The 288,358-nt window shown below is 38.8% G+C and overlaps 2 protein-coding genes and 2 long non-coding RNA genes across 12 annotated transcripts; 3 read left to right on the top strand and 1 right to left on the bottom strand.

The window, feature by feature from the left end:
* The first annotated feature begins 86,355 nt into the window (after positions 1-86,355).
* Tsc22d1 (TSC22 domain family member 1) lies at positions 86,356-200,977 on the top strand. Of its 7 annotated transcripts, none has more exons than XM_071611486.1 (3): positions 86,356-89,863; positions 116,738-116,894; positions 117,719-118,675. In XM_071611486.1, exons 1-3 carry the CDS (start codon positions 86,946-86,948, stop codon positions 117,725-117,727), a joined length of 3,084 nt encoding a protein of 1,027 aa, XP_071467587.1. In that variant the 5' UTR covers positions 86,356-86,945; the 3' UTR covers positions 117,728-118,675. The 7 variants fall into 7 exon arrangements, with proteins under 7 accessions (XP_071467587.1, XP_071467585.1, XP_071467586.1 ...); XM_071611485.1 differs by having other exon boundaries at positions 86,357-89,863; positions 117,766-118,675; XM_027928785.2 differs by lacking the exons at positions 116,738-116,894; positions 117,719-118,675 and adding exons at positions 198,397-198,448; positions 199,617-200,977 and having other exon boundaries at positions 86,366-89,863.
* An 8,908-nt stretch (positions 200,978-209,885) lies between these two features.
* Positions 209,886-212,272, top strand: LOC114087485 (uncharacterized). Its single transcript, XR_003581833.2, has 3 exons — positions 209,886-210,210; positions 211,153-211,276; positions 211,405-212,272. It is a non-coding gene; the product is annotated as an uncharacterized lncRNA (long non-coding RNA).
* A 19,470-nt stretch (positions 212,273-231,742) lies between these two features.
* On the bottom strand, positions 231,743-253,544 carry Serp2 (stress associated endoplasmic reticulum protein family member 2). 3 transcript variants are annotated; one of them, XR_003581828.2, is made up of 4 exons: positions 253,106-253,223; positions 247,847-247,919; positions 238,539-238,760; positions 231,743-232,182 (listed from the first exon to the last, which is right to left on the bottom strand). XR_003581828.2 is itself a non-coding variant. In XM_027928967.1 (4 exons), the coding sequence occupies exons 2-4, from the start codon at positions 253,187-253,189 to the stop codon at positions 232,142-232,144; spliced, it is 198 nt and encodes a 65-aa protein (XP_027784768.1). In that variant the 5' UTR covers positions 253,190-253,223; positions 253,464-253,544; the 3' UTR covers positions 231,743-232,141. The 3 variants fall into 3 exon arrangements, 2 of the variants coding, with proteins under 2 accessions (XP_027784768.1, XP_027784767.1); XM_027928967.1 differs by lacking the exon at positions 238,539-238,760 and adding an exon at positions 253,464-253,544; XM_027928966.2 differs by lacking the exon at positions 231,743-232,182 and having other exon boundaries at positions 238,086-238,760.
* Positions 232,303-252,434, top strand: LOC114087472 (uncharacterized). The gene is made up of 3 exons (XR_003581829.2): positions 232,303-232,533; positions 239,412-239,496; positions 252,118-252,434. It is a non-coding gene; the product is annotated as an uncharacterized lncRNA (long non-coding RNA).
* Positions 253,545-288,358: the final 34,814 nt, after the last annotated feature.

Raw genomic sequence — 288,358 nt, 5'->3', positions numbered from 1 at the left:
AATGACGGGGAGGGACCGGAACGTTGATGGATAAGAGCTTCCCAAGGTGCAGGGAATGAGAAGAACACTGTCACCCCAGCCTGGCTCTTTCCACAGACTTCTTAAACAAAAGCCGTTTTGATCTATCACCACACAGAGCCCTTCATTTTTCATTTACGACGGTGAACTAACCACTGGTGAAGAGAGACCAATAAAGGATTTTAGTGTCTATGTTAGCAGGTAGATTCTACTCACTTAAAGGCAGTGCATTGCATTAAAAAGAAGAATGCTGGAAAGTTATTTTGTTAAGTAGGTTGAACTAATTTCTCTATATTTTCCTTTATCCTTTAATTGGTTTAATAAGTTCTTTCTTCAAAGATAACACAAAGAGAAACCTCAGCCAGCTTTAATTATCCCCAGATGCCCAAATGCAGTCACTCAAATTATAATAGGAAAATTATTTGTTAAATGACACATTAGACTCTTCCAGAGGCTTCTACCTACTTATTTGTGGTATCCGTCTTCCTTGGCAACTCATATTTTACTGTAATCGCTCTGATTTCTAATTCTTTTCTTTTTCCAGTGATCCTTTGTTCCCGTGAGATGTTCTAGCTTAACTCCTTGTGATACCTCACAGCCAAATGGCCCCGGCTTTGCGTCTCCTGCTGTCTCCTTCTACCTGTGTGTGAACCCGGCAGGTCAACACAAAAGGGGAGCCACATTCTTTTTTTCTGACCAAAGTAGTGTCAGATCCATCACTCCAAGTCATTGTCAAAATGGGAAATAAGCTAGTGAGGAGACAAGGATGACCTAGGATGGGGAAAGGCCTGAGCCATGGTCAACACACCAGGCCTGAGATTTAAGGAACTTCCGTTCACTTTTTTGGACATCTGCTTCTCAGTGGCAAAAAGAGGCCATAAAAGCCACCTGACCTCTGTGTGTCCAGTTTCCATGTTTCAGGAGAATGCTGGTAAGATTTAGACTTTTTTTTTTAAATACTGGGGATTGAATTCAGGGGCACTTGACCACTGAGCCACATCCCCAGCCCTATTTTGTAATTTATTTAGAGACAGAGTCTCACTGAGTTGCTTAGCACCTCACCTTTGCTGAGGCTGGCCTTGAACTCGTGATCCTCCTGTCTCAGCCTCCCCAGCTGCTGGGATTACAGGCCTGTGCCACCACACTGATCTTGAGAAAAACCACTCCATGGGACCCACATACTTGCCTCTCTTCCTGGAGAGAATAGGAAGTTGTGGTTTAAAAAATAAAGTCTGAAGTTGTACTCTTGCACTCATTGATTTAAAAAGAAAGAAGAAAAAAGTATTTTTTTTCTTTAAAAACCAAAATAGTATGCTTTAAATTGAAAGAAAAGCAAACATGGATGAAAAATATGTATTAAATGTAAAAAAAAGAAAAAAGTCAGCCCTGTGATTGCTGTGGATTACAAAAGCCTTCCCTGTTTTTGTTACTAAGTGGCCCTGTGATTTAAAGCTGCTGACAACACCAGCCACTCACAATGACACCGTCCCTCTTTCTTCCCCACACAATCCTGGCAGACACTCATTTGTATGTATGGTTTCAGCCTGTCTGCTGTGTCTGGCCAAAGGGACAGTTACTAATGGCATATGTTAATTACCATCCACCAACTTCCTTTCGTGAGGGTGTTTATTAACATTCTCACTTCTGCCCATTGAACCAGCTGGCGCGAGGGTCGCTGGCAGCCCAAAGTTCACGTGCTGTGTGCACTCTGAGCTCACAAGGTAGAATAGATTCTTCCTTTTGGATAATGAAATTCTTTCTGTTTCTATCTTGGCCGAGAGTTTTCTGAGATGCCCAGAAGATGACACCAAAATAGTAACTTGGAAACAAATGGTTTGCTGTTGTGGCTCATCCTGGGTTGTTCGAGAAGTATTTTGGTCCTATAACATGATAGGTATTCATCCATCTGTTCAGACATTTTTATCAGTAGCAGATACCAAATAACCCTCATTCTACTAGCCATATAGACCTAAAAGCTAAGAAATAAATCACTTATGTATTAGTGAGAGTATAAACTATGTTAGGGAAAAAACCACCAATCTTTTTTTTTTTTTTTTTTGGTACTAGGGATTGAACCCAGGGGTGCTTAACAACTGAGCCCCATCCCCAGCCTTTTTTTTTTTTTGTATTTTATTTAGAGTCAGGGTCTCATTAAGTTTGCTCAGGGCCTTGCTAAGTTGCTGAGGCTGGGGATATTCCATTGTGCAAGGACCTGCCTCAGCCTTCTGAGCCGCTGGGATTTCACGAGTCCACCACCGCGCCTGGCCAGCCTTCTTTAAATACATCTCTAGACTAGATTTTCAACAGCATGACACGTTATATGCATGTCAGTAATATTTAAGAAAGTGGAGATTAGGCAGAAGAGAAGAGCTAGATAGAGGGGAAAGGTCTCAAAAGTTACAAACTATGAACCAACATATATGCATGTCACAATAACAACACGACCGAACAGGAAGAACTCTTCAGCTCTATTTCTCTTGCAGCACAGGTCTCCTTAATGCACCCTGAGGAGGGACACAGACCAAAATAACAAAGCAGCAATGGCATGGTAAACAAGTATTCCTCAGTGTTCTCCCTGGTGACATCCCTCCCCAACACTTGTCACAGAATATCAAGAGAAGGAGAGAGTGCTGTGTGCTAGAAAGGCAGTTCTCAGGTGCTTTGCTGGGGAATTGGGGTCCATCCCACTTTAAAGTCTTGTTCTCATCTGATTGGGGGGTCTTGCCACAAATATTAGACTAGCAGGTTTTGGGCTTTCCTATTACTTGGTGCAGAATGGTGATTTTTGTTAAAGAAGTTTCACAGCTGCAAAAGACATAGACTTTTGTAACCTCTTTTTTAAATTAATTTATTTATTCTGATTCATTTTACATGATAGCAGAATGCGTTTGGATTCATAGTACACAAATGGAGCACTATCTTTCATTTCTCTAGTTGTACACGAAGTAGTCACCCATTTGTGTCATTATACATGTTCCTAAGAGAATGATGTCCATCTCATTCCACCACCTTTCCTACCCCCATACCCGCTCCCTTCCCTTTGCCCTATATGAAGTTCCTCCATTCCTCCCATGCTCCCCACCCCACCCTCATTATGGATCAGCCTCCACTTATCAGAGAAAACATTCGACCTTTGGTTTTTGGGCTTGGCTTACTTCACTTAGTATGAAATTCTGCAGCTCCATCCACTTACCTGCAAATGCTATGATTTTATTTTCTTTTAATGCTGAGTAATATTCCATTGTGCAACCTCGTTTTCAGTGAAAGCTGAAGCAGCCCTGTGATTTGTATTCTTAATCCTGAAAAGAGGTCACACCTCTTTCCCTTCTCACCCTTCAAAGTTCAACTGGTTCCTAAGGGTATGTGATGGAAAGTCAAGAGCATGCATGATCAGTCTTTCCTGGGTCTGAAGTCAAGGGCTCTGGGAAAGAGAGTGTTCTATGCCATAGCAGATAGAGGAATGCCACCAGCTAGGAGAAAGATGCTTTAATCCATTGATGTTTGTTACTTAGAACTGACATTCAGCTGTCATGCATCAGTGTGGCTATATCTACACATCCTGAAAGTTTCTCTCTGCCACAGACATACCAATCCCTTCCCCAGGACCCCCTGAATCCTGTAAGACCATGTGCCTTTCTGATTAGCACCTGGCCCCTGGGGACCTCCAGGATTCTATTCCAGCACTTGGACTGGCATCATGCAGAGAGGGTACTGCCATTGACCAGTGTAAATATTTAGAGTCTTGCCCTTGCCTGTAATGTCCTAGCACCAAGCTGGTAACACAGAAAAGAATAAAACACTGACCACTATCTGCCAGGGGTTCCCAACCTGGCAGAGAATTTTCATGAAAAAGGCTCTGTGCTAAGTCCCAGGAATTTGGAGATGGCGCCACTTTGGTGAAATTGATCTGCAGTCTTGGAAACTGGACTTTATCAACATGTGAGAATAGGTCAGGTTCTCAGGGACAGATTCACGTCATTCAAGCTCTCAAGAGACTGCTGCATAAACCCAACAGACAATTTATTAATTTGCAATGAGAAAGAAGAACTTTTAAGCAGAGTGGACACTTGTGTCGCCTTGACTAATGCGTTCTCTCCCTGTGGGAAACTCAACAGGAAGACAAATCGTAATGAGAAAGTAGCTTCAGTACACAGCCTGGCCAGGGGACGTTGGAGGATGGTTCTAATGTCAAAGGGTGTCAAATGATCTTAAGCTCATGCCTTCATCTTTTCTTTGGAGATGGGCCTGCCAAACAGGACTGGCTGTTCCTATGAGGTCACTCACTACTCCCCCTCTCTGACCCCACTTTCTCTGTTCCATGTAGATATCCTGCTTTGGTCGACATGCTCTATCTTTAGATTTGTTAATACCACCAACCCTGCTCTAGCCAAACTCTTGATTTCTTATCCCTGGCTTGGAAGACATTCTATCTTTCAGTTCTCTCCCTCCTAGGTCCTACAGTGTGGGTTAGATTATTATCGTGTAACTCATTGGTTCTCAGTTTGGCTCAATTTTTGAAGAATCTGAGAAATATTTTAAATACGGATGCCTGGCCTTACCCACCCCCAGAAATTCTTGTTTACTTTCTTCAAAGTGCAGTCTTGCAGTCTGGGCATGAAGGTTTTTTCAAGCTCCTCTAAAATATGCAAACAGAATTTGGGGCTCCTAAAAAGTTAACATTCAAAGAAAATAGTTTTGGACTTGAGGAAACTTTGAGAATCACTGATTTAATTTTCAGAGTTGAAAAATGCTTTGAACATGTATTTGAACATGTATCAATGCCTGTGTTCCAGGTTGAGATGCTGAATTATTTGGTCTAGGTTGGAAACCAGGGCCCTGGGCATTTTTACAAAGCCCCCTAGATGATTCTCAAGTGCAGCCAGGGTTGAGATCCACTGTTCTAAACCTGAACTTGTTTGGCCCTTCTCTTTCCTGCTTGGATATGCATTGCACAAAGGAGAACACAGGAGATAAATTGGAGGCAAGGACCCCAGAGGTGAACAGCAGGGCCCTGTGTGTGTGAGTAAACCCCAGACATCGGCAGGAAGAGCAAAATGTAGGAGAAGAGTTCAAAGCCTGCTTGTTCTTTATATCCAAACCAAATTCTATTTCCTTGCCATGGATATGGGCAGGGCTAAAGAATCTTGGGCTTATTTTCTGCCATATCACTGGGTCAGTGAGTCTGGCTGTGCTTGAGGAAAGTGAGGTCGGCTTTTCTACAATAAATCTGACTTCCTTGTCTTCTGTGGGTACTCTTGTGGCATCCTCCCCCGGCCTCTCTCTCAAAGACCCCCACTCTCTGGAGGTCACCGTCTTCAAAGAGACACTGCGGCACTTCAGCCCATATTCTCCCTAACAGTAACTATGTTTGGCAAAGAAGTGAGAGGCTAGAGAATTCTAGCCTGTCATCTTCCTCAATTAGCTAAGGATTTTTTCAGTTTTCCTTGTGTTCCCCTAGTTGTTCCTGTTGTCATTTCTAACCTTTCCAATGTACATGAGAATTCATTTGAACTTTCCCGGTGTTTGTATCCTTGTCTAATAGCAGGGCATCTGGGGAAGTCATCAACTGCTTAGGAAGCAACTTTTCCAATGCAAATTCAGTCCTAGGAGAGGAAAAGTCAGTGGGCAGGGTAGAGGCCTGGCCAGGGTCTCCACCCATCCTCTTCCTGGGACTGCCAGTGATAGGACTTGGTATGAAATAATTCTGAGTTGGGACAAGGAGGACAGAGCAGGGGCACCATGTATGGCTGGGCAGGTGACCCAGCACAACTTTAGGGACACCACTGCCACAGCATTCTATGGTCCCAGAAGCCCATGCCACTCCCCATCCCCCACTGCCATCTCCTACAATCCTGGTAGAAGCACCATTCTTTGAATTCCAGCACCTTGGTGGCCCTGGTTCTGGTCACATTGCACTTTTGAGAAGGGTAACGCCAGAAAGGTGGCTCATTCGCTCCACAGGTCACTTGGTTCATCCAGAAACTGAGGGGGGCTTTTCAGGTATTGGCATGATTCTAAAATTCACTTTCTAGAGGCCTGTGGGAGTCCAGTCATTTGCATGACTACAACCATTTGAATATATTCTCTTTAATAAAATAAAGAGAACGTCAATTTGAAGCCAGATCTGAGGTGGAATTCTTCTCTTCGGCACTTTGTCTTAAACATTTCAGATTTGGTGCTTCTTTGAAGAATCACATTTCCCAGTTTATTAAGAAAAGCCAATACATCTCAGAAAACAACCAGGGAGAAAACCCTGAATAAGGTATTTCACTATATCATGCAATGAGCAGCCACACTCTGTCATATAAAATACGATCATATAAATATCCACAATTAAATATAGTCATATAAAATACTACTCTCTCTCATCATAAACTCACAAGTGGAAAAAACAGATTGTCTTTCTCTTCAGAAGCAGCAAGTCTGCACACACAAAGGTTTCCTCTGCTGTTTCCAGAGTCACATATGTGTCATTGTCTGGTAGATCTTGCCTTACCTGGCCACAATGAGATGCTTTCCCAAATATCAAGGCACTACATTGAATCATAAGCCCAGACAAACGGTAACTGGGCCCTTCTTCTAATGACAAATCTCCAGTGGATGCCATGTGTTGGGACCATGAGACCTACATTGGCTTCCTCATTTGATGGTTGTATTTGCTCATTATTGAGACTAACAAAAACTTCAAGAGGCAACTGTACTAGGAACACTTTGTCCTTGCCTTTCCTCAGCATGATTACTTTTTCAAAAAGAATCTCTTATAATAAAGACTCACAAAGATTTTTATTTTAAATCATGGAATTTCAGAGCTAGTGGACATCTTACAAATCATCCATCTGATGCTTGCAGAGGTGTGAGTCATATAGCAAGTCTGTGGCAGATAACACACAGGTCATCTGCACTGTTATTATCCCTGATTACCCCAACTCCTCTGCCCTATCATTACATACATTACCCTAGTTTCCCCATGTCTCCCCTACCTGAGGCTGGCCCAAGTTCAGAGTAAAAAACCAAATTTCACTTGTTCCTGCCCACATTAGCTAAGCCAGCATCTCTTCAGGCCTCTGCAGCATGTCTCCCAAATATTTCTGGATTCTCCATATACTTGTGGTTAAACGCTCCAGCCGGGTACCCACAGTTACTGGTGCTGTGTCCACCAGGTCTCTCTTTTTTCCCAGCTCACACCTACTGGTGCTGCATGTCTTGCCAGGGCACTGGAAAGCAACAATGTCCTCTAGATCCTCATGTTGAGCAACTTGTTATACATACTCTTTTGCATATGATTTACCTTATCTGCACAAGTCTTTAGAGAAGTTGGTTTTTCAGAGCCTGAGGATCATGGTCCTCTCTTTAAAGGACCCAGGGTGGTTAAGTGACTAAGCATGGATGTGTAGTCAAAAGCAAAAGCTAGTGACAGTCTGTCACACTCAAGACTTCACATTCCCTTTAGTGATAAGAATTTATCACTAAAGTCAAGCTACTAACACGAGGCTCCTGCTTCCCTTAGGGTGAGTTCTTTCCCAGAAGGCTCCTCTGTTTTTCATTACAGGCCTATCCCAGTGGTTTATGACTGAGGCCCAGAGTTGAATCCCCGCTTAGATGCAAGGTGAGGTTCTCAATATATGAGTAATTTCTTCTTCTAAGTCCACAGTGATGACTGGATATTAAAGGGTCTGGTTAGCTTGAGGGGAGGGGGTATTACTTGACCTTTGTTATGAATGTGATCTAAACTAAGACTTGCTTTTGTTCCTTGACTTTTCTCATTCACGGTGCTTCCCCCATCCGTTCTGCAAGCTGCAAGCTCTAACAGAATAGGACAGTGCATATGACTCAAGTAGCCAGCCCCTCCGGACCTCCATGGTGGACAGGTACAGATTCCAGGTTTTTCAGAGCCTATACCATTTGGGGCACTATCCTTCATAAAAAGAATACAAAATGTCAAATACAAAGTCATGTACAAAAACAAATATGTATTTAGAATGAGAAAAGAAATCACAACACATTTAACAATTTTAAAAGTTGACCAATAAAAACAAAATGACAAACCTAGAAAAGTATCAGAATAATTTTTATTGTTTCACTGCCCAGCATACCTCTCTAAATACTTTTTTCACTTTTATTTCTTTACTTTGTGCTGCACACTTACTAATTGCTTCTTTATATTATCATTATTCCATGGCATCAATTTCTATAGCAATCCCAGATAATTTAGTCATTTTTTCCAGCATGGTTGGTGGGAAATGATTTTTTAGAATTATTAATGGTATAACAATTTGGGACTTTGTGGTATGTTATTGATCACCTTTAAGTAAATGTTTAGGCAGGGGACAAGCCCCAGTGAATTTCTTTCATAGGTAAGCTGTAAGATTCCAGGGTATTTCAAGTTTTTTTCCATAATAACTAATCTTCAGTGTTCTTTGGGTTGGTGACACTCATTAACTGGGGGTGTGGGAGGTTCCGAAAGCTCAAGCTTCATAGGCTTCCCTTCTTTACCTCCCACCTTGCTTCTCTAGAAAATTGAGTGGAAAATGCCCACCAAACCCCTTTCTCCTCTTAGATCTTAGAATGAGCACGTACTTGGCAGCTGTTGCCAAGAAGAAGACACAGGAATCAGGGTCCCGAGCTGGCTTTCTTCTGATGCTTCCAGCAATCCCAATTAATAGGCAGATACATTCATGTAGGATCCAGTCACTGAGCAAAACGCTCTGCATGTTACACATGTTACACATACCTTGTCTTCTGGAATCAAGTGTTTGTCAAACCCTGCAACACAGACCCCTGCGTTTCCGTAAAGGTTCCAGGAGGGTGGCACCTGGAGCCACTGGAGGTGGGCAGATAATAGGTGCTCAGGGCAAAGGGGAGTTCAGCAGACAGAGCTCTAGCTCTGACAGACAGATTCAATCAGGTTCAACTGGATTACATAAATGTGTTCTGTTTAAATGTTGGAAAATTTTTCTCAGTTAAGTTTCATGGGGAACAAGCATTATGCTCCCTAGATTTGTACTCTCTGCCACTTGGAAATACTATTGATGATCAATTTATTTGCCAATGATTATTGGTCAAAACAGTTGCATAAATGCAGTTAGGTGATCATACCTATTCCCTGTTTCACTACATGTTCATAGGACATGGATATTGGTTTCCGATTTGCATTATTTCTGCTTTACTTCATTTTTAGTTTTCTGTTCAAAATGCAGCTGTTTGAATAAGAAAAATATTGTTTTGGTTACTTAACACAAATGCCCTGGGAACACCAACAATTTCTTGGTACAGCAGGGACACATCCAATGGTTGGCATTTAATAAGCTTTTTTTTTTTTTTTATCCTTTAGATTTCCTTTTTAGCTCTCCGAGTTATTCCTGTATCCACTTGAGGTTTGCCCTAGTATTTTCCTCTGGCTTTCTTTATCAAGCTCTACATTTTGCCAACTCTTCCATTTAGGTGTTTGCTGTTGTAAGATAATTTGCTAATAGAAATGATTTACATTTTTCAGATATTACTTGTTAGTTTTGTGTTATATCTAATTCTCTCTCTCCCTCACTCTCTCTCTAAAGGCCATAGTGCATTCATTGTCTTTCCCTCTTTCTTTTCCTTTTTTCAAGAACTAGTCAAAAATTACCATACCTTAGGCAACTAGTAAGTCAGTTTATACTTGAGCAAGTATACACTTGAACGATTTAATGCTTCTGATTCTAAGTCTTCCTGTTTGTTTGTTTTTTTTCCCTCTTCTGTGGGTTCATTTGGAGAAGATGTGAGCTCCTTCTCCAATTCTTTACCTTTCTATACAATTCTATACCTTTTACCTGGGAAATCCACCCACTACCAATGCTCCAGTATCACCTATGCAAAAATATCATCCATTTATCTCTGAACCTGTGTTCACTTTCCTGATTTCTAGGTCCCTTATTTTTTAATAACTAATGGGATATTCCATAAAGTCCCACAGTGCCCAAACACAATGTCTTCAACATTAAGTCAAATTTTGCAATACAAGGTTCATTTTCCTCCATATACTGTGATAAGTCATTGTGTTTGCCATTTGCTTTTGAGTGAAGTTTAATGTTAAATCAACGAAAGCCCCTTTTTTGGGTTAGCCACATTCAAAATGTGAGCATTTTTAGAAGCAATTTGCCATACTTGAATGTGGCATAGTCAAACCAAGCAATCGCTCTCTGCAGTAAAGGTTTGCCAGCCTTCTGAGGCTCTCACATTTAATCCTCTGGTAGGCATCCAGGCCTAAGCCTAAGCTGTGTCATGAACCATATTTATAAGAATAGAAAATATGAAACTCTCCCCGTTAAAAGGCTTACTTTTGAACATTTTTGAAAATGTGTGGAAATATGTCCCTTTTGAAATTCAGAACAAAATATCTCTTTCCAGAAGAGTCACTATCATGTATCTGAAAGTCTAAATTGTGTTCATCCTTTTATTGTCATTCTTTCATCCCACAAATATTTGCTCAGTGCCTTCTTGTATTAGGTATAGTTCTAGAGACCATGTGCTTCAAGGTTCCCTTTAGGAAGCCAGTAAACAAGCGGACAATGTGACTTGAAAGAGTGATAAATAAGGTGGGAAGATGAAGTAGAACAAGGGGAAGGAACATGTCAGATGAATGGGGTGGGGGTAGTGAGGGGAGGGACTCTCTGAGAAGGTGACCTTCAGACAGAAGCTTCAGTGCGGTGAGAGTGAGCAATGTAGAAATCTAGAGGAAGAGCATTCCAGGGAAGAGAATAGCAAGTATAAGGTTCTGGAAGAAAGAAAGAGCTTGGTGCTTTAAGCTTCTCAACTGAGGGTCCACGCATAGAATCAAGAGGTCCCTGAAATCAGATGGGAAATAAATCTGTGCTAACTAGCATTTAGCATTTCTTCTAGGAATGACTGCGGGCAAACAAACTGCACCAATATCAGCAACACCCGTGACTCTCACTGACACTTTCGTGTCATATTGCATTTGTCGCCAATATCCGGAAATGTTGTTTTCATCATGACTTCAAAACGATGATAGTGGTGAGAGCTACTGCTAAACCCTGTTATTATTTAACACATTGAAGATGCACGCGTATTACTGAAACACAAATGTGTTCTCAATCCTCTGATAACCAAATCTTGTTGCAATCGTATCGTTGTCATCTTGTGCATTTTATTTTAGGCATTTAAAAACCTTCTTCAGAGAGGGGATCCATAGGCTCTGCTGACTAAAGGTGTCCATGGCACAGAAAAGGTTAAGAGCCAAAGCATGAGAGGAAAGCAAGAAGGCAAGAGCAGAGCAACAACTCAGCTGAACTTGACAGGGCGGGGGTGGGCAGATCATTAGGGCTGGGTAGGCTGCTACAGAAAGTCAGGTTTGTTATCAAGGCAAGGGGAAGTTATTGGAGGTTGTGGAGTAGGGAAGTGGGTAAAATGATGTATTAGGTGACTCTGACTACGGCATGGGGAATGACTGCTAAGGTTACCAGTGGTCCCTGGAGAGTCTGATAAAAAGGGTGGGGTGAGGGGAGGGAAGGGGAGCTTGGCTTGAGTAAGGCTGAAGGCCATGAAAGAGGTCACAGTGATGAATGCCTCCTGAAGGTAGAATTGATGGAATTTGATGACAGAGCAAATGTGGGTATGTGAGGAAAAAGAACACACAAGAAAGACTTTCAGGTTTGTAGCAAGTGGGCGAATGGAGGTGCCACTTACCAAGGGGGAGAATACAAGGAGGAGTGGGTTTGGGATTGGGGATGGAAGTGGCTATGGAACCAGGAGTTCTTTTTTGCACCGATTAACTGTGAAATGCCTACTCTCCACCCACATGGGGTTACTAAGCAAAAGCTGGGTATGAGTCTGGAGCTGGGAAAGGAAATAAGCCTGAAGAACTCAGTGTGGGGATCCTGGAGATAGAGCTGATACGTAAGGTCATGGGGCAGATCCTGAGGCTCTGAACTGCCCGCCAACACCTGGGGGTTTGGAAGAGGAGGACCAGCTGACAAAGACGAATGGAAAGTGGCAGCCAGTGAGATAGGAAGATTATATAGATGTTTGAAGAAATATCAAGAAAGAACAAATTTGAACTATAAAATGGGCTTTAGCTCAGTTGCTGCAAAACACTCGTGTGTGTGTGTGTGTGTGTGTGTGTGTGTGCGTGCTGGGGATTGAACCCAGGGTCTCATGCATGAGAGGCAAGCACTTTACCAACTAAACTATATCCCCAGTCCAATACCTTTATTTTGTTTATTTAGTTTTATTTCATGTGTATGTGTGGTGCTGGGGATCGAACCCAGTGCCTTACACGTGCTAGGCACATGCTCTACCACTGAGCCACAACCCTAGCTCACTGAAAAACACTTTTTAAAACTAATTTGAAAACCACAAAAGAGGAATAGAGCATGTTGGAACTTCTAGAACTCCATTTGAACCACAGGTTAGCCATGGACAGGATCCTGGATTTAAGAACTTATATCTTCAACTCATGGATAATATGCTCATCTTTTAAGCATTTTATATTCTTGGGTAAATTGTTTGGCCACTTTGATTTTTTTTCTGTCTGTAAGTTGAAATCTACACTACTTATCCACTTTATAAGAAGATTGTAAAAGATCTCACACACCCATCAAGAGAAAATTGACATAATTTGCTTTATAATATCAAGGTGTTAACGTCAGGATGGGACTTTACCCAATTTTGCGTTTGGTATGGCTCTTATTTGGACTCTGAGATTAGCAGTGTGGATCTCTACTATTGACTCTAATGGGGCCTATTCTAGACCAAAATATGGGAGAAAAATTAGTCTTCTGTTGCTCTGTGACTTATTTGGGCACTTTTAGCCTTACTCTGCCAGGCCCCAACTGGCTCTCCTGAGTCTTACTTCTCCAAGGATCTCCTATGCTGGTTGATAATCTTTCCCAAATGTAGCATGGCTTCTGATTTCCATTCCCTCAGGGCCGTGACTTACAGATGTATGTTACTGACCCCCTGATCTGTCCCCGTGTCCACTGCCAATAGGCACAGAGCCTGTTAGTGTTGTGAGAAGAATTTGGTCCGTGTAGATGGCTGTGGGCTTTGACTTTGTTTTCCACTCTTCCCATTATCCAGAGCTCATATGCATCCCCGGCACCTGCCCCTTCCCTGTGGTATGACTAATACCATATCCCAGTCTCTTCTGGTTGTGCTAAACTTTTCCAAGTCAAAAAAAAAAAAAAAATAGAAAGAGCCTCTGACAGGGAGTAAAAGACCTGTGTTCTGATTCTACACCACTGCAAACTTCAATGTTTGTACATGTCACTTAAATTCAGAGTCTCATTTTCCACTTTTGAAAAGCACAAGGTCTACATAAGCTTTAAAGTTCTTCCTACCCAATGAATCAGACATAACTTTCCTACATTCATATATGAATACACGACAGTGTAACTCCACATCATGTATAGCCACAAGAATGCGAAATTATACTCCATATATGATATGTCAAAATCCACTCTACTGTCACGTATATCTAAAAAGAACAAATTTTTAAAATGGGAAAAAAATTCTTCCTACTCATCAGTATCAAAATCTTCTTTATTATCAATATTGTTTTTGATTGACAAATCATAGCTGTATACTCACAGGGCACAATGTGATATTTTGATATGTGGATACAATGACAAATGATTGATCAAGCTAATTAAGATATCCAATACCTCACTTACTTAGCTCACTTACTTATCTCTTCTTGAAATTTTACTAAATTTCAAAACCCTTGAAATTTATTCTTAATTATTTTGAAATGTAGAATACATTATTATTGACTATAGTCACTCCGTTGGGCAAGAGATCTCCACCTATTCCTCCTGTCTTTCTGAAACTTTGTACCCTTTGATCCACAGCTTCCCATTCCTTCCCTTCCAATCCTCACCCACTCCAGCCTCTGGTCGCCATTGTTCTACTCTCTACTTCCATGAATTCAACTTTATTAGATCCCACATGCAAGTGAGATCATACAGTACTTTTCTTTCTGTGCCTGGCTTATTTGACTTAGTTTAATGTCCTCCAGATTCATCCACATTGTTGCAAATGTCAGGACTTTCCCCTTCTTTTTAAAGCAGAATGCTATTCCAGTGTGTAAGTATGCTACATTTTCTTTATCCGTTTTTCCACTGATAGACACAGAGGTTGATTCCATGTCTCAGCTAACAATACCATGAGCTTATATGAGGGACCAACTGGACTGTGGTAAAATGTTAGTGGGTATTAACTGGGTGAATGTTTCCATTTGAACTTTACCTTGGGTGCCCTGAGGAACTGTGTCTTCTCATGTTTCAAAGGGTTTTTTTTCAATATTGAAAGCAAATAAATATTGAGGCAGACTCAAAAGAAATATTAGTTTGAATGACTGGGTCCTTTAGTTCTCACAGATCACCTCCATTTACACCCATGGACAGTCCTGACTCTATGAGATGAATTAATGGAAGGGATTTGAGAATAGATTGTGGAGAACAATCTAGGAAATAAGTGCTAGTTTTCAGGCGCATCCTATGGAGTACATCCCATTCCAGAGGGGATCAACTGGTGGGAAAGATGAAAGACTATAGCTGATTGGCTGTGAGACCCCTCCCTGTCCTCCACTGGCCAAGGAAATGACCAGAATACCCACAGAAAAGGGTGGAGAATCAAGATACTTCACAAGTCTCACCAGACAACGTACTTGTATTTCAGCTCCTAGAAGGCAGAAAATTCTCAGGGCTCTGCTAAATCAAGAGAGGTAGCCTAGCATTCAGATTCAACTTGCCTTAGAGTCTTGTCGGTAAGAGGGGGAAACATCAACAGCAAGGATTTGCACATACCACCATTATCTTTCTCTCTGAATCTCCAAAATGAACCAGTCTTCATGTGGGCACATGTGACCTTTTAAGGCTGGGATTTGGTGCCATTCCCAAATGTGCCAAAGGTCTAGAAAGAAGCCTCATTGAAGGGAATGGGGAGGGGAATGCCATACGGCCTTAGCCCTACTGGCCTGGAAAAGAAATCCTAAGTGGAACCATAACACTGAGCAGTCTAGTCTCCTTAGGGAGAAAAAAAGACATCCACTATTTGGCTGGCTTCCAACTCAGTGCAGAAGAGTCCAAAATCAGACAAAGTGTGCCTGAGACGTAAGAGATGTGTTCAGTGCTCTGAACTGTCTACAATTAAGCAATAAATGTTATCTTTTACCTCTTGAGGAGTTCTTTTTGATTAAACTTCACATTTCTCCTCTCTGTTCTGTGGGGGTATCCCAGGGTAGCATTTGGCTTTGAGCGAGCCATTATTTTGACCACCCACATCAGCTTGGAAAAAGTCTTGCTGTTGAATTAACAGAACTCTTAGATGTGACTCTCCACTGGCTCTTCATTTTTTACCAATATTCAAAAACTCTCATTAATGTTAATGAAATTTGTATGTTATCTGGTCTTCTTATGGGATATCTGCATAATATCTGATTCTGTACAGAATTCAGATATTGATAGAGTTTCTGGTCAAGTTTCAGTTCTTCCACCTACAAAATGGTACTATAGTTCTCACTTGTTTTTTTAATGGAATTGTTTCACCTTTGGCATTCGGATTAAAAAGCTCATGATGATGTTTGTGGCATGACATCTCAGGGGTTAAATTCTTGAAAAGTCAAGATATCAGTCATCCTGCAATAAAGTGGAGAAAATTGCTAGTATCAAAATTGCTGGGGTCTGACCCATGTTTGGTCTTCAGTGCAGTGAGAACACAATCCAGGTAAAGAGGACATCAGATTATTACGTAGATATTATTGCCACAAATTACACATATTCTGAGAGCGATAAGGCCCTACACAATGGACAAATAAATAGGCACACTGTGTGATGAAGAAGGTAAGAATGAGCAGATGAGGAGATTAGGGAGAATGGGTGGCAATTGGTTTTCTAGAACACTGGCTGTAATAATTTGAAACTGAGTGGCCATTCTGTTTTCTTAGGCAGCTCCTGCTGACTTCTCTACACAGATGTACACAGTCTGAATGCCTCCATATAAACTCTTGGGAAAAGTGAGTCAGAACAGTATAGATTTCAGATTGGAAAAAAATATGTCAAAGTAATTCAGACTTTTTTAAAATCCAAGATCAACCTGGATGAATTAGTATTAAAAATATGACTACAACCTTCCCAACAATTTGTTTAACAGATGTTATGTTAGAATGTGGCAAAACAAACTCCTAAAACTGATTGTTGGAATTCTTTTTAACAATTTGTAATACAGGAAGGTTGGCAAGATTCATATGCTGTACTTAAGTAAATTTATTTTACAGCAAATGCTATGTAAGTCAGAAATAATTGCCTTATTATATGTGTATAGAAACAGGAAATTTGAATTAGAAAGGAATAAAGAAGTTTTTCAAAGTTTCAATGTTCTTCTTTTTGCATATAACCATATGGTGTATTTGTGCTTTTTTTTTTTCATATAAAACCAGATTCTGGTTGCTCCACTTTGCTGTCTTTGAGGGTTTGCTTCTAATAAATAGTCATAAGCAATTTGAAAATTTTTCTTTTCTCAGTCTCATGTGAATGTAATGGACTCTCTAAAGCATGTTTCAAAACTGACTAATGTCAACACGATCCACATCATTAATGAATACTGGTGGCTTGTAATACTACAGGGAAATCTGTTCTTCTTAACAGCAGGGTGAGAAACATGGCAATGGGTAAGATAAATCCATTTGTATTAACAAACCAACAACAATGGGAAAAAAAAGCTGAGATTGCTTTCTAGCACAAAACAAGGAACTGAAATATTAAAGGAAAAATGTTTTCCAAAAACCTTTGGAAAATTCACTTTCTAGGCTGAGAACACTGGATGAAGAAATGTAATGAATGGACTCCACAAGGTAGATGCAACTAATGTTATGATTAGTGATTGGCATCTTTAGCTGGTGGAGGATTTGAGTAGCATCATTTCATACAAGCCAAGCAAAGCCCATTCCCTACAAACAAAACAAACAAACAAAAACTGAAACAGAAGCAAAAAAACAATTTCAAGTTCAAATAAAATATAGCGAAAATTCTTCTGAATGTTTAAAATGCAATACCATGTAGGAAAGTATTGTTATATATGTCAAATATAGGCAGAACATATGGAAGGGGTTTGGGACTCATTTTTAGATGGAAATTTCTGTGAAATTTATTATAAACGAATGTAATCAGTGTATATATCCTTTGTCATTGAATTCGAATGAAGAGAAATTGAAGTTTGTTTTCAGATAGTATAAAGGCAATTACAACTGGCTTAAGTAAAAAGCAAATTTACTGGCTCTTGCTAAACTGAAAGTCCAGATGGGGAGATGGATCTAGGATCTCAAGTACAATTTTTCTTCCTGTTCATCAGATCATTCATCCATTTGTCCGTCTTTCTGAGTTGGCTTCATTTTTTTCTACCATTGGTGCTCTTCTTCAAGAGATGGGAAGGATGGCATATTGGTCAGGGTTCCCCAAAGAAACAGCACCAATAAGATACATGATGTGTGTATAAATATACATACATACATATATACGTGTGTGTGTGTGTGTGTGTACTTATTTTAAGGAATTGGCTCACAGGATTATATGCTGAGAGCCACGGCTGAGTCTGTATGGCCCCTGGCATTTTGCCAACAGTATTGATTGACAGGCGAGGCATTACTATCCGCCTCTGCCGCAACTTTTGAGTTCTCGCACTATTTTGGGGATTTCCGGGGATTCCCCGAGAGTTCCCATTGGTTGGGGAAGTGCAGGAGGAGGGATTTCCGGGAGAGATATTTCCGGCTGGGGGTTCCTGGACAAGCCTCGTGGCGTTCAGGACGATTCCCCGGGAGCTGTGTGAAGTGTTTTCCTACAGTTTAAAAATAAAGTTTGTTCCTGCTTCAGTGGCTAGTGATTTGTGCCCAGCCAGACTGCGGCATTTGGTGGCCCGTGCGGGGAACGTCTGAAGCTTCGGGGTAAGTGAAATTACTTGCCCCTAAGGGAAGGCGAGAGAATGGGTGACCATTTTAAAAAACAATGTGTTCTTGTTTTGATTTGTTTTTTGTTTGTTTCATGCTGCCTATCCCTAGAATTTTCTCAGGCAGATTGGGAAAAATGGTTGGCTCAAGGTTTGAAGTTGTTCACCCCTGAGGAAGAGATAGAAATAGACCACAAATGCACATATCAAGAAAATAGGAAAATTGATACAACGATTTTTTGTTCCGTTTTTGTTTCATTCTGTTTCGGTTTTGTTTTGTGTTATCTTATTGGGTTGCGTTATCTTTATAACAGATTAGAAATTAGTAAAAAACAAACTGAAAGAGTGTTAAGTAAATTGTTAGAGGTTCAGACCATGGAGAAAGACATTTTAGATCAAGCAAAAGAGAAGGTCTCTCAAGCTAGTCAGACAGAGGAAGAAAATTTAAAGGAAGAAAGCTTAGAGGAGAAACAGCTATTAGGGAAAAAGCTACAACAGGAGGCTGCTACTAACACCGTTCTATCACCAGAGGGCGTAATTCAACCAACAGCACCCCCTATGGAGATAGCTGAGTGGCCCTCAAACCCCGTAGTTGATAGATGGGATCCTGATATAGGACCTCAAAGATTAGCATGCCCTGTACTTGAGCAGGCAGGAGGGCAGCGAATTCACCGTGCTTTAGATTTCAAAACAGTGAAGCAGTTAAAGGAGGCTGTAACAACCTATGGTCCTCAAGCACCGTTCACTGTAAGCATGGTCGAATCCATTACCAACTTGGACATGACGCCAGCAGATTGGGCTAGTATGTGTAAATCTGTGCTAAATGGAGGACAATATTTGTTATGGAAGGTTGCCAATGAGGAATTTTGCAGGGAGACAGCTAGGCGAAATGCAGCAGCCGGTTACCCTCAAAGAAATCTAGATATGTTGTTAGGAAAAGGACCTTATGAGGGTCAACGGCAACAAATTGAATATGATCCTGGCGTATACGCACAAATTGCTGTAGATGCGGTTAGGGCATGGAAAACTTTACAGGGGCATGGAGGTTTACAAGGTCAATTATCTAAGGTAATACAAGGAACTAATGAACCTTACGCTGAATTTGTAGATAGGCTTATTCAAGCAGCTTCTAGAATTTTGGGGGATACAGAACAGGCAATGCCATTTATAAAACAACTGGCTTATGACCAAGCAAATCGTTGTTGCAGAGAGGTCATTAGATCATGGAGACATGAAGATTTAAACACATATATTAAATTATGTAGAGACATTAATGAACAAGGGCAAGTCTTAGCAGCAGTACAACAGGCTTTAGATGCCAGGCCAAAAACATGCTATAATTGTGATCAAACAGCACATTTTAAAAGGAGTTGCCCCATAGGAGGAGGGTTTAACAAAGCTAGATATCAAACGAATAGAATACCAGGTATTTGCCCACGATGCCGTAGAGGGAAACATTGGGCTAATGAATGCCGTTCTCAAACCACCATAGAGGGTATTCCGTTATCAAAAAACAGACAAGGACCAAGTGTTTACCCACGATATCGTGGAGAAAGGCATCGAGCTCCATTGCCAAAAAACGGACAGGGGGGCCCAATGCTCCGGGGCCCACGACCACAAATGTATGGGGCACTGGAGGAACCCAGAAACACCATGGAGGAACCCAGCAACACCATCAGGGTAGTGCCCAGGACACATTATCCATCAGATCTCTCATCAGACGAACCAGAGGGAGCGCAGGGTTGGACATCTGCGCCTCCGCCAGAGCAGTACTAACTCCAGAGATGGGAGTTCAAATCATTCCCACAGGAGTAAAAGGACCTCTTCCCCAAGGAACAGTAGGCTTATTGTTAGGACGCAGTTCTTCTACGCTAAAAGGACTTATGATAAGTCCCGGGGTAATTGATCCCGATTATGAAGGTGAAATAAAAATTATAGCTAGTTCTCGAAAGGGTATATCAGTAATTTCACCAGGAGATAGAATAGCACAGTTATTAATAATACCCAGCCTACATGATAAATTTTCCAGTAGTACTATAGAAAGAGGTTCCAGGGGCCATACAGACTCAGCCGTGGCTCTCAGCAATTATAGAGACCATTAAATCCAAAATCTGCAGGGTAGGCCGGCAGGCTGGAGACTCACAGAAAAACCAATGTTACAGTTCAAATCCAAGGGCATCAGGCTAGAGTATACCCTCTTGCTTGAGGGAGGTCAGTCTTTTTCCTATTCAGCCTTCAAGTTCAAATAAAATATAGATGAGTCCCACTTACATTACAGAGGGCAATCTGCTTTACTCAAGTCCATCTATTTAAGCATTTAATGTTACTCAAAAACACCCTCACACAAAGACCTAGAGTAATGTTTACTTACATATTTGGGCACCATGGTCTACCATGTCGGCACATAAAAGTAACCAACCAAGATGGCTTCCAATAATCCCAGACCTCAGCATTCAAAACTAGCAACTCAAGCAGAGAGAGCAAGCTTCCTTCTCTAGCTTCCGTACACTAACCCCCAAGAAAGGACCCTAGATAGTCCTGCCTTTACCCAACAACCATCCCTCAGCCCAGAAGTGCCCGCTACCATGGTTGACAATTCTGGCAGATCCTCAGGGAGTGGTGAAGAGACATTTACAAGTGCTCTGAAACTCTTCTGCCATGTTATCCCCAGCACCTGACTCCCTGGGACTTGCTAAGCCATCCGATAGTTGGGTTGCTGCTGTGCAGATTTTCATTCTGAGCAGAGTTCATATTTTGGGAAAAGGTGTATGGGGCTAAGGCTGTGAGAAAAGGGATAAATGGTAGGGGTCGCAGGGCCCATCTTTATCATATGGGGGAAGAAAGTGTGTTTCTGTGACCTATCCAGTGCTCTCCAGCTAAATTCACACCAATAGGCACACACTTGACAAAAATAGACACCCTGCCCAAATTAGAAATGAATCGTTTGAAAGTTTCTTTAGGTTTAATGATAAATTTTCCCAGATTTCAGAATGTACAATGAAAATCTGGATGTAGTATCATTATTTGTTCTTATTGCATTAGCTATAAGTATCGGCGTATTTGGATGGTCATTTAAAGCTAATTGTTGATCTTTATCTAAGTGATATAAATATTGATGGTCTTATTTCCAGTTATTTGTATTAAATGTCTGAAATACACTTATGCCTAAGTCAACTGCGTAGGAAAGTATATATCTCAAATCAGTTACTCCTGGGAAAAATTTTCCTCTCAATTTCAGATGGGGTTATGTACTTGCTGAAAAATTATCTTTATTCCCGTCTTACTACATGACATTGTTCCCTCTCTTCCTGTTGTGACCCACCTCTTTCATTCATTTTATTCATGCAGTTATAGAATACCTAAAATTTACCATTCTGAAAAAGGCTAGGGATATATGGATGGATAAGACAAGCAAGGGTCCCATGTTTTCTACCCCGAACCCTGAAGTCCTTGAGGTGGGAGGACCTCAGAGCATGCATTTGGGTCCCTCTGCCTCTCTGTGCTTGCCTTCTTTTGCCCTACTTCTCTCATTTATTTTACTTGTATCTTGCAATGGTTTATTTATACTTGAAAACTACCTGAATCCTTTTTGGAAGAAGACAGAATATAAATGAGCTAACAGTTCTTATTTTATAGTGTGAGTTCAGCTATTTTAGCCAAAGCATTTAGTTATCTTAATAAGACACCCCATTAAAGAACCCTTCCAGGATATGTTTAAGGCAGATGCATGAATTGGGTGAAAACTACTTTACTTGAGAAGTTCCCTTTAAGGGATATTCTCAAATTTAAGAAATGGACATCTCTTTTATTTTTAATCATTTATTTATTTGTTTAATCTTTGTTTCTTTTCTGGACATTTCTTTTAAAAGAAAATTTTATTTTAGAAGAAAATAATTTCCACAAGTCTTCATTATTAAAGTATTTTTATCATAATGTTATATAAATATGTAGTCATAAAGTGAGTATAAACTCCTTATGCTCATATTTGTTTCACAACTATAAAGCAAAAAAATTTACAAATTAAGTACAGGTAAAGCTGTAAAAATAAAAGATTCGGATCAACTATTTTAATGTGATAAAGAAGGTTGCTGTGTGTTGAAATTTAATTTCAAGTGCAGCCCCATGTCTAAATTTATATACTTTTTGGTTTTCTCTTTTGACTTCAATATTACTAATTGATTTCAGTAATACTACTACTTATTCACCTAAGAATATTTTTTAATATTAACATTTTTCCAGATGTTGTTTTCTAGTTCAATAACACTCTAGTTCACCTCATACATAAGCAAAACTGTCAGGAAGAAATCCATGACTGTCAAATTTTAACATTAGTTCACTAAAATTGTCTTATACTCTTGAAGATAAAGGTAACATATCACAGTACAATTGGAATATGCATTAAATGGGTAACAAATCCAATTACTGCTCAAATAAGGAACAGAAAAGAACGCTTCATTGTATATTTACTATTATGCTTGCTGCTAATGAATTTTTGCAAGTTGTACATATAATGATGGGATCTGCTTACAAGAGGAATACATACCAACTGCAGTGGAGCAGATTCTTTTGAGTGTAAAACTTTGACCATGGGATTAGGGAATCAACCCTCTCAGCACTTTCCTCTTTTCAAACTCCTGCAAAATTTTTGTCCGTATAGCATCCTCATTGGAAGTACACATATTGTATGGATGTACACAGGGCTCCACGTGATTCTGATCATATTAATTCTTTTTCAAGATTTTCATCAAAATCGAAGCAAAATATTACCACAATAAAAAGGAGACCCCCAGCCCCTGGGAAAATACATGCAGCCCATAGTTTGAGGAACGTCACCTCATAGAAAGCTTCTGGGTCAGGCAAACCAGGGAGAGAACGACAGCCACACAGGGTTGGGACAGAGGCCAGCTCCAACCCTGAGTCCAGGTGTTTCTTCTCCTCTTCTCCTCTTGTCTCTACCTGTCCTCATCTGTGGATGTACCACATCAATGCCGATCAGCTCCTGTCCTGGACAAATAGGGATCGTTATTCCTCTTTAGCAGATGGTGATGATGAAGAGTAGGCTGAGGATCACTACAGTGTCACTTCTCTGACCTTACCCTGCACACAAGTGCCTGTAGCTCTTGCTCAAATGCAGATTCTGACTCAGGGGGTGGGGTGGTACCCAGACTCGCGTTTCTAATGAGCTCCCAGGTGACCTATCTGATGCCTCCAACTTATGGCCCACACTTGAAAAAATGGGCTCCTTTATAGAATAAACCTGAGAGGAGGGGCTGGGGTAGTGGCTCAGGGGTAGAGCGCTGGCCTCACATGTGGGAAACCCTGTGTTCGATCCTTAGCACCACATAAAAATAAATAAGTGAAATAAAGGCATTAAAAAAAAACTGAGAGGAGGAAAATTTTCTATCTTGTGCCCAGAGTTATTAAAAACATGGTCTTGGCCAGACACAGTGGTGCATTCCTGTATCCCAGGGGCTTGGGAGGCCTAGACAGAAGAATCACAAGTTCAAAGCCAGCCTCAGCAAAAGCGAGGCGTTAAGCAATTCTGTGGGACCCTGTCTCTAGATAAAATACAAAATGGGGTTGGGGATGTGACTCAGTGGTGGAGGACCCCTGAGTTCAATCCCCTGTACTAAAACAAAACAAAACGCAACAACAAAAACCCATGGCCTTGATCTTATATTTTACTTGGATCTCAGATATTTTGGCTCCTAAGAAATGGAGCAGGGACTTATTAAGAAGATTAAACAGATTATAAGATTATTATTTCATTCTGAAGAAAGCAAGGTTTCACTAGCCCCAAAGGATATTTATAGTGTGGGGATTTTTCATACCACTCATTGAAGTGGTATGAAGTTTCAATAAGATTAACAGCCAAAGAATCAATATATCAAACTGGAGAAACCCTGAATTAATTATAAACATACTTGGTGGTAAATCAATAAATCAAATAATTTAGAAGCAAAGTGAGTGATTTTATTTTCCTTTTGTGGACGGATTTCAGTGTCTGCCAGAAGCTTCAAGGCGCCATTCCATCAGCCATTCCCATGCTGATACTCATGGCTAGGAATATTTTGATCTTTAATTAAATGCTATATATTATTGGAAGCAGCTCAAGACGAAGCTATCTCCTTCACATGAAGCCTGTGAACATCTTGTGTTGTCACAAATGCAGTTGGCTATGAGTGGCAGAGAATCAACTCACTGTGGTTTTAGCACATGGTGGGTTATTTTCCTCATGTAGCAAGAAGTCTGGAGGTGAGTGGCCTATTATTAGCAGCACAGTGATGTCAAGGTCACTGCCTTGGCAATTTTCCTGATCTTTTGTCACCATCACAAGAAAGTGTCAAATTTGCCTTTAAGACAGAAAGAAGGGGAATAAGGACAGTGTCAGCCTTATCCATGAGCTCAACCAGGAAGGCCAAACATTTCCCAGAACCCCAGCAGACTCCTTCTGGTATGTCATTGACCAAAACAATGTCACATGACTGCCTCACTCAACCCCCAGTAAAGGGTGCAAGGGAGAAGATGTTTGGGAATAGATAATGGGTTCACGTCCAATTATTCCACATCTCAAACTTCTCTTGAATTGACTAGCAGAATATCATTTATCTCTTTTTTTTTTTAAAGAGAGAGTGAGAGAGAGGTAGAGAGAGAGAGAATTTTTTAATATTTATTTTTTAGTATTTGGCGGACACAACATCTTTGTATGTGGTGCTGAGGATCGAACCCGGGCCGCACACATGCCAGGCGAGCGCGCTACCGCTTGAGCCACATCCCCAGCCCCCATTTATCTCTTTTTTATGCCACCTTTATCTTAGCAGAAATTGTGATGGTTTTAAAAAGTATGACAAATAACATAAAATTCCTGAAAGCAACCTCAGGGTATCTAAGATGTCTGGTTATGAAAAGTGGAACCATAAAATAATTCCATTATGCAAAATTCCTTCCAAGAACATGTGAAGTTGTCCTAATAATAAAAATGTCATATGGTCACCAAGAAAGTCTATGACGCTTTCTTGTGGTTTCATCTATCTGAATTATCTACTGAGACACATAATTTAGCAGGAAAGATTCTCTTTCCTTATTTGGGGCTTTTACAAAGAGAATTTGCAGAAATACAGTGAAATGGGATATGACAGAGCTCCCCTCTCCCAGTGCCCTGCCTTCCCGGGTGTCATCAGAGAAGGTTGCTATTCCCAGTGGACCTATGTACTGTGGAGACTTTAAGGCAGCTGAATATCCTTTTCCTGCATGCCTGAGGTAAGACCATTTCGTTCAAGAACTCAGAAAGGATGTGCATTCCTCAGCTTTTCATTACCGTAACAAAATACATGAGATAAACAATTTATAAGAAGGGAAGATTTATTTTGACTTATGTTTTCAGAGGTTTTAGTCCATAATCAGCTAGTTTAGTTGCTTTGAGGCCTGTGGTGAGGTAGAATATCGTTATATGACAGCCAAGAAGCAAAAGAGAGAGGAAGAGGGAGGGGTGGGGTCCCACTCTCTACTTTAAAACATGACCCCAATAACCTAACTTCCTTCCACTAGGGTTCCACCACTTGCCAAAGGTGCCAAGCCTTCAACACATGGACCTTAGGGGACATTTAAGATAAAAGAACAGCAGAATGTTGCAAAGACTTCAGCACCTTGTGCAATCTTTGATTCCTTTACCTCCTCTTTATCTCTGTGCTTCTCTATGATGCAACAGCTCTTAGCATTAAATTTTGCATGTTTGGTATATTTGTTTTGAACTTGCCATGGATTCTTGGATTTAACTAGCCTTAATTTCAGTGCTTTTTTATAATCACCGAGGTTCTTGTGACTGCTTCTAAGGCAGGAATCCTTTGGCTCCTATGTGTTTCTCCGTGTAGAAAGATTGTTTTCCAAATTGACCAGGACTTCTGAACTTCTTATTTTCTTGCAGAAGTTGGATGGCTGCTGTCACGGTATTAGGCTAACCTAGTAATACACTTCTTAATTTACTTCTTCTTTAAGTGATGCTGTAAGGGTTGCTGAGGTTGTAGGCCATGATTCGTGGCCTTGTCCCTGTCATCCCCAAATGCCAGACCCAAGTAGGATAGATAATATTGAGTCTATTTCAAGTCTTCTTTTCACTGTCTCAGACCCATGTCATGAACAAAATAGTGAACTATAATTGCATGAGATGAAAATTTCAATAAAAAGAAAAATTCCACTAATACATACTTGAGTAGATCAGCATCTTGAGACCTATTTTAAAGAGTTATTCTTCAAGAAGTATCTACGTTTTTAAAAAGATAGGTGAAAGAATTCAGATATATGATTTTGAATGGCACTTGGATGACAGACATTTAAGCGGCAAGTCTTATATGGGTCCCTTAAATCATGTGTATAAATGTAGCCAACTTCACTACTCTTTCTAATACTTGGCCCCGCCCTTATAGCATGATCAAAAGGATGTTACCAGGGCTGGGATTGTGGCTCAGTGGTAGAGCACTTGTCTGGCATATGTGAGGCACTGGGATCAAATCTCAGCACCACATATAAATTAATTAATTAATTAAAGGTCCATCAACAACTTAAAAAAAAAAAAAAAAAGATGGTACCATGAGGGAGCTTCCCTCAGAATAGCCTGAGGTATAAATAGCAAATGCCCAGGGTAGGGGCAGTGGTTGAATTTCCAGAAAAAGCCATTGAAGAGAAATTAAAACTGCTCTTCAGCTTTCCTTCGAGGTAGCTCCAGTAACTTTTTCTTTTTGAATTAAACATTTTTTGGAGCAAGAAGAAAATAATTTCTGCCGAAAGGGAGAAAAATTATGAATTAAGAGTCAGATTTTATCTCTACTCTCTCACATCATGTGCTAGGAAACACAAGTTCCCTTGTTACTTTTTCTCCATTCTCAAAACCCAATGAGCCCAGAAGGTTTTTATAACCTCAAAAGATGTGGGGATTTCTCCCCATCAGCCAGCAAAAACTTCTGCCATGGACATAGGCCAGGTGTCCTCTAACCTAATTCAGTGGGAGATTCCTAATTCTACCTGGAGACAGTGTTGGATTCCACAGGCTGAAATCCTCCCCGCAACTTCAGAGGAAAATTACATGCCCCAAGTGCTTCAGACTGCCTATCAATTAGGATTCCTATACAACCCTTTCCTTGGGTTTAATTCATTTTCTTGAGCAGCTCACAGAACTTAAGGAAGCACTTACTTAGATTTACCAGTTTATTTTAAGGAATATTACAAAAGATACAGATGAAAAAATGTATTAGGGGAGGCATGGGAGAAGGGGTGCCAAGCATCCATGCCCTGCCCAGGCTTGCCACCCTCAAGGGACCCTCCTGGGTTCAGCTATCTGCAAGTTCTCTGGACCCTGTCCTTCTGGGTTTATGGAGACTTCCCAATACAGGCATTGTTGCGAATAGACTGGACGGCTAAACCCAGAAAGGCCAGTCTGTTCAGATTCTTCTTGGCCTCCATGTGCAGCCTGCCTTCCTCCAGGGCTTGAGGAAGACCTTCTGACCTATTATCGACTTAGGTCATCAGGAATGAGGAATCATGGGTGGAAACCAAAATAGACACACCACTCTATTGCACATAATGAACAAATAGACAGCAACAACAACAAGAAAAAAAAGCAGATTTGGGGGGACTCATCCTTTCTGATTTACTTGGATAAAACAAAATGTCCCCTGTTTCTTTCTCTTCCTCTCTCCCTGCTCCTCCCTAATCTCTCCCCCTCTCTAATCTCAGGGGAAACAGGAACTACTTTTTTCCACATCCTGGGCAGATTTATCTGTCCTTAAGTACACACTCACCTTGAGAATAAAATAATCCTGACTTTGGGGATGACACTAGAAGACTTCAGAAGTGACTATCTCTCAAATTAATAAGTGAATTCCAACTCCAACAGAGAATCCTGGAATGTAGCCTTTGAGTCACCTCTTTAAAAGCCCCCTGTTCTGGCTGAGGGGCAGAGTCTTAGCCTCTGTGTTTCTCCTTTGCTAGCAAAGCAATAAACCTTCTTTTTCTTTTTTTTTTTCAGAACTGTGTCCTCATTATTGGATTGGCATCGGGGATAAGGACCAAGCTTTTGGCAACAAAAGTATAACATGGATGAAACTTTTAAACATTATGCTAAGTGAAAGAAGTCAGAAAGATACGCCAAAATTATTTGATTCTATCTATTTAAGAAAATGCCCAGGATAAGCAAATCCATAGATATAGAAAGTATATTAGTAGTTGGTTAATGCCAGGAGGTGTGTGCAATAAAGAGGTAATAGCTAAAGGGTGTGAGTTTCTTTCTGATTAGATGAAATACTCTAAAATTGACTGTGGTGATGGCTGCACAACTCTGTGAATGCACAAACCCAATGAACAGAACACTCAAAATTGGTGAATTGTGTGGCATGTCAATTGGCTCAATAAATCTATTATATATGTATATATATATTTTTTAAAAATGTCCCCATGTCATAAACACTCATGGCAGTGATGGGGTGAGAATAGGAGCACTTTTTTTCTTTAACAAAAAGCATTTCATTAACAAATGAGTTGCAAGGAAGATGACCCAGATATTTAAAGATTGAAAGAAACTTAGAGCAGTATTAAGATATTTGGAAATGACAGAAGTTGGATGACTGCTTAAATAAATACAGAACAAAATATATACCCTTGCCATTGGGAGCAACAAAGATGTATCAGCTTGTGCAACAGGGAAATGAGGGGTCTCTAAGCACTACTTTGATGAGCTGCAGCTGGTCAGTCTGTTCTGCATGTGGAATCTCAGAGCATTTTTATGTGTGTGTCTGCTGAAGAACCAAGAGATGTATATACTCCAACTGCTGGGGCTAGGGTGGATTCCCCCCACCGGCCCCCCAAACCAACTGTGGCCTTCAGAGCTTCTAGGGATCAGGAAAGAGTAACTTTTGTATTGAAAAGGACTTGAAAAATTCTCCAGGGGAAAAAGCGTTTCAAGGACCTCCACCAGATGGAAGTTCTAATTCAAATATCTGCACTTTGAGAAAATGCCAAATGTCAAAATATTTTAACAAATTCAGTGATATTCACAATGAATTCATACTTTATTAATCATAACAAATCATAGTTAATTATATTTATAAATGTACATTATTTGAAAAGGAATAGTATATACCGTTGCCAGACCTATTTTTCATTCCATCAAAAGCAACACTGTTCATGTACATGAATTTACGAACCCCTTATAATAACTCTATCATTCACCATCCCATACCTGGAAGTCTTTTTGTCACATATTGGAGAATTACCCTTTTGATATAATACTCTTGCCAAGTTATTGTCCTGTACAAATCCTTCAGTGACAGGGAACTCACTACTCACAAATTATCTCTGGATCATCCTATCCGACTTCACTATCTTGAACTCCTGTTCCTATTATGTACCTAACTTGCTCCTAACTATTTGTTTAGGTCATGGAGACAAATTCAGACCCTCTTTACATGACATCCCTTCAAAAACTGTAGATGGGCTGGGTGTGTTGGCACAGCACTATAATCTCAGTGGCTCAGGAGACTGAGACAGGAGGATTTCAAGTTCTAGGCCAGCCTCAGCAATTTAGTGAGGCCCTATGCAACTTAGTAAGACCCTATCTGAAAATTAGAAAAAATTTTAAAAAGGGCTGGAGATGTGGTTCAGTGGTTAAGCACCCCTGGATTCGATTCCCAGTACCAAAACCAAAACAAACAAACAGAAAAAATGTAGATGGTCCTAATACCTTCTCTGAGCTGTCTTTTCTCTAAGATACATTTATCGGCTCCCATGGAGTATTTTCAGATTAGGTTTTCTTGACATTGCTAACTTTTAATATTTGAAGGCCTTGTGATGATACTACTACTACCTAAAAAGCCAATCCTCCTCCCCTTTTCTACCTTCTTCTTTGACCCTCTCATTTTTCTATTGTAACTGAGCATTTGTTCTCCAGACATTGGAACTATGCCAGAGAAGGAACGACTTGACATAAGACTTTGCTTTACTGTAACTTGGAACAAGAATTAAAAACGGAGAGCACCTCTCCCCAACATACACACTTTCATTTACTAGTTTTGCACCATTCAGTGAGGTGTGCTGCTGGAGCAGGGGGCCTGAGACTGGAGGATCTGAGGTCAAGTCCATGTGCTCCCTCCATGACCTTGAGAAATGCACATAGCTGCTCTGAACCTGTCTCATCAAATGTAAACTCAATAGAGTAATTTGGATGCCACAGATTTGTAGAAAACTTTATAATGTATTTCCCACATGTCATCTCACTGAATGTACAACTCACCTCCCTGAATTCCTCTTAACTCATTGTGAGAAGCAGGGAAAAACAGGATCCTCAAAGCTGTTTTCTTGCCACCCAACTTGTTTTTGCATTCCCTGATGCCCTGATTTGCACTCTTATCATTTTCTTTCAATCCTCTGCATTTCACTGCCTTCCCTGCAGAATGGTACTTCCTTTTTCTTCAACAAATCAATGGAGGTTATTGGGTCTACATTTTTTGAAACTTCCTTCTCTCTAGTCAAACTTGGTGATGCCTTTACCTATCCCTTTCTCCTTCCTGTGTCAAAGGAAGCCTCATCCTTTAACATTTCCGGAGCTAATCCATTTCCCTTAGTTCTAAGGGGTAAATGGATTAGCTCCGGAAATGTTAAACTAAGGGAATACATATATATATTTCCCATTCTTCTCACCTTCTAATTCTAACTTGCTCTCCTGCCTGTTGTTGCTGTTGGTCATATCTGGGGTCTCATATCCCTGAGAGACTTCCCAGCCTCCACCCTTGTCTCACCTCCTCTCAGATTGTAGAGGTCCTGAAGGCTGGGCTTCTGTTCCTTGGTCTGACCAGTCTCTCCTTGGTCTGACCAATCTCCCTCAATACACCAATTCTTCCATGGCTAGGAGCCCAGAGGCCCTGATAGTTTCAGGTTTAATTTTCTTCATACACCTGGAGCCTCTTCCTATTTCAGTCCTGCCTTGGTCTTTAGGTGCATCCTTTGGAACATGTGGGCTGAAAACTTAATGCCTAAACTCATGTATTAATGGTAATTGACTTGGAAAGGTGATTGGATCCTGAGGGATCAGCCCTCGTGGATGGGTTAATCCACTCAGGCAGCAATGGGTTATTGAGGATATATCGAGCATCTTTGTTATAAGGGAGCCCTCTGTGGACATTTCCATGTGATGCCCTCTGCTCTATTATGATGCAGTGAGAAGCCCTCACCAGTCGCAGAGGAGCTGCTAGGGAGATGCCAGTGCCATGTTTTTGGATTTCCCAGCCTCCAGGACCATAAGGGGGAAAAAAATTCTATTTTTTAAATAAATTACTCAGTCTCCAATATTTTGGTATAGCCACAGAAAATGGACTGAGGCAAGCCCATTGGTGAAGACCTGCGGCTTCAGGACAGATATTACTGATGTGGGGCAGAATATCAGGTTCCACAAACTTGGATTCAGATTCTGCTTTGTCATTCTCCTGGATTTGGGCAGCCACTGGGCTCTCTGAGCTGCACTTTCCTTATTTATTTATTTACTTCAGTATTGGGGATTCTACCTGAGACTTTGCACATGGTAGATAAGCACTCTGTCACTGAGCTATAACCCCAAGTTTTAAAATTTTATTTATTTTTAATTTTTTAGTTGTCAATTGACCTTTATTTTATTTATTGATACATGGTGCTGAGAATTGAACCCGGTGCCAGGCAAGCGCTTTGCCACTGAACCACAGCCCCAGCCCCCTTAAATATTATTTTGAATAGGGTCTCACTAAATTGCCCAGGCTGACCTCAAACTTGCAATCTTCCTGTCTCAGTCTCCCAAGTAGTTGAGACTACAGGCTTGTGTCCCTGTACCCAGCCCTTTTCCTTATTTTTAAACTATACTTTGGAAAGTTATTCTGAAGCTCAAACAAAATAATGAATTGGAAGACACATAAAAAGGACTTAATAGTAGCTCTCATTAGAGCTAAATTCTCCTTCCTGCAAAAAAAAAAAGAAGAAGAAAAAGAAGGAGACCAAAATCTCCACCAGCCTGACCTCCATTCCATTTTTCCACCAGTCATTTGTTCCAGAACTGTGGCTGCCCTCTGTGCTTTCCCCCCACCCCCTCACCCTGCCCCAGGTACATGGCTACATTTGTACATGTTCCCACTGTGAAGCTCATGTACAAATGTAGCCATACACCTGGGTGTGTATATACATGTGTATGGTATGTCCAAATGTGTTTACATGGCCAGCTCTCTCTCCACTCTGCCCCCTCCATTCCCACATGACTTAAGTCCATCAGTTAGGTCTGTTCCCACAGCTTCTGTTGTGTCAGAATAAGGGGACCATTCTACCCTCAGCTCTGTGACACACAGTGTCTCTAACCTTGGCTTTTGATTATGACTTCTTGACTCCTTCCTTAGAATCAGACTCATCTTCTCCAAGGCCAAAGCCCATTCTGCAAGGAGCTCTGCCTATTTCATATCTCTTTGTAGCGCATCATTCTGCAGACTGACCCTTAAAATCTTTGCTCCTATTATCAAATCTGTTCCTTCAAACTCCTTTCTTGTTCTACCTCTTCTTGTTCCCACTATCCTGATAGCTCCTCTGTCTTTTCATTCTATGTTCTCACTTGAGCAATGCTAGTTTTCAAACTTGAGTGTCCCCCAAAAGCCCACGTGTTTAAAACGTGGTTGCCAACCTGTGGTGTTATTGGGAGGTGGCGAAACCTGTTGGAGGTGGTGCACAGTGGACGTTAGGCCACTAGGGGCATGCTCAGGGCCCCTCTCTCTCTCTCTTTTGGAACCATGGACTGAAACCTCTGAACCATGAGCCAAAATAATAAATTTTTTAGTTGTCAATGGACCTTTATTTATGGATACATTTTGAAGTTCATTTATCTCAGGTATTTGTTACAGCAATAGAAAGCTGACAGAAGCAATCTGAAGCACATGGAACAACCTTTGCCATTATCTCAGTCTAACACCCAAATTACTATTCAGGCCCTCCCTAACTTCAGACCAAGTCTCTGTCTGTCACACATGCACACATCCACTAGTATCTCATCCCTTCCTTTTTCCTGTATTCTCTAACTCAGAGAATGGACACCATCCACCCACCTACTCTCCAAAGGTTCATACACTACTTACCTTTTTACCAACCCCACCCCATCCGTCTCTACGTTTGATCAATTTTACTTCTTTCGCATCGTTTCACTATACTTTGTTGAAACCCACACAATGTTTTACCCGGCCCAGCTGCTCTCCCTTCTAGTTACCCTCTCATTGGAGCCAGAGCTCTCTTTTTAAAATGGAGAACTCACATTGTCACCTTGCTGGAGTGTCTTTAACACATGCCCTTTTGCCAAAATCATCTGTGGGGATTTCCATGTCCTTCACAACTGGACTCCACTTTGTTCTTTTATGCTCACCCCTTGCAGAAAGTCCCCTGGTCCCAGGCAGAGTGGCATGCGGTCTCTGTTTAGTTTGCAGTTTTAGTTCTTTAACTGATCATTTTCACTCACAGGCTCTCTCCTCTCCCAAACAGCCTAGATCTGCTTGAATTGTTTAGCATATGTAGGTGATTCAATCCCAGAAAAATTCTGGTGGATATTTTTAGTCTTCAAATGACAAACACTCTACACATTCATCATAGAGTTTATAAAAATTTTGGAGGAAACCTATAACTATCTGATGGCATCTCAGAAATGTTTGCAAGAATCATGGCATAATGACTTTAGCAGAGTGATCCTCAAAACTTTTTTCCATTGAACACTGGACTCATTTATCTACACGAAGAGAAGGAAATAGCACAGATACCTCACAGCATTAAGTACAGAAATGCGGTTGATTTGTTGTATAAGACATTATATGATTTTTCCCCCTTCTTGCAAAGTCACATTCTAATGAAGCTTTATTAGATTGGTAAAAATTAATTCCTAATCTCAGATATTATGCATGTAACGCTAACTTGGGTAGTGTGGACATTTAGGCATCAGGCTGAATGGGAGACCAAATTTGTTACAGATAATATGAATTTACAAATTTTAATTTGGACTGAGAATATGTATGTTTTTCTGTTCTCACTTGGCTGTTGACTTGCTTATGTTTTATGCAGCCATGTCGTCTCTGTCTTCGCTAAAGATTGCTATTAATGCCACAATAGCAACCTGTGCCTTGATACATACTCTGGACTACTAGGCATACAGAAAGTTGATGATTTGGGGTTGCTTTGTTGTTGTGTATGGGTCAGATGTAAAGCACATTTACACATCAGAGTCTACAAAATACAGTCATTGTGGAAACGAGAGGTCATTCTATTTTTACTCACTTTCACTTTAATTGCAAATTGTTAGTGCAGGAATTTCCACAAAAGGGTTATGCAAGCATGCCAAATGGCTTGAAATATTTTCCACTTCTCTGACTTCCCATGGGAAAAGCCACTAGGTTGCATTTGTGGCATCTCAGTTGGTTCGAGCAGCCTAATTGGGATTTAGAAGCTTTAAGCTGTACTGGTTTACAGATGAGCATCCAGGGACTCCTCTCTCCATCCGTCCCCAGAATCTGGAAGGGAGTGAAGTACTCATATAAAACACAGACTGAGTGATGAAAGCTAAAACCCAACTTTCATCTATTTATTCAATATCTCATATTTATATTTATTCCTTAAAATGGTTTTTACAAGACTTGAACTGTGAGTTCCAAATTTCAACAGGAAGCAAAGTATTTTGTCGTTTCTTTAAAAAAAAAATTGCAAAGTTTGCATCTCACATGTGAGAAATAGACTCTTGGATACAGGTAACTTTCCTTCCCCTTGGGCAGAAGCACCTAATCAGTCTGTCACATCTGCCAAAGTTGCCTAATTACAAAAGCAGGCCCTTTGTAAAGCAGTGTACTAATGCAAAACAATTAGTGAAAGTTCAGAGAAAAAGAGTTGTTCATGGTGTACACTCCAGTCAAGAAGTAAAACTCTTACTTTGATCCTCTCTGGTGAGCTTTCTTGCACACCCTGATCCGAGCACCCATGCAAATCTCATTTGTTGTAGTTTTCAAATTCTGTTTTCTGACACTGAATGTAATTTAAACTAGACAGGGAAAAAAGCCAAAATAAGCAATTCTTTATTTGCCTCTCAAACTTTAAAGAGCATACAAATTGCTGGAGAATCCTGTTAGGGCTCATATTCTCATTCAGGGGGCCTTCGGAGGGTCTGTGAAGCTGCATTTCCCAGGACTTCCCCGGTATTCTGATGCTCTGGTCCTGGTCCACAGTTTGAATGGGGAAGGATCTGGAGTATGGGATACTCTTCTTTCACTTTTTCAGGATACCTGTGCAATCTGGTCACCAATCTTACTTGCTTGGTGACAAGTTGGCATATCCCCCTCTACATACTGGCTGCTTTCCTTCTTTTCAAATCTGTTCTTCTCCTTGGCCTTGCTATTCCCTAGGGAATCCTTAAGGAAGCAGAGCTGTGTCGAGGATTCTGCCAGATCACATAAGATGTTCTAGACCAGTCCCTCCTAATTTTAGAAGCAAAACAACATACAGGGGCTGTGGTTGTGGGTCAGTGGTAGAATGCTTGCCTCACACATGTGAGGCACTGGGTTTGATCCTCAGCACCACATAAAAATAAAATACAATAAAACAAATGTGTTCACAACTAAAAAAAAAAATTAAAACAAAAACAAAACTACATACATCTTTTCTTCTTCCCATTTATAACTGAATTGTGTAGCAATATGGTATTTGCAAAAATGCACTGTGTCAAAAACTCCCTGTGGGTCTTAAGCTGGTGTGCTTCTGTTTCTTTTTCAGTTTTTTTTTGTTTTGTTTTGTTTTGTTTTGTTTTGTTTTGTTTTTTTAAGACCAGAGTTTGATCATTTCTAAAGCCCCTTCCTGCTCCAGTCCTTTAGGATTCTGAGAGTTGGTCATTTAATCATCTGGATGAATTCTTATTGGCTTAAACCAATGGTAGCTCTCTGTTCATGCTGAAGCCCTGGTGACTCCATCAGGTGCCACTCCCACCTCCCTGGGAGAGCGCCTTGGTCAGCCAGTAAGAATGTCATGGTGGCCTTGCATCTTCATTAGTTGATACCGGCTGTCATATGCATTCTCAATGTTGGGTTGTTTGGGGGACTGGGAGGTAGCCCTGAAGGCTTATGCATACTTGCTAAGACCCCAGGGCTTGACTGGACTAAATAGGAATTTACCCAAAGCACTAACCCAAAACAGGAAGTACGAAGTGGATCTAAGAAGTGAATGAAGCCGGAGGTGAGTGCTGGAGGTGGGCCAAGGAGTGAGGTGGATATGCTGTCCAGAAAATAAGATGTGATCAGAAACCAGGAGGTTTGGGGACAGGGCAGGAAGCTGAAAGGGTGTGGGACTAATAGTTCTGAATGGAGGCTGTGAACATTTTGTTCAGGAATGAATTTTTGAGTTGCTAGATTAAAGGAGCTACTCAGAGCTGGTCAGATAGCTTTCTTCTTCTTCTTCTTCTTTTTTTTTTTTTTTTTTTTTTTTTGCCGAGTACCTCAAACAAGTGTCTGATGTAATAAAAGATATGAATTATAGAATGAAAAAATAAACAAATGCACAAATGAAACAAATTATTTTCAGATCACATAATCTATCCATGTTCCTCATGCACATTATCTCCAATTTCTTTGCCACCAGATCATATCATTTCTAAAGCAAACCAAATGGTCTCCTGATTTTCCAATCTCTTCCAATTTCAGTTCATACCATAGACCACACAGCTGGATTAGTCCTCTTGTTTCTCATTATTTGAATATTCTATTCCATCAAAGAAAGTAGTAAGTTCCTTGAGGTCAGGGGAAGTGTCATGTCAAGTTTTGTACACATTAACACAACTGGCACTAACAAAATGACTATGTAGTGAATCGTCTATGTTCCTATATTCAGTTATTATATATATTATATAAATACTTGAATATTTAAAGCAATCTCTTTCATTATTTATTCTCCAATAACCAGATAATTAAGAATTATGCTTGACTAAAGTGTTTTTACAAAACCCACCTCATTTAAACTTTCACATTAACTATTACTTCAGGGTTAAGTTAGGTCATTTTTTAAACTAAGAAACCCTTTGATGAAGCAGTGATTCTTCACAGTGTCTAACGGAGCATATCTTTCAGAGCTATGGACCCTCTTCTCCACAAATGCAGCTATGTACCTAAGTACAGTTTCAAATATGATTTCAATTGGCTCTGGAATCCCCTAAATGCTGTGCAACCACCAAAGTCAGTGAAAGTCAAGCTTGGAACTTCTTTTGCTGAAAAAGAATGAAGATCTTCTGCACCTTCAGACCCTTTGCTCTTTCCCTGCCCTGATACCCTCACTCCCTGTCCTATCACCTAGCATTTAGGAATACAGAGGACCAGGTCATCAATATTGATTCTGAGACAGAAACCAGAAAACACTCAAGAGGCAGGGCACAGTATATTTTCTATTCTTGTCAACAATGGTCTTTATCATGGGATTATGGAAAACAAAAAGGTATGGGCTGATGTGACCACTCCTGAAGTCTGGAAAAACAGGTCGGTGCTTTTGAAATTGCCAGCTAAGGGAAAAAAACAAAAACAAAAAAACAGAGTTACCCTCTACCCTACCCAATTGGCCCCTGAGAGCGTCTAACTCCCTGGAGGAGATATTGATTGGTAGAAAGAGCTGATTCTCAGCTTAAGGAACCCCTCCCACACACACTTTTAGTCTTTAAAGATTCCTTTCTCATGTCTTTCAGTTTCAAAATAGTACGTGCATCTGATATACAGGAAAGGTTGCTGGGAGAGGATGTATTAGGTCTGTAAAATAAAAACATAAAGTCAACCTGTCAAATGTTGATTCTAGTTTAATTTCCTGACAGCTTTATCTCAGAATAAGGTCTCCCAAGCTTCTGTTCCAAAAGGAGACATTTCAATATCCTTTGCAATTTTTTTAAAAAAAGACATTTCTCTGATGCAAGCTGTCATGGCATGACAGAAGAGGACAGAAACATCTAGTGAGATCTCAGAATTTAATCACTCACGTTTTTTCTTCTCACTGCAATTGCTAGGTAAACCGCCATCCTAAAGTGCTAGATTCACAGGATTCATCCATTATAAGAGCAGGATCCTCAGTCTTCTATAGGGTGGCACTAACCTTTCCTGGCCCCACCTGTTCAGCTCATGATTGATTTCTCAGCATGTTGAGAGGAAGATACCTTAATAAGCAACATGTTAATTCATAAAAAGCATGGCTACTGATTACCAATTATATAGGAAAATTGTAGTTTAATAGACATCATCAATTTTGACTTATGTCACCCGAATAAGCACAATGATGAGGCAGGAATAGCATGCCTTTCATCTGATTAACCTGTGAAGGAAGTAATTTTTCAACAGTCTTCACATTTAGTCAAATCAAAATGAGAAGGAAGCCCACTATAACTGGAAGTGCAAGTTATCAGGAGGTGCACAGAAGGTGAAGACCCTGCATTTGGGGAGAATGTGAATTTAAAATTAACCCAAGAATCATTTGATGACAATTATACAGTGTGCTGCATAAAAAGTAGTGATGTTCTATAAGCTCATTCCTACAAATTTTGCTCATTAATTTGTGCTCATATTCATGAGCTATTATATAAATAAACTGCATGACCCATAACATTCTTAAGCAAAAAAAAATTTAATTTGGTACCAAAAAAGAAAAAAAAAAAAAGGAGGGATAGTTTGCTTTAAGATGCAACTTCTCTCAGTTACCTGTAGCTGGAAAAAAACACAAAGACCCTGCTCCTCAAATTCAAGTCCCCAGTTGTACCATAGTGGTAAGCAAACACACACAATTCATTGTTCTCTTCAGCAATGAAAGATAAGACATTAAGTGTATACAGGGTTGAAGTCTGTTAATTTGGAGTGTGTTCTTGTTTCATTTTTAAATTTAATTTAATTTTTTCTTTTCTTTTTTTTTCTCCCAAGCTTGCTGTTATTTAACTGTGTGGGCTTAGACAGGCACTTTACATGTCTAGATCCCATTTCCTCATTTGTAAAATATAAGAGGATTAGAATGACAAGACCTAGCATTTATTGAACAATTTTAACAGTGTCAGGCACTGTATCTAGCATTTTTAAGTATCTTCTTTAGTCCTTAAAATAATTTTCCTTTAGTCCTTAAAACAAGAGGAAGTTAAGTCTCCAAGAAGTGAATCAATTTGCCAGGAGTGAAATAAGAAACAATAATAGATCCACAATTGGAACGATACTCCATGAAGTCCCAAGATATGGTTTCTGTCTTTGAATTTCATGTTCTAGTTTGCTAGAGCTACAAAGTGCCCCAAGCTGGGCGGCTGAAATGACAGCAATTGACTGTCTCATAGTTCTGGAAGCTGAGATCAAGATGGCAGCACCGATGGTCCCTTCTGAGGTAGTGGGGGAGACTGTTCCATAACTGTCACCTAGCTTCTGGTAGTGTGTGACACTTTGGTGTTCCTAGGCTTGGGGCAGCATAACTTCAGTCTTCATGTGATCCTTACCCTGTGTACATGTCTGTGTCCAAATTCCCTCTTTTATTCTATTAATCATATTGATTTGAGGCCTACCCTACTCCAGCATAACCTCATCTCAACTAATTTCATCTGTAATGGTCCTATTTCCAAATAGGTCACATTCAAGGTTATGGGGGTGGTGGGGAACAGGTTTTGTTATTGTTGTTGTTTGAGATTTGACATAATTCAATCCATAACAGTGCTCATAAACCCGTTAAGGCTCCAAGATAGAAGTGCACAAAGCGTTAACTAATACTAAGACATATGCCATAGTTCTAGATAACACTCAACATCGGAGGGCACGAGTCTTTGTTTGGTGGTTAGTCCTTCAGAAGTCTAAGAAGTCACACTTGTCTGGGATGATCAGGGAAAGCCTTCTACTGTGATGGGATTCAAACTGAGTATGAAACAATGGCCTAGTCCTGGGGGAGGGTTATTCTCTGTGTGTAGAATAACACACACTTATTAGAAGTTGAGGGATGTGAAGAAAGGGGATGTTGTTCTTGTCATGAATGAGCTTACAATCTAGCTCAAGAGAAGAGATCAAACTTGAGAAAAATGAAGCACCCAGGTGAAAATTTAAAACATAACCTTCAGTCACATGAATGTGGGTAAACTGCAGTAGACTGTCCCGTGAATGATAGGGACCAGGGTGAGCTCCAGAGCTTTGGGGAATGTTCAAGGGTAAATGGTGACATGCACTAGGCTTTTTAAAAAACAGTGACTTTGGGTAGAAGAGCAGGAAGAGAGGTCCCTAGGGTGAGAAGGTACTGTGCACAGGTGGTGAACCCTGCAGCCTGAGAGGCACCAGACATGCCAGTCGGGTTGAAGCATCAGGTGTCGAGGAGAATGCTCTAGGAAAAGAAGGGAAGAGAGGTCTGACCACCTTCACCTTTCTAGAATCCTGTGCCTGAATCACTGCCCTATCAAGGCTTTTACCAAAGAATGTGGTCAAAAGCTTATGTTCTGTGGCACATTGATAGGTGTTCCTCTCTCTCTCCTTTTTAAATTGTAGGTTTAATAAATTTAGGAAATAAGGGATTAATTAGCAAGCAATACAATTTCAGTCAGGTCCTGGAAGAAAACAGCAAGCTCAAACTGAGTAGTTTAGAATAGATTAGGAAATGACTTGGAGGGTTGAGAAAACCATTAAGGAGAGTACAGTGGCCCACAGCTGGTACCAGCAGAAAGTCATCAACTACCTGAAGGACCAGGGAGAGAAAGGCTATTGTATCTGGAGAGGGATGCCCAGTAGGACCTGTACTGTGCCCTTGAACTGAGAGACATGATAACTGCATAAGGCAGAGCTAGGATACAAATATGCCCACCACATTCTTCTCCCTCTCCCTGGTCTCCTGTTGCTTCCTGTTGATGTCCATACCCAGCTGAGGCCAAAGGCAAGAAGGCCTACTGACAGTGAAAATCAGCCTCCCAGGGCACAGAGCAGGGTAGGTGCAATGCACCGTGGATATGGAGGGACATACGGCAGGTTTCAGTATAAAGTTACTTCACAGGAGGACTTTTTAGAGTGTTTAATGTGTTAATGCACCTATAAAGGAGGCTCTGGAAGGCAGCCTTCCCAAACTAGTTTTACTATGAAACTTCTTTTTTGAATGATCTCTAGGACGAGTGATCAAAGGAAACCACTTTGGGAAGCTTTGATCTGTGGGTCGAAGTCTAAACCTCTCCAATCAGTCAAGCTTCTTCCTTCAGATGAAAGTGTCAGCAACTCATCTCAAAGGAGCTAAAACGGAAAAAAAAAAAATTTATTTGTTGGCATATAAGAGGCAAGTCCAGGAGGGGACCAGTGATTTAGGCACAGGTCTGTCCTTCTAGCATCCCACACTGCCTGGCTTATCTGGACCTCACTCTGCATGTGGGGTCTCACCACAATATGGGCAGTGCCACTACTGACTGTTCCATGCCACAACCTCCAAGTTCAGCAATGCCAGCAAGGAAGGGCCTTCTTTCTCTGTCTCCAGCTACATATCCCATGGTGATGCTGTTCTTAGTGCTACTGTTGGGGTTGGGTGTCCATCCATCTCTATCTGATAAGTCTCATTGGTTATGCTCCACCCATTGGATATGAGGAGGGTTACTGACCCCATTTTCACAGACTTGCCAGGGCCATATGAGGTGGAGGAGGACTATTCCAAAGAAGCAGAAATGAATTTCATGAAAAAGCAAACTTTAGTGCACAATAAAACATTACTACCATGATTTACCATATTTCTTTGCAAGGCATTCTTGACTTCTCCAAGATTTGGCCTCAAATTTTAAGTCCCAGTACCCACTGTTCTCCTCTATGACTTCCCTGCTCCAGCCAGAACTTACCGTTCCTCCACCACACCATAAGTCCCCTGTTTGTTCCTCAGGCCATCTTCTGATTTGAATCTTACCTCATCCAATCCAAATCTCAAGAGTGCAATGGAATCCTCTACCACCCCAAACGGCAGTGGTTTCTCCTCCTGGTAACTCCTTTGGCATTAAAACGTCTTCACTGTCCATTTGGTATTTGTCACACATTGCCCTTTCCTGTTACTGAGTGTGTGAGCATATGTACGGTATCCCTACAGACCCAATTAGATTGTAAGCTGGAACTCGACAGCATCATCTTTATGTTTTTGTGTTTGTCTTGCCTGGCAGATTGTAGACGCTAATCAAATGTGCTTTGGTTACTATTTCAAAAATTCAAGGTTAGCATCCCACCTTTTCTTGTCTGCATATTTATCAGTCCACTCCATTCTCTAGGACCGCTCTTGTGGAGTGGCCTTGAAAAACAGTTCTGATTGTTTTTGGGTCTCAGTTTCCTGTGAAGTGAGTGAGAATGTTGATATCATGGGGAAAAATAATTCGTTCACTGATTCATTCTTTGACTCACTCCTTCAGCACCTAGGGAGCACCTTCGAAGAACAACAGCACACTATTATATGCCGTGAAGCCAAAAAAGATAAATGCCCAACAGACTCTGCCTACGGATATTAAGAAATGTGTATGGAATGTAAAACAAGAGTAATATTTCTACAAGACAAGGTAGAATATCGTGTCAAACATTTTCCCAAACTCCTATGGAAGGGAGCCTGGTGAGACCTAACAGAACTACATATGCATTTACCTCTCCACCCAGCACTGCCACTTTAACATAAAGAATCTATCCTAAATGTGACCTCCAAACATATGAAATAATATCTATATGTGATTTTTCTCTTAGGCAACTTTGTCATAGAAAAAAATAGGAAATAACCTTAATGTCTATCCTTAAGAAGCCAGTTGAGTAAGTTATGGAACATGATTTAGTATTATGTAATAAGTATAAATTATTTTAAATTTTATTTAATTAATTTGATAATTACACTAACTGCATAATAATTATTACTAATAATTATTATTAACTTTAATAATTAAATTAGTCCATATGATGGAATGCTATGCAAGCATTAAAATGACTTGGGAAGATTATTAGGGGTTAAATAAAGTTAGTTCCAGTGTTGTGTTAAGAGAAAAAAAAAAAAAAAAAAAGCAAAGTACAGAAGTGTATATAACATGCCACCTGGGAAGAATTTGTGCTAAAAATATGAGTCTAATCCTGAGTTAAGAGACAGATCCAGGATGTGGTACATTCTATGCGTCAACTGGCCTGAGTTCTCAAAAGTAAAATGAAAGTCGATGTCATTAAAGAATAAACAACAAAAATCAAGGCTATCCATCCAAATTAAAAGAGACAAAAACCAAATGCAACACATGAAACTTGACTGACAACTCCAGAGTGAATAAAATGAAATGAAATGAAAGAGACAGTTTGAAGATAGTTGAGAAAAATTTAAATACGAGCTTCCTATTAGACAGTATTGAATTGATTTCATTCCTCAGTGAGATAGTATTATTGGTGCTGAAGGATAGACATAAGCTAATGTGCTATTGTGAACAACTGGTGAATTTAGGTGAGGAGTCCACAGATATTTATTTTTTAGTTATCGGCGGATACAACATCTTTTTTTTGTATGTGGTGCTAATGAGGATCGAACCCGGGCCGCACGCATGCCAGGCGAGCGCGCTACCGCTTGAGCCACATCCCCAGCCCTCACAATTCTTCTTACTTTTCTTTCAGTCTGAGGATTATTGAACTGCAAATAATTGAGGAAGAATAAATACCAAGAATTTTATGCATTAGTCAGAACACTTTCAATTCCAAGTAGAAGAAAACAAACTCAAACAGGCTTCCACAAAAAGGGGAATTTATTCCAGTGCTCAGATTCTATCATGGTTTTCTTTCTTTGGGGTAGCTCTGCTTTCTTCTAAGTTAGGCTCATTGCCTCGTGGTATCAAGATGGTAAACCGGGGCTGGGGCTGTAACTCAGTGGTAGAGCGCTTGCCTAGCACATGTGAGGCCCTGGGTTCAATCCTCAGTACCACATAAAAAGAAATAAATAAAATAAAGGTAGGCTATCCATTTACATACGAAAAAAAAAAAAAAAAGGTGAACAGCTTACATTCTATGGGCTAGAAACCCTTCCTTATAGAAAGAAGATTTCCTGTCCCATAGCTCCAACAAATGTCGTTGATTACCCCCGCCCATTGTTATTAATTTCAGGCTTGTCCTTGAACTAATCCTGGGGTTAGAGGGATGCTAATATGATTGACCAGGACAAGATATCTTGCGCGTGTCTGGTTATAGTCACTCACACACCTGTACCTGCATCCTCCAGGCAAGGGAAGGGTGGCTCCCTGGAAGAAAATCCAGGTGCTTTTGCCAAAAGTGAATGGACGCATGCCAGACAATTTTCTCCACTACAGAGAACACTGAAAAATTAAACATAGCCCAGGGCAGAGGTACTCGCCTGCAATCCCAACAACCCTGGAGGCTGAAGCAGGAGGATCCAAGTTCAAGGCCAGCCTCAACAACTTATCAAGACCCTGTCTCAAGTTAAAAAATAAAAAGAGGTGGGTGTATAGGTCAGGGATAAAGTGCCCTTGAGTTCAATCCTCAGTATAGTATTCAATCATTTTAGCTCCTAAGAATTATTATCCATTTCAGAAACCCTGGTCCTTTATCCTATGACTTTGGTATGACAGAAGATAACTGTGACTCTCCCTTAGACAACTACAGTGTGAGGAGAAAACTAAAAAGAATTTGATTGGACTGACCTTAATTCTCCCCAACAGTAATTTGGAAGAGCTCTTTATTGCACCTGTACCTGATTCAAGACCTCCTTTGTGACATTCTCAAATGAATGGTCTAAAAAATCTCAATCTGATGACTAACTTATAGGATCTGTGCTGTTGTCAGGGTACAGTTCAACTGGAAGATTTTGTTACTGATTGGACTAGATTGTTCTTTAGATAGTATATTGCTTTCAGATGGACTCTTTAGTGGTTCCATTTTTTCCCTTTAAACACTGAAAAAGAAATCACCATTTCTCTTCTTATCATAAGCAAATCATCACTTCCAATTTTCACGTTTTATCATTTTGAATATTTATTGAGTTATACCATGGTTCACGGAGCTTATAAATACTGTCACAAGAAAACAAATTTATAAATTACCATTACCATGGGGATTCCTGAAGCACTGGGCTGTGCTGAGGACCCATCTCATCAGTCACTTCTGAATGCTATAGATAAGCTTCACAGTCTTGCAAGTGGCAGCGTTAGAGGTTTTCAGATGCGATTGAAGTGTACATCCATTATTGCTACTACCCAGTAGGAGCACAGATGGTGCTGTGATCTGGGTAGCAAGGTGGGTGGGGATTCAAAGGCACTCTCCTGGTGCCTGCAGAGGCCAGCGTATGGGTTTGCAACCGAGTAGAAAACCATGAAGCCAAATTTAAGGTCTGACCACGCTCCTTCAGCGGAGCCCTGTTGTAGAGACAGTCGCTCAATACAGCGTCTGCAAGGTTTCCAGTGGGCCTGTGCCCCTCAGCGAACTGTGACCACAGCCACCACAAATGATCACGCCCTTCATGTAATGTTCCAGAACTCCGTTGTGGCAGAGGTGAGTCATCTACCCAGAGCCCTTTTAGATCTTTCTTACAGGGATGCGGGCTTTCACCTCTGTGGATCTTTTTCCTCTCTGGAAAGTACAGGTTCGTGCATCTGGAGGGTACTTGGAGCCGGGCTAAGGAAGTCCCAGCCTCTGCTTCCTCCTCCGCCAGCTATCATTCTCTGAGACAAGCTGTGCAATCCTCTTACTTTCCGATCTAGTGACATACAGTATGTAAATCTAATCTTTATCTTATTGAAAGGCTCTGGAGGATGCTTTCTGCTTAAAAGAAAGCTAGGGGTAAATCCTACAAAAATGTGAACAATTATTTTCTAATTGATTTATTCTCCACACTTGCGTCTCATTTCACTTAACTTCAACTATGGAAGCCTGGCTTTTGAAAGCAGTGGTTAGCTTCCTGGGGGGTAGCAAGTTGGTGAGCAAATCACAGTCATTCTGGCCAGATTGCTCAGCGATCTCATCGCTGGCCTCCAGGGCCTTTCCCTCTCTGGGTTTGTGGCAACCTTCCCCAGCATCCTTATCTTTTCCCCCTGACTGCACTCCACAGCGACTGAGCAGTCCCCACAGGCTGTTGAAAGGAGTTGAGGGGGTCTGCACGGGGCTTTGTCTTTGGGATTCATTTCCGTTGGCCTTACAGCGATGATGGATGGCACCAAATAACACATCCAATTTTTGAGGCTTGATATTTGCTAACTCTATAGCCAGGCCCCTTGGCTCTCACTGAAGGGGAAACTTAAGTATTAACTGAGATTAAGTGACTCATTTTGAGGTCAAACAGTAAGTCAGGAATAGAATGAGAATGAGAACCACAGCTCCAAAGAGCTCTAGAAACAAAGACTCAAAGAGAGAAAAAGGAATACAACTTAGGAAGATTAGTTACTCTTTCTCCTCTCCTTGTGGCGACAGACAACCCTGTCTATGGATTATTCTCAGGGATTAATAATTCATTGTGAACCTCATTAATGAATTAGAGCATTCATGCACACAGCATCCCTGTGTGACAGTTCTGTGCTCTGCTCTAGAAGAAAAATGAGGCAGATTTAAATAGTTTAGATCTCTGACCACTTCACTGCCTGCCATGTTGATGCAGTTCAATTTAATTCAGCAAGAATTTATTTAGTAGATGTTGTGTGCCAAACACTGGGCCAGTCCTCTTAAAATGAATGCCAGGAACTTAAGTTAGACTCAATCCCTGCCTGCAAGAAACTTGGAATCTATGGCCCTGTTCATTTATTACCTTAACTTTTATTATTGGTACCATTCTCTTTTTGACTGGTGTAATTACAAGAAGAACACAAATCAGATTTAGACTTAGAAGTATTAAGAATACACAGTGTTCTTGAGGACACAATTGGTTATTTTTCATTCTGCCAGATGAACTGGTGGATGCCAAGATGCACACATTGACATCAGCTGCTGCCCTGAAGTTGTAGACTTGGAAAGTATAGCCTAAATCCTTCAGTGAGATGTTTTGGCAGGCATTTTCATCCAGATATTATTAACAACAAAACCAAAACAATCCACACATCAATTCCGACGCTCTGGGAGGTCTTTGCTGGAGATGCTAGAGACTAGAGCTTCAAGTGCTTTTGTCCAACTAAATCTCATTTCCCAATCAGTCATGATCTTGTAAGTATCTTTTCTGTTTGGGGTAAATAAAGTAGCCCTGGCATTTCCTTGTGCAGCCACTTTTTGTGTTTTTCATTACTATGACATTTTGGAGGTTATGACTGACCCAAGATGCAACTACATACAAATACACTCAAAAGCAAAAAGACTCTTGGTAAAAGCATCCCATAAGGATGAAGCCTGCTAAAGAATGTGGTCTACATGGGCCATTCATTTGACAGTTGTCTGTTGAGCACTCTTCTAGACCCTGTACATCTTAGATCAATGACTGAATCTCTTTAGGCCTCAGTTCTCCTTATTGGTAAAATGGGCATCATGATGCCCACCTCACATGTGGTGATGAACATTAAAGATAGATAGATAGCAGGTGTCTGAAAGTTCTCAGTCCAAGACCCACATAGGTGAGGAACTTGATAAACATGGTTAGGGGAGAAGAGGCAAATGTATCAGTGAAATGTATTTTTTTTTTCCACTTTTCTTCAAGTTGCCTTCTCCACTTCTGCCGTCTTCAACAGGTGCAACCTTAGTGACTTTTTGGAAAGAAAAATAGGAATCACCACTTGGGCATGACTTCACATTTCTGTCTTCTGACCTCTGCTTGTCCTCTTTCTTACCTATTTGATCTAAGAACATTATCCATGTTTCCACTGGCCAGATTAACTCTACCTTCTGTGCTCAGAAGCCCATTCCTTCCTGATTCCTAAAGACCTTCTGTCACCGAGAACTCCATTCTCCTCCCATCTTGGAATACTTTACCTCCTATGTACAATGAAGCTGGCCTCTGCTCCTGGGCTCTGGCCTCCCATTTAACCATTATTCTCCCTCTCCCTTTTATTTCAAAGCCAAGCTTCTGGAAGGTGTGGGCATTGCAGCCTCCCTCTACTCTCTCACATACCATTCATCCTCAAGCCACTGTTCTCTGGTTCCCTCTTCCTCAAGTCCCTGGGATAGTTCTTGCCAAAGTCATTATTCATTTCCAAGTCTGTTGGACAGAGCTACAGTCTCCAAGCGGTCCACTCAAGCCTCACAGAACCTCAAGCTCCACCAATTAACTCATTATCTTCTCCTTGCGTCTGTAGAGTCCATACCTCAGTAGGTGGCCCCACCGTCCACCCATCTTCTGAAGACACCCCTCCCTTTGCTGCGTGTCTTCACAATCATCAAGTTAACTGGGTCTTATTTCTGAAATTTGCGTTGAGCTGGTTGATCGTCTCCTGTCCACATGTTCTGACTCTCATCATTTTTCTCTGTTATGAAAGTTTTAAAACTGGTCTCCTCTCGACTCCCTTCCCATTGCGCTGTCCATAGAGTGACATCCCCCCACCCCCAGTGACTCCATGAACTGATATGGCAATGCTGAATAATATAGCAGAGGCTTAGAGGTGAGGTTCAAGTGTTGCAAGAATTTTAAAAGGGGCCACTCAGCTCTTGATAGAAGTGCCTTTCCTAAGCATTTCCTAGAGGAAGGCAGCTGGAAAAATCACAAAGTAGATGATCGGCTCTTTCAAATAGAGAATTATTCACTCAGACACGATTTTTATAGCCCAGAAAGGTTCAGTCAGAAGAAAGCTTCATGCTGCTATTAAACCGTGGATGGCTAAAGGCAAATGAGAAGGTGTTTCAATTTTCCTGAAATTCGAGGACCTTGGGGTTCAGCATTTCTCTTTGAAGCACAGTCCATGCTGACCCATATCTGTTGGATGGGTTTCAAGTTCAGCCCCTGACTTTGCCAGCGTGCTCCCTGACCTCACCTCACACTTCCCATCTCCTTTTAACTTGAGAGGCAAGGTGGTTCTCGCCATTCTTCAGGGAGGGATTGTTTATTGTCTCTGGGAAGAGAAACTTGAGAAGTCCTGCAGTGGGGGCCTCTCCTGCAGGGACAATGACCACTTGATGGGCCTGAGAAACAACTCCCTTAGAGTCTCTTTCACTTGTCAAGGATACCAAAGATCTTTAGAAAACCACCCAAGTTTTGAGTATTTTGAGTTGAATTTCAGAACATGTCAATAGAGATATGACTGTACTATGTTCTGGAGATATTTTTCTCAGTGAACTAATGTGTGAAAGTTTTGCCAGCTCGCCTACCCTCCCTCATCTCAACCCAGCTGGTTTACAGAAGTAAACATTTTCCTTCTTTCAAGAGTAACATTGCTGCGTATGGTGGCACACACCTGTAATTCCAGCAGCTTGGGAGGCTGAGGCAAGAGGATTGTGAGTTCAAGGGCAGCCTCAGCAATCTAGAGAAGCCCTCAGCAACTCATTGAGGCCCTATCTCAAAATAACAAAAAGGGCTGGGGATGTGACTCAGTGTTTAAGTGCCCCTGGGTTCAGTCTCCCAGTACCAAAATAAAACAAAACGAGTAATTAATTCCACATTCTCTATGAGACAATAGATACACACTAGAATAGATCCAATAAAAATGCATAAAGATGTTATAAGTGATACATAATACCAAAGATAAGCCTTATAATTCTGATATCTAAACATACTTTCCTTGGAGAATTTCATATTAATAACATGATTTATAAACTTGATTTATATTCATATTCTCTTTCCCAACAGAAAGGATCCCATTTTCTTCCTCTTGACTCTAGGAAGAGAGGGGAGACAGTAGGAGAAAGACAATGGAAGGGAAAGCTCATGGGTATCGATCTGATTGTTCAGGCAGATGATGAACTGCCTCTGCCGAGGCAGCCCCCAAGGGCCAGGAAAGCCACTGCTCAATTTAAGACTTTCCTAAGTTTCCATCTTTATTATTGAAATCTGATCTTTGTTTCTCAGGTATACATCAGTAGCTTGATTTCTTTGTTGACACTAATTTTTGCTTTATAATCAAAACTAGCAAAGTCGGTAATGGCTCTCTGCAAGGAGAAGTGCCTTTCCTTGCTGGTATTTTTACATATCAAGGAGGAAAGGAACAAGAGTTAAGAGAAGATGCCCAAGAGAGAGGTCGGATCTGGGGTCTGGAAGAGCGGATAGTGGCAGCGCCCTTGTGAATCAGATGGATCATCACAGTGCCACGAGGTACTTTTCTGGTCCACGAAATGACTGGCTTTCTACAGGTGGATGTCACACATTTACTACGACTAATAAAGTTACAGAGTATTAAAAGCAATCATTATGATAATTAAATAAATGGGAGAAGATAAATGGTTCTCCTTACAATAACATCTCTTTCACTCAGCTCCATTCTAGTGGGTTTCCTAGGGGAGAGGTTGAGGAGGGATCTGTGCCTACGATCCTCAGCTGTGTTGATAGTTATGATCAGGAAAAGGTTGAGAACCTCTGGTCCAAAAACAGTCTCTCGGGGGTGCTTTCCGGACCTTTAAGCAGGTGCAATACCATACTTAGGAGCATGGCCACCTTTTCTTCCCTCTTCCTTCTCACCTGGGTGTCTGACCACAGGTATCTGTGTACACAACATTAAGTTGGCTCTTAACTTCATATGAACTCCCTCTGAAACCTGCTTTCCTCTTGAGTTGTCTTGAACCAAGTTGCTGCCTCCAGCTTGTTCTGCAGCTGTGCCCTCCTGGTTCCAAACATCCAAGGAACCAACATCCTGGCCACTGGCATTGTGTACTCAGGATGTCAAGACAATTGGCTCTGCTGTTTCCTCTTCAGGTAGTAAGTGTTAAAACCCCATTTCAGCTATCTAAACACTGTGTGGTCTTGGGAAACTTCCTTAATCTCTCCAAGGCTAAGTTTCCTCACCTGGAAAATGGGAGTACAATAAGGTTGTTGTGAGGGTTAAGTGAGATGATATTGTTGGGAGGAAAAAATTAACCTGTTCCAACTTGGGTTCAGTGGTAGGGACCTGTGAATTTAACTGACAACAGACAGATGAACGGGAGAAAAGGCAGTTTATATGTGTGATGGGAACCCTTAGATGCAATGGCTCCTCAAGCAGCTAGAGAAAAGGGTTTACCTACCAACTATAAAGGGGAGAGGAAGGGGAGAGGGAAGAAAAATGGAAAGTATGGCAGTTTTAGATAGTTTGTTTAAACAATTACTCATTCCAGCACTCATGGTTTGTCTCCCTTCAGGCTATAAACCTCCTAGAGAGGGGATTTATGACAGCTATATTTTTTGGAAGTTCCTGCTTAAATCAGCCAAAGGAGGATAGACAAGTTTTCTGTGGCTGCTGCTTCTGCATATGTTTCTAATTTAAAATAATCCTCAGATGACAGAGGTACATTTTGGATCTTTTCGTGGTAAAGGACATAGTGCTGTACAGGTGCTAGCTTTGTTGTAGCTGTTGCAGTATCGTCGTCAGTGTTGTTACAAGTAGGTGAATTTTTCTTAGTTTAGCAGTATTGCCAACAAAATGGTACCCCCATCCTTAGGGCCCGTGGCTCCCTCCAGGCACTGAAGAGTAGGATGTACCAAGAAGGTCATAGCCACATAGGCAGCCATGAGCGGAAATGCTTCCGGTCTTAAGAGGAGAAAGCAATTTTCCATTCTCCACTCTTTGAACGTAAACATGAATGAAGGGTTTCTGCCCCTACCTGTAAAGTCTCTTATTGGACCCACAGCACAGAAAAATACCAAGCTAAACTTAAAAATCATTTTATCTATGGAGTTTTCACTCCAGGTGTGTGTAGAGATATCCAGAACGAGGCAAGGCACATGGCAGAGGGATTCTAGGGTTGAGGCAAGAATTACAAAAATGGATTCACATCCAAGGTTTGTATATTTTTAAAATCCTGGAACAAAAAAAAGAGACTCTCAAAGTGAATAATTTATAGAAAGGTGTTATCTGATTTGAAGGTCTTTAAAACTTATTAGAAAAATCTTTAAAATAAGAAAAGTCTCTATTTTGCTCCTCAGAGAAAAGTATGGCAGAATGAATGATCCATACTTCATAGATTTTCATATAATCATTCCAGTTTTTGGGAAATCACATTCCCCATTCCATTTATAGTAGAGTATGTAGCTAACGGTGAGGCCACATTAGAAAAAATTCTCATAATATATAATTATTTCTAAAAGAATTGTAACAAAACAGACTGACTCTCAATGAGAAAATTATCTATAATTTTATTAAGAATTCATTAATTGCATGCAGTGCAAAAGGCATTTATCTAATCTTTACATGTTTTCTATACTTATGTACACAATCTAAAAAATGGGAAAATCTGAAATTGTCATAGGGCAATAAAAAGAGATTTAACAAATATTTTCTTCAGGAAGGTAGTTCCCCCTCTCCCCAGCCAACTGGTAATTAAATAAAAAGAAAGAAGAATAAGGTACACAAGTGATTGGGAAATGAAGTTGGTTGTTTACTGGGTTTAATATAAAAGTCATCACTTAACTTTTCTCAGAGTGACTTAGTTACTGATGCTAAAGATGTCCATCAGTCCAACTGTATAGTCATATGTGCTAAGAACTTGGAGTACACATTAATAAACAGGCATTTCTGGAATTATCTGAAGAGAGGTGATATTTTTCGTATTCTTGGAGGTACCCTATGTTTACCCAAGTTTTTCTTCCCCATAGGCACTTGTTTATGACAAATAATACAACTGCTAAAATGGTCTATTCATCTTTAAAAAGAATCTTGTTCTCTGCATACGCCAGCACTTTTATTTGCCTAATTACTATCTGTGCAAGAGAAAGAAAAGGAGTCATCATCTGTTAGGAGGATGTGGGTGGGATTGAACAGAACTTACAACATGCCCTATTGGTGGCTTGGGCCCCCAAGGCATTCTGGATGCCCTTAGGAGTGGGTTCCCCATACAATGTCCTCATAGGTTAGTTGTAATAAATCTATTTTCAAATTTCAATTAGTTTAATGAGACACAACTCCATTATCAGAGGGCTGGAATGTGGCTCAATGGTAAAACCCTTGCCTGGCATGAGTGAAACCTTGGGTTTAGGCCTCAGTAAAACACACACACACACACACACACACACACACACATCTCCACTGACAGTTAAGGGACATCTGTGTAGTTTTCAGTGATTTTGTTTTGTTGTGATGTGAGGTCTTAATCCCAGGGCCTTACACATGCTAGGAAAGTGTTCTCTCACTGAGTCACACCTCTCAGCCCTTCCATGATATTTTTTTTTAACCAGCAATTGAACCAAGGTAGCTGGGACAACTTATATGCCTTGTCCTGTGGCTCCTTTACCCAAATGCCAGGGCTGTACTCACTGGCTGATCCCAAGCCTGGATAATACTATTAATTCTTGGCCTTTGGGCAACACACCTACTGAACTCAAAGTGGTTTCAATAGTAACAGGTTCACCATCTCACGTAACTAGAACCCTGGGGAGAGGGAAGTTCTAGCTTTGCCTACTACAGCTGCATCCTGATGCCAATCAAGGACTTGGTGCTTTCTTGTTTGGGGTTCAGCAGCCCAGCATCCCTGGTGTGCAGCAGTGTCTCATGGACTCCAGAGGTTGCAGCAGTTCCTGGTTATCACCCAGAAGTGTACAGATGTCCAGGAAAGGAGAGAAGTGTGTTCAGTACATTTTTAAAAAAAATTTTTTTGTAGTTGTAGATGGACAGAATGCCTTTATTTTTTATTATTTTTTAAAGAGAGAGAGAATTTTAATATTTATTTTTTAATTTTCAGCGGACACAACATCTTTGTTTGTATGTGGTGCTGAGGATCGAACCCGGGCCGCATGCACGCCAGGCGAGCGCGCTACCGCTTGAGCCACATCCTCAGCCGCAGAATGCCTTTATTTTATTTGTTAATTTTTATGTGGTGCTGAGGATTGAACCCAGGTGCCTCACACATGCTAGGCAAGCTCTTTGCCACTGAGCTACAGCCCCAGCCCCACCTTTTTGTTTTTAAATAATAAGGAAAGATTTTCCCAATAGTGCCAGTAGACACACTCTCAGGTAAGGACGGGGTCAAGGTGCCAGTGCCTAAGCCAGTTACTAGCAAAGAGAAGGAAACCACTGTGATTGCCTTTGCTGATCACTGTCTTCTCTGAGCACATAGACATGTACCACTAGAAAGGGTTGAGACTAGCTCTGAGGTATGCATTGAACCATCTTGCTGGAAAGAACAAGACCTGTTATTCTTTACTATCTATGCGGGACCTCACTCTGGCAAGGTTCTAGAAGGGCTTCAGATATAGGAAAGGAGCTCTTACCTTTATCAAATCCTATAAATATAATAAGCAGGGGAGAAGAGGTGGGGTATCTTGCTTTTCTTGGGCTTCCTATGGCTTCAATTTGGCTTTAAGTATATACTTCCTAACTTCTGGGGGTGGGTAATCCAATCTAGAAAGAGGTATCTTAGTCTATTTTTTTATTACTATAATAAAACACCTGAGGCTGGGTAATTTTATAAGAAAAGAGGTTTATTTTGGCTTATGGTTCTGAAGATCCAAGGTCACAAGGCTACATCTAGAGATGGCTTCAGCTGACAGAGTCTTGAGGCTGTGCAGGACATCATGGCCAGAGAGAGGGAGTGGGAATGTGAATGTACCTGTGTTTCTTCTGGTCCCTCCTTCTTATACAGCCACCAGTATTCAATCATGGAGACTCTACCCGGATGACCTTCTTTAATTATAACCACTTTCCAGAAGCCCCACCTCCAAACGCCAGAGTCAGCTTAACTCACCATAACTGTGGAGCAAAATAGCCTGTAAACATAGTGCACTGCAGAGTTATCAGTTTCTCCCCTTGTGACCACATGGCTCCCTGGGAGCTATGGCTTGCTGCCGCTGCCCAGCATCTCCAGACAGAAGCCTACCACACAGTAATAATAGCCTGGGAAAAGATCAAAATCTGAAATTCAAAGTAGAGTGTCTACTGAATGCAAATTGCTTTTGCCACTGTAAACTCCAAAAAATCCTAAGTTGAACCATCATAAGTTGGGGGCCATTTGTAGAAGGAAATCAAATTCTAAAGATATTTGAAATCTAATATTTCAAGAACTTTAAAGTGTAATATTGGAAATTAATAGACTTGGAGATTCAGGTGGCAATTTCCTCTCTTCTTCCATATGAAGGTCACGATTTCTCAGGAAAAGACTTACTATTCTCTGGAGATAGTCAATCAGAGGGTCACTGCAGTAGAAGCAGACGATCGAGAAAAATCTCACAGGCTTCCTTCCCTGTTGGTAGCCAGGCTGCCTTTTTAGCCAAAAAGCAGAAGAGCCTATTAAAAGAAATCTGGCCAGCCCCAGAGGAAAAGCCTAAATATGCCTATAGCAGAGGCTCCTTGTGTCAGTCAGGGTTCTTCAGAGAACCACAAAGATATATGCATATTTATATGAAGATTTATTTTAAGCAATTGGCTCAATGCAATTGTTGGGGCTGGGAAGACAGAAATTTGTCAGATGACCAGGAAGCTAGAAACTCAGGCAAGAGTTGCTGTTGTAGATTTAAGTCTAAAAATCTATAGGGAAGGGCAACAGGAAGTCTTGGGGTTTTCTTTTGTTGTTGTTGTTTTGTTTTTGCTCTCTCTCTCTCTCAGGCCTCCAATTGATTGGATGAGGCTTACCAGTTATTAAGGGTAAACTTTATTTAAAGTCAACTGATTGTAGGTGTTAACCATATCTATAGAATACCTTCAGAGCAATGTCTAGCCTGGTGTTTGACCTAACAATTGGGCTCTATAGGCCAAGCAAATTGACACATAAAACTCAGCTTTCACATTCCCTAGTGAAACTGCCTAGCTGGATATCCTCCCAACACCAAACCTACCATCAATCAACAAGGTCCAGTCAAGGCACAGACCTCCCAGACAGCCTCTCAAATGTCCCATATTAAAAAAAGAAAGAACAGATAACCCAAAATAAATAGAATTCAGGAAAGACACTTGAAGAAACAAAAGCAATTCAGACAGAATGAAATGACCAAAAAACTATCATTAATATCCTCAGGGAGACAAAAGAAGACAAATCAATCATTAAACTAGAAAGAAGCTATTGGAGGTAAGAAGTTTTCAGGAAGCAAAAAAGAGCTTTTTGGAAATACAAATGAAAAGCTTGGTAAAAAGAATTGTAAGAAAAAGAGGAGGAAATCTCCAAGAAAGTAGAACAAAATGATAAAGAGATGAAAAATAGATTAGGGTGGGGGGAAGGAGGGGATATCAGTTTAGAAAGATCAGTATCTGAATAAGATTTTCAGGAAAGGAACATAAAAACTGGAGGAGAGGAAATGACCAAAGATCATGGGTTTCCAGATTGAAAAGGTTTATGAAGATCCAAGCCCAGTGGAAATATATCAACACCAAGTCACTTCAACTATTTAAAATATTTAAAAAACTAAAGAAGAGAGAGTAAAGTTTGAGTGAGTGGGAGGGATAGATTACAGTCATCCCTTGATCTCTACAGTGGATAGGTTCCATGTTCCCCAAGGATACCAAAGTCTGAGGATGCCCAAGTCCCTTATATAGAATGATGATATTTGCAGAACCTGTGCCTATTCTCCCATATACTTGCACCACTGCACCCGGCTCTCCCATGTACTTTAGATGACTCTAGATGACATATAACATCTAATACAAATAAATGATATGAAATAGTTGTTAGACCACATTGTCAAGGGAATAATGATGAGTGAAAAGTCTATACCTCTTTAGTACATATACAAATGTTTTTGTCTGCATATATTCAATCCAAGATTGGTTGAATCTGCAGAGGTATAACTCTTGGATATGGAGGACTGACTGTACATATAAATGATGAAGAATCAGACTGACTTCATGTTTCAATAAAGGGCAATGGAACGATGCCTTCAAAATTCCGAGGAAATAAAAAATATTTTAACCCAGAATTCTATTCCCAAACAAACCTAGAAAATTTAAGAGGAGAGAGTGATCTTTTCAGAAATGAACTGTTCAAAAAATTTACTTCCCAAGCACTTTTTCCTCAGCCAATAATGGAAGAGGTCATTGTGGTTTAGATAGGAGGTGTTCCCCAAAAGCTCCTGTGTGAGACAGTGCAAGAAAGGTTAGAGGTGAAATGATTGGGTTATGGGAACCTTAACCCAATCAATGCATTAATTCACTTGAATGGGTGATAATTATAGGCAGGTAGGGTATGGCTAGAGGAGGTAAGTCACTAGGGACCTGCCTTTTGGGTACCTCCCTGGTGAATGGAGCTTGCTCTCTCTTCTTCCTGATGTCCTGTCCAGAGCTGCTTTCTTTGACCACACCCTTCCGCCATGATTTCTTCCTCATCTCTGGCCCACAGCAAAAGAATTAGCTACCGTGGACTGAGACCTCTGAAACTGTGAGTACCAAATAAACCTTTACTCCTCTAAGATTGTTCTTAAAAGATCTTTTGGTCACAGTGGCAAAAAAAAAAAAAAAAAAAAGACTAAAACAGAAATACCTCAAAAAAAAAAAAAAATGGAGGAAACAAAAAGGAGACCATGTGATCCATTGTGATCCAAGAATTGAGGGATGTAAGGGAGGAAAGAGGCAAGGGAACACTCGCAGGGTGCTGAAGCAGGTCACCACTGCATCAGCCTAGAAAGTGGTTGGTCCAAAACAGATGAGTTCAGAGAATTCTAAGAGAGAAGCCTCCAAGACTATGTAATTCATAGGCACCTGGCACTTTTGGACACAAGAAGAGGAGATGTGACCCTCCTGAGGATGGTTTGGGGAAGAAAATAAAACAAATTAAATAAATAAATAAAGCAAATTTTTTAAAAAAGAAAATTATTAAATCCAAGAAAAGTTACAGGTTATTTAGGAAAAGAAAAGTAATGTCAGTTTGAACTACTTGGCTCAGTAATGAATATTTACCTAGTCAAAATGATGTAAATTGTGAATACTATTTAACAAAATCACATATTTTTGTGAAGATGATGTTTGTGGTATAGGCAGGGAAATAGGAAAAGAAAGATAAGTAATTATCATTTACTAGGGAAGAAGATAACATGTAATATTGCAAAATCAAAAGAAATGGCAGCCCAGGAGATGTACAGATTTATAGGTAAATAATAATAATAATTAATAATAATGGCAGCCGTGGTGGTAGTCGTAGTAGTAATGCTGATGACGTAAAAGGTTAAACAGCTTGGCCTGGGGAGGGAAAACACGGCAGAGGCAGGATGCCACTTACCTGCTAAGTAAAATTGAGCAAGTTCTCTAAGTTCTCTGAACTCTGTGAAAAGGAGATAATAATAATTCTCATGGTAACTGGTTGTGAAGAATGAATAAAATAACCCAGGAAAGTGTAAGCATTATGCCTGACACACACCTAGTGTTTATAAAGTTTCACTGGTGTTTTTGCAGTAATCAATCTTGGATCCAAGGCTCTTTCTAATCTCATGTCTGAAAAACTCTCCTAGATAAACTCTGAGCTTGGGCCTGGCAGTTCTTAAACTTTCTGAAATACAACCCACTTTTTCAAACTGCCTCCCCACTATTGCTTGTGCAAGTGTTTGTTTTCCTATTCACCAACCCATTTTGGTGGAAATAACAATGGAAGTGAAATGGGTTACACCCTGCAAATAACTGGACAATATTTGCATTCATCAGTTCGAAATCCAAGATGTAAATATTTCCTCTGGGGGCTAAAAGCTGAAAGGCGGAGCTCCATTTTTGTTCAAGATATGTTAATCTTGTCATTGCTAAAGGTTGCCATGGTTCCTGTTTGAAATATTTTCTTGGTGCTTCCAGGACTTAAGCCTCTACTCTGAACAGTGGAAATGACCCCTTTTGATTGAGCCAGGGAGACAGGGAGGATAGGATTCTTGTGAGACAGACAGTGCTAGAGCTAAAATATAAGCCCAGGGTCTTTGTGTCTCAGTCACAAACTAATCCTTGCTATGCCAACACTGCATATTTTCATCTTAATTTTTTTTCCTGGTAATTAAGGAGCAATTTATTTTGCAAACAAGAAAAAGGGGAGGGGGGGGCGGGGAGGGGGAGATATTCTTTCCTCTTTCTCTCCGGACCACAATTTAAATGAAAATTTAAAAAGTAACAGTTTCTTTGTAGTTTTGTTTTAAAATTTTGATTTTGTCAGCAAATTGTTAGAGACCAATTATTTTATTAGAGATGGAGAGACATCATTAAAATATAAAGATAGGCAAATTCTAGCCTATAAATAAAGATTAAACCAATGAAAATTAAGCTAATTAACTTTGACAATCCATATTCTTCTGTCAACTTTATAATCATTTTTAATTACATAATGACAGAGAGTTTCTTGAACATAAATAAAAATTGCACTTTTGGGAGACTCACTAACATCCTCCAATGACTTCTGTGTCCCAAGGCTCACCCTTGCTTTTTGTTCAGCTCTTAGAGACCAGACATAATATAAGAATTGTGTGAATTGCTCGATTGCTAAAAATTATCACAAGATTTCATAATTTTATGCATTTGATAAATCACTTTAAAATATTTTCTTTTGCAGAGTTAAAGAGGAAGGAAACTATTATCTTTTTGATTTTTAAATACCTCTGAATTGACGGGGGCTGGGGTTGTGGCTCAGTGGTAAAGCGCTTGCCTAGCATGTGTGAGGCGCTGGGTTCCATCCTCAGCACCACATAAAAATAAATAAATAAAATAAAGGTATTGTACCCAACTACAACTAAATAGATAAATGAAAAATAAATAGCTCTAAGTTGAATTCGGATAGACCATCTAGAATCTTAACATGAATTCACTGGTGCTTCACCATTTGTTATCCTTGTTCTCAGTTGCTAATTTACAAATATCCCTAAGATGTGTTATGATAATAAATCAACTGCTGTAAGGTGCATACTTGTATGTTTTAGGAATATTCTCTTTTCCTCATAGGTAAGCAATTTGTGAAGGGTTGTTTCGTGTGAGCTGTGTTTTAGATATCAAAAATAAAATGAGAGATGAGGACATTTTAATGTAAACTAGAAAATTTGGAGCCCCTCAGGTCAGGTTTTGAAGACCTTTATTCCCTTGGCTTTAAGGAGGGTTAAAGCAGAAGATATTTAGGTGAGCAAAGGGCCTCAAAAACATGTACTTCAGTTTCACTGGCTCAGTCTTGTCCTGTGTTCACCTCACCAAAATAAATACAATTGCTTAGGCTTCATCTTCAGGAGGAATTAGAGCATAGCTCAGTCTCTCTTTTGGATAAATTCTTATAAACCGAGTACTAACTGGATTTCCAGTAACTTTCCTGCTTATTAGTGTCTTGGTTAATTTTAACATATTTGCCTGCTTACATCTCATGGTACCAAAGTCTTGGATAGTAGACAAGGACATGTTGCCAATAAAAAGTTGCCAACTGCAGGTTGAGACTGTTCTTAAAATAAGAAGGTCAAATCCAAAAAGGAACCCATGAGCCAGTTCCCAGGACCCTCTAGTGTGCACTGGAGACCAGTGATTAAAAATAAAAGCACAACTGGTGTGTGTGCTTGACCACATCCTGGTGTGTGTGCTTGACCACTCCTTGCCATGTCTTCTCACAAGATCAAGCAATTCCTGGCCAAGAAACAAAAGCAAAATGGTTCCAATTTTTGGATGAAAACTGGTAATAAAACCAGGTCTAATTTCAATAGGACACCCTGCTGGGTCTATGAGGAATTACTCATGAGCTGGCACATATATTTATATTGTGATCAAAGTCACTATTATCTTACCACATCAAGCTGAACATATCACCAATGCCTGGAGAGTTGGGCATGCTTAATTGGGAATATGATTTTTCTTTTTCTATGATCTGCACTAATGGATTCATTCAGTAATAAATATGTGAAACCTTTGGGGAAAAAATTAAACTAATACTGAATATCAGCCTCTAGAGTTCAACAATCTCATCTGATAATGGCACCTTCTGTGGGTTCAATACTACAATGACTGCAAGCATTAGTGGCTGCCAACTCTTCAATTAACAGATTGTTTGATGAATATATTGAAAAATTGGGCAGTTCTCAAGTGGTAATCCCAGTAATGGATATTATGCTTGCTAAATTAATTCTAAGCCCTTAAATTCTATGCAGAGTGGAAAACAATTCAAAAATAAAAATGAAAAACAAAATAAAAAGACAAAGGGGCCTGGGGTTGTGGCTCAGTGGTGGAGTGCTTGCCTAGTGAGGCACTGGGTTCAATCCTCAGCACCACATAAAAATAAATAAATGAAATACAAGTATAGTGTCCATCTACAACTAAATAATTTTTTAAATTAATAAAAGATAAAAATTGTTAAAAGATAAAAGACAAGAATGTAAGGTACACTTTTCACAGAAACAGGCTGCAGCTTTTCATACAGAAGGAGACGAGGTGGGGCGGGCATGGTTGAGACTGGCACGCGACAGAGGACCATTAGTTCACCTCAAGGGCTGAGTGGCAAGGAATGCTGCCTTGGGCTGGACAGTGCACGTGCTGTGAGTGCAAAAGCTTTCTGTTGGTGATTTTACTGCTGTCTATGCAGGACTCGCTCAATGACATGTGATGACCACGTATTTTTTTTCCAAAGCAGTGTCTACAGGGCTGTTTCATTTGGATGTTCCAGAACATCAGTGCAAGGGCCGACATGGCCTCACATTCCTTCCCACCAAGTGCTGCTGAGGGTACCCGTGCCTGATTATGGTTGAAGACTGACCTGTAGGGTTAATGCTTCCCTCATTTCTTTACTTCTCTCTTGCTACTTTTTCCTTTTCTTCCAACTTCTGGTTTTAACCCAGGTTGGGGTTAATATGGCTTTCACAAATTATTTCTGGCCTAACATTTCTCATTTCCAAATGTGCTGCTCTTCAGGCTTTGATTAAACTTAGTCTCCCTGAGGGCTGACAAGGAAGCACTGTATTCTTCTGTTTCAAGACTGGGACAATCAAAGTGGAATAGTAAACACAGACACTAAAAATGAAAGAGTACCATCAAAAAAAAAAAAAAAAAAGAAGAAGAAGAAAGAAAGAAAAGAAAAAGAAAAAGAAAAAAAACTCTCCTGACAATCCAAACTTAGAAGCTTTCTTCCTTTCCTCGGATCTAAATTCGCATCATGAAGTGGTTTGGGAAAATCTATTACCTTGAGGAGGTTAAGGGTCATAGTATTCTATCTGATAATACAAGAAAAAATTGTGAAATTCTTGGAGGCAAAACATTATGTATAGACTCAAACACAAAGCATAAGAAAAATGTTCTACTTTTAGCCAATGTATTTAGATGAAAAAAATATTATTGTCAAATAAAAATTATAATTTTTAGGCAAAACTCATAATTTGTCCAAATGATCTTCCAGTCAAATAATGTGATAAGTTTACAGAATTACATTTTATGGAAACAATAAATATAATGACTTTGATAGATATAATTTTATAGATATAATGACTTTGTCTTTAAAATCCACACACAAGTGGATGTAAGAGTTAAATAATAAGACCTCATGAAGCCACCACTGTTGACTTTTAACCACATTAAGTGAGGCCAAATAGTATATCCTCTAGTGATATATACAAAACAACCACAGGAAACATTTTTGAATGGGGTAATCGAGTTGGTCCTTGAGGTAGCACTTATCCATTTTTCCAAATTCCACTGCAGGACAAAGAGAATCATTTCTAAAGGCAGATGTTGCAGGCCTGTTTTGCAAAAAAAGAGAAGGCATTAAAATAGTTTCCTTTCCTTGAAGTCTAGGTCTGCACAGATCTTTTTTTGTTTGTTTGTTTTTGGTACCAGGGATTGAACTCAGGGGAACTCAATCACTGAGCCACAACCCCAGCCTATTTTATATTTTATTTAGAGGCAGGGTCTCACTGAGTTGCTTAGCACCTCGCTGTTGCTGAGGTTGGCTCTGAACTCTCAATTCTACTGTTTCAGCCTCCCAAGCCACTGGGATTACAGGTGTGTGCCACCATGCCTGGCTACAGGTCTTTTTAACAGCTAATAGAAATAAGAAACTAGTTATAGAAGTCACTAAAGATACTTTCACCTAGAGTCTGCATTTTTGATAATTTCGACAAAGTAATGAGGATGCTCCACAGATACTAATGCGGGAAAGAAAACATCCTAGCCTGAGCCAGCTGGGAATGTGTGGAAGAGTAGAAACAACACAGAACAAAGGGGCAGAGGAAGCAGATATGGACAAGAGCATGTGAGAAACAGTTTTTTCTGCATACAATTCCCTAGTATAACATTTATAATGGTTTACTTCTCCTGATCCATTCCACCTACCTGATGACCTATCTGAGCTAATTGTGGCAATCCCACATGGCTTTCCAGTGACTGGTTTAGGAATGGGCATGTGATCCAATGAGAAAGGCTACTGAAAGGTTTCTGTGAAAGGTTTCCTTACTCTATAAAAGAGACAGGAAGAGAGGAACTGTTTTCTTTCATTGGGTACCTACTGAACCAAACCAATAGTCAGAAGTTGGCAGAGTAGATGAACAGAAAGAACTTCAGTATTTGATGGTGCTGTTGAATTATTAAATCAACCAGTCTTGAATCCTGACCTACCTCTGGACTTCCATTTATGTGAATATCGCTATTTAAGCCAGTTTAAATCAAGGGTCTCTATTAACTATTAACCAAGAATATTCTTGGTATTGATAATTGATACAATTAATGAGAAAGAATTGGGAATTTGACTAAAACTCTTACATGGTTATATTGTAATTACAGTTTCCATAACATTTTCATACTTACATTAACTGAGTCTAGTTCATTCTACAATTTGGGCTCTCTTCTCAACTCTTAGTTCTCTTTCTGAAGTTCTAATTAAAGAATGTCTTTATATGTTGTTTAGTAGGAAAGTACAGGACTAACAGACTTTAAATGTCTTTGTGACCAAGATTTGGTGTTCAGAATTAGAAAATAAGCAAGTATCATCACTTACATAGATGCTGAGAACATTTATGAATGTGTCATGTTATTCCTTCTATATTATATAACAAGAGCTAATAAAGACATCACAGACTGACAGATTCAATATTCCTAATAATGTGATCAGAAAAATAAGTAGAATTTGTACAGAATTTCCTTATTCTTTCTCTTACTTTTCTACAATCTGATGATTGTCTTATTCATGAAGAACATTTAGTATGTTCTTCATCCTATGATAGCAATTGGGAGGTGAGCATTCACTATGGGTATCCATGTTCAAGTTCTGGAACTAGGAATAATGAGTATTAAAGAAAAGTCCTGGGTAGGGATGTAACTCAGTGGTAAAGTACTTGCCTAGCATTTATGAGGTCCTGGGTTCAATTCCAGCACTAAAAGAGTTAGATTATTTTAAGGATCTGCAAACCATTGTTTCTAAACCAATTACATAAATGGACTTACAGAAAGAGAATCCTTGGGTTAAAATTTGACCTTTTAGAGTAGCATGGTAACAGAATGACTATGATGCGTAGAGCCTGTGGGAGATTTGAATAGTAAAGTGAATGAGATGCCATAGCCTGCAGTATTTTCATCCCATGGGACCTCTTTCTAGGAGTCTTAGGGTTCCTGTGTCCTTTTTATTCTTAATTTGACTCTAATAATAGCATATAGATAAAAGATAAAGAGAAAAATATAGTGGAAGATATTTTAATTCTTATACCTTGCATTCTTAGGAAAACATATATTCCTTTTATATTTAAAGTCTTTCTGTGGTGCTTTAGTGTAACTGAATTAGTCCATTTTCTATTGCTAATAACTGAAAACACAGATTGGATAACTTTGTAAAGAAAAGAGGCTTCTTTTGCTCACAGTTCTAAAGGTCTGAAGTCAAGGTGAATGTCTTTCTCATTGGCAGAGTCCCAAGGTGGTTCAGGGCATCACATGGAAAAGAGAGGGAGCACACAGGTACGTGCTTCCTGGTCTCATTATCTTCTTATAAAGCCACTAGGATTCAGTCATGGAGGCTTTACTCTAATGACATCATCTACTCTTAATCACCTCCCAAAGGCCCCATCTCTAAACATAGTTAAGTTTTTACCCTCTAATTACCTCACAATGGGGATTAAATTTCAACACATGAACCTTTAAAGGTGGGGGGGGCTTAGGGAGGGGCATTTTGTATTGGCTCCTTGTTTAATTTTTCTCCTCTCTTAAATAATACCCCCTTCAGAATGACTTTTATTTGGGGGGGGCTTAGTTTTGATAATTATTGAAGTGGTCCTTGGCGGACACCCTCAAGCCATATTCAAACCACAACATGTGCCTAATATTGCATCTAAGTTATCATAACCTCTTCTTGGCTTCTGTTATTTCCTATTTGAAATCAATGTCATTCTTATGTCCAAGTTGCCATTCTTGCTTGTAGTTCTGATTATCCTCCTGGCACAGAATGATTCTTCAATATTTACATGGTATATCATTTTCCATCATCTTACCTTAACCTTTCTGTGTCCTTATAGTTAAATATATTTCTTGTAAGTGGAATATAATTCGGCTTGTTTTGTTTTTTCCAGTTTGACATTTTTAACCTTTTAATTAGAATATTTAGTCCACTTACATTTAGTATAATTATTGACATATTCTGGGATAAATCTACTGTAGCAATATTTGCTTTTTATTTGCTCCTGGTCTGTCTTGTTTTCTTTCATTTCCTGACATCTTTTGCATGGATTTTATTAATATTCCAGTTTTCCCCCTCTGTTAGCTTGGAAGTTATATATTCATTCTTTTACTACAGAGATTATATTAACTTACCAAGGTCTTAATTTTAGTTGTTATACTTTTCAGCTACAGAATTCCTATTTGGTTTATTTTTATGTTTCTAATTGGCTTCCAAAGCCCCAGTCTTTCTTTTATGACATGTTAAGTACAGCTGTTTTAAAGTCTGTGTTTTATGGAGCCACAGGGAGTCTGTTTCTATATTCTACTGCTTATCTGGATTTACATTCACATTGTCCTATCTGCCTTTGTATATTTGGTTATTTAAGGTGCTGTATATTTTTTGAGAAACTTGCTACCATAGGCAGCAAAGGGTTCTTGCAATCCAGGTTCATGATTAGGATAACTGGAAGCTGGGAGTCAGTCCCTGTGAAGGTCATGCAACTCCTTACTATTATACCAAATTCTATTGGAGTACCAACCCAAAGCCTGGATAGTTTACTAGGTTTAGTCCTTTGTGATTTTCATTTTTGTTCCTTAGCTCCATAAGCCTGTCAATATATTAGTTTCTTGACTTTTAAGCTACTTCTTCCAGAGCTGATAAGTGGCCCTTTAGGAAAAGTTCCCTGAAATACCATGCTAACTTCTGTAGGTTTTCTTTTCCTAGAAGTTAGCCCTATAATTCTTATTTGTCTTGTTACTTATCTAATTCATTTATGGATTTTTTTATCCTTTTTTCCTTCTTTCCTTTTCTTTTGCCCAGATTTGTTGTTTTTGTTGTTGCTCTCAGTGGGCATATTCATTCAAATTATCCATTCTACCATGTCAGAAGTTAAAAAAAAAAAACCCAATCTGTGAAAAATATAATTAATTATGCCACTTCTCAAAAATTTCCACATATGGAATAAAAACAATTTATAATGGTCTAGAAAATCCTGTGTGATCTGGCTCCAGGCTTCCTTTCCTTCATCTCCCTCAACTCCTCCTTATCTAACTCCACTCCAGCTGCACTGATTTCTTACTAGCTATATGCACACCAGACAGACTCCCAAATCAGATCCTTGGCATTGGTTGCCACTACTTAGAATACTTCCCCCGGCCAAATATCTATATTTATGTTCAAATGTCCAATTATCACAGGTGACTTCTCTAGTCACTCTATATTAAATAGCAAGTGGCTTTTTCCCATTACTTTCCATCTTCCTTATTATGGTTTCTTGTTTCATGAAGGGTCTCTCTCTCTCCCCCCCCCCCGCCCCTTTTTCACCCCCCCCCCCACAAATTTATTTTGCTTTGGCTCAGTCTACTTGAATATATGTCCCATAAGACAATGACTTTGTTTTGGTTGGTACTATATCTGATACATAGAACAGTGTTTTTCCTACAGCAAGTATTCAATAAGTATTTGCTGAATGAATAAAAATATAGTGGCCATTATTGTCTTGTTAAAGTCCTGAATTTTAGAGACTTGTAGTTGGTGAAGGTATCTTTTTCTTTATTTATTTATTTTACTTATTTTTATGTGGTGCTGAGGATTGAACCCAGTGCCTCACATGTGTGAGGCAAGTGCTCTACCGCTGAGCTACAACCCTAACCCCTGAAGGTATCTTTAAGTATCTTAGCATCCCAAAATTCTTTTACCATCAAAAATTGTTCTGCATATTAAAGGAGTTTTATGTCTTTTTACTTATATTTAACAAGTTGGTTTGGGTGAGCATAGGGCAGTACTTCAATAATTAATAATAAATAAGCAATAAATATTGCTTGGTTAAGGGATAATAACAATGAATATAATCATAGTCTCTGCCCTTGAGACCCTAAAGTGACTCTCAATGCCTAAGAATAAATATAATATACACTTCTAGAAAAAGGAGATCATGTGATATGTTTATTTTATAACCCTCATGGCATTTAGATTATTAACAAAACAACTTGATAATGATTAACTTTGATTATATATTAAAAAATCAAAGATCCCAGGAAACAGTGGCTTTGACTAGACAGTTTTTTCTTGCCTATATGGAAGGAGTCTTGAGATTGGCAGTTCAGTGCTGATATGAAAACAGCAAGTATCAAGAGCCCAGTTTCTTTCTATCTTATTACTGTATTGAACATGGCTTCCATTCCTGAAGTCACCCATAGTGAAAGCTCAAGTTCCTGTTAGCAGTAGGGAGGAAGAAGGAAGTGAAAGGGTGTCCCTTTATTTTAGGAGACTTTTTAGCAGTATTACATAAATGTCTGCTTTCTTCTCATTACTGTCACATTCATGTAGCTGCAAGGGAAGAAGGGAGGTGTAGTGTATTCCCTGAGAATCAGTGAGCCAAGCGAAAAAATTGGGAGTACTTTTATTAAAGGAAAACTCAGATACTGGTATGCAAGTAGCAATCTGTTCTACAAACACTAAGCACCTATTCTGGAGAGTGGAGTTTCTTATATTGTCTTTTTTCTTGCTCTAGGTTTCAACTACTGTTTATAGACTAATTCATTCAGTACCTACATCATTCAAATGCACGTTTCAATCTTCCAAAGGTTCTTCATGTAAACGTCTACAATTAAAAGTTTTCCACCAAGCAAAACAAATGCCTCTTCTTTTTTACACAAACATCAAATATTATCTCTTTAATAAAATACTCTTGGGCAAAGTGAAAGATGAGACAGGTCTCCCAGAGTTATCAGTCACGTATCTCCAGTGAGTTCACTCTGTGAATACTTCCCTTAATTAATTCATATCAATATTTAATCTATGTAGTGTGAGTGCCATTGTCTGTGAGCCTCTAATTTATATGTCTATTGGTTCTAATGCTTTCTATATTAGATTTGACTAATGTGTTTTTCCTACCAGAGTGTAACCTCTATTTGCTCCCATTGTATTACTCCCATGTGGTTTAGTGTGAGAGATAAATAGGTGTCCTTTAAATATATTCTAGAAGGAGGAATTTTAGTCTTACTAAACATCTATTATGTGCTAGGCGGTATGGTAAATGCTTTCCAAACATAATTTTATTGACTTTTCATAACCAAATATCATAAGAATTATGCCCCCATTTCATGGGTGAAGAAAATAAAGGTTAGGGAATACAAATAATTTCACCAATGATTTATCATACACAGTAGGAAAGAAGCAAATCAGAGGTCAGACCTATAACTTCTGCCTCCATGGTAAATACTGATTTTATTCCGTCACATTTATGGTGGCCAGGTGGGTTGTTCCCTGGCTTCCTCTGATGTACAGGTTGATTTCCATAGAGTAAGTAATGGATTAATAACTTTTAGTGGTAAATTCCTTAGGTACCATTGTTTTAATCAAAGGACCTAATTTATAGTGATTAAATTCTACACATAATGCAAGGTTGTAAGTGAGCTGGAAATTTGGAAGGAATAAGTTCAGGAATATCTCCATGTAGACATATACCTACCAGCCAACACCAACTGCCCACAAAGATTAGTGCTACAATTTTAATATTAGGATTTCTAGTAAAGAAGCAGGAACAATGACAAGTTGACAACAGATAAAATTTAAAGGGCATGAAAACAGAAGAGGCAAACAAACACACACAGAGAGACAAAAAAACAAAACAAAACAAAAAACAGAAAAAGGGGAGGGAACCATATACAAAAGCAATAGAAAGAGTGAAATGAAAGGATGAAATGATTCCCACTGACTGTTATTATGTTTTGTTTATTCATTTTAGCTGCCCAGGTTTCAGTCTACTTTCAATCAGGGGTAGTACCTTCATTTACCTTTTGGGAATTACATCCCACTATCTGCCTATCATCTGGTGGGACTGTTGTTTGAAGACCCTGCTGAGGAAAGAAAGCTGACCAGTTAATCCAATCAAATGCTCTCTTCCTCGTTTGTTTTAAATTGGGCTGTTGAGAAGTTCATGTTTTGGAAAGCCATGTTAGTTGCCTGGTCTTATTCTTTCCAACCCTGGTTCTTCAGCTCTCTTTCCTTAATATTTTGAATTTTCTGCAATTTGCAATTGTTTTTGTTTAGGTTTACCAGGGGTAACTACTGTTGCTTGCAACCGAAGAACTCCAACTCTGTACAGCCAAGGAAGAACAATGTCAGTGGGATTCAATGCAAAACCAAGGACAGGAATGAGTTCCATCAAGAACATATTTTCAGTTCTTGAAACAAACACTGGGAACAAACAATTCCAGTTTAAACCCAAATCAAAGTGCAAATTGGTGTTCAACCATCTCAGCACATCTCTAGGAGCAAAAGTGATTACACCTTAAGGAAGCAAAGGGAAAGACAAGAGCTACACTCTTTTCCAAGAATGACCCAAGTAGGATTGACATCACGGTTTTGAATACTGAAAAGAAAATGCGTTTCCTGCAAGGCAGAGGTTTTCCTCTGTTTTTACAACATAAAAACTTTGTTTCTTTGATAACTTCACATCTCTGGCTCAACTAAGTGATTTTCAATTCAAATTACACTCCTTCAACTCAACCAGTGCCTCCCCTGCCCCTACTGATTTGCCCCCTTGGGATTCTTTCTTTTCACTGCCAAGGATTAAATTCTCTGTGAAAGCCTTGAAGGCAACAGACATCTGTACTGGAAATGAGATACAAAACTGTCCAAAAAGAGAGATGAAATCTTTTCGGTTACATGAGAAAATAATTGAACTCTTAATTCATGTTGGGGAAAAGTTTGGTTTTAAGCCTTTAGTTTTTTATTGACATTTTTGGTCATAAAAAGAATCATCATTTATATCTAACAAGAAACTGTTCTCCTTTGTCAAAGATGCCAAAGTTTGGCATGTTTTAAATACTAAACAGACATCTTAATAGACAATGGCTTGGGGCCAATATAAGGTGTGTCCAGGAATGCTAAATGATCTTACATCTAAAGCTCATCCTCACATACCAGTCTCTTCACTATTCCAGCAATAAACATGATTGGATCTAACATCTAAATGTTTTTAAATGGCAAAGTGCCAGTAATTTCACCAAACTATAATGTGGGAATGAAATGGCTCTTTTTCTTTCATAGTCCACAAAGTGATGTACCCTAAGTTGTCCCTTTTAAGAGCAAAAGAGCAATTTTGAATAGAATGACCCTTTTCCATGTACATGGCGAGTTGTTAGAAGAGTTCTGTGTTGGTGGATGACTGATTCAAGGTAGAGTACTAAATTAGAATTCAGTCATAATCTTGTTTGGGGTGTTGGTTTTACTGGGTCATGTCTTAGTGATAAGAGGGTGACCCCTTACTCCCTCCTCAAATCACACACATGAATGTCACTGTGTTGTTAGTAATATGCAAACATCAGATGTGATGAATACAAATGAAGTATATGTTGTAGTTAACTAGTATCTTGTTATTTTATCAGCCCTTAATCTCTCTGCTCTCATAAAAAAATCTTACAATAATTTTATATCCTGACAATTGTATGGAGTCATAGGTTGTACCAAACTTAATTGATGGCCAATTTAAGACATGATGATAGGGGAGGGTCATATGAGAATGATATCTCAATGGAATTGTATCATCTCATTGTAGTAGGCTAATCAGTCTATTAATCCAAAATCTCATGAGGAAACTGAGCATGGATTTGTATGTGTGTATGGGGGGGCACAGAATATTATTCAGTGGACACAAACCGAGGCTCTAGCTATTAGCTCTTGTAATAGTACCTTGAAAACATGTTTTGTTATGTTTATTTGCCATGGGAAATGAAATCAATTTTTGCTCCGTGTGATAAAATTTAGCTTGGGGGAAAATCTCTTAGGTTATTGTGTCAGGAATCCCAAATGGTTAGATGACCCTTCAATTAAAAAAAAAAAAAGGTCCTTAGCATTTCTTATAATTGCTTGGACTTCAGTTCTATTGAAAGGACTGGAAAAGTCATTCTATAAAATGACTCATTAATATTTAATGAATGATCCAGTCTTATGGACATATATGGTCACAGACTGCCTCTGTCATTTAAGGAAACCTTTCAAGATGACAGGAGTTGAGTTCTTTTGTCTCCTTTCCCAGAAAGAATAATAATGGATAAAATCTTTAGAGTTAAAAGGAAAAGGTGAGGGTGTGCATACAGACATAGGTGTGCACACATGCAGACACCTATGTGTATGTATATGAGTCTCTGTAAACTAGAAAGGCAACATAATGGCAAAAAAAAAAAAAAAAAACAACAACATTTAAGGTGCAAAATGAACAGGAGACACATATTCTGAAATCCTCATGACACTTTCATGAGATAGTGAGAGAAAAGTATTCCTAGGTCCTTAAAATTTGCAAAAAATAAAAAATGAGGCAAAGGGATACTGAAAACAGATTAAATATTATACTACTATTTTGAACTAAAAGAGCAGAGGCTGTTCAAATATCCTAACTCAGGGAACTGAACTTTATTTATTTTTTATTTTTTAATATTTATTTCTTAGTTTTCGGCGGACATAACATCTTTGTTTGTATGTGGTGCTGAGGATCGAACCCTGGCCGCACACATGCTAGGTGAACGCGCTACCGCTTGAGCCACATCCCCAGCCCAAGGGGAACTGAACTTTAAATTGAAGAGTGAAATGCACACAGATACTGGATATTCAACGTCCCTCTGGATCCAGATGTTATTTCCAGTCTACCCATAATGAGATAGCACTGCTTTTAACCATAGACTTGGAAAGCTCTGGCCTCTCCCCAGAGAAATGAGACTGTCAGACTCTTCCTTGGATTTCTCCTCCCCACCACACTCCCACGCCCCAGGCCCTCCACACATACCTACCAGCTGCCTGCAACTACTAACTCCCACAACACAGGGCTGTCAAGGGAAGCCTTCCTAGGGAAAGATAGAATTTGGCAGCAGCAGGAGCTTTTTAGCAAAACTGTCCCTCTGGCCTCTTATCTGGCTTTTGGCTCTAACCTAAGTTTGGCAGAAGATAACAAATATCCGTTATAGAAAACATGAAAAAAATAGGAATTTTTTTTTTTTTTTAAATCACTGGTAATTTCACCACTCAGAGTAATAACCTAAAAGTAATTTTTAAAAATCTAAATAAAACATGTAAATGTTTAGCTAGGTTCATGAAGTATATACAATTTTGAATCCTGTTTTCTTTTATTTCATGAACATTTTCTGTGTTATAAAAACATTCTTTATAATCAGCACACACATCTTTTCTACAAACAAAAAGATTAAAGAGATAGAGGAGGAATAAAAAAACCAAGGGGGGAGGGTCGTGTATCATTTAAATATTGAATATGGAAGGATGATCATTCCAATTATCAATTGCAAATCCTGAAGGTTAAAGGGGAGAATGCACAATTGAAAAACTAGGACCAAAGTTTTTGTTTTGGTACTGGGGATTGATTTTGGGGGCTGGGGGTTCACTGAGATACATTCCTAGACCTTTTTATTTTTTGAGACAGGGTCTTGCTAAGTTATCAATATCTTGCTAAGTTATTGAGACTGGCCTCAAACTTGGATCCTCCTTGTCCTAGCCTCCCAAGCTCCTGGGATTACCGGTAGGTGTGCATCACCAAGCCTGGCCCAATGAAGCTACTTTGATACATTTGCAAAATAATGAAAAGATAGTTGCTAGCAAAGGTATAGTATATAACATTTAAATACCAAGAAATCAATCATCATTGTGCAACAAAAATTACTTCGGAAAGATTAATGTAGTTTTATTAAATAATAAAAGGGAAATCCCTACATTTTTCAACGATGCCTAGAGAATATATGTCCATAGGCACTCATACTCACACTGTAAGTATAGTATTGTTAACATGGTGTGGTATATTGTAGTTTCTGACATGAGATTCCTTTTGTCAACAGTTTTAGTGAGGAGTTAGAAAAAGCGGTAAGCAGTATGATAATGGTATAGTGTCCATTGCTTAGACAATTGTTCTCCCCCCACAAATAGATTATTCTGAAGGACAATAAAAATAATGAGGTAGTATTTAACCTCCATCTAAGTATTTTTTTAGAGGAGACTGATCCTGATATTACCCTCCCCCCACCCCACCCCCGCCCTTTGCTTCAGGGCTAGGGTGGGAGTGGGTAGAGGGGCAGATCTGAGCTAGAGGTGGGACAATAAGGGCCCTGAGAGAACCTTGTGGTTTACCTCAATGATGGCGGGCTATGGAGTCAGAGGCTGCATTCCAATCCAAAGGTGGGTACTTTTGCATCACCTGGGCAAGTCACCCAAGTTGTCTGGGGTTCTCTTTATTTTTACAGTGAGGAGAATAAAAACTATTTCTCATAGTAGAGGTGTTCTAGAGAAATTGGTCATTAATATTTATAATTCAATTTTGTGAATTCATACAGTTCTACTCCTTTCTTTTTTTGATCATGGAATTACAGCTCATTTCAATAGTGGTTCTGGTTTCTTCCTTTTTGTCATTAATCTATCGAACTTGTGCACTGATCATCTAAATAGATTCCTTTCATCTCAGGACTTGTCATTTGAGGTTTAATAAAGTTCATATGTGGCACTGATTATACTCTGTAAACATTAAACAAAAATTTCTTCCATAGTTTTTATTTTACTGAGAGTTTAATATGTGTTAAGCACTATGCCAAATGATATGTTTAGCAATTAGTAAATCCTGAATGAATAAGAAAGTCAAAGAGAAAATTACCTAAGTATACATAGGAAAGGCTTAGGCAATATTTAAAAGCAAAATAGAGAGGGCTAAGAAAAATGTAGAATTCTAGGTGCAACATAAATTAAAGACAATATTGGTTTAATTTTAAAAGCTTAATAGGAAAAGAATATAAATTTAAAAATTGGAAAGCCAGAGTGCAATAGTTATTAGGAGACTTAATTTTAAAGCCATGAGTTAGCTATACAATTTTAAGTAAGACATTCAATTTTTTGGACTTCAGTTTATCTGTAAAACAGAATTCAGAGGTTTCAAACTAAAACAATAACAACAAACTCATTCTCCTACAGGATTTAGGGTTCAAGAGGAAATCAAAATGGAAATTATAAACTATTTTTATATGTACAGCATATCAAAACTTGTGGGTATTAGAAAAATAATGGTAATTATTACTATTGGTAATTAGAATAAAATGCATGAGTATAAATGAATTTATTTAAATATAAGATATTGAAAATAATGAACAAGTACAATTCAAAAGGCTATTAAAAAACAAATCAAGTAAACTAAGAGAAATCATAGTCTTAATAGTGCAAATTAAGGAAATAGAAAAAAATAATAAAAATACAGATAACCAACAAAACCAAAAGCTGGATTTTTGAAATAATCCATAGAAGGCAATTTATGGAAAGAAAATTATGGGATGATTTCTCTTATGAATTTAGATGCACAATTTCTAAATTAAGCACTAACAAAATCACGTAGTTCTGACTATCTGTAATTCAGACTACTCAGTAGTATATCAGGGTCATGGTCATTAGGAAATCAGCTTAGGCTTTAGTAAAAGACGATGGTGATATAAGATGATGTTCAGGAGTCCAGGTTCTGTATGCCTCAGCTTTCTTTTTGTTTGAAGAAGGTGTGCCTAGCTCCAAAAATTTAAATAAATAAAAAGTAGGGAGTCAAGTCAGAGACAAAGGTGGATCGGATCTTTTAAATCCAAAAAGGTTTGGCCAGTGGTAGGCCCACGTTTCTTCCAGAGACCTCTCCCAGCTATTCTCCAACGAACCTCAGGCATCTGAAATTTCTGTATTAATTTTAGGTGTTTTCCTTCATGTAGTCTTTAAAGATTTTTGAACATTCCCTCAATATCCTGAATTAAGTACTTGTTCCACAACTGGCCTTATTGCCTTGCCTCTTGTGTTTTTTACATGATGACCTGAATATTCCAGATGTCTGTGATTGCATAAGTATAATATAGTCTACTGAAATGTATGGTTATAATCATTCTAGAATGATCTGTTATTAGGTAAATAAGCACAAGCTGGGTTTTCTGTTTCATATTTAGAAAGTGCTACCTTTAGGTGAGTCCTTGAGTAGAAATTTGTGGGCAGAGCAGCCTCATTAAAACAACAGCAATCAATTCTTCCTTAACTTTGCCGTTAGAAGAAAGCATTGATGGATTTCTTCCAAAGTAGTGGATAAACTATAATAGACTTTGAATTAAATTTAATGGATTCTTCCCACTCAGTGGGTTTGCCTGCTTAAACTCTGTTCTTTTGGTCTGGACTAAATTTTGAATGATTTCACATCCCCTGTGTACACATTGTGGGGTGGAGACAGGAGACCCGACTGGTGTTGAGAGATTTAGGTGGTCTGAGAATGCAAACCACCCATGGGAAAAGTTCACATGCAGATAATATGGTGGTGAAATGAAATGCTGATCAAAATGCAGTTCCATTTGTTCACAGGCTCTGGTCCCTGGGACTTCCATAGTTAAGTCAATATAACAGAACAAGCAAGTTTAAGTTTTTATTTTTATTTATTTATTTTGATACTGAGGATTGAACCCAGGGGCTCTTTACCACTGAGCTACATCCACCCTTTATTGTATTTTAGTTTGAGACAGAGTCTCATTAAATGAGCCAGGCAATCCTTCCTCAGCCTCTCCAGTAGTTGGGATTACAGGTGTGATATTTGGGTTTTTAAGATGGTACCTATGTTCCTTGTTGAGAATGGAGCATAAGTTTAGGTTTACCAATAACTTATTATAGTTATTTTTAAAATATAAAACCATTTTATCTTTTGGACTATTCTGTTACTATAAAGATAATGGCCTGCCATGGAATAAAATTGGTGAAACTAAATATATGAAATAGGGATATAATTTTATTCCTTGCACAGTTGTATGCTATCATGATAAGGAGCCTCAACTAGCCCTTTAGTGTGTTGTCACTGTTTTCTTTTAAGATTTGTGTGTTTTTCTGGTATTATTAGTAATACTGTTAAATTAATTGTACCATAAACATAATCTTCCTTTTGTTAAACATCTGCCATCTACAAACAGAAAAAATTCAACAAATTTATATGGCTAACAAAACTCATACACTATTCAAAAATCACTTGTCTTACTAAGAAATCAGGCACTAACCATATGCTCTTCCCCAACGGATATATGCATCATGGTTCCTAGACCATATCGCTGCCCTTATTTCACATTAAACTACTGTTATCGAATTTCCAAAGATCCTTATATGTTATTGGTAGATTCAGAAGATTTGCAATGCTTTCATCCTCGAGGAAAAATGTCTTTGGTGAAATATGAACCAAATTGTTCTACTGCTTTCCACTTGTCCTCTATTTACAATAATGCTTTACAATAATTCCTTTGGGAATGGGGAGTTAGGAAGGTTGCTTCCTTTTGTGCTCTCACTGATAATACATATAGATAGATAGATGTATCTACAGCCATAAGTAGATATCTATAGATAATTTTGCCTCCTAAAGAACAACCGGTAGGTATTCAGTTATTGACACCAAAATTGGATCAACTTTATCTTTCCCATTCCTAAGTTTTCCACGGAGAAGAAAATCCCACATTTTTCATCTTATATTCCTCACCACAAATTATTACATTTTTTAAAATTAATTCTACTTACCTTTCAGGGGAAAATGCATTTCAACCTAATGAAGTGAAAAATATCTACAATATGACTCAGATGAGATCAGCCATTACTGTTAATATGTATTTGTGAAATGTGGAATGTTCTTTTTTAAAAATGAATAGATGTCCTTTTATTTGTTTTTATCCCCTATGTTTTTATAGCAGTACTATTCATGAAATATAACTCATTATGCACTTGGGATGAACAAACTAGCAAATGGTGTTATAAGTAGGATGCACAACTGTCACAAAGAAGAAAATGTTAGTATTTTGGGGTCTCATCAAAGTGAAGATGCTTGTAATTTCACTTTCCAAGGAACAGTGAGGGAAATGGGAAAGGAGGGAGGGGTAGGTGAAGCAGTGAATGGGAAGGAAAAGGAAGGAGGGAGGGGATTGTGTCCATTATAAAATCTGGAATTTGAAAGACTTTGACTTGTGGATCAAGACGATTTGAAAATACATTAGGGCCCAAGTCTTACTCATCTGGTATAACTAGTAATAAGATGAATGCTAAAGTAATGTTTATTAAAACAGAATCACTGAAAACAGTGCCAAAGGCTATTCTCATTGGATACTTACTAATGCAGAGCTGGGTAGAAATGGTGGTTGCCTACTCTGAAGATTCCACAGATCTGAGAGGCTCTAGGGCTAAAATCTCCCTGTTTTTCCAAAGAACGAGGTGGCATAAAAAAGTCCTTTCAGTTAACTAGTATGTATTCACTGGGAATATATTTGGGCTACAGAATCAATAACAAAAAGAATTTATAGGATACTTATATAATGTTGAAAATATTATGTACCTAGTTTTAAAAATAAATCCATCATAATCAGTAAGCTATTGCCTTTATTTTAGCCTGAGTTTATAAAAGAAAGTGTTTTTTATTATACTGATAATCCAATGAGGGGAAAAAAAAGTGTTTCATGCTGGGAGCAATGCAAAATAATAACAGAAACTTCATTTGATACTAATACTCCAAAATGGAAGTTTGACCCACAAAACATCTAATGACTGTTTTAGCTATATTAACTGTTAAACTTTTAAAATGGGTCACTGTATCCATTACTCTATCCATTATAAGCTTTGTGTTAGCTTTGTTTCTAGTCATACCAAAGATCACCAAGTGAGTCTTAGAAAATAGTTTAGAAGCTCATCTGACTGGAAAACACACATGAATTCCCCATATCCTGAGGCTAGGTTGTAAGGAATACTTTTCCAGAATCCATAAAAGCTAAGGATTCCAGGTCCAATCTGTATTTAACCTAATGCACTGTCTGTAAATGAGTGCAAAGCTATCAGAAAAGGAGATACAAATTTGACTCCTATCTTACCATTTTCACCAAACTTTGCTTTTTACCAAAACAAACCAAAAAAAAAAAAAAAAATGCTTGGGTATGATGTTCCATCAAAGAGTAGTCAGCAAGCTGCTATACTGTTAGGTTGGGCAAGGAAAATTTTACAGAGATGAAGTACAGAACAGAGAAGGAAACTCAATACCATTAGATGTTCTGACCAAAATTTTAATAATGAGTTTGTTTTCTAATGCCATAATCTCCAGACTTGATGTATTCTAGAAACGTCTGGAAAGTCTAGTAGTAAGGTTCATGTGATAAATTATGTTGACAATGTTACTACACAATGTAGGATTCAAGAAATTCTTTATATAGTGTAGAAAATTAAAAGACTATAAGTCTTTTAATTTTCTACACTATGCTTGACAGAATGAAGAAAACTTGGCACTTTTCTCAAGGTGCTTTATTATTTATCAAATAATTTGGAAACAGCATTGGGGGTAACAAGTATTATTTCCATTTTACTCAAAATATACAATGAAATAGTTGCAACTTAATGACTTTTTATGTCTGTTATGATTTGAGAGAGAGAGAATTTTTAATATTTATTTTTTAGTTTTTAGCAGACTCAACATCTTTGTTTGTATGTGGTGTTGAGGATCAAACCCGGGCCACACGCATGCCAGGTGAGCGCGCTACCACTTAAGCCACATCCTCAGCCCGTCTGTTATGATTTGAATCAAGAAAGTCTTTCAAGACATTAAAGTTATACCACTGATTTGGCATTATCATGTGGTCTCATTCTTGTCTATAAATAACTGGGGCAAGAAAGCACCTGGTTTTTCTCTTCCAGTTTTTGATGGAAAGCTCTCTTAGCATTTGCAATTAACTTTATATTTAACTCAGTGAAGAGGCAGAGGCAGTCATGTATATAATTTTCTCAAGTTTGACATGCTGTGTGTGTGTGTGTGTGTATTGCATACAATAAACAATCCATTTTATTTGGCTTTCCCCCCTAAATCTCAACATAAATTTTTTCTCTGAAATCCCAACATTTCTTCTTGAATCATTCTCATTTGTCATTTGTATGGAAAAATTCTATAAATACCTCCTATGTATAAATGGTACTGTTACATTTATATTTTTGTGAACATAATATTAACAGTTTCATTGAGTGCTTCTGAGTCCAAGTTAGCATGCATACATTAAGACTTTTTTTAAAGGCACTAAAATCAGAAATAATTTTAGCCTTAAAGACTAGGGATTTTGTGCTGGGTGTGGTGGCACAAACCTGTAATCCCAGCAGCTTGGGCGGCTGAGGCAGGAGGATCATGAGTTCAAAGCCAGCCTCAGCAACTTAGCGAGGTGCTAAGCAACTCACCGAGACCCTGTTTCTAAATACAAAACAGGGCTGGAGAATGTGGCTCAGTGGTCAAGTGCCCCTAAGTTCAATCCTCAGTACCAGAAGAAAAACAAAACTAGGGATTTTGTTTTTCTTCTACAATGAAAGTAATTTGAAATGTCAATTTGAATATAAGGAACTAAAAATTGTTCAAATTTTTTTCTCCTGAAAGATATGTTAGAGCAGAGGAGAAAATGAATGGCCAAAGGAAAATTCCATACTAAGGGATGACCTCAATAGGCATTCCTTTTTCCTTGAGTGTTAGACTTGAGATACACCTTAGTGTTTGTGAATCTAATCTTTAAATACAAAGGAAAACTGCTTGCTTTGGTTTGTTTGTGCTGCTTGATTCAGTTCTTATTCACACTGGACAATTAAATACGATAAGTGTGTTTATTTCTATAACTTTAAGTGTTTAAAAAGATGTACAAATGTAAATGAATCCTTAGAACATGTTAGAAAGACTGGTTATTATTCTCTATTCTTCAGGCTCTCATGTTCAATAACTGCTAATTGCTCAAATAGGAAAGCATTTATCTTGTCCTATACAGATAATATTTCTAACTTAATGTGTGATTAATGCCTTTTTTCCCCAAGCATTTGGCATCTGTTTTGATCAGTGAAGGATCTTAATCAAATTACTATTCTATTCATTTACACCCAATTCCTATGTGGCCATGGCAGGGTTTCTAAAATGTATATTCTGTTTGAGAATGTGTTTGCATCACGAAGAAAATGGTGCTCATAAATTCTTTGGAATTTTTGTAGAAAGTTAACTTGGGAGGATGAGTTGGCAGGAACCCAAATTAACATGTTGGAGGTAGCTGTGAAGGGGTAGTTAGACTGCAGGATTTTCCTCTTGGCCTCACCACTAGCCAAGCTGCAAGACCGTAACCTCTCGTGCCTGACTTTCCTCACTTGTAATGTGGGGCAATGATAGTAACATGGGGCAATGATAGATCCTACTTTACATAGTTGTGTGGAGTCAGTGAGATAAAGCAAAGCATTTAGAGTGATGTGCAGTTTATAGTAGGCATTAAATAAACATTAACTGTCATCAGAGAAATTTGGTGGGCTATTTGAGTATAATCTTTAAATAACTAAAATTAACAAATTATTTTTCAATGTCACTTCCCAATTCCGTTGAAGTTAGAAATTATATTTTTTAAATTGTGAAAAAAAATCTATAAATTAACACATTCATAAGTCAGAAGAGACTACAGAATATATGACATGTACCTTGGTTCAGGCAGGAAAGTCTGATCTTCTTTATGTAGAAATGATGCTTGCAAGTAGTGAGTGTATGGCACCATCCCCCTGACATTCAAAACCATTAAAAGAACATTTATTAACTTCAATACATTTTTTTTCTTTTTTTTTAAAAGAGAGAGAGAGAGAGAAAATTTTTAATATTTATTTTTTAGTTCTCGGCGGACACATCTTTGTTTGTATGTGGTGCTGAGGATCAAACCTGGGCCGCACACATGCCAGGCGAGCGCGCTACCACTTGAGCCACATCCCCAGCCCAACTTCAATACATTTTTGAAAAATACTTGTCCTTACAATTCACTTTTTCAGAAAAATCCCCCAACACAGAAGCATAGAATCTGAAGATTTACCTGGATTTAGTCATCCACTTTAGTCTTTAATCTCTCTGTGATTACTTACTTCTAAAATGAGAATAATAATTCTTCCTTCCTCAAAGGGTAGAATTAAATGAGATATTCAAATTTCTGTGCTTTTCCATTTTATAAGCATTAGCTTTTTTGAGGATATAGAATTGTCTAGCTATACAGAAATACATTGAAATTTTCACAAATGCTGTACAAATTAATCAGTTACAAGCAAAACTGTACTCAGAATTATTATTTTATGATATTTTCAATGGTCAAATCACACACTTCTGGTCTGGGAAATCTGAAATTTTTCTAGAGAACAAATTAATTAATATCATGCTGTAATATACTAGTACCTGTGTCGTTTTCTTCATGTAAAAAAATGATTTCTTTTATGTTTATAACTCACATTTAAACATTTGACTCTTTTTAGATAATAAAGTTACAAATAAGCAGAATAATTACTGAAATGGAATGCTGACATATTTTCTGCACACTTTTCTCTAATATCAATTTTTGCTGCAACTCACAGCCATTCTGGGTGAAGGTATTTGCTTCCTGCCTTTTGAGGGCATTATTATCAGAGAATTATTTAGTTTTAAATATTGACCCATTTTGCAGTTCTCACAAATAGGTAAACTGCATTCTAATATTCATTAATTTTTCTATTTTATGGAAGAATACATACTAAATATAGCCAAATATACAGGCTGGCTTATAATATTGCAACAAGACTTAAGTGAACACTGAAGTACGGTAAATCTTTTAGTTAACAGAAAGTAATTCAGAGGTACAGCTTCAGAATGAAAACAGAGTCTTTTAAAAAGCAAAGGAGAGCCAGGCACGGTGGCACACGTCTGGCATCCTAGCTACTAGGGAGGTTAAAGCAGGAAGACAACAATTTGCACCAGGCTGGGCAACTCAGTGAATCCCTGCCTCGTAAAACAAAAAGAGCTTGGGGATGTAGCTCAAGGATGAGTCCTGGGGGGTAGGAGGTGAGGGAGGTAAAGGAGAGCTCTAAGCATACTGTGTTCAAAGGATTTAATAACTTTCTACACATAGTTGTACACATTTAATACTAATGTAAAAAAAATCTGGACCTTTTTAATTAAAAGTTGATAACTTAATAAAACCTGGCTATTCAGAAGCTTTTTGCTTTTTAAATGCATACTAAGCCCTTCTACATTCATGGGTTCCATATATCTGGATTCAAACAAGAATTAAAAATATTCAGAAAGAAATTATATCTATATTTAACTGTTTCAGATCTCATTATTCAACAAATGACACTATATAACAACTATTTACATCTCATTTACAGTATATTAGGTATTATAAGTAATCCTGAGATGATTTAGAGCATATGGGAGGACTTGCAATAGGTTATACAGAGTACTGCACCATTTTCTATGGGACTTGAGCATCTTTGGATTCTTCCTAATTGAGGAGGGTCTTGGAACCAATGCCCCATGGAAACCGAGGGAGGACTGCATTCATGTTCCTGTATTGGGGGTTGGCTATAGAAATTAAGGTGAGAGAAGAAGGGGAACAGGGAGAGACAAAGTTTTGAAATTCAGATTTCCCTAATCACAGAATTATTCGTAATTTAGTGGGAAGTGATGCAGCCTAAACAGGAGTTTGAAATTGTTAGGGAAGACAAAATTAAATATATTTGAAAAGACCTAATTTCTTATGTTTTATGTTATCCTGGAAGGTTTTTTTTTTTTTTTAAACTTTTCTTTTAAAAGAAATAATAGGCCCCAAGCCTACTCCCTTACCAAAACATCCCCAAATAATAAATACTTTTGGTATTGGTTATGGGAAAAAGTATGCTTCTTAGAGGCATATCTCAACAACTCCTTTTATTCCTGCAACTTTCGGTAACAACATATATTTTATACATTTTTTCAGTCATAACAGCATGATCATGGTGAGTATTTAGGTGGCCCAAAGGGTGGAAACTGCTGTTTGGGGTAATTTAAAACTAGGCAACATTTTGAGAGATCAAGAGCATTTTCTTTCACTCTATATTCCATGCATTTTCTTTTTCTTTTATTTTTTAATCCATTGCATTTTCAACTGGCTAAGATAGTTTCTATTTTTCATTCAGAAACTGATAAAAAGCATGTCAAATTTGCATTTCAACAAGGGTGGCAGTCATTATCCATGCATATCACTTTCAATAAAAGTTGGAAAATTAAAAATATTTATTTTGATAAAATACACAATATCTTTTTTAAAAAATATTTATTTTATAATTGGATACAATACCTTTATTTCACTCATTTATTTTTTTAACTTGTGCTTGCCAGACAAGTGCTCTACCATTGAGCCACAACCCCAGCCCTCCACAATGTCTATTATTATTTAAAAAATACATTCATTTACATGTTAAAGAAATTATCTCAAGAATTAAAATCTTCTCAAATGTACTTAATTTTTATTACCATACCAATCCAAATATTTGTGATCACACTTTGTATTTAGCACTGAGCTCAACATTAGCAATTTAAAGTAAAAAAAAAATACAGGCCTGCCTTTTCCGTTTCCTGGGGGAGACGACAGATAAAGCAACACGTACTAGAGTTTGATACAGGACAGACAATGGACATCTAAGGAGGTATTTCTATTCAAAAAGTAAATGGTGACATTTTAAACTTTTTAAACATTTTTAATTTTTTGAGGGATGGAATGAGGGCAAAAGTTCAGAGAAAACCAAAGGTAACATGTTGAATGGACAATTAGAATTCTATCAAAACCCTACAACTTGTTTTTGTGTTAACAAGCTCCCGAAACAGGGTTGGAGATTTAACAAAATCAGAAGTCTATCTGTTAAGCATAGTCTTACAACAATCTTGATTAATTTTTTTTTCCACCTAATGTCTTTCGGCTTCCTTTGTTGTTTTTAACCCCTGCACAAGAAGTATATTCTCAGTAGTAAGGACTGTTTAGAAGGAGGTAGTGTCAGGGAAGCAAATTCCAGTGAATTGCTCCCAATAAAAACTAAAGGTGCTCTAAGTACATGTATGAAGACACGAAATCTACGTTTCGCACAACCGAGATATGAAAAATTGTGCTATATATGTATAATATGAACTGAAATGCATTCTGCTGTCATATATAACAAATTACAATAAATTAAAAAAACTGAAGTTGCTTTTGTAGAACTATGCTCAGAACCATAAAGTATATGTTTAGAATTTCAGGTGACATTTTTACTTTTCTAACCCTAAAAGGCATTCTTCATTTACCATTTCACCTGTGTTGCCACCATGATCAGGTCACCTTGCCTTTTAGGTCAAATCTGTAGGGCCACAGCTTGAACAAAAAAGCCATCACTGCTTGAGATAAGCTCCACCTGTTGAGGTCAGTCGGTTTACTGAACTAGCCGGCTCCAGGTACCTCCCTCCAGGTACTTATGGATTGCAACCACTCCCTTTATAGAGAAGAGCCTACCCTGAAGGAGCTAAGGCAGTTAGCTGCAAACATCTGCACCATCTGCTGGCTGCCTCGCCCCTGCCCGTCGAAGGGTGAGGGGACCGCATGGCTGCCATAACTGCATTGCACAAAAGGCAACACCTATCGCTGGGAGCCACCGCCTTTGGTGGGGCCCGGGAGCTCCCGGCGTTGGGGTATTCTCTGAAGGGGCGAGGGCAGCGCTCGCCGGGGGCAAGCCCAGGTGCGGCGACCGGGAGCAGGGCTCCGCCACGAGCAAAGGAAGAAAGCCTGACTCATGTCGTGGCAGCGGCGGGGCTCCTGGGAACTAAAACTCGTGATGCTGTTGCTGCGGAGAAAAGCCTCATTAGCCATTCCGCAGGCGGGGGACACCACCCAAGGCGCGCATACTCGAGACCCGCGCTCTGGCAGCCTCGGCGGGCCCCTCCCGCCGCGCCCCCTCCTCGGCCCGTGGGTCGCGCGCACCGGCCGCGTGTAAGAAAAGAGCGGACACACCTAACCTGAGCGCGCGGCCGCTGCCCCGCACCCTGCCCCACCAGGCAGAATCACAAGGTGCGACCCGGATCCGCTCCCTCGGTGAAGTTCCCCTCCCCCACCGCCCCCGGCGTCGGCGCCTCCGCTAGCCTTCGGCAATTTCCGTGAAAAGATCCGGCGCTCGACAGGGTCCGAAGACCCGCCGCCTCCTTCCCTGCCGGACCCGGCTTTATGTCTGCGGCGCCTGAGCGCATGCGCAGACGCCATCTTCCCTTCGTCTCCTCCGCCTGTCCCCTCCCCCCTTCGCTGCCGCCGCGGCCGCCGCCGCCTCTTCGCCGGCGGTCGCCCCTCCTCCTCCTGCGCTCGGGCGCTGGTCCCTCCTCTCCCGAAGCCGCGAGAGGCTGGGGGATACGGTGGAGCTGGAGAAGAGCACTAGTAACAACCACCACAGCCCCCACCCCACCCGACACCCTCCCTCGGCACCCACCCACTCCCCCGCCCCTTCTGCCGACACCGACCAACCCCACCTCTCGTTCCTTTGAACGGCGTCGGCTGCAGTCTCTGCACCAGCCCGTCTGGCCACCAACGCCGCCGAGAAAGGAGCCGCCGCCGCCGCCGCCGCCGCCCGCGGCCCCCTCCCGTTCGGCCGCGGGAGCAGCAGGGTGACAAGCCGGCCGCGGAGAAGAGGACGAGAGAGGCTCGCACCGTCCGCTCCCGCGCACGTCCCGCCGCCCTCCGGGGAGGCTCGGGCGCCGGCCCCTTCCTCCCCGAGGACGAGTGCCGAGCCGAGGCGCCTGCCCTGAGGGAGGAAAATGCTCGGGCTCCATGGCTGCCAGTGATGGAGCGGTCCCTGGGCTCTCGCTGCCACCGCCGTCGCTGCGCCCCGGTCGTGCTCCGCGAGGACCCGGCGTCTCTGCGCGCCCGCCAGCGCCTCGTTGCTGGGCTTTCCGTACCGGGCGTCCCGCCGCCGCCCCACTCACAGCCGCGCCGCTCCGGCCCCAGCCGCGGCCAGCGTTTTCTCCCGGAGCAGCCGCCGCGAGCCCAGGGGGTTTGAAAGGGTCCGCGGGGCGCGGGGGGAGGGCTGAGCGGGGCCGGCTGGGCCGGAGAGGGAGGTTTGAGCGACACTGAGCTCGGGGCTCGCCGGCGGCAGCGGCGCCGGGGGTGGCGAGAGCAAGGCGACACTCGCTCCGCTCTGCCTTCGTGCAGTGTGACCGGGAGGGCTTTGCAGCGGCCGCCGCCGCGGCGGGAGGAGGGGGCTGGGGTGGCTTCGGAGTTGGCCAAAGAAGGTGGGCATTTCTTGCTTTTCTCCCCCCCTCCCCTCCCCTCCCGGGCTCCCCCTCCCTGGCTCCCCCTCCCTCCTGCCCCGCACCCACGTGAAGCGGAATATAAAGGGGGGTGTGAGACTAGAGGGGAGAGTGAATGGCGGAGGACTGAAGGGGGCCCCCCCTTCGGGTCCCCGGCCGCCCTGTTCACCCTCGTTCATCCTCCCTTCCCGAAGCTCGCCCTCGGAGGCAGAAGCGGCCGGCGCTTTCGGCTGAGGAGGAGGAGGAGGAAAAGGAGGAATCGCGCCGGGAGGAGCGTCAGGTCCCGTTTTCTTCTCTGGCGTTTTGAATACAGAGATTACGGTGCAGAAGGAAATTGCACTCGCCTCCTCCGCCCCCTGGTACCCAACACAATGCACCAGCCGCCTGAGTCCACCGCCGCGGCGGCCGCCGCTGCAGACATTAGTGCTAGGAAGATGGCGCACCCGGCAATGTTCCCTCGAAGGGGCAGCGGTAGTGGCAGCGCCTCTGCTCTCAATGCAGCAGGTACCAGCGTTGGTAGTGCTGCCACCACTTCTGAGGATTTTCCGCCTCCGTCGCTGCTCCAGCCGCCGCCTCCTGCAGCATCTTCCACGTCGGGACCACAGCCTCCGCCTCCACAAAGCCTGAACCTCCTTTCTCAGGCTCAGCTGCAGGCACAGCCTCTTGCTCCAGGCGGAACTCAGATGAAAAAGAAAAGTGGCTTCCAGATAACTAGCGTTACTCCAGCTCAGATCTCTGCCAGTATCAGCTCTAACAACAGTATAGCAGAGGACACTGAGAGCTATGACGATCTGGATGAATCCCACACGGAAGATCTCTCTTCTTCCGAAATCCTTGATGTGTCACTTTCCAGGGCTACTGACTTAGGGGAGCCAGAACGCAGCTCCTCAGAAGAGACTCTGAATAACTTCCAGGAAGCTGAGACACCTGGGGCAGTCTCTCCCAACCAGCCCCACCTTCCCCAGCCTCATTTGCCTCACCTTCCACAACAGAATGTTGTGATCAATGGGAATGCTCATCCACACCACCTTCATCACCACCATCATATTCACCATGGGCACCATCTTCACCATGGGCACCATCATCCATCCCATGCTGCTGTGGCCAGTGCATCCATTCCTGGAGGGCCACCCTCAAGCCCAGTGTCCAGAAAACTCTCTACAACTGGAAGCTCTGATGGTGTTATGCCAGTTGCACCAGCTTCTGCTGTATCATCGAGTGGCTCACCTGCATCTGTAATGACTAATATCCGTGCACCAAGTACTACAGGCGGTATAGGTATAAATTCTGTTACTGGCGCTAATACAATGAGTAATGTTAACATTGCTGCTGTGAGTAGTTTCAATCCTAATGTGACAAGCAGCATGCTTGGTAATGCTAATATAAGTACAAGCAATATTCCTAGTGCTGCTAGTGTAAGTGTTGGGCCTGGAGTTTCCAGTGGTGTTAACGTGAGTATCTTGAGTGGCATGGGCAATGGTACTGTTTCTTCCTCCACTGTTGTTAACAGTGTTCCTAATGCAGCTGCAGGGATGACTGTGGGATTGGCTTCAAGTCAGCAGCAGCAACAACCAACAGTTAACACATCAAGGTTCAGAGTTGTGAAGTTAGATTCCACTTCTGAGCCTTTTAAAAAAGGTAGATGGACTTGCACTGAGTTCTATGAAAAAGAAAATGCTGTACCTGCTACAGAAGGTGTGGTGGTAAATAAAGTGGTGGAGACTGTAAAACAAAACCCGACAGAAGTGACTTCTGAGAGGGAGAGCACTAGTGGGAGTTCAGTGAGCAGTAGTGTCAGCACACTGAGTCACTACACAGAGAGTGTGGGCAGTGGAGAGATGGGAGCCCCTGCTGTGGTGGTGCAGCAGCAGCAACAACAACAACAACCACCACCACCACCACAACCAGCTCTTCAAGGTGTGGCCCTCCAACAGATGGATTTCAGTAGCACTGGTCCACAGAGTATTTCAGCAGTTAGTATACCACAGAGTATTTCTCAGTCACAGATGTCACAAGTACAGTTACAATCTCAAGAACTGAGCTATCAACAAAAGCAGGGTCTTCAACCAGTACCTCTGCAAGCCACTATCAATGCTGCAACTGGTATTCAGCCATCATCTGTAAATGTGGTTGGTGTAACTTCAGCTTTAGGTCAGCAGCCTTCCATTTCCAGTTTGGCTCAACCCCAACTGCCATATTCTCAGACGGCTCCTCCAGTGCAAACTCCCCTTCCAGGGGCACCACCCCAACAATTACAGTATGGACAACAACAACCAATGGTTTCTACACAAATGGCCCCAGGCCATATTCAATCAGTGACTCAAAATCCTACTCCAGAATATGTACAGCAGCAGCCAGTTCTTCAAACAGCAATGTCCTCTGGGCAGTCCAGTTCTGCAGGAGTGGGAACAGGAGCAGCAGTGATTCCTGTGGCTCAGCCCCAGGGTATCCAACTGCCAGTCCAGTCCACAGCAGTCCAAGCACAACCTGCAGGGGCATCTGGCCAGCCTGTTGGCCAGGCTCAAACAGCAGTGTCTGCTGTACCTACTAGCACTCAAATTGCAAATATTGGTCAACAGGCAAACATACCTACTGCAGTGCAGCAGCAGCCCTCTACCCAGGTTACACCTTCAGTTATTCAGCAAGGTGCTCCTCCATCTTCACAAGTAGTTCCACCTGCTCAAACTGGGATTATTCATCAGGGAGTTCAAACTAGTGCTTCAAGCCTTCCTCAACAATTGGTTATTGCACCCCAGAGTACCTTGTTAACTGTGCCTCCTCAGCCACAAGGAGTAGAACCAATAGCTCAAGGAGTGGTTTCACAGCAGTTGCCCGCAGTTGGTCCTTTGCCCTCTGCTAGTAGTATTTCTGTTACAAATCAGGTTAGTTCAACTGGTCTTTCTGGAATGCCTTCTGCCCCAACAAACTTGGTTCCATCACAGAATATAGCACAAGCCCCTGCTACCCAAAATGGTAATTTGGTTCAAAGTGTTAGTCAACCTCCCTTGATAGCGACTAATATAAATTTGCCTTTGGCACAACAGATACCAATAAGTTCTACTCAGTTCTCTACACAATCATTAGCTCAGGCAATTGGAAGCCAAATCGAAGATGCCAGGCGCACAGCGGAGCCCTCCTTAGTTGGCTTACCTCAGACTATCAGTGGTGACAGTGGGGGAGTGTCAGCAGTTTCAGATGGGAGTAGCAGCAGCCTAGCAGCCTCTGCTTCTCTTTTCCCGTTGAAGGTGCTACCGCTGACGACACCCCTGGTGGATGGCGAGGATGAGAGGTAAGATGCCATATTTCTGCAGATGTTCAACAAACTCGAAATTAATCTATTTGGTAGAAATATGTATGCACAAAATTAATGTAAGGTGTTATATTGTTTTTAGTTTGGGTGAAAATGCATACTCATGGTAAGTTTTATAGAGCAGGAGTGTTATGGAATGATTTCAGAGTGGATAGGAAATAGTAATATATAAATAAAATTCGTCAGAATAGTTAGGTTGAGCATGTATTCACGTTAAAAATAGATTTTGGGGCACCAAGTGGTTTTTATTATTTATAAAATGCTTTTTAGAAGATTAATTATGAAAAAAAAGGCTAAATTCTGTTAACCCACATAATTATTCTTTTGAGTCACTAAAATCCTTGTGATCATCTCTTTGGTGTTACCACATTTGTTCTCCCTTACTAGGCAGCCCTTTTTCAGTTCCACAGTGTTTGATCTTAGACTGTGAAAGATACTGTTACCTGCTTTTCCTAGTCAGACACTGTAGGAAAGATGACCTAATCTGGGTTATATAGATTGCCCACATACTGTAATTGACCAGCTTTTGTAAACTTAATGGTCACTTTATCAGAACAGAAAAGTAATGGGAATCTTAAGTGTTTTTTTGGAGGAGGAAGGCATACACTCTCAAAATAACTCAATTTATCTTTGATGATAGTATGCTGTACATTTTTCCTTTTGCATAGTAGATCAAGGTGGTAGCCATTTTAAAGAATAAGTCTTGCAGGATTGAATTTATACAGACATGAAAATAAGATGTTCTACTAATATCCACCTGTTCCATTACCAAAAATTAAAATGCACAAAACCTAAAATACATTATTAAACCAGCATTTTTTGATTAGATTAGAAATAATGTGCTAGTAACACGAATAAAATTTTATCTGAAGCTCACTGGCTGGAAAATTCATGAAGTCTTTCATATTTCTACAGTGCTTTAAGACCTACTTGTTTTTTTTTTTTTTTTTTTTAAAGGAATGTTCTTTTCACAAATATGTCAGTCTGTGACTAACCTTGATCCAAATATCATAAGAGTTATGAAAAGACTATTTTCACTGGAATTTTGAGTAAGCATGCAAGATATTTAATTATTTTAGTATTAGTTGGAGGGTTTTGAGATTGCAATTCCATCAAACCAGTTGAAGCATTTATATTTCTATACATTTATTTGTGGGGTTCACTTTGGGACAGTCAAGCAATTAATTTAAGAAAAAGAAAAAAAGGCCCAATGTTTGAGGTTTTCTTTTTTTAGTTTAAAAAAGTTGTAAAGACATGGTTAATTGAAACAAATTAAAAATCTTATCTTTCAAGATTTTTTCTTCTAATTGTCATATAATTAAAATCTTGTTATTAACCAAATGTATTCTGCATCCTTGTACTTTAAAAGATAGGTATTTCCTTAATAGTTCTCTTATAGTTATTGTTTAATCTTCAGTTTTATCTTTATCATTCTGATTCTCATCATAATTTTAATTTAAAGATTTACCCCAATTATTAATGTTGGATAGATAAAAAGGACGTGATCTAGGCGAAGCTCCTATAGAAACAGGTATTTTGTATACATGCTAAATTTAGAGAAATGAAAGGCAACCACACATTATGATTTCAAACCTGCTATAATTTTGTTAATTCCCCTTTGTGATCTCCTGCCTTGACTTTCTTGTCTTTCCCTACTGTTCATAGGGCAATGATAGGGATTTCCAAAACCTGATGTTCCACACCAAGTCAAAGGATGCTGCTTTAAACTAGTTTTTCCCCCCCTCTGGGGATACAGTCCTGGTTTAAAATATGAGCACAAAATTATTTGCTAGATGTTAACTGAGATATAGATTAATTAGGGACAAATTATGTAAAAAAGTTTGGAATAGTAGAAAGAGACAAGAAGAAATGTGATGAAATATTGGCCTAAAGTAACAAGTTGTTTTCAGAATGTACTCATTTTGAATTTACTATGTATTTGAACTTTTGTTAGTTTATCTAAGTTGAGTCATCAAAACTGGAAAACTTGTTTCAAAGATATCCTTCAAATTCTATAAAATCAGTGTTTCACCTTTAAAAACCTATAAGGTCAGACAGGATTTTATAAAAGTGTGTGTGTGTGTATATGCATATGCCTTTTTTATTGTGTCATTCCAGATAATTTTTTTATTGCTATAGTTTGGAAAAACATGTGTTATTTTATTTAAATTTGCCCTGGGAAGAGGATTTGTGTCACTTGCATGTTTTAGCTTTGTCACCTTTAGTCAGTCATGGGAAAAAGGGTACATTATCATTTTAGTATTATAATGCTAATTATAAATTTTTGGTAGTAGAACAAATGAGAGTGGTTGTTCTCTAATCATCTTTTGTAATAATACTCTAACATTTAGATGTTAAAATGTTCAGTAGACATGTGGAAAGTGTTTTTTGTTGGCTACTGTAAGATTTTAGAAAAATCAATCAAGGCATTAAGATTATGTATCTTTCAAAACATCTTTCTTTTTTTTTTTTTTTTTTTTTTTGTACTGGGGATTGAATGCAGGGTCATTCTACCACTGAGCTACATCCCTGTCCCTTTTTATTTTTTATTTTGAGACAGGATCTCACTAAGTTATTGAGGCTGGCCTCAGACTTGTGATCCTCCTGCTTCAGACTCCCCAAGTCACTGGGATTACACACTTGTACAAATGCCTGATCTTCAAAAAGTCACTCTCATTGCAAAGGTCTTGACTTCTCTTAGCTTTTAATGTGAACCATTCTCTTTACAAGAATGGGAAAGTGTAGTTATTTCGCTCTGATATATAGTATTTTGTGTTTTGTGATTTGTTACATAGCCTCTTATGTGAAATTGGTCAAACTACTGTTCACCCTTCAAGATTCAACTCAGGTATTTTCTCTGAAGGATTCTTTCCCCAGGAGATGTTGTTTCCTTAGCACTTTTTAATGTTCCTCTATTTAAGCCCTGTATACATTCGATTATAATTGTTTACCAGTCTTTCCCATAAGAGTAGTTCCTTAAGGGCAGGTACTAAATATTTCTTGAACAAATTAATGAGCAGATCTTTCTCTGCTTTTCCAATCGTGATATAAAGTTTATATTGTCATCTTAAGCACACTGTTAGAGATGTAGGTGCATAATAATTTATGCAGAATGGATTAAAATAAATAAAATGACTCCCTAACTTCTTCATTGTTCCTTGAGGTGAATTGATGTATATTTTCTAAATACAGTACTCAATTTATAGTAGGTCTTCAAATATTTATTAAAAAGGAATGAATGTTTTCTTACCTATAATATGTATTTTGCCTACATAGCATCAGTTAAAACCCTTTGTTTAAAGTTTTTTTAAAAGATATATATGTGCAGTTGAAACAAATAGTTTACGTGGTTGTCCAAAATAAATAAATGAAAGAGCTTCTGCTCGCTTACTTCCCCAATTTCCTTTCCTAGAAGCACTTTTACCTCTTTTAGATTATTGTGATATTACCTCCTACTCTCTAATATGCTTGTTTAGTAGATACGCAACATAGCTTGATGGTTAGGAGCATGGAGACTCCAGAATTAGACCTTCTAGGTTTGATCCTTCCCCTGTCATTGATTAATTTTATGTAACTTTGGGTCTCTTAAACTCTGTGTGCCTCAGTTTTCTCATTTTGTAAAGTAGTATGTCTCAGAGTTGTTATAAGAATTAAATGAATTTGGAAAACCCTTAGAATTTTTTCTGACTTTCAATGACCTAAATGAGTGTTTGTTAAATTAAATACTCCTTGCTTTGCTTTTGATTTTCTTACTTCTTGGATAGAAAATGAAGATATGCCCAGTTGGTAATTCTTCTTATAAAGGCTGCTTCTTTCCAATATTATATCACTCTTGATTATTCAATATTCTTGTAAAAGATGACTACTTTTCTCATCCAGAAAATGTCCTGTGGTTGCTTCCCTCTTCCTACCCTATCCCTACGTATGTAGAATGTGGAAATGTTAGGGAGTTCTCCCCTCCTGAGTTTATATTTATCAGTATAATCTGTTTTCTCCAAGTTGCCCCACTCCTCCACTTTTGTATGGTTTGGGCTCTACCTTGCTTCCTCAAACATCTGGTAATTCTTGGTGTGTGCAAGTGCTTAAGTGTAAGAGGACTAGAGAGGTGATGAGAAATTTTCCATGCTGCTTGTAAACTGCAGTGAAGTGGCTGGAGGCAACTGCCTCCCCCCCCCCCCCCCCCCCCCCACTTAGTTTTTCTCTGTATTTATCACTAATTCTACATTTTATTAGATGTCTTAATGTCGACATCAGGTATTGTTACCAATTTCATTTTCCTGAGGAAGTCTTTCTCATAACCTCCATTCTGGACTGATTGCTTTCTAGGCTTGGTATACAAGTATTGTAGGATTCCCTTCACTTTCTCCTGTGTTTGATTCCTGTTCTCCAGTGACCAGTGTTGTCTTCATTCTTGATTTACTTGATGTTTTAAAATGGCTTCTGTATACTCCGACACTTGTTTAGTTCTTTGGTTAGGTAAAGAATACTAGGTGGGAAAATTATCTTATAGTTTTGTACTGTTGCTTTCTAACATGCAAATTGCTTTTGAGAAACCTAAAGCCGTTTTTATTTCTCATCTGTTGTATGTGACCTGTGTGTTTTCCTTTTTCCATTTTTTTTCCCTCTATCCTCATTTAATAAATTTGTGAAAGCTCTTAAGACTTTGTTTCTGTTCAGAAATTTTACCATGTGGGTCTTTCATGGGTCTATGTTTATTTGTGTGGTGCTGCTGAGTATTTGATACGTGTTTTTTCAGTATGGAAACATCTTTTAGTTCTGGGACTTTTTCTTGATGAGAATTGTTGATTACTTTCCATTTTTCTTTCTTCCATTTTCTTAAACTTATTCAGTGGGCCTTCTTGACTGGTCTTCAGATTTTCTGTCTTGCTCTATTTCTATTGAGTTCTCATTTTTCTTATTATATATTTAATTTCCAAGAGCTTTTTTGTTGTTGTTGGTATTTGTTTATTTTTGTGTATTGTTCTGGTTTGATAAGGATAGTAACTTTTTCTTAGCTTTCTGAGTATATAAATATTAGTGCTCTTTTTGTTTTGTTTTGTTTTTAGTTTTCTGTGTGGTCTGTTTTCTCCAGAGTTTGTTTTTCTTTTTTACTTTGATCTTTATCTTTGGATAGCTGGTAACTGTGTGTAAGAGTAAAGAATTAAAATACTGGTTGGAAATTCTTAGGCTTAGCGAGGCTTGTCAATTGTTGGTTTCACTCTATGGTAACCTGGCTGGGCCATTTGGTTGAGGGATTCCTGATATCATGCATGTATTTCCTCCTAATTGATTAGATGGTTGTAAGAAGACTTTCCTGATCTTGCCTGGAAATGAAGGCCTGTCTTCAAGCATTTTTGGTGGTAGTGGAGGGAGGGGTTTAAGGAGAAATGGAGTAAAAATTCTTAGGGAGTCTTAGCATCCCAAAATACATTTCTTCACTTAACCTTGTTTTCAGTATATTCTCCTACCTTTGCCAGGCTTTCTTGGTCCTGAGATCTTGTGTTTTATTTTCTTTAGACAATATACTTTGGGTTTTTTTGTTTGTTTTGAGTTGGGAGAAAAAGTTGCTATCTGTGGGGTTGGTTACAATCTTCCTTATTTTAGGACCCTTTCCCCTACCCACATCCTGTTTCCTATGAATGTGATACTGCTAATTCCTGAGCCTTTGGGGGATTTTGCAGTATAAATTGGGTTTGTTCTTGGTTTTCTCCACTGTTTGCTGAAGATTTCATTTTCTAGTGTTTGCTAAGTCATTTGTCACTCAACCATCTGTTTTCCAGCTTCTAAATTTTTGTTGCTCTTGTTCCCCACCCCTTTAAAAACTCCTTTTCTGTTTTAGTGGAGCTTTTGGGGGGAAACGGTGGGAAAAACAAAGGAGATGTATGTTTACTATTGTTACACATCTGTTTCAGTGGTAGAATGCTGTGCTATTAAATGTAAATAATGATCTAATCTTAATAAAGCTATTGCACTAAGATGTGATCTATAATGAGTAGTATACATGAATTTTAACAGTGGAATTGCTTAGCTAAATCCATCATTAATAAGGATAGTGCATAACTCAGTATTGTATTCATAGATGATTAACAATGTTAGATTCAGTAAATGTTATACTGAAACACTCAGCCTTGTAAATTAAGTTTTTTTTTCTTATTTTACTAGTGAATAATGAAATTTACTGAGTGTATTAGAGAGGCCAAGTGAGTTGTCTGAGGTTGAGTATATACCAATAAAGCTGAGCTAAAGTTCAAAGCCATCTTTCCAATTCAGAATTTAGTGCCATTTCTACTACTACTAATAAAGCCAGCAAGAAGGCTGTTGACCATAAATAATATTAGAGTGGTTGAACTTGAAAAAAAAGAGCAGGCTTGATTGCTTTAATATAAATGATGGAGTTGTCATGGGACATTATGTTTTCCTGTAAACTCTTGTTCAGAAAAAAAAGTGGGTGGGTAAAGTTATCACAGTGGAGTGCCTGCAGCAGGCAGTCAAATGTCAAGTTAATTTGGACATGTTATTTTGAAATTTGTATGAAAATTGTCCTTTTAGGAAAATCATTTAAATTTTCTAGTAATGTAAATTCATTGTTTTTAAACATTGGCTTCAGACTCTCAAAACAAGTAGATGTTGTTTATTGTTTAGAAAGTTTAAAAATATGAAACTACAAAGCATAACCTGTTCTGATGCTGCAGTATCAGAACCCTGGTGGTTGGTTTTTGCTCTGTTACTGTTGTTAAGCTTGTATATGTCATGGTATAATATGCTTTATGGTTCATTAAAACAGCTATATGAGAGGAAATGTTAAAAGCATCTTTACACTATTTGAAAAGGTTAATTTGTATTGAGTTTGAGAGTCTAGATTGAGTAGTTTCCTAGTCTCACAAGTGCTTGAATGCCTTCCTCCCCACCATTTCTTCTTTACCTCTCTTTTTGACCAAGAATTCTTACTTGATTTTTTTTTTTTTTAGTAGAGTCATTAGGCATAATTGACTTTAGTTCCTTCTTGAAAATTCTTTCACTTTCTGTAATAACCTTCTTTGTTTTTTCCCCACCTTTCTGGCCACTTCTCTTTAGTCTCTTTCAGCTTCTTCTCTCTCAGAAACTAATAGTTTCTTTGAATGTCTGAGTCCTCTTCCCACATACTATCTTTTCCCTGTTCCCAAAGCTTTAAAGAGGATCTTAATACTGTGGACTCCTGAATGCATGCCACTAGTCTAGCCTTTTCTTCTTACCTTTGGATTTACAGTCATCTGTCTTTTAAACATCTCCACATTCTCCTCAGCCTCTCACTCTCAACAGGTAGTAAATTTATCCCTTAATTACCTAACCCATCACGTATTCTGCTTTAGTCTTCATTTCTCTCTCTCCCTCTCTCTCTTTCTATTTTATTTTGAGGGACTTGTGTTGTTCAGTCTGGCCCCAGCTTGCCTCAGCCTTAGGTGTAGCTGGGATTACAGTCATGTGCTGACACCCTGGGCTAGTTGTCTTTATTTTGAACATCAGATTTCACTTTAGAAACCCGAGAGTCATTCTTCATAACCTCTTTACCTCAACTTCCATAATCTGACCATTTCTTCAAATTCATCTTGAATTTACCTTTCTTCCATCCCTACTGCCACAGCTCTAGTCTGGGGTAACAGTAACTCTCACTTAAAAGTACTGTGTGCACATATGCGTGTAATAGCTTCTTCATCAAGTCGGCTACATACATTTTGCCTTTTTCTAATATAATTAGCATTAGAATTGTTATAGTAATATAGTATGTTGCTGTCAGAATGATAGAATGAAATATATTTTTAATTGGGAGATTGAGCCTAGGGGTGCTTTACCACTGAGCTATCCCCAGCCTTTTTTTTTTTTCCTCTCCCACATTTTTGAGAAAGTATCTTGCTAAGTTGCCTGGACTGACCTTGAACTTGTGATTCTTCTGAGTCACTAGTGTAGGTGTGTGCCACCACAGCTGGCTGAAAATGATAGGCGTAGAGTGGAAATCTCTTCTGTGTAACTCACTTGCTCAAGTCCCCTTGAAGGCTTGCCATTTGTTTCAAGGTAATTACCTTCTATTTCTGTTTATTCCTGTTTTCATATTGTGCCATTTTTCTCCATTCTACAGTCCAGTTGCTCTTGACCTTTTTTCAGAAAGCTGCTCACCTTGCCTCCTCCTAGATCTTTATACATGCTGTTCATTAGCCAGGACATTCCCCTATGCCATCTCCCATTCCTGTTTAAAGCTTAACTATCACTTTTTGAGAAGACTCAGGATATAGCAATTCAAACTTAGGTTCACATTAAAGGTTCCTTATTCTTTTCCTTTTTAATGCTATTACTATTTGTAATAGTAATATTTGTAGTGTTTTTTTTTTTTTTTTTGCGATATCTGATTATTTTCAGCTGCATGAATCGGGATGTTTGCTTTGCTACTACAGGCCCAAAACCTATGCCAGTGCTTAATATATAGTAGATACTCAGCAAAACCTGGATTAATAAAGAAAATAATTGTTACTATTGTCATAAGAAAATCAGGGAAACATCCAACAAAAAGAAAAGCAAGGGAAACATCCCTTTAAAAAGATTATCCCAATCTTTTGAAAGATAAGTTCTTTATAAATGATCCTATAATACCATCATTTTCCCCTTTAATAGAGATTACTGAGAATAAATTGATTTATTTTTTGCTGTTTGTGAGCCAAAAAAAAAAATGATGCTTAGTTGGATATTTTTAATAAGAATTTTGTTTTATATTTATTTTTTATTTATTTATGCTTATGCCGATAAAATTTTTTTAACTTGAATGAAATTAGAAATTCATTTATTTAAAGATTGGAATTAGTAATCTTTCTGCTTTTGACTGTAGCCATTTCACATAATGACTTTTTTCATTACTGTTTATATTTATTAATATATTCTAAACATAATGATTCTTAAATATCTTAAGTACTACCTTGGGAGTCCTTTGATGCAGTTTCAGCTGTTGATAATAAAATTTATTAAAAATATAAATACTTAATCTTGTAAAATAAAACTTAAATTTTTTTTAACAGTTTAGTTAAACATTCAGTAATTGTTTAAATTTTTTGAAATCTGTTTTACTTATGGTCATTTTAGTAACTTGTTAAACTAGTAAGTTAGGTATTTTACAAAAGTATCATGAAAAAGGTGATCAGAATTACCACTAAACTTTATTGATTATCTTTGGATACTAAACTTCACTTTTAAGGTTGGAATAGTTAAAACAGAAGGGAAAATGATATTGTCATGCAGCTATCATCAGAGGCTAGTTCTGAGAGTCTTGTTTGTGGACATGTTAGGATTAAATCTGGTAGCTTGGTATAAAGTAGCTGATTGGGAGGTTTATTATGACTCGATTTTTTTTTAAGGATTAATTTTAGATCATGGTGCGTGGTATTGGCTTAATCCATGGAACCATAGAGTGAAGGGTTCCTCTGAACTTCATGTAGTTAAGACAGATGAGATAGCTAGCATCTTGTTTTTCCAGGCTTTCTAGATTGTTTTTGTAATATCAGCTGACTACTTAGGTTGAGGAACTTTTGATGTCCTGTGTATATTCCTGTGTATTCTTTTTTGAGTGAATTATAGTTTGATTTATAAAATTGCTGATTGTTGATAAAACTTAATTCTCACCTCATCTAGTTATATGATTCCTTTAAGTCTTTTTGAGTGTATTCACAGGGTAACATAGCATACTGACTAGTTAGGTATGCTTCAGAGGTATAAACATGGTTGAAATACTATCTAGATGTATATACATATGTAATTTGCTCTATTACACATGTATATTTTTAGTTCTGGTAATAATAACACTAGTTTTGCATGATTTCTCTGGATTGTTTTTTAACAAAACATTTTGAAGTAGATTATGTCCTCTTGAGTCCCAGCAGTCTTGAAGTTGATAGGATATTTTTGTTCAAGTTTGATAGAAGAAGAGACTCAGGTTTGTTTATTCAGTCTATAATTAAATGACAAGTTCCTACTAGGTGCTATGTGCCGTTTAACTTGTTTGTAGACTATTAACAATTTAGCAATAGTAAAAGTAGTAGGAATAGTGATAATAAAGAATAAAATGGTCGAAAATGATATTGCTTGCTATTCTCCAAATTGTTCTAAGCATTTATATATATTAACCTATTTAATTTTCAGAGCATCCTTATTAGTTGTATCATTATTATCACCATTTTATAGGTGAGGAAACTGAGGATAAAGTGATTAAGTATCTTATTCAAAGTCACATAGCTATTAAGTAGGAGCTGGGATTTAAATCCAAGCATTCTTATTCTGGAGTCTGTGCTCATAATGACTTTGCTCTTTTGTCTCTGTAGCATATGATCAGAACCAGGATGTTCTGTTTCCTTAAGTCAGTTTAAGTGCTTTGGGAAGCACTGGGAACTGAAGTGAACTTAAACTATTCTCTGTTACTGTGGTAGAATACCCGAGACTGGGTAATTTATAAAGAGAAGGGGGGGGTGGGGTTTGGACTCATGGGCCTGAAGTCTGGGAAATCTAAGATTAACAACTGCATCTGGTGAGGGCCTGGTGCTGCTTCAACTCATGGTGGAAAGCAGAAGGGCAAACAGGTACAAAGGGGTAAAACAGGAGGGGCAGTTTTACTTTGTAACAACCCATTCTTGTGATAACTAACCAGGGAGAAAGGCATTAATCTTTCTTCATGATCTGATCTCATCACTCTTAGAGTTTCTTCTTCTCAACACTGTCACACTGGTCATCAGATTTCAACATGAGTTTTGGAGGGGAAAACCAAATTCAAACTGTAGCATACAGATATTTCTGAAGTCATTATATTCTCAAAATACTTGTTCTTGTAGTTCATAAGGTGATGTTAGGCGTATTTCTGTACTCAAGTATATAAGCTCCACAAGAACAATGCACTTACCTGCTATGCAGTATAGCAACTATTTACATATCATTTACATTTTATTAGGTATTACAAATAAGCTAGACATGATTTGGAGTATCCAGTAGGTGTGTGTGGGCTGAATGTAGATACTCAGGTCTTGGTATCTGCAGTAGGGTCCTACAACTCCCGTGGACACTGAGGGAGTACAGTAAATAGATTGTCATTGCCAGTCTCTCTTAGGAAGGGAAAAGGGGAGGTATTATTTCTAACTATCCACTAGGAATTCCTAGGTCTACCACAAAGGAAGTAATGTAGATCTCAAATTATTTGAAATATGGAAGTATTAAATTATCATTAAAATGTGGGTGAATTGATAATTTTATTGATACTTACAGTGCCATAAAACTTTTCTTTCTTTCTTCATAAATGCCTTTTTTTCACTTTGTTATTTTAAAAACATAAGGATCTATATGTGCATATCGTAAGTTATGCAGAAAGGAATATACTTTCTAAATTTTATTTTAAAACATTTCTCTGTAAGCTGCTTTAAATATTTTAAGGAATGACTTGGGATAGAAATTCAATACATGGGAAAAGTACGACAAAGTAGGAAGTGATAAGTTAGGAGAGATACTAGTAGAGCAACATTGAGAGTCAGAGAAGGTTTAGGATCACATGCTTGAGGAGGAGACATTTGAGAATAAAGTTTGATAGCACCGAGGATTAGTAAGTTATTGTAGTGAGAAAACAAAAAAAAAGTATAAGGAGTGTTTACAGGAAAGAATATAAGACATCATCTAAGTTAGTGGGAGATGGAATACGAAGTATAAGGCTAACTTCGAAAAGCCTATGTAGTTCTCTGGTAGGGTACTTGGTTAACATGCATGAGGCTGTGGGTTCAGTCCCTAACAGTGGTGAGGAAAGGGAGGGAAAACAAAAGCCTTAGTGGTAAGATTGAGAGGTCTGGACTTTATTGTACATGGAATCATGGAATGGAGATTGGTTCCTTTGTTTTGTGCTATGTAATGGCCTGAGCAGTGCTGTGTTTTAGGAAAAATCTAGTTCTATATGGAATGCCTCATTTGCTTCCTTTCTGGAATGGAGAATGGGGTATGAGAAACTCAGTAAATCCTTTTTCCTCAGTCAGTGATGGACATGGAGGCACATTCACTTTGTTGAATCTGAGGTAATGGTTTGAATTGGTGACTTTGGCCTCATTAAAGAAAGTAAAGGGTAAGGAACCAGTTCACAGGCGGTAACATTGTTCTTATCTAGAGGTTAAACGCTGTTAACCTAATTCGTTGGAGCACAGCTCTGGAAAATAAGGGCCTCAAAAAGTGCTTAAGGGGCTAGGGATGTAGCTTAGTGGTAGATTGCTGGCCTAGGATGTATGAGGCCCTGGGTTCAGTCCCTAGCACTGCAAAAGGAGGAGGAAAATAAAATGGCTTGAGATTGCTGTCTCAAAATAAAGCTGTGTGGAACCTCCTGCTCTCCCCCCTGCCATTTTTTTGCATAGCATTTCTCTGATCCTTTTCTGAACTTTCTTTTTTCTTTTTTAACATTTGTCTTACATTTGCTAGCTTATCATCTTAGGGATAAAGATGATGAGAGGGAAAAGAAATGGAATTCTGAAGTACTTTAGGTGACATCAGGAAACAAGTAGCATATATAGTCTGATATGAAGTTAGGTGTTAGACACTTTAAGGACACTTCAAAGAACTGTATGCTATTGAATGTTTACTAGTTGAAAGCTAGATGATGTTTGGTTTGTTCTTTCCAGGATGTATGGATATCAAGAATAAATTCCAATAATGTTAATTACCGAGCCATGGATAAGTATGAAGAAACTGTTTTAGTTGTATTTTCCTCCACAGTAGCATTTAACCATAGATGAATCACTTCACTTGTCTGTATTGTATTTTTCCCATTCTAAATATGACAAATGCTTCACATTTTCCTAGCTTTTAAGGTAGTAAGGTTATTCCATCGGATATTTATAAATGTATATTATAAATAAAAGCTAGATTTCTACCTACAGAAATTACAAAGAATATTTGTAGTAATATTCAATAGTAAAATTAGACATCCCTAATAGATGCTATGATTTAATATTATTCATTGAGATGAGGTCTTCCTTTGTTCCCCAGGCTGGCCTCAAACTTAACAATATTCCTGGCACAGCTTCCCAGGTAGCTGGGATTACATGTGTGTGACACTGTACCCAGCTCTAATTTTAATAATTATTAACCATGATTTTTATTTTTAGTTAAGTTTCTGATGAATAAATGACCTATCGTTTATTACCTGTTCTGCATAGGATTTTGTAGGTAGTTTCTGACGTAGATACTTTGTTATAATTATTTTCTTTGAAATTGCCATTTTTAGCATATTAAATCAAAAACTATATCAAGGGAAACTGATGTCTCTCATGTTTTTAATCCTTTTTAGAGAACTGGACAGACAACCCAATTTCTTCTAAGGAAGTTTTTATTGATGCTTAATATTACATTAATTTTGTTTTCTTGATTGTGTTTTCTATATAATTTTGTTATGGTATTTTTTGACAGCTATTCTTTTTGTTGAGGAAGTAGTCCCATGTTTTAAAGGGAAAAACTGTTGCTTTTTGAAACTGGTGTTCAGCTAACTTTTAAGTTATTGTAGTAAGTAAATTTATTTTAAAAAATGTGCTGCTTTGTAAGTTATCTTTTTTGCTTGATTATTATAGTGTTCTGAACTGCTCAGATGCTGATAACCCATCCACTGACTCTTCCTTTTCCTCTTTTCAGGCTTTTTTTGAGATGGGGGAGCTATAATTTACCTACATTTTTCTTTTAGAAACAAGCAAGGTGCCATGTTTTTAGTTGTTGCTCTAGTTTTTTGTAAAATCTTGAAATAATGGATTTGCCGATTCCCAAGCTGTTCATCTTCATTGTGTATTATTTTCTTCCATGGGAATCCACCAAATATCAGTTATTTTCCGAAATGACAGCGAAATGTGTATTTGTTCAACTGATATATTCTATTATTAGGAATTTGATGAATTTTGAGGTTCCATGCAGGAAGGGTGGGTTCAGAATGAGAATATGGTAATGAGAATTTATAATATGCCATACTGGTTTTCTACTTTTATCTATTTCCCTGGAACTCATAATAATGAAAACCCATGATATCACATACTGATTTTTTTAAGGAAAACATTTAATGCTTATTGAAGTTGTATAGTATTTGAATTAGCAACTAGATTGACTCCTTTCTTTTGTAAATTTATACTAAGATTAATAATAAATTCATGTGGGACCTGAGAGGCCTAAGAGGGGATGTTTCTGAGATTTCTTTTATAGTTTTAAAGTGAAGTTAAGATGATTTGGTTACATAACTACTAAGTGGTGGAGCTGTATTAGTATTTCATTAGGCAGTTTGATTCTTAAGCTTGCACTTTTGACTACCTTTTGCAGATATCCCATGTCCATTGATAAGTAGTCTTTACCCTAAGAACATGGAGGTATTTGACCCTATAGTCTTCAGTAATTCCTTGGGGTGCTATTTTATAGAGTTCTCTGGTGATTGATGTTTCTGGTGATGATTTTTTAATTTCAATTATAATTTGTTTTCTTAGTACATTTTCTAGGCAGTTTATACCCCCAGATGGTTAAATTTCCAAATTTATTGTTTAAGTGTAAACTTTAAATTTGGAGAATTTGCTGAAATAGAATCAAGTTCAAGAAGAATAGATAACTGTAAGGACCCCAGTTTTATGATATGAACTATCAATAAATCAGGTTAGTAGCCTTCTGTTGGTCTCAGTTTTTATCATAAGCTGTCCATACTTAAGACATTTTCTTTAAGCTTGGTGTCGTCAAATTACATTAAAATATTTTAAAAAGCAGAAACCTTGGCTGGGGGAAATAGCTCAGTTGGTAAGAGTGCTTGCCTCACATGCATAAGGCCCTGGATTCAATCTCCAGGGGGGGGGAAAAAAATCCCCCCCCCCCCCCCAAAAAAAAAAACCCTTTAATTAGTTGAATCATAATAGCACATTTTATGACTCAGATCTTTAATTTTGAGTTGTTACAGTTTATATTCACATCACATGCTTGTTATTGGAACAAGAAAGTGCTAATTTATATGAATGCTTTAATATTCAGTTGAAAAATAGGATTTGCCTTGACTTTTTGCTCATTATCCTGGAAGGGTAAATTTATTTATTTTTTTTCTCTAAGATAATTGCATCAGGTATTCTATTCTAGATTTTTACAGTAGAGCTCCTTTCTTTCATTTTCATTGTTTTTCCTGATTCATTTATAAACATTGAGGTTATTGAAAGAAGCAGTTAGATCTTTTCTGTTAACTATAATGCAAAAAAAAAAAAATCTATCTTAAAAGATATAGTAGCTTTGCTTATCATTTAATAGTAATATGGTATGTCTTATTTACATGTTTAATAATTTTTACTTTCCACTAATATAAAATAGCCAAAAGCCAGCAAATTTTTTTTTAACTTCTGATACAAGTTGATTGCATTTCTAACATTGTATTTATTGAGTTTGTTTTCGACAACCTAAAATTGCTATTCTCCTCAATACACAGGCAGTTGCAGAAAAGTGAGACTGTTTTAACTGAGTTACCTTTTGCAAAATGGGCAGGCTGAGACTCACTTTGTTTTTTTTTGTTTTTTTTAAGAATTTCAGTAATCTTTCTAGTTCTAGTCTGATTCTTAGTCTGAGGATCATCTACAAGTGGCTTATTAGAAGTTGTTCCAATATGTAAAAACAAAAGCTTTTAACAGGTGGATACTTTGGCCTAACAAATTCAAATTGTGCTATATTGAGCTTATGAATATGGGACTTAAATACTCTTAGACTCTTTTAAAAGCTGAACATATGAGTAGGGCAGAAAAACTAAGAGAAGTAGAAAGGGAGTAGAAGATCTTAAAAGCAGCAGAAAGGAAAGAGGTGGATTGATAATTTGTTAAAACAATTGGTATAGTCCCTCAGCGACTATAAATTTATCAATATAAATTATTTTAGCAAAAGCACCTGAATTAATTCAAGAAATTGTTTGTTAGTCTGGAAGACTATTTATAATACTTCTGCTATTTTCTGTTACTGTGATGGAGTATTTATTCTGGAAATATTTATTGAATGAATGTTATATACCCAGTACTTACGAGAGGTATTGAGGATACAAAAAAAAAGGACATGGTTTTGGCCTTCAAAGTTTTAATACCTTGAAGAAACATCATAAGATCTTGATATGCCTTCTGAATAATCCAAATTAAGTTATAATTATTACTCAGTATATGGCATATATAATAGCTTATCTATTCAGATTAATTGATTGAACCAAGCTGTAGATTAATGAGCATAGAGCATAATGAGGTAGAATTTAATAAGCATTAGCTTTGCTGTCAGACCTGGTATAATCTTATTTCTTCTACCTCTTCATTGTGTGGCCTTCGTAAACGAGTTAAACTTTCTAGCCTGATTTCCTTATCTGTTATGTGGGAATACTACCCCCTTGCACTATTTGGGAGGATCAAAAGAGACAAGATGTGTAATTCACTTAGTTCAGTTATTCTTGGTAGTTCCTGTCAATGGTGGCTGCTCTTATTGTGTTAAAGAAGAGTGGTTCTTTTCTTCAGCACCATAAATTAAATGGAAAGATTGCCTAAATGTTCAAAGACTCCTAAATGAGTGATTCTGTGTCTTTGTGATATTTTTATATAGCCTTTCTTAGCTGGAATTCCATAAGATAATTAATCTGCATAGAAAAAGAGTGGCTACTTTCTCACTTAAAAATAGATATATCTAGGACCATCATTCAAGATGCATAAAAGAAAAGTGAATTCATTACATACAGTGGAGGTATTAGGAATTAATTCTTTTGCCAAATTCCATGCTGCTGGGGCTGTACTATATCTATTTGAAATTTTTAAATTCAAAAAACAAAAGTTTATACCTTTCCTCTTTTTCTTAATGGGGAACAGGGTACTTAGAAGAGTGTCACATAGCAGTTTGTTAATGTTTCAGAATAGAACCATTGCCTGAATCAAGTGATTTTCAAACTTTTTCATTCTAAAGATTGTTTTAGATGGGCATAATGCCTTGAAGACCATCTGTTCCATGCTTAGTCCCATATGGGACTGAAAACTATCTCCTTAGAATGAATGGGATTAATCAGTTTGTTTTTAATAAGATAATGAGTCAGTATCTGGTATTTAAATTTCAAAAATTCATTGAACTGGATTTTGAAATTGAGTGTAAAGTTTCAAAACTGGTATTTCTGTAATACTGGTTCTTCAAGGGGGAAAAATGTTCTAGAGCTCAGGAATTATTATGCATTATCTTTGAGGTTGACACATTAGTTTATTGAAGACTAAGAGATTCTGCAAAGACACAGACAATTTTATTTTGTTGACTCCTACTTTTTTCATCACATAACAGCTATTTCTGACTCAGAGAACTAGTGTTCCTTAAAACACACATTGGGAAATGTTAATTTATTTCATTTTATATATGAAATGTCCTGAGTCATGTAGTCAAGTGATGGCAGGCCTCAATTGAGCCCATCTTTACATTTGTTATTTCACTATAACAGTTCCTTTTCTGTTTACCTCCCTGTATTTTGTAAGTGTATAGTTCATATTAGAAGTAAAAGTATAATTGTTATCATATGAGAGTGTACCAAGCAGACATCTGGCAGACATTTAGAAACATGTTTTGAAAAGTACAGCATTGACATATTCGCAGGCATAGCTAATTGGCCCTGTCTTTGTAAATGGTTTGTAGTTGTTAGGGATAGACTTTATGTGTGATAGTATATTCCTGAGGGAAATCTGTAAATAGGTTAGAAGGAACTAGTTTAACATGATAAATTATTCTAAGATAGGGAAACTAAATCCAAGTTTGTTTTATGCTCCAATTGTCACCAGTATAGAATGTTCTACTAACTTCACTTTCTGTGTTTCTTATGTTAGACAGTTAAATCTTGTTATCATTAGCTTATAAAGGAGCCAGTTGAATCTTCTTTGTCTACTATTTATTTGTTATGTATGCTTATTTAAGAAATGGATTATGAGAGGAGTACACAAGGGTATGTCAAAATCTGAGGAGAAAAATTGAAAAATTAGTCCTATGGGGGACTAAAATATTTATTACAGGTGAAAATGATGATTATTTGAGATGTTTCTGAATATGTACTGGTAATTATGGAAGGAATTCTTGGCTTATTTGGGAATGTCTTTTAAGATGAGCTATCATAAAACTACAGAAGTTGTAAAAGTACTAGCTCAATTCAAATTTTGAAGAGGAATGAAAAGAGTTTTTTTTTTCCCTCATTAGAAATACCATAAATATGGCATTATATCTGACTAATCAGTGACTTACTAAAACCTGTGAAGGAAAATATATTAGGCTCATTTTTCAGTGGAAGCATATCCACATGTGAAGATCTTTGATTGTTAAGAATGTGAGCTGAGCTCTGTGATTCACACCCTAATCACAGCAGCTCAGAAGGCTGAGGCAGGAGGATCATGAGTTCAAAGCCAGTCTCAGCAACTTAGCAAGGCCATAAGTAACTCAATGAGATCCTGTCTTTAAGTAAAATACAAAAAAAAAAAAAAAAAAGCAAAGAAAAGAATCTGAGTTCTCCTTGTATTGGCGCTTGAAAGGGCTTACACCGTAATCAGTTGTGAATTGTACAGTTTTTCTGATAGCCGCAGTGCAATGTTAACTGAACTCCATGTCTTTCTTACATTAAATCATATTTCTTAAGTTGTTAGTTTGGTGGTAATGATCTGTTTTCTTTATATGTTTTCACCATTTCTTTTTTGGCAGTATTTTCCCTTTCAGACATGGATTGTAACTATCAAAAATTTTTTCCTGAAATGTTTGGAAAGTAGAAACAGCTATGAGAACTGTGAATAGTTAGTGCAGAAACCAGGATTAAGTTTCTGCAGGATTTAAATTTGGAATATAAAGTTGGAAATTTGTAATAATTCTGATTTGTAGTCTCATTGTCATGTAGAAATTAACTACCTGTTACATAGTTGAGAGACACAGGATTTCTTAATTTCTGATAGTTTGCTGACATGGTTTCTAAGGTTCAGGATGCACTCTCTCAGCCTGACATTTTTATCACCTTCTTTGTCACCTGAGGCTCAATTGCTACAAAATTACAATAGAATAAACTAAAAGATGCATTTGTAAATAACTTTGTTATTTAAGACATGTGTTCTATTTTATTGATTAAAGGAAAGTACCAAGTAGAAAGCATCTATTCTTATCTAGTATATTAAGTGCTAATATCATTTATATTGATTTTTTCCCCCCTTAGGCTCAAATTAAGATGAGGAAATTGATAACATTCTTTTGATCTTTATACACAGAATAAGAAGTAGATATGTGATAGAATAATCAAAATAATAATTAAAATATATTACAATTTAGGTCAACCACAGCCTTCATATATAATGTTATTTATTCTGGAACAAACTGAAGACTTTTCTGGATGTCAGAGTTGTCTTTCAATCCAATTTATTATTTCCAGATTATTATTGTAATTATAACAGAAATGATGACTTACACTATGATTATATTTACATTAAGACAATAAAATTTATTAATCTTTATAACATTCTCCTACATTTAAAAAATTAATCTTTATATTAGTAAACAAACTAGATCCTGGTTTGAAAAAAAAAAAGTTCAGTATCTTTCTTTTTGTAGATATTTTAAAATGAGGTGGTTTTCTTATTACTATTTTCACATACTTTCAGATGTAAGCTTTTCAGGTTCACTTGAAACATCTCTTACTAGATTGTTTATTTTCCTGATACTAAGTTGTTAAATTTTGTTACATTTTATTTCCAAATTTTATTGCCTTGTCAAACTTGGATAGGTTGAAAGAAATGGCAAAGCCATTATTCTGAAAGTGTCTACTGATCTGTTTAATGAGATAGAAGGAAAGAATTTCAGATTCTACTTAAAACAATGTATTTATTCTAGCATTTTCATCATATACTAAGAATTTAAAAAGAAGTGCTTAATTGTTAATCAAAATAATATGATTTGGAAATGTATATATATTAATTATACTCAGGATTCTGTAGTCAAACTAGTTTTGAATTTCTTCAACTTTCTAGATGTGTGATCTTCATTACTTTGTGCCTTAGTTTCCTTTTAGTGAAGTTGTGATGATGCTAATAATACTGCATATATTATAGGGTTATTGTGAGGATTGAGTGAGTCAGCATATATAAAATGTTTAATCCATCACTTGGGATATATTGAGCTCTCAATAAATATTTTAAAATAAAAAGTCATGAATATTTAAACCAACTTTATGAGAAAATGCAAATTATTTGGGAGTTTCATTTTTTGAGTTTTAGTTTAAAACAAAATAATGAATACTTATAGCATAAAACTATTTCCTATGGAAATTTTAAAGAAAAACCATCAGAAAGTTTTCATTTTTAATAATGTAGAAATAAAAATTCATACATAATGTAAGTTGGAAAAACTTTTTAAGTTTTATTCACCTGTTCTGTCATATTCTTGCTATAATCTATAGTTAATTTCTATATTTACTATTATCATAAACGTAATTTGGTTTTTCTATTTGTGGAGACATTTTTTTCTTTTGAGCTTCCACATAATTTCTTCTGAATAAGTTTTCGGTGTAGAGAACTTTTGCCAAAGAAAAAAGAAGCCTATTAGCATATGATAAATTTTCTGAAATTAGTATAGAACATAATGTAATGCTATCTTTTCCATTATGATTAGTTTTTTTTAATAGCTTTGTTTTGTTTATTTTTACGTGGTGCTGAGAATTGAATCTATTTCTATTTCCTCACACATGCTAGGCAAGCACTCTACCACTGAGCCACATCCCCAGCCCAGGATTAGTTTTTTTTTTTTTAATTCATTTTTTTAGTTGACAATAAACTTTTTATTTATTTATATGTAGTGCTGAGAATCAAACACAGTGCCTCACACATGCTAGGCAAGCACTCTACCACTGAACCATACCCCAGGATTAGTTTTTAAGGAAAGATTGGGCTAAACTTTTCATCCAAATAAAAAAATCATGTTTTGAAAAATAAAAAATTATGTTTCTTCTCAGTAGATGTTCTATAGGTGTTAAGACTTATAAAACTTATAAAAAACAGCACATAGACTTCCTTTAAACTATCACCCAGCTTTGTCTAAATACTTGTAGTACAAATGTAGAAATTAAGAAATTAATACTAATTGATATACTGGTTTGAATTTGGCATTGTCTACTAAATGATCTTTTTCTAGTCCAGGATTCCAACTAGTATCTCATTGTATAGTCATGTCCTGTTTCCTTAGCTTTCTTCAAGTTTTAGGCTAGTTCTTTATTCTTTTTTTGCCTTTCATGATCTTGACACTTTAGAGTACTGACTTGTTAGGTTGACCCTCAGTTTTTGTGTGTGTCTGATGTTTTCTCATAATCAGATTGAGAATATGCATTTTTGGCAAGAATTCCATGGTAGGGATGCTGTATCTTCAGAGTGTATTGTATCAGGAGATACGTACTGTCCATATGTCCAATTTGTGGTGGTGTTATCTTGATCATTTGGTTAAGAAGGTATCTCTCTGCCAGGTTTCTGAACTGTTAAAATACTACTTTTCTCAGTGGCTCTGGATGAGGTAGAAGGATTGTGAGTTCAAAGCCATCCCTCAGCAAAAAGTGAGGCGCTAAGCAACTCTATGAGACCCTGTCTCTAAATAAAATACAAAATAGGGCTGGGTATGTGGCTCAATGGTTGAGTGCTCCTAAATTCAATCCCTGGTGCCAAAAAAAAAAAAAAAGGAAGGAAGGAAGGAAAAACATACTAGTTTCCCTTTTGTAATTAACAAATGTGGGTGGGGGTATATTTTGAGACAGTGTAAATATTCTGTTTATCATTATACTTCCACACCTTACTTTGGCATCCACTGATGATTCTTGCTTGATCAGAACCTTTTAAATGTAATTCTTTAGCATCTTTTATGTTTTGTTATTGACTGATAAATAATTTTTCTTATCATAAATGGATAAAGATCCCAAAGGAATTAATGTAAACACTGTAGTCTTAGATTCATTTTTTCTGAGTGTACTCATTATGAATGCAGCACAACCCAAGAATAAAAAATACAGTAAAAAAAGGAAAAGTTACCTTTTAAAATAACTTTTATATACGTATGCTGGCCTTCATAAGAACAGAGCCAAGTATTTCATATTCTGAAAATAAATAGGCAAAGAAGATGCTAGAGAAGTAAGAGGTAATGAATAGACCATTTATCAAAAATATTTGTTAGGGTAATTGAGAGATTTTCTTAAAATTACTTTCAGTAAATCTTTGTCAAATATGCAAACCTCTTTCATTGGAAGGAGTCAGACAGATTTAAGGATTTTTGTGCTTTAGTCTTAATTGACTTTGACATTGCCTTTTTATCTTTTATTCCATAGCACATTAACTGCTTTAAAAATAAGTATTGTGGATTTTTAAAAAATTTATTTTACTTTGCCTTATATCTTAGTATGGAGCCTGAAGACACATTTTGGTTAGCAATTTATTGCTTTTATTTCAACAAAACATGACACTCAAGTATCATTGAATCCCAATACCATTTTTAGATGGTATCTTTTCCGAAAGATGGGAAAATGTATTTATAAGGGAATTTGTTAGATATCGGGGTCTTAAAACATTCTACTGGTTAGGTTTTCCATTTTTCATTACAACTTCCTTCTCTTTAGGAAATTGCTTTCCATGATGAAGTATGCATCCTCATAATGCTGAGCAGTCCTTTAAGTTCCAGGTTTTTGCCCTTATTTTTTTTTTTTAAGGTATATTTCACTTGATAATACATATATTATTTGTGGTTTGAAGATATTTTTCTCCATGTAATAACTTGGCTAACTAATTCTAAGGAAGCTCTGTTTGTTGTGTTTTATGGCAAGATCTCTTATTTTTTGAAATTGAAATTTTGAAATTGAGTGTTCTTGCAGTAATCTGGTTTGTTTTCTTTTAAGTCTGATATAGAACATTAGAAACTCTGTAATAGGTATTGTGATTTTGCTGACACATCAATCATCTAAGGATAATACCTTTGAAGTTTCTGCTGACCATACTAAAAAATTAATCCTAGAAGTGAATCCAAAAGAGATTGATCCATGAAAATAATACTTTTGACAAAGTTTTTATTTCCTTTAGGATTAGAAATTTTAACTTTTTGTATCTGCTTTAGATAATAGCCACTTGACAAAATTCTTCTCATTTCTTGACCAGTCGACTATGTCTATTTGTAAAACATCTTAATCATCTGCTCAGTTTGTTAAGCACTTTTCTAGGGGCTAGAGATAGAAAAACTCTGCTTTTGTAAGGTGTTTGTTTTTCTCTTCTTTCTGCCAACTGTAGGACTGCTTTGATACTTAGAGGAATTTGTGAGAAATTCGTTTTTTATAGAAATGCCTTAGAACCAGAAAGGATGAGTGATAAAAGATAAGAAAAAGATATTATTATGTTTCTAATTCTTGTAGAATGTCTTGTTTTATGAATAATTTATACCTTTATAAACCAGCAAGATCAGTTACAGCACAAGTGAATAGAAATCATGGTCTTAATAGAATCATGTTGCCTTCTATTTCATTACTTAAAAAAATTAGGTATAGGCTTTTCTTTTTCTTTGATATTAGGAATGCTTAAAACTAGTTATCCAGATATGCTCATTTAATAATTTAGTATTTGAAAGCAAATGTTTCAAATAATATAATTTGCTATATATCTCAAAAGAAATTCTCAGTGGTATTCATATAAAAATGCTTAGCTTTATTGTTTCTGATTTGAATGTGACTGGATTTTCAGTAAGAATCTTTAAAAATTTATGGAAAAAGTTAAAATCATTTTATTCGTGTACTGGCAGATCGTGTACGGGCAGATTGCTGATTTTGTTAGCTTTGGTTTGAAGTTTACCTTAGTAGTTGGATTATTAGTCCTCCACTGCACAGTTTTTTGTTTTTTCCTCACCTTAAAATATCACACAGAAGAATGCTGCTTATTAAAGTAGAATTAGTTAAGGTGCTACAGTATCATTTTTGTGAACCTCCGTCAATAATATTCTCACAACAGCTGCCCTTTCTTGTTTGAATGATGACCTTGTTTTGAAAGTGCCTCTATATTTTTCTATGTAAATGATAGATTATCAAATTCAAAGTTTTCATAAATTATAAACTGTTGAAACAAGAGAAATACTATCCTCGATAATTTCAGAATAATTTTTACTTAAGAAATCTGTGTGTTTATTTCTGAATATGTTGAAGTTTTGATACTTTGGGCAAAATAAAGAAGTTATATTCTGAAGGTGTGATCTGAATTGGGAGTTTATAAATGGATCCATATCTCTACCCAGGTCTTGTATTTATACAACTTGCTCTATATTCTAACTTAAAAACATTCGCTTTTTTAAATCTAAATTGATTATATTTTTAACATTCATTCTGTGGGATGTAATAAATAAATTAAAGGTTTGGAGGTGTTTAATGTAAAGCTTCTGCCGAAGAAGAAGAAGTTGTAAACTTTAGTCTAATATTAATCTGAGCAAGATATTTTTGGGGAGTTGTTTTTCAAAGTGAAGTAGGTTTGTAAACTTGAAAAAAATTACCAAGTGTATTTCCTGTTCAAAATAGACCTTTCCAAAACATTTTCTCTCTGTTTTCACTTAGCTATATGTATTACTGATTTGTATTTAAGAATTGGAGGAAAACTGGGAAATTTGGAAGATCGTATCTTATTTGTAATTCCTGAATAGGTTTTTAACTATCTTGATCACTGTAGTTAAGTTTTAATTTGGTTTCTTTTATTTGGTAATCAAATAATTCTTATGGGTTATGTTGAAATATTACTATATATGAAAAGGAATGGTTTGTCAAGACAGTGATTAGAAAAGACTAGAGGAAGATTGTTTAATAATTTAAAAACATTTTGTAGGGCTTATTTGTACCATGTAGGTACAGTGAAAAGGTATATAAGATAGCTCTGGTTTACTAATTTTAAGCCTTTGCCATCTGTTAAAGAGCTACCCCTTAAGATCTCCAGCTGTGGAATACTTTGTTAATCTGTTTGGGTTATTTATTTATTTTTTGATTTCTTGGAAACTATCTAATTGAAGAACATTCCTGGAGATATTCGGTATTCATATCTTTTTTTCTAATTTGGGTTTCTTTCCTCTCATCCCTTATCTACTGCCTCTTTGTGATAATAATGTAAAATACTTTTTTAAACCTACTGATCTAAAAATACTGTTTCTTCAGAATTAGGAGACTCTAGAGCTTAAAATCCATTTGAAACTCTAAATGAAAGAATAGCTGCCGATTAGGCTCATGAAATGCTTTCATAATTATTTATTTGATACCTCTTGCCTAGATGGCAATTTCACCTCCTTGACTCTTTCAGATATCCTTTTTCATTTCTTTTAATTTTTTGAAATTACAGATTTGACGGTTAAATTCATAAGTTTTCTTAGGCCAAATTGTTTTTATTTCTCATTTGTACAGAGTTGGATATGTTCCTAAGCAGAAGGGTTAGCTCATTCTTTTCATCTTCAGGCTTTTTAGTCTAAATGTTGTTAGGTAATGGAATAACCATTCCTTTTCAGCTTTTGGTACATTTCCAAACTGGCTGCCAGAGCCAGGAGAAAGTGAAGGCATTAAAACACTAACTTTGGTTGGTTGCTACTTTCTTAGTGCTGAGACTATAACCTTTGTTGGTTGGTTGATAGAGAACAAGAGAGCACAGTCCTCGGTCCACTAACAGGTAAGGAAATAATAACCAGTTGGTGTGAGAGGGAGGTTACTTGGTAGCATTTATTTTCTTATTTATCCCAAAATATAATGTCCCATAAATAGGACACTGTGAGTGACTACATTCCATTGAGTTAGGGATATGCAGCACCTTTTTATTTAGAATAAGATCTGAAATTTAATAGGGATATATCACTCTGTACCACAAAGTATAATTGATCTGTTTTGCAGAGGCAACACTGTTAACATTTATTCTACAGTCCCCATAGCTTTAAATACATATCTGCCTGTCTTATTCTCCTTTCAGCTTTTCCTTGATCAGATGCTATGTGCTTTGACCTTCCTTCTCTCCATTTACTTTATTTCTGTAATAAAGCTAACTGTTTTTCAATATCTTTACCATCATCTATTATTTGGATATGTCTTACTGCTTTAATTTCTACATTCTAGCCATTAATTATTATTCCTGATCCATCTTGACCCAAAACAAAATGGTCTTGCATTTTAAAAAAGATTTTGAATCTGTGTTACCTATGTCCACTATTCTGTCCTCCCAGTTTTAAAGATGAATGCTTGATGAATAAACCCTTTTCAGGGGCAGTAGTCATAGCTTTTAAAAATGCAGGTTTAGCCTTGTATTGCTATGATATTGGCCTATACAGTGACTTATTAAATTACTGATGACTTGAAAACTGATAACAAATTCAGCTTCTGATACTTCCTGAAATTTAGTAGCATTCCTGTTAATATGCTTGATTATTCTATTTCTACTTTCAATCCATCTTCTTCTCTTTGACAGAAGAATTAACTGGGACTCCTTTGATATATCTGAGGTTGAATGCCTTTTCCCTGTCCCTTTAAAGACAACTATGGTCTTGTTTCCAGTCCTAATTTATTATTTTTTTTGCTTCGATCTTCCACTCGAAGTTGAGTGGTTTGTCACAGAGTGTGTTATGGCTTAGACCAAAATAGGTCCCTTCTTAATAGTTACTGAGGAATTAATCATTTGTGGTGACAGACTTCTAAAATTCAAATTAAGAAGGCACTAAAGAAAGTATGCCCAAAGATAGCTCCTTTTTGTCCTGAGGATAAGCCATTACAAACTCAAATGACCAGAGAATGTAATTTCTTAATAAGAATTTTTTCTTAAATCTATATTCAGCTCTCTATTTCAGTGCTTCTCTCCTACCAGAGGTGCAAGGAGTGATCCTAGAACCACAGATTCAGCCAAGACCACGGAGAGCTTTTGACGTCAGGGGTCCACTTTCTCTACTGAACCCTTGGAGACAGAATATCCAGCTTCTGGAGAGAGTGGGAAAGGATAATAAACAAGTGGGTGCTTTCCATTATTTACTTGGGTTTATTTATAGATTGGAGTGTCCTTCCATTGCCCATTTTATTCTATTGGTAAAAATCCTTGGGTTCATATTAAGAACCAGGTGGGGCTACAATCTGTTTGTTTTTCTGAGTGCAAAGTAGTGCCCATTCCAAAATAGAAAACTTAAGTTTATTTAATTTTCTCTCCAGATAATTAAAGCAGTAGATGATTTGGAGCACGTGATTTGGTGAATGCCTGTGTAGTCCACAGGAATTTTTAAAAGGAGTATTTACCCATTGTGGCCTTTATGGTAATAGTGGACTTCTAAGTGCTCTTTTACATTCTAGTAATTCGAAAAGTTCTGTATTTCATCTTTGGGCAAGCTGGACATCTGAAATCTCTTAATTTATACAGTCAGATGTCTAGGTGTTATCCTACCCTGTTAGTGAGAACTTTTTGGTCTTTTCCTACCTCAAATGTTAGGACTTATTATTAGATCATTTAGAAGATGCAATGATAGTACTGTTATGGTTTTACTATCAAATCTAGGTTTCATTACAAAATGAGTATAAGTTTCAGGATATAATATCCCTGAAAACTGTATTTATTATACTCAAAAGTAGTTTTCTAGTTCTGAGGAATAATGTTATTTGTAGTAGAAGAGCCTTTTGCTAGATTTTCCCCATGGCATTAAGATGGTTTTTTTCTTAGTTTCTTTGATGCCAAGGGTAGGATTTGATTCCAGGAAGTTCTTATTATCTACAATGGGTAGAATGTGAACTTGGTGCCTGTGGCAAGTTTTCATTTTTTCCTTGGTGGATTCCTTCTGTGACTCTAGGTATCTTGATAATGGGAGACCGGTTTATTTGTTCTCTAATTGCCCAGATTTCTTTCAACTGGTAAAACATCATACTTCTTCAGCAAAAGGAATTCTTCTAGCAGAGCCTTCATGGATGATATCTGTCACACATGCCAGCACCTGCAGTTTGGAAGGCAGTGGTGAATGGATCCATGCAATATGTGTAGAAGACACAAGGATGAGCGAGCAACCTGATCTTGTTATTTATAAACTTTTAAGATTTACTCTGGTTTACTCTTGTCCGAAAATGAAAAGGCTCAAATAATGAAATAATCTTTTGAGATTGGAGTTTTACGTGGCCGTGAAAATATTCCTTTCTATTCAGAAGACTGAAATAGAGGAAGCTTGAGAGACTCCTTTCTTTTAAAGCAGCTCTCTGTATGTTTCATTTATAACATTTGTGGGACTGAAAATCACCTTAATGAAGTAGGCAAACTTTTTAAAATAGTATAGGAAATCCAAAAAAAGTCATGAATTTTTTTTTGTTATTGGCACTGAAAAGAACAAATAAACAAAGGTTGAATTTCTTAATTACTCCAGAATTACTTTTAATATTAGTTTTAATCTTTAGCTCATCTTTTGCTGATCTTGAGCCTTATTCTTATTTGTCAAATCAACAAAACTGTAGTATAGAAATAGAAGAGACATTTTTGAGATCAGAGTAGCTTGGTCTGTCTTCTAAAGTAATAAATACCTATTAAACTTGAGGTATTGTTCTACACTGAAGGCAAACTAAAGTTTGAATGATGCTGTCACATAGCAGTAGTTTACAGAGCAAGGGCAAGTTGTGATATTAGAATAAGCCAATAGGTGTGAATACATGTTGCAAAATATATATCCCAACTGTCAGTCAAGAGAAGCAGTTATCAAAATGTTTGTTTCTTTTGGTCTATTAACTGGTCAGTCAAAAGCTATTAAAGAACTTTTTAAAAGTCATCTGATGCTGCTGGTTTGTTTTATTTTGATATGAATTTTTAAGAAGAGAAATTCTAGAATTACTAATATGTAAGCAACTGAAATGTTTTAGGAATATCAAAGATTTTAGAAGCCACATTTGCTAAAATGTAACCTGGCCTTTAGTCCTTCTTGGCTAAATTTGAGAACTCTTTTTTTTTTCCTCATTAATTATTAATAAATTTTTATAAGTGTAGTACTTAAAAGTAAGTTTAAAAATCTCAATTTGAACTGAAATTTCCCCAAAGAACTCTAAATTCCCATAAATGATTACAGCCTTTTATTCCTGACTTGGTTTTTTTGTTAAATGTTAAAAAGACAGTTGGTTTACAAACACATATAAACCCAGAAACAACTACCCAACATTTTTAGAATGCACTCAGGAAACCAAAAGTGAAATTTTTGCTTCAAATTAAGTTAGTTGAATTTTTGAACCATGGTTTAAACCATTTTATGGCCTGCCTGTGAGATTATTAGATTTTTGTTTCACCTCTGAAGATGAAAAGAAATTTAATCTCTTAATCTCATGCTTTAATTAAATTTTAGCTCTGTTCCTTAAAGTGTGCAAAAGAAATGTAAGTGCATTTCTATTTATCTCATGCCACTTGAAGCTATTTAAAAGTGAATTTTTTGTATATTAATGTGAACTGATTTGTTTATTTAAACTTTTAGTTTGATGCATTTTCCTTTCAGATTTTTAAAAATAATTTCATGTCACAATATGCAGTCCTATATTTTTTCAGTGTTTATGAATATTAATATAAGCTAATTTTTTTTCTAGAATGACTAATTGTAATATTTGTATTATGTGATCATTTGAAAACTAATAAATATTTTTTCCATGAAAAAATGCACTTACTGACAAATGGCTTATTTCTGTTTCAGGAGTAGAAAGTGAACACTGCTACAGTATTATAAAGTGTATTTTAATTTTATATGTCTTCCTCATAAGTGTTTCCTGAATATACATTCGATTCTTTCGTGTGTCATAATTTTTTTAAGATAAAGCCGTTTGATCATTAAAACTTTTAAGTTAATAATCAGGAGTAAATGGTCAAATTTTTAAAGACTAAATTGATCAAAATATACCCCTTAAAAAATAGCATGTAGTCCCTCTACTCAAAAAAAAAAAAAAAAAAAAGAAAAAGAACATCTGGAAATTGAACTACTCAACTCGTAAGAGTTGTTACCAAAAGAAGAAAAATGTTTTGTATTGAATGTTCTGCTTGAACAAGTGGCTGTAGAAGGAGAAATCTTGATTTCAGAGTCTCTTGTTTTAACCTTATCAAAACAGGCATGGAAAAGGGTAAAATTTGTTTTAATTAAGATTCTTATCTTCATAGCTACATAAACGTATTTAAATGAAGTTGTTGGAAGACTTTACTTTTTTTATGTTAGGATCTGCTAGAAGCAAGAGGATTTCCTTTTAGATTTGAACAAAGTTACACAAGAAATGGACTCCAAACAATTTTAAATAACATTAAGATGGGGTCCTAGTCAAGAAATGAAAATGGCATTAATGTCAACCTGTGGATTAAAATGTGATAATTTGACTTCCCAAAAAATTATGCTCTGAAAAAATGAGAATTATAAAAGTGACTTGGAATAATTGCTGTATTGGGGCAGAGGAAAGAAAGGCAAAATTCTTGCCTTTATTAATCTGGTAAGTTTGGAAAAGATCAGTTAATGATTCTGTGAACAAAAGTTTTATTTTTATAATTAAATCTTTTAAAAGGTTTACAGATATATTTCATTGGAAGGGTGTATTTTCTTGAATCCAAAAATTTATAAGCATTTCCTATAAATGTGTAAAGGGTGGAATGGAGGTGGGGATGAAAAATATCCTGCATCAGAAATATTGCAAAGATAAGTAATTTTTCTTACATGGACTCCCTATACTATCAATAGCCTTCAAAATAAAAAATGTTGCAGAATGTTGGAACTTGACTTATTACCATTATGTCTTCAAGGTATAAGAACATAAGCTTATGGTGTCACCATCATTGATTAGACGAACTATAGTATATAAGTCTGTTTTGATTGTTTTTTAGTGAGGAAACAAAGGTTGATTTATTTTTTGGTAGCTTATGTTTTTAAAAAGTCACAAGCCTGCAACGTACTGACCTTAGAGCTTATTGTAAATATGTCCACATATCTTATTTTCCTTTGCTATATTGAAGCAGTTGAGCAAAATGTCAGTGCTTAGATGTCCTAAGCAAGTTTTTACTATTTAAATTCAGTTTTTTTTTCTATTAAAATATTCCATATTAGCCCTAAAATGTGAATGTTTCAAGAAGAAGCACATAGGTTCTCTTTTACCCACTAATATGTGCATCTAAGATGATTATATTACTGCAGTAAATGTTAGGGAATTGTGAAGTATGCATCGGAGTTTTCAGAAATAATGATCAAAGGGATCTCTGCTCGAGGTAAGGTATGGCCTAGATAGAAAAATGTTCAAAATATGTTCAATATAATGTCTGTTGACAAAGTAAACTTTATCAGATACAACAGATATCCTTGCTGTTTCAGACAGATGTAGAATTTGGAAAATGATTTATTCTTAAAACTCCCAGAGAACAGAAATGGGCAAATCACAGATTTGTTTTTGTGTGAGTATGGAATGCATCAAGAAACATGTCCTTGGGGTGTATGTAGCCTCTGATAATACAAGGCATCACCTACCTTAGCTCTTGTAGTATTTATAATACATATTTAACTTAGTATTTCTTAAGCCTTGAGCACTATAAAAATATGCGTGCTTTGCAAAGAAAGTTTGAGTACGCATTCCCTGAAATTATTGCCTTGCTTCATTTTGGCTATGTGTGCCTATTTTTTATTAAATGATACTTAGGACTTCGAAAATAATTGCTTGACTTATTTTATTTTGCCTTGAGACATTGATTTAGGGAATTTTATAAATATTAACTTACACTAACTTGGGAATTTTACTAAAGATTAAAAATTAATATTGTAGCCTAATGTACAATCATTAAGAGAGGAATGTTTTATTTTCTAAGGAATATTAAGTAGGTTCAAAGAGTTGTGTGTTAATATAATATTTAGTTTATCTAAAAATAAAGGAAGCTACAATATTGAATATAGATGAGACAGGAATACAGATTAGGATTTTTTCCTAGAATTACTGATAAAATTTACTGAATGGATGATAGTATAGAAAACATAGGAATCTTCACGTTTGAGTTCTTTGATAAGAACTGCAGTTTATGGACATTTGGGTTTAACTTGAAACAATTTGCTATTCATTTCACTTTTCCCTTTATCCAGCACAGAATAATAAGTTAGTATGAATTAGTGGTACAACCCACCATTTCATGAGGTAGCTGGTTCCGTGTTCAGGAGGGTCTGAGAGTAAGAAGTTGAGAATTTGCACCTATGCCTTTTTAATTTGAGAATCACCTTAGAAATTAACCAGCTTAGCACCCTCATTTTACATATAAGATGATTGATATCTAGAAACATCACATCACATGCATAGTATTGAAGTTAGTAAATGATAAATCTTCTGTAGGACTCAAGTCTTTTTTTTTTTTTTTTTTGACTACCCAGCTCAGGTACTGCACTACTACCTCCTCTTGTTGATCCTAGTTCTGGATGACAGAATTCTGATCTCTTTCAGATATGACAGTCTTAAAGATAGCTATTAATTCCCCATCAGTTCCAAGTCCAAATTCTTTTCTATAGATTACTTATCCCTGTGTTCTTACTTCTTATTTGTGAAGCCGAGATCTTAAAAGTTTTGTTTATCTTTGAATGTACTTCAGTTTCTCATTGTTTCTCTTAATGTGCAACCCTCAACCAGCATCATGCAGATATGCTCTTCCAGGGCTGTTAGGATACATGACCTTATGTTTGTCCCTAGAGTCATCATACCACTTTGTCCTTACATATTTATCCAGTGAGATGCATGATTTTATGCACCTCCTAATTTTATGATTCTCCTAGGCAGAGAAATTATAGTGATAAAACAAAATATTTTATATGTTAAATAAGACTAGTAGTCTGTTTATGCAAAGACTTAAAATGTGCATAATTTAGTAAAAGAATAATGACTCAAGGTAATAGCTAAGATCTTGGGAAATCATAGATAAAAGTATAATCTCCATTTAATGTATTTTTGCTTTTATTGCTTCTGACTTAGTAACTATAAATTCTATATTACATGACTTGTGCAATATAAAATGTTATTTTTCAGATTGTCTTTGCAAATTTAAGGGTAATTAGGGCTGTTGGAGCCAAACTTTTTATGTGACTGGCATTGAGAAGAAAATGAACTTGTATTTAGTAAAATAATTAAAATTTTGGATGAAAGGCAACTTAGAATGACTTCCATGAAAATGTTTGGAATATATAACAGCAGAAGATGGTGAAGAAATAGCCTGGGAAATCTGAGAAAGTGGCCAAAGACCCAATGCAAACAAAGTCTTGTGTTGCATTTTGAAACATAATGCAAACACTACCATAGCAACATTCAGTGTAACACTTTTGTTTAATTGCCAGTTAGGATATTTAGCTTTTCCCCCAAATATTAAAATGACATCCATGAAGATATATGAGGTGTTTATTTAGTGGTTGAATGTGCATCTAAGGGTACTAATACCCCTGTTTGAAAAACACTGATTGAGATAGGATATACAGTTATGCCTTGGTGTCTTCAAGGAATTGGTTCCAGAACCCTATGGATATAAAAATCTACAATTACTCATGTCCCTTTTATAAAATAACATAGTATCTTCTGTAACACACCCACATCCCTCCCATATACTTTATTTTTGGTCCTGCAGTTTGAACCCAAGAGTGCTCTACCACTGAATATATCCCAAGTCTTTTTTGTTTTTGTGTTTTGGACAGGTTCTCACTAAGTTGCTAAAATTCCCCTTGAACTTTGTGATCCTTTTGTCTCAGGCTCCCAAGTTTCTGGGATCACAGGCATGTGTTACCTGGCTCATCTTCCTCTTATATGTTAAATCATCTCTAGATTGCTTATAATACCTTATATAGGCTAGAGATGTAGCTCAGTGTTAAGCATGCTCAAGGCCTGGGTTCAATCCCAGCACTATGAAAAAATAACACAATACAGTGTAAGTACTAGGTAAATAGTTGTTAGGCTGTTTAGGAAGTAATGAAAAGGAAAAAAGACCTGTACATGTTTCATACAGACAGCTTTTTTCCTCAAGATTTTTGATCTGCTTTAGGTTGAATTTATGGACTCAGAACTCATGGATATGGAGAACTGAATTAGAATTTTGAGTAAAAACAAAGACGCATTTACAGGCGTACTCTATGCACCTTTCCTAGGCACTTTACATATATTTAACTTAATTCAACCAACTGGGAAAGGTGATGATTTTTCCATTTTACACATAAGATGCTGAAGCTCACAGGTTTCAAAACCTGACCAAGACAGCAAATGAATAGTCAGTAGGCAGTGAAGATGCCCATTGAAAGTGGGTCTTTTAATCTAAAATTTCTATTACATTATTGTCAAATATCTTTGCAAAAAGAATGCATGTTTTCAGGAAATTTTCACACAGAACCTCAGTATTTAAAACAAATAAAAGGGTTATTCTACTTAGTGTGCATTAATAGGCTTTTTAAAAGAGTTTTAGGTTTGTAGAAAAATTGACCAGAAGGTGCAGAGTTCCCACATATCTCCTCCCTCCCTAGGCTTTTCCTATTCTTACAATCTTGCATTAGTGTACATTTGTTAAAATTGGTGAACCACTATTGATGCATTATTAACTAAAGTCCGTAGTTTACATTAGAGTTCAATTATGTCATAGAGTTTGTTTGCCAAATATAATAATGCCTTGAATTCACCATTGTAGTATCATACAAAATAGTTTTAAGTGCCATTGAAATACCCTTGTTCCTATTCATGCTTTTGCTGTGTCATATGGTAAGCCCATGCTTAGCTCAGTAATGTAGAGTCTGCCAAACTCTTCCAAAATGCCAGTTGCATCTTACATTTCCACCAGCAATGAACATGATTTCTGTGCTCCGTTTTCTCCTCAGCATTTGGTATGTCAGTGTTTGATACTGGTTACTATAATAGCTAGGTAGAACTATCTCATCATCTTAATTTGCATTTCTTTAATGATCTATGATGTTGAACATATTTTTTTATGTGCCTATTTTTCATCTCTGTTAATCTTTGCTGAGATGGCTGCTCAGGTCTTTTGCCCATTTTCAAAATCAGTTGTTTATTGTTGAGTTTTAAGAGTTCTTTGTATATTTTGGATACTAGTCCTTTGTCAAATACATGTAAATATTTTCTCCATTCTCTTGCTTTGGTTTTCATACTTTCAATAGTCTCTTGCAGAGGAGAATTTTTAATTTTATTGAAGTTCATCTTATCAGTTTTTTCTTCAGTTAGTTATGATTTGGTCATGTATTTAAAAACTCATTTCCAAACCCAAAATCACCTAGATTTTTTTCCCCATATTCTAATTTCTTCTCTTCCTTGCATTTCCCTCCCCTTTTCTTTATTTTTTGCAGCTTCACTTTTAGGTCTGTTTAGAGTTAATTTTTGTGGAAGTTGTAAGGTTTGTATTTATATTGATTTGGGGTTTTGTTTAGGGGGTGGGGCAGGTGATGTCCAGTTCTTCTAGCACCATTTATTGGAAAGACACTTTTTTCCCCACTGAATTGCCTTTGCTTCCTTTTCAAAGATTACTCCACTATATCCGTGTGGTTTTATTTCTGGGCACTCTATTCACTTCCATGGATTCGTTTTTTTTTTTTGCCAGTAACACACTGTCTTGATTACTGAAGCTGTTTAGTAGGTCTTAAAATCAGTGTAGTGTCAATCATCTGACTTTGTTGTTCTTCAATATTGTGCTTGCTTTTTTGGAGCTTTTATTTTTGCATATAAACTTTCAGGTCTATTTGTGTCCACAAAATAATTTGGGATTGCATTGAATCTAATGGTCAATTTAGGAAGAAGTTTCATCTTAACAATTTTAAGTCTTCCTGTCTTTGATGATGGAATAATCTCAAAAAATTTAAATCTTTGATTTTTTTCTGAGCATGTTTTGTTTTTTTCCTCATATAGATCTTACACAAGGTCATGTTTTGTTAGATTTATACCCAAGTTTTTCATTTTTTTGGTTTTTATGTAAGTAGTGTTGTTTTTTAATTTCCAATTCATTGCTGGTATATTTGAAAGTAATGAACTTTTGTATATTAATCTTACATCCTGGAACCTTGCAATAGTAACTAATTTAGTTGCAGGTTTTTTTTCCTTTGCTAGAGATTTTCAGCATATGCACTCATCTGTGAACAAAGACACTCTTATTTATTCCTTTTCAATCTGTATACCTTTCATTTCCTTTGTTTATTGCACTAGCTAGGACTTTAAATAGGGAGACAAGTCCTTGTCCTGTGCCTAGTATTAGAATGTATCAAGTTTCTCATAAATAAATACTAGATATAATTTTTTGGTAGCTGTTCATTATTTTGTAGGAGTTCAACACCATTCCTAGTTTGCTTGCATTTCTAATTGTGAATCTTTGTTCAGTTTTACCAAATGCTGTTTTCCCTTACAAAATACATTTATTGATATGATCATGTGATTTTTCTTGAAGAGTCGTGATTATTCTGTAGATTTTATTAATTGATTTCTGAATGTTGAATCAACCTTGCATACATGGAATAAATTTCATTTGGTCATGCTTCATTCATATTTTGTACATTATTGGATTTCATTGTATTTTGTCAAGGATTTTTGCATCAATGTTCTTAAGGGATATTGGTCTACATTAATTAGGAATTATTTCCTTTTTTCTACTTTATCAAGATACAGAGAATTGGTTAAATATTTGTTTAAATTATTAGGTGCAACCATCAGAGTCTAATGCTTTCTGTTTGGGGAGGTTACTAATTATTGACTCATTTTCTTTAATGCAGGTCTGTTTCATTTATTTTTCTGTGAGTTTAGATTGTGGCCTTCAAATAATTGGTTTGTTGCATCTAAGTTAGCAAATATGTGGGCCTAAAGTTGCTCATAATACTTATCTTTTAAATGTCCATGGGATCAGTATTTATGACCTTTCTCAATTGTGTTTCTAGTTGTTGTTGTTTTGTGGCTGCTTTTTTTTTTTTTTGGTTAGCTTGGCCAAAGTTTTTGTTTCATTAAAGAAATAGTTGACTTTGGTTTTGTTGACTTTTGTGTATTTTCCTAACATCAGTTTCACTGATTTCTGAACTGTTGTTATTTTTCTTTCTACTTTTTGCTTTAGGTTTATATTGCTCTTCTGTTTCTAATTTTCCTAAGGGGAAAGTTTAGATTTAATTATTTTAAGTCTTTTTTCTGCAATAAATGCATTCAGTTTTATAAATTTCCCTTTAAACACTGTTTTAGCTGCATCCCCAAAATTCTGGTAAATTGTGTTTTAATTTTATTTAGCTTGAAATATTTTTAAATTTCCCCTATTTGACCCATTTTGATCTTCAGAGGTTTGTTGTTGAATTTCCAGGATTTAGGAAGTGTGTAGTTAACTTTTAGTTTAATTCCATTGTAGTCTAAAAGCAGGATTTGTGCTTAAATTTTTGTTATTATGTGTTTTTTATTGCCTAGAATGTCTGTCTGCATAAATGTTCTTTGTGTGCTCAAGAACATGTATTTTGATGATGTTGGATGAAGTAGCCTATAGATGTCAATCAGATTCTGTTGATTGATAGTGCTGTTAAGTTCAACTATGTCCTTGCTGATTTTCTGCCTGCTGGGTCTGTTGGTTACTGATAGAGGATATTTAGATGTTTATAACAGTGGATTTGTCTATTTCTCCTTTTATTTGTCACTTTTGCCTCATGTATTTTGATGTTCTGTTGTTAGACACATACACAATAAGGATGGTTTATGTCTTTTTGAGTACTGACCTCTGTGTCATTCATTATCTGATACTCTGTCCTTGATGTTTTCCTTGTTCTGAAGTTGGCTTTGTCTGAAGTACATAGAGCTACATTTTCTTTCTTTAGATTAGTGTTATCTGTCTCTATCTCTACTTTTAATCTGTATGTGTTCTTGTATTTGAAGCCTTATAGACAACAAGCCTTGAATCTTGTTTGTCTTCCTTGATAATCTTTTAATAGACATTTAAATTGTGCACATATAAGCTGATTATTGATATAGTTCATTAATATCTGTCTTTGTCTTGCTTGTTTGTAATTTCCCATTACTCTTGTTACTTTTATAAAATTTTGTTTTCTTTTTCTGCCTTCTCTGCTATTAATTGAACATTTTATATGATTTTATTTTATCTCTTCTCTCAGCATATCAGTTAAACTTTAGAATTTGCGCTAATCCTAAAATGCAGTATACATTTATGACTTATCCACCATCTCTCAACACTATACTACTTCATAGGTACTGTAAGTACTTGATAAGACTTACAGTTCTTCCCTGACATCCTTGTCGTGTCACTTTTCCATATGCTGTAATTATCCACATTATTGCTGTCATTATTTTGAATGTATCTATGTTAGGTCAATTAAGATTTAAAAAATAAAAAGGTTTATTTTACCTTTTTTATTTTTCTCTAATGCTCTGCCTTTTCTGTGGTGTATGTGCGTGTGTGTGTGTGTGATGTAGATCTATGACCTATATTATTTCCCTTTTCTCAGGTCTGTTATTGACAAATTCCCTACATTTTTGTCTATGAAAATCTTTTTTTCTTTTTCTTTTCAAGGGTAATTTTTACTGATGCAGAATTATAGGTTGTTGTGGGTTTTTTTTCTTTGAATACATATTTCATAGCAATCATCTTGCTTGTATGACTTTTGAAGAAATAGCTGATATAATTCTTATCCATGTTCCTCTGTAGTGATGATTCCCCTCAACCCCTCCCCATATCTTCTTTTAGTACTTAGCCTTGATTTTCTGCAGCTTCAAAATAGTGGATAAGTATAGAATATTGGTATTTATCCTATTTTGTGTTTCTCTGAGCTTCCTGCATCTGTAGTTTGATGTCATAAATAAAATTGTCAGTTATTATTCTTTCAAATATTATTTCTTCTCCATTTGGATTCCCAGTGTGTGTATGTTATACCCGTTTAAACCTCCCACAGTTTAAGATAGTCTCTTCTTTTTTATTTCCCTATGTCTTTGCTTTTCAGTTTAGGAAATTTCTAACAACATACATTTAAGGTCACTGAATTGTTCTTAAGCTGTGTCAAGTCAGTGATGAACCTGTAAAATGCATTCTTCCTGTGGCAGCCATTGATTTTTTTACTGTCTCCCTAATTCTGCCTTTCCCAGAATATCATAGACTAGGAATCATGCAGTATGTAGCCTCTTCAGACAGGCTTCTTTTACTAGTAATATGCAGTTGAGTTTTTTTTGTTTTTGTGGCTTCCTTTTATTTGACAAATCTCCTGCAGTTAATCACTTACTGAAGAACATTTTTAGCAGGTATGAAAACTGGTTTTGTGTGAACATGAGTTTTCAGTTCGCTTAGGAAAATACATATTCTTGTGATTGGTAGGTCATATGGTAAACTTATGCTTAGCTCTGTAGTGCAATCTGCCAGGCTCTTCCAAGTGGCTGTTCCATTTTGCATTCCCACCAGCAATGAACATAGGTTCTGTTATTATCCATTTTCTCTCCAGCATTTGGTATTGTTAGTGTTTGATGTTGCCTATTCATATAGGTGTGTAGTGATATTTCATTGTTTTAATTTGCATTTCTCTACAATGTTGAAAATCTATGTGCTTATTTTTCATCTCTCTTTATCTTGGCTGAGGTGGCTGCTTAGATCTTTTGACCATTTTAAAATTAGTTGCCTACTTTATTGTTGAGTTTTGAGAGTTCTTGGTATATTGTGAATACCAGTCCTTTATTAGACATGTGTTTTGCAAATATTTACTCCTATTCTTTGGCTTTCATTTCCATTCTCTTAACAGTGTCTTGCAGAGGAGAAAATGTTGAATTTTATTGAAATCCATCTTATTTCATTTTTTCTTTAATGGGTCATAGTTTGGGTGGTGCTTTTAAAAAGCTCATTTCCAAACCTGATGTTTGCTCCTGTGTTATTTTTTACAAATTTTATAGTTTGGACTTGAAAAGTATAATAAGGTCAACATGTAGTTAAGTTTTACTGTTCATTTGTTTTAGTATGTGGATGTCTATTTGTCACCATTTGTTGAAGAGATTGCTTTTTTCTCCAGTGAACTGTCATTGCTTCATTGTCAAAGATCAGATTTGCCTGCTAAATCTCACATCTTTCCCCTTCTCAATATCTCCACCTACCAACCTCTTCTCCAAGCCACCATCATCTTGCCCCAATTGCTACCATAGCTTTACTGCCCTTGCTTTATCTCCTGTCCTCTGTTTTCTTTAGAGAATATAGTTTTTTATGCTTTTAAAGCATAAATAAAATAGCTGTCTCCTGCTTACTAAATTGATTTCCTTTGTATAGACAATAACATGCCTATGATCTGGCCCTATCTTTTCCTCCAGCTCTACCTCCACTTTTGCTCTCCAACCATCTTGGGCTTCTTTCATTCAGTCTATGAATTTCTTAGCTACCTTGGGGGATTTCTAATGACTTCAGTGTCCCTTACCCCATCTTTATTTATTTATTTATTTTTATATTGTGCTGAAGATCAAACCAGTGCGTCATGTGTGCAAGACAAGTGCTCTATCACTGAGCCACAACCCCAGACCCCCTTATCCCATTTTTAGATCTCAGTTTAAATGTTTCCTCTTTAGAGATTCCTTCTCTCGTTGTCATATCTAAACATCCAGTTCATCTACTCGATTTTCATTCTTTAACATTAGATTTGATTCCCTCATTATTTTTCTCGATTTTAAGGCATACATTGGTCTATTTACTGCTTCACTTCCTGAACCCTTGAATCCTGTCTATCTTGTTTGTTATGCTTTTTAGCACCTGACTGCCTCACAGTAGGCATTGAATGAATGTTTTAATAAAAAAAGATGGCAGCAGTTTTTGAGATATCCAGATGTAGTAAGGGAGATCCACACATAAGTAGGTACATTTTAGTGCTACTTTAGTGCTGTTAGAACACTATTTTGGTCCTGAAAAACAAGCAATGAAAGATTAAGAAGAAATAGGTCCTGTGGATTTTTAGTAGTGTGAACTGATAATTATGTATGTCAAATTTGTGAAGCCATGTTGCCTAAATTGGTATTTTTAAAAATATCTGATACTGTGAGGTTAACAGAACTCTTACCCTAGCAGTCTCAGACTTAGGATCTCAAGTGTCCTTAGAAACCACCCATCTGTTGTAACAGCATGGGTATTGTAGGGCAGTCTCAAGCCCACTAAGAGGTCATGTAGCATACTGAGTTTTAGCTCTCTAGAATCAGTGTTTGGATTTGAATATCTGGCACGGCCACTTTCCTTGGGCCAGTCATTTAAACTGTGTACGTCAGTTTCCATTTCTGTAAAGAGGCTATTGAACCTATTCCCAGGGGTATTTTAAGGAGTAAATTGGCTAATATATGTAAAGTTATTTACTATGTGCTAGGCACTGCAGTAAACATGAAGTTATTTCTTTTCCTGTTTAAAGGCCTCATGTAACTAAAATTGCATGGTAACTTTCTCAACACATGTCACACTTTCAACTTTACAAAGAAATTAGAATGCATGGAAAGGGACTTTGTTCATTCTCCTGATACCAAACATAAATCTAAGTTCTTCAGCATCTATTCTTTTGTGTGTGTGTGGTACTGGGGATTGAACCCAGGGCTTTGTGCATGGGAGGCAAACTCTCTACCAACTGAGCTATATCCCCAGCCCAGTATATATTCTTTTTAACTTCACCTGTGCTGTATAACTCATCACCTCTGCTATCTTAGATATGTTAAGATTTTTATGCCTTTTTCATATTTAGTTTTTTTCTTTCAACTGTATACTTATGCATAGAAATATGAAATCTTTCCAATTAAAAAAAATCTTTCATGGACTTTATATCTAATTTTAGCTATTGCCTCACTGTTACTCTATGTTCCCCAACTTAAAAGCTTATCTCTAGGCCAGGCGTGTAGGCTCATGCCTATAATCCCCGTGATTTGGGAGGCTGAGGTGGGAGTTTCCCAAGTTCAAGGCCAGCCTTAGCAATTTAGGAAGACACTGTCTCAAAAAATGTCCATTTCTTCCTCCCTCCTCCCCTCCTCCTTCAGACCACTTGTCCTTGCTTCCACCTCCAGTAGTGCTATTAAGGTTATTAATTAGTCTGTTGATGTCATTCTACCCAGGCTTTTATATAGGGAGTTTCTCAGTCTGGTACTTTGGTTACTATCTGACAATTCTTTGGACATTTCTACATATGCTATAAGTTAATAACCTTCATACAGATGGCTCAAGTTTATAACACTGTCCAACTTTATGGGTCTAACATCTCTGGCTGTCCTGGGAGCACTTCAAACATGTTTTATGAATTTAGATTATTCTGCCTTCTCAAATGTGGGTTTCCTTCAGCATTTTTCATTTTAGCAAACGTTACTCTCATGCATTTAGTTATGCATGCTGGGAAAGTGGGTGTCATCCTAAATATCTATTTTGTACACTCTAATCCATCATCCTGTCCTGGTGTGTTTTGTTTTTGTCTCAAATAGCTCAACATTTTGTCTCTTCTCCTTGTTAAGACACTGGCTTGGTCCATTATCTGTTGGCTTAAAGTATAACAGTTCTAATTTGTCTCCTTGTGTATATCTTTGCACCAAATAAATTCATTCTCCACAGTGTGGCCTGAGCGATGCTTCTTAAGACACAAGTTTAATGATGCTACCCCTTTGGCTAAAATATTCAGTTGGCCTCCCCTTCTTTCAGGATCCATGGGAAGAATAGAGACAAAAATTCCTCATAAATTTTGTGAAAGTCTTGAGGTCTAGTCCCTTTTTACTTCTACAAGCTTACCTTGGGCCACTTTTTGGTGTGTCTCACTTTCTTTATGTAGCTCATTTTCTTATCTCAGGAGGCCTTTGGTAAAATTCTTGAACAGGTTAGGTCACCACCCTGTTTGCTCTCACTATGCCAAGTACATATCTTATCGTTCTCTGTAGTCATTTAGGTTTTATACTTTTGTGTGCCATTTCTCCTCTAGCTAAAACTCCCTGAAACCCAGGGGTTTGCATTCACTTTCTATTTGCCAATGCTTATTAGCCAAGTTATTAAGCCTCGGGCTTAATCCCTTCATCAAATCTTAAGATTCCACTCATTCTTACTAAGTAAAAGTGACAAAAAAATAACCACTGGGAGAATCAAACCTGATATGAGGAAGATAAAATGTGCTTCTTAGAATCAGTGGAAGAGCACAATAATATTGTTAAGTGGTTTCTTTAAAAGTCAATGAAACCTAGCATGCTTGTGCATGTCTGTGATAATCCCAGCTACTCAGGAGGCTGAGGCAGGAGGATTGCTAGTTGGAGGCCAGCCTGGGCACCTTAGTGAGGGCCCCGTCTCAAAATCGGATAAAAAATAAAAAGAGCTTGGTTATTGCTCAGTGGTATAATACCCATGAGTTGATTCAATACCACCAAAAATTATAATAAGAGCTGAGTTAATTCAAAATGTAACATTCTCCCCTAGCTTCCTGCTTTCTAGTGGTAGTAAAAGAATGTTATTTAGGGAAAAAATTCAGAATATTTCCCATTTGTAGACTCTGACATCTTAAGAAAATTATTGGCCCTTATCGATTCTATTATTCAGGTCTTCAAAAAATGAAAAATTAAACTTATTTCTAACTTTCCAAAGAAAATATAGCTAATTTTAACTAATTTAATTCTAGTAGATTTGATTACTTTCTGAACTTTTCTAAATTCAAATGATAATTACTTGGGATACCACTTGGAGAGAGAAATTCTTGATTAAAAAATCACAAGGATTTTTAAATTTAGAGTAGTGAATAGTGAATTACTACTTGTTTGCCTGACTTGCTCTTTTTTTCATTAACTTATATTCTCATACTTCTTTTTTAGGAAAATTACCCACTGTGAGCATTCCCGTTTTCATTCCCGGGTTGAGGGCCTCTCTGCACTTTTCCTATGGGTGGGAAGAAGTAATTTCTATAACAGATTTAATTTTTGTCTTGACTCAGTTTGTGCCTACAATAGAGAAATTTAGAATGGAAAGTCAAAGTCATCTTGCCATTTAACATTATATATAAATTTCTCAGAGAATAATTTAAAAATTCTATTTAAAAAAAAAACTTGTAATTTTAGGGCCTGTTTTATTAGGGTCTGAATAATAAACTCTCTTAGTAGTCTGGCATTTGGTAGTTGGAATAAACTAATCACTTTTTTTTTTTTTGCAAGCACATAAAATACTCATTATCTATGAGTCATCATTTTGAAGTCATGTACATTTTAGCTTTTTTTTGTTTTTCTTGTTTGAATTATCTCCTGTTCTTCAGAGCACTTTTGTGGCAATTATGAGCTTACCGTCCAATTTTATTCTGCATAGGTAGTGTCAAAATACATTGCTGGATAACAAACTATTGTAAGTAATCAAATAGTAGTAAAATGTCTTTTATAGAGCAAAAAGTACATGGAGTATAGAGCTATTTTTAAAATTTTTTCTCATGATGTACTGGTAAGTTTATTTTGAGAAAAATGTATGTTTGAATAAATAGAGAATCACCTCATTTCAAAAGATTTATTAATAGGCTATAATTTTTCATAAGTAATTTTTATTAAATGTTTTAAGTGGACCATCTATCAAATTTTAAGTTGGTGGCATTCTTTCAGTGTTATGTCACCCAAGACTTTTTTTCATGGAAAATGTGACTTAATAGTGAACTTGTTTTTTTTTTTTTTTTTTTCAATAATCTTTTAAGAGGCATTTAAAACAATCTTATAATACCAAATATTTTAAAATAGCAGACCTACCTTTCTTTACCTTTCATATGAACTGTTATGATACTAGAACTTTGGTATCTTAGTTGCAAGATTTTGTGCATTAAAGACACAGTCTAGCTAGGCATGGGGGCACATGCTTGTGATCCCTGCGGCTCAGGAGGCTGAGGCAGAAGGATCGCTAGTTCAAAGCCAGCCTCAGCAACTTAGTGAGGCCCTAAGCAACTTAGCAAGACCCTGTCTCTAAATAAAATATAAAAAGGGGCTGGGGACATGGCTCAGTGGTTAAGTGCCTTTGGGTTCAATTCCTGGTACCAAAAAACAAAAACCCACAATCCAACAACCCCCTCTTAGCAATCACTTTTGTGTGAACTCTTAATGTTAGACATGGATATAGGGCTATATAAATGGAGACATGATTTATGCATATTTACTAATTAGTCTAAATTCCAAAACCTTTATTTTAATAGATTACATTCATTTGCCTATAATAGTTTTTTGTTTGTTTGTTTGTTTAGTTGTAGATGGACACAATACCTTTATTTAGTATTTTTTATGTGGTGCTGGGTATCAAACCCAGTGCCTCATGTGTGCGAGGCAAGTGCTCTACTACTGAGCTACAACCCCAGTCCTATAATACAGTTTTTAATACAGCAAATCAGTTTTGGCAAATTCAGATTTCCTTTTTCTGCCCCGTCTGCCAAAAGCACCTATAACCAATAAGTTATCCAAAAGATTGAACTCTTGTACATTCTGTTGTAACAGTAGAGCTCTCGTAGGAATGAAGAGTTTTAAATGCAAATTCTAATTTTTTCTCTGATAAAGTAGCTACTCTTTATTGGCTATGTTTTAGGCACTATCTTATTATTTTCATAAGTTTGCTTGATAAGAAAATTAAAATTCATAGGAGAGCCACATCTGTTATAGAAATTTATTTTATTGCTCACCTTAGTAATTCAAAAGTAGTTGTTTTTAGCTCAGTGCTGATCTAGGTACATATTTTGGTGCAGATATAAGAGGATTTTTAGATTAACATTTCAGCACAAAACAATTGATTTCTAAACATGCATCTCTATAGCATGCTTCATTATTTTTTAAAATCTTTGTTAAATACTTTGTGACAGCAATAGGATTCTTATTCTGAGGTCATCTTCATGTGATACATTTCATGATTGTTAGAACTTTCATTTCACAGACAGACTCAAATGGTCCTGCTTCTGATTTATGGTCCTGAAGTTTTAATATACAGATATGCAGAGACTTTTGGTGGTACACAGCCAGGGAATTTTTACCTTCCCTAAGTCATTCTGACTTGCTACTAATTTGAAGGTTTTAAATTTCTGTCATTTTAAGAAATAGATTAAAAACCTACTGAATATGTCTTTTGGGAGATTTTGAAACAGGCTAAAAATTCTGTTTTCAAGTTTCGAGTGTGCAAATGAGGTTTTAAAAAGTTACTCTTTCAGCATTTTTAGATCAAGTCTCAAATAGATGTTTTTAAACATCTAGCTTTTAAATTTTTTTCCCATAAGAAGTTCCTCCAGAGAAGTAGTTAACTCTCTTATGAACTATTCAGACCCTCCCTATAAAGAAATTCAGTGTGCTTATTGTTTAGAAGAGTTTTGCTTTGTAAAAGAAAAATCCATAGCCCATTTTTAAAAGTTAAACAACTTTTTCGAGGTTTTCACAATGGAGAACTAGTAAACGGTATAAGGGAAAAATAGTTTTAGCCATACCCCTCTCTCAAAATATTCTGATTCTTCAGTCAATTAACCATGTTGATGATATCCTGGAACATTAAATGCACACTTACTTAGCTTTTCTGCTGTAATAATTTGCCGGTGACTGAATGATTTTATTGAGTAGTTTTTATGAGTTGCTACCTCTGTTAAGTTTGAGAATCCCTGTATAGTTAAAGTAGCTGCTCGGTCAGAAGTTACACATAAGCAACTTATTAAAGGAGAAATTTGCTGTTGAGTTTAACCTCATCAATAAAACTTCTTTTATATTTCACATACATGCATGCAATGTTTTATTTGGAAACAATCTAGCAAATGTCATAGGCAAAGACATTTAAAAAAAAAAATTGTCCCCTTATGTATTACACAATTTTCAATCTTTCCTTTAATACTACCAACAGTATTTACTTATAAATGGTTGAAATTTAGTTTCACTATACTGGATTTTTTGGGGGGCAGAGGGTGTTCTGGGGATTGAACTCAAGGGTACTCAACCACTGAACCACATCCCTAGCCCTATTTTGTATTTTATTAAGAGTCAGGGTCTCACTGAGTTGCTTAGTGCCTCGCTTTTGCTGAGGCTGGCTTTGAACTCACAATCCTGCCTCAGCCTTCCAAGTTGCTGAGATTACAGACTTGCACCATGTGACTGTACTGTTGTTGTCTTTTTTTTTTTTTTTAATGTCATCTTTTTTTTTAACCAAAGAATAAAGACTAAGCCCTTTCCCAATGTAATGCAGCTATTTATTGTTAGTAACATACACCAAGTTATTGCAAAATGTTGAAAGCACTAGGTTGGTTATTGCATATCTTTAAATATTTTAACTTTGAAAAATAGAGATGTTTGTCTTTGTGTTCTGGATGTTTAATTTTTAGATGTATTGCTATTGATTTCATAACAATATATATTTAGGACTATGAAGATCAAGAAACATGGATGCTAAAGTTCTGCAGATAAAATAGCATATTACTGCAGGATTATTATGTACTAGCTAAAGCATTTAGAAACTGCTCTTGGGAAAGGGGACATAATTTTACTAAAATCAACTTCACTTTCTGTTTCAACCATCTATTTCAAGAAGTATTATAGATGACAACATGAAAAGTGTTTATTCTTAGAATACTAGAAGTGTGGGATTTATTCATATTAATGTCCTTATTTTTCCCTCTGTGAAGCTCACTGCTTGTTTGAAGTGAGGTATTTAAAAAAAATAAAAATAAAAGAATTGCAGTGTTACATATTGCAAAGTTTTGCTCTTACCTCAGTTCCAAACTCACTAAATACTATTTACCACCCTAACCCTAGACAGGTTGGGTTAAGTTTAATATGTTCTTTTAGGTATTCTATATACCTATTCAAGCAATTAAGAATTTGTATTCTTATTTTTCATTTTTTAAATATTCTCAAATGATAGCACACTGCAAAGATTGTCTGCTCCTTGTTTTTTTTTTTTTTTTCCACTTAATATTTCTTGGTAGTCTAAACATTGTTGCTAGACAACCTCTTGACATATACTTTTTTGTGGGGGCAGGTACCAGGGATTGAACTCAGGGGCACTCAACCACTGAGTCACATACCCAGCCCTATTTTGTATTTTTATTTCAAGACAGGGTCTCACTGAGTTGCTTAGCACCTTGCCCTTGCTGGTAAACTTGAGATTCTCCTGTCTCAGCCTCCTCTGCTGCTGGGATTATAGGCATGCACCACCATATCCGGCATGATATATACTCTTTTTTTTTTTTTTTTTTTAACAGTTGTAGGTATATACCATATTTCCCTTAGTCTAATAAAATGTAGGTTGTTTCTTTTGCTGCTACAAGAAAATACTACAATCAGCAACCTTGTCCATATGTCATTTCCTATCTGTGTATGTATTTTCAAAAGTTAAATTCTCAAATAAGAATTTGCAAATATTGTTAAATTGTCCTCCATGAGGGTTATACCAATTTGACATTAATAGCACTGAATGAGAATGCCCCTTTTCCTATTGTCATTAAAGTATGCTATTGCTTTAGCATACTTTATGAAAACTATACCTAGAGTAGTTTGCATTTTTTAAGTGACTTTAAGCATATATGTAGGTGTGTGTGTATGCATGTATATGTTTTATTTTTTTATTTCCATGTGTTGCTACGTTTTGTTTTGCTTGAATTAGTCTTTTGTTAATGATATATAGAGTAGTAATATATTTCCAGTTTGACATTCTGATTTTGTTCATGGTGGAATTTTGTGCCCATCAGCTAGATTTATCAGAACCTTCTTTCATGATTAGGATTTTTGAGTCAGGAAGAATTTTCACCCCAAGGTTATAAAGAAACAATAATACATTTACTTTAACTATTGGTTTTGCTTTTTCTATATACATACATCTTTGACCCTTTGGGGGTTTATTTTTGTGTCTGGATGGATCTGACTTTTGTTTTCTGTTTGTTTTGTTTTGTTTTCCAGATGGCTCCTAATTGTTCTAACAACATTTAATGAATAATTTATATTTTCTCCAGATGATCAGATCATATTTAGAATGAGTTTTAATTACAATGTCCTCCAAATGTTTTGAATATAAGGGTGATAGAAGAATTAATGAGTAATAGAAACTGTAGTATTTTTATTCACAGTTACCTTGTTAGTTGAGTTGCCAGAAATTTTAGTTAACTATAGCTACTCACAAATTGAAAGGCACTTTCCCAAACTTTTCTACTATATTGACAGAATTTAGTGTAGGTTATCTTCAAAGGCCATCATCTATCAAAATCTTTTAATTGGTGTTTTTGCTTATGCTTATGGAAGTAATTTGTCATCTGAATTTTCTTCTTCTAAAGGCCTTAATTATCCTACTCAAGCACAAAGTAAGGAGAGGCTGGAAGAGATAAGACAAGAGTCTCTCCTGTGGTTCATCATAGCATCAGTTGATAATCGCTTATGATGCCTGTAGTTGTATATGTCTCCTGTTACTATTAGGGGTTCCCATGGTTTGCACAAATTCAGAATAAAAGTGAAAAAAACACAGCCAGGGTTTATAAGCTGATCTGTATTCTAGTCAATTCATGTTATTTCTAGGTACTTTTTATTGTTAAATATTTTATTCTGTTAGGCAAACAAAGTAACAGAATAAAAATGTTAGTTTCCGTTACTCATTTATTCTGTCATCTTTACAATCAAAACATTCCTAATCCAATTATCTCCATATTTCTATGTGTGAAGACCTATTACTTGTACCAGAGAAAGTCACAGATCTTTGTGTATTTTTTATATAGTGACTAATAAGATGTACAACAAGTATCACTATAGGCAATGAGATTTAAATTAATTGCTAATCACAAGAAGAATCTACATTTGAAAAAGTATATATGTTCATACATAAAGTAGAGGCAATCAGTACTGTCAGTCATGTATTAGGTCCTATACAGTTAGCTATTTTAATCAAGCCCTAGATGAAGTAAATCAAAACATGATAGAGACCCTTCACTTGTGCAGAAGCTGACTTAATTGGGCAAACAACTGTTACAAGAGCATTACATAAGTGTTAGGACAGGGGAGGTAGAGGAGTTCTGTGTGATCCATTACTGTTAAGTGTGACCTGGTCTGGAGAACAGGAAAGGACCTACCTGAGAAGTGACATTGTATCTGGTCTCTGAGGAGGGCTGATGAGACTTAGGACTGGAGGCAAAAAAAAAAAAAAAAAATCAACTAGAAGCAATTTCAGAATTTAGGAAAGAACTAATGTGGACCTGAGTCAGGATAGAGGCTTTAGAAATAGAAGGGAAGAGGTCCATTTAAGAAATATTTAGGAATTTCTAAGTCTTGTTTTTTGATGAATATAGATGTAGGGAAAAGGGATCAGAATGACCTGGTTTTCTATGTGGGAAGTGGTTCTGGTTCCAGAAATAGGGAATATAGAAAGAATAAGTTTACAAAGAAACACTTAATATTTAAGCACGTTGAGTTTGGAACACAGTGAAGTGGAGTTGACCCATGGACATTCAGATTTGAACCTGAAGGTTGGGATAAAATTCTGAAATGAAGGTATTGATTTGGGAGTTGTCATCTTAATGGTGATAACTAATGCTATGAGAGTAGACCTATTACCCAGAAAGTATGTGTAGAACAAGAAGAGCAGAAAGCTGAAGGCAGAACTTTGAGAATATCTATGTTAAGGGATAGAAGTTTCTAATTCTGGCCTTGGTTAAACTGCTCCTCTTTACCTAAATAGTTTGACAAGCTGTGTATCCAGTCAAATCTAATCAGTTCTGAAGTGTTAGAATTAAAACCTATCTTTATCATGAAACTGTTTCTACTGCTTTTTCTAAAGACATTTTTAAAAAAGCACTTAACTGGTGGTAGCATTTATTTTTAGTCATCAAATACTATTACATAGAATCTTAAGATTTTTTTTAAAACTCAGATGGTTCCTATTTGTTTTTTTTTTTTAAATGTGTGTGTGCATTTCTTTTTGTTTATAAAACTGGTCATTTAGATGAGTAGGTGTTTTCAAATGGTCATATTGAACAACTACTGTATGTCAAACAGTTGTTTTCTAAATTTTAGAAATAAATAAGATCTTGACCTGAAGAGTACCAACAGCTTAATGGTAAAAATAGATAGCTGGGTGAATGTTATTATGAAGTTCATAGCTTCCTTTTTTCTCTCCTCCAAAATATAAATTTATTGTTGTAAATATTAGTTTATTGTTAAATTGATCATGTTTCAATGCCTTCTTCCATTATAGTGATATGATGTAGAAAAGCAAGTCAATTCCAGGCAAAGACTTTTGTTCATGTTGTTTGGAAATGTTTGAAATTATATCTGGAATATACAACTTTATAACTTAATATTTTTCCATGTTATCACAGTTCTTCAGAAACATTTTTACTTGCTATAGAAAAATATATGGAGGTATTAGAGTTTTATTTTCTTATTGCCAAACATTAATTTTATTTTTCCATTACTTTATTATACATAGTGCTTTAATGAATGTTCATATTAATGCATTAATCTTTTTATGCATCCAGGATTGTTTTCTTGGGGTTAATTCACAAAAGTGAAATTTACTGGACAATATATGCACTTTTTAAAAAAGACTTTCTAATATACATTGTCAAGTTCCTTTTTGAAAGGGCCTTGACTACACTTTTAGTAGCAACGAATGAGAGTACTTATTTCTCTTGCCCAGATTTCTTTTCTTTTGTGTTTTTTTTCCCCAAATTTTCTAGTTTGACAAGTGAAAATAATATCTTGTTTTAGTAATGCCGGTTTTCTTATTAGTGAAGATAAACAAAAGTATAAATTCTTCTCTCAACTTTCCTCTTCTGCTCCTTTATTTCTAATATATAATTTAGTGAGTATATTTTTACTGTGGGAATAGATCATACCCTTCTTATTTCTCAGGGTGAAGAGACCCAGGTTTTCAGTTGTAAAGCTGTATCAAAACTTTCCTACCCTTTCTTTTTAAAAAATTAATAATAAAATATACATAACAAAATTTACCATCCTGTTTTTAAGTGTATAGTTCAGTGGCTTTAAGTGTACTCAGGTTCCGCCATTGTCACCATCCTACCTTCTGATCATTTTGATTCCTCTGTCTGCATATGAATGTTGGCTTCAGAATTCCCCCTTGCTGCCTGTAGCTTTATAGTAGCCATTCTTTTGGTTACTGTTTTGTTTCTGATAATTTTGACTTGTCTGGGTATTTTTGAAGCACACTGCCTGGGTATGAAAGCTGAGATTTCTTATTTATATTGGGTCTGGAGCTGTTACTAATAATTTAGATTTCTTTATTCAATAAATATGCCTTTGCGTTCCATTTTAGTTTTCCATAAACTTATTATCTTGTCAAGGTTGATGTTCATTTGCCACTTCATGCTTATCACATGGGACCTCATGAGCTTTGTATAGGGCTTTTGGTTGTTGATTTTGAGGAGATAGGTCACTCCTCAGAAGTGTTTATCTATGGGGATGGAGGTTGTGTCTTTCTCTAGCTCTTGGAGAGGTACAAAGGCTCTGGTGTGGCAAGGAGCTAGACTGAAGGGAGGCCTGGGTGGCAAAAAAGGAGAGGGAAGGGGAAGTGGTGTTGCAAGAGTAAACAGAGGCCAGTGCTAGAGTGCAGTATGAAAGGTGGATTCCTATTGAATAGAGCTGTTAATAGAACTCTATCGAAAGATTTTAATTGGAGCTTAGATTTGGGGCAGTAGAGTTGAATGTATTTTTAAAAAGATCACTGTGGCTATTGAGTGCATAAACCTATTAGAGGGGTAAGAGTGGAATCTTGGAGTGTGTTGATAAGTGACTTCTTACCCAGATAACAGTGTTATACTGATTCATTTTCTCTCTCTCTCTCTCCCCTTCTCCCTCTCTCTCCTTCTGTCTCTCCCTCCTTTTTTCTTACTAAATCCTTCATGTGACTATTGTGGAAAAGTGAAGCTGGTCGAACATATAAACATAAGAACCATGAGTTCATTAGTATCTTTCTTAACCCCGCTAACCGACTTCAAGTTTAATATAGTTTGCACATGAATCTCAAAAATTCACTATCAACTACCGTTTAATATCCCTATAAGGTTAACTGAACCTTAAATGATTTAGTGAGCTCAGAAAAATATTCATATTTCTCTTTTAATATATGAAGAGTAGGAAGTCCCAGTCATTAATAGTACTGAAATAAAAAGCAAACCATTCGTCAGTTTCTTCTAATTGCAAGTGCTGTTTATCACCATCATGCTTTAAGTTTCATTCATTACAAATTTTTCATGGCTTAAGTGTGTAGATGAGATTTGAGTACTTTATACGCGTTTTGGGCATATATTTTATTGGTCCATATTATTCATACATTTAAGTTCAAAGTTGAGTAATTCCTCTAGGACGCTTCCTTTGACTCCCTCTGTGCTCTGTGCTGTCATCACTACGCCTGTACCTTCCCCTATGCTAAGCACCTATGATGCTGAGCTATATGATGCTCTGAGAACAAAAATGAAGGTTAGAGAGAATGAATGCAAAAGAATGAACTGGGGAAGCAGACTTGATGGCAAGATTGATATTTCTTTGAAGTCTTGTGAGTCTTCTGTTTCATTAAGTGATGCAGTTTTGTTTTGCTATGAAGTCTTTACCTAATTTTTTAAAAAGCACATTACAGAGAGCTGTGCATTTTGTTTATATTGTGGCTGTGTCTATTTTCAGCCCATTGTTTTTTTTCTCCTGTGTGAGGAGTTACAGTTCTGCAGTATCTTGTGTACTTTAAATTATTCTTCTGCACTGATTTTAGGGGATGTCAAATTGATATCTACATGATTAGACTTTGTAAGTTTGAAAAAAATCATTTCATTTAAGATAAAGTATTTGAGTATAAAAGTTTGAAAAGAATTATTTCTCCTCTCTTCAGCATTTTAAAGTGTTACTCTGACTTCTTACCTTCCTAGTGCTCTCTAAGCCTGGTCTTTCCTTATTTTGACTGTGGGCTAATTGTGATTTTCTTCTTACCTGTGCTATTTTATCTCCCTTTTTTGGCTATTTACACTTCCTGCCATGAGTTGTATGTTGGTATGTAAAGGTCATTTTTAGTTGTGTTCCTTTCATTCACCTTACCCTGAACCCTGGGTTCAGGTCCTCGTCTTCACCCTGGGTCTTTTCTGTCACCCTGGCCTGGGTAGCTCAACTGCCTCAGATGCTCCTTCTTCCGAAGCTTCTAGGTTCTACTTATGATTGCCCTGATTTTCTAGTATTCCAGGCTCAACAGCCTCATCATTTTTTACTTCATTTTCTCATGCCTCCCAGATGGTTGTCCCTGAACCCCTAGACCCTAGGACACTGCAGGCACTGTGTACACAGGCTTCCAGTTTTGTAATTATCAGATTCTGTAAGTATATCTTGCCTTTTTGTTCTTCTCTCCTTTCCTCCATTGTCTCCTTCATGGTTTAGGCTGTTAAGACTGGATTATTAGTGAGAAATCTTATCAGTCAGCCTGCATCCAAACCCACTTCCCTCCTTCCCAGCCATTTGATTAATCTTATTAAAACATGCTCTCTCAGTAACAAGCTCAGAAATCTTCAGTGGCTCCCTGGAGTTCCCTTTGAGCTGACTTCTTACCAAACTTGTAACATACTACCTAACAAAACCCCTTTTTCTTACATATCTCCTTTACCCAGAATTCCTGTTCTACTCTTCCCCTGAAACTCACCAACCCTTTTGGGACCATAATCACATTCTACCTGATAGGATATATTCTTTTGGAAACTTAATGCATTTTTTTTCCATTCTTTTAAAAAGTTGCCCCTCATTATTACTTTGCCCTGCCTTTTTTATTGCTGGAGAGTCAACAGGGCAGAATAGTTGAGAGTGTGGACTCTGCTGCCAGACTGCCTGCACTTCACACCCTGATTCCACCTCTTGCTAGTGTGGGACCTTGAGCTGGTTATGTATATAAATTGGAAGTAGTAATAATACCTATATCACAACACTGTTGAGGAATAAATAAGTTAATTTATTTTAAAAATACTTAGGGTGCTGCTCAGTCATGTAGAGATGTTGGCATGTTATAAAAGCTTTCTGCTGTTCCATAGCTCTTAAGGGAAGGGACTGTCTTCTTATTCTTTTTCTTTGGATACCTCTACAGAATCTGGCATGGTGCCTAATACATACTTGACATTCCTTAAGTACTTATTGAATGCGATAGAAGTTTATTGAACAGCTCTGTTGTCCAATAACAGCTGCTTTTGGTTTTGAAATAGGTTGTTTAAGCTTGTACAGAGTAACTTCAGCAGTCATAAAGTGAGGTCACTGAGTTTTTCTGGGATAATTTAATAGCAGAGTGTACTGTTTCCTTGTTTAATTATATGGTTTGGATAGAAAAACATCTGTGTAGTTTTAAATATATATATATATATTTTAAACAAAGTTATACAAAGATGATGAAATAGTGAACCTTTGAACACTAAAACATAAGACAGAAACTATGGTGTTTACAGAAATGTCCCAAAACTGTAAGAATCATACTGGGCAACAATTTTGTCATGTAATGGAGACAACCTTCTAAGTGAACTTTTCCAGAGCAGAACTATCCAGTTTCTTGTATAATTTTTCTTTCAAGCACACTCATTCTGAGCTCCACTCTGGGATTTTAAACTTATGCATTTAGCTTTTCTACCATATACTTAATAGAGTATTTTAGTAACTCAGAATGGAAGAAGAGATGTTCAGGATTAAAATTTGCTGGTGATCTTGATATATTAAACTTGAATACATTGTGAATTATGGTACTGACATGAATTACGGTACTGATATTTTAATCTTAAATATTTGAAATTAGTTTGAGTATTAGTTTTGTTTATATGATTTTGATGAAATGATAAACATCATTGGGCTAGACATTTCATTTAAATTATTTTTATCAATTTGCTCAAAAATTTTAATAGGGACTTAAGAAAGCTCTAAAAACTAGGTAGTAAGTTAAATATTGAATAATGATTGATTTCCATGGAAAAAGGGGGAAGAAATAGCCATTATATACAGGTTCAAATAGTCTCTAAAAGAGAAGAAAAACTGAATATTCACCAGTAAGCAAAAACCTGACTAAATGTGCTAAAATATTTATTCCATTTGGTAATATCTAGTAAAGTAGCTTCCCTCTCCCCTGGAGGTTCTAAAGCATTTAACAGAGCCATTCCCAATGTTCTGAAGTTTTATGTTTTGCCAATTAACCCATAACTCAGACTCTCACATTACTTCAGATAAACCCTGGGTATATTATTTTGCATATTTAACATAGCTAAAAACTAAATTTAACATCTTTTTATGTTAATATGCCATTTAAGATTTAATTTATATATTCAATTTTGTCATTAATTTACTGCAAATGCTTTTAATATCAAAGTATTCTAATTATTTCTAGGTAAAATAAAAAGATATATCCAAGAATCTATAAAGTTGGTTTTGCAATGGATTGGAATTTAAGTAAGAGGAGAGAAGGTATCAAGTTAATTGTGATGAAATATTCACACGTGACCTACTCATCAACTTGCCAAGTCTTCTGTTTCGTTTGTCTTTACAACCTTCATGTTGAAACAATGAGAAGTTTTTACTGAAACTTCTCTGTTTTCTCTGCGTTAGTGTTGGAAGTGCTGAGAGATTTTATATTCTAGATTATACTTGCTCTCCCTCTATCCCAAATTGAAGAAAACTCTTGGGGCAACTGGATGATTGGCAAACCTATTAACCATGGCAACTATATGAAAATTCAAAGGTATTTATGTATGGTATCCTTGAGTTCTGGTGGAAATAATTTGTTTTCCTTTCTCTTTGCCATGTTCACTTAATCTAGATTTGTGGATTCCAAAATAGAGCCCCAGCAGATTTTTAAAGACTTTTATCTTCATCATCTTTCTGTCCTGCGGTTTTTCTTTGTACTTTAGAATATCTGCATAAGAACATTAGAAATTATTAGAAGGAATTAGAAAGTAAAATTACTGAAATAACCTTCATATTAGTATTCTATAACTTGAAAAGGATAGATTATAGATTTTGTTTTGTATATCTTATCCATATTTTATCTTCAGATTTCATTTTATTCAGTGTACTCATATTAGCATATCTCTAATGGTTGATGACTATATTTGGGCTAGAGGTTTATATTAAATAAGCTAGACACACCTGTTTGAATTCACTCTTTGTTTCTCAATTTTTTATTATTATTAGTTGCAATGACCAATTAAATAAATTCCAGATGTCTTTTGTAATCCTAGCACTGTGGAAGTACAAGGGAAGTTTATTGTGATCCTTATTTTAAATAGCAGGCAGTTTTATTGTAATTACAGACTTATGCATGTTAAATAATTATAAAGTTTTTTAAAGAGCAGATCTTCAAAGATTAGGTCATAAGGTATAGATGGTAGATGGAAGAAAAGCTAAGTAGATTCATAGTAACAGGGTTGATTTGACTCCTGGTCCCCAAGTGCTAGCTATGTGAGCTTGGTCAAGTAACTCAACCTCTGACCCAGTTTGCTCAGCTCTCAAATGGGGATGATAACATAACCCCCTCCTGGGATTGTTGTGACTTGTGGCTTTTCTTCTGGGGTTTCAAGGGGAAATGAAGCCCCAGTGACCTGAGGCATCTATTGAATGAATGAATTGACTTTTCCTGTGGCTCTGGAATTGCACCAGTAATGGACCATTGTTGGGAGATTTGAGAAAACAGCCACTCAGATCATTCCTGTGTGCCATGATTCCAGTGAGGAATCCTAGTTAAGGAATAAGATGAGTTAACATAATAAATCACACAGAACAAGATCTGAAAATTTAGGTATCATTGGATTCTGAAAAAAAGGATTTAATCAGAGTAAAAGGGTTTCAGGCGAGAAATATCAAATAAAGGCTGTCTGCAAGTGTTTTCCATCTTAAGCAAGTATCCAATTACTCTCTGTCTCTGGGACCAAATGGGGCCAGAAAAATCAACAATTAATCATCAATCAGAAAGGCACTGAACATTTGAAAGGAGGATTACACATAGGAAAAAAAAGTGCTTCTTAGCATGTAAATTATAGCAAAGTCATCTGAATCTACAAATATTAAAACTTTTTTTGTGTTCTTGAGGTGGCAACTGGAAATTAAACAATTTACACATGAAATGCGTAAACTGACACATCTTTTCTGTTGCATATAAAAGCAAGTTGTAGAGAGACACTTAATTTGCTCTACAGTGTTATGTGAGTGCAATTTTAGGTAGATTAAGTGTTGAAAATTGGCTGTTGAGTATAAAGACCATTGGTGACTTTGTGAAAGCCATTTTTTTTTAAAGAGAGAATTTTTTTTGAGAGAGAGAGAGTTTTTTAATATTTATTGTTTAGTTTTCGGCGGACACAACATCTTTATTTGTATGTGGTGTTGAGGATCGAACCCAGTGCCCCGCACATGCCAGGCGAGGGCGCTACCGCTTGAGCCACATCCCCAGCCCGAGAGAGAATTTTTTAATATTTATTTTTTAGTTTTCGGTGGACACAACATCTTTATTTTATTTTTATGTGGTGCTGAGGATCGAACCAGTGCCCCGCGAATGCCAGGCGAGCGCGTTACCGCTTGAGCCACATCCCCAGCCCGAGAAAGCCATTTTAATGGACTGTAAGTTCATGTGTTAGCATTTATGTTTTCTCTCTCTTTCCTAGTCACTCATTTGCACACATATACTTTCAGTATATCTGCAGATTTTTGTGACTTTGTACAGGTAATATGCTTAAAAGCTTATTGAATTTTTATTTTGCCATTATTTTTAAATAGCACATTATTAGTTTGTCATCCTGCATTCAGGGTCACTACCCTGCAGTTTATGTTGCATGTTACTACCGTGATCATTTTCATCTGAACCACGTGACCTCACTAGTATGCTCACTCCTCCCTGATCCCAGCCTCTGGGACTAACTCTGTTCTTAGGGAGGACTTGAAGAGTTCCAACCCAATACTGTGGGGTTCAGCAGTAAGGGTAGTTTTTGCTGGTTTGATGCTTTATCTTGCATATGATTTTGAAGAAATGATAAACATCGTTGGGCTTTATCTTGCATATGATTGGTACACTGCTGTATTACAATCATCAGTTTCCCACCTTATAATCCAATTTCAAGTATCTGGGCTACTTTTACTACTCTTTGAGGAGTCCTTGCTTTATAACTCCAAGTCTTTGGACTGACTGTCTCTGATGGGTGACATTTGCAAGGTCCCATCTGTTGGTCTGTCTGTAAATTCACGCTGAAACTCCCTCGTGCCAACCACTTGCCTAATAATTAACTGTTGCCTGTCATTGTTTTCTGTTTTTCTACCTTCTTAATTTCCCCCTACTGCCTCCTGTGTGTTTGGCATCCTTATCCCTTTGGTTCCCACCACAGGAACTTTAGGGTGAGTGAGGGAGTTTAACTGATTGCCTCTGTTATTTCTAGATTTTGTTAGAGATGTTACCTGCTTGCAGTGAAATAAATTGTGATGATTCAAAGAGAAAGAAAAATTGTTCATAATGGTTTATATAGGGGAATGGATATATAGTCAACAGAGAATGAATATAAGGATTGTTGAACAGCTGTGAAATAAGTTAATTAGGCCTGGCTTCTATTACACTTGGAAGCCCAGAAGCAGACTGGCTAATAACTAGTCAAGTATATATGTGAGGTTTTTTAAAGGATTACTTTCCAGAAGAGGCAAAAGACAACTTACCAAAATATATCCAACATGACAAAATTATTTTGTGGCAAAAGAATTAAAAAGATTGAAAAGCATAATACAGAGCTCAGAATGAGAATAATATATTGCAAATGAGGAAGTCTAGAAATGAGTAAATTAGCTGTGAGCTTTCTAGCAGCCAGTGCAAGATGGAAATAATAATTAACCGATTATAAGCCTTTAAGATATAAAAGCAAATGAATTATGTAGGCAAATCACAAGACTTTCTGGTATTGAGAACATATTTATCTGAAAGAAAAAGAGGAAAGTGCTTTGGGTCCAGAAGAAATAGCCACAGGAAGAATCAGTCTTGATTATAAGAAAGTAGATTAATAGCTGTACTTTAATCTTCAGTGTGTAAAATTTATAGATACTGTAAAGTGGGCAGAATTAGGTTGGATTCAAACAATTAAAGACTAACCCCACAAATAATGAAAACATAACTATAGTTATCTTAGAAACACAGTTGTAGAAAATATTTGTAAATCTTATATTTTTTCAAAATATCAACATATCCCTGGCCATCAAGGAAGTCTAGAGATACATTCTAGCTCATCTCTGGCTCTCTTGGGTACATTGAAATTCAGACTGTCAAACATTTGCAGATAAAAGGAAAAAATGGAGAATACATTCTTTGAAAAATGTCCTGAAAGTATATAGTTTCTAGCATATTGTCCAATCAGATGATTTGAGGAGCTATATAGAACACGGGGTGGCATGCCCCAGGGGTCGGTAGATAATGTGGTACAGAAGTGTGTGTGTTACTATACATCTAACTCTAAAAACTGAAACAATTTTATGTCCAGTGAGGGAGAAAATGTTTCGTTTTTATATTTAGGTTTTTCATCTCAAAACTAAGGATTTTGCCTTTACTGGTTTTATTTAACATTTTAAAAATATTTCTTTAACACTGACTTAGGTCCGTTTTCAGTTTTTTAGTAAGAAGGACTAGGAAATATTTTCATGTATTAAATGTGTTAATCAAGTTAAAAGCTCTTAATTAATTTGAGGATAGACCATTTTGCAAAAACTTTGCTGCTAATTTCTCTTAGATATTGGCCAGTCGTGAAGACTTAATGGTCACATAACAAAAGATGAACAGATCTCTGAAATATTTTACATTTAACTCACTGAGAGAATGAATGGATGAACATTTGTGGAGCTAGGTATAAATGATATAAATAATGATTGAGTCATGTCCCCTGCTTTCAGAGTTCACTAGGGGATTAGAAAACTAAGAAAGTAAGCCAAGTATATTATAGTGTGAAAAGTGCTCTCAGAAATGGTTGCTATGGGTAAAAAATAAAGAAGTGAAAACTCGGGAATAATTCCCTGTGAAGGATGAGACATTTAGTTGAAATTTTAGGACAGTTACTTGGGAAAGGATCTCCCAGGAAGAGACAGTACAGAGACCTTAACATAGATCTTTGAAGAAGAAAGAGTTAGCCTTATATATAGTAGGGGAAATGGGAAAAAATGACAGGAATTCATGCACAGGGGTAGGAAGGGGGCTAGGATAGAACAGGGAAGAATTTGTGTGTATGTATGTGTGCGTGCGCACGTGTGTGCTGTGATAGGAGCTCTGCTTTGTCCTGAAAGTTGTAGGGAAACATGGGAAGATTTTGAATTGGGAATTTATATGATTAGATTTGTTGGAAACTTGATATTAGTAGGTTAGAGTGATGGTTTTTTAATGGATAGATTAAGACAGGAACAGCCACAAGGAAAAGGAGTGGGAGAGAATTGCATTCTACAGTGAAGATAGAATCAATTTTGCACATTGTCCAATGAGATGCAAAGGATGATGGGAAAAAAAATGAAGATAATTTGTGGTTTTCTGATTCAGGTGACATAGCTTGTGTTTGTTTTCTTTTCAGATTGAGGTGAAATTCAACTTAACATAAGCTACATAAAATTAACCACTTTAAGCTGTATAATTTAGTGGTGTATAGTGCATTCACAATGTTGTGTAACTACCACCTTTTTCAAGTTCCTAAATATTTTCATGAACTCCAAAGAAAACTCCAAACCCATTAAGCAGCAATTCTTCATTCACCCCATCCCCAGTCCCTGGCAAACAATATTATCTGCTTTCTGTCTCTTTGAATTTACCTATTCTGAATATTTCATGTGAATGGCACCATTAACATGTGTTCTCTTTTGTCTTCTTTCATTTAGATAAGTTCAGGGGTCATCCACATCATCCTGTACTTCATTAATTCATATAGTTGAATTATATATTCCATATGGGTATATACTATATTTTATGTATTCATCTGTGATGAACATTTGAGTTTCCACCTTTTGGCTATGGTGAATAATGAGAGCTATTATGAACATTTGTATATAACAGTTTGACTGCCTGTTGCATGGTAATTCTATGTTAACTTTTTCAGGAACATTCTTTTGCATGTTGTCTACAATGGCTTTACCACTTTTACACAGGAGCCATTTACGAAGGTTCTAATTTTTCCACATCCTCACCAGTACTTTTTGTTTGCTATATTTTGAATTTTGCCATCCCAGTGGATGTAAAGTGGTATCATGTGGTTTGGGTTTTTTTGTTTTTGTTTTTTTGGTGTGTTTTTTTTTGTATCGTATTTTGGTCACTGATGATAAGTGAGCATCTTTCATGTGCTTGTTAGCAATTTGTGTATCATCTTAGTTCCAAACCTAGGGATATACCCAGAAGGTCTGTTTAGATCCTTTGCCCCATTTTTCAACTAGACTATATTTTTATATTTTTATTATTGAGTTCTTTATATATTTACAAGCCCCTTATTGGATACATGATTCAAAAATATTGGTTATCTCTTTTTGATAGTGTCCTTTGATGCACAAAGTTTTAGTTTTGATGATGTTAAATTCATCTACTTTTCCTTTGCTTGTACTTTTGGCATTTTATCTAGAAATCTAATGCCAAATTCAAGGTCATGAAAATGTATTCTGTTTTGCTGTAAGAATTTCATAGTTGTAGCTCTGATATTTAGGTTATTGGTCTATTTCAAGTTTGTATATGGTATGAGATTGGAATCCAACGTTATTCTTTTGCATGTTACGCCGTCATCATTTGTTGAAGAAGCTATTCTTTCTTGGTTGAATGGTATTGACACTCTTTTCTGAAATCAATTTTCCATTGGTGTATAGATCTATTCCTGGATTCTTAATTTTATTCCACTAGTTTTTTAATGTTGTTATCACAAAATATATCTTTTACATTGTATGGTCATTAACAGATTTATAATTATTGTTTTATACATGTCTTTTCTCATTCATTTAGAAAAAAGCTACAAGTCAAAAATATAATGTTGACTTTTTAATATTTGTATATTTTAGTTACCTTTACCAGTGTTGTTGTTCTTCTTCTTCTTCTTTATCCTCCTCCTCCTTCTCTTCCTCTTCTTTTTCTCCTTTTTAAAAATGTGGTTCTGGAGATCAAACCCAGAACCTTGTGCATGCTAAGCACATGCTTGACAACTGAGCTATACCCCTAGCCTACACCAATGTTGTTAATTCCTTTGTATGCCTTTGTGCTATTATCTAGAGTCCTTTCACTTCTTCCTAAGGGACTTTTTAAACATGACTTGCAGGGCAGATGTACTAGCAATGAAATTCCTTCAGCTTTTATTTATACAGGTATCACATAATTGCTCTTTCATTTTTGAAGGAGAGTTTTTGCCATGCTTAGAGTTTTCATTTGACCAGGTTTTGGTTTTGGCAGTGTTGGGGAATGAACTCAGGGGCTTGCACATGCTAGGCAACAAGCACTCACTCTACCACTGAGCTTCTTCCTCAGCCTTTATTTTATTTTGAGACAGGGTCTTGCTAAATTTATACCAGGCCGGCCTTGAATTTGCCATCCTCCTGCTTCAGCCTCACAATTAACTGGGATTATAGGCCTATGCCACTGTACCTGGCTTCCTGTTAGTACTTTAAATGTGTCACTCTCTGTCTTCTATCCTCCATGGGTTTGTCTGAGAAATTGGCTATTATGTCATTGAGGGTCCCTTGTATGCACCAAGTTGCTTCTTTTGCTGCTTTTAAGAATGTCTTAGTCTTTGATGGTGTAATTATAATGTGTTTTGATATGGGTCTCTTTGATATTGGATTTCACTGAGTGAGCTTCTTCAATGTACAGTTGCATGTCTCATAAAATTTGGGAAGTTGTTGGCCATTGTTTTTTCTAAGAGTCTTTCTGTTTCTCTTTTTCTTCTGAGTCTCTCATTATGGGTATGCTGGTCTGCTTGGTGGTGTTTCACAGACAGGTCTGTTAGGCTCTGTTCATTTTTCTTTATTCTTTCTCTTCCTAAAACATAATAATTTCGATTGACCTAAGTATCCCCCCAGTTCTGGGGATTGAACCAGGACCTCACACATGCCAGACAAGTGCTCTACCACTGAGCCACATGCCTATCCCTCAAGATTACTGAGTTTTTCTTCTGCCTGGTGTTCCACAAGTCTCTTAGGGTCTGTTCATTTTTCTTCATTCCTTTTGTTACTCAGAACTTGATCATTTCAATTGACCTGTTTTCAACCTCACTGATTATTTCTGCTCCATGCTCAAATTTGTTGTTGAACTTCTCTAGTGAAATTTTCATTTCAATAGTTATATTTTCAATTCCAGAACATCTCTTTGGTTCCTTTTTGTAGTGTGTCTGTCTGTCTATCTGTCTGTCTGTCTGTCTGTCTGTCTCTCTCTCATTTCTCTTTACCGACTGATGTTCTGTATTTCTCATTTCTCTAGTTTCCTTTAGTTCCTTGTCCAGGGTTTCCTTTAGCTCTGTCAGCATACCTAAGACATTTGATTTAAAGTCTTTGACTCCTAAGTCCAGTGTCAGGGAAAGTTTCCAAAAGTTTATTCTGTGAATGGGCCATACTTTTTAGTTTCTTTGCACTACTTGTACATTTTTGTTAATCAAAATGTCCAGTTTTTTTTTTTTTTTTTTTTTTTTTTTATTTCAATGTATGCAACTCTGGAAATCAGGTTCTTACCCTTTCTTGGGGCTTAAATCCCCACCCCCACTCCCAACAATAATAACAATAATGCTTTCTACGTATCTTTTGTGTGCATTCGTTATTCTTTTGCCTCAAGTGACAGTAGATTGTTCATTTGTTCATTTACCTTTTCGGTGTTTTTGAAGAGTGCCTCCTGCTTATCTACTTTTGTGCCTTGAGAGAATCTGAGTTGGGTGAAATAAAGGTAGACACCTTTCTTCAGTCCTTCAGGTTGTCTCCAGATAGGTTCAAACAGATTATTTGAGAAATTCTGCTCTGCTCCCTACAGAAGGAGAAATTAGAGTTCCATGTGGTGGGCTGCCTTGTTAGGGCTGCGACTGAACTAGGGTCAGTAAAAATGCCACAGTTTTCATGTTTCTTCTTTATTGATTCAGTACCTGCTTGCTTGCTGTAAGCCTTTTACTATTTTCCAGAGTTCTTACAAAGTTGATTCTGATAAACTTTTTCCCTGGAGGGAAGGATTCTTGGCACCTCCTACTTTGCCATTTTTATTGGTGTCACTACTATAAGTGAAGTTTTTTTCCTTTTAAAAAAAATTTGATGGGGGCTGGGGCTGTGGTAGAGCGCTTGCCTAGCACGTGTGAGGTGCTGAGTTCAACCCTCAGCACCACATTAAATAAATAAATAAACAAGTAAATAAATTAAATAAAGGTCTTGTGTCCAAGTACAACTAAAAAAAAAAAAAAAAGAAATATTTAATAAAAAAAAATTGATGGAGCCAGACCTGGTGATGTATGCCTGTAATTCCAGCAGCTTGGGAAGCTGAGGCAGGAGGATCACAAGCTCAAAGCCAGCCTCAGCAAATTAGAAAGGCCCTAAGCAACTTAAGTGAGACCCTGTCTCAAAATATAAAAAATAAATTTAAAAGGCTGGGGATGTGACTCAGTGGTTAAGCCTGCCTGGGTTCAATCCCTGGTACCAAAGACAACAAGAACAAAACAAAAATTTGTTGGGAGCAATGAAAAGTGTCTGAACTAGAGAGGTGATGGGGATTGTGGGGGGGACTGAGAATTATCAGATGAAGCTAGCTACCAGGGAAATACATAACTATGAAGAAAATTATATACATAGCTGTGAATCTACTACCAACATAACAAAGCTAAATCATTAGGATATTTTCAAAACCATATTGTATTTCTTCTAATACTATCCTCTTATCCTCCAGAGGTAAATTACTAAAGTGATTGAGGTGGTGGGTAGGGAGAACTAATATTTCTGTATTTTAAAACAGAGCCCCCCCCCCCCACCGCCGAAAGCAGCATAACTGGATAGGGACGTATCCCTAAACAAAGTGTTAGTTTGGTTTGTTTTGAAGCTTTATAAAAGTAGAATACTGGATGGAGTCTTGTTATGTTTTGCATTTTTCATTCAATATTGTTTTAAGAGTAGTCATGCTGTGTATAGCTGTATGTTGTTTATTTTTATGAGTGCATAAAATTATGTACTGTACCACAGTTTTTTCATCCTTCTCTTCTTTAGTGTTGTTTTCAGGTTGTTTCGTTTTGTTTTTCTATTTTGTTTGGCAGGATGAACAGCTACTATGAACATTTTTATACTTGTGCACAAGATACATAGAGTGTTTCCTGTGGAGTGGAGTAGCTCAATCACGGCAGGTTCACAGTTCAGTTCTATAAGAAGATGTCACGTTGTTTTCCACAATAATTGTGCTAATTATTCTCCCATTAGGAATATATTTTTTAAAAAGTGTAAACACATTTATAAAAGATTAATATTTTTGCCAACATTTCTTACCTGACTTCTTCAATTTTGCGAAGATAGGGCATATAAATATTAGCTCTAACTGGTTTTGAGGTTAAACACTTTATATGCATGTTTATTAACCATTTGTTTCCTCTTTTGTAGAATTCCTTTTCCTATTTTTCTTTTGGAGTTTTTGGGTTGCCTGGTTTGGGATAAACCTTTTCACCTTCTTTATGCTGTCTTTTGAACAGATGTTCTTAATTTTAATGTAAGTTAGAGTTAAGAAAATATTCTTAGTGTTAGTGACTTTTAAGTTTAAGAAATCTATTATTTCCTCAAATTCAGCAAGACAGTCTCTAAATTTCTTCAAAAATATTAGAATTTTGTCTCACACTTTTATGTCTTTAGCCAATCAGAATGAATTTTTAAATGAAAATATATATAGAAAAATAGCAGTAATCTGTTCTTTACAAAGATACACACTCTGCAGACTTCTAACAACATCAATTCTATTTTTAATATTACATAAATGAAATTATATACTATTATATACTATACAGTATATTTCTTCTGATTTTTCTTGCTTAGTATTGTACTTGTATCATTTATATACTATTTCTTTTTTCTTTCTTTTTTTTTTTTTTTTTAGTTGTAGATGGACACAATATCTTTATTTTATTTATTTACATGTGGTGCTCAGGATTGAACCCAGTGCCTCACACATGCGTGGCAAGCCCTCTACCACTGAGCTACAACCCCAGCCCATATCTATACACACACACACACACACACAGACACACACACACTTTTATTATATGAGTGTACTGTATTTTAATTTTTCTTGTCTATTGATAGACATTTGGGTTGTTTCCACTCTGAGACCCCTGTGAGTAATGCAGCTGTGCCCATTCTTGTGTATGTCTTCAGGTGCTCTTGTTTGCAGATGTGTGGGACGGCTGCCTGGGCCTGGGTGGCTTGATGTTAGGAAGTGAGAAAGCCCCTCCCCTAATAATACTGTTGTACTGTTAATCTGTGGTGCTGTAAAACCTATAATTAGATTGACTTCTAAGATTTGAGAGAGTGATTTTATGCCACAGATCATCAATGTTTATTATGATTATTTGCACATTTAACAATTTCTGCTATCACCTGCCTTCCCCAGCCCCAACTGCCATCCTGGTCTAGCATGACAAGTACTAATACATAGCTAAGCATTCTTCCTCTTCTAGACTAATTAAAGTCACTGCCCACATTCAGAGACATCATTTTCTTCTGGGCTGGGAAGCACCAAGTGTGGAAGAGGGTAAAGACTGTGTTCCCTTGCTTGTAAATAGGAAATTAGCATATTCTGTAAGGCCTTAAAGAGTTTCACAGGAAGAAATAGAAATCCTGCTATTTTGTGGAGACTTTTAAAGGCTTTTTAAAAGCATTCCCATACTTTAGAAAAAATTTCAAAATCTCAGGCAAACCATACCTCAAAACATTCAAATACTGTTTATTTTCAATTTTTGTCTGTTCCTATTATTTTTATTTTTCAGTTTCGTACATTGTGACAGTATGTTGCTTGTATTTATTAACACATTTTATAGCTTTTAATTCTGTATTAAAATAAGGCATTTTTTTTAAATGCATCATTTAAAAAAAATAGCCAAGATCTGTGTGGATACCTGTGTGATCAGCTTAGTAAAACCAGGTTAGAAATGAAATTATGAAATATTATATAAGTAAAATTATATTTAAGGTAGCCTGGGTTGTATATGGTAAAAAAACTTTCTCCTGGAGGGAGGTGGACTATTTTAAATAATAAGATGTGGTGTGTTAGCGCCACCTACTGTTAAGTAGGTGTACATTTTAGATTTTTTTCAGATGATACATTCCAACTCCTGCAAAATACTACAGGTCTTCTCACTTATCTACCACTCTAGAATTTGGGTATTTTGTTGCTCAAATGATATAGTGTATGTGTTCAAGGCTGACCAATTTTTGAATATCTTGCTTCATAATCCTTGTTGAAATAGCAAAGGCAAATTTCCTACAACATTCTTGATAGTTCAGGATTTAAAAATAAAGCCAACTGATTGTGCTAGCTTTCCATATGGCATCCTTGTTTTAAAATTAATTGGCCAGCCAGTGGTACAAAGACTAGTGGATTAAAATTGGGATTTAAATTGAACCTCCCATTTGTAGCTCAAAGACTATCCATGGAAAGCTGTCTCAGTCACTATTTTGCTTGTTACTAATTAATTGAATGTCCAAATCTGCACAGTATTGAGTGAATTGGTAATTTGAGGGGAAAACAGTGTCAAAATAATATAGTTACTGAGAGTTTAATTTCTTAATGGAAAGGATATGTAAAAATAATTTCATATTGTGTACTCAGCAGGAGCATGAGTTTTATAATCAGCCTCTCTGAATTTAAATGTTGGCTTTACCACTTGTTCCATTTGTGATCTTGACATCATTGGCCTTAACTTCTCTGAGCTTCACTTTCCTCATCTGTAAATGAGAATAGTTATAATAGTCCCTGCCTCTGGGGATTATAAACATAAATAAAACTAGCCTTCTAAAAGCACTTAGCAGAATGCCTGGTGCATTAGCAAGCAACCAATAAATGTTAGTTGCTAAATTTTTGTCAATATTTGTATCAGTGTTCACGTATTACAAGAATATAATTTTTCCATAAATATAACTTTATTTTGGCTACTACTATCTTTTTGGCTGTGAAACCTATAATGCTTGACATAAAGTAGGTACCTTAACAATATAATGCTCAAAACATTTACTGTTTGTTTCTGTGAATCATTTAGAGTACAGGATATTAGGGCAGAGTGAAAAGAACAAGGTTGAACCTCCACTGTGGGCTCTGTCAGTTACTAGCAGTGGAACTTGCGGTAAATTATTTAACCTTTCCAAATCATGGTATATGTATGAAGCTATCATCCTTGGCCTTTACTAGACTAGGCATAAATCTTAATGCTCCTTTTAAAACATACTACAAATCTACTAAAATACTTATTTCAGTAATTTTGCTTTCTAGTACTCATAGTAAAATAAAACATTCAAACATAAAGGTGCTTAATATTTGAAGCACCCTTTATATTTGATAGACTGCTGGAGTATGAGAAGGAGACAAAGTAATTCTTAAATCCATAAGAGCAATCTATAACTGAGAGATGGGATATAGACACATGAAAGTTTTTAAAATTTCAACAATGGTTCAAGCAATAATATTTTATATGATTACTAAATAAATTATAAAGAAATGTTTTGAGGGTATTTCAAAGGAAGAATACTTTTTACATTGGACTCAGATTCCATGTCCCCCACCATCCTTACTGTATAAAGGTTTTGGTAGTATGGTCTATTGGAATAAGAAGACGTAAAGCAGATAACATCCTTTCATGGACTGTTAAAAATATTTGTTGTTTTCATGTTATCTCATGAACCAAGGCTGTGATACATCTAGCCTTTGAGGTGGGTGGAATGTAGGGGTTTGGCAGTAAAAGATGAGCACTGGTATTGAGCAGAGTAGATGCTCAGACACATTTGAATGAATGGTGTCCACGTCACGGTTATACTGCTGAAACTAGTGTTTTGCCACAAGTTAAATTTCTGTGTAGAATTATAAATAGGTAATTCCCTCCTGGGGCCTGTGGTACTTTGCTTCATCAGATGAATCATCTCTTGTTATCTTTAGTCTGGCCACACATATGGACACCTCCTCCATCCTCTGTCCTCCTTATCACCAGTTCATCCTTACTCCTAAGTTGTGGTGGTTCCTTCTTCCTCAGCATCCTGCAGCTCAAGTGTCTGAAATTGTTCAGCAGATATCACTTGTGACCTCTTAACTGTCAAACTTCAGGTTTAAGCAGGGTTCCTGTTCTCTCCTCATTTGGTCTTTCTGTCTGGCATTGCTCACCTCTTAGATCCTGAAGTTCTTCTTTCTTGGCTTCAGTGCTCCAGAGTCTCCTGGGTCTCCTTCCACTTCTTGACTCTCTTCAGTCTATTTACTGTTGGCTTCTTGTTAACTCACTGGCTTTCTTAAATGTTGATGTTTCTTAGGTTCTATAGTTTACCCTCCTTCTTTTTGCTCAAGTTGTCTTTGCATTCTAGAGACCCTATTCATGTGCAGCTGGTGGTTGGATGCCTCCATTTCAAGCTTTATCTATGGAATGCAAGTTCAACCACTGACAGTACAGGGGAAGAGGCTATGGGCTTTAGCCCTGATAATCCCCATCACCTGTTACACATTAAACCACTTAATAAATATGCGATCTGTGTAAACCAACTGAAAGTCACACACTTAATGTAAAAGCAGCGTGTTTGGAATGGAAACTCAGCCTCAAAAAGTATCTTCTAATCCCTGCCCTGAACTTCTCTGTAGAAATTCTGGAGCTGCCTCTGATTGTCCCCATTTTTTTCTGTGAACAAACCTACTTGATGTCATTCAAACCAGGCCCTCATTTATTCATCGTTTAGTATAATCTGCCCCTCTTGTATTCTTTCACAGTTGATAGTACCAAGATGTATCCTGGATCCAAAGCCCAAACTTCAAGTCATTTTAAATTTTACATTTTTATTCTCAACAACCAGTACTGGGATCACTATTGCTTTAATATCTTTCATCTGTGATTGAATTAATTATATTGTAATTATTTGATTAATATCTGTTTCTCTCATTAGAATCTTTATGCCCCAAGTACTTACCACAATTTTTATTTAGTAGCAGGTGCTCAACTAATTTTTTATATGTAGAAGTGAGTTTATCAATGATCACCAATTCCCAAGAAGTTGATAGCATTACTGTATGTACTTAAAAAATACTAAAGCTCCATAAAATAACAGGTTTTATAACTTTAATTTTTAAATGTTATATTAATGAATCTAATTGATGTTATAGTAAAGTGAAATACTTTAGAACCTTTTATAGTCGTTTAGTTAAAGTTGAGTGTTTTTTTTTTTTTTTAATGTGTTACTGATACATTTTGGAACTTGTCCACTTTTAATCCCATCAATTAAAAGACCGTGAAGTCTAAACTTATGTTTTATGTCATTAATCCCATTGAAAATATTTCTTAGTATTATATTTGTCATTGGATGCTTTTAAATGATTTAATAGTTTCATATTAATTATAAAACTATATCTTCTATTTGTTGCCTTTTTTTTTTTTTTTGGTAATGGGGATTGAACTCAGGGGTGCACTGAGCTACATTCCCAGCCCTTCTCACTGAGTTACTTAAGGCCTTCCTAATATGCTAAGGCTGGTCTCAAACTTGCAATCCTCCTGCCCCAGCCTCATAAGTCATTGGAATTACAGGTATGCAACACCTCACTTGGTTCAGTTGTTCTCATTTTTTAAATAAATCGTTCACATTTTACAGCAGCCCTTGACAGAGCTAGTCTACAGTGGCAGACTTTTTTCATTTCAGTCCTAAATAATTAGTAAGATGGTGGGTTCTAGATTCTGAGTGATTTTCTAATGGTTTGAGTATTTGACATAAGAGAAATATTTGGATAACTATAATGTAAGCATTCAAATATCTAACCCTGTTTTAGCTTTCTGAGAAGATCATGGGTTGATGAATTAAGTTGTTGTTCATCTAGTTCTGGTGCTTTCTGGAATCATTCATTCTAGTGTAGTTCCTTTCATTGCATCTACTCCTAGATCCATTTGGAACCGAGTAAAAGACTTTAATTTTTTCTTTCAGTAATATTCAGAGGCCTTTACTCTTTAGTTATAGAAAGCCTGACTGAAAATCTACACAGACAGGTTCACTGCCAGGGTCCTTGCCTATCACTGTTTATGAAGAGTGTTTATCAGACATTCTGGGTGCATACTGGTCTTTCCTGCTGGGTGGTATGCATTGTAGGAGGGCCTGTATACTATGGTAGAATGTGTAAAACGAACTATAAGAATGGATTTTGTATAAACAGTTTGATGTTGCGTATGTTTTAGAATGTGTCGTAAATTTACTATCATTGGCTTAGTTATACAATCACTATGCCCCCAAAAATGTGGAAAATTCCAATATTCATGAAATTATTTGACCTTTTATATAAGGGCTTTTAAAATTGTTGAGCTTCATGTTTATTTTTGTAGAGACAATAAATCATGTGTACTCTGACATCTAACTGCCAGGTTCCAAGCCTGGCTCAAAAATTTATTCACTTATACCCATGAGCTTTGGCATGTTACTTAAGGCTTTTCTGTGCCTCAGTTTTCCTGGCTAAAAATTATAAAATAGAGTTATTGTGAGGATTGCACATGTAATCCTTACTTGGGTATTAAGTACTTAGATAATATATGTATTAATCATAGGATTCAATATTGGTAATATGATTATTCTACATGTCTATATTATTTTCTTCCTGTAGAAAATGTGATATGTAAGTAAATTTTAATATTTCTTCAAATATAAGATTTCCAGAATCCTCCAAGAGAATGTTATGATTTAACCATTTAAGCAATTTAAAAATAGTTTAAAGTCCTGTCCTAGCTTTCCTAAGAAGTTTGGTAAAATTATTTTACCTTTTACATGAAGACTTTATTTTAAAATAGGAATTATACTTCTGTATTCTTTGTGGTCTCCCTTTTTTCTCCTTCAAACACCTCTGACTTCCAGGTATCATATTAGGCACTGGGAATACAATAGTGAAAAAAATACAGGTGTTCCTTGCCTGGCTTACAGGTTACAGTGGGGGAGTTAGGACTGCCTCACCTTTAATCATACAGGTGATTCAGTTCTATGAGGGCACAGTGTTAATCTGACAGCATTTGACAGGGAGACCTCACCAGGTCCAAGGTTCGTGAATGACTCCCTTCAGGAAGGAACATCAGTTGAGATCCAAAGAATGATCCAAATTATTAACTAGGAGAGGAGTAGGAATGTCAGGGCATGCATTTCAACAGATCTAGATATATAAATGCCCAGAGATGGATAAGAGCCATTATTATATATGAAGAATGTATATTATTGCAAGAAAAATTATAGATTTTTGTATTTTGCATTGATGATGTTTTCCTGTTAAATGTATTCCATCTGGAAGATCCATATAACAATCTTAAATTTTTTAATCTGTAACTAGGGTGTTCTAATATTTTCTTAATAAAATGTTTGTGCTTAAGAAAATATAAAAAGAAATTTGACTTTAAATGTAAATTGCAATTACTAATTAAAAATCATTAAATTTTTCATCGACTCAAAATTAACTGATTTAAATTAAATAAATATTGACTTCAAGTATAAGCATTTATTAATAATTTAGGGATCAGATCATACAGTTTATGAATGCTGCCTTTTCTTTTTAAAAAATAGACTGCGTTATCTATTTTTTGTCTACTGCCACCTTTTAGATGATAGTCAACAAAAAGGAGAAAAATCACTTGGTTAATTATTCTACATTTATTTAAAGTTACAAATAATTTATACTTATTGACTGATACAGAACTAACGATTTCATTTTATAACAGTTCTAATGAATTTTTGTACTTATATTCCTGGAAATAAGTTATACAAGTTATTCTATACAAGTTATTCTATAGCTTATAATTATTAAAGTAGAGATTGGATAGACATTGAGTAATACCTAGTTTGCATATTATGTCAGTAATTCATATTGCAGCTAATTTATTTCCCTTATGACTAAATGTTTAGTAATTTTCAATGATTGTATAATCCATGTTACAGTGGCAGTTGCCAACCACCTATTAATGTGAGATACCAGTCTCTTAATCCTTTCCTCCTTTCTCCTTTTCTATCTCCATCCTTTCTTTTATTCTTTCTCATCCTCAAGTCTCCTTCCTTCTATTCTTGATATTTTTTATAGGGTTTTATTTCCTGTCACATAAACATTTTTCAAAAGTTGGAAAAAATCCCCACTAAATGCTCCTGATTTTTGGATCAAGGAGAAATGATCAGCGAAGACCACATATTATTAACTTGTTATACTAATGAAACCTAAAGAAAATCTATACTCTTTTATATCCTTGAAGCATAGCAAATCACTATATTATTGGGATTTTTATTCCCCTTGAAGTAATAAGTCAACATGAATAAATTGGATCACTGCCCCTTAAATAGAAACTGTCTGAGGGACCCTTGGAACTTTGGGACTTCTTCCTGGAGCACTTGATGGTTCACCAGAAGTGTCAGTTGGGACTGGTGGGAAGAGAGGCCCAGGACAGCCACCATTATGTCTGTATATGACACCTTTTCTGTAGTCTAGTGATAAACCTGCTGTAAGTACTTAATTGTAATTCAAATAATTGTGGAAGGAATTGCCTCTCCCTTGTCTTAAGCACTGGTTATTACCTTGAAAAGGCAGTTGGCTTCTAGATACCCACTTTGGGGGGTGAAATTAAGTTCAGCCATTTTGGGGTTTTGTTTCTTAGGTAGAGATATTTAAAAGCTATTTTTAATATCACTTAGAGGATTATTTGGAGGTGGGAATTTTTTTCTTTAGTTGTTAGATGAATTGTTTAAATCCTTTTTTAGTTTAAGATTCTCAGAAAATTTAGTTGCATAACAGTGTTATTAGCTTTTTAATCTTATTAAAAGTTGAAGCTATTATAAAGGGACTTAAAACTATCAATGATTTAGTTTTACACTGAGCCTTTCATCAGAAAATATTAGCTTAATTTATCTTACCTATTCATTAAAAGTGATGTTCACTGTACTTGAGTACATCTTAGAAAAAGATATAAAATATCAGTTGCATGATTCTTTTGAAATGTTCAAAATTTTTGTTAATACTTTTTAGACTGGCTACTTCTACCTTAGTGATTTAAGAATACACATATGATTGGCCCTCTGTACCTTTAGGTTCTTCAGATTCAACCAATCTCAGATCAAAAATATTTGTGAAAACAAAACTGTCATCTGTAATGAAAATGTTAGATTTTCCTTGTCATTATTCCCTAAATGATATAGTATGACAGCTATTTACATAGCATTTACATTGTATTAGGTATCTAGAGTTGATTTAAAATATATGGGACAGTCAGGCATGGTGGCACACACTTTTAATACCAGCAGTTTGGGAGGATGAGGCAGGAGGATCAAAGCCAGCCTCAGCAATTTAGTGAGGGCCTAAGCAATTTAGTGAAACCCTGTCTCTAAATAAAAAATAAAAAGGTCTGAGGATGTGGCTTAGTGGTTGGGTGCCCCTGGGTTCAACCCCCAGTACCCCCCCAAAAAAGTATATGGGACAATGTTTATAGATGAGATTATATATACCATGCCATGGTATATAAGGGATTAGAATATCCTCCTATTTTGATATTTGCTGGGGAAAAAAAGGAATGTCCTAAAAACAATCCCCTACATACCTGTTATTTTTATCTGTATCTATAACTTAAACTAATTTGGATGCTGGCAAAAGTACTCATTCGGTGGTATAGTTCTAAATAAGTTTAAAATACTCTAGCTAGGTGTGGTGGCACATGCCACCTCCCAGTGATTCGGGAGGCTGAGTCAGGAGGATCACAAATTTGAGGGCAGCCTGGGCAACTTAGCAAGACCTTGTTTCAAAATAAAAAGAGCTGAGGATTAAACTCAGAAGTGGAGCACTTGCCTACCATGCATGAGTTCCTGAGTTCAATCCCTCATACTATAAAATAAAATCTCCAAAGTAGTTAATACTAATTCTTAAGTAAGAATTAATCAATTTAAATAAAAGGTATACATTAGGTTTGAAATTGCAAATGAGAAATTTTCTGCTTAGTGTAAATTAAGATCCTTGCATCTTAAAGGAGAAATAAACTTTTTGCCTAAAGCCTTACAAATGAAGGCAAAATTTTCAAGTTATTTTTAGTGGAAAAACTAGAGTTTATTACTTAAAAATTCTAATTTCCTTTTTGATTTATGGATTTCTAGAGTGTTTGTAAACTTTCCACTAAAATAATCACATGATTTTAGATAAGGAAAGGAATTAAAAAATCATTTAATGTTTGATTACTATTGGTCAAATAGTGTTTCTTTGTAACATTATGGATAGAGATGAAAAGATTGTTTTGTTAAAGATCATTAAAATAACTTAGATTTTAGTTGTTGATCTTAATAGACAACTAGGAGTTAAGATAATTTTTTTTTTTTTTTAGAATTGGCTGTCAGTGGCGCACACCTGTAATCTAAGCGGCTGAAACAGGAGAATCTAGAGTTCAAAGCCAGCCTCAGCAAAAAGTGAGGCGCTACACAACTCAGTGAGACCCTGTCTCTAAATAAAATAAAATAAAAAAAAATAGGGCTGATGTGGCTCAGTGGTTGAGTGCCCCAGTGTTCAATCCCCGGTACCAATAACAAACAAAAGAACTGGCTGTGATGATTTTAAAAGGCACATTTTTGTTAAGCCCCGTAGAACTTAAGATTCACAGATAAGTGAATATCACTGAAGTCAATGGCTAGTTGAAAGTATTTTAAATATATAGGATAAATTTCATCTCATTTGTAGCTCTAAATATCTTGTTTGCCTACATGTTTTATAATATGACTTGCCTCCCTTAATTATTGGTTTTGGAAGTAATATTTCATCATGATTTATTGTCTTATTTGGATCCTAGGAATAACACATGAGGGAGGTAAGGTAAATATTTTTGTCCTTATTTTACAAGTGAGGAGATTGAAGTTAAGAGATTGCTACTTATGGAAGCCCAGCTGGTCTGTCAGAGTAGGTCCCAAGCTTCTAAGTCCAGATTTTGTACTTTATGTTTGTAGCACATAGAAATTATACTCCACAAATTTTTGGTTATATCACACAAGCAATGTGTGCTCATTAAAGATTTAATTAGAAATTTCCTTAATGAGAAATTTGGAAGATAACAAGCAATTAGAATGGACAAATTTCTTACAGATCTGTCTATCAAAGCTCCTGATGAATGGTAAAAATATCTTGTGTATATCAGATGTATGTGATTACAATATATAAATACAGTTTTATATCCTAATGTACCCTTAGAATATATAGATATGCATATATATGTGTATATGTGTGTATAGTCATATATATTTAAACTGAATCATTGCTTTTGGGGGGAATTTTAAATCTTGATGGTAAAACTCTGAGTGAAGATTTTCTAGGGGAATTTATATCCTATTACAGGGACATTTATGGAGAAAACTAAGGAAAGCTGATTATTTACCAGGAAAACTGAAAGGGGGAATTGAGAAAGAGCTGTGATGGGCTTTAAAGCTTAGTGCATAATTAAAACAATATATTGAGTTCAGAGCAAATCATCTTGCATTTTTTTTCTTGAATTTTCTTTAATCTTAAACTTCCTGAGCTTACTTATTGGAATTTTTAGGTAGTACTCTTGCCCTTACTCCTCTTAGTAGATTATTTGGAAATTTTAACTTATGAACAAAAGAGAAAGAGATTATTTTAAAAAGTTATTTGCATAATCATTATCCCTGCTAAAACTTTTTTTTTTTTTTTTTGCTTCATGTTTTTCTCTGTAAATGTCAATCTCAATTCTTTGTAGTATAAGTCTATCCTGTAAAAATAAACACTTAGCAAACTTACACAATTAGATGTGGAGCTTACTTGGAGAATGATTTGGGGAACTTGGAGAATGATTTGGGGATCGAAGGAGTAGACAAGAATAGAGACTGCAAAACAAAATGACTTGCTTTTCCTTCAAGATTCATTGTACTCTGTGGATATATTGTCTTGAAGTACTTACCATTATGCTGTATCATGTCTCCTCTGCTAAAATTATAAGGGTGAACTATGCCTTTTTTGTTTAAAAAGGCAGATGCTAAAATATTTGTTGAATGGATGCATGGGTGAGAGGGAGAGAGAGAGAGAGTTATACCAAATCTGAGAGATTGATATCAGCAGACAAAGTTAAACATGCTGACTCATTTGGGGATGGGGGGAGGCAGTTCTGGAATCCTGAGATGGAAGGGATGACCAGTGTTAAACGGAAGAACTTAATTCAAATGATATTATAAAATTTTAAAAAATGCAACAATCTCCCTTCTCCTCCCCAAAGTTTTGTAGTAAAGAAGGAAATATAAAGAAGAAAATCTTTAGAGTCATCATTATAGAAAGACAAAAAAAAAAAAAAAGCCAAAAGACTAAATTAATTTTCTTTAACATTTTATACAAATGTTCCATTTTCATCTCTATAGATATCTATCCTTTTGGTTCTGGTAACTAAAACTGAAACCAAAAGCAAACAGGTCTGTCTCCTAGAGCTGGTTATTGACCTCTAAACCCTGATGACCATCTTGTAGGATGGAGATTATAATGATACCTCCTCCATGAAGTTGACATGAGCAAGAAAAGCACATAGCACAGATTCATAGGAAACCCTTGTTAGTTATTCTACTGAGCTATGTTCAACCAACATTTTTACCTGCATAAGTAATAGTTTCATAGTTCAGCCTAATATTATCATCACATTATTTTTGTAATTGGTAGCTCTTATTTCACAGGATCAACTTCCAGTCCTTTATACGTAAAAGGAGACTTTGTCATCATTTCATATTTTTCTAAAAGTAATTATTGCAGATGGTGCTTTGAAAATGTCAGTGGTTCTGTGTTTTATCCACTATTTTAGAACTAACTTATTTTATGTTAATGTGATATTAAGAAACTGATTCTTTAGATTCATTGAAGAGCCTGAACAATCTAAGAATTATAAAAGGAATATTATAGAAATTTATCACAATTGGTTTGGTTCTACTTTATAGTTTAAAATTGATTAAGCAATGCTGTCCAGTGGGTGGTAAAATTTTAGCAGTTTTGTTTAACATGGAAAATTTGATGCTAAGAGTTTATTGAATTTCAGGTGCTACTCAATTGTATTTCTACGTCTTGTGTTTGAAGAGAGAATTTAGTTGTGATCTCAAGTAATGTCTTAAAACAGACAATAAATTTCAGTAAATTTAGTATTGACATCAATATTTAATATTTTAAAATATTGTTATGGTATCTTGGTTGTTTTTTCAAACATTACAATGTTTTTAAAAATTGATAAAGCCACTGTAAGGACGAAATATAGTGCTTTGGAATAAGTACCACAAGGTGGCAGGGTTGTATTTTTGTAGATTTCTTTTTGCTTTGATGCACAGCAAATGCTTGGTTATCTAAAATCTAACTTTTTCATGGTTAAACATTAAGCATTTTATAGGCCAGAACTTTCTGGAAGCTTTCTAAACTACATTCCATGCTTTACTGATTTCTTAACAGTTAAGTCATGTTCTACTGCTTATCAGTGAGTCATTTGAATACCAGTGACCGGGTATGATTAAGGTGAAGCAGTTGATAACTGTGGAATGGAGGGAATGATAACTGGTCCTGGCAGAGACCATGGGCCTTTGCTCTTAATAGCTGTCTGATGTCAACTTGCTTTTTGCTTAATTGCATTTTTTTTTCTTTCTGTTAACCATGAAGTGAATCATGTTAATTATTTGGCTCTGGTGTGGTAGAACAGGGCTGCTTTCTGCAAAATTAAATAAAAGTTGACACTGGCTTCCTTCAGGGGAGTTTTGAAGGAAAGTAAACTACGAGACATTCAAATTACTTGGTAAAAGGCCACTCTGGTAAAGGTGGCACCTCCTGGCTTATGAGAACTAGGTTTTTGTAGTTATGAGTAATATTAGAAAGCAGTCTGACTTCTTGTGGGGCAGTTGAAGAAGTTTTATAGACTCTGAGCTAGACGTGATTTGTATGGAGGAGAAATATTGATTTTTAAAGGACGTGGCTAGATATGGATCTTATTTCCCTGTTCTGGTCATCTGAGAGCTGTTCTAGGGTAGTCTGTGCCTTACTGATGACACAAGTGTTGAGTAAAATCTTCAGTCTCTTGGACTTCTTGGTTTGCTCATTTGTGGATATGCCTTTTTCCAGAGCTTTTCTCTCCCCTCCCATGTACTTCCAGGCCTGTGGTCGTTCTGTAAATCTTGTTAGGAAAGACTGGATAGACTGTAGGGAAAATTTTTTTCTTCTTTGTTTCGTTCATTATTTGCACATTTTTCTAATATTTTTAAGTTGTGATATATAGAATTATAGGACCAAATTTTGGAATAAATCAATTTAACCTCACAGGAGGACTAAGAAAGCAGTAGTCAAACTCTACTGATTAAAGGCAGAGAGGAAGACAGTGGTCTCCAACATTAGGCCCACCTTTCTCTGGCTCCCTAACTCGTCCATCTAACTGCCTGCATTTTCTCATAGTTTGAATTTTGCATTATGGCTACAGAAACCATCAACTTAATAGTGATTTTTTTTTTTCCTCATCTTTCATTTAGACCCTCATCAGGTAATGGAGAGTTTTCATTAATGCTCCAGAAAAGCCACAGGTCATTACTGATAAATTAGCTTTACCTGAAATGAATACTAGATCATAGATACCTGATTTATCCTTTCTTCTCAGCTTTTCCTGGTAATAGAACTTTTTGTATTTTTAACCTCATAATAGATGAATAAGTGGAACTGTCATGACAAAATATGTTGATAAATTTCCTTAGCTTGTAACTATAAAACATATGTATTTTCCTCTTGGCCAGGGACTGTATGCATTTAAGTAAAATAATCCTATTCAAGGTTCACAAACTGATTTAGTTGTGATTTAGATGTGTGCTTTAAGACATAGCCCAAACCCTGGGGCAGAGTTTTTGTATAAATGTACACTCTGAAATTAACTCTTCACTGTGAGATTACCCAGAAAGATCAAATGCAAAAGCTTAGCTTGTGTTAAGGATATCCTCCTACATGCTGTGCCAAAAGTATAAGAGCAATTAGCAGAAACAGTTCATTTGAAGTAGTATGAAATTTAAACATTTAACTCCCAAGATAAAGCTAGAATATTGTGGAAAGGATTTAAAGAGTTGATCCATTATTTATTTTTCTCATTTTGAATGCAGGTTAAGGTATTCTTGTTTTCATGAGGGAATTTTGGATTAAAATGTATTGTAGTAGAATATACAAAAAAAAAAAAGTTGGAGGTGAGAGGGGCCAATTAGTTACAGATAAAGGACTTGTAATTGAAGGGACAAAGGGCAAAAACATGTTTTAAGAAAATTAGTCTGGAAGCAATATACAGTGTGGATTCACTTGAATCTGGCTAGAGATTGGCCAGCTGGGGGATATTGTAGCCAGTAATCTAGAAGTCTTATAATATGAGGAGCAGGGTGGTGATAGTAGGAATAAAGAAGTAAAAGGCAGAGATATTGTTAGGGCAGAATTGACAAAACATAGCAACTTGCCATGAGGTTAAGAAAAAAAGTATGCTACATAAAATTGCTATTTTTGACAGAAACAGAAACCTGAGGTATAAGCCCATCTTCTACAGGAAAATAATTTATGTATTAGCATATTGTAAGTTCTTAATCATAAAAGAGATAGTGCTAGTCTACTTAAAGCCCAGCAATGGAAAGCACTGTTGACTTTGAATCTGATTTTACAGGATGATTTAGCTAACATAGCTTTGAAAGAGTACACGGTGTAGTGGTCCCCAAATACTGGGTAAATGCTACTTCAAGATCACTTGGTTTGTTGGGGATTGAGGGTATCTTAATGCCTCCTGCCACTCTGATTCTAAGTAGTTGCCACCTACTTTTCTGCCTCCATATAATAGAACTGGGTTTAAATCACTCTATATTTTTAATTCTTTCTTTTGACATTCCAAAGATAGCCATGTTTTTAAATGGTATGCTATTGTTTGAACATGCAAGTCATTGAATTGAGCAGCTTACTTAAATCTCTGTAGAACTACTGCTAAGCTTCCATCCCCAGCCCGCTTTCCCACCCTCTCTCTTCCCAGTGAACTGAAGATCACGGTCCTAGGCACCAGGTAATAGCCCTACAGGCTGCTGATAAGGAAGCCTACACTTACGCTTTGGTTCTGCTTATTTCCAGACCTACTTGTGGCCTAAGAAATATCCTTGTGATCTTGCTTTGGGAAAATGAATATAGTCCTGTTTTTTAATTAAAAGTGCTAAGTTTTTATAGTGAATAATATCAGATGTGGGTTTTAAGTTCATTTGTATTTGTTTTAAAATTATTTCTAAAACCTGTTGTTCAATCCTCTCATTCTCTGATTGTTGCTGGTGCCCTGCTCCAGTCCAGTGGTTTTAGTCACAGTGAAATCAGCTGGGAAACTGACCCACACAAGACCAATTAAATCGGAAGCACTGAGGGATGGGTTTGAGCATCTGTATTTTTAAAAAGCTTCCAAATGGATTATAAAGTTCAGGCCAAGGTGAAAACCACTGAATTGGCGCATCATTGCCATCCCTCTCCACACCATACTATTAGGCATAGCAATGTTTCATCCATCTGAGGTGAATAGAGCTTTTCTGGTCTGGCAAAATCTTTTGAGTGGGTAAAGAGAAAGTTCACATAAGCCTGCGTGTTTCCGGGAGGCATTCCTCGTATTCCCTTCTCTGCTTTAACCCTTTACATGTGCTAATCCCATACTGGGCCAAGATCCTGTTACACACTGCTCTAGTACTTTGGAGGTTTCCTGACGAGCACAGACATTTCTTCTAAACCATGATATGTATGTTTCTAAAAAACTTATTCTGCAGAATCATATAAAAATTATAAGACAGCTTAGTGAGAAAACGGGTTGGGGCCATCCACTTAAAACCTGTGCACCTTTGTAACCAGGGCACTGAGGAAACCAAAACAGTGGTGCCAGCTCAACAATAGCTGCACACTCTAATGGTAGATATTAAAAATACACCAAAAAGTGGAGTGGAATGTCGGCAGCATTTTAATTAGAGCTGGTGCTGAGATGACACAGAGGAAAGTGGGAGCTCCAAGCCAGAGGACTATGGCAAGGTTGGGTACAGGCGGCAGCAGTGTACCTGGCAGGGATTCCTGGTGGCAGCACTTACTTTTAAGTTTAATTAAATACAAATGAAAGGGCTCTTGCTGCTGCTATAACCGCAGAGCTGAGAGTTCTTTCCTTTCTTGATGGCTTTGCTTGTGAAGGAAAAACCCCTGTGAACCAATATAATTTTTGTGTTATACTGACATAATTTTCCCATTTACTAATCAGTTAATTTCCCTAATTAATTTACCTTCCAGAGACAATTGTAGCAAAATATAATTTTGGTATATTTAAATTTGTAATCCTAATTTGTGACATTATTTAATTTCGGTCTTTGTTTCCTACTAGACTATAAGCTTCATGAGGTATGGTGCTGACTGTTATTTATTGACTTAGCATCCTAGTTAAGTGTTTGTTCCATGAATGAATGACTTAGATAAAACTTAGCTCTAAAGAAAATGATGGGTCAGTTGATAGAATGCTTGCCTCATATGCACCAAGCCGTGGGTTCAATCCCCAGCACCACAAAAAAAAAAAAAAAGATGGAAGTGAAGTGATATGAGCAGACATATGCTTTGTAAAAATGCAGTGAAGAAAGGGACATAACAAAGTTGAGAAGCAGAGGCAAAAGTCACTCGTGATCTTCTGTCATAATCACACTCTGTATTTTTGCATGTCTTTTTGAAATATATATTACTTCTTCATTACTATGTAGAAAAAATTACCCTAAAATTCAGTGGCTTAAAACAGCAACAGACATTATTATTTTTGTTTCTGAGGATCAAGAATTAGGGAATAGCTAAGCTGGATGGTTCTGGCTCAGGATCTCTCACCAGGCAACAGTCAAGAGGTCAGCCAGGGTTATATCATCTAGAGACTGGACACCAGGATTGGAGTTGATGCTAGTGGTCAGCACAAAGCCCTTTATTTCCCAGCCATGTGGGACTCTCCACGGGGCTGCGTGGGGCTTTGGGACATGACAGCTGGCTTCTCCCAGAGTGTTGCTTGGCCTTAGAAGTCAGACTATCATTTGTGCAGCACTGCTCACTGTGGGAGGGGACCATAAAAGGGTGTGAGCCAGAGGGAGGATGGTGGGAGGCCGTCTTGGAGGCTGGCTATCACACATGTGCGTTCTCTATTAGAGTTGTCCTCCAGGAGTCTGTACAGTCCTACATCTTTTTGTTCACTTAACATGATGTGTTTTCCATGTTGCCTCATGTCTATTATTTTGCTGATATGTAATTCTCTAGTTTCTTTTGTTCCTAAACATGAAATTATACAATATATAAACATGAAATTATAAAATACAATGGGTACACCTAATTTTTTCTAAAATTCAATTCAGGTATTGAGTACTCTGTATGTTCATAGCAAAGCATTTTAAATTTTGCCAATATTCCTGGATGTGAAAATGTAAGTTAGATATGTATATGTAAAATAACTTAACAGTGGTTACAGTAAACACTATAGGATATGCTCAATTTTTCTTTGCTTTTTTTCTTTCATGATTTGACTTACTATTCTGGTACTCTTTGATAATTACCACAATTATATTGAAGGTAGAGATCCTTTTAACCTTTTCCTCCTTTATTATATTCTTAAAAGTGAATGGGTAGAAATTAGCAAATATTTTTTTCCATGAAATCCTTTAAACAAAAGCCACATACTTAGATTTAGAAATTTGTTTTTAAAAAGCCATCTTGAAAGAGAACTACTCTTTTCATACAAATCCTGATGAAATTCAGGATTTGCACTGACTTATTTCAGAGTCCAAGTGCTTGGTTACTTTTCATGTGGGCTGTTTGGCCACTCTGACTCCCAAGTCAGAGCCAGGTGTAGCCAGTTATAATAGCTCCACTGACCTGTTGTTTTTATAATCCTGGATAGATTGAAGAGTAACACAAATTGTGAGAAATTTGCAAATATGTCAAGTCAAATGCAATATATAAATGTTAGGTCATTACCACACTTAAAAGAAGTTTCTATGGACTTTTTACTGAAAATCCATAATTTCAGGAAATCTTGTGTGATTTTTATATTTATTTATTCCTTTTTTCCTTCATGCTTATACACAGATAGTAGTATCTTTTTATTTGTTAAGTAAAATTGCCTCCTTTGGCCAAATATGCAAAAAAACTCATGCAATATTTTCTTATATGATCAGTCTGATTTTTTATTTCAGAACTAGGATACAGATTAATTGAGATGAGAGAGGACTAAAAAAATTATTAAGTGATCTCTTTCATTGAAAAGAGTAGCAGGAGGGCTGGGATTGTGGCTCAGTGGTAGAATACTTTCCCTGTATCTTATTCTCTCCCACTCTAGTTTTATACTTTCTTAAGCTATTGTTTGCCCTTTTGGGGTTCTCTCTAAATTATTATGTTCTTTTTGATGTGGAAATAGAGCCCTTATCATGTTGTTTTAGTAGCTGGTTAAATACCATAAGTAACCACTAACATACTTTTCACGTGTCTTAATATTGGATAAGATTTGGTTTTGTTTAGATTTTTGTGCTATACTTGTATTCATTACTATTTGTAGGCTTGCAGATGATTGATTGGAATATATGTTCCCTCTAACTGAAAGTCATGTGAGCCAGAATATATCTTGGACATTTTCTATAAAATTATCACAAAGGACTCAGAAGACTTATTAGAAATGTATGCTTGCTGCTTTATTTTCTTGGACAAACTGCTTTTTCCATAGAGATTAAATGAGACATTTGTGACATAGAGTTTGCAGAGATGTATTTTCTATTGTTCAGTATCTTTCTAAAAATGTATATATGTAAAATAGTTGTCTGTTAAAATGTAAGTTGAACAAAAACAGGGGCTTCACTAAGTGATAGTAACTGATCATTATTGTGTAATGATTTCTGTATATTTTATATTCTCATTTGTTAAAGTGATTGACCCATTTAAAATGATGATTATATTTTGATTATCTGGTTATGTTTAAACCACTTTCTCCTTTCCCCTAGCAGAAGACCTTTAGCAGAATTTATTCCTGGTCTCTGCTTTTGTCCTCCCTCCATTCAGACTCTATACTGTGTCCAGAATTACCTTTCTAAAATTACCTTGGTGGGCAGGCCACTCCCTACATTAAACCCCTCACTAACTGCTCCCATTTCCTAGAGGCAGGTTTGATATTTAACTGGTTTGTAAATATCAGTTAGGGTGAACCCGACTGTTTTTAACCTGAATGTATTCTAATTGCCTGGGCTCATATTGCTGTTGAGTAAATTTCCAATTCTTTACTAAAAAAGTGTTTTCAAGAGGGGATTGGCAGATCTCTGAATGAATATGTCTCTGCCTTCATTTATTACCATTCTGTAATCTTCTTTTTTTTAAATATTTTTTAGCTGTAGTTGGACACAATACCTTTATTTTACTTATTTATTTTTATGTGGTGCTGAAGATTGAACCCAGGGCCTCGCACATTCAATGCGAGTGCTCTACCGCTGAGCCACAACCCCAGCCCCACCATTCTGTAATCTTCTCAGATGTCCTTACTTTTCAGGCATCTTCCAAAAGATTCTTTGACCTCTTGCCTCTGAACATGTTCTTTATTTTCCTTGGTAGGTTTATTCTGGTCTAACTAATGACTTTAAGATTATTTTTAAAGATTTAATTTAGGAGAAAATTCCTTTGTGAAACCTTTCCTGCTGCCCCTCTTCATTCAGTTTACCTCCTCCTGTGTCTTGTGGTGCCTGCCAGACCTTAGCCAGCATACTTCTCACTTTGCTGTATGTTGTTGCCTACAGATCTACCTTCTGAATTATGGGCTGTCACAGTGCTTAGCTCAGGTAGGCACTAAAGAAATATTTAAGTGTATCAAAAGAAGTTAGGTTTTTGAGTCAAATCTGCCACTTACCAGCAGGGTGAGAGTGAAGAAATTAATTTTGCATCATCTTAGTGATAATATATACTATTCATGTATGTACTATTCATATATATACTATTCATATATGCAATGATAATAGAGGTGAGCTTAGTAGTTAGTGAGATAATGTGTATCATACTCATTAATTACATTGATGAGTACATAGCTGTTCAATACATATTCCATCCTGCTAGTTAAATTTGGTTTAAAACTTTTGTTTTTCTTTCTCTTTGAACTTTAATTTATAACAAGAAATTTTTTTTTATCTGAAAACATCTCTCTTTTAGTGCTATTTGATAAAATTAGATGAGTTCTGTCATTCTTGCTGCGAAGAAAAACTATTCCTCACAAATTTCTACTAATACAGAATTTCTGATATGAAAGTGTTTTTTAGAGGAAGGGTTGCTTCACTCTTCAGAAGTCCCCAGTGACTAGCATCATCCAGGCTCGAAATATTTGTGGAAAGGAGCTCTGGTGGCAGAGAAAGACTATTTCCCCTTCCTTGTTTTTGGAAGGTCACTTGTCCTCCTGCCAGAGCAGCAGACACCAAAATCACAGTAGGGGCAGGAGTCTCCCTCCTTAGCCTTTCCTAGGAGAAGCCAAGTGCCAGAGCCAGCCCTGGAGAGAGGACAAGAACTGCAACACAGTTTGGAACATCCAATAAATGGGTGAGGAAAAAGAAGAGTTTCTCTTTAAAGACATAAACAAAATATATTAGGAATTACTTTCTGATCTAATTAATCATGGCCCAGAGATCAAAGCAAACCTTGAGTTGTTCTTTTACCAAACAGTGGAATCACTTATGAGTTGCATACTTATTCTGTGTTAGCAAAAAGGGCAACAAATTGTTATAAATGTGATTTTCATAGTTAAAAATTTCTTTTGGAAGTAATCTGTAACAATAGTTTTTATGTTAGGTCATTCTCAAGAAACTAACTTTCTACTTTAAAAAGTATATGTAGAAATATGTGGATCTTTTTTGTTTAACTCTAAGTAGTTTAAAACACAACATAACCTTAATTACTATAGAAACTGCCAAGTTCATAACAATATTATAAAATAGGTATTATCCCCATTGTATATAAGAAGAAATGATTTTTGGAAATTTGAGTTATGGTTCATCTCCAAAGCTCAACTTTACTCTTCAGAGCAGCATGAAACAGCACTGATCAGGAAGTTCCAATTGGATTTCTGAATTTAAATGACTAAGAAAATCAGAAATGCTTTTAAGGTTTGTTTAGAAGTGATACTTTAATTGAAATTAAAAAGAAGTCAGCATGATTTTAGCTTTCTTCACTTGCCTAGCATACATGAGACCCTGAATTCAATTCCCAGCACTGCAAAAAAGAGAATATGAATACATTTTGCTTGCATCAGAATCATAGTGAGAAATTTAGAGGATCAAATTCAATAGATGCAGTGACTTAGAGCTAATCAGGATTCATTGATCTGTTAGAAAAGTGAAAGAAAATCCTAGAACTTTTTCTAATTTGATATAAGTGGATCCCAAAATCCTTGGAAAGTTGGTTTTCTAAGTTTATGCAGTAATATAAAACAGTATCAGGACCTTTAGATCTTGGACTTACATAGATGCACTTATAGTCAGTACCACTTTTATCATAATTAAAATTTTAATTCAATATGTAGCCAACTTCTTTCAATTAACTTCTGAATCACTGCTAGAAATTCTTTTGTAGGTTCCTTTACCTATGTTCTCGTTTCCTCCTATTTCTGAAGGCTTTGGAAATGATAGAGATATGTGAAACTACTAAACTAGCCATTACAGGCACTAAAAAAAGCAACTTCTGCAGGATTTGACAATTTTCATTTAGTCTCTATATAGATAGAGCTTTCTTGTTATGACAGTTTATTCCTGATTTATTTTTCTTTTCTGTCCACTTTTCAATACATATTTTCAACATTCTTTTTGTTTCTTCTGTTTCTCTGGGTATGGTTCTTATTGACTTTGAAATTGCTCCTGCAATAGGTATTCCTTTTATTTGAATTCACTATTCCACTGGAGATAGTACATGTTCTCTCAGTTCTTCCAAAATGACACATTTCTGGCTTCTCCTCAATACTTAAAATATTTTCTTTGCAACCACTACTTTATGATTTGAAACAAGGAAATTAGCCATGTCTGAGATGTTAAATGAGTGATGTAGAAAAGTTAACTTTTGTAGAGTAGCAAAACTAATCTTGTGGGATAAGCGTAGTAAACTGAGGTAGCTTGTGTATGTTGTGTGTGTGTTTCTGCAGATCTGAGTGTGATTTCTTTCATTCATCTAGTTCTTACGGCTGAAATCACACATAAGCAAATGGGAAATGTACATGATGGTCATACTGTTTTCTAACATACAAATTGTGTTGAAACAAATTGTATTTTCCAAATAGGCTTTATAGTGAGCAAATTGCACTAGATAGGCTCTGTTACTTTAAAAAGGTGCAGTGACCTGTAGTTCTAGAAAATTTCTTGAATTATTTTATTATATTCCCTCTCCTCCATATTTTCTTCTGTTATCCTGACACTTCTATCATTAAGATGTTAGCATTCTAAACAACTATTCTTTATTTTCTTTCCTTTTTTGACATTTTGTTACAGTTGCTGAAATGTTTCACTTTCTCTGAAATTTCACTGGTGCTCTCAGAATATCAATTTTTTCCATATCCAGGAGCTCTTTTTGTTGTTCTGAATGTTGTCCTCCTTCTCTATCTCCTATTTTATTCATATACTTTTAGTACTTGAAAAGTTTTTTCAATTTACTGCACTGTACCTGTTGGCTCAGTTAGTTGCAAAACATTGGGGCCCTGTCTTATATAGACTCTCATCTCATCTGCACCTTTCACTTTGAGAAGCACAGGCATTGAAAATATTGGATTCTAGACTGGGGATGTGGCTCAAGCGGTAGCGTGCTCACCTGGCATGCGTAGAGCACTGGGTTCGATCCTCAGCACCACATAAAAATAAAATAAAAAGATGTTGTGTCCACTGAAAACTAAATAAATATTTAAAAATTCTCTCTCTCTCTCTCTCTCTCTTTAAAAAAAAAAGAAAGAAAATGTTGGATTCTTCAATATATTTCAGCCATCTTCTGGACCTTCTTTATTGCTTGCTTAGGTTCCAGCTTTGAAAACTGCTGAAATTGACATTTCTCCTATTTTTACTCTATCCTCATGTGTTTAAAACTGGATTGTCTTATCTCTTTAGTGTGTATACATAAAAACAGATAAATATGTGTGTTCCATCTACCACATATAGTCAGAAGTAGCTTTAAGCAGCCATGTAATAAAGTAAATTCTCTTTGAGAGTCTCATGGCCATATGAAACTATCCAAACCATGACTAAGAAAAGCACTTTAGTTGCATATCTGGTTCTTAAAACTTTGTAGGCAGACGATTCTACAGAGGGGCATTATTCATTTGTACTTCCAGACAGGAAAAGATTTTGAATTATTATTGGAAGGTAAAAAGCTCCCCAGAATAATTTTTAAAGAAGTTAGTGTATAATATAAGATATATTTTTTCTATCTATAGTGCCTACTACTATTATGTACACATAGTACTGCTTAAATGTACTGTGTACCATAATGATAGTCTCAGTAAATATGCCTTTTAGAATTTTGAGACAGCAAATCCAGAGAGATCTCTTGCCTCATACATTGGTTTCAGCACATTCCCATGATGCTTCATGCTGGCTTGTCCTTCTTGGGGTCCCTGAGTATCAGAGGAGCATTTCCTCTTGCTCATTTGAAAAGCATTTCCATGATTAATCTATCATTCTTTCAGGTCTTTGCTCATACCTTGTTTTCTCACAGAGGACTTCCTTGAAAACAATCTAAAATTGTCATCCTCTCTGATCTTCATATCTCTGGTTCCATTCTTCATCTCCCTAGTATTCCTCACTATCTCATGTACTATATGCGTACTTATTGGCCTTGTTTACTTTTTCAACACCACTCAAATGTAAGTTCCCCCACTTCAGAGACTTCCATCCATTTTGTTCACTACTGAATCCTCAGTGCCTTGAATAGTGCTTGGCAAAAAAGGGGTGCTCAATACATATTTCTTGGGCTTTCATCTCCTTAAAAACTATTTTAATTATTCAGTGATAACAGTCTTTCAAAAACTATTAACAAAATGTGTGGTATCTGATATGTTAGACTTAGAAATGTATTTATTTTTCTCTAAATTTAGGTCTTAACTGTGTTACCCAGGCTAGCTTTGAACTCATGTGCTCAAGTGATCCTCCCACCTCAGACACCCAGTAGCTGGAACTAAAGGCATTGCAAAAGTATTTTTTACTTTTCATAGTGGTGATGAATATGTGCATGCTGAAGTCACACAACTTCTTTGTACATTGGTTTATTCTCCTGTATAAATGGGATAATAATGGTACCTAGAGGGTTGTCAAGAGGATTAAATGAGTTGATATATGTAATAGGTTTAGAATAGCAGTTGGCAAATAATAAGGATAACTAGGTGTTTTTATTATTATTACCATTTTGATCATTATTACTGTCAAACACTTACCGCTTGGGACACATTGGTAAATAAAACAGTAGGAAAGCTCTTGCCCTTGTCTGTACTTTCTAGTGGAGAAAGGCAGACAGTAACACAAGGACTAAGCAGATGGCAATGACTTTTAACAATTTCAGTTTAAAGAGGTTACCCTTTATCCAGTGGTGGGGTCAGAAGGACCATACAGGGTTTCAATGGTATTGATCATGTTCTTAGTTTGGTGGTGGGTTTGTGGGTGTTTGTTCTACCATTATGCTTCCTGACTTGTATGTATGTTACATATATATTGTGTGCTTTAAGTACTTCTTTTAAAATAACATTTTCTGTCCAAAGCATAATTCAGTATTAAAAGAGGCTAATCACTCATTTAATTTAGTTATCCTTCTTAGGTAAGAAACATGGTTTTTACTCTTTATTTGGAGGGGGAGGCTATCAGAGATTGAATTCAGGGGCATTCAACTGCTGAATTGCATCCCCAGCCCTTTTTTGTATTTTATTAGAGACAGGGTATCACTGAGTTGCTTAGTACCTTGTGAGGCTGGCTTTGAACTCTTTGATCCTCCTGCCTCAGCCTCCCAAGCCTCTGGGTTTACAAGCGTGTGCCACTGCATCTACTTGAAACTTGGTTTTTAAAAAATATTGTACCTAACATCTCTTTCTCCATCAAATTTTAAAAGAAGTTAAAGTTTTTCTTATAATTAATTCTGTTTTCACTATGTATTTGAGGTATTCAGTTTTATGTAATTTGTGCAGAATTATCCTAACTCAGTGTAAGTAGTAGGTGATGGGACTTATACCTTATCACTGACACCAACTTAATGGCCTTTGCAAACATCTTGTCTTATCCAAATAAATGTGCTTGAACTTTAAAATATTTAATTTGTATAATGAAACAAAGGATTTAATTCTCTTTACATCAGACTAAACTAGATTAATCATTTTATATTTTACCTTCAAGCCAATTACAAAAACATTAAGTCAAAGCATATTCAATTAAATACATTTTATTAGAAACAGCTCTAATAATCTGATAAATCAGTATGTTTAAGATATTAATTGTCAAAGTGTCTAACCATAACAACTGTATATAACATGCATTATATTAAGGATATGCATAATTTTTTGTACTAAATTGAGTCATGCATGTCTGGGGTATCTATAGATAGCTCGCCTTGGGTTCTGGTTGATAGTTGAGCCATGTTGTAAACCACTGCCGCCTGTCTTGAGTTTGGATCTTGACTATGACATTTCTTGGGCGTTTTGTTTCCTTGGGTAGGTTGTCTAACCACTCTAAGCCTCGGATTTGTTTTAATTTTAAGATGAAGAAAATAACAGTACTTACTACCTCAGAGTTGTTGTGAGAGTTAAATCAGATAATGTATGTATTACAATTTATTGAGAAGTCTCAACTTTTAGGGATATGAATATTTAGCACTTTTATTTTTCCAATAATTACCACCAACTTTGCCCTTTGGAATCTTCTCCTTTCTGCTAAATAGTAGAGCTGTTTCACTGTATCTCAATTTATTTCTGTGACTTTTCAGATACTTCTGGTTACTTAAAAAGGCTCATCTTGATATATAAGACTGAATTCTATTATATAATAACTTTTTAATATCATATTTGCTTCAAAGCTCTCCTGCCAACACAGGCTTTAAAACTTAGTTCTAGCACTTTGGAATAGACACAGTGGGACCTGGGTCCATTCCCTATGTATCTGCCTCCTGCCCCACATTCTGGACAAGCACCTTTGGTGTGGCTTGGTATGTCAGAAGAGGGGAAAAGCAGAGGTGTCCCAGTCCTCTTCATGGTCAACCACAGTGCTATTTTACTCTTCATGTGTGGGCTGAAGATAGATGTGTGGCCTTAGCGGGCCACACAAATAATGAACTATGTCCTTGTAGCTCACTGGGGTTTTGCCAGTACCTTCCATGACCGGGCTTCATCTTCCAGGTGACTGATGCTACATTCTCCTGTGCCTCCCTCCAGGACTGTTTCCTTCATGTCTTAATTGGGAAGATTAAACATTTCATAGTTTGGTTAATAAATGCTACTAATCATGCCCTGTTGAATCTCCCCTTCACCCTGGTGTCCGGCTTCCTTACTGGCATGTTATGCCATTTCTATAACTTCTCAATAAACTCTGGTCTTTTTAATAATCATTTGCAGCTAAAAATAAACAAAACCTTCTTTTCATTTTGAAACTTGATTCTCAGAATCAAAGCTCTCTGTCCACTCTTGCCCTATAAAGGAAAACAACCCAGTCTGGACAATGGCTCTGGGTTTGGGGCCTTGCTTGTTTTCACCCGCCTCTTCCTTCTTCTCAGTAGTGGTGCTAGTCCGCGTTAGGGTGGTAGGAAGAACAGGGGTGGTGCCTCTGGGTGCCCTGCCGCAGTGTTCTACTTCTCTGAGTTGGTCACAGCTGCTTTTCTGTGTACCTCTGACTATTGGCTCCTTCTGTGAAGCAGCTATCCCAAGTGTCCTCTAACAGGACATATTTGGTGGTTCTCAGAACCTTTTCGGTCACGTGGCATTGGACATCTGGCGTTACTGACCTCTTTATTCACTCCAGCCACTGCCAAATTACCTCCATCATCTTGGTCTCCTCATCCAAAAGTGTACTTTCCAGACAAAGTTCTTGAAAAATGGCTCAAACCCAGCCACCTTCTGTGATGTCCTCTAGACCCACAGAAAACTCAGTGTCTGCCATGCTACATGGCTTCCCCAAAAACATGCAACCACTTGACTTCATTATCTTTTTCTCACACACATTCCTGAAATAATCTCATCCACTCCCATGAATGTGTGTTGCTAGTACTTAACAATTTGCAAATATTTTTCCGAGGCCCAGTCTCTCCTCAGTTTTACCATATTTCCCACGGCCTCATGTATACAGTCAGTGACATTTTCCAAAACCAGTTCCTACCCCTAGCTGTAGCCTCTGTTTGGTTAATTGTATCACCCTCTACTCATTTGTGTAATTACCTTCCACAAGCCAGTCTTCTCAGTTCTACCTCCTAAATATCTCCTTTCCCTCATTATTCATTTCATTTGACCTCTAATCCCATCCCTTTTAGTCTTGTACATTGTGATCAGAGTGCCTTGCTAACACACAAGTCCCAAACCATCACCTGCCAGCTTAAACCCTTTTGTGTGGACTCCATTGCTCTCAAACTCAAGTTCTAGTTGTCATCATGGGGCCTATGAGGCCCCAACCTCTTAGCTGTTTTTCCTTTTACTGCTTCTCTGCAGCACTAACCCCCAGCTCCTTTCTCCCCAGCCACACACCTAGAAGTGTCCAGACTGCATGCTCATGCCCCAGGCTTTTGCCTGGCCCTTTCCTTGTCATGGAGCTGTTCTCATTCTCCTTGTTCTTATAGACAACTAGACAACTCCTACTAGTTTTGTAAGGCCCAGAGGGAATGTCTTCTGCTCTGAGAACCATCCCTTGGTTTCTTTCTTTTCTTTTTAAAATTTTTTACCTTTTGCTTACTTTTTTTTTCTTTCTATATTTTCTTTTTCTTTTGGTACCAGGCATTGAACTCAGGGGCACTCAACCACTGAGCCACATCCCCAGCCCTATTTTGTTATTTTATTTAGAGAGAGGGTCTCACTGAGTTGCTTAGCACCTCACTTTTGCTGAGGTTGGCTTTGAACTTGTGGTCCTCCTGCCTCAGCCTCCTGAGCTGCTGGAATTTCAAGCATGCACCACTACACCCAGCTCTTTCCACATTTTTTATAATTGTACATAATGATGGGATTTGTCTTTACATATTTGTACATGCTCACAATATAATTTGGCATATAATATTATAATATAATTTGGCCAACCACTGCTGCTGTTTTCTTTATCTGTACAATGGGTGGTTTTAGATGTTACTCTGGTCCCATGGCAGAGAGATTGGCAGGAGGAAGCTCCACCTTATAATTTCTTTACCGTTCCAGCTCTGATAATATTCTTTGGGCTAGATTTCAGTATGTGGATCTGGAATTTCTTGCCTATGTTCTTAAAACATGATATATTAAATAAGAAGTTGTCACTGTGCCACATCCCACAATTAGTTAGGTAAAACCTGGACAAAATGCATAATGTCCTTGAGTTTCCATTTCTAAACATACAGAATAAGGATATTAGAACTAAATGATCTCTAAGGTCTATTTTATCTCTAAATTTCTGAATAGATCAGAGAGTTAAAACCCCCAGGCACCATTTAAGTCACAGAGCTGGTGTCCAGAGAGGCCATAATATAGAAATGTGTCACTTGATAAAGCAGAGGTATTTTACTAAACACCCTGAGATAACACCAAGTTTTCTTTTCTAGTATGTTAATGCTTACCTAAGCCTGCCATACATTGGGCATTCAGTAGCTATGTAATACCCTCAAATTTTTCTTGACCTTTGTAAGTAAAATTGTTCAGTTGAGCTTCATCTGATTATTTTAGGATCACTGAGGGACGGACTATAAATGGCCCCAATTGGTTCTATATGCATAGAGAAACAGTCTAGTTCCTACTCGCTTTTCCCCCCCTTTATGGCTTATCATTGTTATTACCTTCTGGAATTTTCATGAGAAATTCGTTCAAGTAACAATTTTTAAAGTTTAAAAAAGAGCCCAAAGCATCTATTTTCTGTAGCTATGCAAAAGTAAGATGAAAATAATATCCATGAGGTTCTTGGAATAGAAAACCATAATCAGGACAACTTTTCACTTCTTCAGATGTTTTATATAGAATATCTAAATCTGCAGTGCCTTTTTTGTCAGTGGCTCCTGATTTTCATAATCTACCACTATTTAACAGAAATGGCATTTGGCTTCAAAATGATTATTTTCAAGAAGTTGAAAAGAAAGGATTAACCATTTGAGTCCTACTGTTTAAAGGCACTGAGGAGAGTTGAGTCTCATCTCTTGCCCTTACTGCGGAATTCCCGTGACTCCTCTTGAATAAGTCTTCTGCCATCTATAAAACAGAGGGGAAGTATTGAGGCTTTTAGCATATGAGTGTTCTTTTAGAATTAGAGTTCCATTAAATAAGGCAAAGAAAATGGAGGCATGTGCACACAGCCATTGGAGATCTATGAATTATTTCTGGAATTGTAATAATTTAAACATAATCAAACGTTTAGAGAGAAAAAATATGTTAAAAGGCATATTTACAGAGAAACTTATGTACTATATATAGGTATGTATAAATAAATACAAAATTATACTTAAATTTGTTAGCATTTTATTAGGGTTTTTAAAGTTTTCACACTTAAAGCAAATATTTATTTTTTATAAGTCTTTTAAAACTAATATGGGATTTAGGGAAATATATATAATATATATTTGAGTTAAATTTTTTGCAGATTAATCATTAAATTCAACAGTTTTAGGAAAGAAAATTGCAGTTCAAATTTCAATCCAAATAATACATATCATACAATCATAAAATAATTAATTGGTTATAAAATAGGTATTATTAGGTCTCTTCAATGAATATATTCAAGTCTTAGGTTTGTATATTTTTAGTAGGTTTTTTTTTTGCCTTTACTTTAGAATATTTTTAATCAAAATAATACAGATATCTAAAGTAGTCAAAAATCATGGAAACAAAGTTTAACCATGGGTGGGGAGAAAGAAGAAATAGGGAATTTTTTAATGGGTAGTTCTGCAAGTTGAGAAAGTTCTGGAGATCTGTTTCATAACAATGTGGGTATACTTAGTCCTACTTAACTGTATACTTAAAGATGGTAAGTTTTTTGGTATGTTTTTACTACAATAAAAATAATACATGTGTATACATAAAGATCAAATAAAATTAATAGAAAAAATTTTAGAAGTTTCTTTTTTCTGTTCTTTCCAGTCTGCTACTTAGAGGCAGCTATTTAACAACAACAACAATAACAAAAAGATATAATTTAAATATAATAAAATTTCCCTTTTTAGTATATAGTTATATATACACTAGATTTTGAAAAACACTGTGTATACCATCAACACAGTCAAAATGGGAATAGCACCCACAAAAACCTACCTTTCCCTCCCCCCAAGGGTCTGGCAACTTCTATCTTGTGTCACTGACATTTTGCCTTTCCTTCATATAAATGGAATCATATATACTGTATATGTTACATCTTAGGATGTTTATTCTTTTTGTAAATAGTTGTATTTAATTTGCTAAATTTTTTAAAGAAATTTTATATTTATATTCATTAGGGCTGTAGATTTCATTTTTCTTTTATACTATATCTAGTGTTAGTATTTAGAATGCTGGTTTAATGGAATGAGTTGTGAAGTGTTCTCAAAGCCTTTTGAGTCTTGCTTCTTTTACTTACTGTGATGTATTTGAGATTCATTTATTCATACTGTTATGTGTATTGGTAGTCATTTGTTTTTATTGCTGAGTAGTAGTACTCTTGTATAAATGTACAATTGGTTTATCTATTTTTAAATTGAGTTGACATCTGGGTTTTTTCTAGTTTTGAGTGATTATAAAAAAGTCACTGTAAGCATTTATGTACTGATTTTGATGATAACATGTTTTTAATTCTCTTAAGGAAGTAACCTGAATTAGGATTGCTAGGTTTTATAGAAAGTATGGGTCTATCTTTGTGAGCAACTGCAAAAACTTCTGCAAAGTCAGTGTTACATTTTGTATTCCCGCTGTCAATATGAGTGTTCCAATTGTTCTGCCTTCTTGTCAATACTTGGTATCTAAAGGTTTAAAATTATTTTTATATCTTTATGTTAGCCATACTAATAGGTGTGTTGTGTCATAATATCTCATTGTGGTTTAGTTTGCATTTTTGTATTGATTAATGATGTTTTAAATTTTTTCCATTTGCTTATTTACAGTCATATATCATTGATAAGACTATCTGTTCATGAATTTTGACCATTTCTTTTATTGGACTGTTCATTTTCCTGCAGTTGTTTTGTGTGTTTTATCAGATACAAGACTTGCAATATTCATGTACTATTATTGTCTTTCAAAGAATAGATGTTCTTTTTTTTGACAAAAGTCTAATTTATTGTTTTTTTTTCCTCTCATGAATTGTGCTTTTTGTGTCCTAAGAAATCTTTATTAATTTGGGGAATAAAAGATTTCTTCTATGTTTTCTTATTAAACTTTTATAGTTTTGGATTTCACATTCAGATCTGTGATCTATGTGAAGTCATGTGTGAAAAATGAATCAAGTTGGGGGGATTGTTATGTATTAGTTTTTGCTGTGGTTATCCAGTTGTTCCTGCACTGTTTGTTGAGAAAACTATCTCTTCTCCCTTGAGCTGCCTTTACATATTTGTTGAAAATCAATTTGCCATGTATGTGTAGATCTATTTTTGATCTCTCTAATCTGTTCCATTGCTCTATATGACTGTCCTTTGGCCAATACCATACTAACTTGATGAAAGCCTTGAGATCAAGTGGCAGAAGTCCTTCATTCTTGTTATTTTTCCAAAATTGTTTTGGTTATTCTAATTTCTTTGCCCATGACACTTAGAATCACTAAAACTTTTCAACACGATTTTGATTAAGATTACACTGAATCTATACAATAGTTTTTGGTTAAGGAAATGATAGTTTAATAATAGTGAGTCTTTCAACCTCCAAGCACAGCATATAGTTCAGCATTTATTTGGTTCTCTTGGATTCCCTTCATCAGTACTTTATTAGCATACAGATCTTGTACATACTTTGTTAGATATTTACCCATTTCATGTATTTTCATGCTACTATGAAATTTTAAATTGTTCATTACTAATAAATAGAAATGCAACTTTATTTTTGTGTATTGAACTTATATCTTGTGATCTTGAGAAAGTTGCTTCTTGGTAGTTATTTGTGGACTTTTTGGCTTTTTGTAGATAATCGTGTTATCTGTGAATCAAGATGATTTAATTTAATTTAATTTTATTCATTGTAGTGTAGATGTTTTTTTTTTCTTTCTTTGTCTTGCCTTGTTACCTGGCTATTAGCTTTAGTATGATGCCAAAGTACTGAGAGTGGATATGATTCCCTTCTAATAATAAGGGGGAAAACATTAATTCTTTATCATTAAGTAAGATGTCTGTTGAATGTTGAGGAAGTTCCCTTTAGTTCCTATTTTACTGAAAGATTTTATCTTAGATGGATGGTGAATTTTGTCAGATGTTTTTTCTGTGTCTATTGAAATGATCCAACAATTCTTCTTGAGTCTATTTGTAAAGTGAAATATTTTGATTGATTTTCATGTTTATCTTGCATTCCTAGGATAAATGGCATTTGGACGTGATATAGTATTCTTTTTATATGTAGTTTCATTTAATTTGCCAAAATTTTGTTTAAAAAAATTGTGTCTATATTCATTAGGGCTACAAATCTGTAGACTTTTTTTTTTATAATATCTTTATCTAATTTTAGCATCAAATAAAATTTAGCATCAGAAAAAATCAGGAATGCTGGCCTCATAGAATGAATTGTGAAATGTTTTCTCCTCTTCGATTTTCTGGAAAGTTTTTATGAAATTGGTATTATTTATTTTTTAAATCTATAGTGGAATTTACCAGTGAACCCATATAGATCTGAGGTTTTCTTTATAGGAAAATTTTAAACTACAAATTCAATTTTGTAAATAATATATGGCTCCTCAAGTTATCAGTTTCTTCTTGTATGACTTTTGTGGTTGCTAAGAATTTGCCCATTTCATCTAAGTATTTGGAGATTTTTTCAGGTAATCTTATATTAGTGATTTCTAATTAATGCCATTACGGTCAGAAAACATTCTTTGTATAGTTTGAATCCTTTTAAATTTATTGACTTGTTTCATAGTTCAGAATATTATTTATCTTGGTAAAAGTTTCACATGTACTTGTAAAGAATGTGTATTCAGTTAATGTTAGATGAAATGTTCTACAGAAATCAAGTCAAGTGGTTGATAACATTCTGTCTACTTGTTATTTCTGTTACTTGTTCTTTCAATTACTGAGAGAGGAATTGATGAAACATCCAATGCCTTTACAATTCTATCAATATTTGCTTCATTTTTTTTTATGTGTGTGGTTGTAGATGGACAATACCTTTATTTTATTTAATTTTATGTGGTGCTAAGGATCGAACCCAGTGTCTTACACAGCTAGGCAAGCACTCTGCTGCTGAGCTTCAGCTCCAGCCCTGCTTCATGTGTTTTGAAGCTGTGTTATTAGTACATAAACATTTGGGATTTTTATGACCTCTTGATGAACTGACGCTTTATTCCTGGTAATGCTCTTTACTTTACAGCCTACTTTGTTTAAATAATATTGTCAATCCTACTTTTTTGATTACTGTTAACATGGAATATCTTCTTCCATCCTCTTCCTGTACATATTTGTGCCTTTATATTTAAAGTACATTTCCTGTAGGTAGCATAGTTGTGTCCTTTTCATCCAATTTAGCAGTCTCTGCCTTTTAATTGGAAAGCTTAATTTATACCATTTAATATAATTGTTGATATAAATTGTTTAAATCTAGATATTTTTATTGTTTTTTTTTCTCCTTTCATTCTGTCTTCCTTGAGTTTGTACTGTTTCTTGATTCCATTTTTTCCTTCTATATTGGCTTATTGCCTTTAGAGTTCATAGTATACATCTTTAACTCACCATAATCTAATAACTTTACAGCAATATACTTTCTTTCTCCCTTCCTAGACTTTGTTCTGGTTATTTTATATATATATTTGTTGTTGTTGTTGTTGTTGTTGTTAGTTGTAGTTGGACACAATACCTTTATTTTATTTATTTATGTTGACGTGGCGCTGAGGATTGAACCCAGTGCTTCACATGGGCTTGGCTTGGCAAGCACTCTGCCACTGAGCCACAACCCCAGCCCCTTTATTGTGTTTTTCATCATACATTTTATTTCTACATATTTAATAGTCCATTCTGTACATTGTTATTTTTTTCTCCTTTAAACAGTCAGTTATCTGTTAAAAGAGATTTTAAAAGTAATGGGTGGAAAGGTTTTATATTTAACTATGTGATAGTCATTTCAGACACTCCTCATTCTTTTGTGTAGATCTAGATTTTCATCTGGTATCATTTTCTTCCTATTGAACAACTTACTTTAAACTTTCTTGTATGCAAGTCTGTCTGTGAAAAATTTTTGTAGCCTTTGTATGTCTGAAAAAGTATTTTGCCTTAAAAATTTTTAAAGATTCTTTACTAGGCATATAATTGTAGATTGACAAGTTTGTCTTTTTTTCTTTCTATAAAGATGGTTCTGTACCGTCTTCTCTCTAGCACTGTTTCCAGCCTGAAGTCCACTATCATTCTTATTTTTGTTGCTCTGTATGTAACATAGTTCTCTGTTTCCAAGATTCTCTCTATCACTGTTTTAAGCAATTTGGGCCACATGCTTGCTGTAATTTTCTTCATGATTCTCTTGCTTTGGGATTTATTTAATTCTTACATATGTGAGTTATTGTTTTTAATAAATTTGGGATAAATTGCCATTATTTCTTAAACTATCTCTTCTTCCTTTCCCTCCTCTAGTCTTTAGGGAGTTTACCACAGATATATTTGGTTTCTTGAAACTGTCCCACAATTGATGCTTTGTTCCTTTTTGTTTCATTCTTCTTTTTCCAATTGTTTTTACGTTTATTTTGAATACTTTATATTGTTAATATATCAGTAATGCTTCTGCCCTATTTATTCTGCTGCTAGAATCCTATATAAAGTGTATTTTATTCTTAAGCATTGTATTTTCATTTTGATTAATTTGCATTTTCATGCCTGTCTTTAGTATGCTAATGTCTCAACTACCTTCTGGAACATATAGTCTGGAAAATATAGTCAAAGCAGCTGCTTTAAAATCCTTGTCTACAAATTCTGTCATCTCTGTCATATCTGGGTCATTTTGATTAATTGTTTTTCTCATTATGAGTCATACTTCCCTACTTGTTCCTTTCTGTGTCTGGTACCTTTTATTGGGTGTCAGATACTATGAATAATTGGATGGTAGAGATTTTATTTTATTAAATATACTTGGGCTTTGTTTGGGGACAATATAAATTACTTGAAAATAGTTTGATGTGTTCAAGGCTTCCTTTAAACTACTTTCCACAGGATCAAATCTCCCCTTCAGCCTAGGACTAAGCTCCCCCACTACCCTTCTGAGTATTGGATGTCTGTATTTACAAGTTTTTTAAACTAAGGGTTGTGGTAGCCCTTCCTCTTCCCCACCCTGTGAGATTTCTGAAAATTGTTCGGCCTCCTTCTTTTGGGGGATTATTTTCCTAGTCTGGGGTAGTACTCTGTGGAAGGCCAGAAGGGTGGGGCATCTCCTGCAGGTCCCTCTCTGTGTGTCTGTGAATCCTTCTGTTGCTTTAAAGTGTTTTATTTAATCCAGGCAATACGGTACATATGTAAGTATCAAATAGAATGAATAGAAGAAAATTAAGAGTTTCCTTTATCCACTCCTCTCAAGTCTGTTTCAGATGTAGCCACTTTTAATTATTTATTTTTTCCTCCTTATTTACTTCCACGTTTTTGTGTAATATTATTTACCCTTATATTATTCCCAATAAATTTAACTTCTTAAAGTTAAATCAATTTAAAAATCTAAAAATACAGTCACATAAATTTTATTTGAGTATTTGTTTTGTGTTTTTTTTGCTTTGTTTTCTGAAAAACTGTCTTTGAACCTATCCAGTGGTTCCATTAGCCCTGTCACATACCCATGGGCACTGCCCGGCTCCTTCGATCCCTCAGCTGTCCCTCACCCTTCTGACCAGGCACAGGCCCACTGCTGCTTGGGCTTGCTTGGCCTTGTCACCTGTAGTTTCCCTCTCTTTCCCCTTCTTTCTTCTCAGTGTTGATATTTGGTTCCCATTTCTTAAGCGTTCTTATTTTCTTGGTTTGCTCTCCTCCATTGTGCGTGAAACATCTAAAAATGCTTTTACTCTACCTTTGCACTCAAATGATGGAATTCTAGATATTTTTTTTAAAAACCTTTTTCTCTCAAAATTTTAAGGTATTTTTCTCTGTTGTTTTCTGAAAGCCATCAAACCCATTCTGATGGTAGTTCTTGTGTTTGTAACTTATTTTTTTTTTTCCCATTTGTAAGCTTTCAGGAATTTTTCTCTATCCTAATGAGCTGAAATTTCATGATGTGCTTTTACTATAAGGCTTTTTTCATTTATAGTGGTGGGCACTTAATCATCTCATTTAAACTGGACTTTTGTGCCCTTTAGTTCTGGAAAAATTTTTAAATGATTTCTTTTAATTTCTAAATGATTTCCCTTCCCTCTAATTTTGGAACTAATACCGTTTTGGTGTTGGATGTGCAGTCATCCTTAAAGTTTCTTCTCTTTTATCTCACAATTCTCTCATTATTTTCCTTTTGTTGTTCTATTTTTTTTTTTTTTTTTGAAGATTTTTTCCACTTTCTAACCTTTATCAAAACAAGGAAATTTAAAATATGGTTGAGTTTAACAGCTTTTCCCTTTTTTTGATTTCTTTGGCATTATTTCTTGTTATGTTTGTGGAGGGGAATCAACACTAAAGCATTATTCATTGTCTGTTAATCAGATTTATTCTTAATACATTTCAGTTTTTAAATATTTTAAATATTTCTTAAATTGACAGATAAAATTGTATGTATTCACTGTATATAGTATTATGTCTTGAAATATATGTATATTGTAGAATAGTTAAGTCTAGCTAATTAGCAGATGTATTATTTCATATAGTTACATTCTTGTGATGAAAATACTAAACATCCACTCTTTGCATTTTTAAAATATACAATATATTATCATTAACTCTAGCCATCATGTTGTACAGCAGATCTCTTAAACTTATTTCTTCCATCTGTAATTATATACCTTTGACCAACATCTTCTCATTTCACCCTCTCCCTCCCCTGCATCCCATATGACCTTCCCAGTCCCTGGTAAACTACTTTCTACTCTGCTTTAATGAGATCAACCTTTTTAGATTCCACCTATGAATGAGACCATGTGGTATTTGTCTTTCTGTGTCTGGCCTATTTTAATTAATAAAATCTTGAAAGCCATCCATGTTGTTGCAAATGATAGGATTTTATTTTTTATGGCTGAGTATATTTTCTTGTACATATATATACCACATTTTCTTTAGCAGGGAATCCTGCGGTTTGCTAAACCCGATAACCCTGCTTTCAGTGCCTAATGAGAGTAAACTAGGAAAGTGGAGGTGACCTGGGAGTCCCTAGACAACAGTGATTTGGTCAGTTGCAGGGCCATGTGTCTTACCTGCTTCCTTGGCAGTCATTTCAGATTTACAAGGAATTTTGGATGGGGAGAAAGAGATTATCCTTGTTGAGTGGTGATGGATCCCCCCCCCCCCTCCTTACTAATATTGACCGTGTCAAATCAGATTTAGTTACTCAGAAATACAGTACAGGCCCTGCCTCTGCTCCTCTTCTACGGTTTCCCCATGTTTTTTTTTTTTTTTTCTTAATATTTATTTCTTAGTTGGACACAAATATCTTTATACCAAGATGCAGAGGTGGTTGAATAGGAATCCGTGCAAAAAGGCTCCAAAGTAGACAATAACAAAACATCCCAATCGCCAGTGTCCAGTCTGTTCCCTGTGTTTCAGAATACTCAGGGGAGTGAGAGCTCTTGATCTCTGCCCAGGGCCTAAAGCTGACTTGTATGGTCCACACCTTTATAGCTTCCTTCTGGAGGCTTGTGGTATTTTCTCTGTCCTATCAGCAAGTCTTCGATGAGCTCTGACACAAGACTCATAGGTGTTTTGTCAGACAAACAGAAGAACTTTGAATGTAATTCTAGCCATTTGTGCCCCAGATATTTCTGATTCAGTGGTTTTCCTCCACGAACCTTTCATTCATTTCCTTTGCTTTCTTTTCCAAATTATGTCTTTGCAGCTTTCAGGTAAAAATCCAGTTTCAAAAAAAAGTAGCATGTTTATATGAAAGGTTTGAAAAAATTAAATTTCTAATCATTCTTTTTGTTGCATATCCTTTGGCTTAGCAAATTCTGCAGAAATGTACATGTTCTTTTCCCTCCTTCTCCCTCCCCTCTCTCGAATGAATATACAAAGATGTTTCTTGCATTTTATTTGAAATAGAAAGTATTAGAGATGACCAAAATGTCCCTCAGGAGGGATATGTTTGTATTTGCTTCTGTTGCTTAATTGAAATGACTGAAATAAAAACATAGTTAACTGATTTCTGCTTATGTTCAAGAACAACTTGATTAAATAAAATTCAGTTAATTCAGTAATATTTTTAAACTCCAGCTGAGAGTTTTAAGTTCATTTCTTTATGTGAATGTAGAAGATTTTTAAAGTTCTTTTATAGCTTTTCCTTTGAAGTTGGTATTCAGTTGGATTATGTAAATGGATCTTATCACAGATAGTTTTAGTTATAACTTTAACTTTCAAAGTATAGAAGCTATCATGTAGTAAATAATAGTTCTGTTTAGCATTTGTAGACATAGGGACTATATGCTTGTTTTCCAAATTATTATAGGTTTTGAGTTTCTACGTATTGTTTCCTTTTACTGAAAATGGGTGCCTTCTTTAAAAATATATAATAGTTAATTTTTATAAATTATAGATATGCTAGTAAATGTTTTATTCAAAATCAAAACCTAACATGAACCTTATAATAAAAATGTATCTTACTGTCTTATAGATACACTTAGTTTTTAACCCCCCAAAAGTTTTATCCTCCTCTTCATCTACTGAATTCACCATATTTGGTTCCTAATTGCTTTAGACAGTTTTAAAAACTAAATGTCCCTCTGCCAGACTTAGGTCAGCTTTAAAGCTTCTCCAAAAGGCTGTGATGGAAATTTTAGGAAAGGATGCTCCATGAGGGAGAATGCTTGTTTGGAAGAAGTGTGTGTGTGTGTGTGTGTGTGTGTGTGTGTGTGTGTGTAATATATATTTACATTCTGTGGTCAGATTTTATGTTGCAATTATTTTTGATGATGCAACTTGCCTATGAATTAGATCCCAAATACTTTGTAGTGGGTCCCCGCCCCCTTTCTGTTTTTATAGTATTATGCCATGAGAGGGCAGTATTGTAGAGGTTAATGTTCCCTTCTCAAATGTACTGCGAACAAGTTTATATTGTGTTAATAAGCAAACTTCTTAGATCTACAGTATACTAATTGTAATCTTAACTGATGCATCCTTGCAGATATTTTAAATTAATAGAGATAATTTTGTCACAGGTTGCATTTTACACCCAGATCTCTTGATTTGGGTTTGGCAAAGTGAATTATTTGTTCAGTGTGACCATAGGGTGAGCCTGCAGTACTCCTTGGCTACTTAACTATTTTTTAATCACCATCATATGCTCCTTTTGACTGATTCTGGACACTGAAAATGGGCAGACTACCTCCAAGGAGTTGTGTGCTTTGAAGGGTACTGGACTATTTCAGTCTAATAAGATTGAGTCTTGGAAGAATTGCCGCTTAACCTCAAAACTTGCCTTAGTGACTTGCTGAAAATGGATCTCTTTAGGATCCAACCCAGGGACTGACTTTTCTAGTTATAAATGGAAAAAGGTATATTTAATTCCTGGTGCTGTTGGGGAGATATGATTTCAAGGCTGATGGCTCTGGGGACATTTGGGGAAGATACCCTGGATTTCATTCTATGGTTTCCTTTGACCCAATTTTTTTTTGCCCAGCACAGAAAATGTAGTGTTAGTTTCTAAAAGTAACGGATAAATTCGTGTGAAGGTACTATTATTCAAAAAGCAAATGTAATTTTATTGGCATTTAAAAAATATTCTTGCAGTAGGGTTATTATTCTTATAAATAAAACCCTCTATAAAATCATCCCATTACTGCTGCCTGTAAGAACCAGATAATTGAAATCGAGATGCTTCAGCTCCTGCAAGTCTTTAGTGGTGGGACTGGGCATGCCCAGTAGATCAGACGGTTCTTGTTGCAAATAGGAAGCGTTGTCGGTTGAGCAGTCGCCGGGACCGGCCACTCCGGGGACCGGGGTCTGACTCCCCTTAAACGTAAGCAGTGCGGGGCATCGATCGTGTCTTCAGGGACCTAGACACTTTCTGTCCATGCCGTGGCCAGGCATTCCCAGGCCGTGGGGGCCTCCGCGGCCCGCGCCCCAGCTGCTCCCAGAACTGCTCGGCCAGCCCACCCGAGGAGCTGAGCTGGAGTGCAGGCGGGGGAGGCAGCCCAGGGAGCTGGGCGGGCGGGGAAGAGCGGAGGGGCGGTCCGACCAGGAACTGGCCAATCGGCGCTTCTGTGTGCTGAATATATGTTGCACTTAGACCGGGAGACCCGGTCTAGAGCCGAGTGGAGCCGCGCTGCCGGTCCTGAGGCTTCGCGTAGCGCTGGGATCTGAATCTGCCCGGTTCTCCAAGCCCCAGAAGCCGGGTTTCTTTAAACTGGCGCTGCTGTTTTCTCTCTCCTTGGGCTGTAGAAAACTAGAAGACTTTATCTAGCACAAGCAAGGCTGCTGCTGTTCCCTCTTTTTTATATTTTTTTCCACGAGGGTGTTTTTGGCTGCAATTGCATGAAATCCCAATGGTGTAGACCAGTGGCGATGGATCTAGGAGTTTACCAACTGAGACATTTCTCAATTTCTTTCTTGTCATCTTTGCTGGGGACTGAAAACGCCTCTGTGAGACTTGACAATAGGTAAATGTTGGCTGGAGTAGTTTTTTAAAATTTACTCGAGAGGTATTTGTAATAATGCAGGTAAAAGATAGCCGGGCAAATTCCTTTGTCCGTAGCTTGAGAGATTACTGTGACATGGATGTTGCTTTTTGAAATGTTCAGAATAGCGTTATTTTCGCAGGTCTGGTCAAGAGAACAGGCTTTCCCACATTATGTAATTTAGCCCTTTGTGGCTGAGTAAAATAGGGAAATGCCTGGATAGTCGTTAGTAAGAGAGTGGCTGTATTTTCTGGAGGGTGATAAATTTCATAGCGTTTGAGAACGTTCAAAATATGATGTTAATAACATCACAGAATTGAGAGATCCGTCTTTTATCTTGGATGCTTAAGATAAATTCCATTTGTTTTTGATGATCTCTTTTATCCTCTTTTTTCAGCTCCTCTGGTGCAAGTGTGGTAGCTATCGACAACAAAATCGAGCAAGCTATGGTATGTACTGATTAAAAATCATTTGTATTAAACATGGGCACAGCACAGAAAGCGAGATGTCTTGGGGTGGAACCAGTGCATCCCTTAGGACTAGATGATGTAGATTGTTCTTCATACATTCAGAAAAGCTGCTGCTATCTCTATTCTGCCAGCGTGGGGCCACATACCATGGCTGCCATGGACGAAAAGGCCCTCAGGGTATTAAATGTTCTCTCCTGGACTGATTTCATACAACCTTAGGATTTTTGTAGGGTGTCCCCTTTTGCTAGGAAAACGCTGGCTCAGCGTCTCCTTCCGTTGGTCCTGGGCACATCTTTAAGGATGTGGCTTCACTAGGAATCCTAAAATTTTACTAGGGAGCCTGGAGTGGGGAGGGCCCCAGAAGTGGGGATCTCAGTGAAGAGCCTTCTAGACCGTGCACAAATGGATCCCCAGCAATGCATGCTACTGCAGAATGAAGGAGAATGGGAGAAAAGTTTTGTTTTCTCAGCCTGCGCTTGGATTTCTCCTATTTTTTATTTCCGCCTTGGCCGTTCTTTGTTATTGGAGCAGCGCCTGTGGCTCTTCTCACGGGATTCTCTGCCCACTGTTGCTAGGCAAACTCCGAACCTTTAATTCGGAGCTATAAATAACTCGGGCTCCCATTGGCTGCGACGTCTGCCCAGGTTTCTGTGATGTCAGCTTAATCACGAAAAGAGGGGGGCCTGGGGTGGAGGGAAGAAAATGCGGCAACATGCTCTGTAGGAACTGGCTGCAGCCGGTGCTGAGGGAGGCGGCTCTGGAAGGCTGGGGAGGGACTTGGGGGCGGGGAAACAGCCACTAAGCTGCGGGCCTGAACATCCCGGAGGCCTGGCTCCAGGAACTCAGCGCCCAGTGTAGGAGCCTAAGTGCATTTTGCCATCGCAAATAGGAACCCGACTGTATGCGTCCCTGCTAACCCCTGCAGAGGAACCATAGAATTTTGGAAGGCCTGATCACTTATACTTTAAACTTAAGTACTGTGCTCTTGTGGTTGTATTCAGATTTCCCTAAGTCTGGTTTATTGAACTTTTTCAAAGGCAAAATATGTGAAAGATTAGGCCTAGAGAGCTTTGCAAAATAATGCTTTAGAAATTCAGAGTCTAGGAAATAGTAGATTAAACCCTTTTTCTCCCCCTTTTTCTTGTAGGATCTGGTGAAAAGCCATTTGATGTATGCAGTTAGAGAGGAAGTGGAGGTCCTCAAAGAGCAAATCAAAGAACTAATAGAGAAAAATTCCCAGCTGGAGCAGGAAAACAATCTGCTGAAGACACTGGCCAGTCCTGAGCAGCTCGCTCAGTTTCAGGCCCAGCTGCAGACTGGCTCCCCTCCTGCCACCACGCAGCCACAGGGGACCACACAGCCCCCTGCTCAGCCAGCGTCCCAGGGCTCAGGACCAACCGCGTAGCCTCCTATGCCCGCGCAGAACTGGCTGCTGCTGCTGTCTGAACTGAACACACCAGGAAGATGTACTAGGGAGAGTCTGCCTCCACAGTCACCCATTTCATTGCTCGCTGCAAAAGAGACGTGAGACTGACATATGCCATTATCTCTTTTTTTTTTCCAGTATTAAACACTCATTTGCTTTTGGCTTGAAGAAATTTATTAGTTGGGTGAATTAAAGGTTACAGAGAATTAGCATGGATTGTACCTTGTGCAGCTTGGCAGATAATCTGAGGAATGGTTACTTGATGCTGAGGAGCTGTGTGCCTTTCCATCCCTTCTTGCTGCCCACCCCACTTCCAGGAGTTCTGCTGCTGGTAGTGTACTCCATGGGGTTAGGAAGCAATGGAGCTCCTCACTGGACTTTGTACTCTCCTCTCCCCCCCATGAGGAACTTGAAAGGGAGGCAAGAAAAAGACTAAAAGGAGGGGGAATGCAGTTCATTGTACACACTGACGACTGTCACCAAAACCTATAAAAAAAAAAAATAGTACTGTGCCTCTTTTATTAAACAGTGGATGACACAAAACTATTAGTGATAAAACGGTGACAGGTAGCTGGGACCTAGGCTATCTTACTATGAAGGTTGTTTTGCTTATTGTATATTTGTGTATGTAGTGTAACTATTTTGTACATTAGAGGACTGGAACTACTGTTTAGGTTGTACAGATTGAAATTTAGGTGTTTCATTGGCTGTCTAAAGAGGTGTGGATTGTCTTTTATATAGAGACCTACATAAAACTGCTACATGACAAAAACCACACCTGAAGAAATTTTAAGAATTTGGCACAGTTAGTCACTTTGTGTAATCAGAAATCTAGCTGCTGAATATTTTGAAGTAAATCCTTGTTCATTGAAGTCTTTGGATTGAGCAGGTTGATGACTTTGAAAAATGATCAGTTTTAGCTAATAAATTGGAGTTCCCAGTAGGGGTTTCTGCATATCACCTGTATAGTAGCTATATGCAAATGTTCCTGTGCATGTTCTCTACACAGTTGTAAGGTGTCACTGTATTTAACTGTTGTTCTTGTCAACTTTCAATAAAGCATATAAAATGTTGATAAACAAGTGTTTCCATATTACAGTGTGAACATAATTGCAGGTATTTCCACAACTGTTTGCAGGTTAAGCTAAGCAATTTGGCTAGTAAAATCCTGACAGGGAGTAGAACTGCTGGACAAAGTAGGAGTGTGATGTGGAAGGAACTCGACACGGCATTGTTGGGCTAGTAAGAGAAGAGACAGTGGAGAAGATGGCTCAGTTCTTCCAACTCTAGCATGTCTTGGACAAGTCACTTCACCCCTGTGGGCTGATGAAAAGGATTGAAAGATAAATGTCTTAAATTTTCCTATGGCTTTAAAATTCTGGAATTCATGAATATCTTCATCTTCCAATGTTTACTGAACCAGATGGGAAATAAGCCTTATTCTGTTTTTAATCGAGTAAACATCTTTAAGATCAAAAAAAATGAAACTTAAGAGATACCTGATTTTCACTTTAAGGACTCTTCACCTTGGGTTGGGATGTCTCTTGTAGGGTGCTCTGAGCTTCTAGCTTCTGGAGCAATAATTTATTTTGTCCAAGCAAAAGACCTGATTTCCAGGGGTTGCCTGAACTCTATTTGAAGTAGGACCTGATGATCAAGGGAGTCCTTCCCAGCTGATTCTATAAGAATGTAAAATAAGTCAAAATTTAAAAATACACTGGAATCCTAAAGCTAATTGTCTATAATCTGCCTGAGGACCTTAGCAACAGCCCTTTGCCATATGGGAATCAGAGCATGCACAAACTCTATAAAGTGCTCGTAGGACAAGGACTTAACTTTCTGAATCTGTCACTTCTCCATTTGTAGGAGATTGACAGGTAAGTGGGTCATGAGACTCCTGAAAAGGCTCAGATGGCATGCGTGAGTTAGAAAATGGAAGTATTGAAGCAGTGAACTAGCTGCCCATCATAGCCTGCTGGCCGTTGCCCAGAGATGTTTGGGGAACTTGAAGAGGACTCACAAAAATCTTGTGTCATATTAATTTGAAGATCAGATAATTTTGACTTAAATTAAGGGATACTTAGGTAGTAATTATATTTTCTTCAAAAAGGAAAACTGTAGTGAGTAGCCATTTCATCTTTTATGTTTTTAAATGAAATTTCCTTAACATTGTATGTGGAAATTGTGGAGGATTTGGAAAAGCTCAATCTCTTCTCCATTACTGAAGAATCCTTTCGGTCCTTCTATTAAATATGTGAAACTCTGAACCTGAGCACAGTGGTGTACAACTGTAATGCCAGCTGCTTGGAAGGCTAAGGCAGGAGGATCACAAGTTCGAGGCCAGCCTGGTTAACTTAGTGCGACCCTGTCTCTAAAATTAAAAAATAAAAAGTACTGGGGTTGTAACTCAGTGGTAGAGTACCCCTGTGTTCAATACCCAGTTCCTTCCTCCCCACAGAAGAAATAAAACTCCATTGAAATTTTGGTAGCCAAATACTGTATGTGAAGTCAGAATTAATTATTAAAATTGAAAGATGTTCCCATAGGTGCCTTTCATTTATTATATGTATTTTAGGTGATTGACATATTTAATCATACTCAAAAAAGGTGTTTTGCTACTACAGACCTAACTAGGCCTTATTAGCCTGTAGGTTTTATATAATTGATTGTATCATATTTATGTTCTGTGGGGCAGGAAAGATTTCTGAGGAGAATGGAATGCTGGAGGGCAGTGGGTGTTCATGACATCATTAATTGCAGCAGGACAGACCGCCTTTCAATGAAGGAAAAGCCAAGGAATTTTACATGATTTTAATGAATGTCTGTATTCTGTTTCAAATTAGCTATGTTCAGTAACTGCTTTTTTTTTTTTTGCATATTTTAAGAGCAAAAATTTACTCTTCATTTTGTGATGAATATGCCATGCCAGAATCAGTTTTTAAATTATGCAAGAAATGTATAAAAGTTAATTATAACTAAAATTAGAAATGAAAATGAATTTCAATACAGACACCGCTGGTCCTTACGTGTATAAAATGTGTAAAACAAGTAATTGAAGCTGCGGGGCCTGACAACATGACTGCTTTTAGATGTTAACTTCAGCTCCATTCAGACAGCAATAGTGGCAGAATTAGAAACAGAGCCAGAGAAAATGAAGTTTCCTCTCCCTCTTAGGTAACAGGGTTTGAAATGTGCGGCAGGGTACCTGCACTGGTGTCAGGGAGGAACAAGCACCGGGAGCTAAGAGACTCTGCGTGCAGGAGGAAGTTCAGAACCCCTCAGGCCTGATTTCTCCTCTGTAAAAGGACTGGATCAGATTACATCCTGTCCTATATGCTTTGAACTTCTGCTTTCCACTGTGACTTGATTTTATTCTAACTTTGGGAGGAGGGTGTATGTGTGATGTGTGTGTTTGTTCATTTAATTTCTTAGACCAAATTAATTTGGTTTTAATACTAGTTTTGTCTGTTACTAATTAAGTGACCATGGGCAAGTTACTTGTTGGCATCTGTGGCCTCATGCCTCAAATGGGGACCTTCCGTCTCCATAGGAGTTTCGTAAGGCAAATATCAGAAGGTTGAAAGCACAGAAATGGGTTCAAAGCAACCCTCCAAACAGTGTCAGCTGTTGCTTTTGAGTTATTCATTCTCTTGTTCATAGTTGTGTGTACATGGCTGTGTGTGTGTGTACTGGCAGTGAACCCAGGGCCTTGCTGCTGGGACAGTGTTCTCCCCCCCTGAACTACATCCCAGTTTAAAAAAAAAAAAAAAAAAACTTATTTTGAAACAAGGTCTCACTGAGTTGTGATCCTCTTGCCTCAGCCTCCCGAGTAGCTGGGATTACAGGTGTGTCCAGCTATGTATTTAATTTTATATTTTTCTTAGGAGTAAAGCTATTGCAGCTTGATTTTTCTGAGAGCTTTTTGATTTAGCATTTGATGATAGTAGTGGCTGTTTAAACTTTATTATGAAAATGCGCATAGGAAGAAAATGTTCCTTGGAGAATGTGGGCAGAATGCACCATTTCTTCTGTATCTAAGAAATGATGCCAAATGACAGCTGTTTGATTGATGTGCATTAGAGAAGGGATTAACTGGGAACTGTCCATGTTTGAAAATAATGTTGGTGGAAGTAAGTAAACGGTGAAGAAAATATGTCTTAAATTATTAATTCTTAATGGAGAAAAGTTCTACATAAAATAGTGCTATGGAATGCCAGGCAGGCCTGAAATTATAGGATCAGTTATCGAATCCTATCAGTAGCTACTGGAAGACTCAGGAGCCTCTAAAAATGTGCAAAATTGCTACGATATTCCAAGGTAGATCAGCATGCTAAACCAGTTATTTCAGACTCCAGTGTCTACCAGATATGACAAGAAAGCCCCGAGTGAGTGAGGTAAGACACAGAAGGTACAGTGACTGGCAACTGAGGAGGGGAGTGCTCGTTCTGATGGGTTCAGCTGCCACTCAGTTCCATCCAGCTGCCGTGTGGGAATTCAACCATCCTGTTGCCAGAACATTCAATTTTCAAGATGTAGAAATTCAGGGTTCTGTCTGGAAATAACTGTCTTCTGAACATTGTGCAGACCAAATAAAAGCACACCTCCTAAGCCGATCAGCCCACAGGTCACAAATTTCCACCCCTGCTTTCCATCTTCCTTCTATCTGTAAGAAACAAGCTTCTGCCTAAAGTGGCAGCTCACCTTTCACCTCAAAACAAAACAAATCTGAAAAATCTTTTGGATTAGAGAAAGTGGACACAGCTTTAGCTGGTGAGCTACGTGTTAGTCTGTTCAGAGAATATTTACTGAATACCTTCTACGTGTTGGAGATAAGTAGAGGGAGCAGGTCTCAGGGACAGCTACGCAGCTGCCTGCAGGACAAATGAGGTAATTTTTGTTTCGTTTTCCAGCAAAATTTGCCTTATGTGATATAATGTCTGAGCCATCCCTGCGCTGTTCCTTCTCAGGTGAGCCCTTTGGCAAAACAGTTCTGAATTCTAAGAGTTTCGCTGAATAGGTCACATTTCCTCATGGTACTCTGGCCCTGCCATTACATTTTATAGTTGACTCAGGGGCAGAGACAGTTGATGTGATACCCCAAGGCTGCATCTCACACACACACCCCAATTTCCAGGGACAACATATATTTCAATTAAAATAATGTGTCCCATTGCTTCCTAATCACATTCAATTCATGCCCTAATATGTGGTTTGCAGTCACTGTAGACCAGGTGACCAAGAAAGTGGAAGACTCAGTGACTTTCCAAGGACCAAGAATACAATGGAGGCTTTTAGGGTGACCAACTCCACCGGTTTGCCCAGGACTTTTGGTGCCTACTCCAGGAAAGTCCTAGGCAAACTGGACAAAGTTGGCCACCCTGGATCCCATTTCCTCTTCTACTTGGACACAGTTATAGCTCCCACCCACCATGGGGTGAAGTGTAACCATGATTTAGTGAGTACTGAAGTGACCCATCCCGAGTTGGCCCATATGAAAACCACACTCGGTGATCTGCTGTGCCTCTTCTCCTTCCCCAAGACCCTGGAACCAGGCAGATGAGGATGAAGTGACCTCAGAAGTAACAGAGCCCTTGTCAGCTGAGTCCCAGAATGACTGGAGTAGGGTGCCCTTCCCCACTATCCTGGAATCAGGCAACCCTGTTCCATGAGCAAGGGTGCTCCCACCATTAGGCATTTTAGAATCATCTGCTTCAGTGATTCTAAATGCCCTGAAGGTGGGTGCTACTGTCAAAAAACTTAAGCCACTGTGACACTGACAATGGTTGGGTGGTGGGCGGTGATGAAACTATTGGAAGCCAAAGACATTGAGATCCGTACTGTGAAGTGGAAAAAGCATTTTATAAAAACTCTCATCTGTGAGAACTTAGAAGGCTAACCCCACCATGTACCTTGTCACTGTGTAGCTCTGACAGGCCAGGGCGAGGGACCTATTGCTCCTCCCTGTTTGCCAAGAAACTCACTATTTACCCCTTCTATGTTTTTCAAGAAAAAGATGAACTCAGAAAGGAATTAGTTTGTAAGTAGAAAGGGAATAAAAGATGTGGGAATTTGGGACTGTGCAGTATTGGAAAAGCTTACTGCTTCAAACCCCAAAGAGTTGGAAGTAAGACTAAAAATCAGTAAATGTTCATTAAGTCTTTCTGATTAAGCAAAGTGCTCCATCCCTTCAGCAAAGATTGGACAATTCATGCCATCAGGTGACCTTTAAGTGATCATCGTTCAGCTGATGTGGTAGGGGAGAGAGACTAACAAAAAGATAAAATAGGCATGGGAAGGGAAATATTTTACATCCTAGTACTGACACAGTGAATTGACTGTAAACAAATAAGGGAGAAGCCTAGTAAGTGTTCAAGGAACTTTTACGACCAACGAAAACACAAGCCAATGGAGCCTTAAATAATAAAACAAAACCTTGTTGGAATTTTCAGATGACACTTAGGCTTCCATAGTTGCAGGAGCTGGAAGTGGGTGAAGCACTAAAGCTGTCCAACCCCAAAAGAGAGTTCTCCCCAACACCGTTTTCATATGTGGCCATGGGGAGATACTGAACAAGAAGAGCTTCTCTCACAGAGCTGGGAGCCTGGAACTTTGGAGAACAATGTGCCAGGGATTTCTTAGCAGAGAGAATAATCAGGATGAAATCAGAGAAATCCTCCACTGCCAAGCTAAAGGAGCCTTCTCAGTGCTTGCCTGGCAAGACGTCATAGCTGCCACGGCCTGGGGCCTACTGCATGTCTCTCACACTTCCCAAGGAGTTTCACTGCAATTACTGTGCCCACCACTGTGCATTGTCAGTGGAAAGGAAGATAATTTGTCTCGGTTCATAGATCTCCAAACCTTGGGGAGCCCATCCATACCTGTGCCTCATGTATAGAATTGGACCTGGTGTAGAAGTTGGATGGGGCTTCGGATTGTTGCCTGAGACAGGGAGTTTGTTCTGTCAAGACAAGAAGATGAAATATTTATTAATTTTAGTATATTTTTTGTGGTGCTGAGGCTGGAACCCAGTGCCTAGCCCATGCTAGGCAAGCGCTGTACCATTGAGCTACAAGCTCAGCCCCTGAAATATTTATTTTGATCCACTGGCAGAGACTGTCCGGCATTTACCAAAAATTATTCTCCTCTTCCTGGGCACACAGACTGCATTTCCCAGATTCCCTTGCAGCTGGGTGAGCCCACGTGATTAAATTCTAGCCAATGGAAGATGGGCAGAAATCCTGCCCTCTCATTTCCAGGCCTGGTTCATAAAAACTTCCCATGGGCAATCCTCCATTCTCTTTCCCCTCCAGTCAGCTGGGTGGAGACAACTGCAACCACTTTGAAAATCACATGTTGGAAGATGTCACAGCTTTATCAGCCTGGGTCCCTGAATGACTGACTGGAACAGAGACCCTCCCCCATTTCCCCAACCTGCATGTACTCTGGACTGATATACAAGAGCCAGAAGCAAATTCATATTATGTTTTAGGCATGCATTTTTGAGTCTTGTCATCTTTACTGGTACATAAACATGGGGAATACGTGAAACAATATAACAACAGATTAACATAAATTGAGCATATCAGAGCCAGGGTGCAGTAAATAGATGAATAGCTACATGAAAAGGGTAAATCTTGACGGTGACTTTGAAGAAACTATAAAACCACTCATGGGAAGAATAGTTCGGGGCATAGCTGTTGAAAACAACTATGTGGTACGAATTATTTTCCTAAGTGTTTAGAAAAAAACTCTTCCATATAGTGAGACTTGAAAGAATTCCCCACGCAAAGACACTTCACGGGGAGAATTCCAATTTTATTGCAAAAGGCTGTGTGCTTATATAGAACTAAGGGGAGATGGCAGGGCTTAGATAAATGGCAGGCCACCCGTTTATTGGCAAGTTCTTCCAGATATCAGCTCCGGAGCCCAGGAATTAGTTCTTATTGGGGCTAAGGTTCCCCGCCATCGAGATTTGAAATCGGCGCTGATGGGAGAGTTCCCACGGACGGGAACTTGTCGCGCCACTGCAGAAAAGAGGAAGGTAGGAAGAAGAGGTCCTTAGGCACCATGTTGGGGTTTTTCTCTGGGGTGCGGCTGCCGTTTATACTTTTCCCAACAAGACTAAGCCTGCTTGAGTTGTAAAATGTAGCTCACTTTGAGACATGCCACTGGCAAAGTTTCAGGTGAGATCAGAGGCACAGTCTGGTACTCCTCAAGCCACGCCAGGCCCACTGGTCAGAGACATGTTTTCTCAAAGAGTGACTTAGTGCTGTCCCTTCTGAAACTGGAGTACTGTTCCAAGTCCTAGCATCCCAGAGTCTGTATCCCCTCCAGTCAGCAGCTGCTGAGTCATGACTGCTGCTCACTCACCGTGACCAGGCTTGGCAATCCAGCTGCGGCAGCCCCACCACACTTGCAACGGCTCCACACTGACAGTTGCCAGCACGCGCCTCTCATCCAGTTCCATACCTGGCCCAGGTAGCCATTGAGCTTGTTTTCCAAAAACCAGCTAATTTCATGTCTCCACACTCACCAAAGGGAGTGAACATGGAGACACCATTCTGGGCTGGCACGTGAATCCCATCCCTTCCAGCAAACAGCAATAGGCAGGATCCTGCCCCAAGCTCCCGCCAGGCTAGCGAGTCACTTGGCCAGAGAATTCTGTGTCCTTGAAGAAACTAAAAAGGGAAGAGTGGGTTCAAATTGAGTCAGAATATCCACAGATGAAGATCCTGCATGAGGGTAGATTGTACGTCTTCTCTCTGTCCAGCAGGGTACCAGACAAAGCCACAGCACTGACGACACAATTACATTCCCTATTCCCACATCACAGCCACTTGACCCAGAAAACCCAGTTAAATGTTTTTATAGACAATACTACTGTTTATTCATTTGTGACACTGGCCACACTTATCAAGCACCCACAATGTGCCAAGCTTAGGGAATCACTTGGGTGTTACGGGTGAAAACTGAAAGCAGTTTACTTCTGCTTTTGAGGTGCCCTGTCTAGCGGCCAAGGCAGATATATTACGAATAACTATAATACATGAGGAACACGGTACAGCGAAATATTTGGGGAACAGAGGAAGGAGGAATGAGTATCTGAGAAGTCGGTGACTGAGGGAAGGAAGAGACACAGCTTTACAGGGGAATTTCTGGTCTCAGCTTGTGCTTATTTGGGGAGAGTGTTATGGTTTGGATATGAGGTGTCCCCCAAAAGCTCATGTGTGAGACAATGCAAGAAGATTCAGAGGAGAAATAATGGGTTATGAGAACCTTAACCCCAACAGTGAATTAATCCCCTGATGGGATTAACTGAGTGGTGACTGAAGGCAGGTAGGGTGTGGCTGGAGGAGGTGGGTCATTGGGGACATGACTTTGGGGTATACGTTTTGTATTTGGTGAGTGGTCTCTCTCTCTCTCTCTCTCTCTCTCTCTCTCTCTCTTTCTCTCTCTCTCTCTCTCCCCCTTCTGATCATCATGTGAGCTGCTTCCCTCTGCCACTCTTTTCTGCCATGATGTTCTGCCTCACCCAAGAAATGGAGCCAGACTTCTGTGGATTGAGACCTCTGAAACCCTGAGCTCCAAATAAACTTTTCCTGCTCTAAAATTGTTCTGGTCAGGTCTTTCAGTCACAGCTGTGAAAAAAGATGAGTGAAACAGAGAGGTATTACGGTTCCACATGCTGTCACTGCCAGTGTTCCTTCTCCCTCCTGCCTTTAGGAAACCCGTGTGGTAACAGAAATGGCCCTGATTAACACGCACTTGGCCACAGTGACCCAGCCTAGTCAAGTCAGGGTGAACTTCAGTCATGTTACTCAGGATCTGACCCCAGTCTCTTTCTGTCCCCTCCTCTGTTGGGATTGCCAGTTGGAACATGAAAGTGAAAGTGAGCAGTCATGAGCAGAAAGCTGGGAGACGTTGCAGGAACCGCACTGAAAGCAATTTTTGTGGGCTGAGCTATGGAACCGTGTGACATCATTTGATCCCTACGGTCTTCTGAGATCTAAGTCCTGGACGTGGCTCTTGTCTCTGAGCTGGTTTAACTTGGTAGATTTGCTGTGACCCGCAAACTAGAGGATTCCCAATGAATAGAGAGATCCTTTCTCTGTTCTCAGAACGTCCCTGCAACATATGACTGCACATGGCGGGGAAGCCCCAGGATAGATGCATGGCTCAGGACAAGTACAGCCCAGCAGGAGAGGCCAAGGATGGAACCCTGGCAAAGCTGGCCGGAGCAGTGAACCAGCCAAGGACAGTCATGGCCTGGAGAGGCCAGCCCCAGGAGCCACAGATGTCCAGGAGAAGCGGGCAGGTAGCGTGGTGACGCGCTTGAGGAGCGTGTGTGCCGAGGTCATGGAGCAGAAAATGTGATGAGCTCAGATGAGTTGGAGCAGAAACCTAAGGGGCTGAACAGTGAATGGGCGGGGAGAGTTAGGAGAATTCAACATTCTAAAGAAGCCAGCTATAAGAGAAAAAGAGAACAACTGGACAGGGGGTGGGGGCAGGGTTAAAGATAGGAGACACTGCACATGTTTATCGATCATAGAGATAAAAACTGGCAGTCCCCAAGGAAGCAAGAAGAACCCAGAGCCACAGCACAGGTGGAGGAACTGGCAGCTTCTCAGAGCAAAGGCAAGGAAGCGAAGGCGGGGCCCACACACATGGGCTTGCGGGTGCTGGGAAACTGGACGTTCCTCCTCCTCCTCATAAGCTTGGCCTCTGTGAATAGGGAAGTGGGGACCTGCCCAGGAAGTTCAGATGGCAAAGTCTGGGAGGGAGTCTGAGAAAATCAGAAAAGAGAATCACACACAAGATCTGAAGAAGGAAGTATTTGAACTCAAGGACTTTTGATTCCAATAGCAAATCCAGACCTCCCAGTAGCCTTGCAGTATCTGTAGATGCCTCTGCCTCCTCCTCCCAAAAAGCAGGGGGCTGGGAGAACAGGTCTGACCTCTGGGCTGTCCTGAAGATAATCAGTGACTCGAATGGGAGAAAATGGAGGCCTGGATTTCAGCAGTGGTCTAGAGAAGGAGGTGGGATGGGATTTAGAGACGTGAAAGTTGTGGGATTGAGAGGGCCAAGTCACCAGCTAGATACAGGAGTGGGTGCTGGGTGGCTAAGTGGGACGAAGAGTGTGGCTCAGGAGACTTCTGTCCCAGCAAATAGGGACACCTTCCGAGTCTCACAAGAGAATCACATCACTAGGAACAAGAGAAGGCCACTAAGCAGACTCTAGTTCCATCTCTTCCTACAGAGAGGGAAGCCTGAATCCCGGGGGATGAAGTCACTAATTCATGATCAAAGTCAGTGTCCATGCCAGCCCTGGACCCAGAACTGATTAGAAGAGAAAGGAAAGAGCTGGGGAGAAGAAAGGAAAGGTATCCAGTCACCCCTTCCTTCGCTCATTCCTCCACTTCTTCATTCAGCCAACAATACTTCAAAGCGCTGATGCCACAAATATGAATATGGCTCAGAACCTGACTTTTTTTTTTTTTTTTTGTACCAGGGATTGAACCCAGGTGTGCTTGGTCAGTGAGCCACATCCCCAGAACTCGAGATCCTCCTGCCTCAGCCTCCCGAACCACTGGGATTATAGGCATGTGCCACCACGCCCAGCCAGTACCTGCCTTTAAAGAACTTCTGGCCAGTGAAGAAAGATAGCTGTTGGAATCAAGTGTACCATGGGGCATGAAGAAAGTAAGGGGTATTTCTCTCAGTGAGACGCTGTCTCTAAATAAAATACAAAATAAGGCTGGGGATGTGGCTCAGTGATCACGTGCACCTGAGTTCAATCCCAGATATCCTACAAAAAAGAAAGGAAGGAAAGAAGAAAGAGGTATTTCTGCCTGAAGTGTGGGAAGCCTCTTGAACCAGGCATGAAAAGATGAGCAGAACTAAGCAGCAGAGGACATGTCAGCACAGGGAACAGGGATGCCAGGCCTGGACAGGTGGGCCAGGAGGGGCTGTGAGTAGCAGCTTGGGAAGCAAAGCCCTGGATCAGCGGCCCTGGCCTGGGGCTGCAGGGTGGAAAACATGGGAGAAAGCTCCAGAAAGAGGTCTTGGTGGAGCGAGCACGTATTACAGTCTCTGACAACAGAAAGGGAATCCAGTTGCCTAAGTCACTCAGCTCAGAAGCGGAGGAAGAGCTCCAGGACCCGCTGGGCCACAGGATGGGCAAGATCCCCCCCACAACCCAGCATGAGAGCTCAGGATCCCAGCAGCAGCCAGACTCCAGTAAATAACGCAAATCAAAAGTGACAGTGCTGGGGCTGGGGATGTGGCTCAAGCGGTAGCGCGCTCGCCTGGCATGCGTGCGGCCCGGGTTCGATCCTCAGCACCACATACAAAGATGCTGTGTCTGCCGAAAACTAAAAAATAAATATTAAAAAATTCTCTCTCTCTCTCTCTCTCTTTAAAAAAAAAAAAGTGACAGTGCTAAAATCTATGAGGGAGGGTGGGGGACTGGGATTAGCTCCAGCTGGGAAGAGGCATCCAAGATAGGATGAGGAGGATTTTGCCAGCCCAGATTGGGAGTCACAGAGTGACGAGAGCTCTATGGGGGAAAGCATTAATTATTCTGATGGAATTTCATACTTCAGCGAGGGAGCAGATCTGGATTCAAAGCAATGAGTAGCTGAATTTGCAATTGCTCTGGTTTCTTGGAGCCGTGGCTCCTCTGTTCCACTCAACCCTCTTTTGTCACTTGGCAGAGTCAGTGATTGTCTTATGAGGCTGCCTTGGTGTGTCGTTTTTTTTGTTTGTTTGTTAAATAACTATCGAATGAATGATTGAATACACAGAAACGGAGATGAGAAAATATTCAAAATAATCTCTATTCTAAAACCTTTAGGGAAACCTTTTTAACCCTGGGATTAGAAAACAGAACTTTTGTGTCTAGTGTGGTGGCACATACTTGTAATCCCAGTGACTCAGGAGGCTGATTCAGGAGGATCACAAGTTTGGGGCCAGCCTCTGTGACTGAGGGAGGCCCTAAGCAATTTAGTGACACCCTGTCTCAAAATAAAAAGTAAAAGATTGGAGATATAGCTCAGTGGTAGAGCAGTACCCCCAAGTTTAATCCTCAATACCAAAACCAAAACCCAGAAGGTTTGGCTCATCTGCAAAGCCCCAAATAATTTAGCTTTCTTTTCCAAGGTTTTAATCTTTTGTATGTGTGTTTGTGAGTATGTGCACGTGCATGTGCACGTACACGCACCTTGGACTCCTTTGGCAGCTGGTAAAGTCTGAAGAACCCCTCTCAGAAGAAAGTTTTAAATGTATATGGGATCACAAAGAAAATGTTTATGCTAAAATACAATTATCAGAATATTTTTTAAAATTATCTATGGTCATAGGTATGCTCATGTATTACCACACTAATAACAAGATTTGTTAGCAAGCCTCAATGATCATTGTAATTTCAAACCAGCGATGAGCTTAAGGACTTTTTAAAATACCAGCCACAATCATAACAGATCTGAAAGTAGCTATGATTTTTACCAATAATAAAGTCACAGAAACTGATGACATTGCAAAGGTTTGTTGCCTGCCATTGTTACTGAAGGAGATGCCAAGTGACGATTAGAGATCAGTGAGTTCAAAGTGTGGATTCTCTATGTAGCCACTGAACCCGGCCATGAACTTCTGCACGGTCATTCCTCAGCATCCTCCCCTGATCTGATTGCAAAGGCCATGGTCACCAGGGAAGTGACACACCTGAGACTGGTCCCTGCTGAGCCTGCAGCAGAATCATCCCAGGCAGATCAGTAGAGGAAGTCAAGTTGCTGGAGCTCAGGATCATTCTGGCCCATCAGATACGGAAGGAAATGGTGGAGACACTGGTCTGCTTTGCCTGAGACCATACGAGATTTGCCTCCAGAAAAACCACTGGGCTCAGACGCTCTGACAGGTTGGGTAGGCTCCTGACTTGCTTGATGAGAAGCAGGCCTCTCTCCCATTGTCAAGAACTCAAGGAAACTCCGAGAGTAAATACCTTGAGCTACCAGCAGTCAGCTGAAGGATTTTTTTTTTTTCTTTTTCTTTTTTGGTACCAGGGATTGAACTCAGGGGCACTTGACCACTGAGCCACATCCCCAGCCCTTTTTGTGTTTTATTTAGACACAGGATCTCACTAAATGGCTGAAGCTAGCTTTGAACTCCCGTTCCTCCCGTCTCAGCCTTCCCTGCTGTGATTACAGGCTGCACCACTATGCCCAGCAGCTGAAGGATTTTGTTCATCCTTTTGTCCTCTGGGTTGTGTATCAATTTGGAAATGAGGCAAAGGAACAACAAAACAGAGAATTGGTGAGAAATGTTTGGAAACACGTGGCATTTCTGCACTGGGCTCAACATTTCTGCAGGGCAGTTTGGCAACGTGGACCCAAAGCCTTCAATCTGCACTTATGTTTAAATGTAGTAACCCTGCTGCCGAAGGTTTTTCTTCAGAAAATAATTTTGTTTATCAAAACAATATGTGCACAAAATATTAATTGGCGTTTTAAACAAAATGAAAAACAACTCAAAATAATCAATAAACAAATCACCCACAATATATTGCAAAAAGAGCAAAACCAAAGGTTACCAGGGTCCAGAAGTCTATTATAGTACTAGAGCGAATTGGAAAGCTGAAACATATATTCAGAAACAAAGCCCACCGCACCTGCACAAATGGCAACAGTGCTCCCCTCCACGGGAGGCTGTTGTTGGGAATTGTTTTCTAAGTTCTCTAAAGTTCTTTCAGGGAACATGTATAATTTAGCAACATAGATTATTTTCAAGAACATAAATGGTAAACTTGTGTCTGAAAGAGGGACAGCTGCATTTGTTTCAAAAAAAAAAAAAAAATCATTTCTCCATGATATTCCAGCTCAATTCACACATCTATTTCTTAACAGTGTGAATTCGAGGAGGACAATTTAGAAAACAAAAAGAAGAAAGAAAGAGGAGGGGGGAGGAAGGAAGGAGGGAAGGAAAGAAGGAAGGCAGGGAGGGGAAAGAAGGAATATGAAAGGGCATCAAGGGAAGGTCTGGAGGGGAAATAACCTTGGGGCCCTCCCCTAGGTAACAGCAGGAAGCCTGGTATTTAAGCAGGGTCTACACCCAGCCCCACACTCCCAGTGAATTATGGGAGCTCATCCCAGGCTGCCATTATTCCTGGGTGGCTGGCAGGGGAGTGGCGGGTGTCTCCTGGGCTTATGGACAGCTGACTGCAGGCCCCTTCCCCACACTAGAGCACTCACCTCCACCTTCAAACCTGGAAGAAGCAGGGGTGACGGGTCTTCTAAGTGGTGGTCAGCAGGGTCCAGAGAAATCCAGACAAGGAACTCAGGCTCGAGTTGCTGAGAATGTGGCCTTCTGGAATCTGCCAACGTAGCATGTCTGGAATTCCTGATGCTTTGCTTTGGCCTTACAAACCTTTTCTTTCAGAGACTGATTGAATCTCAAGTGTAAATATTTATAGTACCTTCATGCTTTCACTCCACAAATATTTTTTAATATTGCTCTCTCATGAGAGAGAGCAAACTGTTTGTGGCTCCCTCTAGGACTGTTGGGGCCCTCCTGCCTCACTCTGAACAGGCAGATTTCAATTATTTTTCCCAATTTGGCTAAAGGAGCCCCTTTAGACGAGATGGATGGGCAGGTTGGGGGAGGAACCCATGTCCTGGGCTCAGTGGAGGCTGCCATGGGGTGGGGCTGGGAGGCAGAGGGTGGAGTTGGTCCAGGAGGGGTTGCCATGGGCACAGCAAAGAACTCACAGAGGGGTGACTGCAGATGGTTAGGCAGGGCTGAAGCCCCCCAGGAGTGAGCCCGTTTGATGTGTACGGAGCTAACCTTGATTGGCAAGTTTTTATGCATATATTAGGATTCTCCAGATAAACACACCCAGGAGGAGAAACATAGATCTCTAAGAGGGGATTTACCATGGGAATTGACTTAAACAATCATGGAGGCCCAGAGGTACAAGCTGGAGATCCAGGAAAGCTGGTGGTGTGATTCAGGGCAAGTCCAAAAGAGCTCTGATGTCTCGAGGTGGGAGAAAATGGATACCCCCTAAAGAGAAGGGAGAGAATTCTTTCTTCCTCTGCTTTTTTGTTCTACTCCAGCTGTCAGAGGATTGGATGATGTCTGCCAGCCCGTGGGAGGACTATCAGCTTTTCTCAGTTCCCCAGTTCAAATGCTAACCTCTTGCAGAAGGACCCCCGCAGGCACACCCAGAAATAAAGTTGTTTTTTTTTTTTTCTTAGTTGTAGTTGGACATGATACCTTTATTAATTTATTTATTTTTATGTGGTGCTGAGGATCGAACCTAGCGCCTTACACACACTAGGCAGGTGCTCTACCAATGAGCTACAACCCCAGCCCCCAGAAATACAGTTTTACCAGCTACCTGGGCATCTCTTGGCCTAGTCAAGTGGACACATCACATCAAGGATCACAATGCCACTTGTTCCTCCCTTCACTCCACCTGTCCACCTGTAACTAGTGAGTTCTTTATCTGTTCTATATACTATGTAGCTCTGAATGTCAGAAAATAGCTGCTGCTGACTAGGAGGAAACAGAAAAGTAAACAACTATAATCTAGAAAAAATGCTTGGGGAATGTGAATTTAAGGGACAGTGTGGGAGCCAAGAAGGAAGTGACCAGCTCTGTGGGAGGAGTGAGGTGGGGAGGGGGTTCTAAGCAGAAGGAAGAGAGTTGTCAGAGCAGAGTCTGGGGAAACAGGACAGCCTGATCTGGGAACTGGGTCTTGCAGCCAATACCAAATCTGCTTACCCTAGAACATGCTAGCAAGGTGAGCCACCAAGAGAGGTGAGCAGGCTGATGGCAAGCGATCAGACTCACCTGGAGAAATCTTGTGGTGATATGTGTGGGCCAAGTGGGTTAGGGACCTCAGGCGGGGCCATGCCAAGAGCACTGGGAAAACTGTGGCCATTTAGGAATAAAACGTAGGATGTGATGGGTAAGGAGAGGAGCGGAGGACCAGCCACGACTGATGCTGTGCCAGGCAACCTCCATGTTTGGGGACAAGGAGCTGAGTTCAGTTTTGAGTTGGTTATGGGAAAGCCTGGAGGTGGGGGCAGGAAGGACTTAGTCATTGGGATGTGGAGCTGGGGAGGGAGAACTCTGAACCAGAGCTGGGCTTTACAGACCATATTGTCCTAGTAAAGGGGCCTAATGCAGAGCCAGGGAACTTGGGCCAGCCCAGCGCTACTAGTTGTGACCTTGGGGAATTTATATTATCTCCCTGTGCTTGAGATTCCTCCTCTGCAGGTGGCCGTTGGTTTGGGGCTCCGGGAGTGCTCAATGCATGTTAGCTATTGCTATGGCTATTTGGGTCCCTTCATGGTTGGGGTCTCATGATGCATGAGACGCCCAGGGAGAGTGCTGCAGGTGGACAGGGAAAAGCCTGAGGACTGCTGGATCCACCGGCAGGTAGGACTGCTGTCACGCTCTATTCCTGGGGCCAAATGGTGGTTATGTGTTATAGTTTAAAACCCCTTTAAAAATAAAGCCTCACCAGGTCTGTATCCAAATGTATCAATCAGTTTTGTTTTATGAGAAAACCAAATTAAAATTTACTATTCAGGTCTGTCAATTAACAAAGTGACCCAGTGAACACCTTACAGGACATTTTGAAGGTATATGAGAAATGTTGGTCCACTGTGGAGTCCAGAGCTTGCTGTTAACCAGCTGTGTGACTGAGTTCGTTCACCGTAAAATGACTTGGTCAGACCAGAATCAACACTCCGCTCAGGTTTCTTCCAGTCCTAAAAGTCTAGTTCCAAAGGCAACCAAGTGTTAGCCCAGCTTTAATTATCTGTTAAACTTGAAAGTTAAATGATGGATGTGGGAGGCAGGAAAGAGGCTAAGCCCACGGTGGACAGGAAGCCAAGGCAGACGGGGAGCAGACAGTGTGGTGGAGAGGAGGGTGCTGAGCCTGGGATTGGGCAGTCTGGTTCCAAGAGTTAGCAGCCAGTGGGTTGGTTGGTCAGCGATTCTGCCGCGCTGACCTGGCCTCCTGAGTCTGAGGTGGGGCACACTCCTATGGCCGCAGCGGATGGGGGCTCTGCTCTTGTTATGTTACAGTCAGTTGGGGAAGGGAACATTGAACCAGCTTCAATAATCCATGAAATGACTCTAAGACTGTGGGCAGGTCACTCAATTTCTCTGAGCTCCAGTTTCCTTCTCTATAAGATGGGGATAAAAATGTGTAACTTGGGTCTGTTCTGAGAGTAAGTCTGCCAACGTGTTTTCTTTATTTACATTTGGTGGGGCTCACAGAGACTCAAGAGTACAACCAGGGTTGTTAAATGAGGACACTGGGGCAAAGGAATTAAGAGGACGAAGGAAGGGGAAATGGGTCTCTAAACTGCACGCTGATGGCCTTCAATAGTCGCTGGCACTGGGCTGCAGATTCAGATCTGAGCTCACAAGCTGCCAATGAAAGAAAGAAAGATCAGTCTGATATTATCACTTCTGGCTTAAAATTTGCCCTTGGTTTCCTATTGCTCTTCGATCAAACCCTAGCTCCCCATCCTCACACACCCTCCTTCTCTCACCAGCCCTCACACCCTGTGCAGCCTGGAGAGGCCAGGCTTTCCCTTGCTGGGCCCACCATAAGTGGCCCTCTCTCTTTCTGGGCTCAGCTTGCCCATCTCTTCCTCTAGGAAGCTCCCCTGGGTAAGGCTGGCTTAGCCAGCACTGCTCTCTGGAAGCATCCTGTACTGCCCACCTTCTGTCTCCCCACGCCTGCCTGAGGCTGCTGGTCTAATATCTCCAGTCCCCAACTCTGCTCCATCCCTCCTGAGCGTGTGACAAAGGACAGGTGCTCAGTAAACAGTGGGAAATTGAGCAGCTTTCTCCATGCCGAGATCTGTCATACGGTGTGGGGCACACACTGCTCAGCCCCAGCCTGGCCAGTTGGGTCAAGTAAATAGTGATCTAAGAGAAGCCAGAAAGGCGGGACTCACCCAAGAAAACAGTTGGAGACAATCAGAGGTGAGTGGGAGTTTACTGGAGAGGGGAAGGGGAGGGGAACAGTGAGTTTAAGATGGTTTACAAAATAAAACTTGCAAAGGGCATATGAGGACGCCCGCTCTCTATGACCACTTCCTGTAAGGTACATCTGTAAAGGTAGTGAGATTTTTGGAAATAAATGCAAAGTCAATCCCAGAAAAGAGAAAGCAAAACATGGTATCAGCCTGCAGATCTGGGAGACATATTCTAGGACAAGGGTCACAAAGGTGAAGGGCCACTGATTAGACCTGAATTACCCACTGTGCAGACAGATAACAGGAGATCAGAAGTTCACTCGGTGAAAACTTTCAGATATGCTGAGCTGGGAAGATGGAATGGTGAACCTCATAGTAGATATTTCCAGAACCTTGAAAGATCATAGCAACCACTGGCACTGACAGTTCACAAAATTTCACAAATAGAGATTGCTTCAATGATCTCTCTCTCTCTCTCTCTCTCATTGGATGCTAAGCTACTTGAAAACAGTGGAAGCATGTTCTTTTCATGTGTCTTCTATAGCACTTGTTCCAGAATTTTCACATAATTCACTCACTTGGTGAATTAAATTACATTCAAAGGTTTAAAGATGCAGTTTTCAGGTGTAGGGAAGATATACTAAGCTATTAAGCTTGTTAGATGTAGGGCCACATTTCAAATGCTGTTTTGTTTGTTTGCTTTGGTACTGGGGATTGACCCCAGGAGTACTTTACCATTGGGCTACAACCCCAGTCCTTTTTAAATTTAAATTTAATTTTTTAAAAATTATATTTTGAGACAGGATCTTGCTAAGTTTCCCAGCTGGCTTCAAATTTGGGATCCTCTTGCTTCATTCAACCTCAGGACTTGATGGAATTTCAGGTGTGCACCACCATGCCCCACAAGTAGTTTAAAAAGAATTATTCACTTGTAAAAAATATTTACTGGCCTATGAAAAAGTAACCCAGAGCCTAAGGAGGAGTCCTCAAAGTTATAAGATGTGGAAAATGGTTGAGGCAAGGTTCCATTCGTGTCCTGTGCACACTGTCACCCAACCTAGAATTTTGCTACGTATTCTAAATTCTTACTTCACTCAACCCCTCTTGGCCCCAGCTGAGTTGTGATGCTCTCTGTTTCCCTTAGGCTTTTGCTACAGGCCTTCCTCCAGACCTGCTCACCTCCACCCATCTCACAGTTATCAGGGTGAGCTTTGTAAACTGCATATCTATGTCACTTTTTGTTAAAAGCCTTAATAAATATTGCTGGCTTGGTGGCACATGTCTGTAATCCCAGTGGCTTGGGAAACTGAGGCAGGATGATCTCAAGTTCAAAGATAGCCTCAACAACTTAGTGAGGCCCTAAACAACTTAGTAAGACCTGTCTCAAAATAAAACAACACGAAGAAAAAGGGCCAGGGATACGGTTCAGTGGTTAAGTGCCCTGGGTTCAATCTCCAGTACCAAAAAAAAAAAAAAAAAGTATATATTCACCATCTGACCCCAGCCTTCCATGATCTGACCCAACCCCACCCACCCTTGGAGACTTGTCCCATTTCCCCCACTTTACAAGCGCTCTAGGCTCTGGCCAGGTCGAATTCCCAGCAGGTCCCTCAATATGCCAAGCACTTTCCCACATTCACACATTTGTACCTGTAGTTTCCTTTGCATGGTGAGCTAGGACAGAAATTCAACTCAAACTCAAGCAAAAGGAGAATGTGCTGGTATGAATACCTGACATGCCTGACAGAGTTTGATATTGAATATCCCCCCAAGGCCCATGTGTTAAAGGCTTGGACACCAGGGAAAGTGGTGGAAACTTTAAAAGGTAGGAACTAGTGGGAGGTCCTTAGGTGATTGGAGACGTGCCCTTAAAGGGGGTTGTGGGACTCTGGTTCCTTCCTCTTTCTCTCTTTGGCTTCCTGAACATGAGGTGAATGGTTTTGCTCGGCCACATGTTCCTGCCATGATGTGCTGCCTTACCACAGATCCAAAGCAACACAGCAAAATGCAGCAAACTAACATGGACTAGGACCACCAAAGCCGTGAACTAAAACAAGCCCTTTCTTTACATAACTTGGTTATTTCAGCCTCAGTTATTTCAGGTATTTTGTTATAGAATCAGAAAATTGACCAATAATACCGAAATAAAAAGTAGTTCATGGGGCTGGTGTTGCGGCTCAGAGGTAGAGCGCTCGCCTTAGTATGCATCAGGTACTGGGTTCGATCCTCAGCACCACATAAAAATAAAATAGATATTGTGTCCACCTATAACTAAAAAATAAATATTTTTTTTTTAAAAAGTAGCTCATACTGGATAAAACACATCCCAGCAAAAAAGAATCTCTGCTCTGTCCTAATTTTTTTTCTAAGTAGAATATTTACAATTATTTTTGAGAGTGGCAACCAATTGCTCTAACTTTGCATTCTGTCAGTGTCCTGGATTCAAAGGCAAGAAACAATTTCTGTCACCAGCCAAAGATTCTTAGGGAGAACTCTGGGGGCTGTGGCCAAGAAATAGAAGCATACGCTGACGGACACCTCGAAGTGAGGAAGAGCAAGGCACGGTTTACCTGCAACCATGTCCAGGGAAGGAATCAGGGGAAGCATCTCCCCAGAGGAAAAGATGCTGAGGGGGGTAGGGGGCAAGTCACTGTGTCTCCTTGCTTGTGAGTCTCCTTTAATTTTCTCTGGCCTTCGAGAAGAATCTTGTGCTTCTACCCAGTTTCTTCCAGAAGTCTCCATTAATTCCTCTCTTCCAGCATGAGCAATATAGCTGTGGTTTTTGGATGATGGGTCTTCTCATCCATCCAATGTAAGTTACGGGAAGGCAGAGGTGCTGTTCATACATTCACCCGGACCTGCTTACCCTTGCTGGCCTAGGTAGACTGCATCACCGGGATCCTGAGCCTTCTGGCCTCTGGTGGGGCTTGGCCAGTGTGGCTCATAGGTGGGAGAGGAGAGCTGAGCTGTTTGTCCCCCCAGCTGCTTCCCTGCAGGTTCCTGGGAGCTGGCTGCCTTCCTGGGCTGAAAGCAAGAGCTCCTCTGCAGCGAGCCCTCCCTAAACAGGTTGGATTCTGAGGGCTGCTTCCATCTCTCTCCCATTCCAACCTTGTTCTGCTGTTCACAGCCCCATCTCCTTAGATGTCCCTGTACCATGCCCCCGCCTTCTAAATAGCTCCTTTATTGAATTCTCAACATATAACCCACTTAGGAGGAGCTGCCTGGCTCCCGCCAGGCCCCTGCCAAACACAATCTTCTATTCAATTTTGTTGCCCCAGGGCCTAGTTCAGTGTCCTCCAATAATAAATAAATTCAGGAATTAATAAATTCAGGAATTAAGGAATGATTAAACATTGACTGGATATAGTATTAAGCCCTATATGAAAAATGGACTAGGAGAAATTTTTTTTTCTATCCAGGACTCACAGTAAGTAAGACACATAGCTCATAGTGCAATGCAGTACACCCACAGGGGCACGTGTGTGCACGCACAGGCATGCACACACACACACACCTTATAGAGAAATTTTGGGAAGCAATGCTTACTTTGATTATGTGCAATGCACTGTGATATTTTCTGTTTAATTCTGCTTCATTTTGATTTTCAAATTAACTTCTCATTATGGTTTGCTAAATTGATTTCATGGCCACGAAACAATTGTAACCCACAGCTCAAAAAGCGTTGGCTTAATGACCTTGGGCATTTTCTCCATTTTGGATATCGTGGGATTCCAGCAGGGAACTCCAAGGCAAGATGAACGAGCAGGGAATAATGTCACAACGGTGATGGGGGTTGGCTTCACTGCCTTGAGAAACCAGATGAAAATGCTCTTCTGCCATGTCTTTCATAGAATTACTTCTCAAAGTTGACATTTTTAGAAGTTTAGCCTAATTTCAAAGGGGAGAGATTAGATCTTAAAACATGCTGCTGATATGAGTGATTTTTAAGCTTCAAGTTCATAAAAGTTAGTGTCTTGGAATCACAGACCCCAGGTATCAACCTGGCCATCAGGCTCCAGAGAAAGCCAGAAGACAACAGTTAACCTCAGGTGCTTTCCTCAGGATTCCTAGCCCTCCCCACTGTGTCCTCGCTGCCTCCAGCAGCTCCTACTCCTCAGCAAAAATATTTCTGAGTGCCTGGTTATATATGTGTGGCACTCAACCCACAGAACAACGCCGCAGGCCTGTCTGCGTCACCAGGGCCACGAACGCACTCTATCTGCAACCAGATAGCCTCTCAAAGTTTCAAATTCAGTTCAAGTCTGTGGTCCTGTCCACCTCAAAAATTGTATAACTCTATTTCAAAAACTGAGTTATGTGTTCTCTAAAATTGAATCTCCCCTCTTAACCCACCATCTGTCATTCTCTCCATCTCCAAACTGTAAGACTAAGTTAAGAGAGTAAAAAAAAGGGTCACGCGTGTTATTTAGCTGCCATTCTGGAGCAAATAAACCCAACCAAACAGTACCTCCCTGCAAGGTTCTTGAGAGAGAGAAATACAAAAAAAGACAAGCCTAGGTAGGCACCCATGGAACCAGCCAGGGCTTTGACCTCAAACTCTGAAGGGAGCCTTGGTGGGCTGCACCGATCACCTGTTTAGTAGTTGGTCAGTCTTGAATTCACACCGCACCTAGATTATTTCAGGCACAAGCGCTAGAACAGTGGACAAAACAGAGTCCTTGTCCTGTGTCCAAGTTCCAGAGAAGCAGAAAATAATCAAATAAGCAAAGATATGTATGACAATATAGATGGTGGTCAGTGCTGCACAGAACGCAAGACTTGGTTGGGCTACCGTGTACCCAAGGGTGTGCACACATAGGCACTATTTTTGTTTGTGTGCCTGTGAGGGCTTTTACAGGAGGTGAAATTTAAGTAGAGAGCTGAGTGGATTTGAGCCATGGAAATGCTGAGGGGGAAGGCGTCTGTTGAAAGGAAGGGTGCACGCAGAGGCCTGGGGACCCTGGAGAGGGCGTCACATGCAGAGGTGGAGGCAGGCCCAGAGCCTGAGCCACAGGTGTGTGAGCAGCCTCCCTTGTCCCTCTCCACCCAGTCCCACACCAAACTTTGGCTACCTTTTTGATATGTAAACTTGTGAATTTAAAACAAAAATTCATTTTAATTGTGGTAAAAATGTACACAACAAAACTTCCCATCTTAATCATATTTAAGTGCACAGTGACATTGAACATGTTAACACTGCTGTGAAACCATTGCCACCATCTACTTCCTGAATGTTTTCATCATCCCAAACTGAAACTCTGCTCCACAAAACCACAACTCCCCACTCCTGGCTCCCCCATCCCCTGGTAAACACCCTTCTACTTTCTCCCTATGAACTAGATGGCTAGAGTGATCTCATAAGAGGAACCACACAATATTTATCTTTTTTGTGATTGGCTTATTTCACTTAGCATAATATCCCCCAGGTTCACGCATGGTGCACAGCATGTGCCAGAATTTCCTTCCTTTTTTTTTTAAATATTCAATTTTTAGTTGTAGATGGACACAATATCTTCACTTTATTTATTTATTTTTATGCAGTGCTGAGGATCGAACCCAGGGCCTTGCACATGTGAGGTGAGCGCTCTACTGCTGAGCCATAACCCCAGTCCCTTCCTTCCTTTTTAAAGTGGAATGATACTCCCTTGTATGAATGTACCACATTCTGTTTTCCATCCACTCATTACTGATGGGCACTTGAGCTGCTCCGCCCCTTGGCTACTGTGGCTCATGCTGCTATAAGTATGGCTGTACAAGTATCTATTCAAGTCCCTCTTTGAATTCTTTAGGGTCTATACCCAGAAGTAGATTAGCAATTTTAGGTCCCTGTTCCTTGGGTTGATCCTCTGTGCTTTGCTGGAGTCTCACTATTTATTGTGCCACTTGTTAAGGAAACTTCTGATTGCTCACATGTCCCTGTCTCCTCTCCACTGGAGGTACCCTCGTGCCGGTCTGGGTGCATAGTCGGCTGCAGACTGCACTGCTGTGGGAAACCCGGCGAGGGGGCTGCATGGAACCCACCCGTCTCCTCCTGCTTTCCTGTGTTTTTACACATTGGGCTTCTCAGGTTTTGTTTGAGAGGGGGATTCTGCCTCTAAAATAAAAACTGACCTCATTCGCCTTCCTGTGAGAGAACCCTCATCCACAGGAGTAGACAGGCTGCCAGATGTCCAGGTGTCCTGGGTGGCTGGGCCAGGACCAGAATCCAGGCTTCCCTGGTGGCAGGTCAGCGCCACCAGGCCCTGCTGCAGGAGACAAAGGTATCCTCTTTGCTTCTCCCCTCAGCCCTGCCTGTGTCTGTCCTTCCCCTCAAAGGTCAGAGCGGGTCAAAGACAGAAGGAAGGAGGGCAGACCCTCACTCAGACCTGGCCTTGATGCTGGAGGTCCTGCCTGGTGGGCAGTCTGCTGCGCAGGTGCAGGGTTAGGGCTACTTTCCTTCCCATGAACTTTCATCAGGTTCAGGGCTGTCTCAGGACCCAGGCACCTAAGGCCACTCCAGCTCTAGTAGCTGCCTGGAGGCTTGAAGGAATAGATGGATGGAGCGCCTCATGCTGGGAGGCGGGGACTCCTGAGTCTGCTTCAGTGTGGACTAGACAGTGTGTGTGAGAGAGAGAGAGCTTCAAGGTGTGTGCGAGAAATTGTGAAATGTGTGGTGAAGGGGTGTGTGTGTTTGTGTGTGTGTGTGTGAGAGAGAGTGTGTGTGAGAGAAAGAGAGCTTCAAGGTGTGTGTGAGAAGGTGTAAAATGTGTGGTGAAGGGTGTATGTGTTTGTGTGTGTATGTGAGAGAAACAGAGCCAGCAAGAGAGAAAGAGAATGTGGTGCAGAGAAACACACACAACCTTCCCCATAAGGTTTTGGTGGTTAAATGTTCTGGAAACTGCAGGACAGGACCTGGCACACACAGCAATGGCCATGCCACGGCTTCTTTTTCATACTGAGGCAGAGACAGAGAGAGAGGGGGGCGATTTAGGAGAGGAAGGGAAGGGGGAGGTGAGAGGCAGAAAGAACTGGTTCTTGAAACCCCTGCAATTGAAGGAAAGCTGGACTCTCCAGAGAGTTCCCTGCTGACTCTCCCATAAAGCTGACTGCTCACATCCCGCACCTCTGTTTTATTTTTAAAAATTAAATAACGCAACCTCCACTGTGTAAAAGAAAATAATTTCCTGATTCCCTGTAGTACCTCAGCATACCACGCTCAGAGAATCTGCCTGGCAACAGGCACAGGGGCTGAGGGGTGCAGGCAGCTGTGGGTCCCCTGTGGCTAGTTAGGAGGCTGCTATGTGGCACGGCCCTGGTCCTCCCCACCCAGCGGCCCTCCCCTAAATCATCTGGGATCTGTCCCACCTTTGCAGAAGGGGAGCTGCTTTTTCACATGCAGAATTGAAGGTGGATGGGGCCTGGGTTACTCCAGGCCCTAAAAGACTTCCCTATGACAGCTCCTTCTGAGATGAGCAAGGACCTCCACCTGTAGCCTACAACTTGAAGCAGGCTCCATTTGGGCCCTCACGTTGTTCAGGTTGATTTACAATCCAGGCTGTCAGGGGGATTTTTTTTTTTTTACTAATATTTACAAAAACAATTCTGTCTGGTTTCTAGATAAAGATTGACAAGAGGCCTGCAGGAGGGGTTGTTCCCCAGCAGGGCTGGCCCCTAGCTGTCCTCAGCACTGTCTCTGGCCCTCATGCTGATGGTAGCTGCATGGATTGCACTTCTACTTCATCTTGGCATCAAGAAAAACAAATAATCACACCAAATAGCTGCATTTGCCCCAGACCCTCCTGACGGTGGGAAGTGATCAGCAAGGAGCATTCAGGGCGAGAGGGAAAATAAAAGCCAGGCTTTGGGGTGAGAAAGTGCTAGAGCCTCCTGGGCCTGGGGAGGAGGCTTCTGGTCAGGCCAGGGGCATCTTAGCCTGCCAGAGAGAAAAGGTGGTGGTGTTAACACCATAAGCCTGGGCATACTTTGCATTTCAAAACAGAGAATAGTCTTGTTAGGTATAAAGTAGAAATGGTTGCTCCTTAGTAAGAGAAAATGTCGGGGGGGGGGGGGGGGGGCGGGGAGAAAGGGAGAGAGGGAGGAAACAAATAGAGACAGCAAAATGGATGGAGGCAGAGACACAGAGAGAGGTATAAAGAGGCACCCCACAAACCCTGGGGAAATGTTGTCAAGGGTGGCTTCAGTGCCCGGAAAGACGTGAAGCCTAGTTTGCCCGGCTGACCTAGGGAAGGCTGCACACTGGCTTCCTCTCTCTTCTGCAACAGGCAGCAAAGCCCAGGCTGGGTTATTACCTCAGCGACTTTTCCCTCCCAGCCTCAAGGGACACTGTCCAGGCTGGAAAGCAGCAGATGCCTTTTCCAACACAAATAAACCATGATCTCAGGTAGCAACGCTGATGTTAGAAAATGGGGAGTGAAGTCTGATGGGTTTCACTCAGACCAAAAGCCTGAAAGGAATCTGCTTCTTTCAAGAGCCAGGCCCTGCCCCCCACCCCCACCCAGGCTTTAGGGCTGCAGGCCAGTCTGCGAGATTGCCAGCTGCAGAGATGTCCCCTGAAATACAGGTTTGGTGACTCTGACCGTGAATGCACTAATTCACAGGAGCATTGCTGTCCCTTTTCCACCCTTTGCCTCTCTGCAATACTTGCTGGGAAGCAGGAGCACCCAGACAGGAGATCGTGCTGTAAGAAGCAAAGGAGACATTTCCCTGCAGAAGCCAAGTGCTCCCACATGGCATTCATGGAGACACAGCCACACTCTTTTTTTTTTTTTTTTCAAATAAACTTCCAGAAAAGAGAGTAAACACAGGGGTTACAGACATATTAGCATGGATGCTTTTGTGTCACTGTCATATTGAAAGCCAAGGTGTATTCTGGCAGCTACCTTGAAGTCCTCAGGAGAAAAATTTGATGGTTCACTAAGCACGAGTGTGAAGGGAGGGGCCCAAATATATAGGACACTGAGGTGCCATTGTGTTCCTGCAGCCTTTTGGAGCCCTGCTACAGGGTCCAGGTAGGGGTGGACACACCCCAGTCTCCTTGCTTATGCCCTGAGGGAGTCAGAGGCTCAGTTGTTTCAATGACAAGGTCCCTTTTCTTGTAGGTGGGTCTCGCTCCCTGGTGGTCCTGTTTACGCCTTGTCACCAGAAATATACCTTTATTCCACTCTTACTTGTTCTCCAACACCCTCTCACTCTGTTAGGGTCTGTAAACAAGTCAAGATGGCGCCTGGCAAAATGCCAGAGGGAGTGGTTTGTGAAGTAACGCCAGCGAGCCATTTAGTGTGGAGATTCCTTATTGGTTGACTGCTATATCTAGTTTATGTTAATTAGATAAGCTGTGTGGAATGTATATATACCCCTCTTGTCCTACAATAAACGGCTCCCACTCCTGCTGTATCAATGTACACAAGTTCCTCGTCACCCCCGGGTTACAGCCGGACTGCGGCATCACTCATCCAGTCTGAAAATGGCTTATCAAAATATTAATAACCAGATGAAAAACAAGGAAAAAGAAGCCCTTTTCCCATAGAGAGATAATATAGATTTGGGAACTGGATGTATTTCTATCATCCTGTTAAAACCATTTCCCTTCACCCCCAGGGGTGCTCTGCAGAACCTTGCCTGTTCCCGGGGCTGAGTGCTCCTGGGGCAGAGCCGGGTGAAGAACACACAAGCTGAGCACTGTCTGTCTGGGTTTGGGTCCCAGTTTGATTTTCTTTCAGCCTTTCTTCTAACCTTGGGCAAAAATTTCAAAACTCTGTGTTTCAGTTTCTTCATCTTCAAGACAGGTAGTTATACTACCACCTGAGAGGCATCCCATGAGGATTAAACCTTCCGTAAGTGTTAGCTATGAATCTAACCCCCTCACAGGAAGACTGGATTTTACATTTCTTCTTAGGAAATGTATACAGTGAGTGATGGGCTTGTGGAAATGCAAACTTTCTTACTTGAGATGAGGGTTTGTGCATCTATCCACAAGGATCATATGTTCTCATGTGCCCGGACATTTCCAGATTAGCCAGTTTGTTTTCTTGGTAGAATTATTAATAGTACTTGCTTTCATGTGTGAAACTATGCTGGCTTGGGTGATATATTACATATTTGCCTACCAGTGTAGGACTGTGACTGAGAAGTGGCTCATAGCAAGCCTCTCACCCATCATCTGTGAGCTGTACCCAGGGACAACTCTAGAAGCCAAAGGAGCATGGAGAGATTAAGTCCCCCAGAAGAGGTGGTGATGGCTAGAGAACTGACCTTACCAAACTCTGGTCTCACAATCATGCAATACACAGAACATACAGTAGCAGAGGATTGTGGCAGAAACATTTGGCCATGTAGCCATATGCACCTTGACACTTCTCAAACTACTTGCTGATTAGTTAGGTATATAACCTAACTATTTGCCTAATTTGGGCCAACAGCAGTAAATGGAAGTGAATTACCACTCTGGAACAAGGCAAGAGCGGCTGCTCCCTGCCTTCCTTTCTTCCAGTTGCTGGGAGAACCTTATGTTGTAGCAGCAATGGAACCTGGGTTACCAAGCCAGCACTTGGAGGGAAGCCCTTGCCAGCTGGCATCACACTTTTAAGAGAGAAGGAAATGCTATTGGACTTTTGTTATTGCAGCCCAACTTATTCTTTCCTAATATCGAAATGAACACTTGATATGAAAAGATTACATAAAAGGCCTATGCACTCTTTTAGGGCATAAAAATGCAGTGATCTCTTCTTGGTTTTTCTCTGACCAAGCCATTTAATTTTGCAGTGTTTTGATCAATTCAAGGTGGTGCCAGATCCAAAGGTTCACCTGCTTTTTCTGCAGGATCTGCCAACATAACTTAAATCCCCAAAGAAGTCACTTATTATGTGCCAGAGGTATGGACTGTGACTGAATAATGACTTTAGATTCTTGTCATCTTAGAATGAAAAGCAGGATTCCAAATTTCCTGCCTTATGAGTCCAGCTAAAGGCTTGAATTTCTCCTGAAGACCAAAGTTTCTCAAAATAAGGGTTAAAATTTATTTATGGGTCATGAACCCAGTTATAAAGGATGCAAGAGAATTTTAGAAAATTAAGTAGACTTGGGCTGAGGATGTAGATCAGTTGGTAAAGTGCTTGCCTTGCATGCACAAAGCCCTGGGTTCAATCCTCAGCACTACAAAAAAATAAAAATAGAAAAATTAAGTTGACAAGAAAAAAATCTGAATGCATTATATATGGTGAGGATGGTATTGTGTAAAACCTGTTTTCTTGGGTACATTGTGCTTCAGGATACTGCCTATTTTTTACTATGCATCACAGTGAAAATATCAGTAGTCCCTGCCGTGCAACATAACTCAGCAATGACCCTCATTTTCTTACAGAAGCTGTCATTTCTGCTTGCAGAGGACTGATGAAAGAAATCACCAGGGAGAGCAGACTGTCCTATGCAAGTACTTCAGGGAGGCTACCTGGAAACTAGTAGAAAACCAATTTGTGGATGATTGCATGACCTGGGGATAGAAATCCATCAGGGGCAGTTTTAGGGATGGCAGCGGCTCAGCCCACTGCACCTCTCACCTGGGATGGAATTGGGTTCTCTGGAGCTGGCTCTATGGCTCTGGCTGCAGATGCATTCCTTTTCCCTGAAATGGAAGTAACCATGCCCTTGAATACTGCTGTTTTGGAAATATTTGAATTAAAAAAAAAAAAAAAAGAAATTCTGTCCAATAAAGGATGAACCACAATGTTCCAGCAAGCAATGGCCTTTGATGGTGGCTTGATGAGTATGCTTTTACTGGCATCGGTGGAGAAATAGAAAGGCCCACACCCTCGGCATCAGAAGAGGTATATGTAGGGGCAGCTTTAAGGCAAGGGGCCTTTTTCTTCCATTTCTTGACAGGTCACTGGACTCCTGGTCCCTAGGCACAAGGGTGGCAGACTCTCCCTGGGGCTGTTGATTTGGGAGCAGTTCCAATACCCTCCTAGTGGGAAAGGAAGGAAGAGAAAGGAGGCGAGGTGCCTCTGAAGGGGAATTCAGAGGGTGGGAAGAAAGGAAGTTATATGAAGAACATTGCTACAGGATCTGGTGTTAAAGACTCTGGTAAGTAAAATGCCCCAGATTCAAAGTGTGCACTTAAAACCCCTCCAGTTTTTGAGAGAAGCCCTGGCCGTTCTGCCACTTCCCCTTTTAAAGCTCTTACCAAGGTAAGGAATGAAAACAATTGCTAATGCAAAGACGGAATTAAAAAATAAATATACTTAAATCTGCACAGGGCTTTAGTCCTATCGGAGGCCTCTGTGCCTCTCCCTGTGATTTTCTTTTGAGAGGCTGTGGAATGTGGGCCAGGGAGAGGAGGGCCCCTAGCTGGGCCCCCCAATCCTGCCTGCTGACCACCCAGAGTGCTACAGGGCTCCTGTTCTGTCCAGGACTCTGAATCTGCCACAGCTGGGCCCTGGGGGTGGAGAGTTTTCACCAGGAGGCCTGTGACATCTGTTCTGTGCTCTGCGACAGACCACAGAGAAGATAACGGCTAATCAGACCTTCACATGCATCATAGAGGCCTTTTCTGGACTGAGAAAAAAGAACGAGGAAAAGCAAAACAAGACAAAAATATATTCATTAGAAAAGAAGAATGAAAGTCAAATGTGTGGAAGATGCAAGGTCGCTGGAGCCCTTCAGGGCTTCATTCAGGCAAAGGACTTTGAGGGTCTGGCCAAGGACCTGCTGGGTAATCCCACATCTGGTTCCTGGTCCACAGATTCCCTGTGCCTTTTCCAGTAGCATCACCGAGTTCTCCCACCTGCCCCAACCCCCCTCAAGCTATTCTGCTATTTTCCCCCCTTGGCTTTTGTCCCTGCAAACCCACACATGGCATAAGGTTGAATGAAGACATTTATTTGTAAAACCATTTCCCGACAGAGGAGAGATTGCATCGGTAGAAAGTAAACCAGCGGTCATTCAGAGGGCCACATGCACACATTAGTGAAACCAAGGGGGACCAGACAGACAGCAATGCTGCAGACGACCCGCGTGGCTACCAATCCCGCCAACAGAAAAGCAGAATGTCCTTTCCGCTGGAGGACACGGATTCACCGAGATGTTCTGTGAGAAGGCAGTTTGGTCTGACTTCCAGGCGGAAGTGGTCAGGGAACCAGTGGCGAAGCCTCTTCTCTATTCCACGTGGCCTGTTGGCTTCCCACAGATACCCGCCAAAGGCCTCCGTGGTCCTCCACCCTCCAGCGGGAGGGCGCAGCATCAGATGCCCCGGCCTCCTCACATGCCCATCCTTATGCTCTGAATGATTTGAAAGATGGCTGAAAGAGGAAACCAAAACAGACGGCCCAGTCACCAGAGAGCACACGGCCAGAAACCCAACCCACAGCGCACCCTGCTTCTGCTGACCCCAGGGCCCTGGACGGGTTGGCTCACAGCTGATTAGATATTTCCTAACAAGGAGTTAAGTTAACAAGGGGTCAGTGAACTTCTTTCAAAAGGCAGCCTGGCTCTGTCTGCTGATGGATGCCTCTGGGATTTATAGATAACTCCTGCTAATTCCACCAGGAGCTAAGGCCAGAAACCCCTCCGGCGGGGAGAGGAGAATTGGCCCCTTCCCCAGCAATATTCTGCTGCTGGGCTTTGGAGCAGAAACTGCACTCATTAAACAGGTCAGTGAGTCTGCCTTTTCAAAATGGCCGTGACCTGTAAAATAACCAGCTCTGCAAAGGGAAGGAAGGCCAGGTGCTCCGAGCAGGCGCACAGCTGGGTCTCTGCTGCCCAAGCCTGTGCATCTCCTGGCTGCAGACCTAAAGGCGCTCTCACCCAGGGCAACGCTGACTCGGGCTACACTACATCTTTACCAGCTGGGGTGGTTGGGAGGGGGGGCTGGAACCCACCGAGAACTTCCAGATCCTTTGCTTGTTAGGGGAGAACCAGATAGAAAGCTCCCAGCCTGGTTCTAGCTACTGGGTTTCAAATGAGAGAAAATCCCAATTTCTCTTTTAAATCTTCCCTCGTGTTCGACAGTGGTCAAGCTTGCTGCAGACTATGATAATGATGATAAGAACAACTACCCTGTAGTTAAATGTTGTTGTTATTATTATCTATAAGGAGGCTGGGTGTCATCTCACTTAATTACGTGTAAAAACAGAATAAACACTGAGCTCTCAGGGGTCTTACCACTCCTCTGTTTCAAAAAGTCATCCTGGAATATATCCAGGGACATAGCTTCTAAGTAACCACAGTGAAACAGGGCTTCCCAACCCTCGGGAAACGGCATTTGGTAGTTTGTCGCCTTACGATAGTGAGCACCTGGCTAATGTGTAGAAATTTGGATTTTGTAATTTTTGCATATTATAATAAGATACTACTTATGTTTCCTATAAGCTTTATTCATACATATAGCCTGAAGATAAGTTTACAGAATATTTTAAATAATTTTATGCATGAAACTAAGCTTCATGGTGTTGAATTTTCCACTTGTGGCCTCATGTCAATGCTCAGAAAGTTCTAGATTTTGCATTTTTGGATTAGGAATGCTCAACCTGTAATAAGTGCTGAGAATTGGGGTTGGGGAATACAAAGAAAAATACAAGAAAAATACAGACTCCTGGTCTTTCTTGGACAGCTTGATTTCAAGGGTAGACAAAGCTCTAATGCATTTTTTTTTTTTTTTGGCCATTTCTCATTTTCTAAAAGAAACACTGCATACATTACCACTGCCTTCCTAAACTGGAGATACCAGCCAGGGAATAGTGTTAACTTTTCATGAAAATTCAGTTTCGCCATAATCAAAACAATTGATAATATTCTGTTGTGATATTATTTTGGAGGACACACAGTGTTTGATATCCAAATAACTCTGCATGGCAGTACTTCTGGGCTCTGGTTTCTATTATCATATTTTTTGTCTCTTTGTTCTTATCTCTGGTCACATCTCTGGTGTTACTACACTCCTCTGCAGTGGGCCTGCTTCTGTTATTTCATTGCTGCAGACTAAGCTTACACCAAGGCCATTAGAATTAATGTGTAAAATTGAAATGACAGTTCCGTGTGGGCTGAGGGACTCTTCTGTAGATAAGGCGAATGAGTTGGTTCAATGACTTGTGATATTTAATTCTAGCTGTGCTCAGATGTTTTCTTGGCTAAGTTTGTGTTCCTGAGTGGGTCTTGACAGGGGTAGCTGCTAGATGCATGAGAAAGTAGCCTACCAAAATTTGCAAGCTTGCAGAAATATCTGATGGTTCTGTTCTCTACCGAGGCTGACGAGCAGCAAAGATTAAATAAGCGTCTGTATTCTGGTTCAGTGGGAATGCCAGGAAGCAGTTTTGTACATTCAAAACATCAGGAAAAAAAAATACATCTGCCATCCCTCAGACTTTGTTCTTGGGGTCAGGGAACTATCCTAATCTCAATAAACAAGATGACTTGAGAGAGGAATGTAAGGGTCAGATGGAAGAGCTACTACTGAAGAGCTGGTGATTGGACAAATAATTTAACCTCTTTGAGGTTGTTTCCTCTTCTGTGACACTAGGATCATGGTCCTTGCAGGACTACCATAGGGATTAGGCAATATGACATATATGGAGGTTCCTTACACACTAAAGATTCAATGCATGGCCAGAGCTCTTGCTATTATTACCACAGGCTGAGCATCCCTTATCCAAAATGCTTGGGACCAGAAGTATTTCAGATTTCAGACTTTTTAAAACTTTGGAGTATTTGCATGTGTATAATGAGATATAGTGGGGATGGAACCCCAAGTCTAAACATGAAATTCATTTATGTTTCACATTCACCATACACACAGGCTGAAGGTCATTTTGTACAATATTTTTGGTGCACCTGCGACCACTCATAACATGAGGTAAAGTGTAAAATTTTCTACTTGACACTCAAAAAGTTTCAGATCTTGGAGCATTTTGGATGTTGAATTTTTGGTTTAGAGATACTTGACCATGTGTAAACAGGAAGACCAGCTTTTTTTTTTTTTTTAGTTGTAGATGGACATAATACCTTTATTTTGTTTTTATTTTTATGTGGTACCGGGGATCAACCCAAAACCTCACGCATGCTAGGCAAGTGCTCTACCACTGAGCCATAACCCTGGCCCCTGAAGACCAGCTCTTAATTGTCTGCCACTCTATAAAGTGTGAGCCTTAGGGAATTACCACAGTTCTCAGCCCTGTGTTCTCTGTTTATAAAACTGTGGAAAGTAAGTACCCCAAGGAATAAATATGATGACACAGGTATGTGGTCTGTTCATGCCAGATGCTCAAAAATGTTACCTCTCCCTTAATTTTGTCCTTAGACAAGAAATGGGCTGTAGGTTAAATAGGAACCAGCCTGTGTCTAAATCCATCATACTCCACATTGTTCATTCAAGACGTCAGAGGTTCTAGGTAATGATAAAGCCACTCAATTCTCTTTAAGGAACTGCTGCAAATCTTTCTAAAGAATCTTAGAGAAAATGTGCAAGTCTCAGAGTAGTGAGATGTCCATTAAAACAACTTACCTACCTCTTTGAGTCTGCTTTAAAAATTAAAGATAATTTCTGATTCTAATTGAATCCATAATGAGCATGTAAAAATCCAGTGGTTTTTTAATGTATTTATAGGTGACTCTTTAAAACTTACCCCTTTTGGAGAAATTGCTTTGAATGAACTCTACTTTAAGTTCACACCTAAGACAATGGACAGATGGTGGGCTTATTGTTCCTTTTTCCATTGTATCAATGTCTTGAAGAAGCTTTCCTCATTTTATACCAATTAATTAATTGTAATTTTGTGTGCCTGTCAATACTGACCTGCAGAGCAACCCTGGCCTTCAAAATGCTGACTTTCCGAGGCAGTGAAGGTTCAGGAAGGGAGCCAACAGGGAGTTCAAAGAGGGAAAGGAAGCCTGACAAGTTAATAACTTAACAGTGGGTGAACAAGCTGAGAAAACAGTGGAGCAGGCTGCAGGAGAGGGGCTGAGGGCGGCAGGACAGGAGGCAGGAGAGAAGCCAAGGAAGGGAGGGACTGCAGGCATTCCAGGCCAGGGGACCAAGCCCTGGGCAGGCCACACCCAGAGGTTCAGAAGAGTTCCCCAGGAGAGCAGAAACTACCAGAATGAACAGGCCTTTGCACCCGTCCACCTGCATTGGGTTCCTGGCTCTGGGACGGGGAACTTAGGTGACTGCAGCTCAGGTTTCTTCAAGCTCTTAGCTTCAGCACGCTAGAACCACTCCCACCCCCAACTCGGACAAACCAGAACAGTCTGCCTGACCCCACAACGCTCATTCCTGAAGTGTTCTCTTCCTCTTCTCAACCACTGCTAAACAGCTGCCAACACACTCTCAATTTCTTTACTTCTGTTCTGGTCTCAGTCCTCCACATTCTAGCTTCGGTCCCTTCCCTCATTGAAATCTCGTTTCCTGCTGTCACAAGTCGTGACCTTGGCATCCCTTGTGTGACAGGCCGCCTTTAGCTTCGTCTGGCCTTACTCTCCTTCTGACTTGAGCATTCCCTCCTGGAAGGTCCCCTCTGTCGTCCCTGGTTTCTGGTGGTCCTCCTTTTCTCTGGCTCTTTCCTCTAAGTGTGTCTTCTGGGATCCCCTTCCTCCACCTGGCCACAGAGCTTGAGCACTTAAGTTCCCCAGTGAGCCTCGCTGGTTTTCTTCGTTTCCTCACATTCTTCTTTCTTCCAAAGCGCCAGGTCCTGACCCACAGTGTCGGTGGCCACTCCACTGCTGATGCCTGACTCATGGACGTGCATCTCCAGCCCCTGCTTCTCCTCTGAGCCCTAGACTCCCACCTTCTACCATCTAACTGCTGTCCTTACTAGGGCGGCTCAAAAGCACCTCAAACTCAACAGGATCATTCTTCTCATGTTCTCTTCCACTGACAAAAGTGGTGCACTATCCTCCATCTTGTATGTAAACTGACCCTGACCAAGACCTGTGGATTTTACCTAAGAATCTTGGGATTATGTGCTCCCCTTTTCATCCCTGTAGATACCATCCAAGTCCAAGTTACTGACATCTTTCCCTAGACCCCTGTAATAACCTCCAGCTGGTCTGCTCTTGCTCCTCTTCAACAGTTTCTCCACACTGTGGTTAGAATTGTTCTTTAAGTAAAAGCAAATTATATGATGTCACTCCTGTGTTTAAAGCATATCATAAGCTTCCTACTGCCCAGCCCTTGATGAGGCCTCCTTGACCTGCAGATTCTGGCCCCTGTCGACCTGTCCAGATTCATTTTGTACCACTCTTTCCACTTGCTTGGGGTTACTCCTTCATAAAGCTCCTTGGTCTTACCACAGGGCTTTAACACATGCCATTCTTTCTCTGAAAGACCTTCTTTCACCTACCCCATAGCCTAGCTTCCTTTGTAAGAAGGAAGAGAAACCTTCTTTGACCCCTTGAAGCAGAGGTTCTCAAACTTGAGCTTGCATCTAAATGTCCCTTGGGGCTATGTTAAATTAAAAAAATCAGATGCCACCCCCCCACTGGCCCCCGAGTTTATCATCCAATGGGGTCTGGGGTGGGGACTGACATCTGTATTTCTAACAAGTTCACAGGAATGTTGAGGCTGTTGGTCTGGAGGTCACACTTAGAGAAGCACTTATTCAAAGGTATACCTTCACCTTATATGCTTTCATAGATGTGTGCACCTCTCTTTCAAACACTTTCATAGCTAGATTTTTACATTGTTTGGGGGTAATTCCTTGATTAACTCATCTTTCTTTTCCACTAGACTAAACTGCGGGATAAGAGAGACCATATATGGCACAAAACAGATCCCTTGCAAATATCTATTGAATGAATGAAAGGTGAATAACTGCAAAGAGCACAGAGGAAAATACATTTTAAAAACCTCAAATGACTACTTTGCAAACCAAAAGAGTCAGCCTCAAATGGCTACCTTCAGGCCAAATGTCCCAAGAGCTTAGTCCTCGGAGGAGAAGCCAAGTCAGGACAGACTGTAAAGTCCTCAAAGCCTGTGACTGTGTCGTTCCAACCCACTCCTACCCTGGAGACTGGCCTACCCCCCAGCTGCAAAGGCATGCCAGAAGGAAACAGGGATGACGTAACAAGTGGATCCCATAGGACACTGTCAGAAGCTGGGGCCCTGCCAGATAATGGGAGGCTTCATAAAGCCACTTTTATTGAAAATAAATAGTTGATGATAAAAGAGATCAAGGGAGTTACTGAGAAGAAAGATTAAGACAGACTAGTGGAATATCCTTTAGGAGGATAAGACAACCGTAAAAATCAAGCTTTATTTTTCATTAAGAAAAAATGAAAACGATAAAAGAACTAGTAAAAAAAAAAAAAAAGTACAGGCTCCCTGAGAGACAGGCAGAAATGTTAGGAGACATGCGTGGCAAACGTGGATCATTAAAGCTCTCTGAGAGATCAGCACAAAGAAAATCAAAGGCAAGATAACATTTTCTGGTGGCATTTCTTGGTAGCTTCTCCAGAGATGGAGGAAAGGGAATAAAGAGCGATGCCAGAGACAGGTTAGGGCAGGAAGGTGTTATAAAATGCACCTACTATTAGCAAAGAATGGGATGCCTTCTATCCACATTAAAATAGCGAAAATGTTCATCCAAGAAAGAGAGCCTACACAATCCTAAGTGCTCCACTGGGCACCAGGCAGAGGGTGGCACATAACAAGGAGGCTGCAGGTCACCTTGAGGAAGTCAATGGCTGGTGAAATGTCTTCTCTAGACTGTCCATCTTGGATCCTGAGGCAGGGCTCCAGGGCAGATGAATGGCCTCTGTCTTTCCTCCGGGGCTGTCCCGTTCCTCAAGCACCCCATTTGCTGGTTGCAGGAGGTGACTCCCTCTGGGGGTCACAGTTCCGAGAAAGTTCTGTCAGTCTCCAGGAAAGGCCAGTGTTTATGTGGTCAACCTGCAAACATGGTGGGTGAATTCAAGTCTGTCCTGGAGCAAGGGTCCAGAAAAGAGAGAGGGGAGTGGAGGCGCTGGTGGCCCAATCAAGACACAATCTATGGCTGGGATAAGGTTTTCTCCATCTGGGAGTAAACCTCAGATGGCTGGACATCTGGAACTTCTAGAAAAAGCAGTTTTCTGGCAGAGGAAAATAGGGAATGTTTTAACAGGAGCTCTTTTCAATACACAGTCATATGCTAGAGGTCTAAAGTTAGTGGAAAACTTTTGCTCCATAGTACTTTTAAGGAAATAGTAAGAATGAGGGAATGTGGAAATAATAAGAAGCAGATGGGCTTTGGAGTCTTAGAAGAGCGAGGTCTGGGTACTAGCTCTCTCATTCTTTAGCTCTAGATGTTGGCCGATTTCCTCTATAACCTTAGTTTTATGATCTGGAAAAGAGTGTAACAGCCTCTTTGTAAGGATCGTATGACTGGAATAAAACATGGCCTGGCCTTACAAAAGCAAGTCCCCAAGACACAGCAGCCAAAACAGTATGACTGACTCTTGCTCACACCCAAGGGCTAGTTTACAGAGTTCTTTCTAGAAATAAAGAAGAGGTTTTGGCTGTCCCTGTGAAGGTGACTGACACCACTGATCTTCTGGTTTACAGGCAGCTGGTCTGGACTCAGGCAGGTCCCTCAACATCCTGGAGTTATGCCCCCAACCACGTGCTGTCTCACCACCACACAGCAAAGGTAGGCATGTTCCCTTCTTTCCCTCTAAGCACTCAGAATCTTGGTCAGAACATTTTCAGGGAGGTAGTTAAGGGAAAACATTCAAAAGACCCTCAGCATGACTCGATTCACCCCTTCACAGGTTAAATACTAACCCTCAGGATTAACAGTCACGAGGACTCCAAGAGTTGGGAACCAGTCCCATCCTCTCTAGAGCATGGCAGAGCTGAGGTTCAGAGTGGGCCTAAGTAACTTGGACAAGGCCACACAGGCGGTAAGTAGGTAGCAGAAACAAATTCCAGCCCAGGCAGTCTGGCCCTGGATTTGGAGTTCTTAGCAACCTTCTAACTTCTCTCATGACCAATGTACAGGTTCACTTGATGGCTTTGAACCAACACATCCCCAAACAGAGACCTTCCTCAATTGTGTGTTCCTGGAAGATTTCAGAGAGCTGGCAGCAGTTCACAAAGGAAATATTCTCAGCTGTTACAAATGGTTCTATTCTGCCTTCTCAACCATGGGCTCAAAGATAGTCACCATAAAAAACTGGTGTCCACATAAGGGCCACACAAGGAGTGAGGGACAGAGAGCATCAGAAGAAATAGCTCTCTGGCCTCCCATGTGTCTCTGGCACACCCATGACTTGTGACTCCACATCATCCTTAACAAAAATAGCCAATCTTCAGGAGGGTGAGGGTGTACCCTTTCAGAAACCAAGGGCAGGGGTCCCTCCATGGCATCCGGGAAAGGAGGGAGCTGGACCACCTGATGTAGGAGGCTGAGCAGGAGGAGCTCAGGTCCTGCAAAACATCTTCTTCACATCTGTTCTGAAAAGGGTGTCCTGAAAACGGGCCTGCCTGTGACATGATATCTGTCTCTACCAACCCCAGCTCCTGCAGGCAGAGTCCCTAGAGAGCACAGGAGGAGAGTACAGTCTGTTAACTGACAGACAAAAGAATGTCCCCACCCAGAAAGAGTGGAGCTGATCAGGATGGATAGCCCCAAACAAACCCGGCAGGTTCTTTGCTGAAAAGGCTTCACTTTGTCATGACAAAGGCCGGGCCCAGTTTTCTATTCGATGGGCAAGAAGGTCCAGATGGGTGCTCCTTGGTGCAGATGAGAATGTCAGAATATCCAGCAACACAAGGATATACACCATACGCATGCACACACACACACCCCCCCCCCCACACACACCCCACTTCAACCACCACAGCTGCTCTTTAATTTGTTCCCCTTTAAGATTTGAACAAAATGTTCTTCAGCTTTAAAAAAAAAACAAAAAAAAGACTAAAACCACTCATCCAGGTTTTTTTGTTTTTAAAAAAGCACTTAATTTTTACTCTGGTTATAAAAGTAATATATGTTCGTTGACAAATCTGTACTGTACAATAGGGAAAATGATGAAGAAAATAATGGTCACTAGATAATTCTGTCACCTGGGAGGTCTCCCTTTGATGGGGAAGCTTGTTAGTTTCAAGAATACCCTGGCTTTGGGAACCATAACAATTCTCATAATCTCTAATTAGAAAAAGAATATCAGGGTTGGCCAGAGAGGAGAAATAGAATTAAAATTAGGAATACATGGGGGAGAAATAACCTGAGGGAGAACTAGGGCATGGCTGGTGTTTAACATATTCCCTCGGAGAATCAAAGGATGACAGGACTTAAATGGTGGCTCCCTTGATCCCAGTTGAAACCTTAATTGAGGCGTAAGGACAGAGGAAGATATAATCATGTTGCAAAGACAGTGTCTCAGATGGCTGCTCCCTGTCAACGTACAGTATCCCTGCGTGGGCTCAGAGGACACAACAGTACTAAGAGACCACTAGAAACATGTATATGCTGCCTGTACATGACAAGATTGTCTGAACAGCAAATTAAGGAAAAGACCTAATTCCACCAAGTCCAGTGGGCATTCCGCTCAAAAAGAAAAGGTGAAAGCACCTAAGGAGTTGGTCTGTGAGTATCAAGGCTCTAACATAAAATGTTTAGGCAATGGATAGCAAAGGGGTGGAAGGGGCCCTTCCGGCCATACCTGGTCGTGACAGAGGTTACTAATCAACCACTACCCACTTTCCCATTGAGTCTTGGTGTGGCCTGAGAATCTACCTCAATAAGGCCTCCATGAGGACCATAGGGAGAGGGGGGGCAGGGAAAACCGCAGGAGTTAGGGCTTGGGGTACAAACAGTAGTTCACTGATGGCCTGGGGAAGACAGCAGTTGGTGTATGTGTTACAGTATCTTTGCAAGGAACAGTCTCAGACAGACATTCCAGATCTTGCTTGTCTCTGAGTCTCAAGATAAAGCAAGCACACTTCAGAAGCTATCCAACCATTCTCCAAAGGGTAGGTTTTGAAACCTGGGACTGACAGTCAGGGGGAGCTGCTTATCTGGGGAGAGGCTCTGCTGCCTGCAGAAACAGAAGATAATCCTTTCATAACAAGAGAAGAGAAAATGGGCAAAATTTCTTAAGGAGGCACTTAAATTCCTCGGAGTTCTCTGTGGATCTGGATTTCAGGAGATCAAGTAGAGACAAATCCAGTCAGTTCAACAGGCTCAACCAAAACAAAATCCCGGGTTAAGAGAGCAGGCACTTGATTGAGAAAGAGGTTTTACATTTAAAACTGACCACTAAATTAAACAAAATGCAACAAAACAAGATATGACTCTCAGATATTCTGATTGGACATGGCACATCTCAAGAATATTCTGTTCCCACTGTTTTGCATCTAACAAAGAAAACATCTATACAAAACAGCTGCATGTTAGGGTTGCTTTAAGGAAATGAAACCCACATTTTATTTTTGATGCTCAACTTAAAGTACAAATGCAATTCTCTGATTTTTATCTGCATGTGGGTGCTTCCTTCTTTCTGTGTGGGGAGGATGCTGGAGTTCATTATATGGAGTAAATAGTGCTATCACTGAATGCTTTGGAGTGAAGAGGCAGACCTATGGCTTCTGACAGATCAAGCCCATTGTTTAAGGCTGGTTCTACCAATCAAGTGCACAGCCTGGGAGGATGGAAGGTACCCCAATGTGCAACCAACAGTCCTTGGAGTCTCCATTTTCCACAAGGACTAAGAAGACAGAGGTGGTAACTGTAGCTACAGTTTTTAAGTTTGTGATGGGCCTATACTTAGATCCCACAAACCATTCAATGCCTGACAGCCTTTGTGGGGCTTCTTATCTCCATTTTCTTGATAAGAAAAATCAATACCAAGAGGATTTGTAAATAACTTGTCCAAGGTCATTCAGCTGACAGTAAATCCAGCTTTGAACCCAAATCTGGCAGATTCCAAAAGTATCCTTCCGGCTGAGGCCTCTTATCCCACTACTGCCAATTGGTCAGAGAAGTGTCTTGCCTGAGAGAGCTTTTGCAATCAGGGAAAGTGGAAATTTACTTACTCAGAAGAGGGCATAGTTAAGATAACCTCACTAAACCCCCTCTCTCCAGGGTAATGCATTAGAGGCCAAACGTTGGAGCTAGAAGGAAGAGGAGGACTAGCTGGATTCAGAAGTGGGGGCCATGGGCAGCCCCAGGAGGTCTGAAACTCCATCTGTTTTCTCAGCCAGGGGATGGCCTTCCTGGGTGCATGTTTGTGCCAGAGGTCTCTGAGTGCCTGGACTCTGTCCCCTCATTGTTCTTCTGATTTTTCTTCCTTTTCATAACCTTGCCCTCTTTTCAGCACCATTGGCATGAAAGGCATGTGCAGAGAACAATGCAGGCCACAAAAAAGAAGCTGAGAAGCCAAGGCCAAAAGAGGGTTGGCAGCATGTGACTCTTAATAACAAAAGGTTCAACAGACCTTTTACAGGTTTGTTAATCTGTTTTTCCATTTAAAATCAAGTAAGAGTGACCAATAAGTGGACACATTCTTAAGTGCCAACTTCTGTCAGTCTTGATTCTCTACCAGAATATAGCTAGAAAAATAGAGAAAAATGTGCATTTCTTACTACTTGCCTGACCTGAATATTTATTTACCCCAGGCACACTGCCACTATTTCTAAAAAGAGCACTTTACCCAGCCAATCACCAATTAGAAAAGTGGGTTAATAGAGTAAGGTAATGAAAGCCATGAGACTTCCCAGAGATTTCGATCAATGATCGACATCTTCATTCATATCAGATTTCATTTTTTAATTCAGTGTCTAGGAAAATATTCAAAATAAGAGTAATCACATGAGCTCAAAGAAGGCAGTATGACCTCCAAGATGTCACTAGAACTTGGTGAGATGGTACATTTGCCCGGCATAGGAGAGTATCATGCTCAAAGGAGAGAGAGCAGATGGGAAGGGACAGGAAGGAGTATTGGTCTTCAGGGACGTGGGGATTCCCCCAAGAAGCTCCAGTGCACTTTGTGTGAGCCTGGCAGGTAAGAGCAGGATTAGTGTGCTTACTGTAGATGGTCAGGTCACACAGGTGTGGGAGGGAGCAGATCGTTCCTACTTTGGATGACAGAAGTGGAAAAGAGGCCAGACACCCCCAAGAGGAGGGCTTCAAGCTGCCTAGTGCTTACAGGAAGCCTCATTAGCTAAAGCAGAGTAGCTGCTACATGGTAGGACTTGAGGAAATTGCATTCTTTAAAATGTAGAGAAAAGATGGGTAGGAGCTTGTGGACTGTGACTCCCCCTAAAGGAGTAGGCTTTGCAAGATGAAATGAACTGTGACTAATTCCAGAGAGGTGGCAACTGGGAGAAATCTAAAGGAGCTATTGTGTTTTTCATGACATGTTCTGTTTAGAAAAGGACTTGTACAAAGATAGAAGGAAGGGCACAGTACCAAGGACAAACTGATAAGAGTGACACATTTCTGTGAGAACGATGCCCAACTTAAGCAGAGGCTTGAAAAAAAAAATGCTAGCAAAAAAGAAAAAAGGGCAGAAGTAGATTATTTTTCATTAAGATTTGAAAAGGAATGAGGCCCAGGCTTAGGGGTCACAGTGGTGCGTTTAAAGCGGGTAGTGAAAGTAAGACAACTCGACTCCTGTTTATGTCTAGTCCCTCTGAAAAGCAAAATGGTCTTCTAACTAGAAGGGCTTAAAGAAGCACGGTTAAAAGAACAGTAGAAGGCCTTGGGGTGTAGCCCCGTGGTAAAGTGCTTCTCTAGCACTCACAGGGACTTGGGTTCCCAGTACTGAAAAAATAAAATATAATAAAGCACTGGGCAGTAAGGGAGGGGTGTGGACAATCAATAGGTGGGATCTCCTCTTAGACTCTTCAGTCCAAATCTCCCAGCCCTGAAGCCTCACATCCCAAGGTCCATGCAAACCTAAGGAGGGGATATCAGAGCCAATGTACTTGATTCCTGAGAAACTTCTTGAAGAGTTCCAAAAAATTGTTATCAGCAAATGTACCAATTTACCCAAGAAAGAAAGATGTAATTCTGCTAGAAAAATTGTAAGGCCATATAATTTAAAGAAGGTCTGCAAGCCTCTTGAAAAAGAAGAGATGGACTTTGAAAACTAGCATGGATTTTGAGAAAGAAGCAGGACAAAAAGGCTCTGCTGGCATTGTGCCTCATAGGCCTCCTAAGAGGGCAGATTGGGGAAGGCTTCATAGAGTTACTAGGTATCTTGAAACCAAAAATGACACAAATATTGGCTCTGTATCTCTTTAGATTGAGGACAATAGGGACATGTGATCACCACGATCCCCAGGCTTAGCTGCCCCTCGACTGGGTTTCCTACTTGCCTGGCCTGGCCTGCCATCAAACCTCAGTGCTGGCACCACTTCAGCTTCCCTTCTTTGGAATCTCTTTCCCCACCCGCTTTGTCTGGTTGGTTGTTCCAAAACTCAACTCAAACAGCACCTCCTCTAGGAAGCTTTCTCTTTGGGCCCCCCAAGAGGCAGAAGTCCCTTATCCAAATAGGCCAAGCACTAGGGTCACTACCTGGTGCTGTCTCCCTGGGCTGCACCTGACAGCTCCCTTCTCTGCCTCTCCAGGCACCTGCAAGCTCCCAAGGAGGGGATTTGCATTTCCAAAGCCCAGCACCGTGCCAGGCACCCAGCAGACCCTAAAGACAATTGTTTGAATGAGTTTTACTTAAGGTTCAAAGTCAATCAGAAGGAGATTGTATCCCCTGGACTTCTCTTGAGTCCAGACTTTTCTTTAGTGATATGGAGGTCTGATATTCTTTCAGAGGCTATAAAACTGGGAGAGAGAAGAAGAATTAGATAAAAGGCTCAAGGTTCACAAGCTATGTACAGACTGGTCATAAAACCTAAAAACAGAGATAACTTTTTATATTGTTTTTTTTTTTTTTTTTCTAATTTTCCTGTGGCATGCTAAAGGGACAGGTTTTTTTTTGTGTGTGTGGGGGGGGTGAAAAATCAGAGAGAAATGGGAAGCAATACCTCACAGCTGATTACATAGGTACTGATGGAAAGGCTGCATTAAATTACCACATTCCTTGTAATTTTGTCCGGTGATATCAGCTATGTATTGTTAATGGTGGATAACACAATGAATATATCATGTAATGTCACCAGTCATACTGCATATTATAAGGTAATATCAGTAAGCCATTTGTTATGCATGCTTGTTTATGTTTCCAAACTTTATGGACATTCTGTGGAAAGACAACCGACAGTTAACAATAACTTTTTATCAGAAATAATTATGAAGCTTTACATTAGGTCTCAAAAAAAGTGAACTAGTTATCAATCTATCTGTAGCACCCACTTTATGGCAAATACTATCCTAGGATCAACAAACTTAGTATAATGTAAATACTGCCTTTGTGTATGGGGGGATGGATAATAATTAAGTAAATGACATAATTTCAAATGCTGATGATGGCCATAAGGAAAAAAATATATATATAGGGGAGACCTTGGGACAAGGAGATACACATAGACATAGATGCATCTTTGATATTTGCAGCAAGTTTCTGTGAGGAAGAGCTGAGTGGGACTTAGTTGGCTGATAAGGGCCATTAAAAAAAAAAGTATGACAGTTAAAAAGTAGGCCTCGGTTATATTAATAGAAGCAGAGTGGTGAAATCCAGAGCTATGACAATGCTAGGTCTCTGTGGCAATTACACCACTTCTAGACCACCTTCTGCCAATGCTATACTTTGAGAGAGTCATTGAACATATCTGGGGGCGGGTGGTGGTGTTTAGAAACCTCATCTTATGAGGCAAGGTTGAGAGAACCAGGAATTTAGTCTGCAGAAGGAACCACGAGGCAGACATTTTCAAAATAGCTGAAGATCCAAGATGTCCAGAAGAGAATGAGTCCATGCTGTGTTATTCTAGGACCCAAGCCCAAACAACTGTTTTGAACTGTAGTTCAAAAACAGGGGAGATGTTTCTAGTAGAATTAATAGGCATGGAATTGCTTATTGAAGAAGTGAACACCCCATTTCCAGAAGTATTCAGAGATCGGGTAAATAACTATTAAAAAGAGTGATGAGGGATTCCTACATTGAGCAAAGGATTTTCTTCAAGGACATAGCTTGGGAATGAGGTAGAGCTTTATTTCTTTGAGTGAATGATTTTCTCATCTTGGAATAGCAAGTCCACTTTAAAATATTTCAACTACAATCAACAATAACACCAAGTACTTTAGATCCCTCCTTCCTCTTAAGAGCTTTGGTTTCCTTTGAAAAGTGGTATCCTGAAGATGAAGGAACTGATGGGTTGTTTGTGATGGGCTTTTTTGTCATTGGGATGTCTTGGCTGGAGGCCTGAGCCTATGCTGGGAGACCTGGAATTCTCACCTTCTTTGTCCTCAGCAACTGAGAGATGATGGAAGGGATGGGGATCCTGAAGGCATGCCCCATGTTTAGAAGTGACCTCCACATACCAGAATTACAGAGACCCAACATACGGGGACTAGGACCCATGCTGAACCCCCACTAACAACATGTAACTAGGAACACTGCATGATGCTTTCACTCATCTCCTCTGGGAGTCCTGTAAGTTCAGCTCTCTGCACTTGCCACCTTCCAGTGGCAAGTGACCTGCATTTTATGGCTCAGGTTGAAGGCTCAGTTCTATCCAGGGGATCTACAGAACTCTCATAAGGCAGCCACCTCCCCCACTCTTTGGAATGCGGACTTATCTTGGTATTCCACTTTCTGTTCCACATGTTGTTTTTCAGGCTATGTCTACAGAGTGAGTTAACTGAACTCTTTCGTGTATAGAGTCAACTTAATTGCTCAGTGTAATTATTTTATGATTATGTTTGACAGTGTAACAGATCTATCTTTACCCATATTTGGAACAGAATCTAAACAAAGATTAAGGCTTAAGGCAGTGATTAACTTCAATCCCAGACCAAATTATTTTTTATTTACTTGGTGAATAAAACGTTTTGAAGGACAGTGGAGAACATGGGATATAAATTCAGTGAAATACCATACCTGAGCCACAGACAACAAAAACGAACAGTGCCAACAGCCATGGTCCTACAGGATATTTCTCTTCTTGCGGCCTCTATGAGAGAATGGGAAAAAGTAAAATTAGGTTTATTGATTCAATAAACACTTATTGAGAACTACTAGGCATTGAGCTAGGTGCTGGGGATTCTACTGTGAATGAGACAGATTTGGTCTCCCTCTTTCTTATTGACAGATATAGATGAATAAAGTTAATTATAAAGGATTGAGATAGGTTTGAAAAAAATTTATCCACAACCTATTAACACCCACGTAACTCAATGAACTTGGTAGTTTTCAATTTTAGGCACAGATGAGGCACAAATACAAACTAATACAGAGGTTTTGGAGATGATATTGATAATTGCTTCTATCTGTTAAAAGCACATTCCATGCCAAGCACCAATAGGCAGTCCACATCTATTATCTCCAGCACGCACATCTCAGTATAAAGCAAGTATGATGATGATTTCCACTCTGTAATTGAGAAACTGAGATTCAAAGTTTGTTAACCTGAGCAAGAGCTAGTATATAATTCTTTACAGAGCCTTGGTGTTTTACACTCTCGATTTTTAGCTCTCCTGCACCTGTGAAGCCCAAGCAGGATCAGAGAGCACAGGCATTTTCTCAAACCCTTTCATATGTTAAGTTTTTGAAAGTCAGTGCAGTAGAAATCCTTGGAATAACCGAAGCACCCAGCAACAGTGGATGGATCTGAGGGAAACAGCATGCTGGAATAACATCCCTCAGCCTTACTGAAGCTTGAACTTTGGAGAAATCTCTGCATTCTCTGGCAAAAGAAAGCCACTGCTTTATCTGCAGGAACACAATCCTACCTACCTCCTGGGGTCTTCTCAAACCAAGAGCACAGTGGTAATCAGAATGTCCCACTAGGTCTATGTTTAAGTGGTCCTTAAAACCAAACCAGTCAATGGAACAAGCACATTTTCTGGTGAAGCATCAGAAAAACCAATGACTTAGCAAATAAAAAGGGAGAAGAAAGAGAATGAAAAACAGCAAAGGATTCACTATTCCCTCATTAGGTTGAGCAGAAGATAAGCTGTAATCAAAATAAGTTAAATAACACACACACACCCCTCACAGGGCAGGGAGAAACATACTGGTAGAGTAAATATATTGACAAAACATTTACTGGTGGTGGAAATCACAAAATGCAATTTTGGATTTTGATTAAATGTGTTGACATTTTAAAATATAATCAACATTATAGAATGTGGGCTAAACACACTGAAGGTATATCATATTAGTATTTTTTTAAAAAATGAGCAGTGCTGTCATCAAGGATGAAATTTTGGGATATGCTAAACAAGTTTTAGTAATGTTTCTAACAAAGAAAGTACAATCTTCCTTTGATTTTCATTGTAGTGACCTTCCTGTAAAATTCATTATATGTTAAAACTGGAAAACACAGGTTGCATTTGTACATAATATGGAGTTATGTTCTAGGTTCATGTAAATAAAAACTTTCAACTTTTAACAAGAATTCCCTCATTTTATTATGAATCAGGCAACAATTTGTTCTCAGTTTTACTGTTACATTCTAAGCCTTTCCTCTTCTACTTCACCAGTCACTTGTATGGCCATGAACTTTTTTCTTGACAGTACATATAATCATTACATATGATCATTTATAGCGTTTTATTTATTTCTGTTACTATGTGTTTAATGTCTGTCTCTTCACTAAACTGGAGGCCCCACCTGGGCAGGCTGTGTGTCTCTTTCAGGTATTAAAGTGTAGCAAAGCCTGGCACAAAATTTAAATGTAGCAGATAACACATGTTCTTTGGAGAATCAATAAGCATACAATTTCATTTTAGGAAGAATAAAGTCCAGATCTAGGAAACATCTTATTTTTGTATTAGTACTTTTTTATTGGGGCGGGGGAGGGTATACCAGGGATTGAACTCAGGGGCACTTAACCACTGAGCCACATCCCCAGCCCTATTTTGTATTTTACTTAAAGACAGGGTCTCACTGAGTTGCTTAATGCCTCACTATTGCTGAGGCTGGCTTTGAACTTGTGATCCTCCTATTCTCAGCCTCCCAAGCTGCTGCGACCATTACAGGTGTGCGCCACCGCACCTGGCTGTATTAGTACTTCTTAAAGGAGAAAGGGTTATCCCTACATTTCTCTTAGTAGAAAAGTATATTTGTCAATGACCAAGGAATAAAGCCATTCAATCTCTGTTCTTGATAAGCCTGTACCTATCCTCAGTTACACTTGTACCTACCCTCACCTTACTTAGTCACACTGCAAGGGAATAATAGGCTGTTGCTCTTGACCAGACAAGGACAAAAATCAGTCTACGAATTGCGTAAGATAACTTTATTTGTGTCAGTCTTCAGTACTAAAGACCAGGTCAAGCTCAGATTAAGTAAATAATACAGATATTAATAAAGTTACTGGAACAAAGTGTGACATTTACCCTTCTCTGCCCTCCAAATAATTTGTCATAGTTAGTCATTTTAGCTCTATTTCCAGCAAAGTCAACAAGTGAATTCAGGAGCCAGTAAATGAATTATTAGTCTAGCATAGATATCAAGCGGAATGTTTTTTGTTTTTTACTTGCAGACAAATACAAATTATCAGCATGTAGAGCTTGAAGCACATGACACAAAAACCTTTCTGAGGATATTCTCTAGTGAATCAATATTATTTTGGGACTTTCAGAGCTCATGAATACCTGGCTGTTCATAATACTGATACATCCATATCTGAGAGCTTTGGGTTTCTATTGTTTTGAAAGAGCCAGTGCAATCCCAATGGGACGACTCACATAAACCTGAATCTATTGCTGGGAAAGGAATGGGAACAATAGCAATTCTGCAATTGACAGGGTTCACTTCAAACATGAGGCTCAAAGATGTCAGGGGATGGCTTTCCCTGTATTAAGATACTGGCAAGGCAACCTGGAACTCTGTAATTTAAATTTCCCTCCCATTCTGGAGGAGTTACTACTATACAATCACAAAATGAGTATTCCATTTTTCTGTTTCTTTATTAATCTGCTATCTGGGAGGAAAAAATGTTAATTTGCCCCATAGCTGCCAGCTAATAATGATACTGAAGGTCTGCATACAATTAAAGGGGAAGTTTGAATTTTCATTTGGAATCCCTAAATATGTTCCCATTTACTGAATTTCACACTGAATAAGATGTCTTCTGCAAGTTACTTCTATCAAAGTATAATCATATTGGACTTGTAATTGGGAAAATGAGATTTAGGATTTATAGAGATTCTTTTTGAAAGAGAATCTCATTTTTCTTTTTGGATGCTGACCCATTTACAGTAAAGTTAACCAAAAGTCTCTCCAACCAATTGAAAACAAACATTTATTGTGGCTTGGTTTGGAAACCTTTCATTACAAATTTAGTTGGGCCATTTAAAAACCCTCATAGGCGCCAGGCACTTTCAGAGCCCCCCGCCACCCCATGCTATATCAGAACCTATTAAATACACTCATATCGCACATTAAATATAATTTAAATGTAGCTCTGAAATTTGAGTTGAGTTGAACTGCAGTGACTGGTTACATTTACTAGATATTTAAACAGCATTTTCCCAATTTCCCCATTTTCTTTTCTTATTTAAGAGCCAAAATTTTTGTTATAGGTCCCAAACATTTTTTAGTGGTCTTGAAAACAGCTAGAGGTGGCAGACACAGAGTCTACCAAGCTTAATGGATAAAACAGCCGTGCAAATTAATCTTACTTTGCTCTTATTTTGCAGTCAGATAAGTTGTCAACTGAGATCAATTAACAACTGAACTCTGGTTCCTTCAGTCATTAGAAAGAGCCACACATCTAGATATTTTCACTGTGTCAGCAAGTAGGTCTGATACTTTGAGAAGGAAAATTTGATCTCCTAGGAACACAGAACCATGTGTGCTGTAATATCAATCAAAATTCGTTTTTCAATGTCAATTTGTGCCACAACTTTTTTTTTTTTTAGTAAAAATAAATAGGGAAAACATAGATCTACATGAAAAATGGTTCCAATTTGATGGCACACTGGCATTTTGGTGCCCTAATCACAGCTAAGTTATGTAATACCCAAGTAAGAGAATTTTAAGGATCACTGAAGCCTCAGATTGTACATAAAGCTCTGAGTAGAGTTTGAACCTCAGAGTTCTCTATGACAATACTTCTTGGTTTTGCAAGAATTCAGTATGATGATTGCAGATTCAGCTTTTTGCTCAGTTAATCAAACCAACGTAATTTCTTTGTCTAAAAGGAATTGCCTCATCAAGTCTGCAAGCGTTTCCAGCCAAACCCCAAGCTTCAGCTGGACTTCCACTCAACTGGATGGGATAATGGATTCCAGGTGCCTTTGCTCAGACTTGGAGACCAACTCTGTCCAGCAACCATCCATTTCATGCCTCTGTCCAAAAGATGCACAAGCCTGGCGTCTTCCGTTGAAAACAATCTGCTTTACCAAGTTAAATCCTCATGCATAAGGCACAGGTTTTACTTTAGATTTCGGTTGTAAAGCTTTAATCTACAGCTCTGGGAGCACAGAACCACCGGCAATAAACTGGTCTTTAAAGGTTACACCATCAGAATTAGCCTGAATTCACAGGGCAAACAAGAGTAATGTTGCACTTAAACTTCAGCCTAGCGGCAGCAGGACCCCCCCCCCCCAAAAAAAAAAAGATGAGGTAAATGTGGATAGGAATCTCACTACTAGACTCTTGAGCTCTTTCAACATACAAAGGGGCTGCAAACAAAACCCTATCATGGTGTGTGTGTGTGTGTGTGTGTGTGTGTGTGTGTGTGTCTGGGAGGGAGAACAAGGGTGGAGTCTGGAAGAGAGAGATCTTAAATGGCCTCTATTACCCATTCGTTTATTCATTCATTCAACAAACATTCTAGCACCTACTAGCTTCGGGCCCTGTGTTCATGCAGTTGGCCTAACTGTCCCCTAAGCAGGTGGACTTCCAAGGACGACGTCCCAATTCTCTCCTGGGACTGCCCCCGCGCCTCCAAGGTAGCCCAGGCGGCCACTCCCAGAGGGGCCACGACCAACCAGGGCCATCTCCGCCCACGAGGCCGCCGAGAGAGAAGTCCGCGCCCCCTGATCCCCGACTCTGCGGGACCCCGCAGGAGGGGCAGCCCGCGGCCCGGAGCCGGGAGGCCGGGCCCTGCGCCCGCGGCCCGCCCTGCTCGGCCCCGCCCCGCCGGGTCCTGCCCGGCCCGGCCCGGCCGGCGCCGCCCCGCCTTACCAGGGTTTTGGCTACGTTCCCCCTCTGGGTGATGTTTTTGCTGTGCTTCTCGTTAGCCATCCGGATCCGCTGTTTGGCCACCATGGCTTGGGCGCTTTGAGACGCTCTCGACTCCCACCTGCAAGGATCCCCAGCGTTAGCCCCCCGCGACAGGGCCGAGCGCGTCCCGCCGAGGCCCCTGCGGCCCTCCCGGGCGCTGCAGGTGGCAAGGCGCGGCCCCGAGCCCCGCGCACCCCGCTCCCGGAGCCCCAGCGAGCCGGCTCCAGAGAGAGGCCAGCGCCCGGACGGAAGTAATCTCTCATCTCAGGAAACCCTCTCCGACTTCCTCGCTATCCTTCCGGTCCCCCCAGCTACCCACCCAGCTCGGCCACCGAGGCAGAAGGCAGGCGCGGCCGGGAGTCCGCCCGCAGCGAGCCGCCGGAGCGCAGCGCACAGAGCCGAGCCGCCGGAGCCCGGGCCCCGCGGAGCCGCTGTCCTGCGGCCGAACGCGGCGGGGCCGAGGGTTCGGGTGGCCGCGGCGTTTGTGAGCGCGTGGGGGGTGGGGGCGCGACAACCCGAGCGCCCGTGGGCCCGCGAGCCACCCCAGGCCGGGGAGAAACTGGGGTGGCCGCGCGTCAGGTGGAAGGATGGACCTGGGGAGGCCCGGCCCGGGGCCTGGAAAGTCACAGAGACCCCCGACCCGGGCTGGGCCCGCACTGTTGGGAGACAGTCCAAAAGAATCTCTCCTTCAGGGTCCCGGGAGAAGGGGTCTGTGTTTCTCCAGCTCTGCACAAAGGGACCTGTTGTCAAATGCGAAGAGGAGACGGGAAGCCTGCGTCCTGAGAGATGAAGATCAGGGGTCCTGAGGAGAGTTAGGACAGGCCTTCTTGCCTAGGTAGTTGTGCGAGTTACATGGGAAGATGGGCCAGAGACAAATCTAAGCAGAACACGGGGGAGTATGGAGAGGTCTTGGGCCTGCTGCTGGGGTCGGATTTGGTGCCAAACCAAAGCCAAAGCATTGCCTAGCCTTGGCTTTCTACCGCCCTGGGGCAATTAGACCTTCCTCCAGCCACTCTTGTTTCAGGGGCTTGAATGTGGACTCCAGACTGAACTGGGCATTTCCCTGCAGTAGAAGGATACAAACAAGGGTTTGAGTCTCCCAGACCCTGGTGTTAGAACTTCCCAGATTGCCTAAGCAAGGGTCCAGGAAAGGGGTTCATTTGCTTACTTTTCCACCGCTGAACACACTGGAGTTAGCTCTTCCTTGCTCAAAAGGAAAAGTGGGGAAACACCCTGGCAGATTTGGAGCAGTGGAAAGTTGTGACCCGAGGTCAGGGGTAGGGCAAGGCTAGCACCCCCAGTGTTGGAAGAAGAGCTATGGCAGCTTTGCCTCATGCAGCTCTGGCCCTCCTCTTGTGGCACCGCCATCTGGGTTTCCACAGGGTCTTGTGTGGGCAAAATTCTCCTATGTCAGTGGGAAGTTAGGAAGAACTCTCCTTTGGGGCCCTTCTCTAAGCTAGTCCCCTTCCCCACTTTTTGAGTGAAGTGTTTTTCATTCAAGCTTCAGCATAGGCTGTTCAGGGCTGTTGGTTTAATCCAGAGGATAGGGCATTAGTTCCATCCTTCTTCCCCCCATCCCTGTCCCTCTGTCTTTCATCTCTAGAAGTCAGTTCAGTTTGAAATTAGCTTCCATTGACTTCTTAACCATTGCCACCAACGTCACCACCATTATTGCAAGGCCACATACCCAAGTGTGCCCCATTCTAGTCCCATGCTTTTAACACTCTGTTTTTGTTTTGAGGGGAGAGGCATCCTACAGTGTCACTTTCTGAGCCTGGATGTGATATGCAGCCCAAATGCCTGAGGAGGAGGCAGGGGCAGGCCCTCCCCAGAGCTGAACAGAATCCAGGCTCTGAGGGACATTCAGAAAGAGATTTGATAGAGGTGGTTTCCCCTTTGGACTTTCAGGCAGGAAAATGTCCTTGGCTGAAAGAAGCTCACTTTCCTACAGCCCCAGGTGGGCAGCATTGATGGGGAAAATTTATTTCTTGACCCTTAACGTCTGCTTGTTACCTATTTTACTCATTTTGATTAATTTTTAAAATTATAAATAGACTGCATGTTCACAGAAAGCAGTTAAATGGAAACAGGAAATGTTTTCTTCCACCCTAAGAAAATACAATGCACACTCTTCTGCCACTCTCTTTTCTTTCTTATAGATAATATCACTATATTGTAGTTCACTCTTTTTTTGTGGTAGTATTGTATCCCATAGTATGACTGTACAAATATATATTAAACTACTGGTGGGCGGTTATTTTGAGTGTTGACAGCAATGCTTTAGAGAATATCACTGTATGTATATCTTTATATACTTGTGCAAGTATATCTATGTGTGATATTGCATGTATTTAGTCTTCATCAGATTTCTTAAAACTCCTAAAATCCTTGGAATCTCTGGAGTGATAAGAATCTCTCTTGTATGCTAATGAGATGACTAGTGCTGAGGACCCCTAGGTAGCCTTGTGATTAGGGCTGATCACCAGAAAGACCATGTCCTGATTAGAGAGTTGGGACTTTAGCCCTACCCCCAACCTCCAGGGAGGAGTTTGTGGCAGAAGATTGAGTTGATGAATGACTAGTGATGCAATCAATCATACCTATGTAATGAAGCCCCCATAAAAGCCCAAAAGGCCTAGGTTCAGTGAGCTGCTGAATTGAACATGTGGGAGGTTCCTGGAGGGTATGGAAGCTCTGTGCTCCTTCCCCATACCTTGCTTTATGTGTCTTTTCCATCTGGCTTTTCATCTGTAGCCTTTGCAATAGCCTGTGTAATAAAATGATGAAAAATAAAGTATTTCTCTGAGTTCTGTGAGTCATTATTACAAATTAGTCAAACTCAAGGAGGGGGTTGTGGGATCCCAAATATATAGCCAGTTGGTCATAGGTATAGATGACAACACCTACTTGTGAATGGCATCTGATGGGAGGGCAGTCTTGTGGGATAATCTGATGCCATCTCCAGGTAAGCAGTATCAGAACTAAATTAGAGGGTACACAGCTGGTGTCCATTGCAGAATTGCTTGGCATGTGGGGACGGTCCCCACCTCCCTCATTGGGAGGTTGTGTTGGCTGTGTGAGCATAGGAGAAACAGGTTGGTTTTCCCTGTGGAATTAGATTCCTGGAAATAAATTACTATAAATTACTATAATTTGGAAGAGAAAACTGTGCTGTGTCCGGTCACGTTTCTCAGGACTAAAACACTCAGGGTCACTCCAGGTGAATAAGCACACAAGAGACAGTGATACCTTTCTCTTTGGGTCCTGTGAGGCTCCTCTAACCTTAGGGGTCCATAGAAAGAGAGAGAGTGAGAGAGCTCGTTCTGAACCCTTTTATTGAGGAGAAGCCATTCAAATGAGGCAAGGAGTCAGGTTTCAGGGGGTTGAACCTAGCCTCTTGATGTCTACTGTCAGCAGATTGACTGACATCTAGGAAGGCCATGCCCAAAGGCAGAGCAAGAGAAGGGGACACATAAAGAGAGTTTCCATGGAACATTCTATCCCAGACAGGGCAAAGGGGTAGGATTACAAAAGAATAGGTGAATATAGCTTGACCCCAAGGTTACACCTACTCACAAGACTGGCCTTGCTATCCAGGCGGGACAACGCCCAAGTCACCACGAAATGTAGTGATTGGTCAGAGCCTCCTGCTTCAGGACTGGAAGGTGCTCCCCACAGTGAACTCCACTACACCCATTCCTACACTGCTTTTGTCCTCTGATCTCAATTCTGCAGGTTCTCTAGAGGTCTCAATTCTGTTTCTTGCCTTGAGGATCACTATAACTGACCAAGAAGAGTTTTCCTTCCCAGCCTGGATCTTATCCTTCCTCCACTCAAACTTTAGTCTCCAGCCTCCCTTAAGCTAAAGACTACACAGGCTCACCCCAGAAGCTTCTACAGGGGAGCTGGACCTACCTCCCGGGAGTTCCATATTAACCAATAGACTAAGGAGCCAAGCCTGGAGTTGTCTTGTTCTTTTGAGTTGGGAGGACTTCAGAGAGGAATGGAAACTTGATTGAGAGTTGAAAGCTCTCCTGGGTTAATGTGTGCTGGCAGCATGGATTTTGTGACATGCCAGTAGCATGCAGTGTTCAACCACAACTTATAAAATTGCTATGGGTAAAAGACCAGGAAACTGCTGATTAAAAATTTATTTTGACTGATTTCTTTTTAGCTTTCAGAGCAGGAATTCCTTACAGGCTATGAATCCTAAATCTACCCCACTTGGAGCATTGGATTTGTGGTTGTAGAGACTGGGTTTTAGACACTTTTATAACTGATGTATTATCAAGTCATACAGATGCTGCACTGTTAAACTGTGATGTAGTGGGTGTCTGTCATTTTTCTGTGGCAGAGCAGCGTGCAAACCACCTTTCTATTTGGGGGAACCCACACCGTGTGCATCTTAGGACCCTCTCTCGCATCATGGAGCAGAAGAGTGCCAGATACTCAGTCACCTAACTCCTGACATCTAGGCTCAGATGGGTGACCCATCTTGGCTATTCAGTTGTTCCTGTTTAGAACCCTGAATCTTGCTCTGTTGTTGTAAAGACAAAGAGAAAAGTTCAACTTTATCCTAGTTGTCTCCAGAATCAGGTAGTGTCTAGCAGTTGAGGTGGAACCAGTGGTGTTCCCTCGTAATTCTGCAGCACTTGAAATCTGTACAATCAATCCTATTCTGCTTCCATTGGCCAGAGTTGGTTTGTAAATAGTCAAGAACTCTGACTAATGTACATGAAGACCAAAAAAAAAAAAAAAAAAAAAAAAAAACCCAGAAAGTCCTCCTTGGTCATTTCCCCTTCTAGATCTGAAAAGATTGTCATGTCATTTGAAGTTTTCAGACATTGTCAGCTAATGGTCTCTCTTCAATTTATCTCATCCATGGGAGCTGAATATATTGGCCTTGGAGTCTGGAGTTATGGGTGGCTGATTCTTGATTATGGTTGGGAATAGTCGGCAGGCTCATCATGTATGCATAAAGACAGTAGATCACTGACACTTCAAGTATTTTGTTTCTTCCTCATCCGAACTTTGTCCAATACCGCTAGTAAAGAGGAAAAGATGACATGTCAAATAATTTCCTTTTGTATATACAACTAATATTCTGGTGGGAATGTTCAAGAAGATGTTGGGCAGAGAAAGGTAGAAAATTGACAGCTAATTTATCAGCTGCAGGTATTGGAATCAACTCAATGCACTATATTATGGTTTTATGGAATTATGTGGTAACTGAAAAGAAACTTGACAGTCATTTGTTTATGTATTTAGTGAGTGTCTCCTGTATTCTAAACACTGAAAACCAATGACTGATTGAAGAATTTCCACATTATAGGGTGCTCTCAGTTTTGGGGAGGGGCCAAATAAGTATATATTGAGCATGCCCTAATTTCACAAATGAGTGGAAGCCTCAGAATTGCAAAGGGAATTGTAGCAGAGCTGAAAACAGAATTGAGGTCACTTGACCTTCTGTTTTTGTCAGAAGAAACATTTATCAGGTAAACTTGAGTAGGAGCCAAGGTAACAGGGCTCCTATCCACATTGAGCTTTGGAGCAGTTTACATGTGCACACATACAAGAAAATCACACACATGAGCACACACATGCACACTGCAGAACAAAGATACATTGCAGATGAACTTTGCCCCTCAAATGGTGGCACAAGACAGAATTTAACCATTATGACAGCTGTATAATTCCTTGACCCTAAAGGTGATCAGATTAAGCTTTAAAACACGAGACATGATTACCTATCTCTAGTCTGTTATTGCCTGGGCATATCTGTTATTAATAACAGTAAAACCATTGTATCCTGAAGGAAAAAAAAAATACTCTGCTACAGTACTTTCCCTAATGACCTCCCATGGCAATTCACTCACATCTGAAGATACAAGAGGTACTTCCACATGTTTAAGCTCAAGTTGTGGCCATGCCCCTGCTAAAATTTTATCATTTATTTCAGAACAAAGGTACCTTGTTTCTGTTCAATTAGGTGCATATTTTTAATGGCTGGAAGAGTTTTCTGGTAGGGACAAAATAGCAATATGATCATATCTAGCTTTATTAGTCAGCTTTTCATTGCTGTGCACAAAATATCTGATATAAACAACTTAAAGGAGGAAAAACTTAATTTGGCTCAGTTTCAGGGGTTTCAGTCCGTGGTTAGCTGGCTTCACTGTTCTGGGCATGAGGCGAAGGAGAACATCATGGCAGAAGAGCACGGAGGAGGAAAATTGCTTATCTCTCACTACAGAGAAATAAAGGAGGCCAGATAAAATCATTGGGGGGCATGCCCTTGGACTATATAATATCCCCAAGGGCATGCCCCCAGTGACCTACTTCTTTCCTCCAACCATGCCCCTCCTGCCTACATTACCACAGTAGTCCATTAAAATTATTAATCCATCAAATAGATTAGTTCACTGATGACGCTAAAGTCCTAATCCAATCATTTCCTAAAAGTTCTTCTGGACGCAGCTGCACTGGGAAGAAGTTTCCAACACATGAGCTTTTAGAAGACATTCCAGATCCAACCCATAGCACCAGCATATCCAAGAGGGAGTCGCAGTGCCAAATCTTTCATCTGTACTTTCTTCCTTCTTCTACCACCACCCTTTAAGTCCATGGATTCTGGGAACAGATAAATTCTTGCTCCTCCACTTAAAGGTCTCTTTCTCCTTTGTATGATAGGGATAATAGCGATAATACATATTAGATAAGGCCCTTTTGAGATTAGATGAAATAATCCACGTTAAAAGCACAAAGTACAGAGCCTGAACCCATGGTAATCACCTAATAAATGCCAGCTACCACTATTATCTCCAAGTTACAAAAATTAAGTAATTTGCCCAGGAATATTCAAAACCAATAAGCTACTGTCTCTGACCTCTGGTGACTTAGAGTCCACTAAAGGTACTCAGACACACATTTACTGGATGTTATAAGTACAGATGGGCACAAGTAACCATGGAAGAGGAAGACAGGATATAGGGATAATCTTTCTGAGTCATAGTGTTTTCCCTGTTAATTATTTTAAAATTCTAAAAAGAAAACTATTCAAGCATTACCATACCAAAAGGATGTAGAGAAAAGTAGACCACCCTCACTCTGATCCTAAGTTCAAAGCAACCTCCATTATTACTTCTCTGTGTGGTTCTAAGTATATTTAAGCATGTATGCATGATATTTGATATATTTATGTATATAATTGCTCATTTATGTATAATATATTCAAACTCTTTGTTAAACTCTTAAATTTCCTTTAAAAATCTCAAATAGCATATCATTCAATAATATTTATTCCTTATTTTTAATAAAGTAAGTTTGCTAGTTTGATTAAGTACTATGCTTATGAGGCCAAGGTCACAAATTTGTCCACCAGTCAGTTAGTTTTTCCATATCCTTAACCAAAATTATTTCTTTCCAGAGTCTGTGAGTCACAATAAGAGCCAGAGGAGAAATCAGACAGATAGACAAGGAACTATTAGCTCCTTCAAGGTATGGACCACAAATGTTCATCATGGTATCCTCAGAAGATAGTATGATGACACAAAACCTGAAAGAATCTGGGAGAGTCAGATATTAATTACATGAGCTATCTATTCAGCAGAGAAATTACATAAACTATCTATTCAGCAGAGCTTGTATTGGACATACAACAACATAGGTTCACACTTCAGGCTGTGACCCACCCATCAAAAACAGATAATAATTTAAGTCCTTATGTAATTGTCTCTGGTTATTTTCCTTTGATCTAAAGAAAAAGTAAATTACCATTTAATTTATTAACATACAGGTTTTATGGATCCAATTAGCATATGCCTCATAGATGTTATTTTTATCTTTGTCACATCAAATTTAGAGGAAAGTCTAGCCCTTGTCACTAACTTCATCACAAATACTCAAAAGGAGCTGTGCAGATGCTCACGAATGGTATCAGCCTTTCTGAATGTCAGCACATGAAGCCTATGATCCCAACTTCTAAACATTCTGGAAACCTGTCACATCCAATATATTTTAAAAGGATTTTGTAAAAAGGTTTATTGGCAATGATATGTGTGTGGATTAGTGAGCCATCTGCAGAAATTCCAGGTGTTTTCAGGGAACTATTTTCACTGAGGCAAGAGCAGATTTTGAATTACAGAACACTTTCAGGAAATTGTGTACATGAGAAATGCTGACCACTCTCCCCACTTCTCCCCATTTCCCCACTTCATCTGGATGGAATTGCTTGCTAGGCAAGGGTAGCCCTTAAGGTCATGGAATACCAAAATGAATCTTGAGGCACGATTAGGAAATAGGTGAGGGAATAGGACTAGGAAACCTGGAAGGTAGTCCCCATCTCATTCATGGTAGAAAGAAGCATTGAAGCCACCACGTTGGTAGAGCATTTGTCTGGCATGCACGAGACTCTGGTTCAATTCCCAGCACCGTAATCAACAACAACATGTTAACTGGGCCTAAAAGCCTAGGTTAGAGCAGTATTCCTTTTCCCACATCAGGCATGCATGCCATTTCATCTGGGAAGAGAAATTAGAAAAAGCCAATCTGTGGAGAGAAAGGAAGTGATTTAGAGCAGCTGGCAATCCTCAGCAATAAAAGAGTTCTCAGGAATTCCTTGAAGCATCATATTGGGTGTGCTGTTTAAGCTGCCCTTTGACTCCCGAGCCCTTTGTCCAAGTGTGACAAAATACCAGCAAAGGGTGACATGTGCTGCAGCGTACCCTCAGGCCAGCCTTCAGGGAATAGTGTCAATTCTGGCTGACAGATAGGCAGTGTTCCATTGTCCACTTTTCAGAGCCTTTTACAGGGCTTAATTAGTCGGTCCTTACACCACCACTATTGGGAGATGCGTCCTTATTATTATTATTATTCTAGGTTTACGGCTGAGAAACTAGCAAGCAGATGGTGAGCACTGCAGAACTTCTCTATAGGAGGACCTTAGGGACAATAAGCTGGTTACAAGTGGGATGGGATGGACAGTGACAGGATTGTCATGAAGCTGTGCTTGCAATTTTTTATTTTATTTTTTTTACAAAATTCAGAAAACCTCAAATATGGCCAGCCCCTCCCCCACCTCTGCCTTCTTGGCACCATCTTTACAGGAGGTGACTCTGCTGCGAAGGGAGGGTGGTTCTCAAGTACCAGTGGCAGCTTTGGGTAAGGGTTTGGGTTGGCTGGACCCTCTTCTCTTTGTCAGAATTCTCTGACAGTTTACAATCCCATGCCTTTCACAGACTCATCGGACCTCAGGGTTGACAAGGACCTTGGAGATTGTCCAACTTCCCATTAAATGTGATGCAAAGGAACCATCAGAAGTTAGAGAAATGAATCATGGCGGTTGCTTGGTAACTGAGAGTGATGATTTTCATATGGAAAGACAGTACTCAATAAATTTGAGAACGTGTTAGGGAGCCCTTCTCTGCTGTGTTCTCTATCATTCTGACAATATATAGGACATGGCTGTTAAAATGAATTTATTCAATTTAACATAGCTAATTATAATCCTCTAGTAAGAGTTATAATCAGAGTTTGGCAGTTAAAGGAGCAAAGTCTAAGAGGAAGAAAATATGACTGCTTTGGCTGAGGGTTTATTCTTCCTTTGCTCTGAAGGGATAAAAATATGTTTGTTTCAGATTAATCGTGGTTAATATTAACATTATTGGTTTAATAATAAATGTTTACAATTTTCCATGGTTCTCTGGGAAGTCCCTATGATTGAGTCTACCTTTTCTTTTCCTTGGTCTTTTAGCACTTTGGGGCTGCTCTGGGGCTTTATTTGGGGCCATAATTGGTATTGTATGAGTGTATCTCCAGTTCATATTTGCAGGATCTATATTTTTCTTCCTTTGTTCTTGGTCCCTACAGTGCTTCACACAGTATTTAGTAGACATTTCAAAGATAGGGACATTCAGGCACATGACTTACTTTTTTTTATGTTTTATTTTTTTGATGCTGGGGATTGAATCCAGGGGCACTTTACCACTGAGCTACATCCCCAGCCCTTTTTTGAATTTCTGAGACATGGTCTTGCTAAATTGCTTAGGGCTTTGCTAAGCTGTTGATGCTGGTCTCAATCTTGCTATTCTCCTGTCTCAGCCTTCTGAGTCACCGGGGTTACAGGCATGTGCTACAGCATCCAGCCCAGGCACATGACTTCTGATGGACAAATTTATCCTGTGGAAAGGGGGATTTCCTGAACGCACGTCTGACATTTTGACTTCCCACTATAGAAAACAGCTGGATGTCTACACTGATAACTCCCCAGAGGGAAGAGTCAAATTACAAATACTGCATCTGGCTCATCCTGCAGTTCTGAACACAGGGCCTTCATGGTTTATTATTAAACCCAACACAGTCGACATTTTTAAGGCTCTGGTTGCCTTTATGCCTGTGTCTCTGTGAAGAGCTCGTGGAAAGTCAAGGTCCATGGTTGTCTTTTTCTTCTAGTGGCCAGGAGAGCCAAAGAGACAGAACTTATTTACCTTCCCCATGATTCTTATTTCCTCCTGCATTTAATCCTCTGGAGATACTCATACAGCACAGGGGACCCAGTTGGTGAGTGACTCTGTGGCCTCTGTGTTTGGTTCGGTCCACTTTTCCTGCTCTGTACCTCGAAAAGTCAGAGAGGTGTCATGTGACAAGGGGTATTAAGTGGTTCTTTCTCAGTTCCTCTCCTGCTCTCTGGGTTATCCCTTTCCCTTCCCTGCCCCAAACCACAGTCTAATCAGTACCCAACAGAGCTTTATTACACACTTGGCTTCTCAGTGACAGCTTAATGAAAAGGGACCTTAACTCGGCTTCTTGTTTCTCCCCACCCTTCCCCTTAACTTTGACTCCACCCCATGTGGACTCACTCTGATAAACGGGATGGTTTGCTCCCGCCATCCCTGGCCTGTCGAGATGTGGAAACACGGCTCATCTGATGCCTGTTTCCATTGCTGAACTTGTCTAGAGCAAATCGTGGGCTTTTGTGCTTCATTGGCTGTTTGTTTTCTTAATTCTGAAATGTGCCTCCTTCTCACCATCCCCCTCCATCCTGTGTATTTTGTGTATTTTACTTGGGTGGTTGCCAATATAAAAGGAAGAAAATGACCAGTTAAGGCTCTGAATAGTTTAGGAGGAGGCGGGGAAGGGGCCCAGTGGCTAGGGGGAGAGGGACTGGGCCCTGGGAAAACTTCTTACTTACTAGCCAAAGACTCAAGACAAATGTCTGCAGAGTTGACTGCTTACATGCTGTTTCATACCCATAATAGTCTATTTTATTAAGTACAGTGCCATCCCCTGCCAATGTCTACCAATTCCTTATTAGTCTATTCCTTCAGGATTCACTTTTTTTTTTCCAGAAAGTTCTCCATTTTATTGCAAGTGACCAAGATGGTCTTTTTATGTGTGTGATAAAATATGTATAACAAGATCTAAGCATGTTCAAGGATACAGTTCAGTGGCATTAAGTTCATTCACAATTTTATGTGACTATCACTATTGTTTCCAGAACTTTCTCATTATCCCACATAGAAACCCTGAACCTATTTAAAAATATCTCTCCATCCCCCGGGAACCCTTTTATTTCTGTCTCTATGAAGTTGCCTGTTCTAGGCATTGAGATATAGTTTGGAAGACTTGGTTTTCTTAAGCTGAAAATAAAATTGGGGCGAAGCCTCAATGTAATTCTAGTAGATTTCTGAGAAACCATTTGGAGGACTGTGTTATGCCTTTAATTATCCAGGAAACAGTTGTGATTCACCTGAATGACTCATACTACATGTCCCGGCAAACAGTTCTTCATATGGTGCAAGGATTCTTTTCACCTGGGCTCAGTGGCACATGCCTATAATCCCAGCAGCTCAGGGACTGAAACAGGAGGATCGTGAGTTCAAAGTCAGCCTCAACAATGGATCAAGGCCCTAAGTAACCCGGTATTTTACTTATCTCCAAATAAAATTCAAAAAAAGGCTGGGGATGTGGCTCAGTGGTTAAGTGCCCCTGGGTTCAATCTCCAGTACTGAAAAAAAAAAAAATCTTCTTTTCTCCCTTCCTTTCATTTATGATATTTTCCCCAAAGTTTACTAAAATCTGGTCTGTCATTAAAAGTGTCAATTGCTGGGTTGTGACTCATAGGAGAAGATTCTAGTTAACTGGTTTTGAAACATTCCCCCCACCTCTTTCAATGGTGATAAAATACAAATAACATAAAATTTGCCATTTTGTCCAGTTTTTTTTTTTTTTTAAGTGTATGGTTCCATGGCACTGAGTACATTCACATTGCTCTGAATCCATCACCAGCATTCATCTCCAGGACTTTCCTACATCTCAAACAGAACTTCTGAACCCTTTAAATAGTAAGTTCCAATGTTCCCTTGTCTCCATCCTCGGAAACCTCTACTCTGTTTTCTGCCTGTTGTGGTAGGGGACAGATGAGACAGGGCACCTAAGACAGCAGGACACAGTTTTATTTGGCTGCAGCCAGGTTCAGAGGGTACAGTTTTCGCTGTAATCAATGAATCCCCTGAACCCCGAGTTCAGGCAGTTTCAGTTTCAGAACTTTATACCCAGCATGTAAGGGGAGGGGTTCAGAAGTTCACAGTCTGTAGAAGTTCACATAAAAACAGTTTTTTCTTTCACTGTTTTGGGCAAGTTAACCCTTCAAGGACAACACCTGAAAAGGGGAGAGCTTCCTCCCCCTGCCAGCTGTTACCATGGAGTCCAATTGGTAACTTCTTTTACCTTAGAAATGTAGACATCTCTGTGAAGACCAGCTCAAGGCCAGAGGCCTGGTTAAAGGATTTTTTTTTAAAATCACATTTTGCATTTGCAAACACACTTCTACAAACTACTGGATCAATGTTTGTGAAAAACAAGTAAAGGGGCATCCAGCACCTGGAGTGATGATTTCTTCCAGGCCAGTGGCCAAGTAATAGAGCAACAGGAAAATAGGAAGTTTACCTACATTGAACTCTTTTGTAGAGACTCTTTTGCTGATAGTCCTAAAATCAATTATGGTGAAGATGTCTGGAGAAGTTAAGATTTTCTGTGGAGGAGAGGGTGCCACTACGCTGTGAATTTGCCTATTCTAGGAATTTGACTATTTCTCTTAGGATTCCCTTCAGTCAACCAATGGACACACATCCCTTCCACAGCAGAAAGGAGATTCCATATCAGGAGGGAACTCGTAAAACTTCTGATCTTTATTTCAGGCATCTGTTTTGACACTGCTGGATTTGTATATAGAGATTTATAACCCTTGGGGTTCCTGGTTATGGATCAACTTTTGGGGATTTCTTTAAAGTGATAAGGAGACCACTTTAACAAATGTTGTGCATATTGGCTTAATCTCTTCTTAGGAAACTAAAAATCACATGGCTAACATTTCTTATAGCCAGAGCGTGCTGATTTCTAAAAGGAGGACAGTTCCTTGGGGGCCGTTTGACTTCATTTTACTCGAGGAGGCTGCTCTGGAACAGGCTGCTCAAGTAACATCTCAACGTTGTATTAGAGAATTTGTCATCATCTTTCTTTTTTTTTAATTTTATTTTTTTTTGTCATCATCTTTCTTTTTTCTTTTTTTTGGAGTGAAAGGTAAGAAGACAGAAGAAAGAATTTGAATTTGTTTTTTTTTCCCATTATGGTCCAGAAAGGATCCAGATAAATGTGCACATATATTTAAACATAAACAAAAGCACAAATTATTCTTAGTAGGGTACTCAGGTACCATCTTCCCTCCTGAAACCTTTCCTGATTAACAAGTAAACTCTTGCCTCCTCTGAAATGACGGCTCTTTTCTGAGTCAAGTCATCGGAGAGACACTGTACATTGTTCAGAAAAATTTTGTCTTTGTTCATGGTCTGACATACTCCTTGATAAGATCGTAAGCTCGCTGAGGACTCACTTCTTCCTGACATTTACCTCGCACCTGCTCCTTATCCCACACCAGACTTGGCAATGTGTGCTGCAGCGGGTTGTCAATCACAACTGACAATTGGGGATTGTAACCAGAAGGGAAAATACCTGCTTTTGGCTCTAGGGCCATCCCCGGCCCCCACCGCCCCCTGACTTTTCTCCTCAATACCTCCTTTCATCCAAAACAAAACTCCTGAGCTTTCAGGGACAGCTGTGGTCTGGTAGAAAGAACACCGAATAGTGAACCAGCCGTTGTGCGTTTGGTGCTGGAACTCTGTGACCTAGGAAGACCTTTGTGTTCCCATCTGTAGAAATGAACATAGCAATTTGAGTGACGTACCAAGGGAACAGGAACTCTCTCAGTAATATTATATTTATTTTATGTAAAATAAGCTGAGGCAAATAAGCTAAAAATATTTATTCATTCAAAAAAGAAAAGAAAAGGGCATAGCAACACCTTCTCTATAGGGTGTCCCTAAGCATTATGTGTGGAACAATATGTTCAAGTGAGTTATAGTTTGCCGTGATACATATAGTGGGTTTAAATCCTGGCTCAGTGTTATTACCTTGGCCATGTCACTGAAACACTCTGTCTCAGATTTCTGATCTGTTCCATGAAGATGCTACCAGCAGCCACCTCACAGTCTAGTTTGACATTTAATTTGTGTGTGTGCACACAGAGTAAATACCGGTGAAATGGTGATGTAATCATAAAGGGTTATTATTACTGAATACAGATAAATTCCAGGCTTATCCCTGGTTTCATATTTTGTTCTCATCTTTTTTTTCTTCCCGTCTGCAAGGTGTTTCTCTTTAGATATTTTACCACCACTTAAATCTCTATGTCTAAAAATTAAAGATATTATTGGAATCCAAATTTCTCCCAGCTTTACTGCTCTTCAGGTGAATGAAAGCCTTTGTTCACAGTTTCCCATATTTGTGTTTTCATGGTCTCCCTTGACTTTATCCACCCCACACCCACCATTTCCCACATCTAAGTCATCAACAGGATATACTCTTTCAGACATACTTAGGTTCAGCCGAAAGAGTGGGAGACTATGACCTTTGCTCATAAAAGAATTGCTATGGGCCTAAGTTGGTAGTGGACACACTAGATTCAATTTCAAAGAACTGACCCTCAGACCTTAATTGTTGTTTCCTTGGCTTTATAAACAACAGCCAATTATGTGCTCCTTGCATTATGAATTTCAACATTTCCTCCTCTGAAAACTTGGTCAGAACTTTCAGGACCCCTGAGCATGTACCATATGCCTCCTTAGGATTAAATATGGTGTAGGATGTTAAAGTGCAGCTTAACATTCACATGTGTGATTCTTTGATCAGTGTTGGTGTACCCTCTGGGCTGTAAGGGCTATGAGGGTAGCTATTATATTGCTGACTATGATATCCTAGGACCAAGCAGAATAAAGGAAAGTGGTATCAGTTGACTGAATATATGAAAAATGTATTAGTATATTTTAATACTAATATTATCAGGATTATTCCAAGAGCTACTCCACATTTAGTTCCTAAATCCTCACCATTCCTTTTAAAGATAAAAGTTGAGGGCAAATTAAAATCTTAGAGTTGTTAAGGGTGTAGGCTTTGAGTCCAAATACTGATTTTCTTCTTATTAGCTGGGTGATCTAAATCAAGTTGCTCCTCTAAATCTCAATTTTATCACTTGTAACACCAGTTTAATAATTCTTGGTCTCCTCCAGGAGCAGAGAATACTTGGTGTACAGTAGGCATTCAATGGAAGGTAGTAATTACTATTAACCAACTGCTTTGGCTGGAAGGTCTACAAAATACAAATTAATCTCCTATTATTTTTGCACATGAAAATAATGAATGTTTGACCAGCAATGGGCCAGAATGGAAATCTTGCTAAATATCAAAATCATAAGCTCTGGGAATATAATTTTCTTGGTTTAAAAATAAAAGCAAAGATCTATTTTTGATTATATATACCTAATCCTATTGGAACTTTCTTTTTTAAAAAAAACACAACAAACTACCACATGATAAATGTGACACATGTTTGTGACCACATTTTCTAGGGCAATTTCCATTTTGATGTGTTGTTTCACAGATTGTGTTACTAGTGATTTAGGCAGAATGGAAAATAAGATATCAAGTTGACATCTTGGATAGATGAAAATACAGAGTAATGGGGCAGGGGAATTCACTCAGGGCTGTAGGGATGGATACTGTAAGTTGAGCAGTAATTTCATCAGGATAAATGCCAGAAGACACAGGCAAATTGCCAGCCTGGGATATGACGAAAGTGAATACATTGGCTTTTGCCATCCTGACAGATTGTCAAGTTTTTTAAGGAAATGATTTTATGGCTTCATATATTGGAAGGAAGAAAAAGAAGGGTAATTCAGAGCTGTTGCTTATGAAATACTGTGAAAGAGTGAACAGAAAAGCAAGAAGCTTAATAAAATATTTGACACGCAAGACCATTGTAACAGAACACAGAATGAAATCTTTCTAAGTGTTTCTTCTTGGTTGGTCTCAGAGTAGACGGAAAAGAAAAGTGAGATGCAGAAATTGGACATCTGGGTTCTACTCCCGTTCCTACGAGCTATATGTTCTCAAACAGCTAATTTCTGGGGCCATTTGTCTGATGGGTCAAACGAGAATATTTATTCTCTTAATTCACGATGATCACATTAAATAAAAGCAGACAAATGATCTTTGAAGATTATAAAGCATAATATATGTTCTTCTTATATATATATTTCCTGGGATTTACACCTTAACCTCTGTTACTTTTTTATGTTTCAAAAGTTCTCCAAGGTTTCCCTCATTTCTCGAAAATGCTTAGCAAATACTTCTGTGGCTTGTTAGGAAGTTATGTGAAGATGAGTTTGGTCTTGTTCACTGCAGTTACCATGCATTGAACTCTTTCTTCAGGTGGGTCCCCTTCCTCGAGCAGTACTTCAGGAGCATCATGAAGCATGTTGAAGGTAGAATGCTTGATTTTAAGGATACATACTATCGGGGCCTAGGCTTATGCTGTAGAACAAACCCCGTTTATTTGTTTCCCTAGGGAGACCAGGATGACTGATCAGGATGAAGTGAGTTTTTATGAGCACTTTTCTTAGGGTGGACAAAACAGGTAATAGTCTACTAGAGTCACTGACTTATCTTGTTTTATATAGTTAATATTTGAAACAGATAGGTTGGGAACTACTATAACTTAATTAGAATCTAAATCCCATTAATTATAAGACATCTTTGGGTTGTTCACTGTAGGAAATAAGAAAAAAAAAACCCTACCAATTATTTTATGATATTGGTTGTAAATAGGGTCTGACTTCAGAGATTTTAAAATGGGGGGAACTTTGTGGCTTAGAATTGATGAAATATGGTCATGTTTGTGAATGTCTATATTAAATCTTCTTGTCTCCATCTCCTTGTGCACATAGGGGCATTTCCTCCAGGCAGATAAACCTGGAAATGGTACAGCAAGGTCATAGGCTAAGTGCGTTTTGAATATATCAGTGTTTTCCATACTTCTAGCCATGTACAAAAATTCTTATTTTCTCCACATCTTTGACAACACATGAAATTGCCAAACTTTTCAAATTCCACCAATTGAATGGGTATGAAATGGTGGCTCTGTTGTTTTAATTGACTGTGGATATTTTATTTCCACATTAGAGCATGGGCGATGCCCACAGCACCACAGGTCTCGGTGTCCCGAGAGTAGCATCTGCCCTTCTATCCTCACCTCGTGTCCCAGGCAGATGGAGGTGGTGGGCAGGCCAGGGTGTGGCCAGCAGTGCATGTGGGAGGTGTGTCATCCTCTGCTGATGACTGTCTCTGTGCCCACATCCTGTTAGTCTGTAGGACTGCAAGGCCATAATAAATATTGACCCTAATTTTAAGTGTAGGCTTGTCTTTATTGGCTGAGCACATTTAAAGCTATTCTTCTGGGTAAGCCTACAGAGCAGAATATGCCTCCAGCCCAAGGTCCCTGGCAGAGAACATTCTGCTTCTGGTCAGGAGCAATATTTCAGCCCTGGAGTGCATGCCAAGTACACATGGTGGCAATAACTTATTGACCAAGATTTTCCCTGGGCCTCTCTCCCTTAGCTCTTCATATTAGAGTTGTATGGTGTTGAGGAACTGGGAGCTGGAGATAGGAGATCCGACTCCACCTCTTAACAAATAGATGATCTTGGGAAAGTTATCTCTAAGCCAAATTTTTCTCATCTGTCAAATGGTGATCACGGTAGCACCTACCCTACAGCACTGCTAGAATTAGGTAAGATAATGCAGAAACACAGTGGGAGCTCATTAAATGTCATTAAACGTCAGCTATCTATAGTATGAACTATCTGATTCATGTATGGGATCACATATCAAGGTTAATGACATAAGAACCACAGAATTTGCATTGGTTTTTAAGTTTCGCCTACTGTGTAAGGTATTGGGCAATCTGTATTTTTACTTTATACAGAGATTGCAAACTGGTGGCCTGTTATAAAACATCATTTTTAATTTGAATTTGAATCAACTTTTAAAAACTAGGAACTCTCAAATACCTTGATTTCTTGCTTCTCTTAAAAAATTGAGGGTTTGGTAACAATGGGCCAGTCACCTCTGGATTTATAATAGAGTCCCCAGAGGTCCCCTCCATGGGGCAGGCTCTCTGGGGTTTGCCATAGTGCTCTCTACACACACTGGTCCTGTCTGTTGACATCCTCTGTCTGCCCCTTAAAGGAATCTGAATGTGCAGCTCCTGGTTGCCAGTGCTCATGTTTCTTTCATGATGATTAAGCTGTCATTCTCCTAGTAGGTCCTTAAAATCCATGTCTCCAGGTTCCAGGGATAGAGGAGAGGAAGAGGGAAGGAAACTATATTTAGTGTTGGCCAGTTTGGTGCTATACAATTGTGCTCTGCACTTTACATACCCTGTATTATTTCATCTTCATAACAGCTGTGAGGAAAATACTATTATGTTCACATTACAAATGGCAAAACAAGCTTGGTGAGTTGGGTAACTTGCCCAAGGACACACCGCTACAAAGAGGCAGAGCTGGTATTTGAGAACAGCTATTTAGACTACTTAACCCATCTTCTGCTCATTATGTTGTGTCAAAGGATAGAAAATTAGCTTATCAGAGATTTTGATGGCGTCGCTGCTACAGCTCCATAAAAATGTTCTGGCAGCTGTGACTGGCCTTCAGGTCCTCTCCTCAGGTGAGGAGGGTGCACAGGCACAAGCCTCCAGGCATTGTTTACTAAGCTCTGGTTGGAGCCACCTCCTCCCTTGGTGGTCATTTCTTCGCCCATCTTGGTGTTTATTCCCTGAAGGACTGAGGGTCATCCTCAAGGGAGGTGGGTGTCCCGCTCTTCAGGGATCATTTTAAGTTTGTATGTTTCAACAAGCTTCAAGTCAGGCTTTGGTGCCTAAACAACCAGGCCCCCTGGTTACCTCTCTGATTGAGGCTTCTTAGCCCAGTTGTGGGGAGTCAGAGAAGATGTCAGTCAGAAGGTCTGAGCAAGTAGAAACAGGATGTGTTCCATCCTGAGGGTAATTACACAGCCGACGGGTGTAGTAAATGGTAATGAGACAGATGAAGTCACGCAACAGAGATGCCTCTGATTGGCTGAGGAATGTTTCTCTTACCTGGATAAGTATTTTGCAACACTAACCCGAGTGAAAACCAACTTCCTGTAAAAGGTTTGATTTAAAATAGATAAACAAATAAAGACTCTTGTGGGAGTAGTACTCTGTACTATGTAATTATTTTATGCAAAGGGAAGAAATTTAGAAACAATTCTCATTGGCTAAGGAATACTCCAAGGTGTAGAGTTATTGCTTCATAGTGTCAAAGGTGAGAACCACTTGTTCCTTTTATTCTTCAAACATAATTCACACCCATTGAAACCTTCTTAAATAAAATTTTTAAAATGCCATTTAACGTAAGAGCCATGTTTAGTAGAAAGTCCTGTGTGTGGCTTTAGAAGTCAGAATATCATGGTTCAGGGAAGCTTACTTCTTTGAGCCTTTGTTTTTACCTCCATAAATGAGATAATATGTTGATTTTTGCGTAGTGTTGTGAGGAACAAGAGAGATTATGTTCAATTTGGATAACAAACATTTATTGAGTATCAATTATATGCCAGTCACAATGGCAGATTCTGGGAACAAAGGATGAAAGAGTCTCTCATTCCACTCTGGGATGGCAGCAAGTGGGGGGGCACTATCTAGGTCTTGAAGGTGCATGTTAACTACCCAGAAACAGAAAGGGGTGACAAGAAGCGGGGTGCAGGCAGGGGGAACGTCATGTGTATCTGAAACAGCATAGGAGCACCCACTAGCCCTTGGGTGTAAGGTTGATGGACAGAGCAGGGCAGCGAGAGCCTCTGCTGTAGGGTGAGGCACTTGGGCTTCCAGCTGGCGGTGAAGGGCCACCCCTGAAGGAAGGGATATTGTGAATGTTCATATTGGGCAGGTGATTGAAGTTCTCATAGAAAGTTTGCCACCATCAATATGGAGCCATTCAACAGAGGATTATATAAGCTCCTCTGGACCTCCAAAGTCTGCTCTTTTGTACAATCCTGTACCTAGTTTAAGCAATTTCTTTCCACCTCCTGCTTGTTCTTTTAATCACGTCCCTGGGCACTGCTTCAGCCAGGATTTCTGTATGTGCAGGACCTCGCCATTCTCATCTGCAATGTGGCCTGTCCCTTCTTCTCCCTAACTTTAACCCCAAGAGGATTCCAGGCCCCAGCTAAGGAAGACCTGCCTTGCTGAGCATCCCAGAATGCAGCTGGCTCTGTCCCTGCATCTGTGTTTGGTCCCAGTCCCTTCACCACCTTGACTTTGTCTCTTCAACCGGGTCTTGAGATTGACAGGTCTTCTGTCTTGTGAGGGAAAAAGAGACCAACTCCCTAGACAACAAAGTATAGGAAAACTGCATCATGCTCACTACCTTAGCTTCCTCACCTGAAGGATTTGGACTACTCAGGAGGAGCAAGCATTCCAACAGAGAAACATAGTCCACATGGCTAAGCATAGAAAATGTACCAACAGAGCTAACAACTGATGAATAAAATATGTCATGTCTGCCTACCACGCAGAACAACAATAAAATTTGGAACGATATGGTAAGCTATTGTTTCTATTTGACTAATAGTTGGCAAAGTATTCTAAATGATTGGATTTAGTTATTACTGTGCATATCTAGGTGATCTTTTGATGCGCTTTCAATATTTGAATAAATAATAGAGGCCTAAATAATCGTTGATAATTATGTAGTTATTACAAATTAATTTTTCCTTATTTCATATTTATCACTAATTATTATTCTAGGATGGATTTTATATCATATATAATATATGATTGATAATAGTATAAAAGATTAAAAATACATTTTAATGTACTTATGAATTTCTTTACTGTATTTGTTATTTGTTTGCTTTAAGTATGTTTGTAGCATTTAAGGTCCTCTATAGCATAGGACAAATAAAATACAAAAACTGCAGTTATTTTGAGTTACAGATCATCAACACCATTTTTTAAAAAAAAATATTTATTTTTTAGTTGTAGTTGGACACAGTGCCTTTATTTTATTTATTTATTTATATGTGGTGCTGAGGATCGAATCCAGGGCCTCACATTTGGTAGGCAAACACTCCACTGCTGATGCACAACCCCAGCCCCACAACAACCATTTTTTTAGTATAAGTTTATCCCAAATATTGCATGGGACATACTTATACTGAAAAATTCTTGGGGCTGGGATTGTGGCTCAGCGGTAGAGTGCTTGCCTAGCCCGGGCGCGACCTGGGTTCGATTCTCAGCACCACATAAAAATAAAGGCATTGTGTTGTGTCCATCTACAAAAAAAGATTCTCTCTCTCTCTCTCTCTCTCTCTCTCTCTCTCTCTCTCTTAAAAAAAATTCTTCATTGCTTACCCAAAATTCAAAATTAACAGAGCATTCCTTGTTTCTATTTGCTAAATTTGGCTTATGAGCAAAGAGCACACTTTCTTTTGTTTAGGACTAAAGCAAGTACTAAGCTGCAAGGGCATTAATTATAATAAAAAAGAGAAAAGCAGATCCCTGAATTCTGAAAATCTTAACCAGGACTCCTATGGGAAGGAGTGTCAAAAATCCTTTCTACCTTTTACACAGGGTAGGCTATGTCTAGAAGGTTAATTTCTTACCAGAAATGTCTATGGGAACCAGGAAATGAGGACTTCTCTCCCAGGTGTTTCGTCAATCATAAAGTCAGGGAATGTCATTAGTTCATTGGCTCATAGAGTTTGAATAATCACCAACTCTTCTGTTTATTTATTCATCCACAATTTTTCTCTTAAACCTTTTTATGTACCTGGCTCATTATACTTGATAGTCATAACAACCCTATAGGGTAAATACTATTTTACAGACACAGATTAAATAATTGGCCCCAGATCACCCACTTGATAAGTGAGAGATGAAGAATTTAAATCTATGTTGTTCTGACTTCCAAGTTCTAGTGGAAATGCAAGCGGGGTTGTAGAAGAAAAAAGAGAAATAATATCCCTTTAGTTATCATTAGACCCTGGGCAGAACCTTATATACTTCGAACCACTGACAGCTTTTCTTATTTAAGTCAGATTGAAATCTTATGTCTCAGGAAAAAATGACAGAGAAGAAATACCAAGTTGTTGCCAGAAGATATATAGTGTTCAAACAAGGGGATTAAAAAAAAAAGAGGGGTGATGGATTTTCCTAAAACTTATATGAAAATGCAAAAGACTTAAAATGGCCAAAATAATTTGAAAAAGAACAACAAAGTTAGAAGACTTGTACTATTTGATTTCAAAACTAATAAAGTTACAGTAATAAAATACATGTGGTCTTGGCAAAAGGAGACATATAGGTCAATGGTAGACACCAAAGTCTAGAAATAAACCCCACATTTGTGGTCAATTAACTTTTTTTTTTGGTCCTGGGGATTGAACCCAGAGGGGCTCAACCACTGAGCCACATCACCAGCCCTTTTTTAAAATATTTTATTTAGAGACAGGTATCGCTAAATTGCTGAGGCTGACTTTGAACTTGTGATCCTCCTGTTTTAGGCTCGTAAGCCGCTGGTATTACAGGAGTGAGGCACTGAGACTGGGCATCAATTAACTTTTTAAAAGGTACAATGGAGGAAAAAGGTGTTGGAACTTTTGGAAATTCACTCATACACACAACAACAACAACGACATCTATTTAACATATCACACTATGTGCAAAAATTAACTCAAAACATGTCATAGATCTAAATGTAAGATATAAAACTATGAAGCTTCTAGAAGAAATCATAGAAGAAAAGTCTTTGTGCGCTTGGATTAGGCAAAAGTTTCTTACATATGACATTGAGAGCATGATGCATAAAACATTGAAAAATTAAACTTTATCAAAATTAAGAACTTTTTCTCTTTGAATGACATTGTTAGAAGAATAAAAGGGCCAACCACAGACTGGAATAAAAATTTGTAAGATTTATCTTTCATAAAGAACTTTTCTTCAGAATTAAAAGAACTCTTATAACTCAACAACAAAACAATCCAATAAAGAATGGGCAAAATATTTAAAGAGATACTTTGCCAAAGAAGATACCTGAAAAGGGGGAAAAAAAAAACCTGCAAGAAGATGCTTATCATCATTTATCTGATAAGCAAATAAATAAAACCACGATGATATCAAATATGTATCCAGTAGAATGTCTGTAATAAAAAATACTGACAATACCAGTATTGGAGAGAATTCGGAGTCATTAACACCCACACACATTGCTGGTGTGAATGTAAAAATGGTGCAGTCTCTTTAGAAAGCACTTTGGTAGTTTTTAAAAACTAAAGCATACATTTGCTGTACAACCCAGAAATTCTACTTCTAGTTATATTCAAAAGAAATAAAAATAAGTATATATCCAAACAAAGAATAGTACAGGAATGTATAGAAATGCTTGCAGCGGCAGTATTCAGAATCGCTCCAAGTGCTGAGTGTACAGAATCTAAACATCCTTCAACTGATGACTGGACAAGCCAGATGTGATATAGTCCTACCATGTCAATCAACTCAGCAATAAGAAGAAATGAACTATAAAATTATGCAAAAACATGAGTTAAATTCAAAAACAGTATACAAACTGAAAGAAACCCAACACAAAAGGTTGTGTATTTTATGATTCAATTTATACGAAGCTTCTAGAATAGGCAAAAGTGGAGCTGAGATTGAGACATGAGAGTGAGGACTAGCTGCAAACAGTTATTAGGAAATTTTCTGGATTTAGGGGATTGTTATGCAGCTGTTTAAATTTACTGAAATTAATCAAACTATATGCTTAAAATGGGTGCATTTTATGGTGTCCAAATTATAAATCAATAACTCTTATAGAATGTGTGTTGTATTTTATCAGTTCTCATATTCCATCTGATATAGCTTTTTTCTCCAATACCTTACATGTCAGGGCTTCCAACATTTAGATTCATAATTCAGTAGAAATATCTGTTAAGTGGATCGGTCTTGCTTGTGCTACCCAATTGCTGCTGTTAAGGGTTTTCTAAAATACTGAAGGAAAAGTATTTTACATAGGATTTTCAGAGTTCTGTGAAAAATAGTTTCTTAAGACATCCCATTTGGATAAGTGGAGGAGAAATCACTCCAGGAAGCCACTACACTGTTCCGATCTCATTTCTTTATAATGGAAAAGAGTCTTATTAGGTTCAGCTTTGCCAACGATTGAATCATTGTCTTTTTTACTCATAGGACCTCTTGACTGGAGTACAGAAGGCTGCTCTTTGCCCCTCTAATTCAGGGCCAGAAGACCTATTTCCTACCAAGTGTTACAAAACAGCTCATCCAATAGGAATGCAGAGTATCCAAGCCCTGGGCAGATATAGAAGAAACTGTTAAATTCTTGAATAACAAGAATAACAGAAATGACAGATCAGCACTTGTTGTGGGCGTAGTACCTCTATCAGGGTTCCTGCTCTAGAGAATGAAAATAGTTTCTCACTATAGATGAAAGATCCTTTTTTCCCTCTCAATATAGGTGAAAGATCTGGTGATAGAGGAAACTTCTCACTTTATGGCACCAAGGAAGAGGGAGAGAAAGGGCTAGAGTCCCAATAGCCCTTTCAAGTGTATGCCCCAAATAACCTAACTTCCTCTGTCTAGCTCCTAAAGGTTTCACCCTCTCCCAAAAGGGCCACAGATTGGTGACCAAATGTTTAAAACATGGGTCTTTGGTGGACCCTTATCCAAACCACAGTATTTAGTCATCAACTAATGTTAAATAAAATCTTTGACTTATATTCATTCTAAACTTGTATGAAAATCATATTTTATCTTTTAAAAATCATCCTATGACAAATATTAATTTCCCATTCTAGCTAGATATTGATGCCTTTCAATAATTCTAAGCCTGAGGCCAGCTCTCTGCTTGATAAAAAAACGGAGCTGAGCAAATTTTAGATAGGTGTTCATTCATTCAACAAATATTTTTTAACACCTGCTGTGCGCCAAGCACTATTCATTTTTAAAAAGTGGAATTATTCAGTAGTGAACAAAATGTCAAAAATCCTTGCCATTAATGAGCTCAAATTCCAATGGGGACAGACAGATACTAAACAAAATAAATCTTAAAATTATTTAGTATATTAGCAGATGACAAGTTTTACTGGAAAAAAAAAGTAAATCAGGAAAGGGGTTAATGAAGGTTTTGTAATTTTATGAAGCCAGTGTTGGGGAGTGCATCTCTGGGAAAGTAATGTTTGAAGGAAGACTTGAAGGAAGTAGGGGTGCAAGCCACAAGTTACCCTGAGAAGAGCATTCCAAGCAGAGAGAATGGAAAGCACAAAGGTCCTGGGGTAGGAGTGTGTCCTTTGGGTTCAAGGACCAGCAAGGAGGCTACTGTGGCTTTTGTAGGGTAAACCTTAGTCACGTTGGAGGCTCGAGAAGTGGAGGGTAGTGGGACTGCTGGAATAAATACCGGAGTCTGAAGGCTCAAGTATAAGAATCGCCAATGATGAAGCTAAGGAGAAGATGGACGTCCAGAAGAAAGAGAGGAGCTGCATGTGATGATGCAGGCCTTATTTCCAGCAGCTCTGAGGCTGAGGCAGGAAGGACCACAAGTTCAAAGTCAGCCTCAGCAACTTAGGGAGGCCCTAAGCAGCTTAGTGAGATCCTGTATCAAAATAAAAAATTAAGAGCATTGGTTGGGAATGTAGCTCAGTGGTTAAGTGACCTTGGGTTCTATATTTCCCTTTCCCTCTCTTCTTCCCTTTTCTTTGATTTGGGCTTGCAACAGATTGAATGAGCTCACCCTTGTTGGTAAGGGCAATCTTCTTCACTCTCTTTCAATTTGAATTGAATGAGCAACTCAAATGCTAATTCTTCCAGAAACACCCTCACAGACACACCCAGAAATAATATTCCACCGGCTATCTGGGCATCCCTTATCCTAGTCAAGTTGACCCATAAAATTGACCCCCACAGAGCATCACACTGAAACTTTCTTCTTGATGGAAGTAAAAGTTCTAAAAGAAAAATTTTAAGAGAATAGTGTTTTTCATTAAATGATTAGACATTATTTAGCTCTGTTGAAAAACTAAAGTCTCCACCATTTGCATCCAGTTCCTCAGCCACTTGGGGAAACACTATAAACACTATAAACATCCTACATAAGGATGAGTCCAAGTTTCTTAGCATTACCTCTGTTGCTCTTTAACCTCAATATTTTTGAATACCGAAACTCCTCATCTTATATAAATGCACACTCCAACCACACCAGCTGCCCATCATTCTCCACACTTTCGTTGGGGCCAAATATTACATTTGCTATGCACATTTCTTTGATTTCATCAAGTTCCCTCTTCTTTACTCTCAAAGCACTTAGTATATACCTGTATTGGTCAGAATAGGTGGATAACAAACACTCCCTAAATCTTACAATGAATTCTAGAGCAACAAAGATGTTGTTCCTGTTGATGCAAAATTTGCTATGGATTTGGGGATTTTTCTGGGTAGCTGACCATTATTTGATGGCTCAATGTTGTTAACTAATATTTCCAGAGTCACCAAGATATCGGATGAAGACTCAGAGAATACTATACTGGCAATTACTATGCTTCCCATTTTTCCTAACACTGATTGGCCAAACCAGCTGCTCCTTGTGGAAAGGGAGCTGAAAACATTGGTAGATAGCTCTCATGTTACCACAAGGTCAGGTATGCATCTACTTGCTGTGGTGGTTTGTTTATATGCCGGTCTCTCCCACCCCCATTACACTGTGCCTACCTCTAAAGCAGGTACTGCAATTTATCTGCTTCATCTATCTTGGCCTAGCCTAGCACAACACTGGCATGGAGTAGAGTAGTAGTAGTAAATATTGGTTGAATGACTAACACAGAACATGTAAATTATAAACAAGGAAGTTTATTTAGCTCATGGTTCTGGAAGCTGGGAAATCCAAAAACATGGAGCCAGCATCTATCTGGTAAGGACCTATAGACTGAATCATCGTATGGCATAAGTCAAGCAGAGAGAGGAAATCTGGCTTAACTCTCTTCTTTGGAAATAACCCACTCCTGTGATAATGACCTTAATCCACCCTATGATCTAATCACCTCTTAAAGGCCACACTCTTAATACTGTTCTCATAACAAATTTCAACATGAATTTTGGAGAGGATATTCAAACCATAGTATCATAGAAAGCACAGAGATGTGGCTCAGAGAAGCTGTGGTGTGTGTGTGTGTGTGTGTATGTGTGTGTGTGTGTGTGTGTGTGTTTCCACTTTCTTTCTAGTAAAAAGCTGCCCAAATTCTGAAGTTTCCAATTGTATTGGAAAGATCAGCTGCATTTTTCACCACTTGGCTGGATCAAATCATGAGGGACATTTCTCTCAAATTGGCTGGGTCAAATCATGTGGTTTATGATTTTAAAAAACAACTACAAAAGAAACCATTATTTCCTCGCTATTGTTGGAATATTTACAACAGTATAATTTTTGATCATACCCGCCCTCCAGGGAGCTTGATGTAGTTACAGGCATTACCTAATGCGGTGGGATGGGACCGGGGAAAGAGAGGCATGTTAACCTCCATCGTCGGGGTAAAAGCTCAATAAGGGCCAGAAACCTGCACAAGTGCACAGAGGGGCTGAACAGGCCTTGATTCCTGACTCTGGGCCACACAACTCTCTAAACCTTCTGGTTCTGTCTTGAAGTTTCAAATTCAAAAAAATACATGAAAGTGAACATTTGAAATGGTTTCTTTGAAGGCAAATATTTTTTCATTTCTAATGTCTTTTTGATGTTAAGAATAATTTAGTTTCAAAATAATTAATAAGATAGCAATTTCACCATACAATGTTGCTCTTAAGCCACAATGAGTCCTAGGTTGAGCTGCATAATCTCAGAGCACCCAATTAAATGACTTTTCAGACCCTGTCCTGTTCCGAGTTTTCATGATCAAGGCTTGAGAACATCTCCAAGGGAAATCTCTCCTGGATTAAACAAGTGGGTCCAATTTACTTTCCAATGGGAGTCTCAGGATGCTTACTCAGGGCACTGAATGCCTTTGTATAGTCAGTGGGCTACCTGGTTCCTATTCTTTAGGGAAAAAATGGTTCAGGGCTTAGAAAACAATATTACTGTATAAAATTGCAAGTTGTCTGGCTTATTAGATTCTTTTTCCCTTCCACTTTATTTGTTGGTTGGTTCGTTCATTCCTTCATACATTCATCAAGTATTATGAGGACCTACTTTGAGCTGGACACTGGTCTCCATTTCTGTGCTCTCTCCATCCTGTGGGTGTATGGATAATTACAATGGGATGAGTGCAAAATAAGCACAGAATAATTCAAGAACCCTGAGGAAAGGCATCTCATCCAGCCTTAGGGTGGTCAGAGAGGAGGCCAAGGAAGCCTTCCATAAGAGCTGATGTCTCAAGTTTAACGTTTAAGTATTTATCAAGGAGAACTGGAGTGTGAATGGTGGGGAATGAGATATAATTGATTGGCAGTGCTCAGGATCCTTTTTTTTTAATTGGTGCATACAGAATAGTAGTTTCTTGTGGCATATTCATACATGCTCATAACATCATGTGATCAATTTCACTCCCTAGTGCCTCCTATGGGGATCCTCTTGAGAGGATCAGTCATGAATTTAAACCCCGAGAGATAGGCCTGGCAGAATGATTTCTTCTAGCCATGGCCAGATGCTTGGGACAAGTGCAGAGAGGGGCTGGTAGGGGGGATTTTTCCAGCATTTGAATTTCCCATGTGGTATGAGGGAGAGAGAGGAGAGAGAGGATGAGGAAGGTGGGTGTAGGGGATAATTATAGTTATGGTCAATGACAACTCACCTGGAGAGAGGTAGCTGAAGGGCTTTTGGCATGTGGGTGTTGGACCCAAGGGAGTGAGATGGAAAGGTAGGAGAGACAGAGATTGGAGAGTATGTTTCAAAGTGAGACTGCAGAAGGGTCATGATTGGAGGCAGCAATGAGATTGTGGGCCTAAGTTGGGGGTAGGACATGACCTTTGGAGGAAAGAAAGCCCAGGAGCTCAGAGAATGAGGATATTGGGTGGACCATCTATGTGGATGGTAAAATCATCAGGGCCTCTGACAAGGGGTGTATTAATTTCCTATTGCTGCTATAACAAATTACCATTGACTCAGTATAATTGTATTATCTTACTTTTCTTTAGGTTAGAAGCCCAATTCAGGTCTCACTGGGCAAAAATCAAGGGTTGCAGGCTGAGTCCTTCTCTGGAGGTGCTAGGGGAGGATCTACTTCTTTGCCCTTTCTAGCTTTTGAAGGCCACTTGAGTTCCTTGACTGGCAGTTCCTCCCTCCATCCTGAGCCAGTTAACAGCCAGTGAGTCCTTCTCTCATCACACACTGACTCTCTGCTTCTCTCTTTCACTTTTTTTTTTTTTTGGTACTGGGGGGTCTAACCTAGAGTGCTTTATCACTGAGCTATATCCCCAGCCCTTTTTATTTTTATTTATTTTTTTTGAGAGAGAGAGAGAGAGAGAGAGAGAGAGAGAGAGAGAGAGAGAGAATTTTTTAATATTTATTTTTCAGTTTTCGGCAGACACAACATCTTTGTTTGTATGTGGTTCTGAGGATCGAACCCGGGCCGCACGCATGCCAGGTGAGTGCGCCACCGCTTGAGCCACATCCCCAGCCCCAGCCCTTTTTATTTTGAGACAGGGCCTTGCTAAGTTGCTGAGCTGGCCTTGAGTTTGCAATCCTCCTGTCTCAGTGTCCTGAGCTGCTAGTATTACAGGCATGCATCACCGGTGCCCAGCTCTCTTTCACTTTTAAAGACCTTTGTGATTACATCAGGTCCACTGGGGTGATTCCAGATACTCTCTCTGTTTCAAAGTCAATTCATTAGCAGCCTTAATTCCATCTGCAATCTTAATTCCCCTTTCTGCGTGTATAAGTTTGCTTAGGGCTATTATAACAAAATACCAATGTTGAAGAGGCGAACAGCCATCCAGTGCTCTAATCTCCAAGGCATGGGGTTGGGACGTGGTATGAGAACTGCTAGAGATTTGAGAGAGAAGGCTGAGGAGCAATAAGGAGGCTGGCCAGGAAGGGACTGGGGTATGTGTGAGTGAAAAGGTCACTGCTGGAGAAGGCTGAAGGAAAATCAGACCCCTTGAGGGCAGCTGGGTATAGTTAGGCCAGGAAGGTGACAAGGACTTGCAGAGACAAGGTTTAGGAGATTTCACTTTCAGATCATGACATCAAGGTTTGGAAGATAGGAAGAGGATGAGATTGGATCAGCATAGGGGTACACAGGGCTGTACAAGGGATAGGGGTCTGGCCCAGGGGCCTTGGGTGTCTCATGGTTCTGATGTCAACAGGGATATAAGGTAAAAAGTTACTACTCATGGTCCTCCCCTGATCCAACCATCTTCAAAAAGTTTTTACCAAATTCACACTAATCTCATTCCTCTCATCTTTCCTTCATCAAAGATATCATTTAAATTTATCCTTAATGTTTCTTTATCTAAACATACAGTTAGACAATTGATGGCTTGTCTATTCAATTAGATTGTAGCTTCTTCTAGGGCAGGGGCCATTACTGATACCCCACTAGTGCCAAAGATGGTCCTGGGTATGTGGTCCAGAGGCCTAACTGATTCAATTCTCCACACATTTAACTGTTTTTAGAGAAGATAACAAGTCGGATACATCCACCACCTCTAATGCCTCCACTTCCCCTCTTATTGTTATTCACTTTCCAATGATGGGAGAGTTTTGCTTTAATGTGCAGAGTGGCCTTGTTTCCTCACAGATTCAAAATGATGGCCAGCATTGACCATTTCTCTGTCCACGTCAGCTCATTGAATTTAACCCTCCCAGCAACCTGATGGGGGAGGCTTTACAGATGAGTAAACAGTTCTGGACACATCAAGCAACTTTTCCTGAAGAATGGTGGAACCAGGCCTGAACCTCAGCTCTGGATGTATCCAAAGCCCATTTTTTCCATGTTTTGATGAGCATCCGTCTGTTGGTCAGTCTTCTTTTTCTTCCTAGTGTGAAACAGCATGAGCCTTTGAACTTTTAGATTTTGGTGTGCAGTTTTCTTTCTGTTGTGCTAAATGTGTACCCCAGAGCCCAGTTTCTTGCTATGTCTTTCACATTTGTTCATGACCAAGGAGACTCTGAATGTGTGGAAATGAAGTCTAGAATTTTCTTGAAATAATTTTCTGTAGACAATTGCAGGGATTGCAATTTCATCTACACCACCGAACTCTGTTTCCTGTGATTTGTGAAGAAGTTGCTGAGGCCAAGAGATGCTTCTACTTGGACAGAGAGCTTTGTGGGAAGTATTTGCTCCAGGGGTCTTTCCAACAAAGGAAAAACAAGTTGTGTTTTCTAAGTACTTCATTTAAAGACACAGTTTTATTGTACCTTTTTAAAAAAATGCATTGGCTTGCTTTTTATGTCAAGAGGAGATTAACTTGGGAGCAGAAATTCCATCAAGGTCCTGAGTATTTTCTGCCCCCATCATCTTTCCCCACATATTCTATTTCTTTTTCTGTGTTGCATCTCAATTAAATTGGTCCTACTGGACCCATGCTTCAATGGAGGAAGCCCCTCCTGTGAGCAGTCTAAGTCTCTCTGATGGTCATGGAATTTCAAGTCACGAGTATGCAGCTAGACCTACTCTTCACTCCAAAGACAGGGCCTCCGGAACTCTCAGACTCTCTAGAGAAGGAAACACCACAATAGCTTTTTATTGAAATGAACTTCAGTGTCTCACAGCCTTGAGCTGGCAGTGTTCATTTTGTAAGCAAACTGAAATCAGCAGCTTCAGAGAAAGTGGGTCTTTGGACCTTGTTTGCCCTTTGGCATGCCTTTGATATGCTCTCTCTAATGTTCATCTTGGATCGTGTCTCCCAGGAGCAACTACCCTGAACATTATCACCAGAGCCCATCTGTGTACACAACACACAGATAAATGGCTAATGCAGGCTCTTGGGGAGGCAGCTTAGTCTGGGTCCATGGATGTAATTAAGCTTTGGATAAATCTGCTTGTGTAAAAGGTCAGGCATAGATCTGATTTTTGATAGGCAGGTGGACACCAGAGTACCCTTGGGTTCTGTTGATCTTACACAGGCTCTGGTAGTAGAGCCCCAACACTGCTGTGTTGTAAAGAATATAGCACCTCAGGCTGCTTGAAACTGGATAGGGCTTGAGCCTTTGAACTTTTATGAAATTCTGATGCACACCAAGGTTTGAGAACCATTGTTTTGAGAACAACACTCATCACTGAAGTCTCTCGGCCCAGTTGCTTTGTTAGTCTGATGTCAGTGCTTATAAAGCAAAGTATGGGGTGACCTTTACAAAATTGTTTCTTACTGCTTCTGGAAGGGGAGAGATAAAAGGTTCCAAAATACTTTCTTCTTACATGACTATCAGAAGAAAACCCAAATGGTGGATAAGGAGGTTACTAAGCAACCGTGTGTCATCGAGGATGCACAAAGTGCAGCACAGATAAGCCCCCCAGCCTGGGGGAGGCTCCAATTAGGAAGAATTGTTATTCACTTTATTTCACTCCTACTTCTTTTCCTGGTAAATAAAGCTTATGACAGCATCTTCAAATACTTAAAAAAGAAAATTCCAAATTGTATTTCAAATGAAAGCTGAATAGTTGCTGGAGAAGATGAAATAGATCTAAGTGCCTTATTCTAGAAGGAGGGTGATTGAGTAAACTAATTTGCACCTGCATGTGAAATTTTGCTAAAGGACCATCTCAGAGAAATAAGAGCCACAATGGTTCATGAAGGTATGGTAACTGAGTGGAGCGGAGCCAGCCTCTGCAGTCGGTAGATGCCCAAACAGCAATCCTTCCAGTTCCCCTGATCCAAGCTGTGGAAGCAGAGCGGCTGTCAGCCCTGCTGGGATTTGAACATTTGAACTTGAGTTTTGCACCGTGGAGGGGTTTCCACACTGTGATTTGGCTCATATACATCCTCATTGCCTCTCTGATGGCCGTGACAGGACACAGCAGGCTATGTGTGGGAATTGAAAAAAACAAAATCAAAACCAAGTGGAAAACAGCCACTAAATGCTCCAAGAGACTGACTCTGTTGGAAAATGTTTACCGGGGCCCAGTAACTGCCGACATGCTCATAAACGGAACGTGTGTTTTTTAAAAAAGTCCTAGGCTAAGAGCTGTGCCAAGAGAGCCGCATCCTCAAAATTAAGCTGTTAGCGGTGGCTTCCTGGAAGCTCCTGAAGGACACACTGTGAGTCTTCACAAGGGTCTTTTTGAAGGCTAACCGTTAAAGCTGGGACTGTTGGTCCCTCCAAGCACAGGGCGTCTATGTTGACCAGGCTGTATGTTCTAACTGCAAATTTATAAGCTGGGCAAATATTTGTTTATGGGGCAACTGCACAGAATATTTGAAGCCAGGATTCTTGTTAAGAACTGCAGATGTATAAATATTTCACCTAACTTCAGGGCTGGCGTTCAATTAGCACATTTTCAAATACGAGTAGAAGGAGATGACATTGGACAGCTTGTTCTCCAAATGTGTTCCACCTGGGCAGGAACTTGAGGCACTTATTTGAGGATGTATCTGCTTGTGCTGTGTTCAAAATGTAATTTAGTAAGAAAATGTGGAAGGGGGCCTCTTCTTTTCTAAGTTCCCCCTATTTCTTTCCTTTGGGACGATAATTTTTTTTTCCTTGTATTAAAATAATTTTTTTCCTTGTATTAATTATTTTTTTCCTTGTATTGTGTTTGGTCTAAATAGTCACAAACACTAGACTCAAAAGGTCCCTTGATCTTCCTTTTGTTTTTTGCCTTCATAGGTCATCTCTAAAGAGCCATGAACTTGGCTGGGGTGCCCTCAGCTGTCAGTGCTGCTGGGCCAACATTGGTTTCTGCAGAAGTTGGAAGACTGGGATTTTGGATTTGGAGCCAAATAGCAAGGGGCCCAACAGCTTTTCTACTCTTGGCTAACTCTGCTCACTCCAGCAGCTGGGCAGAGTGAGTTTTCTGTTGCTTGCAAACTGGGAACTCTGGCTGGTCCCCTTCCCTAACCCTGCAGGCGACAGGACTGAGGAAGCAATATCAAGAGATGGGAGTGCCCTTGTTGCCTCTCACCCATTCCATGGTCCCTGCCCCTGAACTCACTTCTCTTTTGGCAGAGTGTGCGGGCTCCAGAGTCTTGTCATTCTCGCATTGAAACTACTCTCAGGAATGGTTATGAAATACATTGATCTTAAAGTAAAAAGGTTGAGAAGAGCTTAAAGAGACACTCCTCCCAGGGGAATTTGTAGTTTGATGGGCCAATAAATAAATCTAGAAGGCAGAGGCATGGGTGCATCTAAGGAAATGGAGCCTCCTAAAGACGTAGGCAGGGTCCCCTCTGTAAAGGGGACTGAGTTTCAGGATCCTGAGAAGATAACGAGGCCACCACCCTTGTACCTCCAGCCAGAACAGTGGGGACTCTCAGCCAGAACCCTTGCTCTAAGTGCTTATTTAGCTCCCAGCAAGGAGGGGGCCCGGAGGGAAGCTATGTCTCCTGGGAGGCTTCTCAGCTGCTCTGCCATGGGGTGCGCCTGATGGGAGGGAGTAGAGAAAATCCTCCTTTTCAACTCCTGCAAGCCTGCCCTCCTTCAGGGTCTGCCACATGCCTTGACTATAAATCCTCCTTGGGAGGCCCCAAGAGAGTTCCTGGGGGTACGCAGGAGGGATGTGAGGTAAAGCGTGGTAAATTGGTTTTCCGTAGTAAGTATATTATTTTGCATTCATTGAGGCACCCTTGAAGGGCAT

The sequence above is a fragment of the Marmota flaviventris genome, chromosome 4 (genome assembly GCF_047511675.1).
Source record: "Marmota flaviventris isolate mMarFla1 chromosome 4, mMarFla1.hap1, whole genome shotgun sequence".
NCBI classification, from domain to species: domain Eukaryota; kingdom Metazoa; phylum Chordata; class Mammalia; order Rodentia; family Sciuridae; genus Marmota; species Marmota flaviventris.
The sequence above is the reverse complement of the archived record's forward strand: the minus strand, read 5'-3'. Positions and strand labels throughout refer to the sequence as shown.

What these genes read in the sequence shown, in the direction of transcription:
- Serp2 (XM_027928967.1), bottom strand. Translation starts at nt 253,189, where the DNA reads ATGGTGGCCAAACAGCGGATCCGGATGGCTAACGAGAAGCACAGCAAA. An exon ending in GGAACGTAGCCAAAACCCTG is followed by an intron (nt 247,920 to 253,105) that starts GTAAGGCGGGGC and finishes ATTCTCTCATAG; the next exon opens with AGGCCGCAAGAAGAGAAATA. An exon ending in TTTTGTTGTCTGTGGCTCAG is followed by an intron (nt 232,183 to 247,846) that starts GTATGGTATTTC and finishes TTCCTCTTTCAG; the next exon opens with CCATCTTTCAAATCATTCAG.
- Tsc22d1 (XM_027928785.2), top strand. Translation starts at nt 86,946, where the DNA reads ATGCACCAGCCGCCTGAGTCCACCGCCGCGGCGGCCGCCGCTGCAGAC. An exon ending in GTGGATGGCGAGGATGAGAG is followed by an intron (nt 89,864 to 198,396) that starts GTAAGATGCCAT and finishes CTCTTTTTTCAG; the next exon opens with CTCCTCTGGTGCAAGTGTGG. An exon ending in ACAAAATCGAGCAAGCTATG is followed by an intron (nt 198,449 to 199,616) that starts GTATGTACTGAT and finishes TTTTTCTTGTAG; the next exon opens with GATCTGGTGAAAAGCCATTT.